General features: G+C 41.8%; 7 protein-coding genes across 28 annotated transcripts in view; 3 read left to right on the top strand and 4 right to left on the bottom strand.

Annotated features, from left to right (window-relative positions):
• Positions 1 to 11,465: 11,465 nt before the first annotated feature.
• Positions 11,466 to 33,773, top strand: prickle1a (prickle homolog 1a). 4 transcript variants are annotated; one of them, XM_028432047.1, is made up of 9 exons: positions 22,563 to 22,781; positions 24,165 to 24,166; positions 27,432 to 27,641; positions 29,120 to 29,233; positions 30,097 to 30,234; positions 30,711 to 30,914; positions 31,058 to 31,244; positions 31,321 to 32,190; positions 32,318 to 33,174. In XM_028432047.1, exons 3-9 carry the CDS (start codon positions 27,453 to 27,455, stop codon positions 33,172 to 33,174), a joined length of 2,559 nt encoding a protein of 852 aa, XP_028287848.1. In that variant the 5' UTR covers positions 22,563 to 22,781; positions 24,165 to 24,166; positions 27,432 to 27,452. The 4 variants fall into 4 exon arrangements, with proteins under 4 accessions (XP_028287846.1, XP_028287848.1, XP_028287847.1 ...); XM_028432045.1 differs by lacking the exons at positions 22,563 to 22,781; positions 24,165 to 24,166 and adding an exon at positions 11,466 to 11,749; XM_028432046.1 differs by lacking the exon at positions 24,165 to 24,166.
• Positions 33,774 to 33,923: 150 nt separating this feature from the next.
• On the bottom strand, positions 33,924 to 46,035 carry LOC114451352 (periphilin-1). The gene is made up of 10 exons (XM_028429883.1): positions 45,864 to 46,035; positions 45,047 to 45,112; positions 44,325 to 44,395; positions 44,005 to 44,229; positions 43,757 to 43,818; positions 41,438 to 41,515; positions 41,131 to 41,303; positions 39,356 to 39,432; positions 38,761 to 38,895; positions 33,924 to 34,529 (listed from the first exon to the last, which is right to left on the bottom strand). Coding segments are annotated over exons 2-10 (1,017 nt in total). The 5' UTR covers positions 45,048 to 45,112; positions 45,864 to 46,035; the 3' UTR covers positions 33,924 to 34,334.
• A 769-nt stretch (positions 46,036 to 46,804) lies between these two features.
• On the top strand, positions 46,805 to 49,865 carry LOC114451353 (YY1-associated factor 2-like). 2 transcript variants are annotated; one of them, XM_028429884.1, is made up of 4 exons: positions 46,805 to 46,942; positions 47,261 to 47,386; positions 48,707 to 48,859; positions 48,958 to 49,865. In XM_028429884.1, the coding sequence occupies exons 1-4, from the start codon at positions 46,917 to 46,919 to the stop codon at positions 49,196 to 49,198; spliced, it is 546 nt and encodes a 181-aa protein (XP_028285685.1). In that variant the 5' UTR covers positions 46,805 to 46,916; the 3' UTR covers positions 49,199 to 49,865. The 2 variants fall into 2 exon arrangements, with proteins under 2 accessions (XP_028285685.1, XP_028285686.1); XM_028429885.1 differs by lacking the exon at positions 47,261 to 47,386 and having other exon boundaries at positions 46,813 to 46,942.
• Positions 49,866 to 50,499: 634 nt separating this feature from the next.
• gxylt1a (glucoside xylosyltransferase 1a) lies at positions 50,500 to 62,727 on the top strand. 2 transcript variants are annotated; one of them, XM_028429881.1, is made up of 8 exons: positions 50,500 to 50,846; positions 51,306 to 51,398; positions 52,231 to 52,414; positions 52,515 to 52,646; positions 52,734 to 52,985; positions 54,240 to 54,363; positions 54,518 to 54,690; positions 60,319 to 62,727. In XM_028429881.1, exons 1-8 carry the CDS (start codon positions 50,629 to 50,631, stop codon positions 60,478 to 60,480), a joined length of 1,338 nt encoding a protein of 445 aa, XP_028285682.1. In that variant the 5' UTR covers positions 50,500 to 50,628; the 3' UTR covers positions 60,481 to 62,727. The 2 variants fall into 2 exon arrangements, with proteins under 2 accessions (XP_028285682.1, XP_028285683.1); XM_028429882.1 differs by lacking the exon at positions 51,306 to 51,398.
• A 35,447-nt stretch (positions 62,728 to 98,174) lies between these two features.
• Positions 98,175 to 202,523, bottom strand: LOC114452618 (PDZ domain-containing RING finger protein 4). 3 transcript variants are annotated; one of them, XM_028432033.1, is made up of 9 exons: positions 202,065 to 202,523; positions 201,884 to 201,973; positions 117,137 to 117,390; positions 114,146 to 114,248; positions 109,340 to 109,438; positions 106,702 to 106,764; positions 105,062 to 105,163; positions 103,965 to 104,093; positions 98,175 to 101,292 (listed from the first exon to the last, which is right to left on the bottom strand). In XM_028432033.1, exons 1-9 carry the CDS (start codon positions 202,398 to 202,400, stop codon positions 99,841 to 99,843), a joined length of 2,628 nt encoding a protein of 875 aa, XP_028287834.1. In that variant the 5' UTR covers positions 202,401 to 202,523; the 3' UTR covers positions 98,175 to 99,840. The 3 variants fall into 3 exon arrangements, with proteins under 3 accessions (XP_028287834.1, XP_028287835.1, XP_028287836.1); XM_028432034.1 differs by lacking the exon at positions 105,062 to 105,163; XM_028432035.1 differs by lacking the exons at positions 201,884 to 201,973; positions 202,065 to 202,523 and adding an exon at positions 140,403 to 140,494.
• Positions 202,524 to 204,539: 2,016 nt separating this feature from the next.
• Positions 204,540 to 258,404, bottom strand: cntn1a (contactin 1a). 4 transcript variants are annotated; one of them, XM_028430551.1, is made up of 24 exons: positions 258,282 to 258,404; positions 230,603 to 230,737; positions 228,191 to 228,229; positions 221,970 to 222,099; positions 221,135 to 221,313; positions 220,730 to 220,825; positions 220,213 to 220,419; positions 219,107 to 219,206; positions 218,624 to 218,805; positions 218,104 to 218,228; positions 217,161 to 217,278; positions 216,774 to 216,921; positions 215,896 to 216,023; positions 215,055 to 215,227; positions 214,233 to 214,356; positions 211,709 to 211,870; positions 211,312 to 211,461; positions 210,665 to 210,735; positions 209,778 to 210,012; positions 208,694 to 208,797; positions 208,414 to 208,603; positions 208,214 to 208,326; positions 207,962 to 208,118; positions 204,540 to 206,677 (listed from the first exon to the last, which is right to left on the bottom strand). In XM_028430551.1, the coding sequence occupies exons 2-24, from the start codon at positions 230,655 to 230,657 to the stop codon at positions 206,601 to 206,603; spliced, it is 3,063 nt and encodes a 1,020-aa protein (XP_028286352.1). In that variant the 5' UTR covers positions 230,658 to 230,737; positions 258,282 to 258,404; the 3' UTR covers positions 204,540 to 206,600. The 4 variants fall into 4 exon arrangements, with proteins under 4 accessions (XP_028286352.1, XP_028286349.1, XP_028286350.1 ...); XM_028430548.1 differs by lacking the exon at positions 258,282 to 258,404 and adding an exon at positions 257,926 to 257,978; XM_028430549.1 differs by lacking the exon at positions 258,282 to 258,404 and adding an exon at positions 257,926 to 257,978 and having other exon boundaries at positions 221,970 to 222,096.
• Positions 258,405 to 265,229: 6,825 nt separating this feature from the next.
• Positions 265,230 to 288,358, bottom strand: part of LOC114451714 (neuronal cell adhesion molecule-like) — a 63,313-nt gene continuing 40,184 nt past the window's right edge. For 2 of the 12 annotated variants that reach the window (XM_028430511.1, XM_028430512.1), the window contains exons 3-32: positions 284,072 to 284,250; positions 283,416 to 283,427; positions 282,780 to 282,885; positions 282,148 to 282,341; positions 281,662 to 281,784; positions 281,232 to 281,402; positions 280,676 to 280,732; positions 279,951 to 280,062; positions 279,678 to 279,862; positions 279,395 to 279,529; positions 279,016 to 279,159; positions 278,811 to 278,922; positions 278,555 to 278,721; positions 277,520 to 277,667; positions 277,292 to 277,416; positions 276,986 to 277,015; positions 276,179 to 276,280; positions 275,680 to 275,877; positions 275,399 to 275,469; positions 275,052 to 275,277; positions 274,799 to 274,914; positions 274,506 to 274,704; positions 274,067 to 274,189; positions 273,493 to 273,669; positions 272,251 to 272,310; positions 271,947 to 272,066; positions 270,525 to 270,686; positions 269,815 to 269,946; positions 269,660 to 269,738; positions 265,230 to 266,838 (exon numbers count right to left, since the gene is read on the bottom strand). In XM_028430511.1, coding sequence (XP_028286312.1) covers positions 266,592 to 266,838; positions 269,660 to 269,738; positions 269,815 to 269,946; positions 270,525 to 270,686; positions 271,947 to 272,066; positions 272,251 to 272,310; positions 273,493 to 273,669; positions 274,067 to 274,189; positions 274,506 to 274,704; positions 274,799 to 274,914; positions 275,052 to 275,277; positions 275,399 to 275,469; positions 275,680 to 275,877; positions 276,179 to 276,280; positions 276,986 to 277,015; positions 277,292 to 277,416; positions 277,520 to 277,667; positions 278,555 to 278,721; positions 278,811 to 278,922; positions 279,016 to 279,159; positions 279,395 to 279,529; positions 279,678 to 279,862; positions 279,951 to 280,062; positions 280,676 to 280,732; positions 281,232 to 281,402; positions 281,662 to 281,784; positions 282,148 to 282,341; positions 282,780 to 282,885; positions 283,416 to 283,427; positions 284,072 to 284,162 — 3,924 coding nt within the window. In that variant the 5' untranslated portion in view covers positions 284,163 to 284,250 and the 3' untranslated portion in view covers positions 265,230 to 266,591. The remainder of the gene's footprint in view (positions 266,839 to 269,659; positions 269,739 to 269,814; positions 269,947 to 270,524; positions 270,687 to 271,946; positions 272,067 to 272,250; positions 272,311 to 273,492; positions 273,670 to 274,066; positions 274,190 to 274,505; positions 274,705 to 274,798; positions 274,915 to 275,051; positions 275,278 to 275,398; positions 275,470 to 275,679; positions 275,878 to 276,178; positions 276,281 to 276,985; positions 277,016 to 277,291; positions 277,417 to 277,519; positions 277,668 to 278,554; positions 278,722 to 278,810; positions 278,923 to 279,015; positions 279,160 to 279,394; positions 279,530 to 279,677; positions 279,863 to 279,950; positions 280,063 to 280,675; positions 280,733 to 281,231; positions 281,403 to 281,661; positions 281,785 to 282,147; positions 282,342 to 282,779; positions 282,886 to 283,415; positions 283,428 to 284,071; positions 284,251 to 288,358) is intronic. The other 10 variants (XM_028430517.1, XM_028430514.1, XM_028430516.1 and 7 more) reach the window with 10 other exon arrangements.

The raw sequence follows: 288,358 nt of genomic DNA, 5'->3' as shown, positions 1-288,358 counted from the left end.
CTGACGCATTCAGCGCGCACACAATCGTTTCTATTGTGTATTTACGCCTGCCTCACTCTCGTTTGTTCAGGATCATTTACGCAGACTCTCCCTTGCCAGCCCATAATAATAATAATAATAATATGGGCAAAGGAGAAGCAGTCATGAGAGGGAGCAGTGAGAAAACAGTCTGCAGAATGACTCATGTCTCTTTAACTGTGTCATCCATGACACTGCTTCAATCTACTCATCGCGGCTTGCCTCATTCACAGCGACATCTGTCTGGCATTGTAATGTGGTATCACCATAATAACAGACTGAAGCACGTCTCCTCTGATGCCTTGTTGTAAGGCTCAGTAGAGTTAACTGCCCTGAGGGAAGTTCATGAATTGAAGCTTAAAAGACACAAATATCTTTTGTTATATAGAGTTACTGTGTCCTTTCTTTGGACACTTTTTCATTATGCAAGTCTCATAAGTAATTGTGTAGGACAAAAACAGATGTATTTGTTTGCTAGTTTATAGCATAAGTAATAAATAAACAGACACCCTAACAGAACAACTTTAACATTTATTCATCTGTGTTGCAGACTGTTAAAGTTCCCAGGCATCTAGTCTGCTGTCTGCAGTCTCACCTCTTGTCAATCATGTTGACAGACAGGTGGTCAATGTACAAGGCGGTAGACACAGTGAGTGGAGTTGAAGAGTCTCCTGTTGGAGAGCAGGATTAACAGAAATGGGCTCTTCTCACCCTGACCACTCTGACTGGCTAGAGTTGAGATTGTGTGGTTTGTCCAGCAAGCGATCATCATGCAGGTTGGTTGTTAGATGATTTCTATAGGTTTTCTACACTAACCTACCGTTCAAAAGTTTGGGGTCACCAGGCCAGTTCTATAGCTTCTCTGATCAGCATAACAGTTTGTATTATACAACACTGCGGTGTCCATGCCTAGTAAACCATTTGTACCTTTAAAATGTGTTTTTGTGTCACTTTGTTTGTCTCCATCTTCACTGCCTTTGGCACTAAGCCAGTGGCAGTGAGTTTATCAGAGCGTAACAGTTGCTTTAGCTAGAGAGAAAAAAAGCTGGTGAGAGCAGAAAGCAGAGTCTGGTGATACATCTTTAAAGTTTCATCACTGCGTATGAGTCCTTTCACTTTACACTTAGTCATTTTGGCCCATTGTTCCTACAGAAATGTTGCAGCTTTAAAGCTTTCACCCTGGCAGATTTGAAAAGGATCCGTTGAAGCTCTGCTTTGTTTTACTTTGTGAAACTTCAGTACAACAAAGAGGTTAAATTTGTTCCAGACTCAGGTGTCTAAAAATAGTGTTTCCCTTCAAGCAAATGAAAAAATGGATTGAATCTAAGATTGAAGATAAGTTATCCTCTCTTGGCGGAAATTCACTTCTTGGTTTAAACCATTGTCTAATTCAGTATAACCCAGAACAACATGTATGGCCTGACAATGAATTATGCTCCTGTATATGTATCTTCATATTGACCTGATCAGCCCTATTGTCCAACGCAATTGCTTTTTCAGAGATGGCTGAAAGAGGATAATTTGTCTTTATCAAAAACAGGAAAATACTTAAACAAGCTCCATCCATATGAGCCCCTTTCTCTCTCACCCGCAATTTAAATCCCATCCCATTATGATGGTGACAGACTATATGTGCAGTGATGGACACAGCTCCTGCACTCTAGCCGTCACCTCGTTGACCTGAAAGTGTGTGACTGTAGTTTTGTCTGGCTGTCGGTTGCTTGGTGCTCGGATTAGTCCGCTCCTCACTGATTGTGCAGGAGACAATGAAGGAGTGTTGGGTTAAAGTGATGGATAAGCACTTGAGTAGGAGCAAGAGAGCGGTTGACAGAGATGTATACACAGTCGTTATGCTACACCACCTGAGCAGTAATACCTGTTGTTCCCCTGACAGCTCCTTAGACCTACTATTAGATCTTTAAGTGACCATAGCTGCTGCTATGCTACAAGCTGAAGGTCAGTGATTTCTGATGTTGCTGGGTAAAGATGTTTAAAATGTCAACTACCACGAAAAAAAATCTACGAATTGAGTTGCAAAGAACTTTAAGTTAGCATCCTCGCCAGCTAGCCCTGGACCATACTGTCATAATACTTCTAATGGGCTTCAGTGCACATCTGGAATCTTGGAAATCGATTTGTCGCCAAGTAAACATCAAGCTCGACTCCATGTGGCTTTTTGCCTGTAAGCACACACACTGAGTGTTGTTGTTGTTATCAACCTGCTGCCACTGCAGGAGATGTTTTAGATGATGCAAAAGTTTGGAGTGCTGCTTCACAGAACAGCGATATTCACACACTGAAGATGCAAGACACTGTAGTTACTGTTGTAACTATGATCTCTAATGCACGTATAACAATGACATTAGAAGAAGGAGCGTTCAGGTCAGGAAATCTTCCAACAACCGACCTATATGATGATCTGCAGGATAGATGAAGTGCCGTAAAAGAAAACCAGAAGCGTTGCAAGTGTCTGCAGATCTATAAAAACATATCCAGCTTGCTCTGTATTGTCTGCTCCTAAAGCAATAAACTGAGCTACATTTAGCGACTTTAGAGTTGCAGATACTAGCTTTAGGAGCTTGATTCATTTCGTGCTGCCGCTCTCTGTGTTATACCTCACAGTGTTGGCTTTTACATTTACATGAATTTGGTGCTAGTTCCAAATTACAGTGTCATTGCCATGAGCAAACAGATTACTCTCCTGTTATTAGCGTTCTAATTGCATTTAGGTTGGATAAAGAAGGCAAGCAAAAAATGATTGGAAGAAGTCACACAATACACTACCAATGAAAAAAAAAGATAAAATTCAAACTGCGGACTGGAACAAGATAAAAGTGGTGCTTCAGCATTTTTGTTCCAGTCTGCAGTTTGTAATTTTGGGTGGAAAAACTGAAACCGGCTCCTGATGGATGCATTTCATCAAGCAGTCATGATCCATCACTGTTCCCTTCGTCACCCATGTGTCTTTCCTTCAACAATTTTTAGCGTATTTTCACACACATGGCAGCTTTTGAAAATTACTTATAAATATTCTATCAGTGTTTGTCTCAGTGCGTCACAGAAGACTGGCTGTTAATGGGCCAGAGAGACCCCCAACTCTCTCTCTCTTTCTTTGTGTGAGGAAGTGTGTGTGTCCCTTTTCAGGGACTTTGACACACAAAGACGTTGGGAATAATCGCTTTTTTGGACATCGGATTCAAATAAATCCCTTCCTGGCACAGGTGTTGGCTTGTTTATTGAATTTCAACAGGTCAAGTGTGTGTTTTTTTGAAGCTGATCTCAAGAGGAAAGTCCTCTAATTGAATGAATACGTCCGTCTGAACTTGGCTTATTTTAGGCTAAATGAGTGAATTCTCTGTGGTGATGCTTTTAATGAGCATGAGTGTACAATAGAAATTACATAGTGGAAATGGTAATGGTGTGATGTGACAACAGTAATAAAGCTGTGCACATGGTGTAGCTTCCTTCCTTTGTCTCCTCCTCATTAAATTCAAGCTAAGTGAGAGACGCGGATCATTTTGAAAGCAAAGACGCCCAAATCCAACCCGACACCGCTTGCAAATACACTGTGTGTCTAATTAGGAGAGTGTTGATTGACAGGCAAATCGTCTTTGTGGAGAAACATAACCAGTCTGTGCCACCTTGTGTGCGAGCTTGTGTGTGTCTGTGTGTGTGGGTGTAAATAGTTGCATAAAACAGAGAGACAGACACTGAGAGACGATGCGACGCGATGCGTTCCCTCCTTCAAATCTCGCATCTGGTCATCAGTGTTTGGTTGGCAAAAGCACAACTAGGACATCATGTTCACTGCTATCAAATATGAGAAAGGCACTCATGCGTTATGAAAGAACCAGACATGTTGGAAAGACTCTGTTTTTATGAGTCTGACATGTATTTGAACAGATGTGACTATCCTCAACAGTAAGAAGCTGCATGTGTGCACATTTTCCAGACAGGAAAGCTCATCTGAATATAATAACGACAGAAGTATCACACGCATCATCTAATAATAATTATTATTCATTTTAAACTGAGTCTTAATGTTTCATCTTTGTGCATAAAACTCCAGGTGTCAGGATCCTTGCTTTAGTTGGTTTGGTCTCTGATTCTTTGGTTTTTGTTGTGTTTGAGGTCTGTTTCTGTTTTTCCTAGCTTTGATTTAGTCATGGTTTTATCTTCTTAGCTTAGCTGAACGTTTTCCCTTTGTTTTTACATTCCTGTTTTATTTTGAAAGTCCTGTTTTCCTGTGTGTTGCTGTCCGTTTTACTTCCTCTTGTGGTCCCTCCATTTTTGACCTGCCCCGTCCTAATTGGTCTCAATTATTTGCTCTCATTTAACTTAGAATATTGGTATTGTTAATCAAAGAATGTTTGTGTCTAATAAAGCAATCATCCAACAAACATCCTGTATGGTGATGGGCTGTAGGCTTGTGTACACTGTGAAGAGGTCCATGCTAGGCTTAAAACTTTATGAGCAGTTGGTTTGTATGTTATCCAGGACAGATTTGACAATAGCCGACTCCCCCAGGCTTGCTTCCAGTGTTTAGCTTGCACCTTTGTGCATACGTAAATGCAGCTGTGTGATACGGCTGGTATGTTTACATCAACTGTTTATTATAATTATTGCTTACTCTGCAGTGATCATTATCATTATAGCACAGTGTATTGCAGTGGTGGAGGAAGTACTGAAGCTCGGTACTTAAGTAAATATCCAGCAAAATATATACTTAAGTAAAAGTAGAAGTGCTACATCAACAATCCTACTTAAGTAAAAGTCTTAAGTACTTACTTTTAAATGTACTTAAAGTATTAAAAGTAAAAGTACTCTCGCACTGAATACATATATTTGATTTCATGTTAATCACACATTAATGGATGGACCTGTGTTAGCAGACAGCAGCTAACTAGTTAGCTAACTGAGCCAGAGCACCGGCATCATGACTGAGGCTCATTATAGAAACACAGCTGGCAGCGTGACACCATCTTCATGCAGAGTCTGACCTCACATCAGTCCAGCAGCACAGTCCAGCACAGCTGTATGAACTGTATTCATAAATGTACTTGTAACTACAGACATTGTAGAAATCAGATAATAGCTGCAAAATGTAGTGGAGTAAAAGTGTAAAGTATGCACTATTATTTTTACTTAAATTAAATTAGGGTTGGGCGGTATTAGGGTATTAAGGTATTAGGGTATTAAGGTATACCGGCGGGGCACACAGGTAGCGACGGTATCATTTTTAATACCGTCAATAAAAAAATCCACTTGTATAAAAAAAAAATAAGGATCAAATATTAACACGGCGCGGGTAAAATGTGGAGGGCGTTTGACGGTATCGAAATTTGGATACCGCCTAACCCTAGTGTAAATACATAAAAAAAATTACTTTACAGTAACAAAGTACAAATACTTAGTTACATTCCACCACTGGTGTATTGTTTGGAAAGTAGGTTCAGTGTCTCTGGGCTATTTAACACAAACAGTGACCTCTTTAAAGGAGGAAGTTACTGTAATATATTTTTATAAACTTTAACACATCCCTCCAGGATGGATAAGGAGGTTATTACTGTCTCTTTTGGTATTTTTAAATCATTAGTTTGGGATTATTTGTGGGAGAAAGATGTGAAAATAGGAGAAAAAGAAATGCAGCTGGCTTCAGATGTGGCGTCATGTAGCTACATGACACCACAGAAGAGAGAACTGAGATGTTTTCACTGTGCTCTACAGCCTTTGGAAGCCTGGGTGGCCTTGGCTTTCTGGGTAATGTAGTGTAGTCTGATGAGGACTGAGTGGATAGTAGAACTGTTCCTCTCCAGAGACTCATCCAGTGTGTGTTTGTCCCCTGCCCAGAGGGAAGAAAGGCGACACCTCCTGCCCACAGCCTTGAGTTTTATACACTGCTCAACATACTTTCCACTCTCTGTCAACATATAATCAGACCATTAAGGCAGGCTGTCTTCTACATTTCGTCCATATTTAGCTTTTGTTTTTAACATTTTTGTCTTTAACTCTTGTACATTGGCACGCTTTCTACCCACTGCTCTGCCTTACTCTCCCTCTCCTTATACGTACCCAAGGGTTGTTTTGACAATCCTGCTGTTTATATCGTCCCCAGATACGACCATCTGTGGCTGACCCTGACCACGCAGTGTTGTCCCCCAGGCACAGACCCATGTTATTATCGTCCACGGTAACATTGGTAAAGTGGAAAAAAAAGGATTGTCAGGACCGCAACTACACCAGTTTCACATTAGTACTACAGAGCTGGGAAGGGAAGCGCACACACACAAATCCCTCATCCTGGCTCAGCGCTGGGTCGGTTAAATAAAACAAAAGACGAACGGCGAGCCTGTGCAGGGATGAGTCTGCTGATAAAGATCTGTTAATGGCACATTTCCACACACAGAAGGTCAGAAGGAGGGAGGAAGAGGGATGAAGGACGGTGGAAAGGAGAGATAAAGCAATTGTGAAAAGGGATATATGTAAAGCAGGGGCCCCAAAAGCTTGGCAGTGTCAAACAAGCATCTCCAATAGAAACATGCCCCTCCAAAGCAGGTTGCACAGTGAGGAATTTGGAGAATGGGGCCGATTCCTCTGCTACCGATACAGACTACCTTTTGCACGATCACCCCACCCCCCCAAAAAAACATTCCCCCATCAGCCTGTCTTGCAGAGGTGCAGACAGAGTTGTACTGGCGCAACCCCAGGTTGATGATCCTCAGGATACTGATCTACAAGAACATGAAAAAGCCTGGAAAGGAAAGACACCTTTTGTCAGAGAAAATTCCACAAGCGCTGTGCTGCAGTAAAATACAGAAACCTACGCCTGCGAGTGGTGATAGTACGAGCATGGCTGTAAATCTGGTTAGCTGGCCTTTTTCAGCTTTTAACTATAGTCTGTAAAAAGTAATGTATTATATGTTAAATGTCACCCAGAAGTGCATCTGACCTCATTTTGTTAATGTATTTTTTTCTTTTGGCGGAACAAAGCTGTTGATGGTATTTTAGTGAAGCAATATGACCTGGGCCTGAATTCCACAGGCACACATTAAATTACAGCCTCTGAAAGCTGCAGAGGACTGCAGTTGAAGATGTGCAGCCCCTCTTATGAGGGAAACAGACACTATCCACTGGGCTGGCCTTCTGCAAGTAGCTCCCTGTGCCAAGAAAAGACAGGATAACACTGAAAGGGGATTATACAGCAGGGTAAGAATTTATACATACAGCTTGCATTGGATGACTTTAAGCTATGGAAATACTCAAGGTTGTCTGGAGGGTGAAAGGTGGGAGTTTTTCTAATGGAGCTGCAAATATATAAGCACGCATTTATACAAGAAAATTGTTGTATGTTCTCTTAACTAACTCTTGGATGAGATCCCTCAGGAGGTGTTGGTCTCATCTGAAAGACCGAGTCAGAAAACCACCAACAGTGACACAGAACCCGAAGAGCATGAGCCAGTGTGTATGTCCTGATTGGACAAGGTCTAAAAAGTCAGACACGCCATGATTGAACGAACAGAAATTCTCCATGAAGACTGAGAGGAAGAGGAAGGAAGGGAGACATTATACAGATTGAATTAAAGCAGAGAAAAAACAGAGGTCCTCTTATCTGGGTAACGTAAAAGTTCTTAACAGTAGTACAGGTTGTGTGCTCTGTGCTATCTCACAGGCGACACAAGAGTGGCCCAGGCACTGCTGCATGCTTAAAGGAGTTTGAGTCCACCGCTGGGGAATTAATAGTAGAGGCACTGCAATGTCTGGGATAAGAATGAAAGTCTGAAGGGGGATACAGAGATGGAAAAAAAAAAAAAAAAAGGCAACGGAAACCAGCGGCCATCAGGGCCTGATCCTCTGACAATTTATGTCTAAAGCATAACATTTAGAGGGGCGTGAAAAATTCAGCAGGGAAAGTCGCCCACACGAACAAAGATGCAGAGCTCATCAGCCAAACTGTGTGAGGAAAGGGAAGATAATGCTTTGAACTCAAATCTGTTTGCTGGCATGGCTCAGCCGAACTCTCTTCGTGTTTGTCTTTTCCCCAGCACCCTGGTTTTCCTATCTGGATCCTGAAAAAAAACCCTTCCTAACTCAATGTTCCTTTGGCTGGGAGGGCTTTCCCTGCACATGCACATGCACATTACGTGACTTAAAATCCCTGCAAACTAGTCAAAAAACAAAGTCATACTGATGCAGAAGCACCACCACATATTTGGGATGTACTGGCAGGGGAGGGTGCTCCCTTTTCCCTTCAGACGGTTACATGTTACCTTAAAATATGAGTATTAATAAAGCTTATTTTGAAGTAGAAAATAGGGCTTCACAGTGTATGTGTAAGGGGTTAATGCATGTCAGCTTGGTTGACAGAAAAAAGTGAACACTCACTTGTTTGGACTCAAATATAGCTGTTACACTGAGAGCGCTGTATCATATATCATGACACTGCTATGAGTGTGTTAGAACCACTTGTACCCTGTAACAATTCCATAATTAGTGTGCTGTCGGCAAACAAGCCTTCTCTTGTTTCAGTGGCTGTTTGTAGTTATTTTGGGAGAGTGTGAGCAAGAGCTAATATGAGAGAACAAAAGCTAAAATGCAGCATATCAATTAAAGCCGTCTGGTATTCAGAGAATGTGATGAATAAGGCGAACAGAAAGCCAGTTGTCTGTTGTTACAGGAACAGTCAGTGAAGACGCTGAGAGGTCAATCTGGGTGTCAGTGACTTTATTCATTTGTAGAAAAAACACCACTGGTCTTTACTGTTTATATGGGCAGCAGCCAGGTAGGTAGTGGTCAGGAGGTCTCTACGGCCCCAATCAGCTTCTGTCCCATCATTAGTTTGTTTGTTTTCCTGCCTTTGTTTGGACTGAAGATTTCCTGTGTAAACTCAAAGAAACAGGATCTCTTTAGAAAAAAATAGCCCACTCCCACATTATTCTAGAGTCTCAATGTGGATTTATTTTCTTTATTTGTGGGAATAAATGTAGCAGTAACAAGCAATTAGCAGATATCTTAAATGGAATTAAAAGGAAGTGTGTGTGTGTGTGTGTGTGTGTGTGTGTTTCAGAGGCAAACACAATTTGCATCTCTTTATTTCATATATTCCAATATGCAAATATCCCAGTAGGCTGCAGGAAGTTGTTACCTGCATAATTAAAAAATAGAAACTATCTCAGCAAAATGAGTTTACACACACAACCACACACACACACACACACACTGAAGCTTCATGTTCACTTACCCTGAGCTCAAGCAAACATGCAGCCACTCATAAAAAGCAGAGCAAACACAAAAAGCCGAGCAAGCCGCTCAATTAAAACATTGCTAACACTCGAGCAAATATCCCCATCCAAGCTGGCAACCAGCATTCTAACTACTCGACTGTTTGGCCAGCTAAATAGAGGCTTATACCCTTTGAACTGCTTAATTACTGTAGGCAAATATCAAAAAGCTTCAGTGGTGAAACTAGTGTTTTTAAATCAACCAAATACATTTACACTTCCTGAGCAAGAAATATACATGCAGCTCTGATTCACTATGGCTGAATACTGATGTCCCACAAGCCCACAAACCTGGGTCTCCAAGCTGCTGTGCTGCTGAAAAATGGGAGTCTTCTTTCAATAATTAATATAAGAGAGCTTCCAGTGAAGGACAGATATTCTGAAAGGTGCAAAAAGGCAACATGGAAAGTAAAAGCTCCAGTTTCAGCTTATATAGTAATCTTCTTAAAGCGGAATTAACCATTTTACTCATTCATTCACTGCTGCTGTCATATACATCACAGTAAATACAATGTACAATACAGCAGGATTACACCTGATGCTCAGCATCAGCGAGAACACATACATGCCACATCCAGTGAGATATGGTGGAAAGTATGCTGAGCATCTTTATAGTTGTTTTTTTTTTTTTTACAAGCCTGCCATAAATATCTTATTAGATAAGAGAGCGAGACAAGATAAGTGATGGAGAGTGGCTTCAACATTCAGGTTGATCCAGTCCATCAGTCTGGATCCCTGACAGACACAGCCCTGTTGGTCTAAGACTGATTTCTACTCAAATGTATTGCTGTACTTATTTTTAGTGAGGTTTTGAAATATCACACAAGAAAATATAGACCAGAAATAGATACAGATATCCCTAAATAGATTCTTAAAATGAGTTCTGATGCTAAAATGAGACACAACAGAGGAGAGCATTTCAAGGGTTGTCTGATGCCATATGTGAAGCAGCAGTTATGTGATGCCTCATTTAGCTTGAATCATATAAACTATCTATCTGCATATAAGAAGTGAGTGAGTGCTGTTACAAGGTAGTTCCTCGTCCATCTGGTACATATGTGATCTGGCACAGTGCTCCAGAGGCTGTGTAGACTCACTAAACCTGTTCTTACTTAAGCTGCACTCACACAGTCAGGTCTGTGAGATGGTCACTGGGTCGTAACCCGGGTCAGCCCAAGAAGCAGCATCTGACACAGAGAGAGAGAGAGAGAGAGAGAGACCCAAAAAGGTCAAAGGCCGCATTATTAAACTAACACATTCTGTCACATTTATGTTTCTTGGTTTAGATGATCTGAAGTCATGTTTATGAGAGCGGGCAGAATTACAAATGCTTTTTAAGATCCTGATTTCAGATAGGACAAGTGATCCACATTTGGTTGAACTGTTTGGGGGTGCAGTGTCACTCTTAATGTCCTGGAGAAGTCTTATCTGGGTCACAGCAGGTCATGGCTCCTTCTAAAGAGCACAACTCTTAAAAAAAAAGGTTTAATTTATAGCTAATGTCTATGAAAGTGAATGAAATACACAGAACCACCAGTACAGCCTGCGTGGCTTAACACTAACCTGAATCTATCACTCCTGTATGACGGTTGTGCACTGATTTCTGGGTGGTGGCTGTTCTCTTCGTGTCTTTCATCGTCCCACAGCATTTTGTTTGACTGAATAAACGGCCGGGCAATAGCCTCTTTTCAGTGCTTGCATATACACTTACCTTTCATGCCTCACTGCGAGTGGGAGTAATGTTACAGAGTCTGTGTGGGGGAACATAAAGCACATTGTGAACATTTCATATTGGTGGCAAGAGGGACAAATAGGTTTGGAGAATAAAGATCATGTTTCTACAGTGGTGAGAAATAGTTGAGGTTAATAGGAGGATGTCTGTGCACCTCAGCTCTTTGTTAGTCGTTGAACTGATAAGAATAGGTCCTTTTCAGTGGAAAAAAAGATTACAAAGTTTTAAAAGGTTTTACAAAGACTAAAGTTTAACTGTAGGCAAATCATACCAAAGTACTCTTTAAAGTCTCCACTGCTGCATCAAGAGTTAAACTCTCAGGAGCATTTGTCCACTGTGGAGGAGAGACTAGTCCGTTTCTCCGGGATTGGTGGGGGCTGCTTGTTTAAGCCAATAGGCAGGAAGCAGCGCTAATGTCATTTCACTGTGACCGCCGAGTGGAGCACCATAGCGCACCGTGCGCCGCTGAAATGACTGAGTGTGGTGACAGTGGGTGAAGTCAGACCAGGCTCCCTCAGCTCTCCTTTTCCCACTGCAGCCAGTGTCTGGGGTTTAAGCTTATCGCCTCGCACAGCTCCGGGTTCAAGCTTTGCGGCACAGCTTTGTGCACCGACTCCGGACTTTGCATCTAATGCCAATGAGACCCATCGAGAATCGCTTTCCTCACTTCAGGAATACTGGTTGTGGATACTCGGTGTACTGTGACTGAACTCTTGTAGAGGTGAGTTTCTGTGGGTCTTAAACTAAGGAGTGCTAGTTTTTACACAGTTTAATGTCTGTGTGCGTCTGCTCAGGCTCGTTTTGTTGAAGTTTGTAGCCATGTATCTGCTGAATTATGCAATGATAAAGAAAAGGTGGAGACGTTTACTTCAATGTTTGGGTTTTAATGAGAGAAACACGGGCAGTCATTTTAGTTCTATACCGTAAAACACTAACTCTGTAGAAACCTTATGCTACTTGTGTCCAAGTAAGGTTCTACTTCTGGTTTTAGTTACTATGACGCATACTTTGCGCTTTTACGCATAACATCTCCAAACAGACACGCTCGGCTCTGCCTGTGCTTTCAGCAGAGAAACCTCATTTCTCTGACGCTGAAAAAACTTCGTCAGGACCGTCGGACGTGTGGAAGTGTTGAGTTCCTGGGGGCCTCCAGATGTATGGACTCAGCTGTCGCCTGTCATTTTGGTGACAACTGGTCGGCGCTCCATGACCGCTGCCTGTCCGCCACTGCAGGCTCCGTAGCTGTCAAAGATTGTTGTTGAGTGAGAGAGAATGTGGTAGCACACACCGACCACATACGTTACCCCTCTACAATTCCAGCCGTGATGAATAAGGTGAGAAGGACTGGAAGTGAACCGGCTGCAAAAAGTAAACATTCTTAGAAGTCTTCTAGGATTTACTGTTCAAATGTTGTATTAAGTGGATCCATCTGGAATAATACTTTTCATAACAACAATTTGTTTGGAGAATATTCATCAGAGTGGATAAGGGTGTTCCGTCCTGTAGGCTGGGCTGAGGTGTACATTCTTTCATTTTCAGCTTCCCTGTAAGCAGTTTGAGTCAATTCATCTCTCTCACAGAATCTAACATGCCATGAAGTGTTTCCTTCAGAGAACAATGACACGCCCTCAACATTTCCATCCTCAGCTGTTAAAGAACGTGTTAAACCTACAAGACACAGGAGAGCGCTTGCTGTTTATATTTAACCAAGGCTGTCTAAAATAATATTTTGTTCTCATTGGACCACTGTAAATATCACCATAAGCCATTAAATCCTGTGCAGGCCTTCTCGGAGGGCTGACAGTAGACTTGGCTCGGTGAAAGTGCAACAGCGCAGAGTCGAACTGGCCTGAAATCTGTCACTATGACCACAGCTGATGAAAACAGAGCTTGATGACTGCAAGACGTTCAAGACAGACACAGCATTTATTTGGACACAGGTTGTGGAAGTGATTTGAGGTGTTGCAGGGCAGTTCATTTAAATAAATGGTTTTATGCTCAGGAACACTTTGACAGTACAAAGAGGGGAGACACACTGCACGGCTCTGCGTAGTGTCAACAGTGCTAGTTTAAAGTTCCCAGGTCAGAATTATTATTAATTAATTATTAATAATTATTATAACTATTTTCAAACATGGTCACGCCCATGCAGGATTACGGCTCTTTAAAATGCCTTTTGTTCTCTCAGAACACTGGCCAGGAGAGACAAAGATCATACAAAGTTTGAGAGAAAGTGAGGGAGACACAGGGAGAAGAGAGCACAGAACCAAGGTGGTGGTGTCACCTAGTGGCCACATTACAGGTTGACAGGTTTCCCTGCCTTGGAGTTCAGGCCAAATGCCAAATAGGTTCACGCACTCAACTATATTTGAAGGTTTCCCCCTTGCACAATAATGTATCATTGTTAAAACAGCCTGAGAGCATGAAGGCCTCCATCCAAGAGTCAGAGTCTGCTGCAAGATCTATGTTGTCACATATAATTGCAAATCACTGATTTACACATATTTGATTTGTAAATGTTGTTTGATGTGCTGCATAGCCACTGAAGTTTGTGTCTCATACTTCACAGCTGCAGACATGTTTAGATGATCTGGTTGTGATGTGCTGAGCTTACACTTTCAATGATCTCATGCAGGTGAGAATTCTCCCAGAATATTAATGTTATTTATGGACATAGTGATTTACAAGTGGTGTTTCTGGAGTGTTCTCCACACATCACACTCTGTTTGTTCACGTCTCATTTCCAAAGCCTTGTGCGTTAAGAAAAAAATGAGAGGAATAAAACATTTGGCCTTATCTTTCCTTTTTTTGGATGCTGCTATGGAAACTCACACTTTTTGGCCAACTTGATGTTTATGTGCACTGGCTTAATAAATGTGGATTATTTTGATGCTTTATTTTAATTCCAAGCAGATCCAGAAAGGCCCGGTTTGTGTATGAGCTCCTCATGGTGCAGGTTTCTGCACTGAGTGCAGAGCAAGAGGGATGCAGTTGGAAACGAATCACAGACATAAACAGTGGGGCATGACTTGTGTGTGTGTGTTTTTGTCTGAGATGGACATAGTGTTCACCTATATGTGTGTGTAGGTGTTGGAGAGTGTGTATGTGTGTGTGTGGCAGACACCCAGCCAGTGTGAATGAGCAGAATGTAAGTCACAGTGTATATGTTTCTCTCTGTTGATTTAAAAGCCCAGTACCAGTGAAATGTACACAGAGGCCTGTTTGTGCAAAGCTAGAATGAATCACCCTCGCGTCCCTGTAAATCGCCTTCAAGCCAAACACTCTGGCAGCCTTTTATCCCCAGACGTGGTCCAGCTCACCGCAGTGCAGGGCTAAAAGCAGAGCAGGACAGGGCCGTGTGTTGTGAGGAGCTGTCAGAGGAGGCCAGTCTTTCATGGCTCTGGATGGAGAGATGTGGCACGGAGTCGAGTTGCCATAGACAAACTCCAGAGAGCAGAGTCTGTCGACTGTAAACTGTTTGTGGTAGGTTGGCAGGAGACTGGATAAAATATGGCTTGTTTAAACGCCGGTGGTCCCTGAATATGTGGTCATTGGGTCGGACTGGATGGATGGTGGCTTGGATGGTCAAATTTAGGTCACTTTGCAGTTGTAGAAAGTGGGACAAGCATTGTGCATGCTGCTTTCTGTCTGTCTGTATTATAACTTTGTGCTTGCCGTGCGGTAAAGTTCCCCCCGCTGTAACTTTCAAACAGCATCATGTATGAGAGTCAGTGGGATGCGCCTGAAGCGGTGGCACACATTGGATCCACATGCTAAGCATTATTCTAAAGTGATTATAGGTAGTTAGGGATTTAGCGCTTCCAGGCACAACTCTGTTTATTAGGAGCTGCAGGATGATGTTAGAGGAAAACGGGTTTGGCTCACACACTACAGTTTAATTCCCCGGCAGATCTCTGGTAACCACACAGCATAATTGTGGGAGCAACCATCAGACCACCACTATGATGAAAGTCATACTCGGTGCACATGTTTCATTATCACTGCCTTGTATAGGCTCGATGCTCAACCCTGCACTGTATTATAATAACCAGCGCTACGAGGCTGGTGATTATCAATGTGTCTGTCTTTGATAAAAGGGGAAAAACAGATGTAGAGATAGCAGAATGTCAGCAGCCTTTAGTGATGCAGAGTTTGGAAAATTCATCTGACCCAGCCTGACACAGACTGAGAGGCCTGCAGGAGGGCTTGTTTTCTCTCTGTCCTCACTTCTGTAGGGATCCATCCAAGCAATTGTAGCATCACAAGGCCGTGGACCAAAAGAAAACATATTACCCTGAGATAGTCATTAAAAAGCCCAGCTCATTTCCCCAGCACACAACAGGGGATTCAGTTAAAGCTTTCCGGACCCCTGGCTGGAAATATGCAAAACACACACACACACACACACACTCCAGCCCCCCTTCTCTCTCCTCTTCCTGTGGCTCTCGTTCCTCCTGTTGGCATTGTCACAAGGGTGGAGTCAGTGAGCATGGATGATATGGAAAAGGTCACTGGGGTTTAGAAATGGACCCTGCAGGGGCAAATAGATTTTTTCTGGACTTACAACAGTGGTATTTCCTTAGATTTTTTTTTAGAAAGACTGTGGGGACAGAAGCTGGATGCTGGGTGACTGCCAGAATGTTTTAGGTCAGTAAACTCCTGTCATATTTTGCATGAATCAGTTTTGGAAACACAAATGCACAGAGATTGGCCATATTCCCACAATGATTATTATAAGTCATTCAAGTATGTCCTGAAATAGTATATCATAAGAAGATTATGAGGAACACAAAGCAGTAAATCAACACATTAACTCCTACTGGCTCTCTCAGGGAACGATTTAAAGAGGTGTTTCTTCTTCTTTGTTTTTCAGAGGAGGGAGTTTTTCATGTGAGCAGATTTAAAAGTAATTCCTTAATAGGATTTTCATCCAAGAATAGAGGATGCTCTGTACGGCTTTACATCCATATTGGAACATTACACTGCCTTTGACTTATCTATCACCCATTTACACGGTAGCATGGAAAAAGTATGAAACCTGCAGCCATCTTCTGCATAGTGATGCACTGTATTATACAGTGTATCTAAGAGAGGTTTGTTTTACCGGCAGACAGCAGTAGCACAGCAGTAATACTCTGAAGATAGGAAGTTCACCCAACATAAAATATGATTAATAAGATTTTTGCCCAAGATAGGAGATGAGTTATGCAGCTCTCATTTCATGCATATGCGTTTCAGCTCTGTGAGTGATTATGCAGAAAGTTTAAAGTCGATAACGTTTGTGGTATTTCTGTTTCGGATAATTGCAAATTGCAAGTCAGCACTGTTTGAGAGTCCACAGTGGTGATGGCTGTCATCCAGGAATGTGCATCATCCAACACCACCCACCCCATTCACCTGATTTTTTTCCCCCCCTTCCTCATGTTGGGAAAGAGGCTCAGTGGTCCCCATTTTGACAGTGATGGTGACGTCATCACTGCCGTGGACACGCAGACAAAGAAAGGGGGCTGTGTGGTCCACAACCTTTGTTTGGTTTATTTTTCTCTACTAAACATCGTGTTCAATGCTGTTTTCATCTCATGTATTCTCGCCTCCTCCCTCCACTTACTGTGAGGCTGACAGCTCTTATAAAGTTTACACTCACAGGATTTATGCTTTGTATTTGTTACCTTGTAATCTCTTCGAATCTATTCATCCAGTGGAAATGTATTATCATCAGTTAGAAACAGTCATACATCACGGTGAAAGTAGGTGCTGCTGGATTACATACAGATGGTTTAATATTGACAAAGGCCGTCTGAGGACGTGTCCTGTGCAGCGGCAGCCTGAGGCCCACTGTGGGCCTACTCACTGAGACACAGAAACAGTTCGTTTGGTCACAACAACCAGACGGCAGTTCCTAGTGAGAGGCCAGTTCAAAGAGCCAGGCTTTTGTTTGCTGAGCTCACACTGTCTTCCTGTTAGGGGCTGGGCTCCTAAAGAAAACAAGAGCAGTGGCTCAGCAGATGTGTACATCTGTGTGTCCTGACACACACTTGGGGTGCTTGTTGAATATTTTTTTTAATCTTTAAAAGAAAAGGCACCTGAGATATAATAGTGTATGTCCACTCTGTCACATGTTCTGTGGCTGTAAATGGTTTGGTGTCATTAGTGACCTCAGTATTAGCAGCTCCAAGAATAACACACTGATACTGACAGAAACAGACACATTACATGCTGGGGTTCTAAGAATAAGCCCTGCCCTGGGGGACTGGTATCCGTAATTACAGGGGTGATAACACAACCAGTTGTGTCCCTTTTTCCATTCTGCACAGGCATTGTGCCAACACATGCACACACACACACATAGATCCTATATGCACTCATGTCTGGTCTGTGTATCTGACAAACTGATTGAACCTTACTATATATACACAGTGTTTACAGACTCATCATTCATCACCAATTTAAAACAGACATGAACTGAAAGTTTTACTTTTTTCGGCGTCAGAAGTTCAGCAAGATGACATCACTAAACCTCACATACTGCTGTCTCCATTCATCTTAGTCCATGCTTTCCTTGGGGTCATCCATGTCTTCTTTAGATACGACAGATATGACATTACATTAAGTAAAAGAGCAGCAAAGTATACTGTTCCGAGCTTGATTAATTACAACAACAATATTCATGTATCTTGACTGAGATCGTCGGACAGGTGGCTGACAAAAATAACAATTTTAGGCGCCATGTTTGTTATTCCTTTTTGCAATTTTCTGCCCCATTTACAACATATATTCTCATTGTGCAGACTGAAAAAACATCTGGACAGAGGCAATAATGTTTTTGTACATACTCCAACCCTCAGATTATATACAGCTACTGTAAAAGGCGAAGAGGAGAGAAAGGAGATCTGTATGAGGGATGAGGTACATATAGGACGTCCACACACACACACAGCCAACCAGCCGGCAGAGCTCTCTTCAGACTGGACTGAATGTCCAGGTGGACATTTTTTTTGATCTTTATATTTTAATGTGAGTCACATGAGGAGGTGAAAGGGTCAACAACATCAGAGCAACAGGGAGCCTTACAGGGGCGATCGTTGGGCCTCTCCTCTGCTCTTTCTGCTGTTTTACTGCCACCTTAATGACTTAAATTGTGTCTAATTAAGCAGAGCTGGAAAGAAGCATCCCTGCTCGCAGTTGTCAGAGTTCCCTCTGTGCTGTGGCAGTGGAGCATGTGTTTAATTAGAACGCTCTAGAAAGACTGTAACAGAGCGTTTCTTCAGGAATGTTAATCATTAGTGGGATCCTGACTGAGCAGCTCTTAACTGTTTCAGAGTATTGTTGGATTCCACGGTTTGCCTTTTGAAGCCATGCGGCTCAGCAAAATGCTTCCACGTGTGGAAATTGTCAACCTTTTCTTCCTTCTTTTTTTTTTTTTTTTTTTTAAACATGCATCATCTCCCATCAGAGCGACCTCCTTGTAGCACTCATACATTTGAGTATTACTGTATTTGTTATGGTGGTCTCTCATTCATGTGACCATTTAAGCCCAGGGGCTGGAAACACACAGGAAGTAGCTGTGTTGTCATATGAAGACTATACTGTTGGACTTTGGGGAAAGTTGAGAAGGAAAGCTCCAGATGTGTGATGTGTGAGGTTTAAGTCGTGTGTGAGGTGGACTCTTTGGAAGTATGAGGTCATGAGCTTAAAATGTAGTGAAGTTCACAAGTGTTGAACCTGGGCATCTATAGTGCTGTTTAATTGAAGCCTTTACAATACAGGAAAAGTATTAAAGCTTCAGAGAAAACAGAGACTCATCAGCTGGAAGGTTCAGTTCAAAGTGTTAAGTATGTCTTTTTTGATTTCAGCTTGTCCATGGAGACCACACATGACAGGCTTTGCCCTTTGCTGATCCACAGCTTTTGTTAGTGCAAGTGTGTAGTGTAAGAGCAGCCCATTCATCCTCCGCCAACATTGTGTGTAGACAGCCACAGGCTTTTGTTGAGTTATAGCATCCTCAAATAAAGGGGCTTCCTCTCTTTAACAGCCCCAGGAGCTCTGTCGCTCCACTTCCCTTTGTCCCCAATGAGGTCCGGCTTTTACAACTAGGTGAGAGGGTGTCAAATCAAGGGTGAAATATGACCTGGCCCGATCATACGTCTCTGCAATGTTTGGCTAAGTTGTTATACAGTAGTGTGTGCATGAGATAAAGTAAAGACACAACCAGGCTTTGTTCAGGGAAACTGGACATTTGTGTTGCATTACATCATACATGACACCACAGGGTTGCAGCAAATTAAATAAATAAGAAGTTGCTTCCATAAAACTAGAAACATTCAAACTTACATCATCTATTTAACAAGTATTATGTTATTGGTTTTGTACAATAGCATTACATACTGTAATCTAATAATCAAACACAGACAGCCTTGTTAGAGGCTTAAACTTAAACAGTTTGTTAGAGAGAAAATTAGATTTTCAGTCAAAGTTTAAAAGTTCACATGTAACAATATCTCTTTACCAATTTAGTCCAATAAATATCAGATTTGTTATGTTTCCATTTAGATTTTCCTACTCAGTGCGCTCAAGAAACACATGATCTTTAGAGGTCAAGTGTCAAGTGAGTGGATATTTCTCTTCATTTTTTACAAATGTCTCTTGTCAGAAACTAAGCTTAGATCTAAGCTTTGCCCTCAGCTGCCTCCAATGTGTCAGAATGAAACAGTAAAAAGGGGTTATGTGAGGGTTATAGGGCTAACAAGCCCACAGTCTGACCTGAGTTTGTCAGCGCCAATCTAGCTAAGTCAATATCAATGCGCTGACTGCTCCACCAGTTGACCTTTTCCTCCTTCTTTCAAGGCGTAAAAAGGATTGTTGTTACAGTAGGGTGATAGGCTTTTATTGGCCTTTATAACTGAAGCTTTTGTTGGGCCTGTGTCCTGCTAATACCCGTTGGCAAGTCATTTAAACCTTCAGAATGCCTACTTTTTAGAAGGTAGCTCACACACCAGTGAGAACTCCTCACGACAATGGTCCTCAATGACTGTAAGTCACAGACTGACCTTCCCTTTGCCCTCTTTGGTGCTTCAGTTTATGACGAGTCTTAGGTTTAAAAATTGACTCATTTAAATAAATGACATTGGGCTTTGTGTCTTACATTACATGTGTACTGTGAGATGTAGCACTGAGCTTTGACTGAATTCTTTGTTTTATGGGTCCCCTTCTTCAAGGACGTGTTTGGACCAGAGAAGAATGCGGCTTTATCGTTGGGCGTTGGTTCTGATGATGATCATCCCTGTCCTGTCATTGTCAGGGCCTGCTGGTCATGGACTACCTTGCCGCTAGCACAGGGCGTTTTTTTCTAACCTCCTCCTCCTCCTCCTTCTTTTACAGTGGTGAGAAGGTACAGACCAGGTGTGAGATGCTGTTCAGGTCGTTGTGGCTATGACAGGGGAATGGGCCGTAAAGCCCTAGGGCCATAGATTTATGGGTCATCTGGTGCTCTCTGAGGTCAAAGGTCAGGGCTGCATGACTTGTCCAACTTTATATTATTCAACTAACCGAGGTGAACCTTGAACTGTGCAACCTGCTACTCCTAACTTTAGGGTGAGACTAAAGATAATCCACAGATGCCTTTAAATAGTCCACAACATAATTACTGTCAAATAAACACATTTAACCTTTGACAATGGAAACTCGCTGGAAGGTTTCCAGGTTGTATTATATTTCTACATGTTCAGGAACTCATGAACAATGCTGTCTAACGTTGTTGTTGTTGCTGCTCTGCAGCCTTTGTCCTGATTACGTAGCTAACCATTTGCATTTCATGAATCCTGTCTTTGGGTGGAGGGGGGGGGGGCACATTGTGTTGTGGCTGCCCTCAAAGACTTGCTAATGGAGCTGGGTGCTGAGTCTTTTGGACCAGCACAAAGGGCCCTGAAGTCTGCAGTGAAAGGGGTGCCTCTCCTCACTGGCCTTGGCTGCTACAATGGCTTTGTCCACACACCCACTCACCTCCACAGTGCTTCTACAGGGACCCATTTTCATCCATCATTTCTGTTTCAGATAAAAGTTTACTTTCCAAAGGCAATAACTGCAAATGTAAGCTGCAATTTTATCATTTAGATGACAGTCACCGGTCACCGCCTACACTGTCATAATTCAGCACATAATGTGAATGCAGTACATGTGGGTGTGTAAGACTAGAATTGAGTTTTTGGCCTTCACTATCCTGTGATCTGATTAAAGACAGAAAGCAGACTTTGCACCAAACTAACAGAACTTTCAATAGAAGTGTCCTAACTTCAAAAAGTTAAATATTAGTATTATAAATGGAGAAATGAAGATACAAGTACAGACCTCTTAAAAACTCACAGAATTAGCTCCTGGCGTCATATCCACCAAATTAAACAGCTGCTAAAATGTTTACAAAGAAAGCAATTCTAGCTGTTTAAAAGATTCATGGTTTTCTAGTAAAATGTTCTACTGCTTTGTTTTACAGTCTTAAAGTAAAGAGAGTACACACAGAGTTCTAATTGTCTGCTGCGACACAGTTTTGTCTACGAGACATGCGTCCTTCTAGGCGAAAGTAACACTTCGCAGCCAAACAAAAGGACGCAAAAGGTGCAACAGTCCAGAATTTAACCTGAACCTGGCCACTTTGTTTTCTGAGGCAACAGGAAGAGAATCAAGTTCTGACATTCCTGCAGAGGTGAAGGAGAGGCAGAGGTCATCAGTTTCACTGGTTGGGCAGATATGTAAATTAGGCTTTTACAGAACCCGCCGATAATTCCAGTTCTTGTACTTCTTATAGTAAAGTATAGTGAATGCCTTGGCTCCTCGTATTAGGTTTAATGCATTCATTTAATCATATGCAACTTCAGCTCATATTCACCAAGAACAGTAGTGGTCGGTTTATTAAGGCTCGATTGAAACAAATGGTTTTTACATACCTACCTGAAGCATCACTCTGACAGATTTCAGCTCATAACCACAGCCTTGTTATTGAAGTCATTTACTTGTGCATCTAAAATGCCTGTGATTCACATATTACACATAGACTCGCAGCTTTCTATCACTCTGTGACACTTCAGTGTAACAGAAAAAAAAGACACACACTACCAGATAAACTAAAACTAAAACTGTGTCATTCACCACCGGCCCCACAACTCTGGACTGCTGATAGGGAAGGAGAAAGAAGAATGTCATGTGAAAGCTGTTGTGGATGTAGGGCAGTTAGTGTGGTAAAATGAGCTCTGCCATCACTGATGTGCTACTTAAAAGCACAGTTCCTGTGAGCTCTGCCGGTGGTTCTCATTTGGGAGCATGTGTTTGAAGTCTGAGGGGAGGGTCACTGAAGGAGAAACGCCTTGGTCTGCCATACACTGCCGTGACTGGCTGTTCGGAGGTTAATGGGCTGGGTTGGGAGAAGGAGGAGGAGGAGGAGGAATGGTGGCTGAGAGAGAGACAAGGGTGGGTTGACCATCTGGTGGAGCTCCTTCATGTACACGCACACACCTCTCTCAAACACTCTGTCTCATGTCCTCAGACATCTCCCTGACTTTTTGCAGTCTTAGCTTTGATATGGGCTGTTCCTGTGCTGACAGCTCTGGGAGAGAAGGCTGACTGCTGCGATCCTGGATTTAGAGCTCAGAGGATCTTACATAGATATGGAGCAGAGAGGCTGGAGAAGAATCTAGGGCTGGATATAGAGGGTGATCGGATCCTTTTTTTTCCTGCTTGTCTCAGGAGAGTTGACCTACGCTGAGGTAAGACTCCCAAGGAAAAGACTGATGCTGTGAAGTGGTAGTGAGGAGAAAAACAACTTTAAGAAGAGATGTTGAAGCTTTGCACCATAACTCATCCTGAAATATCTTCTGGAGATTAGTCAAGCTACTAATGCAGATTTGTAATGTAAAGCATGTGCATGAAGTCTGCTTTCAGACATTTTCTTCCCAATAAGGTGACGTGAAGGGTGATTTTAGGTCTCTAAATTTGCTGTTGTGTGTCAGCACTGTGAGTGTGTGTTTATGTGTTGAGTCAGTCTGGTCAGCTCATGCAGGTGGTCCCAGTAGTGTAGATTTCTCTGTGGGGACGTCACTTCCATCCATTTGGTCTTAGAAAACACTCTACGAAAGGAGGCCTCAATAAGAAGACCAAACTTCAGCCCTGTATAGCACCTCAGTGCTGATTAAAATGAGCATCTGTCTGCTGCTTTTGTAGCAGCAGCATTTCAACTGTGGCATTTCCAAGGTGACCAGATTTTGTGCTACAAAAGATTACATTGCTGGGAGAACCGTTTTTTTAAATATGTCAAACTGATTTAAGTAAGCTGGAACTTTGAACAATAATTGATGTTTTTCTCTCCAACTTGAGCCTGTACGGCATTGCTGAGCAAGCCAAGTTAAACATGTTGGGCCGGTCCAAACTGACTGAGAGCACTGTGTTGGGTTGTCTGAATGTCCATCTTCCACTTCCTAGAGGAATATAGACAGTAATTCAGACCAGAAGCTGCTTATTTTTCCTGTGCACTTTCTCAAGGGCTGTTAATCCAAGGGACCACTGTCTGGATAGTTTTTTTTTTTTTTTTTTGGGGGGGGGGGGGGGGGGGGGGGGTCACTGTTGGCTATATTTATTGGTCAGTATGAGGTCCTGTGAGGGTATATATTTGAACGACAGGTCTTCCAAAATGGTGGATATAAATAAGTGCTTGTTTTATTCTTCAATGAATCACATTTGCAGACGATTATTTATAAAGCTGCCTTTAGCTGCCTGTATTATCAATACAAGTTTCATTCTTGCCTTCTTATACAACACAAGCCTTTTCTTTCATTCTAAATAACTTGTGGGATGTTCATAATCCAAATTAGGGATGTGTCTTGGCTTAAACTTCCTCTTCTTTGTAGAACAACACATTAACATTTTCATACATGTCAGCCCCCAGTCTGATGGCTCCCCCACCAGCCCTCTAGCCCTCCGTGGGCAGATCAGTCAGATATGCAGGCTTGCAGCTTCCAAAGCCATGTTAACAAGCACCTTTACAAAAGATCGAGGGGCTGTTAAACATTCAGGACTGCAGGGGTCTGGCTAGTGTGGGAGGAGGGCACAGTGAGGTGTGTGTGTGGTGGTGGTGGTGGGAGGGTGGGGGTTAGAAGTGAGAAGGGGGAAGTTTAAAAACCAATCTTACAAACTACAGGTCCCTTGTTTGGAGAAAAACTTTACAAGCCAGCACAAATGATGACTCGGTAAGTTGCCAAGCCAGTTAGTGGTTCTGTCAGTTAGAATGTAAAGGAAGTGTTCTGGGCAGAGTCAGAGGAAATGAACTGCAAGGCATCTAAAAGACACATTAGCATGGGAGCAGATGTGGCTGTATGAGAAAGAGGCTTTGCCCAACTTCGAGCACATCTTGTATTCCCTTTGACGCCTTGGCTTATGTTCAAGCCTGACATTCCTGTGAGTCAGGTTTGGCTGTGTGAGACATCCATGTAGATACTTGACATGTAGCAAACATCTTCCTAATAAATGTAGTGCATGAGTGATTCTGTGCCTGATAAAAAGTGAGGCTGTGAATTCAGTGTCTCCAGGCTCCTGACTGAACCTGTCTATAGTTAGCCATCTCCCACGTGAAATCCAAGCTGCTCTCAAACAAGGCCACATTTTTGCAGGTTATTTTGGTCTCATTTGCAAGTCAATAGATGCGAACAGAACAAGAGAGTGTCTTATTTCTCGCTCTGCTCTCATCTGAAGATAGGTTATCTGGGTTTGAGGACTTTAACTTTCATGTATCAGGAGATAATGCATCACATTTTCAGGAAAAAAAAGGTTTAAAAGGGAGATAAACAGACTCTTGATGGAACAGGCCTTCAGTGGAATCTTTCACAAAGGCATCATTGTTGAGGACATCAGAGGCATTTTAATGCGACATGTCATAAGCCAATCCGCCTGACCTGACACTCTGTGGTGCAATGCAGTTACAGATTCCCCCCCAAAAAGCACATGAATCCACTAGCACTATTATTCATTACACTCAACTCTGCTATGTGTCACATAAAGGTGAGTTAGCTGTGCCTTTAGTCTAAAAAAACCCAAAGAGGAAGGCTTGAGTCACAAAAAGGTGGGGCTTAACTTACAGAATTCACCACAAATTAGGAAAAACTGAACCAACAGAAAAGTCCTTTTCATTTCAGACTGCGTTTATTGCTGTGCATGTGTGAGCCTTGGTGGCCAATGTTAAGCCCTCTCCCTCCATTAAATTATTAGTCGTTTTAATTATATAGAATTCCACAAAATCTCAGTTCACTTCAGGAAACCACATATGTGGGATGATATAAAGGTAAAACAACCTACAAATTAGTTACACATGCTACCTTCCACCATTAGCACACCTGTACATGGAGGAGGAGGAACAATACCCAGCAGCAGAACACACCCTACTCTGTGCTGTCTGTAACCAGTGTCAGGGTCTCTTGTAATGCTATGACTGGACATGCCTCAGTGTTTATGCCAGTCATTGGTGGCTAGCTTGTCCTTCACAAAGATGAGTTGAATAGCCAGTAGACTGAGCAGCCATGTCTCCTGGTGCAGTTAGTCATCCACAGGAGGCCCCGGTGTGGCACCATCTTCTCTAAATGTAAAGTAATGAACAGCCGACTCTGGCAGGGTGTCTGTGTCAACCAGCTTAGCCTATAGCAGCCTGTGCCTATGTGGCATCCATGTGTGCATTCCTCACAGTGTATAGGACCAGCACACTCCCAGAAGCTGTCAGGCATGTACTGTATATCATTCTAGGAGAGAGAGCGCAGATTTTAAGGCCCTTTTACTGTCACGACTGTGTTCAAAGACTGCCCTCGAGTGGGTCTGGTTTTCTCAGCTGTCTCTCTGTGGCCCTCCGTGCCCTTGCAGAGCCATGGGGGTGGGTGTGGGGGGTGTTGGCTTATGCTAGATGCTGGCTGGGCTTCCATTTGATCTCAGCTAGAGCCCCTGGCCTGTGAGAAATGACCACAACTGGACACACATTCATCATCACAGTGTTTACTCGGCCCTTAAAACAACTTACCGCAGCACAGGAAACAAAGTTATAAAGCTTTTAGCAGTGATGGACTAAGCAACGTTAGATGGGTGAAGTAGTTGGATAGGAGTAGACGGATGTAGATTAAGGCAAATTGAATTTATAGAACTCATTTCCTTTTGTCACTCTGTTTGTCAAACTGTTGTTCAAAGCAACAATCAAGTAAAACTCCTGGATGAAAACAGCAGAGGAAATATTGCCGAAAGATTTGTTGTTGCCAATTTGCAGGATGATGACTTTAAAGTGTGAAATTGGAATAAAGAAATTAAGCTTTACTCATTTCAAATTTATTTTAAAAACTCCAAAAAGTCTGAGAAAAAATGTGATGTCATTTGTCTTGTCGTACACCGATGTCCTCAAAAGAGTATGAATTCATTAGTGACTGTGGTAACCACACACACAAAGGTCAGCATGGTTCCAGTCTTTGATGTTCCTGCTCTATTTTCTTCCTCTTGTTGCATTGTCAGTATCAGTCCACCTAGTTTGTCCACATCACCGTCCGTCCATCCCTCGCCAACCAGCTCCTTCACCTGTCTGCCATTGCTTTGGCTGTCTAAAAGATAAAAGGCTGATCAGACACTCACTGCAGCAGGTTGGAAAACAAACAGTCTAGAGGAAAAAAGGGGAGATGAAGGGAGAGAGCAGGCTTGTGGACATTCCCCATATGGTGGCCCTGTCTTAGGGCCAAGCCTGTGTTTATACAGACCTCAGGCTCAACTGATCAAGCTAGCATCAGATCTCATGTGGTGGCCCCTCTTGGGAGAGTATGACGTAGCAGCTCAGCAGGGTAAAATGATGACTCATGCTGGCCTTAACTCCACAGATGACGTTAAAAGATTTAACAGCCACTGTCTGGTTCTCTTTTTGCTTTTTGACTTGATGGCACCCTGCCCAATAGTGGGTCCACATATAAGCCATGTTAAATGTACTGTGTGTATTTGTGAATAGCTAACTGCTTGTTATTGTCGCCATAATGAGATCGGACGTCAGCTCACGAAGCTTTGGGGATTTCCTAATGGTCTTTACATCCTCAAAAGCCACATGAATAGGGCACATGTTTAACTGCCACCACAATAACAGTGAAAGGGTATAGTTCTCTTTATGGGTGTCTTTATGTAGTAGACTCATCACCAAAAGTGAACCCAAGAAAAGCTTGCTCAAATCCCACATCCCCCCTCATGAAAGACTGTGATGGTGTGATTCAGCGGGTGGTTAAAATTCAGCCTAGTGACAATAACATGAGAAAAGTGGATTAGATGGAGTGAGGTTAGCGTTATGCAGAGACTGGTTGTTAACAAACCTTTTGTTTACTTGATTTTTAATCCTCGTCTTCATTTCTTTTTCTGTGTAGTAAAAAAAAAAAAAGAGTCTGATGAGCCTAGCGAGTGCACCAGGGCCAGCGGCTGGCTTCCAGGCTGGAACGCGCCAGAGAGACTTTATGATGGAGCCAAAAGTCAGCAAGCTAACCTCTGGATTCCAGCGCAGCTCCACCTCTGATGACGACTCCGGCTGTGCGCTAGAGGAATATGCCTGGGTACCACCTGGCCTGAGACCTGAACAGGTAAGCAGAATATTGCTTACAAAAAATTCATGATGATGTTTGTATTTGGAAGGCCCTCTTTAACTATGCTTATCTATTGCATTGGATTAACAATCCTTTATTTCCATGATCACCACTGTGAATAAGGATCCCCCTGACAGTGAATAAAAACAGCCCTGACCTGATTCTAACTCCCTTATAGCCCATTTGCCTGGCCCAGATTAAAGCTATTCAGTGCACAACACACCAAGATTCTACAAAACGGCACCTATGGGACAGGCAACACAATTCATAAAACTTCTCTGGCTTTTTTGTTTGAGGCCTACTTGTCAGGCAGCCACTTACAAGCAGGATGTGTGTGCTTTTATTTACAAACTGCGGCATGGCACAATCTGCTTGTGATTATCAGAGATCTGTTAGGCTGAGGCCTCGGTGGGTCGGGTCCATGGCTGCTGGCAGAATTTGGGGAATCAAGGGGCCGTCTTTTAACAAGCTTTCTCCTCCACAAACACAAGCAGGGCTGTTAGTTGTGTCTGCAGGGCAACCAGTGTGATGTGGCACTTTTCCCATATCTGGATTTTTTTCCTCTTCTCTCCCTCTTTCATTCCTTCTCTTCATCGTTCTTTCCTTCTCCTCATTAATTTACACACATGGAAGCAATGAGTGGGTGATGGGCATGAGGAGATGGGTTTGCAGCAACAGAGAACCCCAAAGCATAAATGTGCATTGCCTTTTTGTTTTGGGGAAATGCATAGGTCAACTGTAATGCCCTTTACTGCAGCCATTTCCCTAAATGGGCCATGCATTATAGGTCATCATTACAGTGTATAAACACATAGGTCATAGTGGGTGATAGCTGACTGTTCCTCAGCCCTGAGGGAGGTGGATGAGGGGTAATAGCAGCATGAAGATGTGCATAATTTATGACGGGGGTTGATTGTCAGGGTAAATTGCTGTTTCCCCCCACCACATAGACACCCAAACCTGCAGGAAGTCCCCCAACACACAAGACCAGCACATCCCACCTCTTTATCTGGCTGACTGTAATAGCCCCTCCCTCATAAAGTTTAGGTTTCAGTGGCCAGCCCCAGGGGTCAGGGTGCCACTGTGACAGGCTGCTTTGTCCTGTCCCTATAGAGACAAACATATGACTGAAAAATACAACTGTTAAACTGATTTGACCTGCTGACCTGTATAGGTTTGTTTAAGACAGATTCATAAAGAAAACTACTTCTCCAGACAGAGCCAACATCAAAGTGTTAATGAATTAACATTTCCCTCCACACTCACTTTATTCATACATTTTTCACACCCAGGATGTGTGGTATTTATCATGGAAAAAACATTCAAATAGAGGGCTATTGTGTCAAAGATGATAATAATGTATTGCCATATTGCTGGTGTCCAGAAATATCAAATGTATAATTTAAAAAGTGGGATTTAAGCTCAGCTGTTTTCCAGTCATCAGAACCTCCCTAACACCTCCATGATTTCCTTAGGTTCAGTTGTACTTCTCCTGTCTACCTGAGGACAAGATCCCGTATGTCAACAGTCCAGGAGAGAAGTTCAGAATAAAACAGCTCCTCTACCAACTGCCGCCACATGATAACGAGGTGAGAATCATTTTGTGTGCATGTTTGTAAATGTGGGTATCATAAAATTCATCCCAGCAGGTCCTCTCATTTACACCACAGCTACAACAAAGATCCACGCTTCGCTCTGTTTGAGTAGCTGTATCTGCTGCTGCCCACTGTGGGATTACAGTGCTTAGGCCTCACCATCTCCATGCCATCCCACCAATCTGAGCGCTTGGCATTCACATTGACATCACACTGGGGGATTTTTGTTCCACAATCTTGTAGACATGTAGTCCGGTCACAATGTGACTTTTGACTTGATGATTTTATGATGTTTGCCGGGAGCCCCCACCAGCAGGATTCCTGTCATAGCAGTGGTTTTTACGAGGACTGCTCAGTGGGAGAGAGGGATGCTGTTTGAAAGGAGCTTTATGTGATGCCACCACCGCAGTGGCACCGCAGTCCGACTTGGCTGTCTCTCTTCCTTTGTTGCCCATCCTCTTGATTTCACTCTAAACACAGGGCTTGTTTGTGTAAACGTCTGCTTTCCCTCTTGTTAAGGCTTTGGAAAACATCAAAAAGGCCTGTTGTAAAAATGAGGTTCTCAATCAGGGTTTGTGGGTGGAGATATGTAGGGGGCTGTAGGAAGGGCAAGCTGGGGTCAAGAGTTGCTTTTGTTTGGCCTGCTCTGGTATGCACTCTGCCCTCTTTCATACTTAAGTTTATAACCTTTATTAGTGGCCGTGCAATGGCATCTTTCAGGGGTCACAATATGAAAAAGTCACTTTAACCACTTCAACACAATATTCCTCCCAGCTATTGTTTCTCTAAGACCTTTACAAACAATGAATCTCCTTTCTTGTTGTTGAGTTTCTATAACTTATCACTTCTTTTCCCAGGTTCGTTACTGCCAATCCCTCAGCGAAGAGGAGAAGAAGGAGCTGCATATGTTCAGTGTCCAGAGGAAGAAGGAAGCACTGGGGAGGGGCACAATAAAACTTCTTCCCCGCAATCTTCTGAACAGCATTTGTGAGCATGTAAGTCCCTGTCTCACAATAGATGTGTTTCCTAAAAGCTTTACTAGTTCGGCTAGGTTCAGCTTCCACATGGTGCGACACATTCGATTTTTTAGGAGAATTTCCTAAATCTGAAGGCTGTCAGACTGGTTTATAAATGTGGGCATACCTTAGTTGAGCCAGGATCCATTTGACTGTCTCCAGTCAGTTTCAGTTCACTGATCATAGAACAAACACCATAACTTAAGGTAAAACAAGTTCTTCAACTAATGGGTTCGGCTCCCAGCTTCAAACATTTTTTCAACCATCATTTTGTGTTTTGTGGGATTAGAATTAGCTCTCAAACTTTCCAAAATCTGACAGCAGATTATTGGTGCAAAGAGGTGACCATGACATGTGTCATTTACAAGTTGGAAGAGACTCTTAAGAGTGTTGGTCATATTAAATTATTTTGTAAGCCTTATGATGTCTGAATCAGTCATGTCTGTTTATTGCAGTGCGGGGAAAACATCAACGGTGGAGAAATGGCGGTGTTTGCCTCAAGAGCAAGCCCTGCACTGTGCTGGCACCCGGCATGCTTTGCCTGCTCCACATGTAATGAATTGCTAGTGGATTTAATCTACTTCTACCACGATGGAAAGATCCACTGCGGAAGGCACCACGCTGAACTACTCAAACCACGCTGCTCAGCGTGTGATGAGGTACAACCACAAGACTCAAATATTAACGAAAAACAATGTAACCAAGGAAAATTGGGTTACTCACAGTCTTGACTAATTCCAGTGAATATAAAGACTGACAGACAAAAGATGCAGTTTTGTCTCACTCAGTGTATATCTTACAGATTATCTTTGCTGATGAGTGCACAGAGGCAGAGGGGCGCCACTGGCACATGAAGCACTTTGCCTGTTTTGAATGTGAGACGATCCTTGGTGGCCAGCGCTATATCATGAAGGATGGCAAACCATACTGCTGTGGTTGCTTTGAGTCACTCTATGCAGAGTACTGCGAGGCCTGTGGGGAGCACATTGGTAAGACGGTTTTTGTGAGTCGAATACTTGTTGTGATTATATGTGTTTATTTACTTGAGCGTTTGCCCTTTTCCAGGTGTTGATCATGCACAGATGACATATGATGGACTCCACTGGCATGCCACCGAGAGCTGCTTTAGCTGTGCACAGTGTAAGAGCTCTCTACTGGGCTGCCCCTTTCTGCCATATCAGGGTCGTATTTACTGCTCCAAGGCCTGCAGTCTTGGGGAAGATGTGCATGCCTCCGACTCATCTGACTCTGCTTTTCAGTCAGCCCGCTCACGCGAGTCCCGCCGCAGTGTGCGCATGGGCAAAAGCAGCCGCTCAGCTGACCAATGCCGACAGTCGCTCCTCTTCTCACCTTCTGTCAATTATAAGTTCCCTGGCTTCAGTGGAAACACTGACGATAGCTTAACAAACAAGCTTGCCCACATGAACCTATCTGATGAGCATTTCTGGAGGAGGCGTGGTGAGGAAACTGAAGCACCTGAGGACCAGGAAGAGGAGTGGGCTGAGCATGAAGACTACATGACTCAGCTGCTTCTAAAGTTTGGGGAACATGGAGTCTTCCAGCAAGCTAATGACTCTAGACCCACAGATTTCTGGATTGCTGAAAAGGATGCCAAGTCAAAGCAAGAGTCTTCAAAAACATGCAATGGTGGTGGAGGAGGAAGGGGAAGTCTGGCCAGTAAGAAGTACCAGGCTGACATGTACTGGGCGCAGTCACAGGATGGTTTAGGGGACTCTGCCTATGGTAGCCATCCTGGCCCAGCAAGCAGTAGAAAAATCCAGGAGTTGGAGCTGGATCATGGGGCTGAAGGTGGATTTCAGGGAGAGGAGCCACAATGGTACACTGACTCTTTGGAGTGTATCACAGACGAATTCAAGAAAACAGATCAGAGCGTCCGAGACTCCATGGACTCACTTGCGCTCTCCAATATTACTGGTGAGTAGACAGAACATGATATATCTGACCTGACAAAATAATATTTATGTTTTGACAGTGGTTGTTTTGTGAAACAGGATCTTGAGTTCATGTGCAAACATTTTATACATTTTTCTCGACTTTTCAGGGGCCTCAGTAGATGGTGATAATAAAGATACATCTCTGGTATATTCTCTGCAACGCTTTCATGAACTTGAGACAGAAGACTGTGAGAAAACTAGTAATATGGGAACCCTCAACTCTTCTATGTTGCACAGAAGTGCAAATTCCCTGAAGAGTCTTGTGTCTGAGCAGGAAGAGGTAGAGAATGTTCCAGAGGAAGAAGAAGCACCGCTTGAGGAAAGACCCAAACCTCATGTCCCTGCCCTCAGAAGGACTCGTTCACAGTCTAGACCTCAGCAAGTCAAATTCTCTGATGATGTAGTGGACAATGGTCACTGTGGTGATCTCCCAGTGCGTCAGCCCCCTATGAGTGAACGGACTCGTCGGAGAGTGTATCATTTTGAGGAGCAAGGCCAGGAGCTTCAATCTGGTCGCCATCATCACCACCACAAGAGGCGTCGCAGTCGCAAGTCTCGCTCTGACAATGCTCTTAACCTTCTGCCCAAGGACAGGGGGCAAATGTGCTACAAAGTGGACCGCAGAGGGAATGGCTTTCATCCCAAGGGGCACCAAGCCTTTCATGGTCACCCAAATCCTGCTGCCATGTCAGACTATGGTCTGCAGGGTCCAGCTATGGGAAGGTTCTTAGGAATGTACGGTGATGATGACGATTGGTGTTCTACATGCTCTTCTTCCTCCTCTGACTCTGAAGAGGAAGGATTTTTCTTGGGTCAACCCATTCCACAGCCCAGGCCCTACAGACACTACTACACGGATGACTTGCCCAGCCCTGTAGCAGGCATGTCATCTCCTCCTTATGGCCAATGGACGAAGTCCAAAAAGAAAAAAGGCCATAAAGGGAAAAACTGTATAATTTCATAGACTTTCTTTTGTGCTTTTGTTATCGTTTTGCCACTCACCTCTGCTTCTTATGTTCTACTGTTCAAAATACAATAACGGCCTGCTTGCTAATTATGCCTAGCAGCGCTCAATTTACCAAGGTGTTTGACACAAGTCCATATTCTGATTATCCATAGGTGTATGCTTTTGTAGCATTACAAACTGCCTGTTAAGTATTTCAGAGTAACGCATATTTATAAAACACAATCTAAACTGTGTTTATTTAACAGTGCAGATATTAATGTATATATTGTAGAGTTTTAAAAAATGCTATTTTTGTACCCTTGACATGCTTCATACTAAAACAGCATTGGCATTAGCATCGGTACAGAGCTTTATTTTATGAGGGTGTCAGAAATTTAAGGACAAACCAACTGTGACCCAAGCTCTTCAGAACACGTTTTTTTTTCCAGGCTTGTGCAGTTCGAACATAAAAGCACTGTGTGTATTAAATTGCCTGGTTTAGCGATGTATTTATGGGTCATTGTAGTGTAAGCAAACCATTGTAATCTGTAAAAATGTACAAATTGGAATATAAGGCTAAGACAGATGATAATTGTAATAAAAAATATCTATCATGATTTGTGTTTCTTTCGTTTTACAGCTTAATGTATAGATATACTGTGGAGAAGAACGAGAGACATAATTTTTTTTTAAATCACCTTTTTATTTGTAAAATTTTGTTAATCTAAAAGATAGTATTCATAAGCATCTCAAAGTCAAGACAAACATTTTCCATAAACAGTTGGTCCCTTCAATACAGGTGGGATAATACTTGTGTTTAATTGCATTTATAGCCATACCTGCAAGGAATATCTATTTCACATCTGCTGTTTGGTGAGTTGCTGTTTTTTTCTGCTGGAGTCATAATCAGTAAAATTACAAAATAAGACCGACCAAGTCTCTCACTGGTTATGTTTCAATAAAAGTGCAGTTGAGGCCTCAAACCTTCATAGAAACTGTATCCACAAAGCTGTTCAGATTCTAAATATTCTCAAAATACTACAGGTATTTAGATGGTTATGGCTGGTTAATAATTAAAATGATACAGTAATTCTTTGATGAAGGAAAGATAAATAACATTTTCAGCTCATACTTGTAATACTACATATACATGATTTCAGTGTTTTACAGCATGTGGCTTATGCCGAGGTGTCTGGCTGCTCTATCACCTTGTCTAGCTCATTAACAAAGCTCCTAAGGGCATCCATGCAATGGTGTTTGACCTCCTGGAGGATTTCATCCAGTGGAGCTTGTATGAGCCTCTCCAAACTGGGCTCCTTGGCCACCAGCATCTTCACCACTGTGCAAAATGTCTCACAGTCGTGCCTGTAATCCTGCATAAGAAACAATCATATCAGAAATGCCAAAGACATATACAGAGGAGCAAAACAAAGTGAATGTGAGCCCATTCAAGTGCATGTCCGCACTTAACAAAAGGGACGTGAGGTGTCGGGGTATGTTAGTGGTGCTGTAGCATTCTTTCACACCACATTGCCACAAGTCCTCACATCCCTCTCGGATTTTTACTGCCGACCCAAAATTGGCCGTTAAGTTCTTTACTAGAGTTCCAGGTGCAAGCTCACAACATCTTTATGACCTGGGGAGGAAAGGCTAAATGTGAGTCCCTTCACAGAGGCCACTGAGAGGTTTAGGGCTACACGGGCCTGTCAAAGATTTGTATCGAACGACAGTCAGCCAGGTTTGAACCTTGATCACCTCTCCCATCGAAGTTAAAAATCAGGGCACCCAGGATTTTTTTCCATGGCTTAATACAACCAAACTACAGGTGATCAAAGTAGTACACAGCCAAAGAAGCATCTACGGTATGTACGTAACAATAAATACTCTTCTCCAACATATTTATCATACGTACAAAGTTTTTGAGTTACTTTTTCAGATCAGCTGCAGATAATCACTTGATCAGACTTCATTATCTGGAGATGTGACCGACTTCTTAAAAAATAATGATAGATACAGTGTCCTTAGAAGTACTACATGTCTGTGTCATGTTCAGACTGCATAGGCCTTTTAAGAATGTGGGCTGTGGAAGGTTTAAGTTGTGAGACACAAAATTAGTTGACAGTATCTCATCGACTGCTATTAACTGTCTGTTAAATGCAATAAAACACAAGGGCTTTGGTAACTTTGAAAAGAAAAATGCTGCCTGTCAACTTAAATCAGGGCCCATGCTTAAACATACTGTGAGGTTAACCGGTTAAACAGCTGTATTCCAGGGTTCTGTCAGTTATGGGGAAAATATGAAACCACAAGTGCTGTTTCTTTGCCTAGATACATATTATGTAATGTGTGTCTGGGCTAAACTCATGATGGTGTATCCATCAATCTGTTCAGTAATCATAGGAGCTTTTGTAAATCCGCTGTCAAAAGATTTAACCTTGCTTGATGAGAATTTCATGAAGGTTTTCAGCCTGAGAAAAAGGGTCTGCAAATGACACTTAACTGAAATATTTCACTGCCATTACTGCAAGTCAGAAGCTGAGAGGGTGCTGAGCTGGGTGTGGCTTTAAACACATGGAAAAGGTCAAAGAAACAAAAACAATATGACATTCAGGCCGTAAGAGTAAGGATGGAAACAGTTCACCACATGGGAACCATTCACTGTGTTTGCAAGCAAAACAAAGGCCCTGTGTTATAAAAGCAAACGTCGACACAAAAGAAGCTACTGAGAGTACCTGTTAGGAGGCAAAATCCCAGGTGACTTGTATGTGTGTTAGACTGAGGGCACATTAGGCTGGAGACAAAAATGGTGAAACTGCACATCAACCTTGGAGGGATAAAATTAACGGTCTTCAAATTATGCTCTACTTGATAATTACAAGGATATTAAAAAACTGCAATGCCTCCAACCCCTTAGTTTTCATTACTCACATCCTCTTGATATTACTCAGCTGAACCAGCTACAGCATGTTTAAAAGTTGATTTTCTCCTATTTGCTAATTCCTGCTTCCCTAACCCTCCTGCTGTTTAACAGGACACGAAAATGTGAAACAAGATTTGCTTAAGCTAAAGAGAAAACTAACTAATATATAACTAATATTACAGCAGTATAGTTATTATCACTGTATCACAACATGCATTACAAACACACCCGGAGTGAGGGAAGGCCAGTCAAGACAGAAATATCCCAGACTGAGGGAGATGTTTGGACTCTGGTGGATGCTTTAATGTCTGCAGATCATGTCAAGCAAATTTGCGGCAGCACATAATGATAGTCTTCAGTGTGACCACAAGGAAGTAAGAGACTCACGACACGTGTGGCCGGCTAAGCTCAGGGTCAACTTCATTCAACAACACAGGTCCTCCTATGAGCTGCTCTTTTTTTTCGGGCTGAGCGTTGTATCGAAAAATCTTAATTCAACTGATGGGATTTAAACACCGCTGTCTCTTCAGAGTAGAAAACAACATAAACAATATTTAAAAGTTCTAATTCTTAATTTGTGAGAGGAAACATGGGTTAAAAGGAGACATAAACATGTGGTGCATGTTCCACTAAATAGTACTCCACTAATCAGTTTAAGGTTGATTATGTTTGTCATTGTTTAAAACAAACTCTTCCTAGGCTTTTTCAAAGCTACAGCCAATGCTGACCATGATTACATTTTCACTTCATTATGTCTAATATACCATTTACCCAACTGAATACTTAAAGAGTGTCCTGTTGAGATTGTACTTATGTGCAGGACAGAGGCAGGGTTACTCAATATAACCTACTATTTTCATAAAAACAGCTTCCACATTACTTTGACACACCGGATGGGTGCTTTTGACCTGAGCATGCTCTTCGTGTTGTGAGAAAAAGGTCACAGGGAGGACCTGCCTGCCTCCCCTCCCTGGAGTAGGAGCCCTGAACTGATCTTTAAGCCTGATACTAAGGGGCCACACAGGATGGGCCAGAGCCCCAAGAGAAACTGCAACACTAGGGGCCTAAAGGAGGAGCCTTAAGAAAGTGGGCTCTTGTCCAAATCGGATGTTTGTGGAGGTCCAAATTGTGAACATACCGACAGGAGTGTACGCTGGAATACCGGGTGGGGGCTGAGATTATACACATGGACATTTAGTGAGGCTCTGTTCAAATGAGCACTGATGCAGGCAGGGGTCCTGCATAATAAGGGAAGTAGGGTAATGACTTGAGGGCTGGTACACATTAGGGGATATTAAAAGAGCCATTTTAATCACTCAGGGTACAAACCGGACCTCTCGGTGGAGGGGCTAATAGTTGAAATGGATATGTTTCATTTGAGCTGATTGAGATGATGAATGGACGTCTCTGAAAATCACTCCCAGCCACTTAACTAACATATAGTGATATTGAAATAGGGATACGTTTCTGTGTTGTTGTTGTTGTTATGTTTACTTGCTCCGATTTGTTCTGTGGTCAGTTTCAAGAATGATAAATGGCTCCACTGGTCATTTGTTGCACCCAAAGAGGAAGAATTGGGAAAAAAACAAGCTTGTCATTATGGCTGGTGTTGACTTTTTTAACAGTGTCATAAGCAGGGACTATGGAACTTTATTTATAACTCTGAAAACCACCACAGGAAGTTTGAATTACACAATGCTTCTGGCAAACAAAAGGATACTGGTGCAATTATCCCATGCAAACATGGATGTCTACATAATACTATACTGAAAAAAATGCTTAAAGAAATGATAGTGGATTCTATATTTTACGCTAGGCTTCTTTTAAAATAACTTGATTAAAGCTGTTAAAACCCATCTATGGCATCTGTGCTCTGGCTCTGCCCACTACCTGATCTGCTCAGTTTGACATTCCACAACAGCGACTGTGTTTAAGTGTGCCAAGGACAGATGTTACTGTACAGACACAGCTGAGGTTTCGGCCTCTCACCATGTCTGTAGAAGCAGCTGGAAATGGCAGGGTAAGCAAGCAAAGTCTGCACAAATGCCAAGAGATGTACCACATTGTGGGTGGGCCGCCTGCATCCTGCAGGGCAATTCCTGCCCTGCTTTAACGGGAACAGATAAGTGGTACTGTAGTGAAAAGTGATGAAGGGGAGGGGGGGAAAAAAGTGCAACTCCAAACAGCAGGCCACAAGAGGCATGACAACCTGAGGAGCTTAGGACTTTTCTGCTGATTCATCCCACTTTTCTGCTGCAAAGATTATTTCTGAATACAGTGTTTCTCTGATAGCAAGTCAGAACACATTTATGCACCTTTAGATTAACATCCTGACATTCAGCCACATCATACAGCCAATCTAAAAAGGGCCTGAGATAAGGGGTAAAGCCCATATGTGACTTCTGGGGCCGCTACACAGTGAAGTAAATGTCCCAGCTTTTTTCATCACATCGCTATGTTTGTTATTTAATACTGCAGATCACATTAATAGTCCCCGAAGCTCTGATTTTACTACTATTACCCGAAGAAATACATTTTTCACAGTATATTAAAGACCCAGTAATATTAATGCAGGTAGGATTAGGTCTAACAGAACAATTATGGTACGGTTTAGTTATATTACAGTATAAGCAACAAAGAGAATGCATAAATGTTAGGTTGTGTTATGGAGCACATCTAATTACCTTCTCAATTTCTTGAGCTTTGGCCTTAATGGCCTCAAACCGGCGAGCCTTGACGTCTTCCTCTGGTGTCAGCTTTGGCTCCATGCTGGCAGTCGCCACCTCTTCCGACTCCGCTACAAATGCTGGCGTTTTTTCCTGGTGGGGCAAAAGGTCAAGGGTTAAAACTGAGGTCACCAGGTTTAGAAACTGGCTCTGATTTCAAAGTGTTTCAAATAGAGACAACTCTGCTTCCTTACAGGTGTTGAGTTCTTGTTGTCGTGTGTGTCTCATTATGCACGCCACATATGTTAACAGTAAACAACAAATGAGGTGCCTCTCTTACTACAGGACCTCGACATTTAAAGATTAAAATGGCACAAATATATCAATCGTTACACCTTCAATTACAGGAAATATGACCTAAATGACCAGGAACAAAATCACTGTTTTTTTTATTTTTACACCAACATTTTAATGCTTTTAAATGCACCTACTAACAAATAATGAGCTGTGTATTCCACCTACTATAAACACTTTTTACATTGTAGTTTTCTCACTGGAAAGCACTTCTCATATATATACTAGTTTAGAGATTGTGAGAAAATGTTAGTTTTACCTTTGAAGCTTCTGAAGTGTGAGGTGATTCCTCCACTGAGCTGCTGGGAGTTTGGCTCACCACCACAGTGGGTTTATCTATGAGAAATTTACAATAAACAACAACACGGATCATCATTATGTCAGATCAAAATGTTTGACTGCAGTTAAGACAACTATATAAACAAGCTTATTCAAACAAAACAACATAAACAATCAGTCCTTTTCCTCTACTTTATGCACCTTAGAAGCAGAAATCTGTTCTTAACATCCTGGTGAGTAACTACTTGTGTGATGAATCTCAAATCTCAACACTGTAATTTATTTATAATTTTATAGCTGAGATAGGCCCCAGCTCCCTATGACCCTGTACAAAGCAGGTTTGGAAGATGAATGTAAGTTATTTTGCCTTGTTTCAGTTATTTCCTGTTTTATTTTGAAATTCTAGTTTCCTTGTGTGTCTGTTTTAGTTCCTCTTGTGTTTCCCCTCATTTGATTACCCCTTGATTACCAGCCTTGCCCTGATTGTTCCCACCTGTGCCTGCGTCTTCTCCTGCGAATGTTCCTGTAGCTTCCAGTATTACAGAGCTCTTAGTTTTCTCCTTCTCTTTACGTCTCGACTCACTTTTATCATTTGTAACAGCGTCTCACACAAAGGTTCAGGTAAGCAGGTGTGGGCTAAAATTTAACAAAGGGGTCCCAACATAAAAATACATTGTATAGAGCATCTGTGTTCATTACAAAGCCTGGTGTACATACCATACCATACCATACCATCCAAACCCCCCCCCCCCTTTTTCATTGTATCCTAATTAGTATGCCAGATGTGAATGGAGGTGGGAGGTACAAATACATTCTCACTGTTTTATTGCATTTTCAAAGGGTGAAGAGAAAAATGTGTTTATATGTCTTACAAATGAAAGGACTGGTGAAATTACAGTCTACATGTCTACCCTCAAATTAATAATATTGCTTAACAACAAGCGTTTATAAAAAAAAAGGGAATCTATAAATTTCATTAGCTCAGCATTGCTAATTAAAGTTCTGAAGCCTGTAAAACTCTCAAAACAATTATACGAAATGACAGACCCACAGATTGTGAAGATTTTGTTAAGCTGGTGTACTAACTTAGAAAAGGTCAGGCCCAGAATTCAATGCCAAACCACCCCAATGAACTAAGGGTGTCTTTTTTTCCCACCGTCTAACAGCATGTGTGGTGTTAGCCTAAATAACATCCTAACATGTTTCAGCACACTTTGACCCACATTACACACCACCTCTGAAAACAGATGCTTTATCTGGAATAGCTTAATTCCTTTAGACATTTTAATTATACACATGCCTTTGTAAAATGGGAAAGTGATTTCTGTTGTTGCTATGACATGGGGGTAAACGCTCTCCAGAAGCACCCCAATTATTTGGGGTTTAGGTTTTTTTTTCATGGCCAGGTGTAGTTAGTTCAGAGTTGTTGCCAAGCTATTGGACATCATGGTCTACACTGAGACATCAGGTCAGAGGGTCAAGACCATTATGGCAAGGTTTGCACAAGAGAGCTTAAATCACAAGTTTATACAGAGCAGGAGAAGCCATCCTGAATTCAGAAATTGAGGCAATTTTGGACTTTGATGACAAAAGACAAAGCCCATATCTGCTTACACTCTGCCTCTCATCAAGCTAAAGCCAGAATATTATCACCGTACTGAACAACCACTGTGAGTTTGTGATCAGGCCAAAGCTGTGAAAGCAAAGCTTTTTCAGTTAATTTGAGCTGTTTAATGTAGAAGACTTCTTACTTACGTTTTGTATGTGGCTGCTGGTGGATGTGGCCTTTGTCCTTGTCAGAGGATAAGGCCCTGTTGCTGTTACTTGATACAGATCGACCAGCTTGTGGCTGGGCTTCCCTCCTTACAGGAGAGCGGCCCCGTGTGATTATTAAAGGCTGAGAAGTCCTGTAGTTATCGCGGTCATCTCTGCAGATATATCAATAAATAACAATTCTATAATCAACAATCCCTCTGCTCTCATGTATTTACAGACCTTGTAGTACTTGGGTACGTGTACGTGTATATCAGAGAAGCACATGGAGGTGTGTGAAGACACTGACCTGGCTTTTCTGCTCGCTGTTGATTTCTGAGAAGGGCCACGACCTCTGTTATGGTAACGGGAACCTTTCCCACTGTTCCTGCAAACAGAAAAATGATATTATATCAAAAACAGGCAAGTCAGGAAATGTCCAAGCAAAAATTGGTTGTAATAGAAAAAAGGGTTGAATATTCATCTCTAATGGAAAACATAAGAATAAGACAAACGTACAAAAAGTTCAATCCGGACTTAGTGGGGCACTGGCACACTAATCAATTTGTGGAATAGCGGCAATCTTCGACTTCCTTACAAGCAACAGTTGGCTGACAGATGGGACAATTTTGGTCTCTGTGATGTGTCTTAAATTGTATGCAGAGCCATGATTAAGTATGACTAACTATGGAGCTAAAGTTAGAAGCACTGTTAGCAAATCTGCTATTTAACCATGTATGTCATGTCTGAGTGTCTGCCTAAACTATGCATGTATTTTTTTATTATAGCTGTGTATGAACAGTCCCCTTCATACCCAGAGGTCTAAACGACAAAAATGCACCTGGTTTTCATGACCTCAGACTGAACTTAAGCCACATCTCGGACAAAGAGCAGGTCTAGCAAGTCCTCAAGTTTTACGACTCACTGTCTGTTTGAAGTAGCCAAGACTTATCCTGCCATGTGTCAAACTGATTATCCATACATGCTGTAGAAAACTAAAAAAAAAATCAGATGTGTGTGGAAGAAAGTGTGTGTGTTTATCAGACAGATATTTATATATAAAGGTCTTAGGATGTTGCAGTTGTCCACAACAAAATATCCTAAATAGTCCTAAATAATTCAATAAACATACAGCTCTCCACATTATTGTATGTTGCATTATGTTATTTGCACAAAGCTGCCTGTTCTTTACCACAGTGTTTAATCACCATTCCCACTCTCCATGAGAGTATAAACCCCGCTTGGGCTTACAGAGCCTGGTGTAACTTCAGTTTCTGTCGTACAGGTATGTTAGAGTTGAATGACTCACTTTATATGTAGGCCATTGCCAGCATAGTAAAGTTCTTCCTCCTATCTAGTGGTCGAAACCAAACGATGAGAATAAACCAGCTGCCTCTTGACCGTAAAAGCTTTCCCTAAAATCAAAACTCTGCAGTCTAAGTGCATTGGTTACATAGTGTTACTGCAGAGATGACTGGATGACAATGTTTATTGTTTAGTTTAAAATGGTGCTGGGAGTACCAGTTCAAGATTCCAATGAACTTTTAAGATCACATATTCCTCATCCTGTGTAAAAATACATTCCACTGTTTACTGTGAAGCTTCAGGAATCATCTGTATTAGTCAAAATGTGTGTGAATGTGCTACTGAAACACTTCTACATCCACATCACTGTGAGGCAGTGATGAATGCATGCAGTATAGTCAAGCTAACAACTGTCAGCTTTCTCTGACTGGTTCACCTATAGCTTGTCACAGTAGACTACCTGAACTCAAACATCATGATTAATCCAAATAGTCAATTCCAGGATGAGCACACAACAACTGAAGCAGTAGCAGATCTAAAAAGGCCTGTACACATCATCATTTGGCATGTCCTCAAACATTTTTAAATATTTGAAACTCGAATGTAGCTTTACCAGAGCCAATGGATTTTAGGTTAATTTGGACTTTAAAACAACCCTATTCAAAGTTTAATTTAATTTGAAATGGACCAAAAAATACTTTTCTGCTCTGAGTGTCTGAGATGTGTGTGTTTGACTGAAGAGGGAGTGGTCTAGCTGTTTTTCCTCTCAGAGTGGGGTTAGGGGTGGAAGTGGGGTTGTGTGGCGGAGTGAGTAGACACTGGTGCCCTTTGTCCCCTTCTTGAGCCTGGTATGACTTCTGGATTGGGGGGGGGGGGCTAGGGCCATAAATGGGTGGTATGCCAAAGTGGTCACAGAATGAAGCATAGTGGTTGATATGGTTATAACTGTTCAACGTTATTGCTCTGTGTGAGAGTTATTTTATTTTAAGTAATAGTAGCTTTGGTTTTCTAACATAATTTGCGGATGTACATTTTGCAGAAAAACAATTTGTAACTATAAATGCTATACTGGGCCAAATTTTAAAGCTACTTTGCCCTTGATTAACAAAAACAATAGTGCACAGAAAGGGGGTCTATGGAACCAAAAGACATTCACAGACACTTGTAGTGTGGTCGTGTGCTGTTGTTGAATGCTACTGGTTTGGTAGCATTCACTTTTCAACAAATAGAGATATGCTGACCTCTAGTGGTCAATGATACATTACACAAAGAATTCCATGGTGAGACAATTGGGATGAAAAATGTAGTAAACAAGAACCACTACCTTGAGCCTAATTGATGCCTCAAATCATCACTGCTGTAACACTGTGGGGGGTACGGGCCATCCTGTAAACAAAATCACAATTTCAACATCATTAACAGGGAGATGCTTCAAATGTGGGTTCACAACAATGCTCACAAGAACCTTATTAAATGAACAAATTTTTGGACATGTTTTGGCTATTTATTTTCAAACCTATAACGCTGAACGCACAAATCAATTCTAAACAATCCACACCAAGCTTGCCTTACGTTGTTTTGGTAGAAGTGGTTTTTTTGAAAATTGTCGTAATTGTCATCTTCGTAGTATTGATGATCATTAGGTTGATAACCGCTTTCTTCATAGTGACCTCTTGCATTCGGGTAATCTTGAGTATCGCTGTACCAATCGTCCTCAGTAAATCTTCTGTCATAATCCGCCCCCTGCTGCGGCACACTGTTCCTCTTTACAATATTTACAACACGATGAAGAGACACCTAAAAATTGAAAAAAAAAAAAGATACAACATATCTGACATTTCTGTTCACTAATTACCTGTTACACTGGCCATAAGAAAAATAATTCCCCTTACTTCTCTTGTATCCATCGGTGAGAAATGCTCCTCATATATGTCTCTAATTGATTTTGGACGACGATATGCCACTACGAAAACAAAACAAACATTTGCATCATGTAAAAGAGTCAAAGCTGTGCTCACAAAATTAAACTAGAGAATCATTCAAACTTCTCAGTTACAATAACTGCTTATTTATATTAATTTGTCGGCTACGATGTGTGTGTATGTATATACTATTTTTCCTGTATATATTGTATTTATCGTTCTTTGACATATGCTGCTACTACAACTTAATTTCTCTACAGGGATTATTAAAGTAACCTTAAATCTTAAATCTTAAAAGAGATTACAAAGTACAAATCATCTTATGATCCCTGGTAATTATTTTGTGACACCCTTTGGACCCCTCATTTAGAGTCAAAATAAGGCCCGCTACTGTTTAAACAACAATGTGATACTCATTTGCAGTGGCCTTACAAGTTCGTTTTCTGTAAAGAAAACCTTAGTCTCTGTAAAAGTGAATGTCCCTCACCCATAGAAAAATAATGATACAGGAGGACTAGTCAATAATAGGACATAGAAGATCAATCCATCCTTACATGAAATGATGGGAAGTGTGCAGGCGATTTCAATGTTACATTATGTTCCTACTACCTGACTAATGTGTTGTAAGGTAACATCTCTGTAAAAAGTCATACTGATTGTATAAAAGTGAAAATGAAGTTACTTGTGCTTACTGTTTATGGATTTAGTTTGATTTGCTGCCTAGTGTGCTTGTGATGTCCCAATAGAGGATGACTGACCTGTTAAAAGAAAAAAAAACATATCTACTTATGCTGCATATTCAAATAATTAAGAGTTTTAATTGTGCAGACAAAAAACTGAACTGTGGCTTGGTTTCTGGTTGAGACGTTTTCCAAAACTCTTTCAAATGTGTTACGGTGTGGCAGGGGCGTGGCCTCAAAGTTGACCATTCGCCACTACAAAGGAACTCGCTCTATTTTCTGCAGTACTACCCATATACTTCATGCAATGTGGACAAAATCTTACAGTACTGCTATGGACCCGAGTCTGAACAGTTGTATATGCTAATAAGATGATACGGTCATAGCGCCACCTACTGGTAGCAGGAAGGTTCTGTTGTAAACATGTGTTTGTTGTACGTCTCTGGAAATGAGAGGAAAGGAGAGCATACGAGACAAGAGAATAGAATAGGAGAGGAGACAGCAACGCGTGCGAGGGCCCGCAATGCTGCTTGCAGCTTTAATATTTTGCAAGTGTCCTTCTCACTACAGATGGTGTCAGGCCGTACCTGCAGCCAAATTAGGCACGACACCAGAGAAATTAAATAAGACTTTCAACTTGAATTTATTAAGATTAGATGTGTGAATCAAAGGGTTCCCTTAAGCAGTAAACATGAGGATTAGATTACAAATAACTCTTGGTAATAGCTGAGTAGGTAGGCTACCTTTGTGTACTGGCTGTTTACTACATGTAACAACGTCCTTGTTAGCTGGCTAACTGCTACCGAAATAACGACATTAAGAAACTCACCAAACACCGGCTTCAGATCTTCTGGCTTCAAATTACATATCCCGTCTATCGCTGGAGGACACTTATATACAAATCCAAATTACATGTGTCGCTCTGTGTAGATACTAAAACAAAACAATGGCTATAAACACTGAATAAACAACACTGCACCGGACTTCCTTTAATACTCTTCTTCGGCGGAAACCGTCTGTCTAAAACACGTATGCGGACGCCCCCTAGTGTCGAAAGCAGGAAACACACACATTTTACTGGGGTTTACAACATGAAGCGTGCAAAACATAAAAACTGCACATAGATTTAAAACTGCGAGATTTTAAATAAATACAAATAAATAAACTTTGGTTTAATCTCTGACAGACTCCTAATGTTTATGTGCACAGTGCCCTCACAAATGAATAAACTAAGTGCAAGATATATAAATTTTAACGCTTGCTCAACCTAGTTCCGTTTGAGTTTCAATAATATGTTAAGGGAGAGAAAAAGCAAAATTTGTTATTGTGATTGTGATTAAAATAAATGTTGCAGAGATACATAAAAACATTCCTCCGAGGTTCTGTAAAGGTTTAGATAAATAGACTTCATTAGAGTAGCAGTAATATAAGCTCTAAAAAAATGTATATGTTGTTCTTATGCCTAGGCTTTAGATGTGTTTTTATTATTACATAAAACGTATAATGTGTTACTGTTTATATTATATTATTGTATTTTTAGATAATAAAATTTTAGTGGCACAGGGTAATAAAATGCATCAATTTATGCCAAAGGCTTTGACTTATAATATATATAATTTCTCTTGTTCAAAAAATGGGCAACAGTATTTATTATTAACGGTTCACGGTGCAGTTTACAACACTGTGAACATCTACAAAGCGCCTTTTATAAATGCTGTCACATTTAATAGCTGTTGTGATTACGGTGCATGTGATTGGCCGAGAGAGCATCACGTGATCGTCCTTCGACAGGAGTTTCCACGACAGCTGAGTAGCAGCTAAATGCGCCTTTTCACCTGTAACATTGATCCTTTTCAACTCCTGCGAGACCGAGTTTAGTGAGATGGGAGACAAGAAGAGTCCCACCAGGTAAAAACTTCAGCTACTGTGTTTGAATGAGGACTTTATCGCGCCGTGGGTAAAGCAGAAGGCTCGGTCAATGGACGAAGCTGTTTCAGTGAAGTGCTCATGGCGGCTGGCTTCTGGTTTAATGCGGAGAAACTGTCGGTGTCAACTGAGGCTTCCTTTGCTTCGCTGACTTCACTCAGCAGAACATATCCCCTTAAGTGTTGCTTCTTCACATCTGCTGCAATCTTTATTAAACATGTAGCTTCCTGAAAGCACCGCTCTCATTGTGAAACTGCCTTTGTTTTTGTTTTGTTTTGTTTATTTTTTTTTTGTCCGAAGGCCGAAGCGGCAGTCGAAGCCCTTTTCAGACGATGGGTACTGGGACTGTAGCGTGTGCACGTTCAGGAACAGCGCAGAGGCGTTCAAGTGCATGATGTGTGATGTCAGGAAGGGGACGTCGACCCGGTAAGAAGAACATATGAAGCGGTTGATTTTTAACCACCTTATCACCGCGCAGCTCTTTTAATTGGCCTCGGCTCTGTGTGTAACCTGCATTCACGCAGTTGTGCTTCGACAGAGATGAATGGCACTGATGTAGATTGCATAACAAGAGTCGTAGATTTGATAGGTAGTACGTTGTACCGTCCACTACAATAGCCCTGCAATAAATGTCAGCGTTTACGCATCACAGATGTTCATTTATATACAATAAAGACAGGGATCATTTCAATGAATGTACAACTGAGGTCATGTTCTCAGTATTTTGGGTGATGTGGGAGAGTAAAGCAGCATTAGTTTTACTTTAGTTCTACATGTGTCTGCAAATTGTATGATGCAGTGGTTGTCTGAAACAACAACAAAGGCATATTATACATCAACATACACGATACAAGGAAATATACTGCATAAATAGATATTTTAGGGTTTCGCCATACTGTTAATTGTAAAGACTGGTTTATCTTACTGTGCATTCTGTTGCATATGCAGAGTAAATGGTTATAGGAGTATAACCAGTGCAGAGGCTTTGTGTCAACAATGCATCACCACTTAGCATAGTACATTTTTCATGTTTTTTTTTTAATGAAGATAACATTAAAGTAATCAGACATACAGTCTAGACATTGTTAATGTGGTAAATGACTATTCTACTTAGAAAAAGGCTGATTTTTAATGGAATATATAAAGGTATACAGAGGCACCAGCAGCCATCACTCCTGTGTTCTAATGCTACACTGTGTTAGCTAATTGTGTTAAAAAGGCTCATTGATGCTTAGAAAACTCCTGTGAAATGATGTGAGCACAGCAGAACTGTTACGCTGATCAGAGAAGCTGTAGAACTGGCCTGGTGACCCCAAACTTTTGAACGGTAGTGTACGTCAATTTCTGATAGGTTGAAAAATGGTGCTGACCATAGCTGAATTTACCACACGTGCAAAAATGTTGGTTAAAAAAGGAACACAAACAAGAGAAGCCAAGATCAGCAGAGTGTGGGATAAAAAGAAAAGAACAAAAAGCCAAAGGCAGGACAGTGACGCCACTTATTTTTATTCCACTGCAGCAACAAATGTCCACAGCAAGTCTGCAACACATGGCCATCCTTTAAGGCTTATTCCTGTCTCCTTGCTACTGTATGAGGAAGCTTCACACACAACCCTCCTCGAGATTCACTCTAATGTGAAGTGGACTAATGCGTGACGGATAGAGACTGTTTCTTTCATAAGTAGTTCAACCTACTTACAGGTTTAGCGACATAAATGTCAGTAATTCTTTTCTTGTCTCTTTCAGAAAACCACGACCTGTTTCACAGCTGGTTGCACAACAAGTAAATCAACAGTTTGCACCGCCAACACATCACAAAAAGGAGAAGAAAGACAAATCAGAGAAAGACAAAAGCGATAAAGAACCTACACTGAAAAAGAAGAGCCATAAAAAGATGAGGTAATGATTTCATGTCATCTCAAGAAATGTCAGAACAAATACTTTGTACTACGTTGCAGTTTTTAAGACTCTGCTTCTGTTTGTCTCCTCCTCGCCAGGCCCAGGTTAAAAAACATAGACAGGAGCAGCGCACAGCATCTGGAGGTCACAGTTGGAGACTTGACTGTAATAATCACAGACTTTAAGGAGAAAGCCAAACCCACGTCCACGTCAACTAGCGCTGCCTCGGCAGACCAGCACAGTCACAGCGGCTCGAGCTCCGATAACACTGAACGAGCGGCCTCCAGGTGCTCCTCTCCCCGCGGGGAAGGATCGTCAGTTAATGGAGAGACTCACTAAGCTTCACACTTCCAGCCAGCACAGCCCCCATTCTTCTGCACTCTGAACAGCCTCAAACAGATTAAACTCATTTTTTTTTAAATAAAATACTATAAATGCCAATATGATAGCATTCACTTCTGTTTGAGGTTGTACTTATCACTGCCTTCCCATGATGGTAAAGAATTTAAGAGAAGTCCTATTCAAAGAACTGGTGCAGCAGAAACTGTCGTTGAGAAGTGAGAAATGGAACCATAGCATTAAATCCTGGACGTCAGTGGAACCGTGCCACTCGTGGCTTTAACACCTCGGTGTCACAGTCGTTACTGCACAAACATGAAAGAAATGTGAAGAAGTCATCTCACAGCTGTAGCTGACTCCTGACTTTCGTTATTATTTGCACTTAATGGCATCATTCTGTTCATAATAACATTCTTCTTTTAGCATTATTTCCACTTTACCAGTACATGATAACACTGTTGGTTACTGGCCTTATCCAGCTCTCCTTTTATGCCATTAGATGCAACAAAAAAAAATCATTGTTTTACTGTCTAACATTTGAGTACAAATATTGAACATTTATTATAAGTACTGTATGCTTCTCCTTCACTGGTTAGAGTCGAGCATGACTTAATCTATAGAATGGTTTATATTGTAAAATAATGTTGAATAAAATAAGCTGTAGATACTTGGATATATGTTTTTACTTTGTTATTATATTATACATTTGGTTTCTGTAAGTAAATGCACAGCGGACCTTCACAGGGTGGACTATTGAATGAAATGTGGACACATTTTTGCTTTTCCTTTCTATATTTAGAAGTTGTGCCATTTTTGCCAGTTAAGATAACTATTGTATAAGGAAAGTTGGAACTATTTGTTTATGAATGTTAGCCGCCTCCTGCATTAGCCACCAATGCAAAGCAAGCCGAGTGTCTCATGTAACAGACATATTAGTAGTCATTCATTAAATTAAGTGCATCAGTAATTAAAGTCAAGTGATGCTTACAGTACCCATATCCATGTACTTCAGTAACAGTGTTAACCTCTCACAGGGTACTTTAACCCTGTATGGATGGAAGCATATTGATTATCACATTGTTTATCTGGATTAACGGGATAATACTGTTGAAGATCAATTAGACTGGGTGTTTACGCCATAAGCCTGTGTGTGTCATGTTTGTAAATACCTGCTTATGCACCATACTTTGTCAAATTTCAGCTGCTTACTGTCCACACACACACACACACACACACACACACTGCTGGCAGATGTCTGATCGGGACAGAACACGTGTGATGAAAGTGGGTGGGGCGGAAAACTGTAAACACCGACTCTTCCCCTCGGCTTTACCCTGTGACTTGATTTATGAGTTAGATTAGTTAGCTGGTACAAAACTAGCTGAGATCATCAAACATGTCACTTTAGCGTATAGAAGCTGAAGCACAAAATGCGATGCTATCTTCACGCATTTCTCCTGTGCATGCTCTTCACCTTCTTCTCCCTGCTGTATGTGTTCAGTCAGCTAGCTTCCACCTTGGAGGACAGAGACGAGTGGCTTGCGAAACACCAGGGTATGCCTGACCGGAGCAGTCGTGACACCGGGCACGTTCTCAGGAAAAGTCCGGGACTTGCAGGCCTCCGAGACCATGAAGAAGGGCTCGACAGGTAGCTTAGACAGCGATATGCCTCTTAATTTTATGTCAAACCGGAGCATGTTATTAAGTGATTAGCTCCAACTGTTAGCTAAACCTGTAGTTGCTAAATTTCTGTGCAGTTGCTAATATTTACTAGCGTCAACAATGCATAAAACCGATTTAGAAAGATGATAAGTAAGTTAGCTAATATTTTAACCATAGCAGACCACTTAAAAATGGTCTAAATGTGATGTTTGAAACCTACTATAACCGTATTTATGTGCTGGAATTTGCCGTGTTAATCTATTAGCTACCACTAAATTAGCTAGCTAGTTAATTGAGCAGCTTAAAGCTACAGCCTGGATTATTTGACCACCACCTGTTACACAACTGTAGGAAGTTCTTCAGAACAGATTGAATCACAAAACAGGATGTCCAACAACTTAATTTAATTTTGGGGATCCAAAAGGTCATGTTTTTATTCTGTCAGGTGTAAATCACTGTCAGTTTCTTACTGGAATCCATATTGGAGACTGCCTGCTGATGTTTGTGGAGTGAACTGCTTTTTGGAATCATCTCTTAGGTATGGCTGATTTTGTGAAACCTTTACAAATAATTTCAGTGATCAATTAATCTATAGGCTTCAATTTAGAACTGTTACCCACTTCTTTGGTCCATAGTTCTTGAGTGAGATTATTGCTGCCTCCACAGTGTTCATTTTGACTAATCCTGATCCTGATAAGGAGTATTTGATACCCACATATACACCCGTAAACATACTCAAGAATATTTTATCAACTGAGGGTGCTGTGATCAATCAGGCGGCAGGCATTACTGGTCATTATCATTTATTATTGAACCATATAAAGTGCTTTATTACTGTTGCTGCCTGTTGTAATCCTAGAATACCCATTTTAGTTCACGCCTATTGTTTAACAGTGTCTAATATGTTATAATAGGCAGCTGTAGAAGGTAAAAGAAGACTGCTAGATTAAAATGATGTGCAGATTTAGGCTTAAGGCATCTCATCAAAGATCTTGGGGTTCTCTTGAGTCTGTCTAACTTTCATAAAGTTTAAGCTGTTGATTTAAGGGATAAATAACGAAAATGAAAAGTTTTTTTATTACCATATTTCAATATAAAGAAAAGATTTTCTCTACAAAGAAGTGATTGAACGCTGATCTTGAATAGTGACACTTGGAGGCAGCTCAAGGCATTAGCGATAGCTCCCTTCTACATCCCTCTACTAACTTTATTAACACTTTCACCTCTACAGGGCTGAGTTGCGGTCAGCTGAGACTACTAACGTTTGAGTACTTTGCTGTCTCCTGCAGTTTGTCAGTTTGTTCATGTTGAATAAAAAGAGCCACAGTCTATTGCTGAATCCTTATACTCTGTCTTCTTGGCTGATTTAGTGAGAGATCAGGCTCTGCAGCAGAGGAACACGCTGATGAACGGAGTCACCTGGCTGTGGTGGCCTGTGGCCCCAGGCTAGAGGAAACTATCACCATGTTAAAGTCTGCCGTTCTCTTCAGCCGAAAGCCGCTGCACTTTTACATCTTTGCTGAGGATGAATTACATAAAGGCTTCAGGAAGGCTGTAAGTGTGGTGCTCACATTGTATTTGATGTACACAGGTTCTATAACTCATGCATATGTTACTTGTTTTTATAAAACCTTTCTGTTTGCTTTTCTTGAAGCTGGAATCATGGCCTAGGACAGTTCAGAACAAGTTCAACTTCACCGTATATCCCATCACTTTTCCAAAAGAAAATGCAAGAGAATGGAAGAAGCTCTTTAAACCGTGTGCCTCTCAGAGGCTATTTTTGCCAGTAGGTCTATTTGTTCATTCTTTATTCATCTGACATTTAACATGTACAAAACATGCTCATGTTTTTTTATCATTCTTTGTTTTTCAGCTGATCCTGAAGGAGGTTGACTCTTTGCTCTATGTAGACACAGATATTCTTTTTCTGCAGCCAGTGGAGGACATCTGGGCCCTACTTTCTCAGTTCAATTCAAGCCAATTAGCTGCCATGGCTCCGGAGCATGAGGAGCCACGTATTGGCTGGTACAACCGCTTCGCCCGTCACCCTTACTATGGAAACACAGGCATCAACTCAGGGGTCATGCTCATGAACATGACGCGTCTCAGGGACAGATTTTTCAAGGTAAAGGTAGTTTTGTTGTATGTTAACATCACTTATTTTTATTGGATAAAGTTTGAGCCTCATTATTTCATGATGCATGTGATGTAAAATAGAAGTAGTATTAACAAATATTATGACATTTTCTCTACATTTTGTAGCCATTGTTGAATCTTTCTACAGTAGTATTAAATGTTGATGCCGCCTCGTCAGGGTTTTTCCTGCTTAGAGAATAATGAAGCAGCCGTTGTGTGCCACCTATGGCCCCTTGACAAAAATCCGACAGCTGTCTTTACAAACACAAGCTATTTTCAAAGCATTATAGTTGGTGTATTTTTGTCATAATTACTGTGGCATATGGCTGATGCAGTGGCACTGTACCAGGGCAGACTGTTAAAACTGCAGAAAGCAAAACAGAGCTGCAGCCGAGGCAGAGGTGTTAATTAAATCACAAGCACACATTCAGTTTCACATCTCTCTAGTGGTACCAAATGATTCCCCTCTTTTACCATATTTGAACTGAGTAACAACTACAGGCCCTAAGTTACCCATAGGTGTATTCACTTCTGGCTCTGTGTGGCAAAATGTAAAGTAGCAGTATTAAATGCATGTAACTAATTAAAAGCAGTAATTTGTGAGTTCAATAATAATGCGCAAATGCAAAATGAGAAGGATATAGTTTATGAACAGGATGCAAAGTCAGGGAGCACTCCCAATTTATTAGGTGCTTGTTAAAGCAGAATTAGTGTTGACATGATTTGAGGTCACTTGTACTCATCTTCCCAGATAGTGGTTTTGATTTCCATTGCCGGAGACAATGTACTACTGGGTCAGGCGTAACAAGAAGGATATGACGTGTACATGTACTGACAGTGTGCACCATGCTGCTTGGGTTCAGCTTGGGTTCAGCTTTGTAAAATAGATCTCCACTCTGTTTTTTAACTGTCTAAATTAACTTGTAGATTTCATATTGAATTTATGCTTTATCCGAAAATTCAAGTAATTATCAGATGGTAGCATTTCCACCTTGTTTGAGCCAGAAAGAAATCCTGCTCATCAGTGGTTTTATTACACCACCAGCATGCACCACCAGAGGTCACTCTTGTATTTTCTTTCTTATTCTTTCCAGTGAGCTCTTTTGCTTGAGAGACAAACCATTTCCTTAAAGTTTATGTGTTTGGCCAACCATGGTGGTGATTGACAGGATGTACAGGTTTGTGCTTTCTTGGAGTAAAATGAGATGATGCTCTCTCACTCTGCTGCTGTTTTTCTTTTTAGAATGACATGACAACAGTTGCACTGCAGTGGAATGAAATTCTGATGCCCCTTCTCCAGAAATATAAACTGAATATCACCTGGGGTGACCAAGATCTTCTTAATATCATATTTCACTATAATCCAGGTTTGTGTTTGTGTTCACAACAGAAATAAAGCATCAGGGAAGATATATTTTTTCAATTGAACATGTACAATTAATACATAAGAATAATCATAAAGCACCTATATTGAATAATCACAGTTCTGTATTCTCAGCCATGTCTTTTGCTATGTTACAGAAAGCCTATATGTGTTCCCCTGTCAGTGGAACTACCGTCCAGACCACTGTATCTACGGCAGCAACTGTCAACAGGCTGAACACGAGGGTGTCTTCATTCTCCATGGTAACAGAGGAGTTTTTCATGATGACAAGCAGCCAGCATTTCGAGCCGTGTATGAAGCCATCCAAAAGGTAGGATATACTGTCTTTTTTTTAGAGTTTTTATATATTACCAACCTCTCTGTCTTGTTAAATCTAAGAATGTCTAAAAAAGAACTGAATATATTTATTTTGTAAAAAGTTTTTTTTGTCATATTCTAACAGCCTTATTGGAAAAAGTGATGCAAGAAGAAGTAATGTTCAAAAGGCTGTGTTTACTCCACTGAGAAGTGATTATTTCATGTTTATGGTGCCTCTGTTTCTTTAGAGGGCAGTGGTATAGGTAGACCAGACTATTTGGAGAAACATTTACTAATGACATTATCAATAGGCACTCCTGCCCATTGCTTTTTTCCTATGGATGCTTCTGCCCAACAGTGCATAATCAATAGTCAGTTAAACATTTCCTGTCATCCTGTCTTTGGTCTTCAAATCAGGCAAGTCATCCCCAACCAGTTCCTGCTAGAGGGGGTTGTTGTCTGGTTGTGTGTCCCCTGGTAGGGCTAAAATCTGTGATGTTTGTTGCACAGCCAGAAGGCAAGGCCGGCAGCTGCTGCCCCAGGTCAGCTCTGAGGGCTGACAAACTTTAATACTACAGCAGTGACAATGTACACAGTTTGCAATGACAGTAGGAGACCCACACTGGTTGGTGTATTTAATATTTTAATGCATTCAGGCATTTCCATGTGTTTAGTTGGCTATTTTTTATAGCAGGCACTAGGCAGTAACTAAAAAATCTGCCATGAATACATACTTTCTATGTTTTTAGGTTTTGGTTTAGGATTGTTTTGTTTGTATTTACTGTAAGTTAAGTGTGTATTTGCAGCTGCAGGACTATTTGGTGAAGTGAAGTGAACTACAGTGCTTATGTTTATTAAATTCTGTCTAATACATGTGTCATACTTGTTATATAGGTGAGACAGCTCATTAGTATGATAACTTCATGGGGATTCTAGTGTTTTCCAATTGTCATGGTTCTGTGCATAATCCTACTTTTACCAGTTTGGAACAGCTGATGAGGTCCAGCTGTGTCTTTTATGGGTGGAACGGTTCACCAAATCCACGGTTCGGTTCGTATCACGGTTCTGAGGTCACGGTTTTTGGTTCGGTTCGGTTTACATTCTTGAGGTTTTGTCTACATTTAACACTCTGGAAATACCAGATGAGCATAAAATACATATTATCCTATTTATCCAACATTCAACATATTTAAGAATCAGTTCAGTGTTTCCCATCATTATATCGAGTCAAGTCATTTCATTTCTTTTTATTTTCTATATAGCACCAGATCCTAACAGAAGCCTTTTAAGAAAACCTTTGCTATAGAACAGGTCTACACCTTGTTCCTTTATTAAACAAACTAAACAGCTCATGTTATTTATCTTATTTGCACGGCAGCGTGTCATTTCTGTCTGCATGGTTGTGCGTTTACAGTGTGTGTCTGTGCATCGTGCCTCTGTGCGCAGACACACACTGTCAGACAGAGTGTGGCTTTGTCCACCGGTGCTGATGACATGCTAGTTGGATAGCCTGAACTCTATGTCTATGCTAGGCTAAGCTAACGGAACTGATGTCTGTGTTTTTATTTTTACCATTGAAATATGCTTTTTACATCCCGCTCTGTAAGCCATGACGGGACCAGCGGCAGCTTTGCGCACGGTTGGACGCAGAGTGCTGTGGGTCTCTCTGCTCTGCTGCAGCTGAACCTGCTGCGTGAAGCTACAGAGACTGCAGAATGATACGTGCTTTCACGTCCGTCTCTAAAAGTCACCAGAGAGAGTCACTAGTTGCTTTTGCCAAAAAAAAGTTTGGAAAGCCGCCACATGTAGCGAGAGAGACGCCAAGTTGCCAACACTCGTCTCCATGCTGTGGTAAGCATGCTTATGTAACGTCCTTAAGTTTGTATGATACCACTGACCACCACCAAGGAAATGCAATGCAATTATTTTATTTCTAAGTAAATCAGGCTGAGAGCTCTCTCACTGTTTTGCTGGCAGCTCGCCTTCAATCTGCTCCTGTTGATTTCAGAACACCGGTCAACGTGCAGGCAGCAGTCAGGGGAGGAAGGGAAGCTTCATTAGCTGGTCTCCATCCATTACCGCCACAGGGCAGAGCCTGGCCACTATCAGTGTGGGCAATGTTCTCAGCCATTAAGTAAACGAGCAGGCTTCATTATGGGGTACTCAGGCTTCATGCCTCCATCACTCTCTCCGACAGACCAAACATACAGAACATTGTCATCTCAGCTGATTTTAGAAGGGAGAAAGGAGTTTTAGAACATCACTAGCGCAACACGCACCTTTCACTGGGGAGCTGAATGTGCAATTAGTGTATAGACCTAAAGAGCATTTAATCATTTTGTTTTGTTGAACTTTCCATCATCTCTCCCTGTTGCTTTAGCTCCCTGTGTCCAGACCCCCTTTGTACCCACTCTCACATCTCTAAGCCTAGAGCAGACAGTCCTGGAAGAACCTCTCCTTTCCATCCAACCATGCTCCTTAGTCAGCCCAGCTCCCAAGGCAGGCTCTCTCTCAGCGAGCAGAAGAGCATGCAATAAAGGGCACTACCATTACCCAGCCAAGCCCACAGAAGAGTTGTAAAATTTTTAGTGCTGATGCTAGTTTGAGACATCATGATGGCTGTGTGGACAACGCACCAGCCACATCCACATAAAAATCGATAGGAGGCTTTTAATGGTACTTTATTGCCTGCTGCAGTATATGAAAGATAATAAAGAAAGTGTGCTTTGAGTAACTTAATGGTTTTCCAACCTGGAGTCAAATTAGATGCTGTAAAATAGTGATTTCTTTTATTTACCATAGCAATAAAATGTCGGTATACCTCAGTATAAAAAGAAAAGGCTGCATTTTAATTTGCATACAGTATATGACGGAGGCCTCGGCTGGTATTAACTGACAGGCAAGCTAAACGTTTTTTTTGTTTACTTGATGGCACAGAAGCATACAGTAATGAAGCATCTCTGCAATACTGTGGCTGCTGTTACGCCTTACTAACCACATTTTTGTGCAGTTGTGGTAATGGATATGCATCATTTAAACTTTGAGTTTTGAGATGACTGAATGATGTTGTCTCAAATGACAGTGACAAAGTGGTACTGAAGTCATTTGGTGTGATGCTGAATTAATAGTCCAGTAATGTTTATGCATATAGAAGTGGTTAAAACGGGTTCAATTTGGGCCATAACTCCACAAAGTATTATGCCAAATATGGCAACATTTCCGACTAATATCTAGTCAAATGAATGTTGGAACTGGAGCACCATGTTGTAAGGAACACCTTTATTTTGCCTGTACTGTCAGGTTTTGTGTTGCCAGAGCTCACCGCAATGATGCTTTTGAGCAATTTTTCCCCAAAATACAATATTCATACTAAAGACAAACATTGTGAAAAAATTGTTTGCAGTTTTAACTGCTTGGGTCACATCACAGTGTCACAACAGTATTTGAAAACCGTAAACATTAAACTACATTGGATTGACATTGGTTGGACGGTGGAAAGAGTACTTTGAGGGCCTCCTCAATCCCACCAACACGCCTTCCATTATGGAAGCGGAGGCTGATGACTCAGTGGTGGACTCGTTCATCACCTGTGCTGAAGTTGCCGAGGTAGTCAAAAAGCTCCCCGGCGGCAAGGCACCGGGGGTGGATGAGATTCGCCCTGGGTACCTTAAGTCTCTGGATGTTGTGGGGCTGTCTTGGTTGACACGCCTCTGCAACATCGCGTGGCAATCGGGGGCAGTGCCGCTGGACTGGCAGACCGGGGTGGTGGTCCCTCTTTTTAAAAAGGGGGACCGGAGGGTGTGCTCCAACTACAGGGGGATCACACTCCTCAGCCTCCCTGGGAAAGTCTACGCCAGGGTACTGGAGAGGAGAATTAGGCCTATAGTCGAACCTCGGATTAAGGAGGAGCAATGTGGTTTTCGTCCTGGCCGCGGAACACTGGACCAGCTCTATACCCTCCGCAGGGTGCTGGAGGGTTCATGGGAGTTCGCCCAACCAGTCCACATGTGTTTTGTGGACTTGGAGAAGGCGTTCGACCGTGTCCCTCGCGGCATCTTGTGGGAGGTGCTCTGGGAGTATGGGGTCCGTGGCCCTCTGTTGAGGGCCGTTAGGTCCCTGTATGGCCGGAGCAGGAGTTTGGTTCGTATTGCCGGCAGTAAGTCAGACCTGTTCCCAGTGCATGTTGGACTCCGGCAGGGCTGCCCTTTGTCACCGGTTCTGTTCATAATTTTTATGGACAGAATTTCTAGGCGCAGCGAGGGACCGGAGGGGATCTGGTTCGGGAACCATAGGATTTCATCTCTGCTTTTTGCAGATGATGTTGTCCTGTTGGCTTCATCGAGCCGGGACCTCCAGTGTGCACTGGGACGGTTTGCAGCCGAGTGTGAAGCGGCTGGGATGAGAATCAGCACCTCCAAGTCTGAGGCCATGGTTCTCGACCGGAAAAAGGTAGTCTGTCCTCTCTGGGTCGGAGGAGAGCTCCTGCCCCAAGTGGAGGAGTTTGTGTATCTCGGGGTCTCGTTCACGAGTGAGGGGAAAATGGAGCGGGAGATTGACAGATGGATCGGTGCAGCTTCCGCAGTAATGCGGTCGCTGTACCGGTCTGTTGTGGTGAAGAAGGAGCTGAGCCGGAAGGCGAGGCTCTCGATTTACCGGTCAATCTACGTTCCTACCCTCACCTATGGTCATGAGCTTTGGGTAGTGACCGAAAGAATGAGATCGCGAATACAGGCGGCCAAAATGAGTTTCCTTCGAAGGGTGGCTGGGCGCTCCCTTAGAGATAGGGTGAGAAGCTCAGTCACCCGAGAGGAGCTCGGAGTAGAGCCACTGCTCCTCCACATCGAAAGGAGCCAGCTGAGGTGGCTCGGGCATCTGGTTCGGATGCCTCCTGGACGCCTCCCTGGGGAGGTGTTCCGGGCATGTCCCACTGGGAGGAGGCCCCGGGGAAGACCCAGGACGCGGTGGAGAGACTATGTCTCTCGGCTGGCCTGGGAACGCCTCGGGATTCCCCCAGAGGAGCTGGAGGAAGTGTCTGGTGAGAGGGAAGTTTGGGTGTCCCTGCTTAGACTGCTGCCCCCGCGACCCGGCCCCGGATAAGCGGTAGAAGATGGATGGATGGATGGATGGATTAAACTACATAAAACCATTTCTCTTGGTTTTGTCCTTTTTTTTTTTTTTTTTAAACAAATGACAAAAAAGCAAGAAGCAGAAATCACTGTTAAGTGTGTACAGGACACACATGATGGCAACTTCACATCCTTTGCACCCATCCACCCTAATTACTTTCTCTTCCTGAATGACAACAAACATATGGGGAGCTTCTGTTCCACTAATGTAGCATCTTCAAGTGATAACTGTCTTTACTTATAATTTTCTCTCAGTTCTCTGTGGTTCTGTAAAATTAGCCACATGTTTCCCACTTGAATTTTTACATGTAGTTATTGTGATGATTTTCAGCAGTTCAATAAAAATATTTTTTCAGTTTATTTTAATGAGACCGTTTAGAGACAATTGTTTAATGGCGTCAAAAGCCCAATTTGAAATAGAACTGCCAAAAACATGAGGACATAGATGTTTCTTTTCATGATTAGATCAGCTGAATCACAGATATGATGTTGGTGTGTCTTTCTCTTTATCCTAGTACCCATTTGGAAAGAACATGGAGACTTCACTCCTTCAGCCACTGGAAGTGTCGCTGCTGACAACCACACACACCTACTGTGGTAGAGCCAGCCACCTGTTCACCAAGAGGTTAAAACAAAGCATCATGTCTGTTCAGCAGGACTCTACACAGGCAAGATGATAGCTGTACCATCCCATCAATAGTGCCTAATGTCTCTGTTAGTACAGTCTTTTCTTTATGTTACTCCTGTGGAGATGATGAACTGGGAGACAAAGAGACTTCGGTAAACTCTGAACCATAAAACGTGCAACCCTGTCAGCCCTGGAGGACCGGTGCAGACCAACACACAGCAGTAACTCACTGGATGAAAGGACAGAGGTATTGCAGCATAATTTTTCGACTGTAAGGTTCAACAACATGCCTTGTCATGGTCCAAAGTGAGGTAGAGTTGATACTCTGCCAGGCATGTGCACATGTGATCAGGAAGGTGCAGCTTTTTGCTGGTGAACTCTCACTCACACCAAATCAGACTCCTTCAGACCCTAGGTTGCAGAGTTGATCCAAATCTGTCTCAGAGAAAATTAACTGGAGGCAGACAAAGTGCCGGTGATGATTTCAGAGATTGTAGACCATCATCTGATTAGAACCATGCCTGCCAGCTTCCTTTTACCTCTGCCAGGGATGTCTTCAGTACTGTGACCTGCCGTGCCAGCTCAATGGAATAAATCATTCAGTTACAAGAAAGCTCAGGACTGCAGTAGCATTTAAACAAAACAGTAAAATGACAAGTAGTATTGATCCCAGGAGCTGAACAGTGCAGACAAGGCAACTCACTTGCATCTGTATAGAGACATAAGTAGTATTGCTCCATGCATTTTGAGCCTAGTAGTAAACACAGCCACAACCGCTTCCAGGGTGAAATTTCCCAAGCCTTTGAATTTTGAACTTTATGAAAGTTCCAATAAATACCAGCATAGCAACAGCAATAAAAGCACATCTTGACTTCGATGGGAAAACTTTCACTCTTTGCACTGCTTCTAAATCCTATGAAGCGTTTCAGTTCAGGTTTAGAGTTAAAGAGTTAAATGTGCACAACACCAATACCTATGTGCTTTTATAGATTTACCATTTCTTATTACATCCTGGAGGAAGGAGGGGTTGAAGGACAGGTCAGGTGGTTGTCTGTAAAAATGGCCAATTGCAGAGCCTGGAATTCTTTGTCTATCATTTCAATCTGTGCATCCTGGCATCAAGCTGGAAAGGACGGGATCTCTTAGATTTTGGAGTGGGGTTACCTTTGTGTCATCAGATCTTTTCCCCCCCTGAGTTCATAGTCATACATGTCCATGTTGATACATTCCTTTAGGTGAGCAATGTGTAAAAATGAAAGAGAGTATTTTTTTATCCTGGATCTTAAAGGTGTTTGTTGTTGGATCGTGCCCTGGGTCTTACTGGTTCTTGTGTTACGCACCATCAGCCTCTCCCCCATTCCTCTTGGCAGTGGATTGGCTTTAACTGTTCATTTTCTAATAGAGCCAGTGTTGACATGTATCAGTCCATTGATCATAATCAGGTCACACATATACTTTTTATCACTATATTGCCGCTGGATCCGCTTTACCCTGCTGTGTACTTAGCTGATCAGATGGACACGACCTGTGCTCCAGACAATCAGGTTGTATTATTTTGTTTTAAGATGGAATCTACAATCATTTTGTACAGTTGTTGAATGTTTTTCTGAAAGGCATATCATATATAGCAGACATATCAAAAGTATTTCATTGTAATTTTAATATAATTCTGCGTACATGTTGTTCAGTATATCACAGAAAAGGGTTGCCATTTTTTCAGGTACTTATTAATTATATATGAATGTTATTTGCTCACAACTCACAAGGTGTTTTACTTTTAAGGGACAATTCACTGTAAAATCAAACAAGATGTTTTCTTGTGATCTGTCATTGTATTTATGCATCTAGTTTATTTTGGTGAGTTCTGGAGTTCAACAGCAGCCTCATAGTTGTTACAGTGTGCACTTTCATCCTCCGCATCATGTGTAGTCGCATGCTGCCTGGTAACGGTCATTTTCTTCTGTTTTGTTCTGTTTTTCTTTGTTGTGGTCTGAGTGCTAAAAGCAGAGTACCATCTACTTCACATCAAAAACTTGAATATTTGAACTGTCCCTTTAAGTCATAATAGTTTACTGTAAAGCTGGGATGAACATTTAAATGTCTGGATAATAAATGTTTTATAAAGAGAAAAAATGAGAAGGTTTGGTGGTGATGTATTGAACTTGTCAGCAGGTTTTTTTATGCTGCTGGTCCCCAATCATCTCCTCAGGAAATTAAGCAATTACAATATTTATGTGTTCATAATGAGGCAAATTTATTCTTATGTGATTAAATTGTTTTTATGTCTTAAATTGAACACTTTCTGCACTATTTGCGTCAGTCATCTTAACTGCTTTGCATAAATTGTTCTTGTTGCCTGTTGAGCAAGAGCTATGTCCTAGAACTCAGCAACAAAAGTTCTATGTGTGAATATGGAGATTCAGAAAGTGTTGTTAGATGGCCAAAGAGGAGCTGATGTGTCTGGGCCAGTAGCCTCTGGCTCTTCATTTCACAGGCAGATTGACAGGCGTGCAGAGAATCAGCAATAGGTCTGTGTGATGAATTTCAAATGGTCTCTATGCTAAGAAACTAAGCTGGATGTATCCATTTTCTTGTTAAGGATTTGCATGTGAAAGTGTGCAGCAAGTGAGAAAATGCTTTCCATGTTGTAAGGAAGAATTATCTCAGTGTCATGAGATGAAGCCTGTTCATAGAAGTAGCCATAGCACATCAGTGTTTTTGAATAATTTACATATTTCAGTATGAGCTATTAGTAACAGAGCTGTAGTCAGAGAGAGAATGCCAAACATTAGGTCATGTTACTCCCACTAAAGGTTGATTGACATGTTAAAGGCAGTGAAAGGCTTATCAACATGCTCTTTCCTAATTTAAATGTAAGATGCACATGATTCTAAAAGTATATTCAAGGGGTTATGCAAGTATGGATTTTTACTGGCCTTGCACGAAAAATCACAAGAGATTAAATCGTTTCTCCTGAAGTGAAGTCATTATTTGCTAAAAAAATATTCTGATATTAAACACCTTTGAGCTCAACCCTTAGTAAGATGGATGTTTGCAACTTCAGAATACAAAGTATGTTCAGTTTTTCAGAGGAGCAGCTAATGCTGCTGCAGTCTGTTTACACTCCCTCTGAGTATAATGGTGATTGAGATCTGATTCTCTTTCAGTCTAACAGGAATTGCCAATGGATTATTCATGTTATTGCTTGCACCACTTGGTCTCTGTGATGTTCGATAGCAGTTTAAAGCCCGGGCATAAATTAAAACAGTTTGAGTGCAAAAATATTCAGAGAAAGCATCATGTCATATTAGACGGAGCGGTGTCATCAGCAGCCTCTTTACCTGAGGGTAAGTGCAGAGCTAAAATCAATAACCGGTATATACAAAGGAGCTTCAACATGTCTATGTGTTTTTAGAGTGCGTTACAATTGTTATTAATATAGGAAAGAAAAATGAGTACTCACAAAATGTGGTCTGATCCATTTTCAGAGTACGGGAAAGAGGGTAAGTAAATACCACTTTTCTCCTGGGTCTGAAGTTGGATTTATTCATCAAAGTTTTCCTAGCAGATCCTTTCAGACTCCATCACACTAAATGGGAAATGTCTGCGCTGCTGTCCTTATGTCTCTCCACAGCTGGTGTTAAAGTCTGGGGTTTGTTGGGCCCCTGAAGAGCTCCTTTCACACTCCTGATCTGTCTGTTGTAGACACTTTTTTGATGAAAGCACAGAAGAAGAAGGACGTGGTCCAAAGAAGTCATCTTGGCTGAAAGACAAACCCACTCTCATCTGTGGATGAAACGTCCATATGATAAAAAATGTTTGCGTATACACTTAAGCTCGTCTCCGCGTGGACAAGGCCTTTGATTCGAACAAAATATATACAAAAATATAAAGAGGAAGATGCTTTTAATCGGGTACACTTCAGATAAACTAATCACAATAGTAGAAACTAAATAGTAGTAGAGCAGGGATAAGAAGAAAGCAAGAAGTTTATCTCAGCTGAATGGTCCAGACAGGAAATATGTTTCTTCCCCATGCATGCATCTCCCTGCTGCAGAAGTTTGTCACATTTACAAGACAATATTTGGATCAATAAACATTTGCCTGCAGTGCTGAGAAAGGTATAAATGTGCTGGTATGTCACTGTTTAAAACAATTAATGTGATTTACTGTTGAGCATCAGTTATGCGTGGAACTTCAGTAGTGAAGTTTGCCACTGTAAGCAGAGCATGATGAGGTATATGCAAATAAAAATAAAAAATGAAACTGCCAGCTCAGTGCCAATAGTCAGAAACTATGGTGGAGTGCAAAGTAAGAAAGTAAGAAAGTATGAAGCAGACACCGCCTTCACCTTTAAGACCAGACTTAAACCCTTTCTGTTTAGTAAAGTGTACAGTGTAACTCAAACAGTGTGTCGGGCTGATAGGTGTAGCTACAGTCTCTTCTTGACATACAGCCACAGGTAGAATAGGGCTGACTAACTCGTAGTCTTTAATCTTTATCATTGCTACGCTGCTGGGGGACACAAACATGATCCACTGAGCAGTTCCAACCCTTCCACCATGTTTATTCCCCGGCCTCCTCTCCTCTTCTTCCCCTGTCATGTTTGTCCTTTGTAATGTATGATGTTGATTGCATGTTTGTTCCTCTCTCTCTCTCTCTCTCTTTCATCCTCTCTGTCCTGTCCACCTCTTCTTCTCTTCCTTTACCGGCCGGCTATCAGCAGGATAGTTCTCCCTTGTGAGCCGGGTCCTGCTCTTGGTTTCTTTCTGTTAAAAGGGAGGTTTTTTTTCTTGCCACTGTCTGGTTGCTCGGGGGGGTTCAGGCTCTGCATAAAGCAACTAGAGTCAATGTTGATTATAAAAGAATTGATCTGCATTATAAACCTCTACAGATTGCAAGCTTTTTATGACAATGTCATCAGACGCTTTAAAAACATGGAATGCCTGATTACAGTAGAACTACTTAAGGCTTATTTATTCTTCTGTGTGGAATCGATTGGGGCCCTAAGCCGTACCCTGATGTGCATGTCCCAACAAATGTCCATTTTCCATGAAGATATTTCATTAAGGGTATCATCACTTCATCCAATTATTCCAAATCCTGAGGATTCACTTCTTTAAAGCCTTTGTCTCAGATCCTGAGGACTCTGTATTTATTCTTCCATGAACAAAAGGCTCACCGGATTAATGACACATTGCTTCATGCTACACTGTGTGGATCAATGTTTCAACAAATAATCAATGCTGGCTACAACAGGGTGCTGGCTTCACTCTACTAACTCAGCAGCTATAAACAACAGTCAAACAGCCTCCTCGAATACCCCGAGGGGCACTCGCCTCCACTGCCAGTGCACGCAGGAGGACATGTTTTATAGATGCGTAACATTCAAACGCACAAAAATAAGGATGTTATTACTCGGGCTCCCTCTTATATTGGATTTTTATGGCTCACTTGGAGCAAATGTCATTCAGATTGAGCATTCAAAATGCACACATAATACAGTCTGTATTACTGCTCATAAAAGAGAGTATCAATCACTCCGGCTGACCTTTTCTCCCCCTGATAAAGTGTCTCATCAATGAGCTACATCCTGTTGCCTGAGGGCGAACGGACTATTTGTTGAAATCAATTCCACGTCAAGTATTGTTAGTGAACCATATGCTTCATGATTCAATGCAGCACACTTTCTTGATTGCTCTGTGGACAGTGACACCACCGTCCAACTGACGGTTCTTTGTCTGTGGCTTGACCAAATACCAAGGAAGTGTTTGCATTGTCTGAGTACATATAAATGGATGTGTGCTTGTGTCTGTTGACGTCTGACGTTGGGTTTTGTTTACTGTTGCTAAGCCTTCCTCAGCCCCACAGTGTGTCATCTTTTTTTAACCTCGTTGTTTTAATCAATTAATAATTTTAACACACTGCGTAAACTTTGTTCCTCTAAACTTGTTTTTAATAGCAGTTGCGCTTCACTCCATCTTTTGAGTCTCTTGAGTCCTTAGTCTCATATACTGTAGGTCATTTAATTGTCTTGCTCCCACATCCCTCCTCCACTGGCATTTCCTAATGAATCCATCTTTCTCAGGCCCGCACACAGAGGTTGCTTCATTGACTATTGGAGCAGCTCGACCTGCGTGTGGAACCTTTAATTGTTTTTTCGCAGAGTCTGACAGCAGACGACACATGATGGATTTGCTAGATCACTTATCTCTGACACGAAAAAGAGGACAATCTGTGTGCCCCTAAAAACAAAACACTGTCAGATGAAACTCCTGCAAAAGTTAAATCAGTGCAAACTCTTCGTTTTTTTTTTTTTTTTTTTTTTTTAATGAGTGCTTTTCCAAGCTCTGTTTTAGACCCACTTATTTAGAGTTGAAAGTACATTCAAAGGAAATCCCCAGGGCTACTGTTCCACAAACTCCACAATTTACCACAATTCTCTCTCCACCTCATGAACTGTTGGCTGTAATGGAAGTGTTAAATGAGCTGGGGTTTGGGGGGGGGGGGGGGGGGGTAGACGCAGACATGCCCCTCATGTGAAACCTATTATAAAAATCTAATCTCAAACTAATTTAGCATTCTATTTCTTGCACTCTGAGGCGTTTGTAACACTGAAATAGATTAATCAAACACATTACAGCAATAGTGCAATTTGGGGTTACCAAGCTGCAAAATGCATAATGAGCTGCATGGTCCCAGCTAAGGAATACGACACAAATTGCTTCAAGAAAGAGCCCCTTGTTATTTTCAAGGGCACTTTGACCACTAAAAAACACAGAGATGGTTCCCTAATCATAGCTCCTGAAAATCATAATCATTATTTATGCATGCTTTCAAGATGGAAGTCTAATTTTTCAGCAATGTGACTGATAGTATAGGTGAGAGTAGACATGATAAAGATGTGAATATCACAAAACTCATTCTGACGTGACCTTGTGACATGAACTACGCCAAACTAAGAAGCAACCTCACCTTTTTTTAACAGCTGCTCCTAATTTGATAATATAATCATGTAACAATGTCGGTTTGTCAAGATGTTGAGTCCCACGTAGCGATAAAAAGATCAGTAAATATTTTTTAAACTGAATTAAAAGTACACATGTGCATATGTACTTGTCTGCACACAATAATGCTACTTTGAGTCAATTTACATGTAAACAGCCCAAGGTCATGTTAAGCTGCAATGCAGCTGACCTGGTCTGCTCTGCAAACAAGGATGACCCTTGAGGTCATGTTATTTTGAAATTCTGTTATTTCCTGTTTTATTTTGAAAGCACCCTCTCCCTCGTCTGCTCCCTCCTCCCAGTGATTACCTGCTCCACCCTAATGTGTCTCACCTGTGTCTCATTGTCTCTCCCTCCCTGACGTCTTTCCCTGTCTTGTGTGTGTGCAGCAAGTTTTCCAGCTGCTCTCAGCCTGTGATTATTTTCTGACTCCTGTAAAAATGAAAGACTCTGTACTTTTGCCTGACCAGACTTCTGCTCTGCTCATTTGTGTCCACAACTCTGAGTCCTGTCCTGCTCCCACAGACTTAGGGTTTGTATCCTCTGTAAGACATTAGCTTTTGTAAAATCACAGTTCACCTTCATTCTTGGCTAGTTTAAAGACAGATCCATTAAGGATGTTATGACTGAGTCATATGTGTGTTATATGTGTTGTGTGTTCCCCCTCCCTGCCAACAGGGGGGAGCATACTCTTGGTGTGGGTTGCAGCTGTAGATATTGTGTAATTTGGATTCGTTGTTTTGATCTTTACGTTGTGTAATTAAATTTAAGTTAGTATTATATACCAGGCACAACTGAGTGGGGGTGAGAAGCCGTTTTTGTTTACTTGTTTTCTCCTGTTTTTGTTTGTTAGGAAGCCTGGGAAGTGACCTGTATTTTTGTTTAACTTTCTTTTCTTTTGACTAGGAAAAATAGAAGCCGAGATCCTTAGTTGTTGTTTTTTTTGTTATTTACTCACCCTGAAGTTTTCCGCTGCCGTGGTTTGCTTGTAAATAAATTTGTAAATATTTTATTTGTCGTCACTATTTTTCTGTATACCGGTACCTTGGGAGATCGGAACAGGAGGGGAGAGTCACTTTATGTTACGGCTAGGTTTCCTCTAGGCTGGTCCTAACAAGGACATAAAACATTAGTTTATTGACTAAATTTCTCATATCTGCGATATATATGCCTCTCTGCCATTTTCCTGGCTGCTGTTGTGATGCAGCATCCTCCTGAGAAATGAAGCACAAAAGTCAAATTCTGCTGCTCCCCCTGTGCCCTCTGGGGACTGACTTAAAAAGTGAGTCAATCTTCCTTGACTGCCATGTTATAAAACCCAACAGCAGAAATAAACATGTTTACTTCCTGGCACAAAAGAACATGTTCTCCCTCTTTTGATACGGCTCTTTTTATGGCGAACATTTTTAATACATCTCAGTTTAATCTCAATGACACTTACCATAAAGAAAATTCAGAGTACTTTCTTCCGAGCTTTTTTCTATCTCGGGTGAAATTAATAGGAAAAGAGGAGACTGTCTGACTGTGTGAGAAGTTGTCCATCACTACCAGAGAATAACCAGATTTCAATTAAAGGCTAAAATCTTTATTGTCATGGGAGCCAGAGCAAGTCGCTGGTTTGTGCCTGAAGGGTCTGACTTCATTCGGTTTCATTATCTTCCTCCTGCATGCACGGATTTCCTTTTACCTGTTCCCAGCAGCCGTTCAGTGCTCCCCTCACTCAATATTCTGCCTATAGTGATGTTTAGGGAAGATCAATAGAATGGTATGTAGTCAATTCCAATGATTCTGTAAGTTCCACATGTGAGGCAGTGAATGTTTTTAACCCACCGTGTGTCTGTGTGTCACAAACAATGAATGAACATGTGGAAGCAAAAAAATGAAAGTATGCAGGTAACACCTGACATTTCTAATTAAGATCAGATTTCTTTTGCAAATCAGCTGCAGAATTCGAACCCATGAGTGACAATTTAATAAGACGATTAAGTTCTAATCCTGTTTGAAGATCACAAAGGTTTACTGTGTGACATTGGAGGATAATCCAGCAGTGTGTCAACAGCACACAGTGATGACATAATAATCCTTTGGGAATATTTAACTATGTTAAACATGAATTTATACACCAATAGAATCATCATAGAGTATATGGATATGGATAATCAAATGTTGAATAAAAGTTTCCTGTCAATCATAGTTGAAGGCGGAGTCTGGGTGCATGTGCTCAGACTCCCACATGTGTCTTGCAATGCAACCAAAGGTCATTTTACACATGAAACAATGTTTGAATACGTACATAAAAAACAGATGTTCTTCATTTTAGCACATGCAGAACTATCTCATTATAGGCGTCCAACACTTCACTCTTCATGCTCATCCTCAGACACTGACCCCCATCAGTCCGGCTTCGCTGTCCTCTCTGTCACCTGCAGCATGCAGCTTTCTGTTTAGTTCGCTGACATGGCCCAAAAACGTTTATCAAAGATTTTGTATTGATGGTGAGAACTCTCACTCCAATGACTATTTACCGTCAGACACATGTACATAACCTCACAATGAGACAAGTGATCAGGAGAAAGTCAGATATCTGATGGAAAGAAGATCTTTGTTGCAACAAAGACAATGATTTTTATGTGACTTATTTTTTCCACCAAAAGAATAAACATGTGTACAAGTACTCTGTGTAATCCGCCGTGTAATCCACTGATTCTGTCTTTGCTGTTGTGTGACTAACGTTTGTCTAATGACTCTTTTACTGATTTTCACTTGTGTGTTTATCGATTTAAAATGTTGCCATTTTTAAAATTGCTCTTATAGGAGAACAGGTGTGTTTCATCTCCAGTGATGGCACACAGCTCTGTGTAAGGTAAACTGTTTTCACAGCAGCTTCAATGACACCATTGTTTGGGGATTTAATTGTGTAAAGCTGATTATTGTACATGCAGATATTTAGCAGTGTTCTGAGCTGAGTGGTTTGAAATGAGGACCAAACAATGTTCTGTAAATATTATCTGAGGCGCTGCAGTAAATCTATGATGATGTTCTGTATATAATGAACCAGTGATCGATATGACCGAGCTTTCTGATGAAAAGGCTAAAACCTGTGCATGCTTTTATAAATGGAACGCACAAAAAAAGGAACCTTCCAGCTTATCAGCTTGGAAGCTGATTGGTCTGTCAGCCATCATAAAATGATTGGAAAATATAACTGCATTGTGCTGCAGTCTTTCCCGCTCGGCTTTCTAATCAACAGTACTTGTGAGCACCAGAGCAGAAAGTAATAAAGCGACATTTGCCTTCATGCTACCTCTTTGAACAAGCTTTCGCACCACCGCACCTTTCTTTAATTCCATTACAACATGTATCAATGCACAGAGATGGTTAGAGCAGGGTGATCTATTTAACATCCTTTTACTTTTGATCAAATTAAAATCAGCATTCAGCATCAGACACAAGCTCCAATCATCACACATTCATCTCAAGCTACTGAGTGTTCTATCTAATTTCCTAATTCAATTAACATTTCACGGAAATGCCTTCTTCTAATCGTGATGATATGGTGTGGCATTTATACGACTTGTCCACAAAGAGCACTGGCCCATTTAATCTTCTGCAGCACATTGTCCTGATAGTTCCCTGACTCCGAGTGATAGCTGTGATGGAGCTCCGCACAAGTTAAGAGCTATGATTCAGCTGATATAATCTGATTGTTCTTTCCATCAGCAGGGCTTAAGGTGTGAAATGGCAAAAGAACACACAGCTGAAATGAAGCCACAGTTAGATGGTGATCAACAGTGGAGGCTTTATTATTATGTTAAACCTTGTGTGACATATATTTCTTTCTCACAATGCATTTGAATTATTCATGAGGCCACAAATGACCTGACTACACTTTCATATAAAGGGAGGAGAGTATATGTATCACTAGCTGTGTCCATCTAGCTACTCAATGTGAGGAATTTTACTATGGAAGGAATATTATTCTGCAAATTGAAAGACCTATTCTCTACCCATGTTGCCCTCTGGGAATTTATCAGTATTGCCACAATGACTAAAATATATGATAGTCCTTTATTTAAAATGCCATTGTTTTGTTTCTGCTGTGACGGGACTGCTTTACAAACCCCTCCTCTCCTCTCAGTTGTCAGACAGTGTCATTATTATTCAGGTGTTGGTATCTCAAGAGAAATCCTCCCATTGTAAGAGGCATCTCCATTTTTTTCCCACAGACTCCTCCATCACACAGGGAATTCTAATAACAAACACAGTCCCCCTCTCTGTTTTGTTTTGTTTCCGGCCACTCCTGTAATCCGTGTCGTTTTGTTGAATAGAAAGTCTCTCTTATTGTGGAATGACAGGATATTATTTCTATGAGATGGAAATCAGATTTATCAGGCTCTGAAATACTTGTTAAATAAAAAGTATATATCTGGTGGCAGCTTTTTTCGGGGGATTTCATATGCAGTCCAACTTCAACAGACACAGCCCAATTCCACTAGCTGCATTTCAATCAGGAGAGGCTCAGGTGACTAAATGAGAGTGAATTTATTGCAATACAACAAATTGGAATGTGCTTTGTGTTTTAGACCCCGATGCGATGACCACATCAGAAAAAAGGGGAAAAGTGCAGGAGGAGAGGCGGATGGAATCAGATGTCCCCCTGGGTCTAACCCTGGTGGTGGTGGAGAAGGCTGGAAAGCCGGGGAGAGGAGGGCTCGTGGATCTGGCAGTGCCTGGGGTGGAGGAGGAGGAGGAGGACAGCTTGAGAAGATTTTAAAATTTGCCGCTAAGCCATGACGGACCAGTAGCTGATTGGTGAGGGAGGTGCTTCCCATTAATCACTTGACCAGAGTAGGAAGATAGAGAGAGGGAGAGCGAGGGAGAGTGAGAGAAGGGCGGAGAAGAGGAGAAGTCAGAGAGGCAGAAAGAGGAAAGACTGGTGAATGATCTTTTTCTAAACTTATTAAGGTAATTTTGATGACAAAGGATACCACAATTCAGTGGTATTTTCACATCAGTCACGTGAAAATAGTTCTTCCTGGAAGCTTTTATTTTGAAAAACAAATTGTATCAAATTTTCTTTCATCTGTATGCGATTTAAGTGAAATCTTCACGTCTTTGTCCTAAACTCATATCAGATCCATCTATTTAGCTCACTGTTAATCAATAAAATGATCCTGAAGCAAGAAGCAGTAGTGCTCTACACTCCTCGCTGTAAAATGCCCCTTTGCCTTTTAAATGTATTCAGTAAGAGCTACAAACATCCAAAGAAGACGTGCACAGAAGAAATCTCTGTACAAATGCCTCCAAGCTTGAAAACCTTTTGTACTGCTTTTGTACTCTCAGCATTGCTTTCTGCCAGCAATGTTCCAATGGGGATAGAAGCGTGGTGAATGAATTTTGAAAAAAATCTCAACAGAAGACAAAACGGACTTATTAAAGACAGAAACATTTAACGGCTGTGTGGAATATCAGGGGAGAATGTGCATAAAACAGTGGAGCTGGGAGCAAATGACTTCTCTGAAGAAGGATGCTGCAAAAACAGTGCGAGTGTAACAAAGTGTGAGCTCTTCATACAGCTGTCTTTTCTGCAACATTTAACACACATAACTGACTGTCTGTGCCCTTGGCAATGAATACTACAGCTAACTGAACTACTGAATGTACTAATCATATCATAAATCGAAGGCAAAGAGAGTTATGGAAATAATTTACCACCTGGCTTTGTTCAGATTTAAATAGACCCTCTGACATACTGAAGTTGTGTTGTGTGCTGACCAACCTGAACATGTTAAACTGTGAAATATTTACCAGTATAGCCTGTGCTATACGGAGATCCACTTGTATACGTTGGCTTGTGTTCATCATTTTTTGTTAAAAATATCATGCATGTTGCCTTCATGCCTGAGTAATTTCTATACATCTCACAAAGCTCACAGATGCTTCAATTAGATTTATCTTACATTGCATGATTATGAAGCTATTTGTGTAACACATTGTCAGATACTGAAAAGGTGACAAATGAAAATATTTTTGATAACAGGCTGCCTGATACGGTTTCTTTATTCAGTCCAGTTATTGTTGAAACAACAAAACATAAATTTAAATATTCTTTTGCTTATGTTGTGGGTTAATTAGAAAAGCACTTCAGCATTAGAGGAAATCAATTTTCTGTGTATTGTGAACAGTAATTACCCTTAGATAAGCTCATATTCCCAAGAGTTTAACTCAAATGGAATCGCAATAACACAGAAGTCATGAAAGGTTAAAGATAGGTAATTAACATGAATGAGCTATGACAAGTACTTTAACCAACAATACTTAGGCCCAAATGAAAACAGAAAGCATTGTTACCACAAAACAATAATTAAAAAAAATAACACTCAGATAAAAATGCGGTTTGTTTTTTTCCCCTTAATCTTGTGATAAATGAGGGTCCAGATCTGCTCTTTTCATCTCAGGTCATCTGTTGTCTTCAGCATCTTCTCAAAGCAATTGTTTTCCTACTGAATAACAACAACAAGTTTACAACAAGTAAAACCCTTAAAGAGACAGGCACTGCTCTTTCATCTTATCAGCAAAAATCATTTTTTGATTCTTGTCTTAGTTAATTGCATTTTTCTGTCTGGGTTACAGCTAGGTTTAGGGTCAAAACTAGGGTTAGGGTTAGGGTTACAGTCTGGACCCTATAGTGTTAGCATCTCGGCCGTCGTGACACATCAAGTAAGACATCTCTGTAACGGTCTCAGTGAGCTGAATGCATTAAACTTTGAACTACAACTCTGTGACCTTCCTAACTGTAAAACCCTAACCCTAGTTTTGACGGTAACCCTAACCCTAACTCTAATACAGAGCTAGGGTTAGCATCTCGGCCGTCGTGAGACATAGAGCCTCAAGTGAGACATCTCAGTAATGGTCTCAGTGAGCCGAATGCACTAGTTTTGACGGTAACCCTAACCCTAGTTTTGACGGTAACCCTAACCCTAACCCTAATGCAAAGCTAGGGTTAGCATCTCGGCGTGAGACATTTCCGTAACGGTCTCAGTGAGCGGAATGCATTAAACTTTGAACCACAACTCTGTGACCTTCCTAACTGTGAAACCCTAACCCTAACCCCAGTTTTGACCCTAACCCTAACCCTAACCCTAATGCAGAGCTAGGGACCATTACGGAAATGTCTCACTTGAGGCTCAATATCTCACAACTTTTATGAATCTATCATCAAAATAAACACATGTTAAGGCCATATTAGTTCCTGACCATAGGGATGGAGCTAAAATAAAAATAGACATAATCCAAATGTTATTAAGATCTCAATAGAAGACTGTGGATGAAGGCTTCTCTGCTGGAAGGAATTTCAGTTGCAAACATTTTACCAAAGGTTCAGTTGTTTTTTACAGCCTGGATAAATTGACTGAAGTAGTTTATCAGTGCAGTGTTTCCTAAATTAATATAATGAATATTTAATGAGGCATGCTGCTGGATATAAAAGAAATATAAAACAATTAACACATAATGACCATGGTTTTAATGCCACTGAGGGAATAAATTAGTAGAAGCAGATAAATGTAATGGTAAAATTTTGAAGTATTTTAATAACTCTTCTACACTCCTGTGTGGCCCATGAGGTAAACTGCTTCACTGTGAAAACATCAGTGGACCATAGAGCTGCAAAGAAGTTATAAACTCCTTCACTTTTTCTGTATCAGGGGTCCATCTATGAGGTGTGACTCATGCATTAGACGTATTGATGATTCACCTCTGAGAATCATATGGAATGGACCTTTCCATTCATTTTCATTAGGCGCTTGTATTGCTCTGGGCTTCTCAGGGATGGAGAGGTGCAGAGCATCTACGAGACTCACAGCAGAATCATCAGTGGTGCCTTTCAGATGATTACGACTCAGTTTATAGGCCATCACGCTGCTCTGCTCATTTTATCTGATGTGTGGCTCTTTGAATTCTCACCGATGTATGAAAACAGTGAGTAGTTTGTGGATGTGTGAGCCGGGGGATTATCAAAGCCTTCATATTACCATATTTACTCAAGCAGACCTACCTCCTGGATGTCAGATGTGAGTTGTTTATTGTCCAAGCTTTATTGAACTGCCTATCTGTCTCATTACATTCTGATATCTCCGTAATTTGACAGAGAATGCATTTGGTACGATTTGCCTCTTAGACAAAGGCGCTCCTGAATATTCGACTTCATACACGTGTTCCCTGCTCTTTCCGCCTCCTGGGTCTTCTGAATATGAATAGACAGGTTGAATGAAATGATGATATCTGTGAATAGTGTCTGTGTCTGAGGGCTGCGTCTGACAACAAATGATAGTGTATACCCCCCCATCAAAAGGTTCATTATTCCAGACAATTTGAATACGTTCATTATATGGAGCATTTCTTCATTGCCTTGCTTATTTCTTGTCTAAAAGAGATCGTTTGCCTGGCTTGCAGTCAGTTAAAAAGTGGCAGATCTATTCATGAGCGCCTTAATATTTCTCTTTCATCTACTGTCAACAAACCTACTTCAGAGGCTTGCTAATGGAATAATGGTGTAGTAATGAGGCCCACTCGCACTGTGGTTCCTCTGTATCATTCTCATGGAGATTGAATAACAACGTGATCGGAGTGAGTATCAATGAGAGGTTGATTATCAATGCTGTGTGCAAGCCATGTTTATATATTAAAAAAAAAAAACAGAACAATAAAAAGCCCAAATGTGCATCAATGCCTGCACTGAGCTCTGGAAGAGCAACAAAATACACATGAAACACAGTCTGTTCAATAGCTGTTTATTTTGTTCAAACATTCATAAATGATGTAACTAAATGGACAACTATTCAATTTTCTACAAGTCTCTGCAAAATAAGCTTCTACTTGCATATATCTGATTAATTGCCTTAGATTATACTTTGTCATTTTATGAGAGACATCCGGGCTGCAGAGCACAACAAAAGGTCCAAATATCATGTGTGACAAACACTATCAGTATATTTGTTCTTTTTTATGGTAACTGTTTGATTAACACATTAATATCATACTGAATTAGCCAGCCTCTATGCTAACTTGATGTCCATTTGTAGCATGCTGTCCAAGCTGAGCTTTTGCAGAGTGATGATAACTCCATTGTGCTTTCATTGTGTGATGTTTGTGTAACAAGCAAAGGCGGTATAAACAGAGGGTCTCCAGGGTGGCTTTAGACTCTGTGTGAAAGGCACAATACAGATTCAATGGGCTGTTGGAACCAGCTCAGTTACACACAGTGAAAGCAAACTGTATAATGCAACTCTTCTGTCCAGATGTGCAATATATTTATAATGAAAATGACAAAAATAAAGCTCATTCAATATTCAATAATATTCCCTGTATTATGAATTTTGCACATATTAACCCAGCATCAATTTGCACCATTAACCTTATACTGCATATACCTCTAAAACATGCACATTGCTGTATTTGCTGTGAGAATTAATGTTTCAATAAAATAAAATGTTTTCAGTCATGCCCTTTGTTTCTGAGAAGTGATGTTCTCTGTGATATCACTTAAATCTGCATATTCATTCCACTGCTGATTGTCTTTGTACTGTGACAGTAACACCTTACAAGACTTGTCAGCAGGTATTGCCCTTAATAACTCCTCCCCTGAGCTTTTAACGCTTGATTAACCAATCTTGTTTCATTATAGCTTTTCAGAAGCCTTATTTAATTATGGATTTATTCAACAAAATAGCCGGCTAAATGTCAACAAAATTAAAATATGCAACACAGACAATTCAAGTATTGATAAGTAGGTTTTAGTCATGTAAATCAAACATTTTGTTAAATTGTGGCTGAGTGTGTTAGTGGTTTACAATTAAATTAAAGCTACGGTACCTGCACAAGTTTTTTCAAAATAAATCATGCATATTTATCTGATTGTTCCAACAACTCACCATCTATGAATCCTAACATATTCTGTTTGGTTTTCCTCCTTTCATTAATCAATACAGCATTACTACATTTCTCAGAATGGCACCCTGAAGTCACTTGCATTGTGACATGGATACATATTGCTGAAGAGATGCTGCTCGAGTGTGATTAATAAGAAAACAGACAGGAGGCAGTGGAGGCTGGTGGGAGAAATGAGAGAAGCTACAAACAGATATGGGAGTAGGTGTTACAAGTGTAAACAGCTGCAGCAGAATGTTAGCAGAAAACAAGAATTTAGTATTTTGTTGCTTTGCTGTTACACCTGGCTGTTAAGGCCTGTCAATATTTACTATGTTTTCATTCTTTTGTTTTTCTGCTAATATCCTGACTTTAGCTGTCAGGAAAAAAAAATAAAAAACAAAAAACACAACATCTTTTCATTAATTGCCTTTTTGTCTTAAGACTGAAGCTGTGCAATGAATATTTGAATGTAAAATCACCGAGTTAGTTTCTTTAGGGTGTTTTCAGACACTAATTACTTCTGTGGTAATTACCAGAGCTCTGAAGATTACAATTGTTTTCTCTGAAGATCCATTTTCAATTCTTTAAAGTTGTAATTTCCACCAAGAACATTTTGTCTGTGTCTTAGTTTTGGCAGCACATAAAGTCCTATAAGAAAATAGACAAAAAAGTTTACCACATTTTTACAAAATTAGTTGACTCATTACAAGTTTTACGATACTGTAGATATACTATTAACACAAAAGTCATTTTTGACATATGGCTCACAATGACTAACATGTTTCAAACACAACAGATGTACAAAAAGAGATGAATGGTCATCTTTATGTTCAAACTTTAACCCACTGTGCAGATTATGTGTTGTTTTTATATGCTTATACATTTGGTACAGAACACATTTCAAAGTAAGAGCCTGCTTACACACAGCATCTTCCATCTGCTGTGAGGTTGTTTGTGGAGCTGTATAATTCTGACAGGTGCCTTTCCCCATCCCACATGCAGCTGCCAATGAGCCTGTCAGCAAACAAAGGAGGAGCTGGCATATAATAAAGAACAGCTGGTGAGCGCTAATATACAGGCCCACTGAACTGCCAAGGCCTCTGTGGTACACACATGTACTCTCTGAGACATGCTGAACCTCAGATTTCACCTCCTCTAGGATCTCCAGACAGCCTTGCTGTCTTAATACCAAATCTGGCTTCATATCACCACCACCTGTGCTGCTAATTTAGACAAAACATACAGCTACAGGCAAAACATACAGTTGAAATGTAATTAGATGTTAATGGGCAGCACGGGGCAGTAAATAGGGTGACTATGGTTAATATACAGTTTCACAGGGCTTAAGAGTGAAGAGATGCTGAAAATATAACATGTATAGGATGTATATAAGGAAAAGAGTGTAATACTGCTTTTATCATGTGTTTTTGTGTGTAGCAGTGAGGATGACCCACACCAGGAGAGACCTGTAAAACAAAGACAATAAAAGTGCCTTCAATGAAGCTGAGGTAATAATAGCTGTTTTTTTCAATGGGTTTGTCCTTCACCGCCTCCTGAGGGAGTCTTAAACAGCTACTCTCCAACTTTTCGCCTGGCTTAGTAGCTGTTTATATCAGCCAGACTTCCAGATTTGTCATTGAAGCAATCTGGCCAAATGTGTAGTTTTTCAGATGGAGTGAGAAACACCTATTGTGTTATTCACAACCCACACACATAGAATGTTCATGGTAGCACTCTTTACAGGATGCAGTCTGCACACGGAGGCATGGCCTTCGTAGATTCCTTTTAAATGTAGCAGGCTGGTCAGTAGGAGATGTCTTGTTTATCACAGTATTGCTATGTGATTTATCTGCACTTAAAGTGTACACTTCCATTATTAGAGTTTAGCCTTTGCCATTTGTTGCCTTTGAGTGATGCAGCCCCTGAATTGATACACAGCCATAGTGATTAATGCCATTAGTACAAAAGATGGCTGACATTTTAGAAGAGATGTTTATATTATCACCATGATGTTTAATGGAGATAAAACTCACCCATTCGTTTTAAGTTACAAACATATAGCATACCTGTCAATGCAAGTTTAAACCTCACATTTCATTCACTAACCTTTTGCTTTCCAGCCTCAATATCCAGATAAAACCCACACACAAAAACCATTAACTGCCAAGCTCCATCTGTTTTCACTCCAAATGGGGTTCCCAGCCATGTACGCAACCCTGTGATGTCACATTAAAGCTGCAGGTGTCAGGGGATCTGGAAAAGAGATGAGGGAGCAGGAAGTAGGACATGCAACAAGAGGGTAAAATCAGCTTAGGAAATGTCCTCAGGGGGCTCTGAAGGTATCTTCACACAAACAATTGTCACACACACACATGCCCGCACACACACACAGAGACACAATGGCTGTTGTGATCCATTAGAGGAATGATAAGAGGGGCGTGTGGCAAGGAGAAGACTATAGATCTCATTGCAAATTCTCTGTTTCCTGACAGAATGAAAAGACTATTCTTTAGGGGAAAGCATGCCGCTGTGGCAGAAGCGGGCTGCTTCACCGAGGCGAAAGACGAAGCCTGGTAAACAAGAATTAAATGATGGCGGGTATGCACCGAGGCTGCCGGCATGACATTTCTGCTCTGTGAGATTAATAATGAAGGAGATTACAGGCACCTCGATGGGGACACACAAATGAGACAAAACCCAGGAAGATTATGAGAAGGCTGACAACCCACGTCAAATAAGAGAGAGGGAGTCCCAGACAGCTGTTCTGAAATTAATATTTTATGGCCTTCCATCAAAGACCACAAGGAGGAACCTTCCTACTCACAACATTGTTCACTTCATCAACAAAAAGAAGTGTCCAAGTATTGAAAATATGTGCAGATTATTATTCTAACTATAAAAGGAAATAAAATGTGTCTGTGCCCCTCAGGGAGTTAAAACATTTCATGCAAGATACAAAGAGTGATATTGTTTTTGAAAACCTCACTCACTGCCTCAACCTATTGTTCTGTTAATAAAATGGGATACAAAGTTTGCCAAAGGAAGCAAAACAACACAAGGCAGCAGCAGCTGAGCAACACGACAGAGGCCAACTGGAGGTCAGGATTGTTTTGTTAAAAATAAGCTGTCAGAAAGGGGAAAAACAACTTTTGGAAGTAAAAATTAAAATACAATATAATCTGGGTGAAGTCAGAGAAACGCGTCTGAGCACTGTTAACATGTCCTGTTTATGGTTTTCACATGATTCTTAACGTAGACTGACAGCGAGACTGAATCAAACACACGTGCATTGACAGTTTTCTCCCCTCATTTAGGTTTGGGTTGCTGTGTGTAATTTCTAGAAGACACATCAGCAGTCACTGCCTGTTACACTTCTTTCAAAAATAAGACAATAAGAGAGAGAGAGTTGCACCTGATGGGATGAAACACGGGCCATTTTTATTTAATCTCTAAAGCATTTGCATTTGTTCAGACACAGTCCAAACACTGTCACGGTGGAGGAAGATAACATGTTTGTTTACCACACCTTAGGGGACAGGATATGTGTTTCCCACACTGTGCCCACATTGCATTACTGGCTGTACAGTCACCACAGAAAAATAATTACCTCTTTTGCAGATGTGGAAATTACCCATGACAGGGCCTGGTGAAATGTAAGCCATTATGCTCCCATAGCATCCCTGTCATTTGAGCGTGAGGCCAAATGTAAATAGCTAGGAGTGATACACAGTTATGTCGAACTCCAGCTTAGCCGAAGGTCATGCAGCTTTGCAAGAATGGTTCATCACCCAGCATGTGTGCATTGTCACAGTGGGAGATAGAATCCCTGGCCTTTTATTGGCTAAATGCATTTCATTTCACCACATTACAGCATGAACTCCAATGTATTTACACACTATAGTGTGTAAGATATATTATTGCGTGATGCTTCCTGGCTTAAAGGGAAATGACCCGGATAAGTCCTTATTACAGAAAAATCCTAAATATCTTAGCACTAGTATTATAAACTCCCCTGGGATGCATGTGTACATGAACCATGTTTCTGAAATATAATATAATATAAATATATAATATAAATATTTTTAAATGTTTAAAAAATATAGAATATTATAGTCTAGACATTGTTCATGTGGGAAATGAATGAAGGCTGATTTTTAATGTAATATATACCTTTGTATATATATACCTTTGTATATATTACTGTGTTTGTATCTTTGTATATATCCTGTGTTCTAATGCTACATTGTGTTAGCTAATTGTGTTAAAAAGGCTAATTGATGATGCTCCTGTGAAATGATGTTAGCACAGCAGAACTGTTATGCTGATCAGAGAAGCTGTAGAACTGGCCTGGTGACCCCAAACTTTTGAACGGTAGCGTAGATATAAAATATTTGCCTATATTTGGATTTTAGGTGGACTGTAACTATAACATGGTCACAGTCAGAGCCCCCAACATATATACACATATACATGGTCATGTGAGGAGATCATGAAATGTCTGTGATTTAAAGACGTTTTTTTAAACTGACCAGACCTTGGACCTTTGACACTGTAGATGCTAGATCGTATTGAGGGTGGTTGTGAATCCCACAGCCACCTGCAATAAGAGTTTTTTTTTTTTTTTTTTTACATAAATATTATGATAAATTTAGACGAACCTCTTAATCTGGATGCTCATATCAGTGTGAACACACTTAGTGGCTTCATTGCATTTAGATGTTCCACTTCCTGGTAAAAGCTGGTCTTAATTGTAATGTACACTGCGCTTCACTGATGAATCTCATGCAGGCAAGGCAGCTCTAATGTGTTTAGAAACACCTGTGCTTTGAAATGCTGCTATGAAAAGCTTTAATCGTCCCTGAGAGAGAAATCTGTTTGCACCCTAAACTGCCATAATACTTTATTGCATATTTGATGGGTCATATGCTCCTGTTGTTGTGAAACGTCTATTAAGGTACAACTGCAATGTGACAAAGGTCCGCTGGCTGTGGATGTTGTTTATATGTATTTAATTTTTGATTTATTGACGTCTTATGTGCATCTAATATGCCCGATATTAATATAAATCGTTGTTTATCTGATAAAAACCTGCACTGATATCTTTCATTTGCACAAAGTATAATAAAAAAAGAACTACCAAACTAAGGAAATTAAACAGGATATTCATATTTGAAAAGAATTATTGAGCTCATTGGTAAAATTAATGCCAGAATCCAACACAATGACCACACATGAGTGGCTGTCAGGTCCCTCCGTGTGTGTCTGATCATCAAAAGAAATATTGGCCAAGCTATTCAGCTTCTGCTGCTGAATGGAATCTAATTTACAGTATGCCTACAAGAGCTTTATTGGACTATGAGGTGAGCATGTGCATGTGTGGGGTACAGATACAGGACTGAGAAATGGAATAAAAGAGGATATTAGAAAGGGCTGTGATTCATGTCCACTAATACAATATAGTGGATTTATCAAAGAGTACAGTGTCACAGAGGGAACAAAGGCAAAGTATGCCATAAAAATGTGTGATGGTACACCCACTCAAGTAGATGTAGATGAGTTGAATGATGTCTGAATTAAAAAAAATATTGGTTAACACAGGTCAGATTTTAGCATTGAAGCAGTGTCACAAATATTAAACAAAACGTTACATAGTGTTGTAAATGTCCATTGAAATGACCCCGATTGTTCATTTTTGTGTCATTTTCACATAACTAAGATAAGCTCTTGTGAATTTAAGGTGTGAATGATGGTGAAACTGCCAGGGGAGAGTTGTTACGACTGGGTCTTAAGTGATTATTTTACATGTCCAATTAAAAGGTCCGCTGGCTGTGAAGCAAACTTGTTGTTGTGTAAGGCTTCATATTCAATTAATTTTTGAGTAGTGGATTTATAAACTACAAATGTCTGTAATGTATATCTAATGTGTCCAATGTGAATATACACTATGAGTCAAACGGTTTTTCTTTTTTTTATTATTATTACTGTAGACAGGCGTCCTTTGTCGTGAGTTAATCTGTAGACTTTCTTGCTTTCTTTGACACCATGTTGTGCAGAAGTAGCCTCGGTACACAGCTCTCTACAGTGAGTAGCCCTGTTCAAATCCATGTTATGGCAAGAACCGCTCAACTAAGTAATAAAAATTGACAGTCCAACATTATTTTAAGACATGAAGGTCAGGTAGCCTTCACACAAACACACTCTAGTCCCCCTGTGTTACACAGATGGCTTCTCTTACTCCTCTTCCAGATGATCTGTTTACTCTTGTCCTTCAAATACAGGACATGCTGAGGCTCTCTCTTGTTGTACCATAAGCTTGTAATGTGGTTGTCTTTACATTAAAATTAAAATTGAAAACCTTTAATGACTCATTGTAGATGTGCGTCTTCTACTGAAAGGTCCTTTAGTGCTAAACTCCAAGTGGGAGACGAGCACCTCCCGCCACCACTAACAGGTTACCTTCTACCTCTATAGGGCTACATGATCGTGTAATTCATAAACACATCATGGGCTTAATGCAGCCTCAATGCTAAATATTGCTCCAGAGAAAATGGATTCATTGGTTAGAGCAAAACAAAATCAATCTAATAGAAGGTGAAGTGAAGGAAATATGAGACTGAATCATGGAGTGCTAATGAAATGGGCTCTGATTCTAAATATCAGGCGCACACATAATACAACTACAACCATCTGTTATCTTGGCTGGTAGTTTGGTCTGTGACTAATAGTCTAATTTCCTCAGTAAAGCTGGCTAATCAGACTAACCCACTCAGATGCTCATATCAGACAGATTTGATCATAACAGTTGTTTCCTGTCCCCTAAAAAACGCTGGCCTAAACAAAATCTCATGCACTTACGATAATGAAAACAGCCAGCGCTGTTATACACACTGTGTACACCAATCTTCTTAACACACGACTAATACAGGCCTCCAGAAGCAATTCTAATTGATTACACGGCAGCAGATCAGTGCTCATAACTTTACATACTTTATGGGATGACTTTGTTCTCTCTCTCTCTCTCTCTCTCTCTCTCTGCATCTGTCCCAAGATGCTTTAAAAGCAGAAGGCACACCTGAGGAGCTGCACACTCAAGGGTATCCCAGATAATTACTCTCAAAGCTGAAACAAAATTGCAGCAGCAGCAATAGCCAGAGATTCAAAGTAAAATATATGAAAAAACAACCCCAAAGCACAAACAAAACTTTAAGGACTTCTGCAAGCTCACATGTGTCTGTGACAGACAGATGACAGATAGATAGATAGATAGATAGATAGATAGATAGATAGATAGATAGATAGATAGATAGATAGATAGATAGATAGATAGATAGATAGATAGATAGATAGATAGATAGATAGATAGATAGATAGATAGACAGGCAGACAGACATATCACTGGTCTCTGCATACTTCAGGTATTCAGTGACAATTCTTAAAACCAAGAATATGTGCAGTAAAATGTAAAACAGGAGGATGACAGTGATGTATTGCCTATTTGTTATTAGGAACATTAATACGTTTGTGGTGCATGTTTCTCCCACTGAGGATTCTACTGCTCCACTTTCTGATTCTCCACTATTAATGTGGCTGCAAAGGTTGGTATGAAAACTAATAGCGGCGTTTCAGCAGCCACCTTTGTGTGATGTATATGTGGCTCCACATTCATTCAATCTATGACCTTCTCCTAAATGTACCAGGGGATATCTTAATAGCTGTAACTTTTCTGTTGCCAACGGAGAGAAGAAAGTAAAAGACAGAGCAGAGGGGCTGGGATTTAGTTATAGCATGCTGTGTTATGGGATTCTGACCCATTTGTGTCATTGTTAGGTGCTGCTTAGCCGACCAGCTCAAAACTAACTTTACTTTTTTGACACCAAAGGCCATTTGAATCAAAAGCAGTTACCCTCTGCGACCACAGCCACTCTCCTGTCATAGTCTTTTTTCATGATCAGCATTGTCAAATGGTCTGCAAAGCACTCTGAAATCAGAAGCCATGAATCAAAAAGGCAGCACAGACTCCTGTAACCTACTGTAATAAAGTATAATGGTGCAGTCCAGCCTCAAGGTCAGTCATGAGAGAGACTCCGCCGAGCAGTCAACTGCATCAGCCCCCCTTTTGCATCCACTTAATCCTTCAGTTGTTCACTCCTTCGGACAGCACTACACCTTCAAAGGCAACACAGATCTCCACCTTTAAGAGATGAAATACACATTTTCATGTGTAGCAACCAATAACACTTCAAAGCTGTTAAAAAATATAAAATATAAAATAATAAAATAGTAAATGCACATCAGATAGGAGAAGAAAGATGCATGCATTAATGACTAAAATGGGGAGGATGTTGTGAGATGAAGAGCTGATTTAAGTGGTTAATTGGAAAAAAAGGAACTGTGTTGCTTTGATGTTTCCATCTGCAAAAAAAAGATGGGGCCATTACTCACAAAGCATATCAGAATGCACTGTGTTTATTCATCCCTAATTACAAAATGGGCATGTAAATGTAATATTAGGGATGTTCTTTGAAAAAAAGATGCCAGTCTGGTCAAAAATATATGGGTGCAATGTGCAGTTTACTGATGTTCTGGGTGTGTCCAGGTTTATATCTCATGGTGAGTTTCTTCTAACTGCCATTTGTAAATGTGTGAAGTTACACTACAACTTTCAGTTTATTCATTTTTTAGTATGTTGATGATCCAAAAGCAGCAGTGTCTACATTAAAGTGAGGTCATTACTCACTGAGGCACTCTCTGCAGATGTGCCATGGATCATTTCCAGCTTCACTCGCCTGTGGCAAAGCCTGGGAGCTGCAAAGAGCTGAGCTCTGACCAGGAAGGCCTCCTGGCAAGATTCTCATTACTCACAGTGCAGGTGTTCCATGACCCAGAATGCAACAGAACAAGCAGAATATCTTCTACTGTATAAACCATTACAGCAGCAGAAATGTGACCTAACTTCCTCTACATGCTGCAATTTCATTTGGAAGCTCACTAGGAGCCAATTAAACAGATGTGAAGACAGTTATGAAATTCCTTCATGACAGGACGTCATTGTGTAATACACATGAATGTGAAAGGATAAAACTAATTAAAGGGCACAGTGACGCTGACACTTATATAAGATTAAAAGGGGTTTAAAATAAAAAATATATGTTTACATTGTTGTAACCCACATAAACCCACATTACTAAGAGAAGATGGAGTTCATACTTTTAGTTACAAAAGGGTTAAAAGGCCTAAATAAGCTTAATGGTAGGCTACATAAAATTATACAATAAAATCATATTTCATTAATGGATTCATATTCACATGTTTACAAAGTACCTGTTTATGAGTTAAAAAATATGAACAATGTAAAAATTTGTCGATGTATTTTATTTTGAAGAGCTACAGGAAGTGCCTGTACAACCGCTGCGTGAACTTTCTAGTGCTAGCTACACGTCTAGACGTGATGGGAGTGAAAGGGTTGACAGGTGTTGTGTGTCTTCAACAATACAGAGAAGTTTCTCTTTCAATCAATTAATGTTCAGAAAAAGGAGGTTTGTTCTGCATTTATTTGGAGTACATATGGACGTTTTCAGCCCCAGGATAGTCCTGCAGTTAAGTATTTTATGTCATACTCTAGCGCAAGTGATTAGCATTCGCTAGCTAAGTGAGTGTGCTGGCGTGGACCGGCATAGCTGGCCTAGTTTGCTACACAGTTTCTTTTTTCATAGTTTCGGATGGGAAGATGAAGAGTTGTCACAGAAACGTGCTAAGAGACTATTAGAAGTTAACCATTGGATTACATTTTTTATTTACGTTGTGTGCATGGAGTCTTCACTTGGACCAGTGGATTTAACTACACCGCCATTTTAGGACACAGCATCGTCGCTCGTGTTTACGTGAACTTGGACCGAGCCGCCTACACACGGACTACTAACCAGGTACCACTTAATTAATGTTTGGCTCATAGAGTGAAGCGGCCATTAAGTTTTCTCAGGCCTGCAGCTATAAGGTTTAAGCAGTATGATAAGCAGATTAGCGTGAGTCTGAGAGTGAATAGTGAGTGTGTTTGGTACATTCTTTGGATTAAGGACACTAGATTAAGAGGTATTTTATGCATTTTCTACCTTGGAGTAGGTAAAGTGGCCCTTACACTGTGTATAGGTGGCCTACATTGTGTAATAAAGGGGAAACACACCCTAAGTGCTGACTGCCAAACATTATTTATTAATTCAGAAGCACGGTGAGGCAATGGCAGAATTATAATGGTAATTTCTATTGGATATGGATTCATAAATAAGGAACCCTGAAACTTTCCTGGAATGTTATTGGGACTCATGCAGATGATGAAATGTTACAGAAGTCTACACAGCATAGAGTTAGCAAGTGTCAGTTTTACACCTTCACAGATTGAAGGGATCACTCTAGTGAAAGAACTGACACTTGATGGGGAGGATGGGGAGGTAATTTGTCTGGTTGAGATGAATTCTAGTATTTAAAGCAGCAAATGTTTCAGATATTAGCTGCTTTAAAATCTACAATGTGTGTCTATAAGTAACATACTAGCATACCTTTTCGGCTAACAACAGGGAGTATTATGCCTAATCTTATGCCTAACTGCGATCCAAGTAGTAAAGTCCAAGACTTCTGCAGCATGTACTGCAGTTTAGGTTACCCATTTTATGAACGATTAATAGTAATTAGAGCTCTAATTATGCTCTGAAATATTCACAGGTTTTTTGCTTCATAGTTCCCCAAATGCTTTTATGCTGGGGTGAAAATAAAACAACAAATGACACATAAAACCGAGGGTGTAGGAGGTGGGGAAGAAAGTCCAAATGGTTCTCTGAAGCAATGAAAGATCCCTGCCAATAATGACACACAAACATATCCAGCAGGGAGTTTGAATACACAGAGCTGTGATGAAGCGAAAGAGTGAGACAACACAAGATTGGACTTTTCAACTAATCCTTAAAACTATTAACTTGTGTAACTTTTGTATTATATTCACAGTTGGCTGCAATTCTGGGCTTTAAACCAGGTTTGTCTGCCTGTGAAATAAAAAACTTTTTAATCAGAACTACAGGCTGTTGTCAGTGAAGCTCTAAAGGCTTTCTTATACCAAAAACCACTGCAGGCATTAGGGAATGTTTTCTATGTAAGTCAAGGTGATAAACATGCACCACCACTTTCCACCTGCCTAGAATCAGTTGTCACTCAAACACATCAGCAGTCTGACTTTTTAACACTGGTCTTTTTCTATGATTTGATGGACAGTCTGCCTGTTACCTAGCTAGTCCACCACTTTGTATTTTACACACAAAGTGCAAGACTGTTTTAAGAACCAACATCAGGGGGAAACAGCTGCATATAGAAGCATTCTCCGTTCAAAGTTACATGGCGAAATCATGAATCGTCGCCAGACTTTGGCGAGCCACAGAGGCCACGCCCTGTAAGTTAGAGAAAAGCTTTTGATAACTTTTGATCAGCAGGTCCTTTAGGTGACCTCCAGCAAATTTCAGGTCAATCGGGCAACAGCTGTATCCAGTAATGTGCAACAAACACATATGGGGAAACATTGTTATGCACAAAAAATCCCTGGGGATTAGGGTTAGGCGGTATGACCAAAATTCTAGATCACGGTATTTTTATATTATTATAACGGTTTCCAGTATTTGACAGTATTTTCTCTCCTCATGCATGACGTGTTAACTGCATTGCCCTGTTCCAGGTCATGAGAATTGTACAAAATAAATTCCACATTAGTAACATGTAATACAGCAGGGCTGTGGGTTATTACTTAATATCCAGCAGTATCGTGATTACTTGAAGCTTTTTCCACAATTACGATTAAAGAACCCTCATTTTTTTTGTTTTAAAAATAATTATAAATAATTGGGGAGGGGGGGTAGTTAAATTATACTCAGCTTCACGCGTGGCTTCGAGTGAAGGCAGACTAGATGAAGGAGGCGGAGTGACGTGACAGAAGCTTGTTAAATACTCCACAAGGACAGAGAAATCTGTTCGTGTTCCTGAGGTGGCAGAAATAAGAGCAAGATCCATTTGGACCGGACTTTTCATACTTCATGACAAACGAGTGTGCAGAACTGCTCATACGGAGCGCACGCAGCGCCACACACACACATACAGGTTTTGATGCTGTTTCGCTGCTGATCATCGGCAGAAGCAGCAGTTCAGGTGAACATATATGAAGCGGAGATATTTGGGGAAACAGGCAAAGCCATGAAATACCAAACAGTAGTAACATCGTCCTGCTCCTGTCAAACATGCTTGTTCACCTCTTTTAACCGCTGCTTCTGCTGCTGTTCAGTGTCTGCAAAAGTCTCCAAAACCTGTTTGTGTCTACCGTGATGTGCGCTGAGAGCCGTGTGAAGAGTTTTACACACGTTCCTGCTTCAGAACGTCCCCTGTCCATTATCACTGACAACTCCAATAATACCTGTGCTCTGCTCCATGCGTGAGCAGCGGTGCAGCAATGAAAAACGTCCCCCGTGAAACAATTTACTACCGCGCTGAGTTCCGGACATTTTAGGTCATTTAAAATTCATATCATAACACAAATTCACATAATTCATTGCGGGCCGCCAAAAAATTTTCTGCGGGCTGCCATTGGCCCGCGGGCCGCACATTGAGAACCTATGGATTAACCCAATCAATGTGTGGATTGTGAACTTTAAGCCAGGACTGCTGAACATGAGAGGAGTGTGGGGGGACCGAATTACTAGGAAAGAATTGAGCTCGCGGTGGTTATCTGAAGTAACCACTTCGAGTGGAAGTGTTCGCTCTGTGACGCTGGTTATGGCTCCTCTAGAGGAGCGGAGGGGAACTTGCACTGACAAAGGAACACTGAGTCGATAAAATTACTGTCTGCCCCCGAGTCAACCAAGGCGGATGCTGAAAAGGCAGCAAAATGAGTAATTGTCTGGACAGGAAGAGTGCATCTAGGGTCTGAATCAATATTATTCTAACTCACCCGTACCCCTAGGCCTACAGACAAGCCCCCTCTTTCGGGTGAACGTGACAGAAATAATATGTCGTTTATCTCCACAATACAGGCACCTCCCCTCCTGTATTCTGCGCTCTCTTTCCTCTGGGTTGAGGTGAGTCCTGCCCAACTGCATGGGCTCTGGAGTGTGTGTTTGACTTCAACACACACACACACACACACACACACACACACACAGTGTATGCCCTCACACATAGTTGCAGTAAGGACAACTGGGTCCACTCAGAATGTGATGCTATCATGCTTTATTCAAAGAAAAATCTCAGAACAGAGAAGATTGAGGCAGTTTCGTCCAGTTCCTACATTTCCTATGTCTGAAAGGAATCTTGGACCGTACCTGTACACAGACAAAGACAGGAAAGAAAAATTTATGACTGCAGTATTTGTCCATGTTGAACTTGTATTCAATGGAGTCTTCATTGCGGGAGTGACCAACAGAGCTCATTTTAGTGATATTCAAATCAAAGGTGTTTGACTGTAGATTGTGTTATATATTTCGTGATGCTACACAGTTTCAAAGCATGGAGCATTCAGTGTTACATTCAGCACATATCCCCTCATGATTTGCTAGCTCTCTCATCATCAGGGACCAAAAAGGCTACCAAGGCCTGGCCCCCTTAACCTAAGCGGTGGCAAAAGTGGGTGCAGTCTATACCCCCAAACAATAACAGAACACTGTGTGGAGCTACTCAGGAGAATTGAAGGGATATATCTGCAATGTACATTAAACATAATGTATATATGCTAAGCAGAGACGTAGATTCACAAAGTAAAGGTCCTGTTAACCTGCTTATTCCTGTACTCCAGCTAGTTGTCCCTTCTAAGATCTATCTAGCATTACTTTTACCTCACATTAAGAAAGAATTGAGAAGAATTTCACAGTTTAGACATACCAAACAGGACACCCTTCCTTCCATGCCATAACGGATATAGGTAACTGTATGTTCACAGTTGTTTGTGAAACGGTTATATTTGCCACAGCATGGTGTTCCAGCTTGATTGCTGAGGTATTTCAGGCATTCCTCGAGTCTATTCTTTATCTCATTGAGATTTGTAGGGATGTCGTCATCTTGGTAATTATTCACTCTGTGGACTAAACCTGTGTTGGGTCTGATAGCTCCAATTTCACATCCATCTGTTGGAAACAGAAGTGGTGAAAACAATTACAGTTTAAAACACTGACAATGGAGGGATTTGACAGCATAAAAATACATTATACATTCTAATTTGCAAATATCAGTTCTAAAAGCACAGCATTGCATCAAGAAATTGATGGAATTACAATCATATTTGCAGTTTTGAGACATTTTTTGCTGGATGGAGTATTATACCTTGTTCTCTTGTGTTAAAATAGAACGTATTGACGAAATGGCACCATCTTTAGCAATCATGATTGAACTATAGTTGATGCGTATGTGAAATCACAGCCAGGCTTTGTTGTCATTCGCCTACTTTTGAGTGTCTATGTTTCTGTTCTAAACAGAAATTTCCAGTTCAATTCTAAAATAGAACTGAGGCCCATGTTAATTCACTAAACGCTGTTAGAATTACACTTTTATGCTTCATTACATTTCCCTTTGACTTCACAGCCATCATTTTTAAGGTGTTAAAGGGGACATAAAATGGAAAACATTTTTAGAATCAGAATCAGAATCAGAATCATGTTTATTGCCATGTAAGTGAAGGGGGTTCACATTACTAGGAATTTGCCTTAGTGATTGGTGCATACAAAGAACATATGACAATTAACATGCAATAAGATATAAACTAAGATAAAAGGGTTAGGGTTACTTTACTTTGGTTTTGTTGAGATAGAAGAGATCTTGCATAGCCATAGAGGTGCATGTGAAACACGGTTGTGCCCTTCATATATACATCTTGAACTTAATAATTAAAATTAGAAGCCTAGCTACAACGTCATTTGGGAAATCACCTGTAGTTTTTCAGTTGTGCTTGCCAAAGAGGGCACCATTTAGCCAAAAAGCCATTTATATTTGTAGGTTGTAAATGGGCTTGTAAAATCTGATCTTATTTCTGGTAAATGTGCAAGTTGAATTGATTTTTTTAACACCAGAGAACAAGGTACAATGCTCCATTCATACTTGTATGTGGCCCCTTTAAGCATATAAAGCACATCCTGTGTATTTCTTTAGTCAGCCATTTTTATCACTTGATTATTATCATTCATATCATAACTGACTCTCAGTCTGGTGGAAAAACAGCTCTCCTTGTCCATTTATTCGACCGAGACCCAATCCATAATGGTTGGGAAATTGAATGATGTCACCAAAGTTGTACTATGGAGAACATGTCAAACAGAAATAAGAAAAAAGAGTTAACAAGGTTATGTTCTTTTAAATTTTCAGATATTTTGTACTATGTGACCTCAGTTGACAGAGAATTGACAAAGAACCAGATGAAATTACAGTATAGATATTTATCTTTTAATCCACAATTGATTTTAATTAAAAAGAGTTGTCCACAAATGAAAGGTTGAAAGAAATAGAATGAAGAAGAAAATGTTGATTTGCTGTAATTTAGTGTGCCTGCAAAAATACTTTACTACTGTAAAATATTTACCCCTTGGGCAATTCCTATCAGAAGAATACAGGCTGTCCACAGGAAGATCTTCATGGCAACAAGAAATGTACACTGAAAAAACAAACAAACATAATAATACCAATAGAAATACACAGTCATGATGACGGTTCGTCCTGAAGGCTTAAAGGTAGGGTAAGAGATTTTTTTTTTAATATTGCTTAGAACTCCCTTCACACCCTAATTGCAAGCAATTAATAAAATGCTCTAACACAAAAATAAAAAAAATAAAAAATAGTCACCTGTGGAACGTACAGGATTGAAAAACCTTCATCCAATCATTTTACCCAACCCATCAAAATGACGAGACGAACTAGCAAAGACAGAGGGGAAGACACAGACTATATACAAAGGGACCAGGGAAGACAACGAGGCACAGGTGACACACATGAGGGCAGGGAAGGTAATCAACAAGGAGGAAAAACACAGGAAGTAAAACACAAGACAATACACAGGGAGGACAGGACTACCAAAGTAAAACAGGAAACACAAGACAAGAGTAGACAACTCAACACAAACCCAGGGAAACAAAACACCAGGACTACAGGAAAATAACAACTAAACACAGATCAAACTAAAAACCCAAAACAAGGAAAACAAAACCATAAATCAACACCAGGTTGTGACACCAGCAAAGAAATATAATCATTAAAGTATGACTATTATTATTTGCAGTTAGTATGTAACCATATTTACTCCCATTTTTATTTAAATGTTTAGGTATATATTTTCCGAATTAAAAAATAAATAACCATGCAGGGAGGCTTACCCGCAGCCGGGACAGGTGGAGGGCCCCGTCAGTTGTGGAGAATTTCTGAATTTTTAGCCCTTTTGCTCAACCTTTTATAGTCCTTAGTGCAAAGACAACCCATTTTCCAAACATCATCAAACCAGATATTTCTTAACCAATTAAACAATATTTCGTCCCTCTGCAGATGTCTTTTGACCAATAGTCACCATACTTGATTTCTACTTTACTTAATTTCTTTGGTAATTCTTTCCAAATAATTCAGTAAACATCATGTTTGTCAGTTCCCCATTCAACCTAACCTCTCCGCCAGATGTTTCCTGTTTGCTCAATGACTCTACTGTTTCACCAGCAGTGACCTCTGAAACGGCCTTGTCCTGTTCTGATGATCATTTATCAGTTATCGGTTCTGTGCTCTCGACCCGCTCCTCATCAGTTACTGTGACACCTTGAGGCCGGTGGGCTCGATGCCCTCTCTTTGGCTGGTTGAATTTCCAACAGCCAACCTCCCTGGCAATAATCCCGGTGAGCATGGTCTGGACACTGTCACGATCTGACACGAACATAAAAGTGCAAAAAGTGCAGAAGGCACCAAATTTACTTAAACCAGTACTAACTATGATGTTGAATGCATTAGATCTTGTGGCTCGAACTTTTCGGGGTCATCAACATGCACCACATCGCGTTAGGTTGATAGAATTAAAATCTCTATCGTAGACCACATTTTTATCATTTCATTTTGCGCATTACTAGCTGTTGCCTGTCTTTGACGGCAAGAGTTGTTGGCACAGCTTGCAGGCTCCATCTTCAACCGCTTATCCGGGGCCGGGTCGCGGGGGCAGCTCCCAGCTCCTCTGGGGGAATCCCGAGGCGTTCCCAGGCCAGCTGAGAGACATAGTCTCTCCACCGTGTCCTGGGTCTTCCCCGGGGCCTCCTCCCAGTGGGACATGCCCGGAACACCTCCCCAGGGAGGACGTATCTACAGACGTTGTGTGACCTTTCTTCTCAATGATGCCCATGTCCTTAGCACTGCGCTTGGTCACTGCCGCATTATTTTCTTTATTACTGCGCTGTCCCCTCATTTCTCTCTCACCACTTCTCTAAGTCTCAGCTCAACAGTGCACAACAACAAACCACATGCAGCAATTGAGAGCCCGGCATGCAGTGTCACGCACAGTGTACACATTTATTGAGCAGTATTGAACTGTTATAGTTTTATTAAAAAAATAATATTGTGTTAATTATTGTTTAATCGGTGGTATAGATTTTAAGGCATTTCACAAAGAGCTGACTGAGATCTACTTAACCTCCCCGATTTGCCCAATAATCCTCTAACAACAGAGTCACTAGTGTCATCTGCTTGATTAGGGCATCTAAATTCAGAACAGCTGGTTTAGGACCATCAGTCTGTCCAAACCACTCACATTCATACCGCCAAATCTGGAATGAAAGGGCCAATTGCCACAGCCTAACAGTTATGATATCAGAGATCAAAGCAGCCATCAATTTCTAAAATTACATTGAGAGACACATGATCTGAGGCAATTACCAGTTTATTACTTACCTCTGAGATTAGCAGAATGAGGGGGGGACACTATAAAGTACACTGCACCATCATGTGTCAAGTGGATCAGTGTGTCAATAAATGTGCGCCTCCCTGGATGAATAATGAGAGAGAATTTGTAGTTTTTGCTGTTCAGGGAATCCTAAAGGTTATCAGCAAACAGTCATAACAGAGGCAAATGCTGCGAATGTGTGAGAGCGGGAGTGCTGAAGAGGAGATGAGCCACGGCTATCTGCTTGACATTTCTGTCAGCACCCGTATTTGAACTGCTGGGTAGCTCTGACAAATGCCATGGCTGTCACAGGCTGGATTTTAATTACACCTGACTGGGTCCTTTAGGGGCTCAGGGATGAACTTAATTAGTTAGCAAGTACTTTGGCTAGTTCCAGCATAGGTTCATACAATGTACACAGATCTTTCTGTGGCTTTTCATTGGCATTTTAATGGTCTCAGGTCTGTACTGACTGAGAAAATTAACAAATGAGGACGAGCAAATGGACTCTGGAAATGGCAGGAGTCTTCAAAGTTATTTTTTGGTTTGTAAATGGAGGTGCTTTTAAGTGGCACAGGTTTTAACAACAGAAAAGGCTTTGACAAAAGTATTGTATATACATAAATTAGAGTATGCCATGAGGAAGAGCTTTAGGTCAACACTGGTACTTTTGTCCTTTCAGTGTGCAGCTGTTTAGTATTTGAAAATATTAAAAGACAAAAGAAACTAAAAAGAAAAACAGACATAACGCCTTTGGCTAAACAAGAACTATTTCTTCTCAACAGCATATAAGTAAGACTTTCTTTCTTTTTGTAATTCCTCAGTCTCCTAAAATGGAACAAGTTGAAACAAAAAAAGTACAGAACAGTCTTCAGGCAATGTGGTAGCTGTGACACTTCAATTTCAGCTATAGCACACACTGACAACTTAAGATAATACATAGACCAGAGTATCTCAGTAGTGCTCTCCCCTGCATATGACAAGGCCATAGTAATGATCAAGTGGTTGGCACATTTTAATGAACACAAAGCCATCCATGTGGAAGGACATTTTAATTGAAATCTCCGTCTGTTTAATAACTTAACATATTCACAGTGAGTCACTCTTCAGAAGATATCTGAGGTGAACATGTGTTCACTGAACAAGTAATTCTGTTTCACTTCACAGGACTGGTCTTTACCCCTCAGGGGGTGACCTGCTGGAGTTTCTGTTGCTGTTCCTCATGTTGAAATGACACCATTTCCTAACAACCTGCACCTCTTTTCTTTTCCCACAGCATGAATTCACGTCTACACATCAAGGGTTGCTTCCCACCAACCGACTCTCTAAAACTCAGGGGTCCCCGTAAGGGGAATCATTGGGCACCAGGTTCACACTTCTGGTACGAACTCGTCTCGCCAGTCTTCCCCCAGGTCGCCAAAGCAGTGTGTATATGGATTGTGTAAATCAGATAAGTGCTTTCCACAAAGTTTGGAGGGTGGGGTGGTGTTTTTCCATTCCCAAAACCTAAAACACAGCTGGACAGAGACGTCAGGTGTAGATTAAGCAGTGTGGGAGGCCTTATGTGGAAATGAACATCAAGAGGATGTTTGTTCCAAGGTTAGTTGTGTTGTTAGTGATCTAGCCACTATGGCTAGCCAGCCAATTTGGCTTAGTACTGTTACAAAGTTTGTTGTTTGCATTAATTACTCATTACTTCATTCTATTGCTATCCCTATCTGTTGTTTTTGCTGTTGTTGCATGCATGGGCAGCTCTTACTGGTAAGAATTATTAAGGTGTGCTTTCGCATCGATTTTGATGATATTGTCTGATCGTTGACAAATAATGCTGTGGATATTATCAACAAAACATTGTTGATAATTCCCTTTGGGATATCTGTCGCTAGCATTGTTGACTTATTGGCCTGTGTGTGTGTTCAAACGCGTGCCAAGCATAGCAACAGTAACTAAAGAGGGCGGGGTTTCCGTAAAGTGAATTGTTGTTGACTCCTACCCCGGATTTATACCAGACGCGTAACTGCAGCGCAGCGTCAAGCGCTGTGAAACGCTTCCACTATAGTCAATGAGAGTATTTACACCGGCCGCGCAGCAGCATCCCAGAAGCGTTGCTGGGCGCTGCTCCACGCTGCTCTGCGAGTGATGCGTGTTCTAGTTCTATTTTGGAGATGCGTCGTGCCCAACACACGTCTATTTGCACCAACTACATCGAGCAGACAGGAAGTCAAGCACCAGAATAAAAGAGTTTCCGGTGGATTTTCAAAATAAAACGCTGTCAGACTGAACTCTCGCTGATTTAACACTGATACCAGCAGAGAAACAGCCACAGCCATGTACGAGGAGAGATTCAGTTTGAAAAGTAGAGAAACGGCATTTAATATGATAGAACATGCTTTTATAAGGACAACATCAGAAAGGAAAAGGCAGGGAGAGAAGCAGCAGCTGTGCTCAGGGAAGGTGAGGAGCTGCCCTGTGTGTTGAGGGAGTAAACTGAGTTTTCAGTAACTGCTCTGTAACCCAGCCTGACACATAGAGAGGACATTAACCATCAGATAAACAGGCAGATTACTTTGTGACTTTGTGAATCTCACGAGTGTGGAGGCAGCGCTGCACTTCTGAAACGCTCCTGGTGTAAAATAATGTTGTGAGACAGATGGGCGTATTATTTCCGTAAAGCGCCACACTGCGCTTTCGCGTGCGGTATAAATCCGGGGTAACATTAGTAACACCCACCACTACTTGCGGATTTGTAAAATGACTAAAGTGAAAGATTTGAGGAATGTAATGCAGCCTTGACAAGCACAATATAACAATTATTTCGCACTACAATGCAAAAGCTGACAGGAACTAACAAAATATATCACTTTGGTCAAAATGCATAATAAAAAGGAACATGATCCACTGCAATATAATAGCAAAAAACAATAATTTATTATCACTTCTTTTGCAAAGATCCACCATTTATCACACATTTTATCTGGCTACAAATGTGCCACCTAGGCATTACTCCAAATTAGACCATCACACATCGACTCAAAACATACAGGACTTGGTTTAAAATTTCAAATTTACAATACTTCTGTTAAAAATTAGGCATTTGGGATGATTACACTGTACATGAAACTGAACTATAAAGACTTTTGGTCAATGAGAACCATTCATATCACCAGTTCTAGAATGTTCTGAGTCCTGCTCAGTGGCAAACATGCTGACACCAGTTTAATGTGAGTGCAAACACAGTGAAGTGTTAGTGAAGGCTATACAATGTTTATAGCTAAAATTATACAATGGATGAAGAATACGGAATAAAATCTCTCTGCTGCACAGGTATACGGAAAGTTTAATGTTTGTGTATGAAATCAGGCTGCTACACAAATATGTCATTGATTCAGGTTTCTGTTGTTAAGGCTGTGCTGAGTAAATGTAAAAATGTAAAAACACTAGTATGTAAAAGCTATGAGCAGGTCCATCTGTTGTTGAATATGTAGAAAAAGTAAATACAAAATCATTTTACACAAAGCTGCAAAAAGTCAATATTCTTTTGGATGGTTTAAGAATCTGCAACAATGATCAAAATAAATAGTTTTATTTTGTCTATGGACAAAAAGGGTAATTTTTCATTAACCTGTTTGTCTGTGTTGTTTCCTTGTAGCTTTGTTGGTCACAAATAATAGAAAGTACATGTTTCGAGTTAAACTGTAAAATGAGGTATCATAATTTTTAAAGACACTGTTACAAAACTGCTGATGACAAAGCTAATAGTAAAAACGATGATAATCAATAGTACAGATCTCAAAGAGTCCCTTTTCCCCAATAGATATGGCATTTCAAAATAATAAAAAAATCCTCAGTTATGCAGTAAGTTAAGTCTCTTCTTAGCTGTAATTAGAAAATGTGGAATAAAATTAGTTACATTCTATTGACAATAGAGTAAATATTCATTAACTGCAGCACCAAATGTTTAACAAAACAATAAACCCATTGAATACCGTTCTAAGTGTCAAATTCATTATGTTTCACCACAGTAATTCTCAGCGTCTTTATTTGAAACAAATTATATGGTAATTGGAATGTGTGAAATACATGTGTTAAAGCTGAAGTTTGTGCCTCATTTCAAATAAATAACAATATAAACATGATACTGTGCTGTGTTGTTGACTTTAATACTCTTTATTTATAAGAGCATCAAAGAAAGTGAAAGGCCGGGCATGCCCTGATCCATCCTAAGTGAAATAAACAGAAAAAAAATGAGATTCTCAGAGTTATATGATTACAACAGAAATACGAAAATAGAATTGAAAAGATAAACATGTTTAGAGTGAAGTAATAAAATAACTGTATTGTCATAGTTTCATAGAAAAATGTTTTTCCCCACTGAGGTGATGTGAAAAACTTCTGAAAAACATCAAGAAAATGCCATGACGCCACTGATAAATTCTTTACAAAATGCTTTTTAGATTACAAAGTGTGAAAAATATTCCTATTGTCCTCATAAAAATGCCACATTTAACGAGGCAAGTAATGTTATACCACATGGGGTAGAATGTTGTTTTTTTTATTATTATTATACAGTAGTGACTGAAAGGAAGGCATTGTGCACTTTGGCGCCCTCAGGGGCCTTAGTACCATGAGTCATCAGCTCCTGGATTGTCATCCAGTTGTCTAAGATCTTCTTGTTGCGTTTCTTCATCATCTTCTTGTGGCTGAGCTCTATAATGCTGACCTCTTTGCGACCTTCACTGCTGCTTTGAGGGTTCTCCCTCAAGCTCTCCAGCCGACTTCGCTGCATGAACTCTCGTCGTTTCCTCTGTTCTTTTGCTCGGACCAGGTGCTGCTTTCTCTCTTCTTTACTCCAGTACCTCCCCATCTTCATTTCGCTCATGGCATCATCATCTGTGGTCATCCCCCCACTACGTTCTTCTTTAATCTTTAGGGCACGCTCCCGCAGGATCCTATCTCTCACAGGCCTTTTAGTGATGTAGCGGGTGCCGTCGCTGCGGATTTTGACCTTCCACTCCATCTTAGGCTCATTACTGGGCCTCTGTGGCTCTTTGCACACACTGAGCAAGCTGAGCTGGCTCTGAGCGTACTCTACAGCTGAGCGCTGCTGGATGAGCTGCATATAGCTCTGGTAGTGGTGAGCATGAGCTGGGATGTTGGCCTGTCTTTGCTTGGAACTGTGAGAAGGAGAGAAGTAAGGAATCCGTGATGCACATTGGTTTAGTTTCCCTTTGCTCTCTTCCTCAGCCTGAGGTGTCTGATCAGACTCTGAAGGATTGCTGTGATCAGGACTGCTGCTCTTGCCCTGGACTGGGGCACGGCTTGCTAGGATGGGGCTTGGGCTAGGAGAGGGGCCAGTAGCAAGGCCACTGCAGAGGTTTCTCTGGTTGGTGAGACTAACCATCCTCTGTAGAGAGTGTTCTGGGGAGCGGTCCATCGCAAGAGGGGTGCTGCGTGAACTCTCAGCTGTGTTGTAGGCACTGGAGCTGTCCTTGTCTGATTTCTCCAACCTTTCATTGATGTCAGCCAGCTTACCCCTCATGGGCTCTCCCCGGTGGAGGTTCTGATTTTTGGTAGAGGGCATGGAATTGCCTGTTGAGGGAGACTGCTGTCCTTTACGCAGCTTATGAGCCTGCATGATGTTTTGACATTCGAGTTCGATGCTGCGTAGCTCCTCGTTGAGCATACGAAGCTCATGCTGTACACTGCTCTGCTCCCCCATGCTGCACTCTATGGTGCTGCGGCGGCTGTAGAACAGGTCGTACTCACCGCTGTTACGTATCTGACACTTCAGTTCTAATAGTTGCTGGAAACGATCACCCTCCATGTCATCATCGTCCATGTCTTCTCTGTCCTCCAGACGCGTGGTGTCCCGATTGTCTCTCAGGCACTGGGACAGACGTCTCTGGATGTGTGCCAAGACATTATGCTGTGAGCTCTCTGATCTGTCTTTTAAACTCAATACACTGTCCTTATGATGAAGAGTGGAGCAGGTGGGCTTGTCATCTTCAGCTCTCTGAAATGAATAATGTGGAGACAACCAACCTCAAATATTTGAAGAACATGTGAAGTACAGTTCTATTAAATGACATAAATCATAATGATTTATTATTTAAATACTTACATATGGAAGAATGACACTAACATGCATGGCAGTCAAGGTGACTGTTCTAACATGAGGATAAGAAGACAACTAAAAATTGAGAGAACTTTTTTAAGAGTTGAATAAGTGCAACCTTATTCTGCATTCTCCTGAAGGAATACATGTGCATACGTCTGTCATACAACTCTGTTACTTCAGGGACTGCCATGTCTTTGAAGTACCATTTATATGGATTTTTGGAGTATGCTTCCAACAAAACAGAATTTTAAATTATGATTGCTAATGTTTGGAATTTAAAAGGGTTAGTAGTCCCTTGTCATAAATATTCATAGTCATAATTTTGTATTCACAAAAAGGCAAACTCATTTTTGGCAAAGAAAGTCAATGAAGAGTTTCATTTCCCCATCTGCCACCAGCTAGATCTCTTGTCATTTTAGCAAAGTTAATATTGACTGTGAATGTTGACCTATTTCAGACATGGTGTGATGTGGTCACAGTTTTTTGTCTGTTGACACAGAGGGCAGAATTTAACTAAAACATCATTGATTTCCTGTGGCCTACAGTGCTATTTACCCATCTACATGTTTTAAGAGGTCTATGGGTCTTCTTGAGTAAATGGGTCATGATGTGGCCATTCATATTGAGCGCTGACGTCGCTAGCCCTATTTTAGGGGGGCTTCAGCCTCCCTAAAATAATCCAAAGCCCCCCTATCATTTGCGGCAATATTTTATTTATTATTATTATTATCTTGATTATTTCGGAGTTGACCACGTTGTATACGACATGAGAGCATATGTCGCTCATACATTAGGAAAGTAATAGCTAGAGACGTTCTGTTTCTTTCCTCGAAAAGAGGACACTTCAGGCATGTCTGTGTGATGTAGACTGGCTGTATTATTCTACGGGCAAGTCAGTGTCCAATCGGACCATCGAGCGATATCACAAGGGGCTCAATTGTCCAATTGTAGAGCCTTGTGCCTCTGACGTGGTGTATCAAAGATGTCTTCTGAAGACAAGAGAAGTATCTCCACTAACTAGCTGAGTCGTCTACACATCTGAAAAGCGGCCCTGAACGCAATAATAGACGCGTAGCGGACTGTTATCTCAGCCGGAAGGTGCATTGTTCTGCTTACCCCTGTTATACACTGTTATTCACTGTTATTTCTTACTGGAAACTTTTATTTGACTTATTAGCGGTGCTATGTTTTGTTACGCTAACCCGGAAGTTACGTCGCAGACGTTCCGGATGAACAGGGGAGCTCGCTCTCAGACGCTCACAGTAAACAGCGCTTCTTTCATGTAGCGCAGCTTCATTTTTCAACTTTTGCCACACAACTATTGCAGGGACAAAAGAGACATTTACAGCGCGACTATTTCTGAAATAATAAGAAAAGATTATAGACTGAGATGCTGTTTCAGAGTCACTGGCAGAAGACTTTTCCACAGATGGACAACAGGTGGATTGGTGGTTGATAGGTGCAATATTCACACACCACACTATACAATAAATTACTTATTTGTTCTTTTGATGCACTATGTACAGTTTTCTACAAACCACTTCTACCTCCACTCATCTGTGCAGTAATTGTTAATCTGTAAACTGTTTTTTGATTCTATTGCATATTATCAGTAGTTTAATTTATTATGTATATAGCTTTTCTTATCTTTTGCTTTCTGTAACTGTGCTGTTGCAAAAACGCAATTTGCCCATTGTGGGACAAATCTGTGGGAAATTACCTGGAGCATCTGGAACCATCTGAAAAATAATATATATAATGACAATAAGAAATGAAGTAATCATAATGTGTAAATATGTATTTTGTTATACTTATTTGTGTTTCTTACATTTATTTTCATTCATTTTATGCCTTTGGGCCATCTAGTTTGATTATTCTTGAACTAAGGGCAATACCCCAAAAAACCTGTATTATCCATTTAAGGCTCTTTTTTTGAGGGCTTCATTCGATTTAATAGAGCAAACAAAATGTTCTAGAGTTTGCTATGTAAATAATAAAGCTTTATTGACCACTTGCTATTTAGAGTAATGTTCACACATTAGTACACCCTCTCTCAATTCTGTTTTTGTGTAAATTATACAATAATAATACAAAATCATCTGATTGTAGTGGGTCTTTACAAATACAACAACAAACAACTTTGTCATCCTGTTATGCTATTATGTAGCCCCCCTGATTAAATGGCTGTATGTCAGTATCCCTGGGTTAGACACCAAAAATGTAGATTTCCCTCACTACTACGCTAATCCTGAATTCATTAATATTCAAGGGGCTGGATGAAAAGTGGCAGCAGGCTGCCAGATGATGATCACCGCCATAGAAGCAGTAAGGGCCTACTTAATGTAACCCATGTTCTTTTGTTTGTTTGTTTTCTTGCTAAATAACTAATGGCACAATGAAAAAAGTTACATGTCGCCATTCATCTGAAGTTGTAATACTATTACCCACAAGGATCAGATTATTTAATTTTTTTTTTACACAAAAAACAGAATTAAAAGAGGGAGTACTAACTTTTGAACCTGACTGTACTATCAGAGTAAATACAGCATCCTATCCTGCTGTCAGACCTGTTCATTCTCCTGCTCCTCCTGTAAGGCAGCTAATTCCATCTCTTCTCGTTGCTGCTCCTCCAGCATTTCCATCTTCAGCTGCTCCAGAAACTCACTGTGTTCATCATCCAACCAGGCCTCCTCCAGCTGAGGGTGAGTAAAGAAGGAAGGAGAGAGAGTGTTATTTGTCAAGGCCTAAAGCTTGTGGTGACACAGAGTCTCAAAACAAATAGCTGGGTGTTCCAAATGGATGCCCAAATGGGATTTTCTTTAAAAAAAAACTCCACCCCAGCATGGCTTCGAAATAAGAAACAGCAAGCATTGCAGTGACTGATACACAGCTCCTTAACAAAGCACTCCTCATCTTTAAAACATGCACTCTAATCTTAAAATCAGGACAATACAATTTGATGGGCATAAAATTGCCACCTTTGACCTGTTTGCTCCACATCATCCATCATCTGTTTGTCTGTTTGATGTGAACCAAATGGCATCCATATCTGATGACTTCAGATTTACTACTAACAGACACATTTAATTATGAAGAGTCCACTGTTGCTTCCTGCTCATCTGCACTGCGACAGAGTCCTTCCACTTACTCGCCTTCGGCTGTTGGCCTGAACTCACTCCGCATTAGCATGCCATTAGCTTTTATGGCTTACCGTTGGAAGTCAATTACAGTGGCGGTACATAAAAATAAAACATGATGAGGTGTCTCGGTGGTGGATTCCACTAGGAGTGGTTGTGGGGGGAGGGGGTTGGTTGGCTAACCCTGACTCCTAGGAAGAGTACTGTAAATGACAAACCTCCAGGACTGTAATTTGTAAATTATGCTTCCTTTACCCATATTAGGCTTAAAGTAGCCATTTTTAGGATACAGGGGGTGAATGAGCACGTGGCCTTAGGCCTGATATGAGTTATGATGCAAGAGCAACATGGAGTTGGCAGTCGAAGCTCTTTGAGTGATTATGCTCAAAGTCAGGTATTTCTGTTTTGGTTATTAAATATTGCAAACCAGCAATGACTGAAAAAGACAACTTTTGACTCAGGCCACAACCTTATCAATCAACCCTTGTAGAGCACAATACATCAATAAATGTGTGGTCATATCTTACCTGCATCTCTGGTCTGGCAACCAGCAGTATAATGTTTCGACACTCTTCGTTGGACAGCGCAGCCATTGCCTCCTCTCTGTCTTGTACATCTTGGCCATTAATCTGAAAAAACAAACATGATTACTGACACAACCAAGCAAACATTTGAACACACACATCGAAGCTTACCTATATTTTCTCTTTAAAAAAAATATGAATACAAAGTGTCCCAATTAAGTAACACTGTACAATAACACCTCTTGTTTCCAGGGAAAGCTGTGAACACTGAGCTGCTCTCAAATATGAATCAGGACCAAGCAGTGATTATGAATGAGACAGTGGCCATGGGCCAGCGGAGCTGTTGTGTTCGCTAAAGTATCCGGCAGTGTACATACATCTAGCCGTACAATTAACTGGCCACTGACAGGTAGCGTCCATCTTTTTGCCGGCAGAGTAATGGGCCTGTCACTGCTGGATAATAGTGCAAGAGCCTCACAAATTATTAAATAAATAAAAACGCACACATGCACAAACACGCACACACACAGAGGCTCAAGCCAGTAACAGGACACATGGCAGATGCCAGTACACCAATTAGGCCAACAGTGTTTATGCAATTTACTCCCCACATCTAATACTCGGTGCACTGGCTATTTGATTATCTCTCTCTGTTTTTTATGTTCTTCTTCTCATAATGCTTAGTGTCCTTAATAACATATGTAAAATATTTCCACAAAATGCAACTGTTTAAGTTTCATGGACGCTCATGTGCCATAAATGCAGACACTCCCACTCACTGTTCACATACTGTTACTCTGTATGCATGTATGTAAAATCTGGGTGAGATTTGGGTGTAGCCAAGAAAATGGGGGAGAACCTTGTTGCAGATGGTTTACTTCATAACATATTTAATGTTGTAAAACCCATACACCTCTGTTTACAAATGTAATGCAAAGCACCACTTTGGTCAAATGACCTCGAATGTAGTTGTTGGGTTTACTGGTGCAGCAGTAGTTCTGATGCTCAATTAGTTCACAAGAATAAACAGAGAAGATGGACAAAAAAAAAATCAGATGCAACTGTTTCTACATGATGGCTAGAAGTAGAGGTGTACAACAGTAGTTGCATTCACAATTTAATAATATATGATGATGTTTTCATGTAGTTTTGCTGTCCCCCGAGTAGTAAAGTTAATCCATTAATGTAGGCTTAACATTACAAACATTAAAATAAGAGGCTTTTACACAAAAACAATAATCAGCCACCAAACCCTCAGAAGAAGCACTATCCAGCCCTGAGCTCTAACAAATAACGCTCCTCATCAGAGTTCCTCCAGATCTCAGCCCTGAAGATGAAGCTAGGGGCTAGTAACAGTCCTATCCTCTCAGCTATCCCTCAGGAGGCATCAAGCTGCAGCACAGCATCACCCTAAACCAGAACTCTTTAAAACCCCTGCTGGTGCTGAGTCTGTAACTAAAACAGCCAGGGGGACATTTCCCCCCATTAACAATCACAGCAGGGGAGAGTTCCCCCTTTAATGTGCTTCCATTAAAAATCAATGGGCTCTTGTGCTGGGAGACAGTGGTTGAATGTGACAAAATGAAAGCAGGTTATGATGAACCTAATGAGAGCTGGTGCAGAGGTGTCATGTCTTACTGCACCTGTAAAATGCGATCCCCCTCTCGGATGCGTCCGTCTCGGGCAGCAATGCTGTTTGGACTGATCTGTGAGACAAAAAAAACAAAAAAAAACCTTTTTACGAAACAAGGAATGCCAGAAGTTATAACTCATTTATAAAAGATAAATGTTTCCTATGTGTGCTGACGTGGGAAACAATAAAATAAAATGACTGTTACCACAGCTGCCTGGTCAGTTTTGCCCTTGGGTGAAAGCAAGTGTATACTTTTTCTCCTTTATCACTAAGTCCATCGTACCTGCCTCAGATATCATTTTCTGGCAAATAAATATATCATAATTCACAGCATACAGCATTTACTGCCTGGACCTGCTCCTTCTGTAACTAATGCTAGTCAACAAGAGGGCGGGACACTCTTTCATTGGCCAATCAATCCTCATCTGGCGCCATTCATTTTACTTTCTCCAATCAAATGAGACTTCTGAAGACAAGGAGTGACTGCACCACTCTGTCTTCATGGTGGTCCACTCCCACACAGAGGACCACTCATTTATTGGGAGGGAGGTCCCTAGGCAGGACTAGAAGAAATTGAAGGTAATCTCTACAGTTGAGCAGAGCTTCAAACCATAAATAATCTATTTTTAAGGGGGATGTTGTTCCAGGTAGAAAAAGTCACATTGAGAGATCAGCTCCAATAACATCACAGCTAATGTAAATACGCCCATTCAACTAGAGCAGTAAAGTTTGGCTTTTTAAATAACCTTGGTGTGTTCCTAACACCGTGTTGATGTGTTGTCATTGTTAATGCAGAGTCAGAACACCTAAAGCCTCCTCTAACACGCTGTGTACAGTGACATACAGTCACCTCATCTGAATGCAGCACACTCTTCTGAGCCCTTTCTTACAGAGCAAACACTTACGGATGCAGCCGGGAGCCACCGACCACGGTGATTTATATTCTGCTCAGCGAACACCTTGCATGGTCAGAGGCAACTTCAAACGAATTTGAGAGAAAGTTGAGCAGAATGGAGAACAGTATTTTCTATGCTTCCAACAAGTGCGAGAAAAAGTATTTTTCTAACGCATCTTATTGATGTCAGCTGCACTAAGACTGTGAACAATACAGATGGTACCTGAGAGCATTTCTGTTTAGTTTTTTTGTTTATGTGTCTTGGCAGTTGTTTCATTTTTGGCAGGCAACGGTGTAATCATACAGTTAAATCATTGCCAAACTGTTCAATAATGTCATTGGTGGTTGATAAAAGAGTTCAATTTTAAAATTACTGCACCCAACAGAGAAGCCTGCTTTGCTCACTAAAGTAAATCATAAAGTGAGGGAAGAATACCAAATGTCACAATTGACACAGTCTGGCAAACTGGGATTTCTCGGTTGTTTAGATGTTTGACGGAGCCGCTCTGATCTAGAAGGATGGTGATTGTCGGTCCTAACAACAAGAGATATGTAAATGTGAGACTTCAAAGAACTGAAATATCTGTAGAATATGCATATACCTATTGCCCCAAGAGTATTAATATTTTCATTTTTCACAGCTGGCAGTCCTAACTATGGTGGTTGGCAGAAAAATAGCTGGCAGGAGCAAGATACGTGTATGTTGCATGTTTTTTTCAGCATCACCAGGAGCAAAGCAGAGTGGAAAAAGATAAAAGAGAGAAGACTCACGCTGTGTCCAAAATTACCCTGTTCTTCACTACTTCGTTACTCCCATATAATGGACACTCAGTTTTGGTCTAATTTAATTGCTAGTGAGTGAACAGTAAATTGAGGTTTTGGGCACTCTCTCTCATCATTGTGTTTCATCAGTGTCTGATATTTGTTAGCAGAAAGTAGTGCATGTGTCACGGACACTGTACTTTTTCAATTATGCACTCATAACAGTGGACAGTGACTAGTGTTCAATGTGGTAAATAGAGAATAATTTTAGGCACAGTCGCAGTGTTTTAAGAGACCCAAGCTAACAAACCAGGTTTGTTTCTCAACTCACAACTTTAGGACAGACTGTCCACACTGTAATTGGCAAGAGATCAGAATAGATGTGTGTGTCCACCATATCTGCATGTTGCTGTGGTAACAGTGGTATCAGTAACCACAGAGCTGTGCTGTTAATGCAGCTTTCCAAAGCAGAAGCATTGGAAGCAAAAGATAACCTTCACCAAACCAGTGCCAGACCTTTTATCGGTGTCTCTCTGAGTTGTCGTCCACAGTGCTTTGCTGTGGATCATCTCTGTATGTCTGCACCTCCAGGGTTGATGTTGTGCCACATTGCATGGAATTCCACACACACTTAGGCAGAGCATCCAGACTTAGACATATCAGAATGGAATCACAATTCACACTCAGTGTAAGTGTGAGTTCAAGTGTGTATGTGTGAATACTAATGCTATTACTTCATGTTGTTTTGCTGTCCAGACTTTCTAGCATTGTTTAGGATGCAACCTGGATAGGCCAAACAATTTAGTGGGATTTGAGGAGGCCTTAGAGAGTTCACAGCCTCTTTGCAAAGAGGCAACACTTACAAGGCTACCTTTATTTTATATTTGCCAAGCTGATATAATGATGCTATCTTCTTGGCAGCATTATAATGCTATCTCTGTTTGATGAAGGAATTGAATTGAAAATCATCAAGGACAGGTCATTTACTCACCTCACTAACATAGATGGCCACATCCTCTTCTTCATCTGTCCTGTAACACAGAGTTAGCCCCAACTTCTCTTGGCTGCTGAGTCGACACAATTCCACTTCCTGTGTAGAGAAAGGAGAAATACAGAAGTGACAAGAGTCCATCTGCTGAGATAGATTAGGTTATCTAAGTTACACCACACGGTTTGTTTGTGCTTCCGAAGAACACAAAGCGAACCATGTGGTGTTGATGAATCATCATCATCATCATCATCAGATAAGTTTCATTCAAAAGATTGAAGCAAGGCATCTGGATTCTACAAGTCACACTTGCGTTGCTTCAACCATGTGGTAACAGAGAGGAGGAAACTGATCGTTATCTCTACATACACAACAAAACAAATACATTTCATGCATAACAATGTACGGATACTGAGGAGCTACTCTATTGGAGATCAAACAACAAGGTTCTTAAAAGTTTCCAACAGAAAAATCAGTCTTGTTTTTGAGACACATATTGAGTCTGCGTTGCCAGCGCGAGTCCAAGGACTTTTGAGTCTGAAAGTGTTTGATCATGAAAGATATTCTCAGCTGCAGTTTGACTGCTGGAGCTTTGATAAATGTCAGAGGACCTCAAGTGTTTTTCTTTCATGTTTTTGCCAAGTTATAGAATATTAGACTATAAATAAACTATAATTATCCTAATGCTATTAGAAATGCATATTTGCTGCAGCACAAGTATTACTTGTCTTCCCGTGGGGAGAGATCAACAAAGTATTGACTTACAAATCAGGGGTTGTCAAGTTTCCCATGAGTCTTTTGGAACATAGTGTATTACCCTGCTTTCTACAACATTTCTTCATTTTAAGATTATAAATACAATAAATAAGAAATAAGACTTGTACCATCTGAGCCAGAAGTTTCCTTTCATGTTAAATCTGTGTTTTCTCCTTGCCTGAGCTTCTAGGCGGTTAATGTTGCTCCCACTTTGCACTCTCAGTTATCCAAAACAGAGGTGCAGCCAAACACCAAACAGCAAAAACCCATACTCCATCTCCAAATGCTGAAACATGTCAAGGGTGTTGGAGGGAATCAAGTGTGAAATGGCCTCTCCTCCCAAGGTCTTCATTAGAGCAGAAACACACTGAATCTCAGCAGCAGGAGCGAGGTGGTGGAGTGGAGAAGGGGATGGAGGGGGCAGAGAGAAATGAGGTGGCGGCGGGGCTCTGGTGGGGCTCAGAGGGGTCTCACACAGAAACAGAGAGATTAATTTCCTCTGTGACAAGTATGGGTTGGCTGCTTACACGTGTCAGATGTGGTGGGTGTTTGGGAGGGAGACTGGTGGGCGAGGGGGTGAAGTCTGCCCATGTTAGGATGAGATGAGGGAAGGATGGGGGAAAGGCCAATATGTGGTGCCTGTGACCGGCACTTCTAAGCTGTTTATGACACTTCCTTACACACACACACACAAACACACCATTAAGCTGAATTCCCATTTTCTTCTCCTCCCCTGTCACTCATTTCCTCGTACATGTCTGCACCTTGGATTTTCACACACACGTTGACAGATCTTCGAGGCGTTTGTAGACTGGGGACCTGCTGCTGCTAAGCCACACACTCCTTTAGACACTTATACACACAAAAGTAATTCCTGCACACAAATGGAGAAAAAGAGCTTAACGGAAGAACGGTCTCATCTGAGCTGTCGTTTTATCTCTTTCAACAGCCTTTACCTGATGGGGAGCTCAGATCTTTAATTGACTTCCTCAGAAGTGATGACAACTTTAAATCCTGGCCGACATGTAAGGAAACGCCGTAAAAAGATAGTAGAAGCCTTGGTACTGACTGCCTGAACAAAATAAGCTGCAACGATCGGTCATTAACGATATTAAAAATGTTTCCAATGAGCTACCACCGTTATTGTTGGTAGAGATATTATTAAAGCAGCACACCTTCAGATGCAACGAAGCAGTCGTGGAGGTAATGGAAGCTGCAGAGGCGGCGCACATCTTGCATGCTAATACGATGTGTGAAGTTGTGGGATATCTGTGGGAAATATTGAAAACACTGGCAATGTCTCGGAGACATCAGTCTAAAAATAAACCACAAATTAATCGCTGAGACGGAGGCACAGCAGAGGTGTGAGCAGGTACTGCATCATCCCTATCTGGCTCTGTGAAATAACCCTAAAGTTACCTCTGACTAATTAATGGCTGCATATACCACCGGAGACCTGTGGCGAAATAATCAGAGAAAATAGATTGCTACAATTACAACACGTTGGATGAAGCATGTATGACCCCTTTTCCTTTAACAAAGGCTCTTTAGCTTCCTTGTTTTACGACTTTACTGTGTAGAAAAAGCACCCACTTGCTCAGATGTCTCCTGAACCAACACACACACACACACACACAATCACCAATCTGTTTCCCTCCAGCCTTTTGATTGTTTTTCTCTGTTTTCCAAGCGAGCTCTCTGCCTCTCAGGCAGGAGATTGCAGTGTGGCACAAGGATGAGGGCTGACAGTAAATTAATGACTGCGATGGCGTGATTAAGGGGAAGATTGTCGCCCACCATCAAAGCACACTGGATGCTGTCATAATAATCTCGCCTTTGATTACCAGTAATTTAAAAAGCAGTCACAAATGCATGGATGGGTACCGCTGGCAGAAACGGGGTGGGGGCACTATCTCACCAAAACTAATCAAAGGAATGGTTAGGAACATGGTGGTGCTGCCACAAGGAATCAAAGAACATGTATGATATTTGGCTTATCTGCTTCATTAATCCAGGAGGACAACCACCAGCAAGGACAAAGAAGAACACAAATTCCGTGTCTATATAGAACTTAGAATCAGTTCAAAGACCCAGGGAGAAGGTTCAAAAATCCTGCTCACAAAGGTGTGGACTTGTGTTTCAAAGTATTTTTAAAAAGGTGCTGCAGTGTTCTTTGATTGTTTTTCACGTCTCACTGGAATCCCAACCAACATGTCTACATCAACACAACCTGTTACATTGTTTTAATGCAGGGCTGGAAAAAAATAGACATGTATTTTTTTGACCAGCCTGACTAGCCACGCTAATACTTTTTCTATTCTATACAAAGAATCAGTCTGTTTTCTGTGGTTTTGAGTTGGATTCCAGACAGCAGTACTAATTGACGCAGAATAAAAACCCTTATTCGGATAGACATACAACCAATAAGCAATATAAGCATGGGAGTGTAGGCAGAGTGACAATCAGACTAGCAGCGTGGAGTAGTTATGGCAGTAAATGACTCCTGTCTGCTTTGCTATAAAAAACGTGAGAAATCTGAGCTGTTATAAGCAAATCTGTAAATATTTATGAATGAGGCAAGCAGCAAGTGATCGCATAAAGCTCGACCCATTTCAGAAAAACAGGATTAGTGTGATTGTGATGATTTTACTGAGTGGAAATGAGGATTCCAGACCACTTAACTGGAGAGAATTTCCACTGAGTGAATGGGCATTGCTGCACAGGCTAGTTTCTGACTGTTAATGTGAAAGTGTTTGCAGTCAGTGATGTAAAACGTTATAATGGTATATTCTTTGGCACTCCAGCTTCAAATATACAGTGTACAGTCAATATGTACTTCAGTGCCATGACTCCACCTCATCATGTTGTGTTGTATTTGAAAGGTGAATTAGATTTAGAGATTCTCTTGGTTATATAGTGGCAAACTGCTCTCACTGGCATTGCATCCAACAAAGGTAATTTCAAGAACCGTCTTTCCTTCATTCTTGTTTCTCACCTTCAGGGGTGAGTAAGAGATCAGGTCATCTCTGAAAGCATCAGCTTCTCTCAGTGTTTTCAGTTGACATACAGTAAGGATGCGGGCAGCAATGTGGTATAAAACTCCCAGAGCATGAAATACAATAAAAAATGCTGCAGGCTGCAAAAGCATACACACAGTATAACAGGATCTGTTAATACCAATGAGGCATAAAGACATGCTCCAATATATTTGTTTCAATATGACACTGGGGCCTCGGTGATCCAAGTGGGTGCACAAATCTCTTTAGGATGTGCAAAGACAGTGCAAGCTCACGGGATGGAAGCATTCAGAGCAAATTCAAATGGAACAAATAAGCAGAGGGAGGGGCGGGCAATAATCATACATCAGAACCAGTCGTAGCGCTCACTGGCTATATGCTCGCACCTCAATGACTCGGAAATAAAGAATATTACACCAAAGTGAGGAAAGCAGAGTCTGTTTATCTGTTCCTGTCACAGTTGAATCCGTGCGCCTGCATGTACATCTGTATGTGTCAGAGATCAACAGCTTTAGAAACATCACCTATCCTACTCATCTTGTTACACTACAGGAAAGATGCAGAAGCAAATACATCTCTCTCTCTTTAACTCGCTCCTGCCACACACAGCTCACTTTAATTGGGTTTGATCGGGCTCACCGTCAACCAGCTTGCTTGGTTTTTCTTCCAGAGTTGTGAATACAATTAGCCAATGTCACAATGTTTGGAAGTTTTTTTTATTTTTTAACTTTTTAAACTTAGGGGGAAAAGGCATACATGTAAAGGGATGCTATCACATCCAAATGGAAGCAAGGATTCTGGCAAGCTGTCTGCAGAGTGGCTGATTATCTGTCACTATACTGTCCCCTTGGGATCTGCCTGTAGAGTCAATTAGTGTTTGTGCCCTTCCACCAGTTGCTAGTACCACTGAATATGAAGTGATGAGTGTTTGAGTTTAGCAGAGGTTAGACAAGTGTTTGTACATTATTTAAAACAGAATTAAATATTATATATTATAAGACTTCTGGTTGGCTCTGATACAAAGTATCATCCTTACCTCATACTCAAACTCCTCAGTTCTCTCTCCATCCACTGGAACAGGGGAGAGGTAGTCTGTCCCTTCATAGTAATCCTGGTCCATTGTATGAAGAGAATGACAGCTGTCAGGAGAGACAGAAAGAGACACAAAGATGGTAAGGGAGGGGGACAAAGATTAAGAAAGAGGTGGAGATTTGGGGCGTGAGCAAAATACTTTTTTTATTCATTTTCTTTCTAAACCTCAAAGTGACAGGACTTTGTCACTTTTGTCTTAGCCAGAATCTGAAGACTAAAGGATTTGTCAAGGGCTTTCAGTGCTGCTGGAGTGTGTGATAAAAGTACAGCCTCTTGTTAATAACAGCATATCCACGTACTGTAATTTGCCTCCTGCTCATGACAGACAAAACCCCACACATTGCACAGTGTAATTCTATTATGCCTGCTTCAGTCACTGAACAAAACCGCATTGTGTGAGCCTAACGAGATGAGCAGCTTTGGTGCCACACAGGATAATCATGGTGTACAAAAACTTTGGAAAAAGACACTGCTGAACACGCTGAGTGACGTGTTCAAGGGCTGTCTGACTCTTAAATTACCCAGCACAATCTTCCAGGGATAAATAAATGGTGGTAAATGTCAGAATGTTTGAAGCCTCAATATTGTTCATATAACAACATTCAGCTGTGGGAACAAAGAATATAGTTACAAATTTACCGTGTTGCCTCAAATGTAAGACGTCAAGCATTTGTTATGTCTATAAAATCTGCTGTATATTGGATTGTGCACCTGATCTCAGATGAAAAAAAACAGAAAATGTGGGTTTTATGGGTCACGTTGATTACATTTGGACTCGGCCCGGGGCTGTAAGTATACGTTGCCTAGTGTTGCTGCGTTTTTTTTATTAGCCCATTTGCTTTAATCACCTTGTAAACCAAGCACAGGTCCAAACGGATACACAAAACTGCTCCAATTATGATGAGAAGAAGGCCCTGTGGGGAATTCTGTGCTGACGTTTATATACATGTTTAATGGTTCTGATCAGGTCGTGTGTAATATTTTATAACTTCATGACAATGCTGACAATAACTGATGTTTGTAATAGTGACCTACACAGAGAGAGAGAGAGAGAGAGAGAGAGAGAGAGCTTACTGAAACTCTGTTTCTGATTATCTAAGCAGTCCTTCTGTGATGACAGAACTGAAATTCAAAGTATTTTTTTTTAATTAATTACCCACTGTACCAAACTCAGAGACAGGCCCAGTTCACCAGTTCTGTGTGATAAAGCTCCTGCGCTGCTGTTGTTTCATTGTTTCACTCCCTAGAGGTGAAACCCAGATATTCCTCTATGCTAAACTTGTTCACAGTTTACCTCTCCTCTGAGATGAACCGAATATAAACTGAAATGCCTGAAGATGAAATAATGAACCATGTTTCCTTTGTTGTCTTCCAGGAAAACCTCTTGTTGATACATCCAAACTCTCCAGATCTTTTCATTTTATGCGTTCTTCTCACATACAATAAAAGAAGCTTTGAGGTAATGTACACCCCAGCACCCAGAGATGTGGTTAGACTTCTAGTGATTATAACCCACACCTGCTGATTTTTGGGTTTCTTTTTATCTCTTCTGAACATACAGATGAGTCAAACCTAGTTTTTCTGACTGCTGACTCAAAGTTCAGATTGTTAAGCAGACAGGTGACACAAAGAAAAGATGCTGAGCATCAATCTGAAAGTGGAAACCTCATACAACAACAAATTAAACACTGACCTTTCTTTTTTGTACCTGACTGTGTTATGGTTAACCTTTGTTACTGGTGAATGGCTGACATATTTTGGAAGTCTGTGGGCTGATCCTTTCTTAGAAGAACTGCATTTTTGTATTGTTTCAGTAATCAATGACCTGGAAACCACCTGGAGGAAACAGCATGGGCACAGACTCCTGTACCAGATGGGGTCTCTGGGCTATCCCGAGACTGACAAGGGAGCTAGCAGCTAACAGAGAGGCTGTGTGCTGAACGTTATACAGCAGGAGGACAAAGTGGGCCGTGGTGCAGAGAACACAGACATGCACTCTTTAAAGGTAGGGTAGGAGATTTCATTATGATGCACTTTTTGTTTAATTAGTGTAACTTCTCTTTACAATCCGACTCTCTTCCTGCTCTGCGCGCACCACAGAGGTACATGCATGATGGGCGAAGTCACAGACCGCAACTCGTCTTCAGGTGATGCGCGTCCATGTGATTGGGAGGCGTGGCTTCGGGGTGAGCACCGAGAGAAAGGGGCGTGTGTTTACTTTCGAAATCTGGCTGACTCTCACTGAGTTTTCAAAATCTCCTACCCTACCTTTAACCCCGTCTGGCAGCCATTGTCAGTGTCTGTATTTCTCATATGCGTTCTGATGCCTTGTTCCAATTAAACTACTCAAAAACTTGTAAAATGTATTTTCCTAAAGTGGGGGTGACCATGCCCATTTAGCCCACCTCATGCATACATATAATTAGGACCACTTAACCATGCCCTCAATTTGTCTTTTTTTATTATGTTTTTGTCCTGTGGGGGAAAGAAAACATAAAGGACATTGGAAGACTCATTCATCAAACAAATCTATATTTGTCAGAACAAGCTATGCAGCTGGTTACACAATGCATTTGTATTTTACAGGCATCCTGCCTACTTGTAATGCTAATCCTGCAAACACTCATATTTCTGCTTCATAGCTCAATAACATTTCTCACTACTTATTTTTTCTGCTTAATTACCATCAGTCGCAGCCAAAGTCAAAACAAGGACACAACAACAAACTGCTTTCTGCAGCAGTGAACTAAATCGTCAAATTTTATCATATGAAATTAAATGAATATCTAAAAAATGATGGTAAATCACTGACCTGCTTACAATTATATTATCTTTTTTTAACTACTATAAATGATTTATTTGTTGTATGAGTGAGTGGGACTCACAGTCTTTAAGCATTTTGTTGATAACTACATACATTTCCTCCATCACATACCTGTCTGAGAGCAGAAAGGGACAGACGTCAGGCACAGGAGGGGTTGAAGGCCGGAGCTTTGCCAGCGCCATGATGTGTTCAAAGGTGATGTCGGTCTGAGTGCACACATCCACCACATGGATTTCCTGAGGGGGGCCGTGGGGGCGGCCGCTGGGGGTCCGCCTGATGACCTGCACCACAACGGGGTCCCTGGCAGCACGAAAGGACTCCACAGTCTCCTCATGGCTGGACTTGGACAGCTCTTTCCCATTCACCTGAGCATGACAGGGAAGATATGAGCTCAGCCACAGTAACAGACATGATTCAAGCATGCAGAATTCTCGAAATCCCTTGACAAAGGTCACTTTTACTTTCATTTTTTATAATGGATTCCTCTAGGCATGCCCACAACAGACTGAGAACTGAGCCACAGCATGGCTTTGAAATTTGAATGTGAAGTATGACAAGTCATTCTGAGACGCCACCATCTCCCTTCTCATACAGTATGGACTGTTCCTGCCTGGCTGTCAACCCAGGCATCATCTTCTTTCAGCCTCTAGGGTCTTTCTTTTTTTTTAATTCTCTGCCACTGTTGGCCAAAATGTTGCGATTTTTTGGTTGTGCCATTGAATACCCATTGCATGATTTCCAGATTGCACGCATGCTAAAAACATGTGTAAATGTTAGAGTTCGGCCAAGTTAGATGCTGTTGCGACTACAGAAAAGTGAGTGCTTGTTCAGGCATGAAGCCGGTGTGTTCACATATTGTCACATAACTGAAAGGAGAAGAAAAGAGGCTACATTAGACTAAAAGCGAGCACAAATGGAAAGCCAGATACAGCTCTTGTATTAATGTTTTGATGTCCATTTAATTGATTATCTATTTGCTGAACAGGGTTGTGAGCTCAAAGTCTGTCAAGCTTGCTCACATTTGTTCCAGACCACCACATGAACAAACTGAAATGTTCATTGTTGGAACAAATGGTTCAAATTTCAGCATCAGATCGTCATTTCCATTTTGATAGTGTTGTCTCTGTGAATCTGACATGTCTTTGAGGCGATATTTCTACTTTACAGAGGGTGAATGCGTTTAGAAGTAAGTATTAATTCTACATTTTTTTGGCTGTGAATGCCTCCTTAATAGAACATCAAAAAGAAATTTTCATGAATAGGACCATTGAAAGACATACATACAAAACAAGGTTTGATGCAACATTATCAGAGCGTTAGATCAAACCCCCAAATAGCCCCTGTTCACTCATTCCATCTTCAATCTCATCTCCACAAAATGAACTGGATTTTCTGGCAGATTGAAAACCATTTTCACTACAGCTGGCACATATAAAGAAAATCATTGCTTCATTTAGCACCAGTAATTTCTCTGGAAGAGAAACCATGGCTGTAAAATACCTCAGAGAACGTGCTGCGGTATGAACGCTGAGAGCAGAGATTATAATTTAGATAACCGCAGAAAGTAAGAGAGTAGAAAAAGGTAGACGCAGCATAATTACACTTACTGTTGTATTTAAATATGGCCTTGGAGTGAAACGTTGCGCTCACATGGCAAACTGAAATTGGTTAAAATGATTACTGTAACAGTGGAAAAAAAGGCATTTAGTCTCATGTCAGCTGAGGAAAGACGCAGCACACTGAAAAGCAGCAGTGATTCAAGGCTAGCCTCACAAACTCTCTTTAAAATGCAACACAGTGGAGGAAATAAAAACACAAGGCCTAATTCTGACTCTGACAAAATGACCTAAATTCACAACATTCCACAGTTTCAAGGAACTCCGGCTGTGTGTATGTGCTGCCTCTAAATGAACATTAAAACCACATACACCACCAGGGTTTGGCAGAATATTATGAGCAATGACACAATGTGGTTTAAATCAGTACTGAAGTATTGATAAGACCAGACAAGTGAGGCATTTTTAACGATTTCCCCTAAAAAATGTTGAATTGGATTCTACAGCAGAAAACTGAAAAAAAAAAATCATTTTAGACGTCGTGATTGATCTTGTGACCCCGTAAGGGGAACCAACCCCTCAGGCTGAACCCCGCTCTATTATGTGAACAAATGAGCAGCACAGACATTTTAAAAATACCTCCTTATGTGTCTTTTTTTCCCAGCTGGTGCTTACTCTTAATGTCCAGATTAGTTCTGTGTTCCATTCAAAGTTAAAAGGTTGGAATGTCCCAGGTGTACAGGAATTTCCGAAATATTCAAGGTAACAAAACAAGCTTAACTGATTATAGAGATGCTAATAAAAAGTATTTATGATAACATTGTGAGTGTGGTATTGTGTCTTGGCTTGATTTTATGTGTGTCTTGTCATGTCTTTTATTTTTTTTCCCCTTTCTCTTATACCCCACAATAATAAATAAATAAATAAATCAACCATAACAGTAACCCTATATAGCTCTCTTAGCTCTTGTTGTGCTCTGGCCTGCTTCCCTGCTTCCTGATGTGACCTTTGTTTGTAGTGATGTTGCATTAATCACCTGAGCGGGAGATAAACTGGGTCAACACCACTCCTGTGCAACTGCAGGGCAATTGGAAAGAAAGAAGGAAAGAAAAACACTTCCCTCACACTCCAAAACCTGCTTTTATTCCATTTTTTTGGCCACTCAGCAGGTACTAAATAGTGCAGCACATACATTAGAATTAAGTACTGCATTAAAGAAACATGAAGCACTGAAATAATAAGGTTATATAGTTCTTATGACTGTCTCTCTCTCTCTCTTTTTTTTTTCCTGTGTTCTTTAGCAGCTTGTCTCTCGCTCTGCAGCCTAATCCTAGAACAGCAAGCCTGGTGGAAACAAAGGAGCAGACAAATGAGGCAGCCTATGACGTATGACAGACCCGAAGAAAAATGATCACATTTCCCAGCTCTCCCTCTGGTACTGACTGTCCAGCCTAGGCTCCTCCTCCTCCTCCTCCTCCTCCTCCTCCTCTTCACCTCACTGCCTACTAGCTGTTCTAGCTCACTAGCCCTAATGAAATGAGAAAACACATCAGGAAAAAGAGAAGGGGAGTGTTGGTTTGTTTTTATTTTGTTCACTGGATTTAATGAGAGGCAGATGGAACAATTAATCCTTGATAAACTCAGGAATATTAAGTAGCTGTAACTTCTGCATGAGGGACTTTGCCATCCTTGTTGTGTCCCCTTGACTGATGTTTATCCAGCTAAACACACCATCTGACAGATGGGAAGGCTTTTCTAAAAGCTGAGCTGCAGCTTTTTCAGTATGCTCACACCAAAGATTTGTCTTCAGAAACATCTCGCAACAGCTTTATTTTCTGCAAAGTGCATCAGCAGTCAGCATTTTCACAGACGCTGAAGGTGAGTTTATGTAGTGAAATTGGCTAAAATCCTTAAACTTACAGAAAGTTCATCTCATTGCATTGCTTACAGTCATTACACACATTACACAAGCGTCAACTAACCTCATCACAAGTGTGCACGTAAAGTATGCAAATACACATGCATTCATAAACACATGCGGGTAAACAAAATCTGTTTGCAACAAATTATTTAGCAGCTGAAGTGTTTGTCGAGTCCAAAGCAGCTCTGTGCAAGAACTCCACGGCCAAAGCGGCTCCATATGCACGGCGTCAACATGAGTTATCTTACTGGTCTGGAATAGAACAGTGGTGATTACTCATGAGGGATCGTTTTTGCTCTACAATCGGGACCAGAAGATGATCAGGTAAATCTGAAGTTGGAAGGAAATGGGGTGCTGGGATGCAGTAGCTGCCTGGATCAAGACGCATCTGCTGGCTGTTTGCACATGGATATATGCAGCAGCTGCAGCCAGAGAAGAAATGTGTTTTCATTCAAAGCCCCCAGAGACCACCACCACCAGCTTTCCAACAACAAATGCAGGAAACCAGCTTAGTGGAGTGTAACTAAAAGATGAAACCACTTTTTTTTCCTTTCCTCTCATTTTCTCTGTGGCAGAGTCCCATATTGACAAAGACATTCACAAATTGTGTATTTGTGAAGCAGCTGAGTGCATGGAGTCTCTGCTTCAGTAAATACCTCACGCCACTTTAAGCTGTTCTGAGTGACAAACAAACAAACTTGAAAACCTCACCCAAAGTAGCGTTTTTTTTTTAATCTGCCTGCAGCACAGCACAATCCTGAAGATGCTCTCATCTGTGTCCCATCTTATCACTTATCCTCCAGGTAAGAGGACGAGCAGAACAGACACATAAGCAGCATGGTATCCTCAGGCATCTCCTCTGTCACTGCTTTTGTCTCATCGACTGCTGCCCCCCCTCCCATCAATATCTCCAAAGGCCAGTGGCAGAATGTAGTGATAGCGGTAGGGACGTGGGGCCAGTTTATCTGTGAGCATGTCAACTTCAGCCACATCCGATGCTTCTTTTGCAGGTTTCTGTAGGAGCAGGCACAGACACTGCCAGCAGCTTGCAGGGGGATTACTGATAGAAGTGATTGATGTAGTTGTTCAGTGCAGAGAAAAGGCAGCCTCAGGCAGCAGACTCTAATAGTCCATTAGCTTTTTTATGCCTTTGAATTAACTGCGTACACTGCTTTATGGCATGCATGTAGCACGTTGAATCTTAATGAAATGCTTTTGTTTTCAATTTTATACACTTTATGCTGTGCACAAGGAGAAACTGTTTGTCTTCAAACATTTACTAGTTGAACTGGAAATACCCTGAAATAAATGAATCAAGGTCACCCTTTCTACTTGAGCTACACTGACATGTAAACAAGGCTTTCAGCGGCACCCAAGGTTTAATCGCGTAACCTTGGGTGTTGTGCTTAACATCTGTACATGCAGTAAGCTTCCGTTACACACAGTCTGTATCTCCTGTGCGCCGTCACCTGCTGGTTTGAGTGGCAGCCTGCGGGGTGTTAAGTGTATGCAGGCAGATGGAAGAAGTGTAACATGTAGGTCATTCAGCCCCAGGAGTGTGGAACCGTCGATTAAATGTGTGTTCCATCTTCTGATCTTTGGGGGAAAAAGGAAACACGACCCCTCATCATCAGGGTCTAGTCAGTAAAAGTTGTAAGTTTTGATAGCTGCTTACACTTTGGATGAGATGGAGTGTAGGTCTGAAGCATCAGTAGCACAAAAAATAGACTGCAATGACATCACCTTTAGGTTAGAGTATTTAGTTTAGTTTAGGTTGAGCAGACAGAGGCAGAGAAAATAGAGTACATGGGAACAAAATTAGCATTGCCACTAGGACTGTGCCCAAGGTTTCTCAGCATTACTTTGCCCCCAGCATCATGCTGCCTTCCTTTTGCCAATCCCTCTGTATATGACACACACACACACACAATGTAGAAGACTCAGACATGGCCAAGTTCCTGGATTGCTTTATAGTTCTGACTTTCCTGTGAATTCCTGTTGTACTTTCATTGTGAGTTCTGACACCTTTCTATCAAATCCAGCAATAAGTTACAGCACTTTATGTCATAATGTTGCTCTAGTCCAATTTTAGGTATTTTTTATCATTTGTTTTTGTCATATATTTCTCTTGCATACAATAGCAGAGAGATGACCAAAAAAAACAGATACCGACCTTTGAATCGATGATTTAAGGCTATCTAAGCCACAGAAATACTCAAACTACAACTGATGTAACACTGGACTTTTAGCAAACATAACTATGTTATGTAAGCAACACAGTGATGAGTCTAGGCAACAATAGAGGAAACAGGACTGGCTTCACCAAGCACCTGTGCAGCAGCTGCTGCTGCTCCGACAACATCAACAGGGTGTTGCTATTCAGTCTTTCAGCATGTAAAACTGAATTTGCATTTTCAAAAGTCTATATACAAGTGAGAACAAGGACACTCAGTGGAGAAGTGGAATGAAATACTCCCTGAGGACTCCCCAGTTGCTGGAAGACTGAAATTCGATGTGAACGTCACTGCTAACCTCATCCTCTACTGTGAGAAAACGGATTTGGTTCCTCTTTACACCAAAATGTCTCATTTCAATAATAAGTGTCAGAATAAAATACGGGCCAAGGTCTGCTACAGTACAGCCCTTATGACTGCATAAATCACTCCTAGACAGTCAGCGCTACTGTCTCAGTGACTCCAGCAACGCTCCAATGACATGAAACAGAGAGAGAGGGAGAGAGAGAGAGGATACCACTGGGGAAATCTGACAATCCCCACAACATCTCTACATGAACCAATATCCAGGGCTCCTTTAACCCCTCCAACCACATAAAACACACTGCACAAGGCCCCTGGGCTATTTTTCACATTAAAGGCTCAGTGCGTTGCTGCGGAGGTTTTATGCCCGCAGAACATTTGATGAATTCTGCCAATTTTCTTGTCTGAGCACCAATCTTGTGTGGAGCACTCCCTTTATTGCGCAACTCGTTCAAAGTGTATCACCTCATTCGATGTGCTCTGAAAATTCATTGTGCGCTTTTTACATGCATTTATTATTATCCAATCTCTTGCTGTATCGCTCAGCGCAAGGACAACTATGTCAAAAAGGACAAAGACAGAAGAAGATCCCTCTCAATGCTCAATGCTGAAAACACTGAGAAGCATAAAAGGTGGAGAAGTGAATTGATAATTGGTTATTTAATGCTGTTCCCTATATTTATCAAGAAATAGGTGGCTTACCATCAACCATAATATGACAGAATGCTGTCAAAGGTATAGACAGATATCCACGGGTTTATAAATGCATCAACTGGACTTATGTTACCTCGACTTGAACTCATCATGGATATCATCATGAACTGGAGGAATGAGTCCTTACAGACATGTTATAGGCAAAGACTTCCTCATGTGGCCTATCACAGCTCTGTGTAATAATATCCACACTTTCCTGTGTAATTAGATTAATACAGTGCTCCTTCTTCATCACTAACAGATTACAGCTTGATGTGAGATAATTGCAGCATCCCATTTTGCCCGTATTATGAAATTCTGCTACTGCATATTCTAAATATGATTTGGGAGTAGTGAGGGAAACAGAGTGCTAAGTTAATCAGCTTGTTCAAGGTTAATGGTACATGCAGGGTGTATTTGTTAAGGAGATTTAGAGATGCACGGTTAATCTCTGTGCTTAACTTTTCAGATCTTGCCATCTTGGAGTGAGTTTTAATGTAAAATGGAGGAAGGAAATCAAATTATAGTAACAGCAGCTCTTGGGTGGATTAATAACTAATGGATGAACAGCCTCCACCTCCTTGGTGATAACTGGTAATTGGTTTGGGGTGGGGGTGGGGGGTGGTGAGATGATGCTGTGCAGATCAGCAAAATGGCTTGGCTGATGTGAAAGGATGTTGTTAGGAGTAATGGTGCCATCCATATGCTGACTGTAGAAAACCAAGAGGGTAGAGTGTCATGGAACACCTCACTATGTGCTGCAAATGAGGCGGAAGGAAGGTACAACACCTACTCATTTATACATAGCCCACAGTATATGTACCTCCCTCAGCATCAGGTCATGTTACACATTTGTCCTAAATTGTTGATATGTGCTAGTGGGCAGATTTTGTGACCCTTCTCAAGTCTAAAGTTCAAGCAGCAGTTAGCCGTTACATGACAAACATCTACACAGAACTGTACTGTTATTGAATAAAAGCTGTCATTACGACTCCTTTGGTTAATTTAGCAGTCTGTAAATATCCTGAATCACAAACACAGCAGCACAAAAGGCATAATAAGTGCAAAAGTTGCCTTGACTAACCCCCAAATTAGTTTCTGTTCTCATCATTTTGCTCATGTTTTTCTGATCTGTCAGGTTGTTTTGTGATAGCACCCTAATAATTAACTTGACCGTGCACAGTGTTTATTATTTGTACAAATCACTTGTTATTTTCTCTGTGAATGTTTAGAATCAGGATTAGGGGACAAAGGTAGCAGATGGCACTGGCATTGTCATCTAACGCCAGATCTGGTCTAATTCATGTTGGACTGGAGAGACTCTGAAAGCAGTAAATTGTTTCCTTCACATTCGATATGCTCATCCTAGCCGCACAGGCAATTAACACTGGATAAGCACTATTTACATACTGCCAGACACATCCGTGACCAAAACAAAAGCATCTCGTCTTTCTTCCTCTTCCCTCCCCTCCCCTCTCCTCGCTTGGCTCTTTGTGAGGCTGTCGCACGGTGGCTGGTTTGGAAGTGAGACTGGAGGTCAGGCGGTGGCACGTGGAGCTTTGACAGCGCAAATAATAACCTGTGAGGGTTTGAAAGGTCAGTCAGGACCCCTGCGGCTGACCACTGATCTGCCTGTTAGCCATTAACCAAGGGCTAGTTCTGGGAGGAAAAAAATGAAGATGGGTGTTTAAAATTCAGGTCTACTTGCTACAGAAAAAATATTAATTTTGTGTACAATGTGTGTGATAGCTGCTATCTCATACCTCAGGCAGCTGTTTTAAAGAGTTTCCCCAGAGTCAAATAAAGTAATTAGCTTACGACTACAAATGCCAGCCACCACAAAGGATTTGAAAGGATCCAAAATTAAGACTGCTTCATGAATTGACCAAAAGCCAGTTTGGTCAATTTTGCCAATATAAAAGAGAGAATAAAAAGACCCAATTACTGATAATAGCTTGAGGCCGTGAGGTCTCTCTCATTCAGGCTTTCACAAAACTCATCTCCAAATCTTAATTCAAACACTGGGAATGATTCACAGAAAGCAAAGCTAGTGGATTTGAGGCAGGTAAAATAGCTGGAAGGTTGATGAAATGTCAGGTTTATGGAGGCCTCACTGTTAACCAATAAGTAAATACAAGGCTATCGACTTCAGAACACTGAGCAAAGCTCGACACCACAGGGATCAAGCTAACATACCACAAACCCTGCTTTGATTTTTACAAAGAGTGAAGTTCTAAGGACAAATAAATTCTTAAAATTCACAATGCCCATGCATGAGGAAGACACACACACACACACACACACAGCCTACAAAAAACAAAAAAAAAACCCAAATTCTCCTTGAAGGACATACACAGCACTAAGATCAAGACTTCCAAGGAAAGGTGTTCAATTAGGACGGCATTTACAATGAGACAGTGATGAAGTTGCTGATGATAATCTTATCCTTGTAAAGAGCAGCAGCACAATGCATGATTAAAAGGAAGGACATTATCTTTGAAGAGTGATCACAAGTGTAATCAATCTACTTCACGGCTCCCTGCCGTGTTGTTCATGGCACAGCAAAAGTGCCAGCAAGAGGTTAGGTGAGTGGTTTTTTTCTCTCAACCCACTCGAGTCTCACTCCTTGTCAGGTCTCCGAGTCAATAAACAAAGGGAATTCAGTGTTTCCCACTGTGTCCTGATTACACAGCTCAAACAGGGGAGACAGAAATGATGCTCAGCTACAGTAACTGATAAATACTGCACTTCAGCATGTCAGGCTTTCAAGGAAGAAACATGAAAAAAATCATGTTCATTAAACAGAAAAGTGTGTCTGAGGAAATATTACAGTTCAGCTGATGGTCTTCAAGTGGGTCTTATTCGTGACTCACCGGACAAAAATAGCACCTTTCATTCTCACACCAATGTCCACCTGAGTCTAATATGTGTGAATCGAGAATTCACAGAATGCAAGCTGTCAAGCAACCATCACAAAACAGAAAGAATCACCTGAGAGTGTAGCAGGGGGGTCATTTACACAAAGACACCAAGAAAAATGTCAGAGAAGGTCTAACCATACAGACCGGGTCTAACAAACCCAGACCTACGTCTCTGTCTACATAACAGCAGGAAGTAACCTCAGTTTGTTATTCAGAAAGTAATGAAACACCTGTCAAAACATGTTTGTTTGACCGGACGCTCGGCACAGTAAATGAGCTGTAACATTGCCTTGATGGAGAACACATTAATGAAAAAAAGTCGTCCACCTGGCAATTTTAAGTACATGCAAAAAAAAAAAAAAAAAAAAAACACAAGCAAACAAAGTGATCTTGATTAAGAACACCTGGCGTTGTTGTTTGTAGGGTGCATCCAGGGAAGAGCTATGATTTAAACAGCAAAGTTTCTGATTAATGATTCTGCCACAACTTGAAGTTTCTCCAAAACAGAAAGAAAATGTGTCAATGGACATATTGTGCTCATGGAGGCACTCCAAAAGCTGCACTTATTAGCTGGCACTTCAAAAATATTTCGACATTACATAGATGAAGCAGAAAACTGCAGGGAATTCACTGATTGTATGAAGAGAGCACAGACTTGGAGGTTGATGTGGTAATCGTATGCATGTGTGGTGTTGGGTTTGGCGGGGGTCTCCACACTGCCATGGGAACCATAAGCAGGGCACACATGTGACGACTGAGCTGCGTGTTTGCTGTCCCCGGATTCATAAGGCTCCGGCTCTCCTGGCTAATGGGTGTAATAAAGGATTGTTCATGCCACCGTCCGCTCATTTATTCTCATTCCTGAGAATGCAAGGGGGCCGCTGCAGCAATCAGCCTCTGCTCACTGGTTAATTCCAGGCAGATTTATAGTCTGACCGTGTAATAGATGCCCATGTGCATGTGATTGTTCCTGCATGGATAATGTGTACTTCAGGCTTACCCTACCTGCCCACAAATTTACTACTGTTTTACAAGGCTTTAAACCACAAGGCCAAGATTAAATTTTAATGAGCTGTTAAGTGCAAACACAGCTATGGCTTTGATACCGGTGAAGCTTATACTCAGAGTCCACACCTGGACCAAACAGGCTGCAGAGGGGCTGTCGTCTGTCCTGGCTACACGACAAGAACAGGTCACTTGTGGCTGTGGTGGAGAAAAGAGACACTCCTGCCAGACAGAAATGACAGCTGCTCTGCCTCCCCAGCACAGTGTGTGTGTGGTGTGGGGTGTAATGAAGCCAGGAGAAAGATGTGAACACTGGAGGAGAAGAAGCAACAGCATGCAGTCTAAATTAAATCTAATAAACAAATGCCACTTTTCCATGACAGTAGCTTAATGCAACCTAATGCAGCCGCTTCCCGATGTGTTCTGCTCAAATGTTCATTATTCTCTGCATGACTTGGCAAGAACTTTGATAGAATAAAGTTTGGCACTTCTTGAAAGTTGGACACAAGTTTCAGATACTTTCAGGTGCAGGTGCCAGTGCTGTTCATTATGATTGGCCAGGAAATTGTGCCATCACATCATAACAATGGCTGCTACATTAAACACACTCTGCAGCCATCAACCACTCGAGTGGCAGAAAATGTTACTTTAGCTAAAGTAACATTTTGAAAATGGACAATCAGTAATCTTCAGTCCTGAAAGGCATTGTGGCAATTACACTGAGCACGAATCAGGAGTGAGAGAGGAAATGGCTAAGGGGCAAAGCACAAGCCAAAAATATCCAGGAAAAAATGTAAGTACAGGAAAGTATATACTGTGAACACTATAAGGTGACAACAGGGTGGCTTCCAGGTTACACAAAAAATGTTTTTCCACTGCAGAAACCTGACATGAAACTGTCCTCTTATCGGCTCTTTGTGTTTCCAATCAAAAGTAGAACCACTAGATTGAAGAGCTGACTAAAGAGTCTATTTCTCAGCTGCAGATGTTTGTGTTGAGAACCTTGACGATGCCTTTAACCATTCAGATATAACTATCCTGTATTTTGGTGCAAAAGCAGAAATCTAATGCTTTATGTTGGAAGCGACCTGTACCTGACGGAACAAAGGAAGAAAAAGATAAACAAAGCTTTGTTTAGCTCTGTCATGTTGTGGCTCAGGTCAGACATTGATTTATTACATCACCTGGTTGATCCTACACAGCAACGGAAGCACAAAGGTTGAAGCTTCCTGTAAACAAATAGACATGTTGTGCGTGACCTGAGTTCCTGTGGTGGTAAAACAGACCTGAAAGGACTGCCTTGACTGGCAGTGCAAGTTGTAGGAACATTCACAAAAGTTAGGATGTACAGTAACGTCCCAAAAGTTCTCTCTCATCTCTGTCTGTGCTATTTATAATGGGATTTCTTTGTTGTACCATAACTAACAGCCTAATGATCCACAACTCTGCCAAATGCAAGGTGGCAAGGACACTGAGGCCATTAGTCATTTCGACCTACAGCGTTAGACATTTTGATGGTAGCGCAGTGACCTTACCTCCTGCAGCGACGCAAACTCCTAAACTAGACAGCACAGGCTGGAGGAGTCAGGCACCGCAGCAGGGTATGCCACCACTTTAACTGAAGTAGAAGTTCTTTTGTTCTTGTCTGCTGGACAGTATGCAGAGTTGGCGAGCAATTAGGTTCATTTATGCCATGGCAGCCGCTTGGCAAGGATCAGCACTCCATGTGGAGCCAATGTAACACAAGAATGAGACCAAATGGCTCTCTCAATTGGAAGGCGGAGATGGGGGGGAGGGTAGGGGGATTGGTGGAGGGCATCTGCTCAACATTTTACCTACTGCTTTATAATTAGATGAGCGCGACTGCTCGGGAGCAAAGCGTCTGTTCCACTGTGATTTTCTGATAACAATTCTACGTCTGGGAAACAGGCGGAGGAGGGCTGTAGATGGAGACAATTAGAGATGCTAATAAAATATGAACCATATTGCAAGTGAAAAGAACTGTATGTTCAAAACATTCAGACTGGTGGCAGGGTGGTCATGACAAATGCTAATTGGTCCCAAGCAGCAGTAGGGCTGCTCACATCTGGCACTGTTGGTTTCCTCTGTATCACTTTGTTTCACACATTTCAGTCTCAGCCAAAACACTTAGCACAGGAGGTGGGTACAGTTCCGCACGCAGCAACAGGATCAACAAGGGAAATAACGTCACTGATACAGACGCCATTATCCACACTGCTTATTGGCTTGATTCACTTACTGGAACAAAAGACACATTTTATTTATAAATATCTATTTGTACGATATTCATTTTTATGGAGATTCCAGCCAGCCTGTGTGGCATCATATTTGCCCTCATTTATTTAGGGATTTATTCATTTGACGGGTAACATGTCTTACATCTGGACTGGTGACCTGTCCAGAGTGTACCCTGCCTGTCACCCATATAGCTGGAATAGGCCATAGCCCCCCGTGACCCTGCACTGCAGGACAAAGCGAGTTCAGATAGAATAGAATATACTTTATTAATCCCTTCGGGAAGGTCCCTCAGGGATATTCGGGATGATGGATGTCTTATATTTTGGAATTTCAATATACACCAAATGACAAGTTAAAGTTGTCAAAATGTAACCTCTAACTTTGGAGGACAGGCTGTAGTCTGTATTTACAACCTGCATTCTGAGTATACATTTCAAGTGTCATTGAGCATCATGAAGCCTGGTGAGAAAAATGCCTTTGATAGTTTTCAATAAATCACAGCATAGAGTGACATCTGGACTTGATAATGTTTCCTATTTGAGGTGAAAGACTCCCCTACAGTCGCAGGTTTGAGCCTTCAGTGGCCATTTTCTGACATGAGAAGACCTATATGTCTTGGATTCACCTGGGGCCATCACTGAGGTGTGGGCTGCAGTGTAGACCTGTCAAGGCAAAGACAGAGAGAAAAACGGAACTCCCTCAGTTGCGTGACTGCCAAACTCGTTGCTGCACAAAGAACAAGCAGGGGTGATAGATTTTCCCCAAGCAACCAGGATATTTCCAGATTCAGTGTTTCCTGAAATACAACAGTCTCCCTAAAGGACAGAAACGTAGTGTAGAGCTGGAAAAAAAAAACATGATATGATGCTTTGGCAGACAAGCACACACACAAACACACACTTGCATAACACACATAACAACTGGACAAACACAGAGGAGCAGCATGTCAAGTGCTCTTTGTCCTCGTTTTACTGCTTTTTGTCAGTTCCCTGATGAAATGCAGCCCTCAGGTGGAGGAAGTAGCCATCCTCATCCCACCCCCTTCACTCTCTCTTTCTAAGCATATTCTACTATTGATTAATTCAGAGTCTAGAATGCAGTATCTAAAAACAGACATTCCTATATTGATTACCTCTCTGCGATTCCCTCAGGCTCCTTCAATTTCAAGGCACGCTTCTAAAGAAAACTACTTTCAAATTAAATTCACTTAGTTTAACAGTGTTACTATAAATGGTGGCGATTTCAAGTCAATATCAGACCTAGTATGAAGATCCATTAAACAGGTTCTAGGTTTTGTATTGCACTCCTCTGGCCCTGATCAGACTCCCTCCTAAATTCTCAGCCAGTCTGTGTAAATGACAGCAGCCACTCCCACTTCACATTTGACAAGCGGTGCAGAGAAACTGACATGGACCGATGACACTCTGAGTTAGTGACACGCCGATGACACTAATGGACTACCACTCCCCCCCACCCGACATTATCCACTGTCACTGTCTCTCCTTTCTTGATCTGTGTCTCTCGAGCGCACACACACGGTGTTCACCCCAGAGGACAGTCACATCAATGAATAGGAAATGCACACATTTACTGAGAATGAATTACATTAAACACAACTTCACTGCAAAAAAATATCTATATATATAAGTCTTTTGTTGACTTCTCGCAGTCTAAAAACATCCATATTTAGGCCTTCGGCTAAACTGATTTAGCTCTGTGTTGAGCTGGCAGGGCGTCCACCTCAATAAATCTGTCATATTTCTCTTTTTTGGAAGATTTTCAGGTGTTCCCAAGACACATACGATATGCACCGAAGTACCTCGTGTGTGTCTTTCTGGTTTCAACCCAAACAGACGTGCCTGGAATGCCTCTTGGAGAAGACACCAGAAAGAGATATCTGAATGAGACAGCTGAAGCATGTCAGCAAGCTTATTTCAATGCCGTTTTAACCATACTGTGACACATTAGGACACCTCATCATCACTATTAATACATATTATGTCAGCCTTGTGTCCACTGCAACAACCTCACACTCATGCAGGACACAGCAGTTTTTGAAAATATCTTTACATTCATCTAAAGAAACACTCAGCGTAAAGGAAGTTCATTGACATTGACAAAAAAAAAATATAAAACATGACTGCAACTATATGGACTTACTTGTGTTATTGCTAAAATTTGTCCATTCATCCGGGAAGATAAAAAAACTCATATTATTTTTGTCCAATATTGGTAATATATAACATCATTCTGAGTCTTACATACATTCTAAAGTTACACTTTTTCTAGGCTTTATGAAATCAATCTCTAAATGCAGCTTTATGTTTCTGCACTACAAGGAAACAAATAAGGCAGGTGCGCTCTCCTCTCCCGCCCCCTTCCAGCCTCCTTCTGTCAGTCTGCCTGCTAGTGTTGAGACTGTGTGGAAGTAGGCCTGAGTGTGAGAGGATCTGGGTTGTGTAGGAGGTGCTGGGTTGACTGCAGTGCTGCGGGGGAGAAAACACGGTCACCATTCCAACCTTATGAAGATTGAATCTACTTCCTACTGTGAACTTCTGCTAGCTGCTGTTTCACAACAATGTGTTGTGTTGTAAAAATAGTTTCTCACATGCTCATATTGATGCACGAAAGTGAAGCGTGAATAAAACGGTGCTTCTGCTGCATCAGACCTGATTTCCATATGAAACCATAATGGGGATCAATTAAACCATTTACTTAAACCTCTAATGCAATGGGACGTTTTCAATAGATTTTACAATTTAATTAAAATGACATTTACACTGAGGTGTCACCTGCTTTGATGAGACATTGATTTCATTTGAGCAAGCCTGTAGTTTTTGTAAAGCCGCTCTTTGCAAATGCAGCTCATTAAAAAGCCTTTGTAACTGTGTCAGTGTGTCAGTGTGTGACAGCACCGGCAATAAAGCCTTAGGACTTAAAGGACTTAAACACTCACTGCATGTGTCAAATTGCAATCTGAAAACAAGCTTTATTAAAGGAAACACACACACACACACACACACACACACTGAGCTAAGGGCTTGCTGCACAGCTATTGTAGTCAGGCTAATAAAACTGGATGTAACCGGCTCCTCTTTTTTTTCAGCCTGCTTTTGGTTTGAACCCTTTAGGAAAAAGGCTTTTAGACGCATTCATGGAGGTTCTTATCACTTTCCTCCTAAGAGCCTGGCCGTGCGAGCTGTGGAGCGGGGAGGTGTGAGTTTGTGTCACCCTTCCCATCAAATGCCTGTCAGGCCCGGCTTATCATGGGAGCTGCAGGGCTTGTCCACTGACCTGTGGAGTGACACCCAGCATGGCTGCCTCACCCAGTGGGCTTTGTGTCACCCTAACACCTCTCAACGGCATCACCCCTCATCCACCTCAGACACACTCAGATCACCTGACCCCTGCCAGCATCATTCATTCACCCAGACACACACATACACACCTGCTATAGGCTCCATCACAAGAGTTATACCAGGGTTAAAAAATGAAAGGCGAAAAAAAGTAGAAGAAGAAATGATAGAAAAAAAGGGGGGGGGGGGTGGAAGAGGCCACTCAATGAAAGCATCCACCACAAGAACTAAAGGCTTTGTCACTTCTTTTGATCGAATATAGATGAGGCGGGCAGCCCTGCACCAACACCATCCGATTTCTCCAAATGTCACCTGCGATTGTTAGGGCTGATACTTTAAGGCTGGAGGGAAACTGGGCGATGAATATGTTGCATGGTACAGATAAGAGAGAGCATGTGTAGATAGTCAGGCCCTGCCTCAGTTCAACAGCAGTGATAAAATGACCAGTTTCCCATCACCATTCAACAACTGCACAGAAAACACCCAAACAGTGCCGGTACAGTCTTGAGGATTATTTGTATGTATCTGTTAACATTAATAAACTAAAATAAATGCAGCGCTGCAGGCAGTGCAGGTTTGCAATGCAGTGGGGGTGATGGTGGGTCAGGCTGCCACTAGATACGCCAGCGAGACAAACACACCAGCATCTGAATGCTAGCAGCCTCTGCGAAGCAGGTAAAGGCTTCAGGCTGGGTGCTGATTGATTTTCTTAGACGCAAAATAAATCATCCCTATGCTACCTGTGCTGTAACAGTAAAAAAACAACCCAGCCCCACTCTGCTACCTGTATATATGCATGTTTCTAGCTAAAATTCCTCCCTAGCACACAATCCTCACTAACTGGGAAAAGAGGGGGAGATGCTTTCTCATGAATAGCGATAAATTAATGAGAGCCCTTCTGTCTGCTTAAACACAGATAATCAGCTAAGAGGCACCCTGGATGCAGATGCACAACCCCCTGTGTGTATCACATAGCTCTTTGTTTCCACCAATGTTTGTATTGAAAAGCACAAGCTGTCAGGTCTGTTCACACACACACACAGACACACACAAGTTGAGAGCATAATTTAACAGTCCAAAGTCTTGCACAGAAGCCAACACACACACGCAGATACTTCCATAAACAGTCATGTCTGCACATGCCAGAGCTGTGTGTGTGTGTGTGTGTGCAGCTATTTTGAAATTCATAATGTCATGTTCAGATTTATTAAGTCAGGGGTAATAATGGGGTCAGAATATTATGCCTCCTTTGTCCTTTGCTTACCGGCAGGAATGTGGTAACAAACAAAAACACTGTGACAGAAAATATTTTATTTCCCCCAAGCCTCGAGCCATGCTGCTTCCAACTCTCTCTACACATGCACACACACACACGCACACGACTACTGAGTCATCTTTTACTGGGCCCAATTCATTAAATAGAGTCTCTGGGTCACTGGGGATTGCCATTGAGATACTCAGGCATGTACTTCATTTTCTCAGTTGCACCTCAGTCTGATTGAAGTCGACGGCTTTTGATCTTGATGAGAATGTGAAAGTAAAACATGCAGTGAGACAAGACTGAATATTACTCACAGATGACGACATACTGATGTCATGATCCCCTGCCAAAGGGAGACTTGAGGGTGAGATCACATTTATCCCACAGAATTAATGAGGTGATGGAGGTAATGAAAACAAGGTGAATGTGTATAATGACCTCAGGCACTTTGTTTGCTTCTATAATTAGTTTCTTGTCATTTCTGTGCACGTACATCAGATGAAGGCCTCCTATGACAGGCCCTTTCTCTAATACTTTAGGGCAGTATAGGCAGCCAAAGGAAGTGCTTCCGCATCCCAGCAGTGCGTAAAGTGCAGTAAAGAAAATGTGTTCTCTGATAAACAGATTTAGTTCCCAAAGGAAAATGGTGCGTCACGGTTTGTTTGTGTGGCTCTTCCTTGGTGAAAGTAATGAAAGAAATCTGTACAGACGGAAGCACATACAGGAGATAAAAACTAAATTTGAAGAGGCACGTTGCGCTGTAGAGCCACAAGGACACGAGGGGGGTCCAGAGACGAGATATGTGCCTGAAAAGGTCAGCTGGGTTCTTATTGAGATAAGAAACAGATGAAAAGGAAAAGGTCAATTTATCAGCTCTCCTCTTAAATCCCTTCTGCTCCTCCATGGTGAGACTTAGTGAACTGACTGATAAAATCCATTGACTTCATATCTTGCAGCAAATATGGCAACACCTGTATATGTAGCACACATCTCCACACATACAGGTGTGATTTTTAGATTCTTAACTGTATTTTAAATCCCTGCTTATCTGAGATACTTTATTTAAAATCTATTTGAACAAACATCAATCTAGCAAAATCTGATACACAGATGCAGTCAAGCAATTGAATGTGTGATTCACACAAAATTAGACTATGAAATCTCCAATTACACAGTCAGCGTGAGCAGCCGTTATGCAACACTGTTTGCTGCATTACCAACCTGATAAGTATGGGAATAGCATTAGACGCTGAGAAGGGAGAGTGTAGCTGTAGAGTGGGGAGGTAAATAATGCTCCTTTGTAAACAGCCTAAGTGGAAAAAGATCATCTCAGCATATTTAGATTTCAATTTCAGCCAGAGGCGAGCAGCAGCAAAGCCAGTCATCCCTTTGTGTTGTACTCAAACACAGCTGGCTCAAAGAGCCACTGGAATAGCACTGATGTGGTTTTTTTTAAAGGCCTGACAACAATTGTGTACACATCACTTCAAAAACATTCATCTGTGTGTTGTATTGTTGAAAAAGCACACATTATCTTTAAGGCTAATTTTCTTCAGCATGGACACAAGATCAATCAGGCAGTACATTGTTTCTCTCCTCCCCCTCTTTCTTCACTCACTATCAATTTTAATGGTTGAGGGACATCTTTCAAAAAAAAAAAAAACATATTGGGACAAGAAGATGGATGAGAACATTTGCAGCTAACTGTCTGGAGATAGTGCTGAGGATGTGGTGGGGGGTTGAGAGCAAGGTTCAACAGCCTTAATGTACCATCATACTCATCACCAGCACACAAGACAGGAACGCTCATAAAACAGGAAGGTGGGAGGTTCAAGAGGTATCTTTCTCCAATGCAAATTCACCTTATATATACTATACTGTTCTTCCAATTAGTCTGTTTGTTGTGGTAGACATAAACGTCAGAAGATATTCATTCATTAATTTATCAGCAGCAGGCAAACAGGGAAAAGAACATGTCCCACACTGCTTTGTTGAGAAATGCCATCATCATGATCAAAAGTCTTATATGAGTATGGAGTGAAGCCTTTAAAGCACCACTGTCATTTTTCTCACTAGCAGGAAATATGTTCCACCAAATTGTCATCTTTTAAACAGAGAAAAAACCCTAACCATTAAAGATTTAATGATGTGCAAATCTATGTCAACTAACTTTGAAGCTCCTGCACCACGCATACCGTAATGAAATAACTCTGTGCAGGCGTTCTGCATGTGATGATCCAAGCATCTCAGTGCAGCATGCCAGCCTTCCCCTTAGGAAGTCTGGTTGTTGTGATAGCCCTTCATCCTTTTACTGGATACACACATGACCAATGGTGTCTCAGCAGCAGCAGCAGCAGAAGCAGCAAGTCATCTGTGTCCTCCACAGACCACCTACGGTCCACAGGTTTCACATCTGGTGCTGCAGGACCAAGCTTCTGGGAATTACTTCTCACTTCAGGAACAAATGAATTCTAGATCTGCTTAATTTCACATCTGTCCGTCCCGTCCTGTCGACCTCATGCCAGCGCTCGACATGACATCACTAAACTCTGAGATTCCATTACATTACAGCTGGCCTCTCGAGTGCTGTCACACTCTAAAATTCATGAATACTGCTTTCTGGTTTTGTAGTTAGAATATTCACTGAGAATGTGTTTTTGTTTCCTGGAGAGAGAAATGTGTGTGTGTGCGCTGCCTCACTCTCATTCATATGCATCAGCGAGTTATCAGGGACTGCTGTGCCTTATTGAGCCGAGAAGCTGCTTTCCATTTATTTCTCAAATGTAGTGGAGAGTGATTCTTCTCCTGCTTAAAAAAACTTAAACTTAAAAAAAAGCCTTGAAACTTCTACCAACAAAGATTAAAGCTCATTGGAAATCAAAAAAGGTTTCTGTGCAGCAGTAGGTAAGCTGCTAGCTGCTAGTGTTTCATGGAGCCAGCTTAACTGTGCAGTTTTAACACCCATCACCGTCCCTCTGGGATCTTTGTTTTGATCTCAAGCTTTTGTCAAAATACAATGCAGGCCATTAGTGAATCTACACAGTGTAGAAAATCTTACCCTAACTCAAGTTACGCTGCATTGCTCCTCTCATCAACATCTGCCATCCTGCTAATTAGGCCCCAAAAAGCCACACATCACTGGGTTTTAGTGGTGCACAGACAATGTGTGACACTCACGAGGGGGAACTCATGGGTATGATGGGAATTACAATGCTCTGCCAGACCACAGCACCAGTCAGCTTACAGTATGCTACCAGCTGCAAAACTAGCTCGAGCAGCCACCTGGTGGTAAGCACAAGCTGGAAGAGCGATGGCTGACCATAACACGAGAGCTGCTGAATCTCTCAGGGTGACGAGTTCAACAACAGTTTATTCATTTTTAACCAATGATGAAGAGAAAACTTCTATAAGAGAGGCATTGCAAGGTTAAGTGGAGCGGCATCCAACAGAGAGCAGCTGGAGTAAAGGTTGAAATCAATGCAATCAGAGAAAATGAGCGATGAGAGGAATCATACAGAGAGAATGGGAGACAAATAAAAAGGCAAAGAAATAAGACAGTAGAATGTGGAGTGTTGGGTCGGAAAATGAGAAAAAACAAGGTGACGAGAAAATTCCTGTGTCCTCTTGTCCAGACAAGAAAGCCTATTTAACAAATTAAAAAAAAAAGGTCAGCTTGGTGAGATAGCTTGGCAGGCCAGCTGACAAAAGGTGAACACATTTCCATGCAGAACACCCGCCGCCGTGAGAATAGAAGAAAATAGGGATACATAGAGAGAGAGAGAGAGTGAGAGAGCCAGCCACTCATAAATCCCCCACAGCTTGTGGGGTCAGGCAGACAGAGAGCGTCAAAATTGTTTCTGGGTGTGAAGGGAAGGGAATGAAAGGTGGCTAACCTACCCCTGTGACTGACTCCTGCTCTTCAAATCAACCTGCTACAAGTCTGGGCAGTCACGCCACGTAACCAGCAAGCCACTTCAGCCTCATTTGAATACACACGTTCACCAACTCTGCATAATTACAGCAGAGTAGAGCAGCAAGTGTGTGTGTGTGTGTGTGTAGCATTACAAAAAGACAGCACAAACATCTGAGCAAAGAGTGAGGATGATAGAAAACACATGTAGAGAGGGTGAAAACTGAGCAAGCTAGACAGATGATATGTAAGGAAGAGGATTAGGTTGCCAGTGGTGTGTGCTGTGAATGCAGCGTCCCACTGTCACAACACAGTTTCTTGTCCACAAAGACACAGTGACATATTGTATAGCTGCAGGGAGAGCTGCGCTGCTCAAGGAGACTCTACTTCTTGTCTGTCTTCTTCTTTTCTAACGGCTGTGTTGATGTTTCTCTGTACTTGCTGTGTTTTGTGTAGGTGGATGTTTGAATGCTAGACTTTGAACTCTTTCCCCATGTTTTTTCCGTGTTAATGATGAGTCACCTTAATTCCTTAATATGCCCTTAACCCTGCGCCTTAAATGGCTTAGTCTCTATTCCCATACAAGTCTTTATCCCCCATACTCTTTATCCCTCGCGCCTTCCCTCCCACTGAAAAGTAGGTGCTGATGTTGCAGCTCATGCATGAACCAGCTCAGTATATCAGTGGGTGGACAGACATGCCAGAGAGCTCCTGACAACGGCGACTGTGCCCTGGAGACCAGCCCACTTGGCGGATACTGATCCCCTCTGCTAAACCGAGAGGAAAAAAAAAGGAGTCAACGCTATATCTTAACAACTGGTGCAGAGAGAGGCGTAAAAGCCAAGATAAGCACCAAGACAGCACTATTTTTATGGTCCTTCTGTGGAGAGGAAGGCAGAGCAGTGACTACCTACTCATCCTTCAGGGATCCCTCGACAGTTCTGTCTGTCTGCTAATATTAAACAGACCATTAGCGAATGCAACCTCCCTCGCTGCTGATCCAGAAGCTTGCAGCACACGGGTCGTGTGTAACGGTGCTGACAATGGACATTACCGGAGTTTGGCAGCGCCTCAAGTTGCACAGGAGCTCAAACCTAAAGGCTAACCTGAGATAGTTTACCACCCCTGCTCACTCTCACCCTGCACCACACAAGGGTAAAGAGAGACATTTCACGTCTAATTAATGCACAGGATGGTTGTATAAAATGGCTAATGAGGCTGTGATCACAGTGGCGTGAAGGCAGGCGCCTCTGGAGAGGAGGGGGGGGGGGTTGAGTTGAGGCGAATACTTCACTTCAGGAGGCAGAGCGTCACAGTTATTAGCCCATCAATGGAAGCGGACTGGAGGTGGTTAGGTAAATGCTTGTTTATCTCTGGCTTCCCCTCAGTCAATGACACACATGCCCTGTCTGTGATCTGAATAAATAATTCATTGTATAAATATAGGAATCCTGTAGCCACCCAAGTAGTCATTATAAAAAAAACACCCCTTTGCAGTAGTGTCTTTGCATGAATGTATATCTGAGCTGAGATCAAGACCATCAAGTCTCCAGAAGTGCCAAAAGAAAACTTGTCCAACTAGACATTCTGAACATCATCCAAGGGAGTAATTGGCACAAACACACAGAGTAGTAGCGCTCAGGTGCTACTATATCTAAAAAAAACTTGCTCCTCAGCACAGCTTCGGCAGCAGGATGAATGGACAACACACTAGCGCCTCTCTAAAAAACTGCTCATTACTCAAAACACATCTGCTTGTGTGTAAGTGGCCCCTCTCTCTCTCTCTCTCTGTGTGTGTGTTCTGCCGCCTCACTTCATTTTTTTAGATGAATTCCTCATTCAGTCTCCTTTAGGCTATCAGAAATACTCCTATCTTTCACAAACAAGCAGCTCTCCTGACAGCACACATAACGAATCACAAAAAATAACACATAACCGATGCCCACGCCTCCGCTCACCTGTGCAATCTCATACAGTAGCTTGTAGTGTTCCTCTCGCTTCTGTAAAGTACACAGATTGCAACCCATTATAGTTGTCGTGGAAACGCCAGGCGTCCAATTCTCCCCGAGCAGTGGTGGTACAGACACAGGGGGTCACCCTCCACACTGGAGCGCTGGTTTTCATCAGTCACTTCTTAGGCAAGCATCTCTTTCCAGGCGTCCCATTCACACATGCAGACAGAGGAGCCCCGCTTCAGAAGAACAGAGAGTTCCAGCTGAGTGTTTGGCAGAAGCAGGTTCAGATATGAACAGTGTGGCAGCAGCTTCAGCACTGGTACAAGTAGCGGCAGCGGCTTCAGCATCAGCCGGAGTGTCTCCTCTCTCCTCTCTATTTCAGACTCACACACGCTCACACGCCAGAGTTGTGACTCTCGCTCAGAGACACTCCCCCCCTTTTTCTTCCTCAGCCTCAGCGCACATGACTACACAGACACCAGCTCATTAATAATGAAGAAAAGAGCAACTTGATATTCATGAGAGAGGTGGGAGAAGGGGAGGGGACTGGCGGAGAGGGAGGAGTGTGTTGGAGCAGGAGCATCGGTTCATTAAAACTGAGGCACAGTTACACAATGAGCTCCTTTGTGTGAGCAGCTCCGGTGAGGAGCTTGGGCAGGGTTGACTGTACGGAGACGGCACACCGCAGACAGAGGAGGGTTTTCTGAGGCTTAGCTGCACCTGGCTGCATCTGTATTCACGGAGACTTTATCGTCTTTATAACAGAAGGATGTGTGGCCATGAAGTTATTTTTATGGAGAAATTAAGCGGTAAATGCCAACACAGTTGGATCAACTTTAACACAGGATTCAATGATCCTTGAACATTTTGGTTCAAACATGCTGATATATAGTTTTTAACTGATAATAATTTTAAAGCAAAATATAATACATCATATGTTAAGTTAAATATTTTAACATATTGTAAACAAATAATCTTTGTGTGTACACAGTTTGTACAAATACATGCTGTCATATGTTGAACACGTATTTTTTCATGTTATAAATAAAAGCTATATTTTACGTTAGTTATTTGTAAAACGGTAAGGTGTCTGCGGAGAACTCATTTTATAAAATCCATAACTGGCAACAGATTTTGCTACTTTTTTGTGCCTTATTTTGTTAGTTTGACAAAACCCAGCATTTTCTCCATCTTCAAAACATTCATTAGTTACAAATCGACCATTAGATCAATGAAGACAATAACTGGTAGTTGCAGTGCCACTGAAAAGAAAGAGATAAAAGAAAGGGATCATTCAGGATTATTGTCCGTCATCGCCTCCCACATCATCACCCAGTTAATACAAGTAACAGATGTTACACACTTTCCTACATTATGACAAGTATTGAGAAGTGAAAGACAATTTATTGTATCTTTATGATAACTTAGACACTACAGGTGCTGCTGATTATGGGGCAAAATTGGCAATTAGCAAAGCCACAGACTTCAGAAATAATATATCGGCCAGTGCCATGCGTCAAAATGACATAATTGCATGACAATAGCCCAAGCTTTATTGTTTCAGCTATGGACCCCCATTACACTGGGATGAAGCTACACTAACAACCAATCACTGTTAACAAATTGGCCTCCCAGCAAACAGCAGAGCCCACACTGAGCAAGAACACAGCTAAGAGTAGATGAGCGCTCATCAGCTGGCTACATGGCATCCCACCCCCAGGGACTCCATAATCCGATTTTCTAGGCTTTAATTTTGCTCCACTGCCTGGAGGCAAGCCAAACAGAGAGCTACATCACCATTACTATTAATACCATCCACTATCCTTCCTCTTCGTCTCTACCCTCTCCAGATCGTCCTCCCTATACCAGCCGCTCCTCAACCAGAAGAAGCCACAAGAAGAGCACTTTTTCCCCCCCTGCAGTTGCCAGGCAATATCAAATCCATGAAGAGCTGTTCACTAAAGTGTCAATTTGACATCAAAGAGTCTTGTTGGGAGACGGGGAGCAGGGATATAATACTGCATTTGATGAACAGAGGTGCTGTTTGCTTGGGGTACAATGAACTGTGGAGAAAATGTGAGTCAGAGGCAGTCTTCTGAAATTGTATATCAAGGACCACAGCTATGAAGTGCTTGTGAGCAAGAAGCACTGCTTGTCCTATAGTTGCCTGTAGTCAGCAGAGATGGAAATTGTCAAACCATCAAAGGTCAAACAAAATGTCCTCCGTGCATAGAAATACAAATGTTACACTGAGAATCTGCTGACAGTATCCAAACAAGTACAAGTGAAGAAGTGTTTTCTAGGTTCGGGTGTGGATGACCATCCCTCTGTGATGGTGAACTCAGCGACCCTTAAAGGTTAAGATGCTCATCGGTCACCCAAATGGTCTCTCTCATCATCCGTGAAGCGAGACCGACACAGTAGCCTCTGCCTGCGGTCAAGCAGCACCTCTCGATGGGACATGCAGATTGAAGGATGCTCTTTGAAGAGTGCATTAAGACTGATAAAAGCTCTTCGGAGGTGCTTTATAGCCATGGGTTTTACAGTGTGTCAGGGTAAATTTACCTGAGACTGCATTTCCAATGCAACCTGAGGGCAGGCTTTGCACATTACACTTACATTTACTAAAGCCATTTACTTTTTAACAACATGAGGCTGTGATGTTTAATTTGTCTTTCCTGTGTGTCCCTGAAAGACTCTGGAAGTTAAGATTAATACTAAACACATATAAGAGAATTTACTGTGTAACATTTATATGGAGGATGGTAGTAGTTTTATATTGATGAGCAGTGATTCTGTCTCCTTCTCGTGTCCTTTTGACTTCCTAACTGTCCTCTCCTGCTGTCCAGCTGCCGTTTATCATCCGCTCTGCCCTTTGCCTGCTCGGGTAGAAACGGGGCCTCAGCCGTGTTCATTCTCTCAGTTAATGGGCTTTACATCAAGGGGAACGGAGAAGCAATTTGTCCTCATCGTGATAGGTGCATTTTGAGTTTTTTTTTTATTTTTTTTATTTTTTAAACTCAAATATCAGTTTTTGAGTTAACATAAACCTGGAGATATAACCTCCAGCCAAGTGTGTAATGCAGGTTTTATGGTCTGGTTGTAAACCTTCGTGCCCTCAGACCAGTCTGCCTTAATGCTCCACACAAGCTTTTTCTCTGTCTGTCCTGTCCCACATCCAGAATAACTAACCAATCACTAGAGTAACTGGCTGGTTTGTCCTGTTAGTTCCGGGGCTATATAAAGATCTCCACCTTCATGAAGCAGTGTAGACCAAGTGGCAACAACAGCAGTTCCTCAGGTGGCCCCAATGAGTCAGTCCAGCAGACCTGCACGTTAAGATTACAGCAGAATTAAAGGGATAATGCTTACAAAATTATTTTAATGATGTATCATATCCAAAGCCAATTCATAACATTGTGAATGGCCCATCCAGCACAGCCTGGACCCATCACAGCGCCTGTAGCAGCATGTGACAAAATGCGTTTTCAGGTGGGGAGACAAAGGGAACTACACACAACATGTCTATGGCACGTGTTGATGAAGATTCTCAGTCATCCAGGTCATCATACGTAGAGAAGGTTGAAGCAAGGCGTCTGGACTTGTAGAGTTTTCTAGAAGACGTTTCGCTGCTCATCCAAGCAGCTTCATCAGTTCTAACTGTTTGGTGGGGAAACATGGTTTATATGTGGTTACAGACCTCAGTGGGTGGGTTTACACATACTCACAGTAAGAACAAAGGGTTGTCAATCAGTCCCCCTCCGGCAGTTTCATAGTCGTTAGCCAGTCGTTAGACACACCTGGCCCAGTCAGCCAGAACATCACAGGTAAGTATGGAAACATTTAGTGCTATTGTTTGTAAGTTTTTTAAAGTTTTACCCAGACCCACCCACTGAGGTCTGTAACCACATATAAACCATGTTTCCCCACCAAACAGTTAGAACTGATGAAGCTGCTTGGATGAGCAGCGAAACGTCTTCTAGAAAACTCTACAAGTCCAGACGCCTTGCTTCAACCTTCTCTACGTATGTCTATGGCACACATCGCTACAGCCACTCAAAAGGGGAGAAAGCAGTTAACTAAAAGATGGAGCTATGTAGCTTTTTATTCTCAAAGCAGACGTTGCAGCAGAGCCAGAAAAGAAACCAAAGAGGACCTTGTCTTAGGAAACAGAAAGAAAGTGAGAAAGTGAATGAGCAAAAACCCTGAATGACTGATTGATGAATGACTGGATCAGCTAATGCTCATTGCCAAGAGCTGGAAGCAAAAAAAGGGATGTAAGTCTGATATTACAGTGACCTTGTTGCATTAGTAAGTCATAATTCTGATCTTATTTGCCTGCTTAGCTTCTGTGTTGCATACTTTAAAATTGCTGTAGCCTCTTTTGAATCTGAGAGCCACAGCACACTGTGTGGACAGTCAGATTTTACTACACCTGTATGAAAGTGTGCATGCAAGCAAGCGAAGGAACACGGGTGAGTGTTGGTATGAATGTATGGGGATGAACTGAGTGATGGTGCCTTGGATGTGAACAAAACAGGTTGCATATATAGGGGCAAAAGAATGAGAAACATCTGTATCCCAGAAACTGAGATCTGCTACACACAGTGTGACGGACAATCTGAACGGCTGCATCTCACAAGCAACAACAACAAACTCTAACATGAGCCACAAAGACACAGTGGATGCAGATGCTGGGAGTGTGGAATATGAAATCATAATCAGTGCCCACAAACTGTATTTGTATTGATTTCTTGTCTGGAGATAAACACCACTGACCATCAGTCACAGCACAAAAGTTGGAACAATTCAATATAACAAGCTGGCATGCAGTGCATCAAAATGACTTTTAAAGTAGGAAAAAAACATTTTTATGTTCCATTCTGCCAGCAACTTTTCAGAACAATTGTGGCTGCCAATCACTCCCTATTGTGAGGCAGACCAACAGACATCTTCTCTTATACATAGTAGGTATTATTAAACCTAACAAAACACAAAGCTTAGGTCTGGCTGGGACAGAAAAAAGCGGGGATAATTCCAAGCTACGGGAACAGCTATCTGTATGCCAGTGCTTGTGTAAGCTTATGGTAACCTTGACAACAAACAAGAGAGCATCTTAAAAGAGCGGAGATTTAATAAGAAGGAGTTATTGCTGTGCTTACTTGTCCACAGCAATGTCTGTGAGGAATATCAAGAGTCCCCACAGTGTTTAATACACAAACAGGTTTATTAGGCCAGCTCTGACACACCTGGTGGGCGGAAATCTCTTTGGTGTGAGCACTGAAGATTGAAATCTGGTTCACGTGAATGGAGAGCCATGGGGATCTTAGAGTGGTTTGTGATTTGATGTGTGTGACTCACATCTGATCGCCCACTGGCACTGCAAAGCAGCCCTTTCTCCTGGGTACCCATGTGACCTGATTTGGGAGTAATTAAATGTGGACCGTTTATGAGTGAATCATCATTGCTGCCTGCTCCTCTCATGACGGCTTTTGACAGGAATTCATCCAGCGTGTGTGCACACACAGAAACGCACAGGTGGGTGCTTCAAAGCCAGACCGTGGGAAGCCAACCAAAACATCTATCTCAATGACAATAAATTATTAAAAGGTCTGAATCTTTAATTCATGTGAGAACATGACCATGGCTAAAAATAGCACATTGTACGCTGCCTCACATGATAACACATGCAATGTTGCTTTTCAGGCAATCAGTATAATGGCCGTCTAATTCATAGGCTGAAAAGCAATTTAAACTCACATTTCAGCCCACACAGTGTCTGTGGCTTCATTTCCAAACCCTGCAATTTACACTGATTGATTATGATAACTGCATTAATTGACCCTGTTACTAGCACGTTTGGCTAACAATTCCATTACATGTACTGCACTTACATGTGTCACACTTACAGTGTGAGATTTCAGTTTCTTTTTAATTTAGGGTGATGTGAGCACTAAAGAGAGAGAGCAGCAACATTCTGCATTATAGCATATCCACGAATATTCCGCTGCTAATGAGCCACTTCAATGAAACATCACCTAGCATTTCATTTGTACACATAGCACGAGATACAGTGAGATGAAATCCAGTTAACCCGCGATGCCCACCTGTCTGCATGGAGATCAAACAAAAGTGCAAATCAGACAGGAAGCTGATTCTTTTCTTTAGCTGACTTTGAAACTTCTGAGGACGTGACTCATGGCAGGCATTGGTTAAGCTAAGGAGGGGGAGGAAAATAACAGGAGAATGAAAATGTCTGTTTGTGGGATCAGGATGAAATGAAAGTGGTGCAGCTGTGATTTCAGCCTACATGTACAGTATCAGACTTGAGAGGTGTGGTCTGTGTGGAGGTGAAACACACATGATTAGAATTTTGTTGAGTGACAGAACAGTACACGTTTTTTCAGTCAATGCAAGCAATCCACACACATACCATTTTTCTATTCTAACCATTACATTAATTGAAACTTCCATGGAGTTTCTGGCAAGACATAGGTTACTGTGTGAAGTATGAAACTACTTGGTTAGAGTAAGGGAAAAAAAAATCATGGTTGGCAGGTGACAAGGTGACAAATTCACTATAGTGGTGGTGTTACAAGAAATGATGAGTGAGAAGGTATTATTTTTCACAGTCCGGTACTGTTCTATTATGATATGATTTCACATTGTCATTCATATATAATTATTGTGCAAATAGCAGTGTTGGCTGTGTAAACACGGGTCGTCTTCTCCAATACTCATGCATTGGCTAATCCCTCTCACAAACAAAATTGTTGGCTGTAAAATAATTTGGACAATGCATTCATAGAAGAAGAAAAAGCAAAAAAAGCATCATCCATGGCACAAGCTTCTAAAAAGATTAACCGATTCATCACCTTTCAGCTGGGCTCTAACCAGTTTTTCTAGGACTGTAAAGTAACGCAATAGACTTGTTTCCTGGCACGCTTTGATATGTCACAGACGGAAGACCACAAGTGTACTAATGAGGGTCATGATAGAGAACTGCAATAAACAAAAGAGGGATGCAGCCATCATTCATATATCTCTGCCTTTCCTTCTCAGATAAGCTGTATGGTAGAAGGAGGTCTGGCTTTTAGTGTAAACATGAGTTTAACACATGTAAGCATAGTGACCTTTTCACAGAGGAAAGATTCAGTTTGACACATTAAGCTGCAGGAGGGCAGGCAGATGAGTGAAAGATGAGATGTTTCCACAGCCTCCTCTCCACTGGATGCCCCTGTCTGTTTTCATCTTCATTCAACCTGAGGCTAGCAAAGCCTGTAGACAACATCAACTGTTGCCATCGCATGACACCGTGATCCCGAGACCACCTATGCAGTAGCACACCCTCAGGATCCCCTGCAGTACTGGTATACCTGCCTCCCTGCAGTTTAAAGGTGAACATACTTCTTATGTTTAGCCTTGATTGTTAAGAGTTTCCCCTGCCACTCTGTGATGGATGGATGCGTTAAGCACTCAAGCATAAATAAAGCTTCGCAGTGCAGTCACAAATTTGTTAATCAAGCATGGACAGAGGAGAAGTCCACAGGTCTGTGTGTGGACTGGATTGACATTCTTTATATGACAAACAGAATTAAGAGTGAGTCCACTGAGCATTTAAGAAAATTGATTACAGAGCCTCTGATTCACAAAATCTTGTTCAGGGTTTTCCTTTTACCAAACTGAGAAGGTGGAGGTGCCCATGCATGAGTACAATGTCTTCACCTGGCCCAAGAAAGCAAATTTACATGCGACACTAATTCAGATCTAAAATGATGAATTGAGGGAAATAAGAACTATAGTAAAGCACATTTTCGGGACACTGGTGTGTGCACGTTAGGGTTGGGCGATATTGGCAAAAAAATTAATCACGATTAATTGTGGCATTTAGCCGATAACGATTAATTTGACGATTAATTGACAATTGCACTTACATATTTTTGATTCTAAATCGGCACAGTGTTCTAGCATGATACCGACAAATCATCAGTCAAGTTAACTACTTCATTCTAACAGGTTAAGCTGGTGAGTAGTGATTAGGCACCAATCAGCCATGGAAATACACTCAACAAAAATATAAACGCAACACTTTTGTTTTTGCTCCCATGTTTCATGAGATGGACTTGAAGATCTAAACTTCATTCCAGATACACAATATTACCATTCCTCTCAAACAGTGTTCACAAATCTGTCTAAATGTGTGATAGTGAGCACTTCTGCTTTGCTGAGATAATCCATCCCACCTCACAGGTGTGCCACATCAAGATGCTGATCTGACATCATGATTAGTGCACAGGTGTACCTCAAACTGCCCACAATAAAAGGCCACCCTGAAATGTGCATTTTGTTTCTGCTTTATTGGCGGTCTGGGGACTCAGAACCAGTCAGTATCTGGTGTGACCACCATTTGCCTCATGCAGTGCAACACATCTTCTTCGCATAGAGTTTATCAGATTGTCTATTGTGGCCTGTGGAATGTTGGTCCACTCCTCTTCAATGGCTGTGCGAAGTTGCTGGATATTAGTGGGAACTGGTGCACGCTGTCGTATACGCCGGTCAAGCACATCCCAAACATGTTCAATGGGTGACATGTCCGGTGAGTATGCTGGCCATGCAAGAACTGGGACATTTTCAGCTTCCAAGAATTGTGTACAGATCCTTGCAACATGGGGCCGTGCATTATCTTGCTGAAACATGAGGTGATGTTCATGGATGTATGGCACAACAATGGGCCTCAGGATCTCATCACGGTATCTCTGTGCATTCAAAATGCCATCAATAAAATGCACCTGTGTTCTTCGTCCATAACAGATGCCTGCCCATACCATGTCCCCACCACCACCATGGGCCACTCGATCCACAACATTGACATCAGCAAAGCGCTCACCCACACGACGCCACACACGCTGTCTGCCATCTGCCCTGAACAATGTAAACCGAGATTCATCCGTGAAGAGAACACCTCTCCAACGTGCTAGACGCCATCGAATGTGAGCATTTGCCCACTCAAGTCTGTTACGGCGACGATCTGGAGTCAGGTTAAGACCCCGATGAGGACGACGAGCATGCAGTTGAGCTTCCCTGAGACGGTTTCTGACAGTTTGTGCAGAAATTGTTTGGTTATGCAAACCAATTGTTTCAGCAGCTGTCTGAGTGGCTGGTCTCAGACGATCTCGGAGGTGAACCTGCTGGATGTGGAGGTCCTGGGCTGGTGTGGTTACTCGTGGTCTGCGGTTGTGAGGCCGGTTGGATGTACTGCCATATTCTCTGAAACGCCTTTGGAGACGGCTTATGGTGGAGAAATGAACATTCAATGCACGAGCAACAGATCTGGTTGACATTCCTGCTGTCAGCATGCCAATTGCACGCTCCCTCAATGCTTGTGGCATCTGTGGCATTTTGCTGTGAGACAAAACTGCACATTTCAGGGTGGCCTTTTATTGTGGGCAGTTTGAGGTACACCTGTGCACTAATCATGATGTCAGATCAGCATCTTGATGTGGCACACCTGTGAGGTGGGATGGATTATCTCAGCAAAGCAGAAGTGCTCACTATCACACATTTAGACAGATTTGTGAACAATGTTTGAGAGGAATGGTAATATTGTGTATCTGGAATGAAGTTTAGATCTTCAAGTCCATCTCATGAAACATGGGAGCAAAAACAAAAGTGTTGCGTTTATATTTTTGTTGAGTGTATGTATTGATAATATTGAGGCACAAACTGCTTCAAAATAATATGAATGAAGCAAACATTTAAAGTAACTTTGTCCTTCAAATGTTCTTATCTTAAGGTCACAGAGCAGTGCATGTCAACATTAAAATTAAACAGGACAAATAAGTTCAGAAAAGTCACATCAGTGATTATTTCAAGTTAAAAAATGTGTCTGTGCAAATGAACCTGTGACTGGAATATGTCGCACACTAGTGCATGTTTTCACTCAGACTGTAGAACAGCAGCAGAAAAAACATTACAAACAAACCAGACAATTTCACATTTAAATGTGTGTCTGTGCAAATCAACCTGCATTACGTTCTTCCAGCGCTTAGTTTGGTCGTAAGCAGCACAATGACTAAACGTATCGCGGATTCTTGGCTGAGTGGGATTCTTTCCAATATCTGCTGGAGGAGACTTCGCTGTTGTAATGTTTCCTATCTTGCTGTGGAGTCCGTAAATAAAGATCGGAGTTCATTCATTTGATACGAGCAAAAATTCTGTTACTATGGCAACAACCAACGCGCCACGCTTCACCTAATGCATGTCGCGGCACTATATACAGCTGTAGCCGGCGTTGTGTCCTCATTGCGCTTTCTTCGGCTTTCTTCGTGCTCCGGCTTAAGGTGACAGACGTTGAACCTCTGTTAGGAACATGCTTGCTTCGTAATCGATAAGTGGCAAATATTAATCGATGACAGTTTATCTGACGATTAATTGCACACGATACGATTTTGCACAAGCCTAGTACACGTGTGTGCTTGCTCAGCTGCAGGTTTCTTCTACTGCTGTTTTTGCAGTGACTCTGTGTCACAAATTGTAACGCCTCAAACATAGTTTAGGCATCGGTGGTGGCACAAAAAAACAGAACATGGTTAATGTTCAAGAACATTTTGAACATATATTAGGAACAAATAAGGAGAAATTTGTGTCGCTCCTCAAGCCCATGTGGCAATGATCACTGACAACAAGTAGCAAACGTGTCCAACAGGCTCGTCATTGATTTCAGACTGTGAGCACTGCTGGCTGAGTACTCGTCAATACACAGTCAATACACCTTTGATTGTGGATGAGAGTTTTGTTCTCCTGAAGACAGAACGGCGATCTATAGAGGCAATCAGCTCAGAGGGCAAATGGGTTAGACTCCATACCAACCTGTTCTGCTCCATCTATTCATCTATTCTTATGCTGATTCTGGTATAAACAGAAAAAACCCTTCAACCTCTTATTGTGTCCTATCCTTTTGAGGCAATGTCACCAACAGGTCATCTCATTTTAGAGACACAATAGCAGCGTCCTGATGTTTGCTCCCAATGTCATGATGAGACAATGTCACATAAAGCACATTTAAAATTTGCCTCTAATCAACCGTATATCTGCAGCACTTATATTAACAATGGAACTATTTGCGATGTGAAAGAGGTCATCTCGTAAAAACTATCACCTGAGTTTACAGCTCCACTGTGGACTTAACCCTTTTCTATATCCTTGTTCTGGTCTTGTGGCCTCTGTTCTGATGGATTGTGTGCTTTCTTCCAGTCACACAACACTTTGCCTCTATTAACAGATATTTACATGTGCATTGTTTCTGTTGTTAGTTTATACAGCATCGACTAATCCCAACTGACTGTGCTTTGGTCAGATATTGTACATAACACTGGATGAAGCCCTCCATGACAGGATGATGATCCATAAGTTTCTTTCAGAGTTCGGTGTGGTGGCTCCAATTACCATTTTGACAGTGTCGGTGCTGTAAAATAACTATGTATAAAGCATCAATGACGTGATTCAGAGGTTTCTCACAAGCCAATTTGAGTCCCCATGGGAAGCTCTGACTATCGTCATGTTGGCTGTGTGCAAAGAAACGGACAGGGCAGGCTTCATTTCTCATCCCTGGAAGTTGCTGCTTGGTCTGACCCCGCTTAGCAACTGGCCAGTCTTAAAATGGGCAAAAAGGCGGAGCATGAAGAAGTTGAGAGGGCCAGCAGATTCCTCAAAAGTCAGTTATCTGACACAGCACCTGTCGCACAAAGCCATCACCAATATCAATACAGATACAGGGTGAACGGGCAAATTATCTAAAAAGACCAGGCTCGGTTTTGGAGCCAGCCTGAGCATTTAAGAAACTGCTGTTCATGTTCATCTTTCAGCTGTGTGTGGTAAAAGAAGCACGTCAAAGGCCTTGTCAACCAGCAGGATAACACATCCTTTGTTTTTGAACTGTGCCTAAACTGGCCAGTCGCAATGTTTTCTGTCACAGCTCCAGTCGGGCTTCACAGGTTGCTGGTTGGAAGGTAAACAATGTCTGCCTAAATATCCATTATTAAAATATCTGCATGTTTTACTGAAAACACTGCTCGCTGTCCCCAGAGGATAAACCCTCAGATAACAGCAGATGACTTCTGGGATTATCCTACATCTGGTGAAATTACCAATAAGAGAAGTTTAACATATTTTTCTCAGGAGACCAGAATAAAGCTAAAAATAGAATTAATGTTACACATATACAAATGCACACTTGTGTTGCTCTGCATGTTGTTCCAAATGTAGACAAATGTAGAACAAGCATGTTCAGCTTGTTCTGGTAAATACAATGTTTTTGCTAAAATAATATAATATATAATATGTCTACAGCTTGACTTCAGCTGTAACAACAATAAGTGAATAAAATAAACTTAACAAAACTGATAAGAAAAGATTTCATAAACAAATTGATGCAGACAGCTTCTGCTATCATTTTATTTTAATCTGTAGTTTAAAGTGTCGTTACAGTTTGCAGTGATGGTAATATGACCTTGGTATTAGGTTTTACTATAATCAGCTGATGTATTTTTCCTATTTGCTCCGCAGTAATGAGGCACAACATAATAAGATTTTGAAAATTCGAAAGTACATCTCCATGTAGACGGGCTTTGGCAGCATCACTGTAATTTACGTTCGCTTTGGCATCAACACAGCAGCAGGCCTCCATCACACACCCTCCATGTACTCTGTAATTTGGGCTGTGATGGGCTCATTTATTGTGCTCCTCTAAGCGCTTCAGCTGGCCTGGGTGCACAAGCACACCTTCATTTCATATATGCTGTTTATTTTTTTATTTTTTTGGGTGACATTTCTTGCTGTGCTAGATGGAAGAAAGTCATCACTGTGCCCGAGGATCATCTTAAAACCTTCACCTGAACGACAATACACCCGAATCAGAATGGCAACCGATCCAATCGTAATAACAGACCTGCAGAAGGATAACATGCTTGTTTTTCAGCACACAGATTAGTCTGGAATTATGATGATACCCAGGGGGCAGGAATCTTATTTTCTGTACTCCTGATAAGAAAACAAGAGCAAACCGCAACTGACTGGAAGGAGAGGGAGAGGGAGAGGGAGACGGAGACGTGTGTGACTAAACATGCTGTGCTGAATGCTGGTACTGCTACTGCTACTCCAGTTTAGGGAACTGGATCAGATAGTGGCTGATGGGTAATGTTTCAGTGTTGTCTAGGATCCAGCCCTATGTCCAGAAGCATCCATTCTGTCATTTATAAAACCACGTTTAATTACATCTGTGGTTATATGAAGGCTCATATCACACCTACAGGTTATGTAGGTGTGATATAATACGCCAGCCTGGTTAATCTGCACTAAGGCTGTGAAACAAAGAGCACATCAGGCAGTTATGTGGTAACATTAGCATCGATTTGTAGTCGTGTGATCAGTGCATTGCTGCTTTAGTCTGTGGTAAAGCCTTTACTACGATTCATCCATCACATTTACACACAGCAGTGTTTCCCCTTCCATAATATTAGTGGGGCGGACTGCCCCAGCAACGGCACTGCCCGCCTCCCCCGAGAAGGTCAAGTCAGTTTTATAGCGCCAGATCATAACAGAAGTCATTTAAGCTTACCTTTCCTTTCCTATAGAACAGGTCTATACATTGATCTTTATTAAACAAACTACAGCCTTGTGTCTCTACATGGTTGCACGTTTACAATTCACCACACATGTGCGCACATACAGGTGAGCACACTCGCACCAGCTGATAGAGCGCGTGTTGTTTTACTCATCATCGGCACGCACAGATCATCATTTATCATACGATGGATGAATTGGGAAATGTAATAATATGAAAGGTTGCACATGCTCAGTATGTGTTGGTTTATTTGTTTTTCTCCATATATGTTGAATTTATTACATTTTAAAATAACAGTTCGTACTAATCTTATGTAAAACGTAATATGTTCTTACACTGGATTATCAACATCTTTTGTATTTCATTCCACATAATAAGATTTCAGAAAGTAGAAGAATAATCCTACTGATTCAATCTGACCTCAACTATTATGTAAATGCTTAACTAAACTTTGAGTGCAGGCTGTGAAGCAAGATTGCTGTAAGCAGGTTCACAATGTGTAGTGTTAAGATCTGTGTATGTCTCCCTGTAGGGGAGCAGAACATTGGTTACACAGTGTGAGTATGATTTTTAAACCAGGCTAGGTTAGGCAACCTGCATGCAAATGTTTCATCAACAGCTAACTCGTTTAAAGGTAGGGTAGGAGATTTTGAAAACTCAGTGAGAGTCAGCCAGATTTTGAAAGTAAACACACGCCCCTTTCTCTCAGAGCTCACCCCGAAGCCACGCCTCCCAACCAGTCTGTGACTTCGGCCATCATGCACGTACCTCTCTGGTGCGTGCAGAGCAGGAAGAGAGTGACAACCAGCCGACTATACATGCAGGGACGCCTTGCAGGATTGGCTGATGTTTTTAGCATTTTATAGCTTCCACAGATGATTCATATTCTGTGTTTTAAAGCGAAACTGCCGAACTAATAAGTTGCTATAGGATTGTAAAGAGAAGTTACACTAATTTAACAAAAAGTGCATCAAAAGGAAATCTCCTACCTTTAAGAGAGGTGAAAAGATGGATTAGAATCAGTGTTGGTGATAGTCAAGGTTGTGTAATCAGCATCATGAAAATGACTAACCATTTTAAACCAGAGACAAAGGTTTATCATATGGACCCTGTCAGCATTTTCCTCAAGTTACAGTGGTTTGTTTCTGTTTGAGGGGAATATTAAATTAGTTAAATGACTATTTTCACCCCAGACAGAAAAAAGAGTCATATTTACAATTGTCAAAGGTTTTGAACCTGATCAAAGAACCAAAAGAGGTAAATATTTCATATTTTTCTAAAATGTATAATCAGAATATATTATTGAGACCTGACAGTTACTTCTATAATGTATACACTGTAAAACTTTGGCATAAAGTGAGTGTCACAGGGTAAAATTTTCATTCTTAAACACCAACATAAATAAATAAACACAGCTGACCCTTTGCTGTCACAGTCATCTCTTCCTCCAACACTCCACATCCCAAAGGAGAATCATTGATTTTCTAATTAAAATCTACAGCAAATTATCGAGTGTCTGTTGACAAACTACTGGCGTCTGCCGGTGATCCTCCAGGATGGGTTTTCTGAACCCCGTCATATCACCATGGCAACCCTGACTGTTTGACAGAGCTTATGACAGCAGCCTCTACTGGGATTCATCTTGAAATCAGGACCCTCTCCCTCAGCACCTCACAACACACAGACAAACACCACACCACACTACAGACCCTATGTCACTGAACTCTGAATGACAAAGCTGAATTTTCCATCTAAGAAGAAAGTTTCCTATCAAAAACAAAATGTAAAAATAAACATTTAAAAAAATATATGTGGCTAATCGTTGTACAACTGCTGAGGCATTAAAACGAGACGGACAAACCACAAGCAATAAAATCAGGGCTCAGAATCTACACTGCAGACAAGAAGTACTGCATGATCATATAAGGCCGTATTTCATTGGAGAAGCCATCTAATGAGATTATACATCTTGGAGGTAGTGCTTCATTGATTTGTATGTTATGCTTGATGGCCCACGAATAGCTGCAGGGCACCCTCACCACTCATGTGGGACAACAAATGTGCTGTATCACAGGCCCTCACACCCTTATACAAATATGTCTTTTGTCCTGAGGCACACCCAAGAGAAATCAGCCCTGATTGGATACTGCAGCATCCAACCTGGAACGTGTGACCCCACATAAGGCAATAACTGACTGTATCTGCTCAGGAGGGGAGAGGGGTACGTGGGAGGTAAGATCATATAAACTCAAACATGTGCTCTTGATCGCATGGGTCATCATTGAATGGAGTCCATTTCAAGGTTTTAGGTCAACACAGGTCAACATTTCCCCTGTTTTCTTTGGAGGGGAGAAGGCCAGGGGTGCGCTCTTCTGCCAAGACACTGTTAATACACAGGAGATAAATTAGCCACCCCCCCTCTGGCAGCCTTCTGGGAATAGTTTCTGCCTCACAGCACACAGCAGATTAAACCAAAGGGGAATAATATTCACAAATCAGCCAATGGTTATGAGGAAAGAGGCAACACTATCCGTCAGACCTCTCTCTCTCTGGTCCACCACTGACATTCTGGCCACTGGATGTGCTGCAACAGCCCAGAACATTCCTCTTTTTATCATTTCCCACCTTACAAAAGTTGGAACGCACACTAGCGAATCACAAGAGTTCAGTTACATTATTCTTATTTCTACTTAGCTTGTGAGATACATAAGCTGTCCATGCAATGTGCCAAGCAGACTGTCGAGAGTCCTGCATGGCAAAAAATTTACATTACATTATGCAAGTGTTCCTGCAGAAACGTACTGTCCCCACACTTGTCAAATTAATTATTGTCATGCTGCTGCGTATATTCAGTGACAAAGACTCCTTTGTTCATGACAGCTTAAAAGTTTAAAACATTTGAAAGTATAGTGCATTATAACTGAAGACTATGGAAAGAAAAAAACTTCTAGAATACGTTCAAATGTAACTTTATAAGGTATATATATATATATTACACATTAGTTAGACAGAGAAGGAGGGTGAGACAGCGTCATCCCTGCTGCTTGTTACTCCTCTCCCCTCTTCATGACCTTCAGTGGCACTCTGAACTAGGGATGTCCCAATCCGATCAATCAGGCCCAATTACGTGATTTCAGACTCAATCGGAATCGGACATTACCTCCCAGTCAGGAGATATTTATTAGGACTCTCAAACGCCTTCTGTGCAGGGTGGCTCTGTGTCCTGTAGTGTAGGGGTATGACAGTCGCTTTTGGCGCGAGAGGTACTGGTTCGAGACCTCGATGAGCCGCTGCGTGTTTGAAATCTCCTAGCGTGGCGGTCTGGACACACACACACACGTTTTGCTAGGATCGGGTCGGGTAGGGTCTCGGTATCAGCAGATACTCAAAATCAAATGACTCTGAGGCAAAAAAAACCTGATCGGGACATCCCCACTCTGAACATATTTTTCCCATCATCTGGCTGATGGCTGTAAATGTTCAGCTCTGTAGAAATCTACAGGTAATGAACTAGTTGGATAAGTTGTCATAAGTGTGACATTTTACCTGAGTAAAGCATTGACAAAGGGTCCCTTTTGGTGTAAACCCTATCAACAGTTCAGTTTCCACTTTAAAGAACAATACATCAAATTTACATTGTTGAATTAATTGTTCTGCGTTCTCAGCTGAAGTGAGCCACATGGTACTTCACATTAAACCTGAAAGTTTTTACCTTGGCTCAGCAAACCTCATATAATGAAGCTCATTATATGGTGCAGTGCATAGCTTATATAAATCACAGGTTCAGGTGGTTTAAAGCACAGTAGTAGTACAGTACACAGCTCCCTCCACAAGTCTGTAGAGGCGCATCCTTGCCCCTTGCCTCACCCTGTTCTGCTGCTCACATCATAAAACTGCTGTTAGCTAATACTGTGTGTTTAATTCCTCATTGTGGAGCTCACCTCAGGCTGGCCCTGCCAAACCCTTCCTGCAGGAGATTTACAGTCGGCCATTTTATGGACTAATTGCTCAGTCCGGGTGCAGGGAGGTCATCCATAGCCAACACAGGGAGCTGACTCACACACCTGCTACAAGGCATAGGGCAAACTCCTCAAACAGCAGGACAACACCACACCAGGAGTCTCCTTGAGATGTCTAGAATAAAGTGTGTCAGATGTAATTGCTCGTACTGTGCCAGATATTTATTTATTTTTTCCCCTCCAGCTGCCGGTGTGTTGCCAGAGCATAAATCAGATAAGAGATGGATGTGTGATGGTAGAGATGGCTCCTAGATATGCATCTAATCTTCACAGCTTGGATCATATTTGTGCTTTATCTTCCTCTTCCCCTCCACCCATATCAGCAGCCCCTTGTCCTCCTACTAATCTCCCTCTGATTGGATGGATTAGACCATGAAATCATATAGCTTCATTCAGCGCTGCCTCCTCTCACATTAACATTTCCAGCAGATCACACAGGTATGATTGCATCCATCTGCCCACCTCATTGACTCCTCTTAAAGAGTTAACAGATCAGTCCACTCCTCACCATTTACTGCAGCAGCTGGAGTGGTTCTGTGGATTAAATGACGGCTAAGCACAGTTTTGCCTTTGTCTGGTCATTTTTAATAGCTCTTAATCACTAACACACATTCTTAGCACTCTCCCTTTATTAACATCAGCTGACACCTCCATCATTCAGTGGCTCCCTTGACTTTATCACCACTGCTGACCCTTCCATCTATCTAATTAACTACAATTTACTAATCACATAGGCCACTTTCCCAGAGCAGCGCGTCCTCCATCAGTGAGCAGGGACAAAGGCTCATTAATGGGGCCTCCCTGCCATTACCACTGAGAGGTAGCATATAGGGATTCCTCATGTCCAATTTGGAATCAAGAGCCATAAGAAATGCACCGTTACTGCCAACACGCAGTCCGGGCAGGTATGATGGCACCGAGCCAGATACAACAACGTGAAAACAACACCATGTGGTGAAAATAGCCATTTTGCTTTCCTGAGGCTCAAAAGTAGGAGAGGCATTATATGAATCGCAAGCTGTAAAGTTTGTGCTACAAACCTGCACAGTGTGAGAAACAGAGAGGAAGGAAGGACCAATTTCACTGTTCATTCTACTAGAGGTGGAGAAAAATCGATTGAATGTTGGCTTATTGCCGACTTGCTGAGGGAAAAATGAGAAGATAACCAAACACAGCAAGTTGTTTTTTCCTTTACACCACACTTACTGCCTGGGATATTACATCACAAACACAACAAGGTACAGCTGAGCAGCATCCCAACACAAACACATTTACAGCTGGTAGAGGGAGACAGTGGGGCTAATATCACAGGCGCAGAATCCCACAAATAGCATTTTTGGAGAATCCTCTGCTTTATTACAGATGTTTGTTCAAAGAATGCTGCAATATCTTCAGTATATCAAGGTCGGAAAGAATCCAGTTTCCAAAAGCACGGTCGATAGGATGTTCTTAAATTAAATAAAACTGAGAATAACTGCTCAAAAAGAGAATATGTGAAAAACCTGTTTCTATTCTTGTTTTATATGATCATCATTTTGACTTTGGTTTGCTCCCTGATGGTAGCTCTGCCAACATTTCTGACTGGTTCAAGCTTTACAGGTATCCTACCATCATGTCCTACCATCATAATTTTGCTTACTATCAGTATCTATTGCATAATATTATTATTTCTGTCAGTAAAATACTGTCAGGCTCCAGCTTTGTTGGTAAACATGTTCGTACATGCTTTCCTTTATGTGAGTTTCCATAGTTCAGTGAGTCTGACTGTAGCTCACATTAGTGAGTGAGTACCTAACCTTGTACAGCTGCTCATGTCAGTAATGGGTATCAATAACCGGCGCCAGGCCTGTGGTTTGTAATTGTGTTGGAGGGGTCAGTGTGGGGTCAACAGGGCATTCCCCTGGCCTGTCTAATGAAGGGAACACAACTCTCCCTCGCACCAGTACTCTGCACAGCCATCCCCAATCCCAGACCCCATTGCCCATGTCAATCATGCCGTCACCCAATGCAACGCTGCCAGGACGCCTGAACGCCATCAAAACATACATCAGTCTGAGCAGAGAATTTCTGCCATTGGAAGCTCGGGTGAACTAACCAGCAACTAGCAACATAAAGAGAAATCAGCTGGCGTAGAGACTAAATTCTCTGTGCCAGCTGCCCTGTGAGGTTGTAAACATGGCAGCATCACGCATCAGTATCCACATGTAGTTAACATCATCATCAAGAGCTAGCAATGTTCTGATCGGATAGATCTGCTGACAGTAATGTCACATCTACAGCCCAGACTTTACCAGGGTGACGAGTCATAAGAACGGAGACCTGAAAAGGATGGATGCAGGATCCCTGAAATGCTGAGTGGAGATTTTAAAGTAGACATGCTCTGAGTGGCTGTAAAGGAAGTGAATCCCTCTGATAGGAGGTGCTGGCACATACAAATGTGAGGCTGATGGGAACCATAAACCATTACAGCACAGTCCATATCCATTTTTTTGACTTGATGATAGCACTAGAAGAAAAGTCAAGGATATTGCAAGGCAAGTGCTCTTCCTCCGTCCTAATGGGAAACATGAATGTCTGACAGTTGGCTGGAAAACAAATGTCAAAGTTGACCTGACATGCTTGATGGTCTGTTACACTAAAACGTCATCCTAAAAACTGTTTGGAAAGGGCAGGCATTTTCAAAAGAACCCCTGGCAGGTGACTGGATGAACTATCTGTCAGTCACCACCTACAACGAGTGTAATTGTTAAGCACCGTTTGTATTTTTAAGGTTAGAAAACCTTAATTTGATCAAATTCCTAAATGGCGTTCTTTTTTCCTTTGCAGATTTTATACACCTAAATTTACACTTTGCATAGAAGCCTCATATGTATTGCTCATGTTTATGTATTGCTCATGTTTTACTAAAAACAAAAAAACAGTCTTTACACTCAAATCTACCTCCCACACAGATCCACCTCAGTGATGTATTGCAGATCATCCATCACCATTGGCTTGCGTGAGTCAGGGGAGCACCCGAAACTCCCGTGTGTCAGACATACGCCGAGGGCAGGCGAGGTTTGTCTTTGAACTCTTTAAGTGGAGGTAACAGAGCTCATACTGGTGAGATTGGATTAGACTTGAAATGCCCTCCGGAGTTTGTAAACATCGGAAATGAAGTTAAAAAGCTTTTGTTGTCCTGTGTTCAGACCTCAGAGATAACAAGATGTTAAGAAACTACTGAATTTTTGTCATGCTGAGATATTCAGAATAATGACTTTTGTTTCAAAATAAATGAATTGCAGGAGAAGGAAATCAAGAAATGCAAAAGAGGCTGCATTATATCAACATCAGGATTCAATTTTCTTTTGCCTCCGACTGAAGCAGCAATAGATTAGAGATGGAGTCTTGCTGGAATTGAATTAGCACAAAATGAATGTCTGTGGTTACATGGAGAACAAGCCGTGTCCAATCAGTGTCTCTCTTCAGCGTAAAACATCAGTCAATTATGTTTTGTTTGAGTTGTGGGAGACTGAAAAATGGTGCAGAGGGGGGACAAAACAATAGATGAGGGTGAACTGCAGGGAAGATGGAGAGAGTAAAAAGCAAACGGAGGAGAGGGAAAGGATGAGATGGAGGGCAAAGTTTCATGCAGGGAGAGGAGGAGGTGGTGGTGGTGGTGGTGGTGGTGTGCAGAGACGGTGAATGAGAATTACAAGGAATATTGAGAGAAATATGGCTACACATGCCAGGCAGCCCAACACGTCAGCATTGTGTAAAAATAACCTGTCCAATTATGAAGAGAGACTGCTTCACCTTTCTATCTGGGATGCTTTACTGTAGATGAACACCCTGTGTGATTCTTCCCCTCTGCCCCTCTCTTACATATATACACATCTGCTGAATATATTTAGATGCAGTCATATATTGCCTCTGATAATGTGATTTCAGAAAATAGATTGGAATTGTTCACCGTCTTTTATAAAGATGGATTGTTCTGTCAATATTCTATGGCTGGCTAGCGTTAGCTCGCCACGCAGCATATGACTTTCCATACCCCAGCAGAAAAGGTGTTTAATGCTTTCCTGAGAATGTATGGCTGCTGCTGTTTCCATTACCCATTTAACAGCCTCTAAAAGGAGGATTTATTTCTGTAAATTAGCTCCTGTATAACATGACTGTATCATGGATCATAAACTTTAAGCCAATACAGCACGGGGGACACCATGTTAGAGGAAGAGAGGACCGAGATGATCGCTTCTCCTCCTGTGTGCACAGTATCCAGCAGTCCCAGCTGCTCCTGGTTGAACTTTATCTCATTCTTCCTCCATCTTCAAGGTTCTCCAATGTCCCACAGTAGCCATTTGCTCATCAGCCTATTACTTTCAATAGGCGCCAGAGTAATTGGCTATTTCACACATGTAAGGGTTGAGCTGGCAGAGGGTAAAGGCCAGGCAACCAGGCTGTCAGTGTCCTGCACAAAAGTCATCCATCAATTATTATCAGGCACAAGGAAAGCCACGGCAGCCCTGCACCGGCACTTTGTCAAACCTCATCCAGGGGTCCCTGGTTAAACCATTAGCATGTGTAGACATACAATACTGTGCACAGTGTATCTGCTGCGGTGTACTGAGTGTTTACAATACAACATTTCAAATGTCTCCAGTGCCGTGCATCTATAAGAAGAGCTTTTAACACCATGTATCATGTGTATAGTATACAATTAAACTTCAATTAACAATTAAACATGTCCCCACACTTGAACCTAACCTTTTACAAAAATAATCACATGTTCAATGCAAACATACACAGGCTTCTACCCCATTTTCCACCAGCACTGTGTAAACACACATTGTTTCAGTTCTCCCGCCACATCTTCCTTTCAGAATTGTGATGCTTGTGCGGTCTATGTGTCGTCCAAAGCATTGCGCTGACAAAAATAATGTTTTGCCAACTTTATTCCAAGTGAAACTGGCTGCTGCAGCACTGCAACTCCACCAGTTGTCCCTGCTCTGAACCACTATCCTTGCCAGCTGGCAGCAAATGACTCCTCTGCACCCCTGCCAGAAGTCCGGATTGGAAGCACACAGCTTCACCATTGAAGACTACAGTGGTCAATCTAAGAAAGCACCTACAGCTGACAGCTTTATTTTGTTTCCAAGTGTAGCTGTTGTCTCCACAGTGTTGACTAAAGTCAACTTTATTGGCACTAATAATCACGCTTCAAGTATTTTGGGCACCAAAATACATCCAGGGCTCTAGACTAACTTTTTGCACTGGTTGCACTGGTGCGCCTAACTTTTTTTCTTAGGTGCACCAGCACAAAAATTAGGTGCACTGCATCACACTTAATCTGTATATTTTTGTACGCATCAGTACATTTTGTACATATAAATAGGCTTAATAATCACATAACATCTTAAAATGAATTTGGACCTTGTATAATGAACACAGTTAAATAAAACTTATTTTAAATACCGATAAAGTACTGATAGTACTCATTCAAATTATGGACAAACTAGCCAACAAGTCTGCCTGTCAGAAATCCATAATGAAGATTCAAAGTTCATACAGCACTCTTCAGTTCCCTGTTTGCTTTCTCTCTGTATTTTCTGGCTGTCACTCCTCACTTATCTATCTGCCAATGGGAATTAAAAATGATTAAAATTATATACACCATTATTTATTTAATAGTTGTGATTGAGATATATATTTTGTTTTCTTCAACACGTTTCTAATGCAGCTACAGTATCTCTCATCTTCCTCACCTCTCTGCCTCTGTCTCCTCTCTTTCTAAAGCTGAGCTCCAGCTGACAGACTTTTCATTCTGTTACAGTTTTAGCTGTATGCAGATATCATCCTGGCAGACAATGGTCCACTATAGCAGGATAATAACAATACTTTTTAAATGGGCGTTCATCATGTAACCATGTTCTATAACTCCTTAAAACTAGCTGACTGCTGTCAGTCAGAGTGACTCAGCCTTCATGGATGAACCACACAGGTCAGATGATACTGTCCTCAGACCTGTTGTTCAGTCTGTTATAATGCTACGAGCACGTCACGCCCCCTCCCTGAACATTGCCGGTTCGTTATCGTCAGTCATTCAGGTCAACAGCAAATTAGCAAAACCCGCATAGTAGCAACAAATCCTGCTCCTCCGCTGCATGTTCACCTGAACTGCGGTTTCTGCAGCGAAACGTCTTTAATACCCATCTGTCTGTGTGCGCGCTGCGCGGTGCAGTGAGAGGGCCGTATGAGTTTTGCACACACGTTTCAAAAAGTCCGGGCTGAAACGAACTTTGTTCTTGTTCCCGATACCTCGGGGAACAGATCTCTCTGTTCTCGTGGAGTATGGAACAAGCTTTAGCGCACAGCATCAGCTCTGTGCAGCATATGTCCGCGTTCTTCTTCTTCTGGATTTCCTGCGGTCTCGGCTGACACGTTTTCAAAGATACACACACACGCAGGGCCCCGCCCTTCACGGTCTCTGATTGGTTTAGACCACGATATGAGCCTGATGTGTGTCTGTTGTTGGACCACAGGGAGACTTTTAAGAATTGCGGAGAATGTATCTCCCTCTAACAGCTGGTCGTACCGGTGCGACCTCTGATATTTTTTGGTTGCACCTTTGAGAAATTAGGTCGCATTTGCGACCAAAATGGTCGCACTCTAGAGCCCTGACATCATCGGAAAGGGATTTCATGACACAGGGTGACCCAGCTCCTGGTCTTCACTGCTAGCACCTGCTGATAAAGAAATAAAAGATGAAGGAAAGGGAATTAAAGTGAGGCGAAGAATACAACAGATGGGCTGAAATGATTGTCTCAGCCTACAGAGTCAGGAGAGAAGCTGGTTGGCAGGTTTTCTGATGGTGCTAAAACACAGCCTGTTCCTGGACACCAATGAAACACCTCATCTGCAGAATGAAGAACGTTCTTAATCTGGATTCCTCATTGACATTCACAGTGATGTTGATTAACATGCGACGAGCACACTACCACCTCAACGGCTCTCTAGAAGGCCTTTCCTATTCAGTAAATTAACTATGTCTTATTAAAAACTTACTTTGAGACAATGTTTTTTTAGGCTAAGGCCGAGTAACACCACATTGCACACATCTTTGTATTCATAAAAGGCAATGAGTCAGTCTCTTTTTCCTACGGCATCGCTCCATCTCTCTCTGCAGTAAAAACTGAGGGAGAAGATAAAGGAGGGCAGGCTGCTGGTTGGCTAGCTGGCTGGCTGACTCGGTCCCTGCTGACAGGTTGTGATAGGTGTCATCTATCACCTATGAGAAGGCCCGAGGGCTCACCACACCAATCACACTGGTGCCAGATGTTAGAGCCTGAAGTACTGCATGCAAACACACACGCACACAAACATAAATCTACCCTACACACACAGAAACATGCCATTGTTATTCACAATGAAATCACATGTATACACAACGCACGAACCAAAAATCACATATATTTGATTGTTCCTCCACAAAGAGTGGCTGAAACAGGTGCAGTGGAACCTGGTGAAGCTGTTTTGTAATAAGCTGGCAGAAAACAAAGAACAATGACTTCACCATTAAGTTACCATCACAGAAAAGGGGAGAAAGCCAGCCCGCCCCACTGTTTTCTGACAGACCTGTGCAGACAAAAGAGAAGGCCACCTCACCGCATGAGCAATTACAGCAACAACTTCACATGTCTCCTTATCCCCTGAGGGGCCAGACATTATGAGCCCACCTGTCAAGTACCCACAAGCCTTTCCACAGATACTCTGAATGCACACAGAGCCCTAACTCTCAATTAGTCCATAGAAAAAGAGCCTTTTTAGGTAAAACTGTCAAAGAACCCCTATTGAAAGGGTTAGGATGTTGCCAGGTTAAAAAGGTAACCATAATAAGACGAATGCCTTTTGTAACAAATTATTCCAATTACTGGCGGGAAATGGGCAGAAAAAGTGGTAACTCCTGCAAAACGCATCTCACCACCCACCTAATCTGATTGATTTTAATTAAATTTTGCTTAACCAGCACACACCACACTAAATTATGATTGATTATGATTATGACTATGATTGCTCTCTTTTTAATCTTCATCCCTGTGAGGCTACCATTTATTTTTTTTAGCAAGTCTGAACGCTGGTTGGATTTTTCATGTTATTTCTGGCTGGTGTGTTTCAGAGTTGTGTGGAGGGGGTGGGGGTGGGGGGTGTAGAGGTAATGAACCTCTTCATTCAGTGTGTTTCGAGCATGGCTGCGAGGGATGAGGGGCAATCGCGTGGCTGCCTCTACATCACGCTCTGGGATCCGTAGAGAGTAAGGCCGCAGCGCCCTAATGCTGATTTATCAGGACTGACTGTGATGGTTGTATTAGATGCTGAACTTTTGTATTTCTGTGCTTTAAACAGAAATACAAGAATCAGACAATCAAGCATGTGTTTCATAAATAAACATCATATTTGCATTCCATATTACAGAAGAGGAAAACCTGATTAATCGTACATGGCTGCCGACATTTAGTAGAAAATAATTATGTTGTTAAAATAATGTAACATTTCCTGAGAAGATGAGGAAGAAGAGTTAGATGTCTGTTTTTGATTGTTATCACATAAGTGTGAGATGTATCCTCGGGCAAAAGGACAAAGCTCAGAACAGTAAATGATGTGGCGTCACCATCGCAGAGACAAAATAAATTTCAATTACAGCCATGTGAAATTGCATTTCCTTGGAGCATTAAAGGATTGAGAAAAGCTGAGCGCTTTCACGCTCTTGCTCAGGTCCCTTTCTTGTTGACAATAGGTTGTCACGGTCACAAGACTGAAGCCGAGCTGCTGAGCTCCAACGCTAGCTTTACTGGCTCTTATGAAATCAATAAGTCACTTTGGACAGACGTGTTTTCTCCGGTTACAACCTTACACAGATTTAATACTGATGATTACAGGCTGCAGCTATTCCAGGTCATCCTCCTCCACTTGGTGACCCCTCCATGGAGACTGGGTCCTCTTGACAGCCATTTTGAGACCGTTCCGTCACATTTTCTGATCAATATCGAGCAGGATTGTGTATTGATAGCTGTAAATATATTGTAGATCTAATCACTTCTGCATCCTAAACACTCAAGACCTTCAATTTTAAAAATGTACCAAACTATTACTCCCAAAAACAATAATGACTTAATGTTTATGTTAGTATTAGTTAGTTAATATTAATTAGTTCAAAGGTATTTTTCCAAATAGTTTTGGAAAACTATTTCTATCAATATCAGTATCAGTAATATCAGTATTAATTGATGATTAAAATGATTAGGTCCAGCCCACCTCTTAGGCCATAAAAGCACATTTTTGAGTCAGTACAAATCTGAAATCAATCAGTGGAGACAGAAGCTCTGTAAATCCTCCTCCTGACTTGTCCTAAATGTCAATCCCATTGAACTGATACACCTAAGAAAAGAGAGGTTTTCCATTCATGGTCCATCTGGACCATTTCACCTCAGGGTTAACGTCAACTACACATGACCCTCTTATCTAGTGGTGCATGACCCTGGCTTCTGGATCCAACGGGGTACCGAGACAGCCATGCATACGCTTCCTCTTTCTTGTCTGAAGAGAAGATTTTCACACATTGCAGGTGACATTTCTCTCTAAAGAGTCTTCTTCCTCAGTCTGCTGAACAGTTTCACTGTTGAATGGTTTCCCTGAAAGCACCTAAATGTGCCAGGCTTCAGTGCCAGAATCATTTTTTTTTTACAATGTACAATGATAATCACTGATTCACCCTTTAAGCTCCTTGGAACCTGATATTATGTTTCATCCTGCTAGAGGACAACTTCTGGTAAAGCTGTGTATTACTTAGCATGCAGGAAAAAAATCAGAACCGTTCGGTACAAGTGTTTCGGTTCGGGGAGCGTGTTCTGTTCGGTTCTGGACATGCGCATCAAGTAATACAGGGAGGCGTTTTTACCACAGCATGGAGACGAATGTTGGCAACTTGGCGTCTCTCTCGCTACATGTGGCGGCTTTCCAAACTTTTTTTTAATCAAAAGCAACTAGTGACTCTCTCTGGTGACGTTTGGAGACTGATGTGAAATCACGTATCATGCAGTCAGCTACTCGACGCACTCACAGCCGGTCAGTCTCTCTGTAGCTTCACGCAGCAGGTTCAGCTGCAGGCAGAGCAGAGAGACCACCAGCACTCTGCGTCCAACCGTGCGCAAAGCTGCCGCTGGTCCCAGCAATGCTCACAGAGCGGGATGTAAATAGCATATTTCAATGGCAAAAATAAAAATAAAAACACGGAATTCTTAAATATGGTAAATGTTGGATAATTAGGATATAGTGTATATTTTGTGCTCATCCGGTATTTCCAGAGTGTTAAAAGTAGAAAAAACATCAACATTGTAAACCGAACCGAACCGAAAACCGTGACCTCAGAACCGTGATACGAACCGAACCGTGGATTTAGTGAACCGTTCCACCCCTAGAATTACTACACTGCGAGCGTTGCTGAAATATTATGCTAGCTGTTAGGGCTGAACGATTTTAAGAATAAATTGAATTGCGATTTTTCTGGCAAATATTGCGATTTCGATTTCATCCACGATTTTTTTCAAATCAAGTTTTAGTGCACATGAGCATTTGCAAAGATCACAGAAACTTACATCATACCTAGGGGTGGGCGATATGGCAAAAATGTTATATCACGATTCTTTAAAGAAATTTAAAGAATAAAAACTCAGTTTTTCAGAGCTGCTGCTGTCACCTCTGTCCACCGTTTACTAGAGTCCTCATATGGAGCCTCTTCATTAAATGCCTGCATTTTGTTTTGGTGACATCATTAGCTGTTGCCTCTGTCTGCATCTGATGTACCCACGGCGGCCCTCCCACACACACACACACACACACACGTGTAGAAGAGCTGCTGACGGCACAACGGCAGCGAACCTGAATATAACGAGCTGGTAATGTTCAGAGAGGTGGGCGCGTACGTGCTCGTAGCATTTAATACATTCGTATACACACGGCCCTTCCACTGCGACACACGTCGCGGGCGCACACACACAGACACAGGCTTAGAAGACGCGCCCCTGCTGCCGGCAGAAACGGTACCGAACATAAAGGTGGAGTTCGTTTTAGGGACCAACTCCTCTGTTTTCTTTTCATTTTCAGACGTAGCATTTGACAAAACAAAACCTGATTCAGTTAGGAGCAGTGCAAAAAACCGTGGCTTTGACGATCTCAAAATCGCGTTGTCTGAGATCGCAATTTTCAGTCTAAAACGATAGATCGTTCAGCCCTACTAGCTGTACACTTTTCCAGACAAGTGGGAACTGATGGCGAGGAATATCCAAGGGAAGGTTTAGGTGAACAATCTATAAGTTTTACCTTAACCAAACATGAGTGGAACTGATGACAGGAGCAATGTCAGAGCCTCTGATTCAAAATCCTAGAAGGCATCCAATTAAAAAAAAGAGGTCGCATGTTCACATTGGGGATATTTGCTGGATATCAGCAAGCGTGTGATACGTCAGCCTGGTTATGAATTCCTGTCAATGGCTGGAGCTCATTTCCATTTTGTGCTCAGGCGGCTTTGATTTGAATATCACTCGTCCCAGTTCACCAATCCAGCCTTTAGAAGCAGGATTGGAGGTTGAGAGCTCTCAGCGGGGGGTACTCAAAACATTGCGATGGAAAAATAAGTGTGTACATTTTTCACACACAGGAAATCCTGACATTCTCTTTAAGGGCAGCTCCATGAAAATTGTGTTTGTTTATGTTTTTTTGAGGGAAGGACAGAAACCACGTTCATTTAATACAACACATAAAAACGGTTTCAGTTTGTTCTTGTATGTCATTTGTGAATGTTAGTAAAGGTGCAGAAGAAGCTGATCAACCAGCATCAAAAAACATTATCAGGAAGAACCAGCCAATCACATGCAACTTCTGCTTAGGATCTTCATCGCATACATTCAACATGGAATATTTAAGTCAACATAAATTACTAATTCTTTAAGATTTGTTATTCTGAAGGCACACTTCTCTCAAACTTCCCTATCCCAACAGCTTTCAAACCTTCCCTTCAGAGCAGCACAGAGTAAACATCATTCAACTTCAACTCAGAGTAAAGCTGAATAAATAATGATTTATGTAAGAAAAATAAACAAGCAAGCTTTTTTCTAATGCTGTCGTGCTGACCTTATTTCACTTTAAGATGCAACTGTTTGACGAGATACCTAATCAATAACAATATTCATGTTAGATGTGATAATTCATAGAGATTCATCTTTTTTACTAAGCTCTAGTGACACATCAGTGTACCGGTGCCGAGGTGATTCAGCTTATCACACACACACACAGTACATTTTGTGACGTTGATAAGCAACAACAAACTGCAAAATCTGTAGCGTCCAGGTACTGTAACTCAACAACACTGTCACATATAACATTTGTTCCATGGACAGCATCATGTTATTTTTGAACAGCAAAATATATGACTGGCTCTGGTGTCACTCTTACTCGTGACTTTTGCTATTTTCTGTGTAATTGCACTCATGCTAAAAAGCATGGCAACACACTCTATATGAGAACCTGGACGCCATTCACACAAAAATCAGAAACATGAAAGGTACAACAGCTCTACATCAAACAGGCTTTGTAAACATACTAAGTAACACTAAGTACCACCGCAGTATCATCCATGTTAACAGCATGTCTCCAGTCCGTAGGATGTGTCATTTCCACATTCCGTCCTCATTGTCTGTGTAAGTAGCTGTGCACGAAAAAGCATGCTGAAACACATTTGTGAGACACTGCATTTGCTCTTTGGGGAGCTGCTTAGTAAATAAATATAATCAGAGATGCCCTATGTTTGTGTATCATATTGTATTGTCCTGCTCCATACACCCTGCCTGCCAATGTGTGGTCATAAAACCAAAACCGCACATCAATGACTCCAATATTCAAATGTTTTCAAAAACATTGTAGTCCAGCAATCTTTTGATTCCATCATCTCCCTTCACTTTCTTCTGAGTCGCCATCTGTGAATATTAAGATGACTAGCAGTCCACACATTTCTGTCTCCACACAGCGTCAGGGTTACAGCCCATGTATAATGCATACCTCAGCCCTCACAGCTGGCTCTGATAACACCCTCCAGTGGTTTCCTACTATCAGAGGTTGGGTAATGGGCAGCGATAGTCTGCAATGATCGTCAGTCTCCATTACCATTCACACTCTACCCCCGTCAGACAAGAGGTGAAGAGGGCTCCAAACAGATGGAGCGGAGGAAAAGAAGAGGAAAAATGGATTTATATCACATTAACCCATTCAACCTTTGAAAGTCATGCGTGATTTTTCAGCATGCGCAAGTTAAAACTTTAGAAAGACAAACTGAGGATAGTCAATAAACAAAACTTCATGAAAAACGCATGCGATATCAACTGTTTTAATCCAGGAAGCTATTTATTATAGAGATAGAGATAAAAGATGGAGCTCATTACCATATGACAGTACAGCTTTTATGTGCCTTGCTTAATTAGAACACATTATCATAGCATTACAAATCTGATGTTTAAGGAATTAATTTATGCAAATAGAAAGCTACTGACACACAACACTCCTGGAGAGAACGTGCACAAGTATCTTCCACTGACAATTTATCCCTCAAACCTTCAGCATGTAGGGTTTTGATGAATGAGGCAGTATAACTGTGTAGGGTTTTTGAGTGGACTAATCCGTTAAGTTTGAGTTTGAGTGAGGTGAAGTGTTCAAAGAAATGACCCTCTCTGAGTAGGCAGTTTATTTCATTATTCACCGTCTCTTATTTTTTTTTTTGAATGTTTAGAAGCCTCTCCACCAGGGGGATGTAAAAGTGTCGGCTCAGGCACCGACAACGTCACAATGCAATGCATTCAAATTCTCCAGATGATTTCATGCAGCAGCGATAACAAAATAACACCACCTCACCAGGTTTGGTCTTTTTCTTTTTTCTTTCTGCTTTTCATTCCCAGATCCCATCAAAGCAGCGCTCCCCCTGAATAATGATCAGATTTGTAATCCCCCAAAGAAGCCAAACAAATCCAAACAAACTCATCTATAATAATAATAACTGCTTATCATCATTTCACAAGATGGGCTTCACCCAGTTAATGAGAGAACAGCACTGAAATATGAAACATCAACAATGACAGGAACAACGACAAGAAGCATTTCAGTCCCAAAACCCCATTTTTAAAAATTATTTAATTTTTAAAAATGTTATCACTCCATACTTATGGCTGAAAAGTGTCACACCTACCTGCCATTAGGTGCAATATGACTCATTTGGAAGTATGAATGATGAATAAAGCACTTTATATTTCGACAAGGTTCATTTGGTCTTCACCTTTTTTGAACTATGATAGTATTCTTTTAATCAGACCAGTGTTTTTTGTGTTTTTTTTACCTTGACTCGACATGCAGGAAGCAGTCGAAACATGTCGAGTCAAGGTAAAAAAACACAAAAAACACTGGTCTGATTAAAAGAACACTATCATAGTTCAAAAAAGCACTTTATAATAAATAAGAAGCTTTCTACAGGAGGCTTGCAGATGCAATACTGACTCTTTCATTTTTAGATGCCGCAGTTTAAGAAATTTCATACCTTAAATTTAAGGTAAAGTTATTCACACAAGGAAACCTTAAAAATGTAACTGCGACTGATGCTTTTCTGAGGGGCGCACACTCATTAGAGAAAGATACCCTGTTATCTTTATCATTATGTAACCTACAGACTCCTTATTAAGACAAATGCTGTCACTGTAATGACTTTCATATGATGTGATATGCCTTAAGGGCCTTTTTAATGCCCTTTGACGTTATTATTATTATTCATATTGACCATAACAGTCCAGTATCAGCTTCTCACAAAAACAAAAATCATCTGCACCTGTTTATTTATCTGAGAGTGCTTCAGACACTGGATTATCTGAAATTGTAGCCAACTGGCTGTTATGCTGTAGTAATAGTTGCTCCTACAAGGTTGTATTAGGATGTTATCTAATATACACACATAGCTTCCATATTACTTGTGCATCCATCAGGCCTTCTCAAAAGCCCGACATGTCATTGCAATGTCTGCTTGAGTAAAAGCACTAACACAAATCAAAGCCAGAATGCTGACTGACGCCCTCTATCTCCCCCTCCCCTCACTCCCCACCCCCAGAATGCATTGATAAAGGGCATGGGCGGCATAAATTTCGTGCTAAATGGGCAACTGTCATGTAGAAGGTGAAGGATCACGTCACGTCGCAGGCATGAGCAGATGCCTGTGAAGGTCTAATGACGGTGACCGTGTCACCGCCGTGCGTGTGTGTGCGTGTATGAACATGCATAGTGCATGCATGCACAACAAAACGTTTCAGACAGACAACCCACACACACGCCCACACGCCAGACTGTGAAAGGGCCGCCACAGAATAAACCCTTTAGCATACATACGAGTCATTTCATTCATTGATCTCAGAGACTTTAAAATTAGTTACTGTGTCACCAAAAAAAAAAACTTGTCATTTAAATAGCTGGTGATGTAATCCAGGATTGATGATGTAATCCAGCTGAATTAATTCTATAGAACTCATCATAAAGGTAGCAAGAAGATGCCACACAAATGTACACACAAAGCCTATTTGCTAGATTAGCATGAGTGAAGCAAAGTGAGAAAGTGTGTGTGAGAGGTGGTTAGACAGGAGGGTGGTGTGTGTGTATGTGTGCGTGGGGGGGGGGGGGGGGTTTGTTTGCTCTAATTTGTGTAATGCACAGTGACAATAGAAAGAGACTGAGAGCATTAATACACCATCCATCATTCAGCTAACTGTTGACTGGTTAAGCCCAGGGACAGACCAGATCTGCTTCCTAATGTGAACCAGACCTAGTCTGTGCATCAGCTGGACCCGACTCAAATTAAAGACAATAACAGCTATTTAAATTGTCCATTTGGGCATTTTGTTCTTGAGTAATGGTGGAGAAAATGTGCTCTCAACAAAAATATTTGTAGCCACCAGTGACGAGGCTTTGGTGATGGTGGTGCTGATGACGAAAAAAATATAATAAAACAAACAGCATACTGATAATGTAGCAACATGATTCACCACTTCTCATGATTTCATTCATTTTATCTCACTGGAACTTAGAGCAATGCCGGTTTGGTTAACATACCATGCGGTAAAATCACATATTTATAAGGATGGCATCCAGAATAATAACAGCAACAGATTAAATATACTTTTCTGGCCCATCCGTCTCACCATATATCGTGCTTTATGAGCAAGGCAGCATTCATCTTATTCACTGTTTTGGCTCTCCCTTATCCACTAATCTGCAACTCATCTCCACAACCTCCCCCGCCTCGTCCTCTATTAGCAAAATTCACATTACGTTCTTTCATTCAAATGTTACGAACCTCCGGCTCTGCCGGGGCGTTTGTGATCTCAGGGACTGTGTGTCACACTCGCTCGGATCGTTCCAGAGCATCCGTCGGGCAGAATCAAACTCATTCTGCAATTAATGGTTAAATCTGATGCAAGTGTCCTGCCTGAAATTAAAGTAATCATTAGCTGAAGTCTCTGTTATGTAATCCTGTTAGATCCTGTTGCTGTTCCTGATGAATTGCAATAACTACCCTATGAAAACATGACCTGAGCCTTAGCTGTACTCTTTAAGTTCTATTGAAGTCAAACGCTGGAAAGGCTGTAAACCTTGAAGACAGTTGAACTGTATGTGCGGAATTTCTTTCTTTATGAATGTATACAAGTCATATAGAGAGAAAAAATATTTGTGAATGAGAAAGAATCTTCAATCCAATAATTCACTGAGCCGACAAATCCGGCTACACATCCTGCAAATCACAGCTCCAGGCATCGGCATATATGAGATCATCTGATACAACTTTGTACGTAAACAGCGCAGCGGCTTCAGCAAAACAAACTATTTAACCTTGCTGTGAATAGATTTGCATCCATTACAATCAGAGTCAGTCTTTTGGGAGAAGGACAAAGGAAAAGACTTTCTGCATTTCCTTCCTCCATCCTCCCCTTAAGCATGGGAGAAAGAAAAGTCACATCTTGGAGGATACGCAAATTCATTAACGGCTTCTGGCAGCGCAGGAGAGACAGGATTAACAATCCCTTTATGCTCAAATGTAATTGAAAATTTGGCCCGTCTCATTTTTCACACAAATGTGATTGGATATGCTCCTGTTGTGTCGAGGTTGGCTGCAGTTAAACCACAATTTGATTTTTGAAACTAGCGCAGCCACGGAGTGTTAGAGCCACGCGGTTAAGATAATGTCAAGTGATATCATTACTGCAGGAAAAAAAACCTATTCATTTGTTTCCTAATAAACTGATGAGTGGTTGTCTTTTTAAATATTCTATTCTGACAGAATGAGGAGTCAAGAGATAAAAAAGATTTCACACTGCATTTGTATTAGCATTTTAACCATGGAAAGAGCCACTGTGGCTTACATAAAACACAACACAAATCACTGGCAATATATAGTGATGAACATGATACAAACAAATACGTCATGAATTTAACCAGCTCAAGGTTGGAGGATGCCACACCTGTAATTTTTCTCACTCAGCTGGTTATGCATTGGAGGGGTAGATATTTAGTTTTAGCATGCTTCCATCCTTTCACCATGAAAGAGTGAAAGTACTAATCATGATGGACGGTTGTCCCTGCCAGAGACAGCATCTCATTTCACCTGCAAAGTGCACTACGCAAAACATGCTAAGCAACAGCATCCAATCCTAATCAATGTGACATTCAGATACAGCAACTCTCAGCTATCGCGTGGGCAATCAAAGGTCACAATGAGGACATGTGAAATGTAATGTATGACATGCCAGGCATGTTTTATTATTTGATGAGAAATGTTGCAGGAATCAATAGTATGTCTGGGTGCTATTAAAGCACCCTGAAACTCCGTCTGGCATCTCGGAAAGAGATTGTATATGCTAACCAAAAAAAAGGCGGGGGCCTATGGTACATTCCACTGAAAAATGTAATTTTCCATCTTTCTGGTTGGTTATCAGGCGCCTGTATTATAAATTTGGCGAGGCTGTTCCAAATCAAGATAAATATCTTTAACAATGTACGGAGAGAACTTTGCTTATATCAGAGTAATGCATGATTAAGCTGGTCAATATTGGTCGCTGTGGTAATGGTTAACTGGTGAAGTGCAGCATACAATCAGCACAGATATTCACAGCATCTCACTCTACCACACCACATGGTGGGTACTTAAATGTGGGACCCACAGACTTTGTGGATAATTTAAAGTGGGGTTCCACAGTATACAGGTTTATCAAAGTGCTTCCAATCATCAACAACTGGCATCGGAGGTGTTATGAAGACGTTCAAAGAAAGTGCAGAACATGACGGGCTGAGGTAGGAAGCAAAAAAACAAAAACAAAACAATAAACAAAAGATAAACAAAAGGAGAGGCATGATCCAAAGATCCCCTCGTCAAACACGGTGAGGACAGTATAATGCAATGCCTTCATTTCTCTTCCAACATGTCAACGACCCAAAGCATTCGTCTCTTCTACTGTAGAAACGCGCCCAGGAGAGAAAGGAACCGACAGGCCTGCACAAAGCCTTCAATTCCATTAAGAGTCTTTGGAGTGTACTAAAGACCAGGGTCCATGTCAAGAGCCCGTCACATGTGGAGGTGGGATTCACCAAAGAATGAGCTCGGATTTCTCAGAAGAAGAATAAGATCAGACAAAAAGAATACACAAAAACTGCACCACTATCAGCATCAGGAGCAAATACTTTCGTGTTTGTGTACAAGGTATAATAAGTTTAGCTTTCTAAAGAAAAACAGACAGCACAGTAAAATTTCTTAGATTACAGCTGATGAAATATGTCCTCGAGTGCAGTATGTCTTTATGAATATATCGCCACGAAGTGTTGCCAGCAGCTCGGTTTGTTCACAAATTGACAGTGTAAATGAATGGGACATTTATGGAAGTACACAGGTTGAAAATGATTTGTGTGCAACATAAATAAATGTTTTACTTTCACAGAAATCAATACAAGTTTAATATAAAAAAAACAACACCTGCAGATAAAATAGCTCATTTTCATCTTTCATTTTGACTTGGGGAAAATGACACAAGTGGCTATCTTGCACACAGAATAGAGACAATCTTTGGAGAAAATAATAACTCAGTTTTCAGGACTGTAATGATCGATATTAAATCCATTGAGCCTTCGGGATGAAGGAGGTTTGTCTGGTTATCTCAGAAACACAAGGCTGAGGTCAGTTTTTCTGTGGGTGGCCTGAGAGTCCCTTGATTGGCAGCCACTGATGAAGCACACTATGATAAGACCCCAGCATTGGCGGCTGACGCACAGCCTCCCCCTGACCCTGGCACAGTGCTGATCCGCTGATAAGACCACAACTTTACTGCTCTTTTTCTCACAAAGAAAAAAAATTACACAGGAGAAGAAGAGGCACAGAAACAGAGAGGGAGGAGGAGGAGGAGGAGCGGCGGTAAAACAGCTTGTGTGCGTATTTATTGGTCCATGAATCAATATGGCTTTTCTTATACAAAAAGGCCCGGCTGTCATACAGAGTCAGTATCTATCACTTCCACCTGGAGCTGGCAAGGTCAGCGCTGATAGCCTCACATTGGTTTGTGAGGGGGGGGGGCTGAATTGAGGGGATGACAGCTGAGCAATATGTGGAATATAACTCATATTACTCATCTTATACACGACCAATGGCAATGGCCCTGATTATAGGAGGTGATTTACTGTGGGCTCGTCTCAGGGCTCATAAACATCCAGGCCCAGGACGCTGCATATGGTCTCTGCTTTATGTTGATTTTTTGCACCATTAGGTCTATTTGCTGACCTGCAGCTCTAACCTGCTGTAATAAAACAAGGCGTCCAGGGTTTATTATGCATACAGCGCAGTTTTTAACAACACGCATTAAATAAACTGTATATGAAGATTAACTAAGGAAACTTCCCTCCATTATAGAGCCAAAACAACAGCAAATTCACATCGAATTCTTCTTACTGTCACGCTTTTATTGTAAGAAAACTACTAAAACATTAAAGGAGCGAACCATTTTTATTCCTGCAGACAGCCAAGCTTCCCATTGAGGCTCAAATCCATAAATATAAGATAAATACCTCTTGCATGACCTCAAAATAAGCTTGTGTTACATCTAAAAAAGTCACAAAGGGGACTGAACAACATGTTTGTCAGAAGAACTGAGGCCCTGCTTATGAATCAAAAATCTGATTGCAAATTGATGTGCAGCTTCAAAAGACCCAAACTGAAGCATTATTTCAGCTAAAATATCAAAAATCAATGGCTGAAAATGCAACTAATTATCTTCACAGCATTGTCAAAAAGGATGAGTAGACCATAATGAGTAGTCTGAAGCCCTAAATAAAACTAGACAGTGCACTATTTGTATGAAATGACCCATTTATTAACTTCTCTGTGTTTTCAGACTTCTGTAGACCTATTTAAATCCCCTGACTTTGCCTTCTGGTACACACCTCAGGGAATTCTGTAACATCCTTCATCGCTTCCACTGGGATCCTTGTACAATAGAAAAATACTGTGTGAAAAGAGGCAGAGGAGACGCAGCCAGCTGAGAGGAGAGATTTTTTTGTGGGCACAATGTTTTTTTTGTATAATTCTACTATTACCAGGAAGTAAATCTATTGCTCTGGATAGGTTTGGAAAAGCCAGAGGTTTATTTCTATGCTACACAGGCTCTGTGACAGTACCCCATTGTTTGACAACAAGGATGAGACCAGAAATGTTGTTTTGAAGGTCACCACAGTAACTGGTGGAGAAGCTTGTTGCAGATGGGAAAAGTCTGCTTTAACATACTGTATGTTTAATGCTGTGATGGGGGTTTCCTAAAACTAATCAATTTTTTTGATGCCCAAGCCTGAATCTGAAAGTCAAAAAAAGGAAATGCTAATTTTGGTCTGATACAGGACACGGCCCCCATTCTGGTGCTGAATTATTTATACAACCTATAGAAATAATGTGGAAACATTACATTTCACTGCACGTGATTCCTAGTGTTGTTTTTGGAAATATGTTGACAAATGCTGCGATGTACGTTCACATATTCCATTCTCCTTGCAAGGCTTCACTCGAGTTCTTCAAAGACAGAGAGCTATGGCACTTACAACAGTGTTTTCACTCCTCTGGAGGTGTGTTATCAGATCGCAATGGTGCCAGTGTAGTACCACCACCTCCCAGACACTTCCCTCCCTCAGACTGTAATTAACTGTCAAGGCTGATCTGGAGGAGAGGTCCCATGTCACTGTGGCAGGATGGTTCATTAAGAACCTTAAAGGTGTTTGAGGAGAACAAAGACTGATCCAACAACAGTGACACGAAGGCAACACTGCTTCTGATTAACTTCAATTAACAAAGCGCTGAAAGAAAACAGTGTGTGTGTGTGTTTATGGTAATACCCATCCTCCTTAGACTGATGGATAATAAAGAGCCCCATCTCTTTCTCTGATTGGATTGGAGTCAATCAAAAGAAAAGCAAGGAAATCAAATGGGTGGTCGATGTTTCTCTTCCTGTGAGTATAAAGAAAATTAAGCCTTAGCCTCTGATGGCATCTGTAATATTGTCATATACATATCTGTCACTGATATCGCTTAATTACACCGCTGTGGACAAGAGACACTGCTATCTTCTTTATTTTGTTGTCCCCACCTGCAGCTATTATCACACACACAACATCAGCGATATGATTAAAAAAAAAGGGGGGGGGGGATTTCCATTTTCCATATTCTCTCTTTTTATTATCAGGTGAAATTTTTTCCCGTTCTATTAAAAGTGCTTGTTTACGATTGTCTTCTTCAGACTCTCTCGCTGTGCCTGACTCTTCTCACTCCTTGTTCCACCTCAATCCCACTTTTCTCTGTGTGTTCAAGCACCACAGTAATGAAAGTGTGTGTATGTGTATATGTGTGTGTGTGTGTGTGTGCGTACCATCTCATCCTGTTTGCCTGATTGCAGGCTGCTGTGACACAGTGAGACAGGACGGCTCAGTGCCAGCCCTCCTGACCCCACCCCAGGGACCACCTTGAGCCAATCAACATGCTCATCAACCACAGGGAGAGACAATCAGTGGGAGCGGCACCATAGGTAAACATGAAGAGGCGCAGGGAGGGGAGGGGGGCAGCAAGAAATTAAAGTATTTGAGAAAGAGTTGGAATAGACAGGAAATCAAAAAAAAGGAAGAAATGAGCTTCTGGGAAATAATCTAATTTTGCCAAATAGATTATTGTACAAATATGCATCTAACTAGGGGGTCAATTGAAAATCAAGAAGGAAACCCCACACAAGCAAAAAGCTCGCCTGTAAACTGCCGTCACATACTAGCAGATGGCTCAGCACTATTGTACCATGACCCCAATCTAATCTTCATTTTAAAGATCATCAGCACCCTCCCATTCATAACTGCAGCCAAGGAAAACCAGCTGGATATTGCTGTATTAGGCTCCTCCGCCTTGGCAACCCAAAGTAATCAACTCCATACCTTCCCGCTCATCCACCCACTCCCACCCAGCACCATCACACTCTGCTTCCACTTGCCTGGTAACCCCACAGATAGGTCTCCTCCATGGAAACCCATGGCAACCCACAGTAATCTAATTTATATCTAATGATACCCACCCTCCAAACCAGCCCACTCATGAAAATGAAATTCTAAATTAAATGAATTAATAGGCAGGTGGACAGCGCATGGAGGTTTTGCACATACAAAGACTGTTTAGAACACATGGACACATCATGTCAGTATATTTAGAAGCAGTAAGAACATCAATGATAACCAAACAACGCTGCACTGATAAAAACAGCTGCTCATTTGAATATGGATCCTTTTTTTTTAGGCTCTTTTATCATACACCAACATCCCACACACTCAGTTACTGTTACAGGGAAGACCCTGTTGAACAATACATATTGTAGCAAATGGAAATCATCCACAGACCAGACCAAGATGGATTAAAGTCCGGCATGATGCCCCCATCAGGAATTACACCTGGGTCAAATGGCAGCAGGAACAGTTGCCTATCGGCTCCAGCAGCAACATGACAAACACAGAAAGTCCACCTGTCTGTGTTCGAACTGTGCTCACACTTCGTTCATTCAGCTTAAAGAGTGAGATAAATGCTTTAAAACAGGCACAGGCCTTAAGCTTGTTAAGGACTGTAACCTCTAATTTAGATGTATGGTGCACCCATGTCTGACTGACTGTACATTCGCCTTAATTTTAGTGCAAAAATGAAAACAGAATTTAAAAAAAAAAATCTACAAAATATATTTAAATACATTCCAACTAAACACTAGCACCTGTTACTCTTAGAATTGTCGTTTCTTACATATAGTAAATCTGTGCAACAGTATCTGTGTTGTAGAACCACGACACATCCTTCCATCCATAAACAAAAAGGGCAAACTAATGACATTTCCATTGCGTGTTATTTCTCCAAGGACTTCTAAAAAACACAACCCTGTCTTAAATTAAATCTAACGTTTCCTGGTGTCACTGTCAGTGTGAGAAGGGGGGGGGGGGGTGTGAGTCGGTGGTGAATGAGGTGGGGGGGGGGGGGGGGGGGGGGGGGGGGAAGAGTCTCCTCCAATGCAACAAGGTCTGGTGAAATGATGGCTGAGCTCCGTCTGTTCGCTATCTCAGGTTAAGCCCCACAACCCGATAACAGAGCTAATTGAAGGGTAGTTTGCGGGAAAGAGCAGGACGATCTGATGGTTGAGAAATGAAGCGGCGGGTTGTGTGCATCTGTAATGAGGTTGAGGTGGAATGTTTTTGAAGGGAAATTGGATCATTTTAAAATGCGCAAGGTGAAAGTGAATCATCCCTCTTTCGCCTACTGAAGGAGAGCTGACAGAAGCCATTCTTTACATTGATTTCAGAGGACATAAGAAAAGGAATGGCTTCCATCAGCGACACTAAGGGCGAACAAAGACTTTTCAGCTGCCGTGCCTACGACCAGAGATAAATGCTTGACTGAAGGCTATTCTCCCAGCTGTGGGATCCTAATGATCTGCAGCCGTCACACTCTCATATCTCTTGTGGTACATGAGGCCCTGTGACACACTCTATGGTGTGGTCCATCGGTCAGAGGCGGCCATACGTTGTGGGTACAACATTTCTCTGCAGGTCACAGTTATGAACAGCATTGATCATACAACTACCCAGACTGTAATGGCGGCGATTGTTGGGGCTGGGTGAGATACCGTCAACATTATTATTGCAATTTATCGAACCAAAGAGGATTAATTATGTTTATCTTTTAATCCTCAAATGGAGCTGTGTGCATGCCCCTAAATAAGTAGCAGCGGGGGCAGAAATACTCCTGGGTCTCTAATTCTGTCAATAACAAGAAGGGTTAGCCCTCTGTCAGAGAGTGTACAGAAAAAATTGCTGCTAATGTCACAGCGTTCTAACTATGAACACCCTTGCCCTCCCTTCGCTCTGTAAATGAGCAGCAAGCCACTGCTGCCAAGCTAAGTAGCGGGAGAGTGAACCTCCATTAGACTCACAATTACAGCCACCCTCATTAAAAAGAGAAAGAAAAAATGGTCTGTGACTCAGCCACGGAAATCAAATGAAATACAAATATGAGCCTTTATGGTAACCTTTGGCTGAGGTATCCTTATTAGCAGCATGCTCCCTCCTCTCTCTCTCTCTCTCCACCAACTCTTCCGCTGCATATCACTTGAGCCAACACTCAAACGATGCCAGTCATTAAAATCACATCCATCTCCATTAGACCGAGCATTAAGACCATCCCACGTTAGGAATTTTGCACAGCTACATCTCCATTCAGACGTCTGACAAAACCCAGCACTGTAAGGTAATGATCCACAGACTACACAGATGGCAAATGGCTACACGTTGCCACTGATAGCCTAATTAAAAAGAATTCTAACATAACATCCATATTATTTTCCATTATTTCACTTCCATGCAGCTAAGAATGCCAAACAGCCTACTGTACACAGTCCCAATAAGCCACAGTGCTGGCTCTGCATCAGGGTGAGAGGGGAGTCTCAGAGGATTTTTGCCGGCTTGATTCGCTGCATTGACAGGCTGTTAAGGAAATGTTTTAGCACTCTCCCTGCAGAGCACTCTGCCTGCAAACTTCAGTGTAACTTCCTGGCACATCAAGGTTAACTTCAGTGTCTGTCTGCCCGGCTTCTATTTGGCTACCTGCTCACATTGATTTTGATTAGCCACTGTCCCTGCAGTTGGCTACAGGGGGACGTGGGTAATGACAGCCCCTCAGATGTCTTCATGTCAGCAGCAGAGCCATCCGTCAGCCTGCAGTGCTGTGTGAAAGAGGCTGACATGCCACCTCTGCGTCTGATGGATGGAGCCTGTCTCTGCGCTGCCAACCCCTTTTATCTGCTGAGGCAGGCTAATCCCGCTGGATCCACCTATAATCAGTTAGACCCCTTCTGATCCTCGACAAGAGCCTCAACCCCACATCTATTCATGCTTAATGTCAGATAAGAAATTGTTTGTGCAATATATATAGCCTGTGTATGGTGAAGCTCCTTTGAAAAATTGCAGGTCTCCAATCAGGCTCAGGTATATTTTCGCTCCGTTCCTCCTTTGATGGATGGCTTTTTGATTGATTTGATTACTTATTTAACCTTGATACAGACAGCAGAGAAATATGGAGCCGGAATTGACTAAAAATAGAAGGTTGGTGTTATAGAGCATGGCAAAGAAAAGGTGGAGGCATGAATGACAGACCCGAAATCATACCCCTCTCTGTGTCCAAATCCTCTTGTGGAGCAACATAACCTGAAAACACTCGTCATGGCATTATTTATCAGAAAAAAATGCATTCTGCTTAACATCTATGAGCACTGACACACACATCCCCACATCCCCTGCTGTGTTTCTGATTACCTTTGCTTGATTCTCTGATAACATGGTGTGGTCATACATCCTCTCCAACCTCCTCCACCTTATCCCTGCCCCCTCCACAGCACCTTAAGAAACAGCAGGAGGCTTCTGCTGACACCAACTTAAATGCTGATACTGGAATCAGACACATATGTCAGCAGGAGATATACACCCACAGGAATGACCAGTATTGTTACTTCTTTGTCTTTCATAGTCATTCCTGCTATATTTTTAGATCCTTCAAGCAGCATGGCTCTCAGGATGGAACTCATGTTTCTGTATCTAAAATTATAGAAGAGATAAAAGAAAACCTAATTGATCCTAGAGGGTAAACTAGGTTATTTTAAGTGCATAAGAAGTGCTTTAAATTTAAATTATTTGAAAAAACTTTTATGTTCACCCCTTAAATTGCTGTTATTCTTATTATTGGGTGAATGTAAGAATACTGTATTTTGAGCTGGTATTTTCCCCATTTTGACATTTACATGTGTGTTGTTTATCTCTAAAATCAAAATGTCGAATTAGGCACTGGGGTAAATAAACTATCCACTAATGCTCTTCTATAAATCATCATATCATAGATTAAGTTGTATTATAGGAATGTCCCTAACAGCTACATGCTGAAATACATGTGTGCTTTTCCTAATGATACAAGAGAAGGTGTCTGTGATTGGTTTTTCTAGATTTTATGAGGCACAGCTGCTAACTTTGTAGCGATCATGCAGTGTACAGTGCATGGACGTCCAAAACAAAGGTACTCCACCTCTGATCCACAGACTCCTGACTATGCACATGCAGTTACCGAGAGTACACCACTTGTGTTGGTGTTGTCCAGGTTTGAACTGTGTTATCAACAGAGGTGTAAATTTATGCCGACACCAAACCGATCATTAGCTACAACGTACCAAAACAAAAAAAAAAGCCAAATTCTCGCTGAGCCATCTCGCAGACACGTCACTTTCAGCAAGAACGTCTTCGTCCACACACAAAGTGCCAAAGCCAGCTGAAATGTCAAGGTCTGGCATGACAGCAAGTCTGACAGTTCTGCAGGAATTTGAGCACTTCTCAGGGAAAAAACAGATCTAATTTATCCCCTTGATAGCTCTTGAACTCTTAATGACATTTCCTCAGCTGCAGTTCACAGCCTCCGAGCCTGTATGAGCCGGCCTCTGGCTTTCTGTAGTCTAATAAAAACCTTAAGCGAGCGAAAACGTCTTTCATAAAATGTGTCGGTTCAACAGCTTTATCATCCTGGCTGTAACAAATGTCAAACAGGAGAGTTTCACTGGCACTCTATGGAAGTATCATAAAATGGCCAATAAAACTTTACATGGTCCATGAAATCATCTATTTATTACACGTGGTTACACTAGTCAAATGTGTGTTGATTCTTGAACCCTTCATGATTACAGAACATCATGAAGAAGTTATTTAAATCTCAATTCTCATCTTGCATAATTTTTATCAGATCAGTTGTGTTGTTGGTCAGACAGACAAACATTTGTCAGTAGAGGATTTCTAGCAGAGACTTCAAAGCTCATTTTTTTTAAAAAAACTATCACACTTTCTAAGATGAACTAAAGGACACATCGGTTAGACTTTCAGTAGTCAGGAGAGCTGTTAACCTGAGCAATCTCTGAGACCAGGCCTCATGACGTGAAAAATAAAAAGCCCACACCAGTGCAGCCAGAACAATAGATCATAAGAGGCATCAATAAATAATTACATTTAAATGTCTCTTAATGAGTGTAGTTTGCTGACTGGGCCGATGTTTATGGCCTCTGATGAAACTGCACGCACAAAGCATCCATAACACAGACTGTCATAAAAGACTGGCCTGTTAATGGCCCTCAGAGCTCTGACTGCCATGATAACAACATCCTCAATTACACACTGACGACATGCTACAACTAGATATGCAAACACACAGATATTTCCTTTGTAAGGTTTGCTGCCTCAGCACGGCAGCTTCATATTCACTGGGTATTGTAATTAGACTTTTAATGATATGAGGTTTTGGGAAATAGTATTAATAATGTTTTAATGTGTTTTAATAAAAAAAAAAAAAAAAAAAAAAAAAAAAGAGCAGGAGTTAAAGGGTTTGTTCGTCCAAAACAAAGATATCTTCTCGTATGGTACGCAGGTTTGACATTGAGATAACCACCACAGCAGGATCCAGTGAAAACTGTTGACAGTGAGGTGTGTGGATTATCCAGAATAACCAGGACAATGTTTCTGGCAGGAAGTGTTGCTACTGAATGTTTGAGATGTAATTTATAAAAGAGAACATTCCAAAAATAATATTTACCTCGACTGTATTTGCGTAGGAGGCGAAATCTCAGAGACAGATTTCTTGAAGCTCTCTGCATGTGTAGGCCTTTTAATTGCACATTTTTCTTAAGTGCGGCTGCTCAGAGTGTATGCTGTCACTCCTGTGAAATGATTGATTTTGTGTGTGTGTGTGTGTGTGTGTGTGTGCATCAAATATAAGTAACTCTTTCTGAGCCCTGGTGAGACTGACATACGCAAAGTCAAACACACAACTGAGGACAAAGAACGTTTATTCTGAGCATGTTAGACATGAAGGCTGTGGCTGAGATGCTCCTCGAAGTGCACTGTCCTCTTATCTACATGGCACCTGCTTAATTATTCAACAAGGTGCATGCGTGTGTGTGTTTATGTCTGGGGCACAGAGGCCTCTAAGGCTTAGTGATATGACGTGCATGATAAGACACATGAAACAGGTGCAGCGCCGCCTCAGCACAGCGTGTGACCACACACAGACGCCATCAGGCATGCATACACACATGCACAGGTAAATACGTACATGTCTCCGATAGCCAGCTGTGTGCTGCAAAGCACAACAGAGTGTATCACTTTGATGGTGTCATGTGGGAGGCAGGAACTGAGCTGTGGCATATTTTTACAGTGTAGTATAAACACACACACACACAACTAGTTGTGGAAAGATGTGCTGTCTGCTTGTTGTCAACTCAAAAATGTACCATCACCTTCAACCACGCAGACACAGACAGAATCGCACAGACACGCCTTTCTTCCCGTATCATGGATATTTATCACCATCAATAATGAATGTGCTGTTGTGGCCCTGTATGGCTACCGAAGCACGATCATGCTGCAGATCAGAGGGAAAGTGCAGAGCTGTGTTATGGTGGAGGCTCGCTGAGGAAAGACAACAAAAAAAGTGTAATCACTTTGAATTTGTACTGAACTCCAAAATCTCTTCACTAAAAACAAAACAAAAAATGAATCACTGTCTGTAGTAGCTGGATTAGGGCCCATTTAATCAATAGTTTTAAGAAAAGTGGCATAGAATAAATCTTCTTTGTGAAGTTTTAGAAATCTTTAGTGCCCCCTCCAGGCAGTGCCAAGAAAGGGAACAACGAGGTAGCACCTATAGGACGGTGCCAAAACCATTCTCAGGAGAAAATGCTCTGAAAACTGTAACCCTTCACAATTTTTTCTGTATACAGTCCACATTTACAGGAGCGACAGCAGCAAAATCCATGTTTTCATTGTTCACAAACAAAGAATGTCCTTTTGTTTCCTTTACTTCTTTGTCAAAGACAGCAGGTGGGAGGAAGCAGTTAAGCTCTGCAGCTCGTTATTGTGGTTCTAACATATACAAACAAACTCCGGAATCAGCCATATTGGTTTTCAGGATTCAGTATACATGTCACCAGCAAAACAGGCACAGCCCTCATCCAGAAAGAGGCGCAGGCAGAAGCAGGGTATTTGCAGCCTGGGGAGGCTGGCAGGAGAAGTTTGCTGTAAAGGGTTAACCCAAACTGTCCTAATTTTAGGCCGTCTAAGCACTCTCCCTCAGCTTAGGGCCACCACAGTCATTCGGTGCATTCACTCACACTGCATGTGATCAGCTTCAGCACTGAGCCATCATCATATGCATGGGCGCTCTCACTCAGGTGATGTGAGATTAAAGGAAATACGAGATAATAACTTGACTTGACTTCTGAGATTTAATGTGCACAACACATGGTGCAATCTCCATCCTCTTATCACATCATCACACTTCAACATCAAACAAGAAATACAAATCAGAAGACAAAGTTAATTCTGCCACGGCTCATTGGGTTGAAAGATGCATTGCAATTTTCTCCGCACAAGCAAATTACGTTTAATGGTTTCTCATCTGTTTATGTTTCCGTGCGCAGCAGGTCAACACTGAGCGCATGAATTATTATCACGCACTGGAGGATGTGAGTGTGTCTTGCTGTGGGTTGTGGGAGCTTTGCAAAGTGACAGAAACATGTACTGGGAGGATAAACTACACGTGTGTCTGGTTAAAGACACAAAAACAGGTTACTTACACTTCGCTCACTCTACCACAGCCTGCTTTACTCCAGTGAAGGATACCCCTCCCCCCACCTGCTATGGAAATGTATGAAAAATAGCCTCGGATTGGCTCAGACAGCAGTCATCCATCAGCGCAGTGACAGAGGACAGTCTCCCACTCTATTGTCCCCCACTCTGAGCGTGTGAATTAAGATGGTCAGATTTGGAATCAGATAACTCCAACCCCACTGCTTTGGCCCTAGGCACATCAATCAGCAGGCAACACAGTATCTGATCTTACACACCCCTTGCCCCAATGTAGACATGAGCTGAAAGTATATCAACCAGCCGACCCAGCAGGCCCTTAGGACAGCACCGCATCCCAGAGACAAGTACTCCTCACAGGGTAAACAGACTCATAAAATCCCCATAGAAGAGCCAATTACGGTAGGAACCTGACATCCCCTTGTCGTAAAAGCTACAGGAGTCGTAACTATCGGACAGAACGTGAAATACAGCTGGTTGTTATTGCCACCCATTTGTGGCGATTAAAAGCCACCCCTGAGACCTGCGGTACCAGCTAAGGAGGGCATTCTGAATGCCTCGCCTCACCGTATGGCACAGCTCCGGGAGGCCTCCGGAGGGAGCTCCCTGTGCCAAGCAATCCTCTCTGTGAATGCCTGATTTATCACCAGTCGTCCACAGCTAATGTACCAGGCACTCTGGCTCTCCTGGTTGGCCCACACTGATGGAAGCCCACTTTATTATTATCTGCGCTGGCATTGAGAACTGAGCAGCCTGTATTATTCATAAGATCACCCACATTTTCTCATCCAAACATGAGATACATTATGCAGAGTGCAAATGCAGGTCTGATTGATGGCCTTTGGTTGTGTACAAACACACGCATTGATAAGATGGAAAGACCCCTGATATAATGTAGCTTTGTAAAGCAGAAAAATTAGATGAGGGTATAAAATGGAATCTACGAGCAACCCGACCAAAATGATGAATCACGCTGCCCCTGCCTCACAAAAAGCAAGCAGCAAGTTCTCCGTCCACAGGCAGCTGACTCCAGACAAAGAGAATACCAAATTATAGAATCACTCAATACACTGCTGAATGGGGCTGAGAAATAAAGTCTTATTATCTCTGCTGACATCTGCATCTGCTGCTGCTCGGGTGAATTTATGATACCACAATGAAACGCTGAATTATGCACACACAAAAAACACGCACACATTGTTTCTCTATGCATTTCCAACCTCAAGCCAATTAAACAGGCTTAAAAAAAAGAATATGGAGTAATGCTGCTGCCTGCAACCAGGGGCCAACTACTCACTTTGATTAGCCACAGCCATCGATTGTAGCCGCCGCTCTGTTGGGAAGAGGGAATTTCGGTCATTTGTATAGACATAGATCCGAAGCATCAAATCATGAGTGTAAACAGAAACAGATGAAATTATGATTTCTCATTTTTATCTCTTTGTCCTTGCACTTCTTCCGTGTTCCTCTCTCTTGATCTTGCCAAAACACACACATAGACCATCACAACTAACCCCCTGAAATCGCCCTCATCAGTAATCTGCACGTTTGAGGCTCTGATAGTCCAAGGCTATTGATTTTACAATGTAGCAACATTCAACGGTCATTTGCAGTGATGAGGGCAGACAATCACAGCCAAATCATCCCTGGCATTCATTAGAAGGCAGGGGAACCAACAAGGAAACCAACTAGTGAGAGTCTATTGAAACTTAATCAACAACTGGAGCAAGCTAATGGCAGAGGCAGGCAAGTGAGTCTTAGTTCTCTCAGTGGGTCACAGCAGCTGGTGGAAGCTGTTAAAACAACTAAAAAGAACTATTATCAATAATAATAGAGCACACTTTTGTGCAAGAGTTTCTCACAATATTTAATTATTGATCCACTCAGGACTACATTCTGTCAAACATACAACACAAAGGGCAAGTTGGCATGCTGTTAAGTGGGGGCTCCATATGATCCACTTCATACAAATACTCTGAACAGAAGCAGAGATCATAAGGGGAGGATGGAGGAAGCCAAACCTAAGTTGTTACCAGGGAAACCGCCTCATAAAAACCTTTTTATTCTTTGGTACAATCTGAATTATTCCTCTGAGGTGTCCATTTCAGGCATTAATGGATGTCCATTATTTTCTGATTGACACATTTATTCATTCTTTTTTTAATGGTTTTTATTTTACCCACTCACATTCTGATTATCCTTTATAGTTTTTAAAGAACCCAGATGAGTAACATCATTCTGTCACTCTGTGACAGCCAAACATCAAGTTCTCATGAAGCAATCTATCCTAATTAGTTTAATAAGTACAAATCAACAACTCCGCCAACATCTGGACAGGCTTAGAAATAACCATCACACTGCTCACGTGTGTCCTTTCTGCCATCTGCTGGTGAGATGCCGCAGTTACACATGCATTCAACTTTGTTGCCACTCCACCCAGGGATCGGGGTTGTAGATTCCAAGTCAGTACACACACAGGAGACATATCTCCAATGATGCCTGCTTTGCTTGTTTTCTACCTAATCTGCCAAACAAGCACCACTTAATGAGAAGCGCATGACGTGCAAAAGCAATGAGCTCTCAGCGTGGGGAGGCTGCAGCCGAGCCAAAATCCAATCTGGAGTGCTGCGATAGGATCAGATGAAGTGAGAGATTGGCGTGGCTCTCTGCTGGCACGACCAGATGGAGGTCTGGTGCCGACACCAGTGCTGCGACCTCAACACCACCAGTTGTACTGTGATCCAATATAGCTGGCTCACTGTAGGTGGTGGTTACACAAACACACATGCAGATCGCTATCGGCCTCCTGCTCGGGATGGTGGAGATCAATTAGCAGGAAATGAAGCAAAGAAACACTGACGTATGTGCACTGCCCCGCGAAAAAACACACACTGCAAAATCCAACTGGGCTGCAGCACTCTCATATGGTCCTCTACTAATGAACAAGCACATAATATTTGCAGTAGTAATCCCTTTGCCTTACGTTTACCCAAACAGACTGCACAAGACTCGAGACACTAATAACACTAATAACTATGCATAAGATTCACACCTACAAGACCACACATCTCTATAACAATAAGCCCAACTTTGAGACCATAATACCCTAAATAATGTAGCTACTGCCTGCTTAAGATTTCAATTATCTCACTGACAAAAAGAACAGTTGACAAGCCTGCATAAAACAATTACTTTCCTTTCAAGACGCTGAAATTAGGAGGATTAAAACTCAGCCGGACAACAGCAATCATAATGAATATTTATTCCATTCAGCTAATTAAAAGCCTTCCAGCAATAACAGGAAGGTGATGATTGGAATGGAATTAGACTGTGCTATCTGGCTGCAAAAGCAATACGCTGGGCCTGTCACTAACTAGATCCTAAGAGGTTATGCTACAGTGAGCAAACACCACTCTGTGGCTATTACAGGAAGAAGTTACTCATTCACTGAGATGAGGGAGACTTGACAACTGATGTTTCCATGTGCATGTTCTGTGTTGTTGTTGTTCAGAGTCTTATGTATGTCAACATATGTCGATAAATCAACATTTTTTAGGGGGAAAAAAGTCTGGCTAATTGTCTTTGCCTAACATTTAAAGGAGCAGTTACTTCTCGGGTGTAGTCATTTCTGTACTATATTCTATTTTATTCCATTTAACTCTTGCTCTGACTGTCGGTGTTGTATTGCTGCTGGTACCCAAATTTCCCTGAGGGACCTTCCCAAAGGGATTAATAAAGAATATTCTATTCTATTCATTTCAAAGCCGGTGGGGTAAAACAATTCTACTGAGAGATTACGCCTATAAATGACGGTAAACTCTTGCGGGCACTTCTTTTTAGCAGCAACAACTAAAGCTGTTCTTAAGAATGATGAATAATTTAGTTACATAAAAATAAAAGCACCCCGCCTCTCACCCATAGGGGTGGGCTCCGGCCCCCCGTGACCCTGCACTGCAGGACAAAGCGTGTTTGGATGATGGATGGAAAAACAACAGGTGACACTACAGTGATACAGATAAGAAAAATTATTATGTGCAAAGACTGTTTTCAAATGTATTTTTTGGGTAAGATGATGTAAATTATTTACATGTGCAGCTATTGTTATGTCTGGTGCGTCATTTCAGTTAGTGAACCGTGTAATTAGTGTTTACAAAACACGAAGAGACACGTGTCCCTAAAAAGTCACCGCGTTTGCAGATTTGCACATCTGCAGGGGATTGTGGGTACTTAAAGAATGTCACAGACAGACACCTCCGGGAGTTATTATATGAACAAAAGACATGTCATGAGGCACTCAAAGCACTGGAAAACACAGCTAATTCGATCATAAAGCTCCCTAGAAAGGAGCCAAACATCCTTCTGGTCGTGCAGATTTTCCCAATATTTACTGTCTTTGTTTTAAGCTAACTTGCTGCTTGTTGGTGCTTGTGAGTGATGTGACAGTGGCATCTATCTTCTGCTGTCAAATTGCAGGTTAAATCAGTGTTGCACACATGGAGTGAAGGGCATTATGATGTCACAGTGAAGTCTCTAATTCATTAGTTTGAATTCTCATGAATTCTTGTTTGGCATCCTGCTTATACTGATCTTGTTTTTACATGACTGGCACAGATGTCATATGGACACCGCTGCAGTGTCTAAGGTGAGGTGAACATTTGTACATTTTCTATTGTTGTAGTACCACAAAGTAAATCCTTCATTTGTCCGGAGAAGGCAGAGACCGAAAACTGAAACCGAGACTACATCCGTGTGGGGAGATACCACAAGAGATAATTGATCAGGATTTCTGTCTGTTTGTTGTGTGAGTGTGTGTGGGGTGAACGGCCGTTGTTCTTTGTGCATGTGTGTCTGTGTTTCCAGGAATGATCTATGCTAATGTGTGTGCAGATTTAAGACAAAACGCTCCACTGTTTTCTTTCAGTCAATGTCCTACGCAGGCGAGCGCTGGCCTTCAGGATGAAATGAGAGCAAGGACTCAGAGGAGCAGGCTTGTTTTGATCCCTCGTCTTGGCAGGCGCACACTGCCGTGCCAGTGTTTGCTAATACCCTGGACGCACCTGGCATATTACACAGGCTTATATCCCGCTCCTCAACACCTCCCTAATGTGCTGAAGAGGTCTCCCATTGTACAGTTGTTTCTCGGACTATATGGAGCCTCTGCCCAGATGTAATTAAGTCCTAATCCTCCTGTCGACAAAGGCAGGAGGCAGCCTTAATTCAGTTTGCAGATGAATGTGTGGTGAATACAGTCTGCAGGAACAAAGCTTTGAAGACGATGATGCACGTCCACTGAAAGGCCAAAGGAGATGTCATAGTCTTCACTGACAAAAGCCACGATCCAGGAGGCTTTTCAAGGCAGCGTTTGTACAGTTGTAGTATCTTTCTGTTAAAGAGAGAAACCACTTTCATCATGATGTGCTGACAAACTCTGCTTCTCGTCTCAGATATGTGCTGACACACGTATCTGAGTTTAGAGGCAGAGTTAACATGCACCACCATCTTGATTTCGATCCGTTTACTCCAGGTAGCATACCCATGTTTCTTACAAGGAGTTATCAAGGTTACTGACACTAGCACTGCGGTGTTTACATGCACAGAATATAACCAAGACACTGTACAATAAACCATATATCCAGGTTACTCATGCACATGTGAACACACTCCTTTGGGAGGTTCCATTTCCTCACACACCGGTCCGGCAGCCAGTGAAATTAGGAATAAAGCCCTGACCCCCACAGTCAAACCAGGATTATATAGGTTGTTCAGCTGAGCATCTTGCTTGAAGCTAGGACAGCTGGAATGGAGCTGGACAGTAAAGCAGCTCACATTAGCAATGCGGCAAGCTGGTTAGACATTTCAGGCATAACACTGTAGATGTTATTTCTTCTCGACCGGAAAAAGGTAGTTTGTCCTCTCTGGGTGGGAGGAGAGCTCCTGCCCCAAGTGGAGGAGTTTGTGTATCTCGGGGTCTCGTTCACGAGTGAGGGAAAAATGGAGCGGGAGATTGACAGACGGATCGGTGCAGCTTCCGCAGTAATGCGGTCGCTGTACCGATCTGTTGTAGTGTGTCGATTTACCGGTCAATCTACGTTCCTACCCTCACCTATGGTCATGAGCTCTGGGTAGTGACCGAAAGAATGAGATCGCGAATACAGGCGGCCGAAATGAGTTTCCTTTGAAGGGTGGCTGGGCGCTCCCTTAGAGATAGGGTGAGAAGCTCAGTCACCAAAGAGGAGCTCGGAGTAGAGCCGCTGCTCCTCCACATCGAGAGGAGCCAGCTGAGGTGGCTCGGGCATCTGTTTCGGATGCCTCCTGGACCCCTCCCTGGGGAGGTGTTCCGGGCATGTCCCACTGGGAGGAGGCCCCGGGGAAGACCCAGGACGCGGTGGAGAGACTATTTCTCTCGGCTGGCCTGGGAACGCCTCGGAATTCCCCCAGAGGAGCTGGAGGAAGTGTCTGGTGAGAGGGAAGTCTGGGTGTCCCTGCTTAGACTGCTGCCCCCGCGACGCGGCCCCGGATAAGCAGTTGAAGATGGATGGATGGATGGATGTTATTTCTTTGTATTCATCTCTTGATGTTATAAACTCTGTGCAATTACATTTTATGTTAAGCCCCAGACAGATGATAAATGACGGACACTCAAGGCTGGTTGATAAAGTCCAGTGCCTCAGCTGAAACCTTTGCTTTGTTACAGAAGCTGTGTAAATCCAGGGCTGATATTTTTATAATGATCAACCATTTTGTATATGAAAACCAGTAAGTGGCGTTTACTTGAAATTATGATCCCTGCGTGTTGTTTTTACTTGGTTACAGAGCTCCGGCTCCAACTCCTCACTGTGGAAAGTCTAACCACAACTTTACCTCATCACACACTCCTTACAAGCTGTGCAGCGACCACTGCTGTGTGCACGCACAGAGCCAGCTCTGCACATGTGAACATGCTGACTCAAGTCTTTTAGTGTAATCTCCCTGTAACAGCTGTAGGTTAAACCACATGTTTATCAAGCATAGAGGGAGTTCAAAAGATGTCAGGTCCCTGACTAACCAAACCCCCCCAGTGATGGTAAAGATGGGAACAGAGGGGGCGACTGAGAGCGGATGTGACCGCAGACATTAAGTTGGTGAATCAACTTCACAACAAGTCATTTTCTCCAGTGTTTAGTTGCACAAAAGCTTCTTTGTACAAAGAAGAGCTTTTATCAATAATGAGTGTAGTAGGAGGTGTACTGTACATCATCATGTGTTCCAGCTGTGCATAGAGGGTGTCACAGCGCGGATGGATGTGCATGTACTCCATCTATGCCTGCATGTCTGCCTGAAACCTGAAAACAACACACTACCAACAGAAAGAACCTGGGAATGTCATCAGCTGTGAGTTCACTACAGTCTTTTCCAGATGTTGAATCCTGAACGTCAGGCTCTCACTCTGCAGTCATTAAGGTGTGAGCAAAGCCGAGTCTTTCCCTCCTTGGATAAATGAAATGATAAATCCCCACAGTCATTAAGCGCTTCCTGTAGTACACCTGGGTGCAGAGCTACAGCTCGATATGCAGCATGAACATCTGCCCGGTTCAGATCTCATTACAGGGAGACACACAAAGTGGAAAAAACAAAGTCAATACTGGAACCATAATGTAATAAATCTAGAATTCAGAACGCTCTAACATGTGGACGCACACCCAACACACAGGGTACAAGAGTTTTATTTGTTCAAACTGAGTATTTAGATTCGTTTTAGAGTGGCATTAAGGAGTTAAACTCTCAGCACGTGGCTTAAATGATTAACTGCAATTATTATTTTATATTATTATTTATTGACAAACTGGTTAGTCTATAACCAGGAACTATATCTTCCAATGGTGATCGATCGATCAACGTAACAAAGAACTGGTGTCATGACTTGAGGTTTTTTTATTAGCAACCACTGTAATGTCACCTGTACAGAGAAAAACAACAATAAACGCTAAAAACAAGGAATCACATGAAGCTAATGGATGCTAATCTATTAGCATATTATAGTTTTCTACCAAAAATGTTACCAAAAACACTGTTAACAGCTGTTTTTTTTGTAATTGTTGAACAGATACTGCCGTATGGGAGATCAATAAAATACAACATCAAACTCCCATTTCTTAAACTGGGATGTAACTCACTGTGTTTCTGTTACTTTTCTGCTAAACTAAACAAAGAGAGTTGCTGTTGTGCATTAGAGTGTTTGTAGTTTGTCTGAAATGCGAAAAAAACATTAATCAGCCTTAACGTTGCATAATCAGGGAGATCATCTGCCAGAGGTCAGGTCACCCAACATTCAGCAGACATTAACATTAAAAAGAGGCCTTTCGGCAGGTAGGCACAAATTCACCCAGAGTGCTCTCTTTTACGAGCGCGGTGGTCTTTAGCAGAACATTTTTCTTTTTCACACGTCCTGCCTAAAACAACACATGCAGCCTGCTAAGGTAAACACACACACACACACTGAGGGTTCTATATGGAGAGCCGCAGCCATTGGTTTGGTCCAAATCCACACCCTTGGAATCTGGAATATCCTAATCTCCATATCTGCCTCACAACGTTGGAAAAACATCTTGTTTGCCAAACTAACACCTATGAAAATACGAGCTGAAATACTCCAACTAATGAAAATCTAATGAACACGCAGGTGAGATAAGGATCGTCGAGACATTCCACAAGACCTCTGCTAAAGTGGCATTAAATAATAAAGAGTTTATCTATAGAAAAACACCTGACGGATCGAAATGCTGCTGTTAGCGGTTTTATATGAGTGTGGAGAATTGGAAAGGAAAAAGGAAATTGTGAGCAGGGCGGTCCCTCTCTCACAGGCGAAGGACAAACAGTTTACATGGTGTAAATTCTGAGTAAATGGAGTCCCAAACAGAGCAGAACAGGTACAGAAAACACCACCAGAGGGCCAAAACACACACACAGCATGACAGCTGCGACACACACAGCACTCCATCAGCCAATCCGAGGCTGCCTGTGAGGAGAAACAGAGACCAAACTGTAAACCAGCGACTTTTTCTTCCATTTTCATCAAAGTGCTTTGGGGAATTGGAGCACAACAGGACTATAAAGCTGTCTAGACAGGCAGTAAAAAGACGTGTACAACTGATGTGACCGTCAGACATCTGCCTTTGTTTGAGGCAACATACATAAATGTTTTTTTTTTTTTCCTCAGGTGGTTAAATTTGATTTATTTTCCTTCAGCTGAGCCAACACCCAACTTAGGAAATCAAATCAGATGACATGGAAGCTTCTGGTGAAGCAATCTTTTCTTTTCATCTTTCGTTATGGAAGCAAACAAACTGGACCACTTTCGTCTCCGCCTGTCACGCAAGACTGGATGTTGATGACACCGATACTTAAGCTCTGTGCTCTCTTCTCTCTCTCCTCCACCCTTTTCTCTTGATTTCAACATAAAGAAGAGGCAGCTGCAGCGGCTGTACTCCCTCTCTCAACCAGGTGAAAAGCGCCTCTGAAGTGTCACAGTCTGATAGATTTTTAGTCGCCTTTCAACAGCTTCGGTGACGGATGATGAAAAATACTATCCAATAGGAACTATATGAAAAATACTCCCCTGGTTTCCCACTATTTTAGCTGACTCAAAAGTCAAGAGTCTGCTGTTTTACCTCAGCTGTGGTTTCATGTGTGAGTCCATCTGGTTTTACACAAGCATACAGTATGAGCAAATGACATGGTCAAATGAAGGTCAGTGTGTTTTTTCCAATGCTGACTAATCCTGTTGCCATTTCAGGGATCTGCCTTACTTCCATTATCCTTCTCAACATAGCAGAACTGTCAGCCTGACTCACAGCCACAGACTACGCTCACCCGTCAGGCCAGTGAGGGCGCACACAATCAGCCGGATCTAGATCGGTCCATCTCTGAGGTGCACGGAAAAATACAGCCAGACCTGCATTCAGTCACACACTTAACAGCAGTCAGCTGCCACCGAGCAAAGGCTTTCTGTCTGTTTCTCTCTTTTCAAGCCAAAGTTCTAAAGACGCTCTCTCAGTGAGCTGTTTTCTGCAGCAAGCATGAGCATCGTTGGTGTTCAAGAACAGCTGGCAAATGTGAGAGTGCTTCATGTAGCCAGGGCCACCTCAACAGTACGTCATGTTTCATGTTGGATTGGATCAGCAGGGGAACTGGCTGGTAAAAAAAAAAAAACTGATTTCTCTAGAGAATTTTAAAGGAACACAACCTGGTGGAGCAGATGGAAACTGGTAACATCATTTAATTATTAAGTAGTGGGACCAATAAAGTCTATTTATCTATCCTTGATCTATACCATTACTTGCCACATCTGTGTTAATGGAAGTGTGATATACTTCACAGAAAGAAAGTCTGTGTTTAAGATACATAATGAAGCTGTTAAGCCTCTTAAAAGACAGCAAAATGCATGTGATTGCCTGCTCCCGTGTGTGTGGGTGTGTGTGCACATCTGTGTGAGAGCGAGTGAGCAGAGTGGAGGAAAACTCCTGGTAGAAGCTCATGTGTTCGCTATAAGGATAAAGTGTACAGTGTAGGTAGAGTGGCAAAGCACTAAAGCTGCAGCACCTCAGAGCGTCAGGTGTCAGGTCTCTGAAGCTGCTCTCGGCGACCCTGTGCTGTCTGAATACAGGATTTCTAAACATCCAAAACATTTCTACAGTTCATCTGGCTGTGCTGTGGGTAAAACGTCTGTGCTGAATTGACTCCACCCTGAGCAAGGAAAGGCAAAGCTCTGCTCTTCAGACACATGCTGCGACCTCTGGCCTGCATCTTTGTGGAGAACTCATACGGCAGCACAAAATAATGGGTTCACTCACAGAGCTTTTAAGAATAAAGATGACCTAAGCACACAGACTGGTATGGACGTCATCGAGTGTCACCTCAGACCAAGCGGCAACCTTCGGGGCTCAAAGTTGAAGCCTATGCGGAAGTGTCAAAACTTGCAATTCATGCCGCAACTGCTGGGGGCTGGCTCCAAAAGCGAGTCATTTCCCATAGACTCCCATGTTAAAATGGCCGACTTCACAGCAGAAAAGAACATGTTTACAGCCTGGTACAAAAAAAACACTCTGGTCTCAGATGATAGGTTCTCTTCTAGTGTCAATTGTACAGGGGGTGAATTTTTTTACAACTCACTTGTTTCAATTGTATTCGGACTTAAAATTACGCCTAATTATGGGCGTTGCCGCTTGAGTGACAGACAGTTGACGTATCACAGCGTGAGTTTCCTGCTTCCACGATCGCCCGCCCCCCTAAACCCCGCTCGTGCTCCCCCTCTTTGTCCATATTTGGAGTTTTGGCGGACGTGACGCTGCCAACATGGCGGCGGTCATCAACGTCCCGGAACCTCCCACCGAGCTTCAAAACGGCTCTTCAGAAACAAACGGGTGACGTCACGGAAGCTCTGTCCATAGTTTTTACTGTCAATGCCTCAGACTCATGACAGAGTGACACCTGGTCAGCTACCCGAGTCAGTTTCCAATGTGCAGAGTGGTCCTGACCATCGTGACGAGACCAAGCCAGAACGAGCTGCCTCTGGACATTGATGGAGGCTGAGAAAGCCAGACATTCCCAACACACAGCACTCACTGTGACAGGATTTAACACAAACCTGTGTGGAGTTCATGCAGTGCAGGTGCTGCTGTCTCTTAAAAACTATGTGAAGTCATCTACCTTTCTATTTCCACAAATTCTACTTTACACTAAAGCTGTTCAAATGAATGCAGAACAGAAGCATCTCCGGTGGCCTCGTGGATGTCACTGTATTTAGCCATCCAGATAGCGTGCTGTGCAAGAATGGAAATCTTGACAAGCGTAACTAAAGTAGCTCAATAAACGCTCAATTAGTCTTGTTTTCCAACCACACGAAATCTTTTGACGATCCATAACTGCTACTGGGATGTTTACCAGTCTTCCAGCTCTATTGTCCACGCAGACAGAAGTTTAACAAATTCCAACAAAGTGGAATTTCCACTAAACTCTAAAACTTTGTTTGATGAACTGCAACTACAACAGCCCTGCCGAGTATTGGAAAATCCATTTGGACAGCAAGAAAACACACAGTGAGAAAACTATTAAAGACGCATTAGAGACGTTTTTAATAAGAAAAAGAGGGCTGAAAATAGACGCTGCGTTTCTGCCCAGCGCTGGCAGAGCAGAGTGAACGCTTTTCCACATTAATCAAAAGTGAGTCTGTTGCACTCACAGCGTGCTGCAGGCAATTAGCGAGATACTTTATGTGACCATTACCACGATTAAACCCATCCACCCTCACCAGAAGCCCGAACACAACACAGTCGCTGGCCAGACGGTTGATAACACAAACCGTTGGGCTGATTTCTACGCTTACATCAGGTCTTTATATCCTTTGCAACAACAAGGACTCTGGAGCAGTTAGCAGCAGTGTCTATAAGGTGTAAACCCTTCAATTACAAGCTGACATGGATGAGGTTGTAAGCAATTACACAAGAATTTCATGCAGCCTTGAGTAAACATTATGCGAAAGCACAGAAGCAAACAGGCAGCGATTAACTTTTAATCCAGGCCGTTAACACCGAAAACAAGCAGCAGCAGCAGTTAGTGAATTAACCCATTAGCAGAAAAGTAATCAACAGGAAGTTTTGTGTCTTTTTTTTTTTTTTTTTCCGGTCGCCAAAACGCCACACTGCTGACGTCTGGATGTGTCTGTACACTGGCAGTAGTATCTTTTCTATGGTGTCTACAGCAGCGATGTGCAGAACATTGATTACGCTCGTGTTCCATCAATGAACATGTCACATGCAATGTGATGAAATGTAATTAGATTAAATGTAATGATTCAAACAGGTATCCCACCCCCAGACAATACCCATGGGTCCGGTATGGAAGCATCAAGTCAAACAGGTGCACAAAAAGCTCTACAAGTGAGTCAAAAACTGCAGGTGTGAGGTATAGATGTGCCAGAAGTGGTCCAAGTAAGACCAACCAGTAGACCAGTGACACCAATTGATACACATGGAGAGTAAAAGGAGACTGTACTGTAGCTCAAACACTCCTGCCTATAACAGAAAGGTGTCAGTGCACCATGCAGCGATGGAAGACCAGCCTGGATCTCATGCATCCAGGCCCTGTACAGGCCTTCACAGCATTAGCCAGCAGAGGTTAAAGGGACTGATCTGTGTATACTGTACATGTACAGCTTATCTTTGTCAGTAAACACACACACACACACTCTTGCTGTGAGAAATCAAAGCTCACAAGCAGCGGGGTGGTGTGCAGAGATTATCTACTGTAAGCACTCTTCAGTCTGACTGTGATCCCAAAGTCAACATTTACACAGAGTTAAGTGGCTGCGGGGTCAGAGCAGAATCATCAGCAGGTGAGTGAGAGGAGGGAGAAGAGGAACCCTGAGGCAGCTTCTACAACACCTCCACAAACACATCAGCAACCGTCCCTGTGGACACTGAGTGATCACACCTGCAACCAAAGCTTTTTCTGGGAGCAGCAGCAGGGCCACACACAGGGGCCTCTGGTCTTACCTCTGGTGCTTGGAAGCTTTCCTGCGGCTCTCCCTCTGCAGGTGCTGCTTCATCACATGTCTGGTTCTGCATGTCAGCACCGGGGTCGCTCTGATTCAGACGACAAACACACAAGTTTTGCTTTAAAAGTGTGATTAAGCCCCAGGCCGCCCGCATGCCGTCAGCGAAGCTCTCCTCTCACCTGGCAGTATCCGGTGATCTGCTCTGCGATGCTGTTGATACGCAGCAGGTACTGGTGCAGTCTCCTCTGGTACTTGAGAGCAGCGAGTTGAGCCTCGTTCTGCAGAGTTGACACCTGGGCTAACAGGGACTGCTCCCTCCGGTTCCACCTGAGCCTCGCCATCCGGGCTGCGTGCTCCAAAGCTGCGCTTCTCTCCTCCAGGAAGTCGGTGACGGTGCGGAGCGCCTCCACGCAGCAGTGCTCCTCGTCGAGGGTGAACAGAAGAAGCCCGCATCCCTTCTGACAAACACCTTCACTTCCAGTGCGACGACACGGCGGCTTCATCTGCGCTTCCATCCCGCTCGCAGGTTACAGGACTCGGCTGACTGCGTCCTTTTTCCACACTGGAAGCTGAGCAGTCCGCGCGCATAGTTTAAGAGCAGGAAACTTTCCAAAGTTGCTCCACACACGTCTGAGCACATGGACTGCTGCGAAAAGTTTGAGCAGTCTGCGCAGGTCTCACTCTGCGCCACTTCACGCACCACATGACGCGACGCGAGATAAAGGTCTGCGTGAGGAGCGAGATCTTCCCTGCTGATCTTTGTGCTCAGCAGCTGCTCAAACCTGCATTTCATTTCATTTATCCTCAGATGAAGTGTTTTCTTTGAAGTTTTTATTTGGATTGTCTGTGAATTGTCTGTGTTATAAAACCTCTCCAGCAGAGGGCGCCCGTCCTTTGATCACAACTGGCCTAAACATGTGTGATGGAGGAGATCATAGATGTGCAGACAGCTGGGGGTGCAGTGGACATTTGAACAAACCAAAGATGAGCATTAAAAACAAATACTGATATTTTTACAATAGCTGTGCAATGCTTGTTTTGAAGACTATTATATCGTACTATGTATTGTTTCAGTGTTTTATCATGATGTGTACTGCTTCATGACATCTGGTGGGGTCAGGCTCCACTGGAGACACCACAGGGCCTCTCAGTTAGAGTAAGGAAGAGGTTTAATGCGCCTCCTCCTCCTCCCGGCCTATTGCATTAATTCAGCCTCCTCCTTGTAGTGCTGCGCTGACTGTCTCAAGTGGACGATGCTCCTCCAACGGCTAAATCCCAGCTGTAACACAATATCTGCACGGAGGCCTTCAATTTTAAAGACTTGCAGATCTGACACAGCATGACATACTGCAGGCGTCTCAGAGTCATGTTTCAGGGTCTCCTCCTGGTCTGGTTCAGCACTTTAAAGTTAATGTTTTGTGTTGTCTGAGCTGTCAACGGACAGGTGTAGATTTACAGAAACAATCACACACCTGTCTGCAAAAAGACACACACACAACACAAGGAGGGCGGGAGTGTGTGAGGGTTTTTCACCCCCCTGTCAGTCACAGGGAGCAGAACAAAAATCAAAAAGCCGCCTGGACTGCGTGTGTTTGTTAAGAGTAAAGAAAAGTGTTGGGCAGCCGCCTGGGATCAGACCTCTCACACAGCCCATATGCTTGGACTGATAAGGCAGAAAAAAAATAAGCTATCTCTGCCTTTTGTTCTCTTTCTCTTAGCGAGAGGTGACCTAAAGCTCCAGAAGAATCTCAATCTGATTCATTTGTTCTGACCTATAATCCACGCAGAGAAGTGATATCAATTTACTTTTCATCTGCTCGATACCTGATAGGAGACAAACTCCCAACATCTGTTCCTCTTTGAAGAACTGGAGCTGGCCTTATCTGTCACAGAGGCCAGATTGAAACACTATATCTGATATATTTGGTGCTGGCTTTGGTAAATAATACCAAAAAAAAAAAAAAAAAAAACGTGGAGGAGGGGGATCTGCACAGAAATTGACGACTTGTTGAAGCTGCTCATGAATCATAGATAGTTTCAGAGCAGAAACACTAAAGCTAAAGTTACAGTTATGTGAGAATTGCTTCAATCTCTAGGCGGGAAGGACAAAAAGTTCTCTTTTCTTTATGACAATGCTTTCTTTTTTTAAATTTAAATCCTTCTTAGGAGCGTCAGGATCCGTCTTGCTTTGATAGCCGCTCTTCTGTCACATTTGCTCATGTATCTTTTTTAAAGGGACGCTGTGAAGTAAAAATATTCCGCTGTGACCTCTGCTATCTTTTGTTGCATTAAAGATTTAACTGTCTTTGAAGTAAAGCCGAGCAGGGATTCTTTCCAGTCATTTTCTTTTTGCATGGGACGAGCAGCTGCGGCATCGTTCTCTGACACAGTGTACAACACACATCCATCTTTTTTTTAGTGCAGTGTAATGAAATATATTTCAACATAGCCCACTTGTGCATTTGTGTGTGTATTTAAGTCCTGTTGTTACAGAGCACACAGATCCCCTGCTGCACCGACCCTCACCATAACTCACACGGACAGTTTTTCAGTGTATGAATCCCAAGAATGTTTGGTCAGAGAAGGTGCTGTAAAACAACACAAACCACACAGCAGTATAATAGTTAACTACACTTTTATTGTTCCTTGTCCAGCCAATGAGAGGTTTCAGTTTCATCCCTCACATATATACTGTTCGCCATTTTTTTTGTCCAGCGAAGCCACCAGTGATGCTGCCACATCTCAACCGCTCAAAGTTCTGCGAGGCTGTTTTATGAACTTGAATGAATGAGATTCCTTATGTCAGTTTAAGGGTTTTCCTCTCCCTGAAGACCTCACATGAGATGACTGGAGCTGAAGCTTAGCAGCTAATGCACATATTAGGCTAAGATCTATACTGTCTCCGACATAAAGGGATGTCAATCAGGAATGGAATGTATTTCACATGAAGCTGAGAGGCTGAGAAGTTGCTATGACTCGTTGCAAGCTAATGTACCACTTAGTCTCCGATCTCATGCATGTTATAATGTCGAGCCGCTGCTTCGTCCAAAATGTCAAAGGCATTCATGCATTTGGCAACTCTTTTTTTTTTGTTCATTTTTTTTTTATGGGTTGTGGCATGAAGTTTGAACTGGGAAAAGCACTTTGTGGTGGACATTGATATTGTCACAATGTAAAAAGCATGACCAGCATCCGTCACACAAGAAACAAACCAGAGGAACTCAAAACGCAGCATTTGTTCCTCCGTTTGAGGGAAAGAAATGTTCAAACTGTCCAACCAGAGGTGGGTCGAGACATACGAATATCAAAAAGGACAACAGCTGACAATGTTTATATATCTCTGATTATATGTTAATAAAAAGACAAAAAATAATGCATTTGAAACAACAACATGAGCTTTGGATGGACTCTTACTGCTGACACGGATGGCTTTACGTACCTCTTGTTTGTACTAGATTATGAAAAAAAGAAAAGAAATATACTGTCATAGGAGCCAAGCAAAATGTCTTATTAGAAAACATGAAGGAGCCACAGATGAGTCGGACATTGCACAATTATTGGAGGGCATGAGCGTCGCTATTGATCGATTGAAACTGTTAATAGTGACTCTCACACAAGAGAAATGAAAGAAAAATGCTCACATTAAAAAAAAAAAATGCCAACATTCTTCACAAAGCACCAGTTGGTACCACTGAGGTCCTAATGATACAGTCAAAACAAAAGTAGGCTTAGTTCACATATTGATGTTTTCAGTGTGCTGAATAAATCCAAAAATAACCACATCGTTACACAGCGAACCTGCACGTTGGACACTTCCTGTTCCTGCGCTTTTGTTTGCTTTACATTCAGGTTTGGATCCAAATATGCTAAGTGCCAAACTCAACAAACGCTTTAAACCATTTCTCCCCATGTAACAACATGCACACAGTTTTAAAGTGGTATTAATAGAGCTCATGTTATGGTTTGATAATAAGCGCTGATGGCAGGTTAAACCAATCCAAGCATTCCTTCAAGAACCATCAACAGCATATTAGAGAGAAAAACAATATCACTTATTGATTATAGTATTTCAGCATGACATAAATTGTTTGTTTTTTTCTATCTGGTTATTATAAATTTGAGATTTGCTTTGACTGTATCTGTAACAGAGGGTGTGCTTAATAAAAAAAATGCCACTGAACTGCAGTAAAATAAAGACATGAAGATTTCTCATAAATTCATGCACTTAGCCTTCACAGCTGCTTGTTTACCTTTTACTATGGAATGCACTGTAGGTTGGATTTTTCAACTGAAGCCCACATTTCAGCGTGTTAGAAAGGTCGGCTTCATGATGTAAAAAGACTAAACTGCTGGCCTACGCAAAGTGTTGTCTTCACACTTCCAGTCATGATCCAGTTTAAAACAAGCTACCGTGAAAGATAAGGGCAGTCGTTTACATAAGGCATATTTAAAAAGTTGACAGAACTCCTTTGACACTCCTCCAAAGAGGCTTTTTTTTGTGGATAAATAAGGAATGTCTTTGTCCTTTTTTTCCAATTTGTTTCCATTTGTGTCTTTTTTTTCCACCATCATATTCCAGGCAGGAACAGCTGGAACATCCCGGGTTACTGGGCGGAACCAAAAGATTATGGAAAGAGTCCCCGAAGTCCTTACAGACGTCGACCATAAGCGACCGTAGGAGTCTCCTTCACAGGAAAGTGAAGATGGCGCTACATTCAGAGGTTCAGGCAGAGGAGAGCAACCAGGAGGAGGAAGAGTGTGCTAAGAGACCTGGCAGCTGTGGCACCCCCGCCTGAGAGAGAAAAGCAAATCCAAGTAAATTGACTGATTTAATTATTTTCTATGTAAAAATGACAGAACTGACAAAGTTTATACATTCATTTATCCTCAGTTCAGGTTTTACAGTGTAGACGGTTGTACGGTAGAACCTCAGCACTGTCTGTAGGACTTTAAAGGATGTCAGACAACACACCATTTTTTAAACACTACTGGTTCCAAAGATGAAAAGAAAAATCAGTAAAACAGGAAAAATAAGAACATCTTAAAATATGAATGTGACCCTGAGATCACTGCTCCCGCTGTAACACTGAACATATACAGGGATGAATCCCAGAAAACATCCTGCATCCCACATTTCAACATGTGCACCACAATGAAAACCACAACACAGAAGACCTCTAAAATCTACAGTAGTGCTTCAAAACAAGCAAAAGCAGCCCTTGTATACAAAGCCTTGGCTTAGCCCTGACTCCTGTAGGGAAACTTCTGCCTTTTGTTCCCCATAATAACAACTGTTTGAACTGCAAACCCTGGATGTAGAAAAACAATGTTAGTTTACAGCTGATATGGGCGGTACACACTGTGTCCTTAGTTCTAAGTAAAAGGCTGAAACAAAATACACAATACACTCACGCAACAATCCTCATCCGTCAAACTGAAAACTGTATTTTGTGTGCGAACTGTGATGTACCCCATCTGTGCAGAGATCACCTTAAAACGCTCCTCTATTTGTCAATGCCCTGCATTTAAAATCCCTCATGGCTTAAATTACCGGGCCTGTGAAATCAAGCTGTCAGGTGGGGTCTGGACTGAGTGATAAGGGATAAGGAAAAACCACAGGAGGGTTTCCTCTTCTCATCAAGATCAATTACAGAGGCTTAAGACCTCCTCCATCCATCCGTCCAGCCAGCCTGTCAGTCCATCAGCCAGTGAGAGGACCCAGTCGGCGAGCTATCAAGGCTTTAGTCACGGACCATCTTACCCCCACAATCTGAGGTATGAAACCTGAAGTGACAGCTCTACTTCGGCCCGTGGAATCCCCTCTAGCTGTGACAAATGACTGCCGGTTTTGAACCCGATATAATCCCACTACCAAAATGATGGGTCAGGAATGAAGAGTCACAGTGTGTCACTTCAGAGGTCTGGATTTGAAATGTCATCAGAACAAAAGTCTTTATTTTTATCCCACAGACATAGAAGTCCACCATGTGCAATCATTTTTCTTCTTCACCTTTACTGAAGAAGAGCGAAATTAAACTCAGGTCCCTTAATCTCACATTAAACAACTGAGTGTTACCTGTGAACTGGATCTTTGCCATCGCTCCATCTCCTCCCTCTGTGTGTGCCCGGACCTCCACCACGTGGCTGCCGCCTGTAGTTATGGGAATGTCTATGTACCGCTTGCTGGTTGTGTACAGAGTGCCGAAGGAGCTCCCCTGCTGTCTGTGCAGCACCTGGTTGTACACACATGTGCAGTAAATGTATCGCTGCATACAGCGGCTTCTGTTTAACTTCAGAACTGTGACAAAAAACATTGAGGTGTACTCACTCGGTACCCGTCTATCGATGACTCGTTAGCCAGTGGTTCCACATGTTCCCAGGCAATAATTACTGAACGACCCTTTAACTTGGTACTTATTATTTTCGGGGGCTGGCTTGGAGCTGGTTAAAGAAACACAACACGTGAATGAATAATATGACTCCGATGTAAGATAAATATTCATACATGAGCAATAAAGGACAACATACGGGCTTTCTTGGTGTGGATCTGCAGATGCTTGCTGGGCGGCCCGTATCCTGCAGAGTTGTACCCTCGAACCTCAATAAAGTAATGTGAGTCAGGCTTCAGGCCCTCTAGTTTAGTGTGGTTTTCTGAGCCAGGCACCACAACCCTCACAGCACTGCCTTCACTATCTTCATGTTTTCTCCAATATTTCACCTGGGACACGCAGCCATACAGCAGAGATGCAGATTTTATTTGGTAAAAAAAAAAACATTACTAACAACATTAGAAACCCTTTCTACTGACCTGGTATCCATCTATATCATTCTGTGAGAGCAGCATCCACGACACGGTGGCTACTGTTGCAGAGAGAGCTCTGCCGTCAACTTTTCCAGGACCTTCAGAGGGAGCTGAGGAGAATAAGAGAGGCAGTAAATGAAACTTTGACATCCTTTATTTCTATGGATATGTTTAGTTTGACACATGCTAACTATTATCTGACTATAAACTGTTTCTCATTGGTGCTTATTGGCTTCTATAATCCCTTTTTCCTCTCAGTGGTGCATTATTGATCATTTTCAGCACTACAAATGAATCACAGTATGGAACAAGTGACAGAAATTTCTCTAGGTTCACATTCCTTTACTGGATCATCAGACATGATTCCATGACATATGGGACAGTTAAACACAGTGTGTAGTCTATTACTGCCAGGAAACTGTCCTTGGATGTTAAATTGTGACACTGGCACTGAGCCTTGAACCGAGACCCATCAAATACTGTCATGGCGTGGAGCGCAGCGGGGAAAAAAAACGCACACAGAAACAACACTGCAGATACGTATAGCTGTGCCTGGAGATGGAGGCAGGCATCACTGTGAAGTCACAGACCCTCTAAAAAGGCAAACGGTCCCTAAGTGCGTTGCCATGGCAGCAGGCCATCTCTGTAATCCATCACGTCTGGGTTGCAAGTGGTTATCTCAACTGTCTGTCAGTGGAAGTTAATAACTAGGCTAAATGCTTCACATCCTTGGGCGAATAATCAGCTTTCTGGTTCATGCTACATAGATCATTATAATCCCCCCGCAAGGAAAGAGTGAGTGAGAGAGTGAGTGAGAGAGTGAGTGAGAGAAGGGAAGATGGGTTCACTTTCAAGGGGTATTAAAATTCCTCATAACTATACATCTGAACTAATATTAAATGGATCCGACTCCACAGAAAACCATGCTGGTAATAAGCAGCAGACACTGACAGACTGAAATAGCAGAGTGTTGGCATACTGAAGGATCTCTCATTCTGTGAAGGACCAGGCCTGTGATGTGCGATGTGTGTTTCGGGGTCAGTGTTTGCACATTTGCGTGTCGAGAGCTGTGATTATCTTCAGTGCTCACCGTCCTGTGCAGAATAAACGGTGGCAGTTAGGCTGTAGGGTCCCTCTCCTTGGCTGTTGAACGCTTTGACTTTTACTTGAAACTCTGTCATAGGAGCAATGCTGGAGTCTTTGTGGACATAGCGTTTGGCCTGGGGATCAGCCACTGCCACCCTTTTCCACTGGTATTCATTGTGGGGTTTGAAGGCAACAATGTAGCCGAAGTTAGGCCCATAGTAGTACGCTGGCTGCACGGGCTGAAGACAGAAAACAGCAAATTACTATATGGAAATATGGAAAGTGTTAAATCAGCCAGCATGCATTTTGTCCTTTACACAATTCACAGATTTCAAAACATTTCCATAACACAGGAGGGGGGGGATTATTTTTTCATGGGGGCCACACTTCTTGAAGAAGAAACTACTAATACTATCTCTATATTCTCACTATATTGTCATTGTCTTAACAGAAGAGTACTTGAGTTGTTGTATCACTATAACTATTTGTTTTATTTCCAAAATGTTTAATAATAAAATTTTTCAGGTTTTTCACAACAATTCCAGGTCACATGATATGTTAAGTAAGGATACTACTAGTAATTAGCGAGTGTCGCCTCATCCTCACAACAAAATCAAAAAGACAGAAGCAGAAAAATCCGTTAAGATATTTTGTTCAGTTTTCATTCGGCTTAATCTGTAGTTAGTGTTTCTGTGGCCTGTTTTTAATTAATTATTTTTTTTACAAATTAAAGGCTGTTTCAGTCATGTATAATGTAATCCCTATGTGGCTATGCACTCTGTGTTCCTTCTGAATTGTGTAATAAGATATCACTGTCATGATTACAAATTGAACTACATAGACTGGTGATCTTTTATCTTGACTTTAACCCAGTGGAAAGTCCCGACCTACCGTCCACGTGATGGTCAGTTCTCTGCTCGCCCCTCCACCCCCGCCGACATCTGAGGGCGCCACCACAGGAACTACAATAAGGCAGCAACAGCAAAGCTCTGAGCCCACATGCTATGAATCCACACAAACAAAGCCAACCCACACAGCCTGTAACCTAGCCCTGGCAACCTGACTGAAACATCCTTCCTCTGCAAACACAGTATCGGTGCCTTCTCCTGTGCCAAATGCAACACCTTAATGTCCATGTGGGAATCTTGCCGCTCATGCTGACAGAGAAGGACACGTTCTGCTGTTCTGCCTTGAGTCTGGTAGCTCACTTTCAATTGATGATTATTTTTTTAAGAGAGGTTACTGTGGGTCTGTGATTCCCATTTTATAATTGAATTTCAGTATACTGTTTCACCAAAGTACTCATTTGTAGAGGTTTGTGTGGTGAGCTTGGCAGTGTGGTGCAGCTCAAGGAGCCCCAGCATGATGGGCTTTCTGCTGACTCATTTCTACAGTGATACTTAACATAAGTAAACAGTGTGATAATAAAATGACGTGAATACATATCAGAATGGAAATCTGGAGCTCAGTACCACATTTCCCCTCTTTATATTCTATAAATCTTCTGTTCAGCGTGCTCTGTGAGAACACATTCTTACCTGCATCCATTGTTTTCTCTTTAGATGAGGGGCTGCTTGGGTCTCCTGTCCCCAGGGTGTTAGTGGCAATGACCCTGAACTCATATTCTGTCCAGGGAAACAAATTCACCACTGTGGCTGTCTCTGTGTTCCCCTCTACATCTGCAGGAGCTGTAGAAAAGTGCACATTTCAGCACTACATCTATACAGCACAGGCTGCTTTAAACCGACATTAAAGCAACCACAAAGTTGTAGTTTTGGAATGTATTCCTATATTTTAACTCACTGGGGTTGATTAAACAATATTGAATTTTCTTTAGGAGACATAACCACCATGTACGCTCACAGTATGTGTGTGGCATGACCTGAATTACACCAGAGCCAGCACAGTGCTAAGGCAGTGGTGTTGAGTTCTTACATGTTGTGGCATTCTTCCAGACATCTTTGGAGAACTCGTCCCTGTACTGGATGGTGTATTTGGAGATCGGGCTGTGGTTGTCTGCTCCACGGCTCCACTGCAACGTTGCACTCTTGTCAGTTTTGTTCGTTAATCGCACCCCACCTGGGGCCCCAGGGGGACCTAGAGCAAAGACAAGAATAACAGAGTTTTAGCTGTAACTTGATAAGTGAAAAACACAAATTTACAGCTACGGGTTTGCGTTAGAGAAATTATCTCATAGCCTTCTGTTTACAAATTTAAAATTCCGACCACAAATGCTCTCTTTGACTTGGTCCTCAGGGAGACAATGAATGCCCTACTTGCTCACAAATTGTAGGTAGGAAGAAAACGTGGATTTACTGTATGACGTTAGCTTTAAGCTCGTGGGGACAGTCTTGGCAGAATTCCTGAGCAATTTAACAATTTTATACATGAGTCTCAGAAAAGAAAACTGTTTGATGCACATGAAACACAGCACATCAAAGCCCTTACATTTCCTCTTTAGTGTCTTCTTTAAAAGACATCAGAGAAGACTGATGGATTAAGGCATTGGCGCTCAGAGACCATTGACATGTACAGTGTGAACTTAAGCTGAAGCAAAGTGTTTCCAGTCTTCCTCCTGCTCTTCTTGATTCTGCTTTTGGAACTTGAAAGTAGCTTAATAGAAAACCCAGACTGTGTCAGACTGAGCCTCGCAACCCACAGCCTTAGAACTCAGCCAGAGTTTACTGTCTCCACATCATGCATATGAAGGGAAATAAGGTGATTAGACAGCCAAAGCCGGACAGGCCCTGAGCTTACGCTCTCATCTAAGCTTCAAGAGAGAATTCAATGCAAGGAAATGTTATATGTTGGTGTAATGCAACAGTCTTTGTGTTGAGAAATTTGAATGTAAGACCTTTTACTGACAAACTGTATCTGAAAAACTAATTTTAATCAAGTTTAGAGACACAAACCCTCACCCATCACATGAAAACAACCCTTTTCTATATCTCAAATCCCTACTAATAACAAGCCACAGGTGCAGAGCTGTGTTTTTAGCTCATACAATCTCCTGAAGCAGATCTGCTTCCTCATCTGCCGTTGATAAATGGCTGTCTTTCATCTCTCCCTCGCTGCGCCCCAGGCTGCTGGCATTTGGCACTCCATTAGGAACAGGCCCAGGACCTGTGCTTTGGTTACACTCTGGGAAACGTCACAGTCAGCCGCTGTGCGTTCACCTGGCCATCTGTCAACACTCGCCCTGAAAGCAGCGGCGGCAGCAACACACCCAGGACACAACAGGGATCACTGCTAGAGATCACTGTTAGAGTTAGAGCTAGAGTTCCTGCTTTCCTATCTGAAGAGACCCTTTGTCCGCCAACACTGGGTCTGTTTCAGGAGCTGAGGAGAAGGCTGTAAGGCAAGCTCTAAGTCGTCAGGAAGTAGAAGGTGAAAACAAAGCCCGGTGAATCATCCGGAGCTGAAATACAGTAAAGGCGAGGCAGAGTGCCACGGATGTGTGGCAGTGTTTACTCTGTGAGTGTTGATATCTATATGGGTTTGGGAGAACAAGTCCTGAAATCAGCACCCATCCGGATCAAAACACAGTGGTGAGAGATAAAAATCTGTGATTCACCATATACTCATCACATGCTGTTACTCTTAATTCACTTATAATGAAGACAGATGGGAGCTGGCACTATTCAAAACATGTCTCAGAAAAACACTGCTCATTTCACGTAGTTTAATCTGTGACTACGCAACCGAAGCAACAGCTTCAACAAAACATTTTCCTGCAATTTCCAAGTTCCTTGCCTAGCTGGACAAAGCCGATCATCTGGATGGATATTATTTAATTTGCAAATTGTAGAACCCAATAATCGCTTGAATAGACTTTCTAGACAGGCCAGTTATGGCTATGTCACTGAGTTAATCTGACCTTTTCTGGGTGGTATTGGAGGGTACTCTCTGTGTGTTATGCATTAGGACACAGTGCATTTCCTTTCATTTTTATTATTCCAGCACTTTATCTGTTAGATTAGGAGATTTTCCTGCAAAAAGGCTGCTGCCTGGTCACCAGAGAGAAATTTCCTTTTCACTTCTAACATTATAAAGAACTTATTTTTAGACTTAGACTGTTTATTAATGGTCTGTTAGAAAGAGTTTGGGGATATTTTAATGAGCAATTTATGCCAGATGAACTGTCCAATTTGTGGGTTTTGTGTTCAGTCTAATAAACCCTATCAAACCCAGGCAGTGCCACATATTAAGCTTTTCACCCTATCATTAAAAAAGCAGCAATTAAAAGTTTAAAAATGATCTTTGGATACTTAAAAACCTCATACCCTCTTATCTGCCTCAACAACTAACAATTTAAATGAAATGTATTTTTTATGGTTCATTGAAGAACTGCATATGACAGCGTTGTTTTTCTGGGTGAGTCCCGCACAGATATTTCATCAAAATAAACGAACTTGACAGAAAGTAGCATACGAGTGTCGTGAGCTAACGCATGACTCACCCCTGACAACCAGGTGCGCAGAGGCGGTAACGTTGTCAACAGGGGTCTGAGCCGTGCAGGTGTAGAGTCCAGCATGTTTCAGCTGAGCATTTTTAATCAGCAGCTCGCCGTCTGAGCTTCCATTCTGCACAAAAAAAAACACATAATAGATGACATTTAATTTATTCATTCTCCATGAGGCAAAGCTTTGCCACTGTCTGCCTGTCAGAAGAAAATTAACATGTTAGATATTTTTCCCCTCAGCCTGCAGCTCCTCTTAGAATATGGAAAGGGAAATATTGTTATTAGTACTCAAGTAATCTGGGCCTTTTCCATGCGCTCTCACTGTAGAAGCAGAAGAATCCTTCAATAATACCAAAAAAAGTATTATGTGGAACTGAACCCATTTTTTTTTTATGAGGGGAAAATCCTCACTGCATACAAAAACGGGATATCGTCAATCACAGTCAAAATACTGTGTTTTCCTAGCAGACAGGGTAACAAATGAGAACTGCTAACCGCTAGCTTATGGTCAGAGCTGCACTCAGTCAAGGAGAGGTCATGTCAACAATAATGGATGTTTGCGGAAATTGCTATTAAAGTGATATACAACGCACTATTCCACTCCGGTAGTGGAAGGTATGTGAAATAGATTTTAGAGCAATATTAATTTAAATCAGCCTGTACTTTTCCATTTCAGGTCTTCCAGTGAAAACAGTTCAGGAATCAACGTCCAATATGATTTCAGCATTGTTGACGTTTAGCAGTAAGTAATCCAAGATAACTTGTATTATAGGTGTGAATTGATTTCTCTAAAACATTGCAGTGTGTGTGATGTCTCACTGAGGAGCGGTCATAATGCTGGCTGTCCTTGTGGAGGTCAATGACTCGGCCGTCCAGGGACCAAATGAAGGTAATGTCCAGAGAGGGGTCGTGTGACGCTGCACACTGCATCCAGGCTTTCTCTCCCACTTTAACGTCAGCATTGGATGGTGCCAAGGTGATCTTTGTGGAGTCTGGGGAAAAACACAGGATGAAGGGTGAGTTCAAGGAAGCGGAAAAAGCAAGTCTGTCTATTGAAAACATTTGGTTTGCAGGAAATAGGATTAAATAGAGGAAAAATAAGAGAGCGAGAGAGAGAGAGAGAGAGCCTGAAGCAGGCCTACAGTACAAAGATAAACTCTACATCGTGCTGGTGTGAAAAAAAGACTGTTCAATGTGCACAAATGTTCACTAGAGGGCAGAAAAGAGCTTCACATGCAGCATCACCAGGGATCAACTGCAAAAACACTAAAATGCTTGACAGCTCTGAGTGTATCGAAGGAAATGAGAAGCAAAATACCAATAACAGAATTATTGTTTGCTAATCAGTGTTTTGTAAATTAGGCCCTCATTTTTAATTGAACATGTATGAGTCCTTGTCTCCTCTCATCGCATCTAAATCCATCCTGTCATCCCGCTGCCCTTGGGAAATATCCAGCAGTGGCATGTATACTGCCGCTCTGTTCACAGGGCCGTAATTCAACTGCAGTAGACATTTGGAGGTCGGGACTGTTTGGTGAGACACGCAGTGACGAGAATGATTGCCAGCTAAAGTTGACGTCACTCAAAGCAACACCAACTGTCCTGGAAACGTCAGGGACATAAAGAGAAAACTATTAATTAAGCAGTACGTGAAACTTGCCTGTCACCAGCAGCGAGCCTGTGCTATTGGCCTTGCCCCGGTCATTCTCTGCGAAACAGGTGTACTTGCCCTCATCTGCTGGTGTCACATTGAGGATCTCCAGGCTGCCATTCTCCCAGATGAACACCCTGAGGAGAAACCAGAATTATGTCTTCACATGCTGAAGATAAAAGAGCTACAGTATAAAATATTCAGCACAATATGAAGGTCAAAAGTCCAGTCTATGTTATTCCATAGATTTGTGGATGATGAAAAATGATGAAAGAATATCTGCCAGTCCAGTTCTCTAAGAAAGAAAAAGTATGTGAACTTGAAACTACTCAGCGAGAACCAACATTAAATTGTGCTGAAGGCACATTTGATTTATTTTTTCTTTGCATATTTCATATTCCTGCATGACAAATAGCACACCAGCTGCCCCATCACCACTCCCTTGCACAGACAGTAGCCATACAGAGTAGTAAGATGCATATGCTGCACAGGAATTTGCCTGCTGCTCCTCCTCAGTGTGAGTCCCACTGTGGGGGACAGCAGGGGGGCATTAGGTGTGTCGGGGAGGGGGTTAGGCATGGTTTGTTTTGGTTTACACACCAGTCTGTCCACACACTGATCCTGAAAATGAGCTTAATGTCAGCCCCTGACTGACAACAACAACAACATTTAAGACCCCCTCTGGCAAAACAGTAGGTTTAAAGGATCTAAAGCTTATATTGATCCCCAAAATCAAGATATCGTAGCGTGTGTCCCTTCCAGAGCAGACTGACATCCCTCATGTAAATGTGGCCCAGATGTGTCACAGAAAAGGGCTGATGAGTATCGGCCCTTTCTATGATAAACCAGCCTGTATGAATGGATAAAAATCCACTAAATCTTCTCACCTGGTGGAGTTGGAGAGCAGCTCGGTGTCTTTGCTCCAGGAGAAGTTGGGCTTTGGGGCAGCTTTTGGTCGACATTCAATCACCACTCGGCCATTCCTAGCTGCCAGCACGTTCTTCACCGGGTTGTATTCAAATGTGGGAGCGCAGGCTGAGGAGGGACAGTATGGATTATTCATCACATATTTAGTGGAATATGCATTAGCTGCAGGAATGTGTATACATATTCATGAAAATAGTATAGTTAAAAGATCTAAAATCCTGTGGCTGGTTAGTTTTTTAAAGTGTTCTTTTTCAGCCATGCAAATGTTGATTCTATTTAGTAAATGGGCTCCATATGTATTAATGTGCTCATATAGCGCAGATGATTAGAGCCAACATTTGACTCACCAAACACACGCAGCTCTGCATTGGCATATATTACTCCATGGTGATTCTCTGCTATGCACTGGTACATCCCCGAATCCTCAAACATCAAGCTGCTGAACTGCATTTCTTTCCTGTCAACCTGAGGAAAATAAAAGGAAAGTAAACACATCAGCAATCTACTTCTCAAAAGTGGATTGGTTGGTGACATTCTCGAGTACAGATGACAACTAGTTCATTAGAGTGGGAGAGGATTTCATTAATGCATAATGATACATTCAGAAAAACCTCCCCCTGCTTTGCTGTCACTAGCAGCTGCTCTCCTGGGTATTTTCAGGCATGATGACAGTTGTTTCTATGGAGCATTACACAACACATGCTGGCAACAGCCCAGCATCAACAGGTACTTTCTCCTGACATGATGTGCACCCACAGTGCCAGCTTTCTGCCTATGCTGCGCTATTGTAACAATTGGGGATGTCCCGATCCGATCATGTTATCAGAAATCGGGCCCGATTGCGTGATTTCAGACTCGATCGGAATCGGATGTTGCCTCCCGATCAGGACCCGGATATATATTTATTAGGGCTCTCAAAGTTAACGCCTTCTGTGCAGGGTGGCTCTGTGTCCTGCAGTGTAGGGGTGTGACAGTTGCTTTTGGTGCGAGAGGTCCTGGGTTCGAGGTCTCGATGAGCTGCTGCGTGTCTGAAAACCCCATAGCGTGGCGCTCTGGACACACGCACACACGCACGCATGCACACACAGGTTTTGCTGCAACGAAAGTATCGGATCGGAACTCGGTATCGGCAGATACTCAAAATCAAATGACTCGGAGGCAAAAAAACCTGATCGGGACATCCCTAGTAACAATGCTACAATGGCTACATACTGAACAGGTATATCAAACAGAGCAAGCAAGTGTATTTTACAGTCATATGAAAAAAAGATTTACGAGTGTGAACATTACCGGTTCTCCATTTTTAAGCCAGCGAATGCGTGGTTTAGGTTTACCAGAGGCTGTGCAGGACATCGTGTAGTCACTACCAAGGTTTTTTTCTGCACTGCTGATGTGTTCCACCCACTCAGGAAAGGCTGCAAATGGGAAAAATGAAATATAGAGAGAAATCTGTGAAGAAGCTGACTAACAGGTCCTAATGCTATCGAAGGGCTGGTGAGTTTAAATGATTATTAAGATGCATGTGAGTCAGGCTACATAGGTTTTCAAGTTTCAAGTCCAGACGCCTTGCTTCAATCTTCTCTACGAATTATGACCTGGGTGTGTGAGAATCTTCATCAACTTTCAACAAACATTTATCATGGCACCAGCTCCACACAGATTCAAAATTGCATGTTGTGTTTACATTCTGGGAGAGCTGGGAGATGTTGAAATTGTTTGTAATTTAAAAATGGCTGATTTGCTTTATGCATCTCTGTGGATCCTCATGTCCAGAGACCTTTTTCAGCAAACACATACATACACCTCTTACCTTCCACCAACAAGCGTGCAGAGTGGAAGTCCTTTCCTCTGGAGTTCATTGCTTCACACGTATATGTTCCACCATCTTCAAATTGCACATTGTACAGATGCAGCTGAGCTCCTTCCATTTTTATTTCATGACTGTGTGGCAGCCGTCCATCTACCTTCTTCCAGCGAATCTCAGGGACAGGGCTGGGAAGAACAGGAAACGCAGAAATCATGCAGAAGGCAGGTTTCAACTGCACTGCAGCAAATCATTTCATTATCATTGCCATGAACCTATTTGTAGCTTTGAGATACTGATACGGTGTGATACACTTGTATTGTTAACTAAGGTGTAATATTCAGTCAAACTCCCTTTTGAGACCCATTTCTCTACAGTTGAAAGCACTCGTATAAGATTTTTTTTTATAAATAAAGCTTTTAGTCCAAACGGTGTACACTTCAATCTTTGCCCTGTAGCAAGAGGTAACTTTTGATCTATCAGACTTACTTCCCCAGAGCAAAGCATTCCAGAGTGATATTCTGCCCCACCAAAGCAGTCGTTTCTGGGAACTTGACATTGAGGTCAGCTGGGTATTTTCTGATGGGCCCTGAAAAGAAATGACAACATGTACTAAATACAGTTCTACCAGGAGGAAAAAAACAACCAGTATCCTGGTTTTGACTCATATAAAGGGATCACTGGTCCACACACACAAAACATAAACACTACAAATAAGTGTACAAACATATCACATATTCAACGCTGTTTATACAGCCTTGACAAAAAGTAAGGTATTTCCTCCCCTGACACACAAATATAAAGATAGAGTTAAATACAGGCCACATCATACCCGGAAGACATCACATAATATGCATGAGAGAGCCCAAACAACTGTTCTGCTCAGCCCCCGTCCTCTTTGATAGAATAAAAACATTCTAGTCTGTTATCTAACTACTATTCATAACATCTTTGCTGCAGGTGAAACTGAATTAGACAATGGATTTGGCAAATTCCCCTAAGGAAAACATTGAAGTTGCTTTGTGTGGTATTTGAACTTCTTAGACTAGCCTCTGGAAACACACAATACCATATTAAACAAGCATGCTTATAGTAATTCTGTTTGTTTCTATTTATTTTGTATAGCCAGCTGGCACAGTTTCAAACCCAGTTACTGTGTGTCAGCCTGCTTCTACCTCTTAGTTAATTTCGACAATTTAATAAGGCAATAGCAGTAACATGGCCTTACCACATTTTAAACAAGCTTCACTGTAATTAAACATGGTTTTTCAAAAAAGGAATTGGACAAAATAGGAGGAAACACTTGAGGTCTCACAACTCATACCTTAGTGTGAGAGGTACAGACTGGATACTAGAATCCATGGGAATAACATAGACACATACTTAATCTCTATTCTACTGACCTAATCGCAGTGCATTCCAAGTATTACAGTGTTATAAATCTGGAACAAGATAATGAAATCAACTGAGATTTGATTGAACTTGGGCTTTCATTTGGGTCAAGCAACCATTTGTGATTTTTTGCAGTGGTACTGTAACAGTCACGGTAAAAAGTCAGTGAAAAGACAGTCAGTAGTATAAACTGAGGTACTAACGTTCAGCCAGAGGCTCAAGGGGGATGTAGTTGGAGAAAACACTCTTAGAAATCGACGGGCTGGATGCAATGCAGGAGTAGTTGCCTTTGTCTGAGGAGTCCACCTTGGAGATGTACAGGTTGCCAGTTATCTGAGAGACAAAACGCCGCTTGTCCAGCGGGATGAAGGTGGGGAATTCGTTGAGGATCCATCTGAATGACAGATCAGCTGCACAGAAACAGACGCAAGCAAAAACAACACCTGTCAATCAGGAGTCAAGGGTTTGAAAACAGCTGAGAGGGCCGGATGTGAAGCTGGCAGCACATAATACTTTGGTATAGCAATGGCTGAATATCACTGATGCCATATTAAAAGCTATGACAACAACAAAATAATTTAAAAAGGCTGCATAGAGAGCAATGTGGGAGAGACAGCAAGTGTTAGTATTGAAACTACTGTGTCTCTGTTCCAACTTTCCACTTAGGAATCAGATGTTAAAGCTATGTGATGAGGGTACATGATCTTAAAGGTACTGTACCTGGATAATGATCTGGTGGAGCACAGAGCAGGACTGCCCCCTGTCCCTCTTTGACATGCACTGACAATCTCTCCTCGGATGAGAAAAGATCAAGGTCTGAGGGGAAAAAGACACAGATGAACTCAGATACAGTCACCATTTTATATGCTCCTATAGGTGAAGTAACTCCTGTAAAAACTACGCTGAAGTTCAACAACCGCTCTTGAATGGAGTGGTGACTATAATAGAAAAGCACATTAGGCACAGCCTCATCATGAAGTTAGACCATTCACAAATTGCACTTTCCACACCACTTATGATTTGTCTCGGCTGTCCTTGCAATTTCAGCATGCATAATAAGCATGGAAGTACAGCTCCAGGGTAGTTCTGTTGAATCTGCGTGGTGCTGAGAGGGGGTTGACTTACATCCGAACTGGACAGAGGCCTCCCGGCTGATGAGTGTGCCGTATGTGTTGGTAGCCGAACAGCGGTACTTTCCTTCATGTTCGTGTTTAATGGGGTTACTGATGACCAAGTTTCCTCCTGCTAAACTGTAGTGGCTTCCTTCCTGATTCAGGTCAATTTCAATATTGCCTTTCATCCACCTGCAGAGAAATATTCAGGATCAATACAGCAGTACATTCTGAAAGCGGTGGTTTAGTCTTACATAATTAACTTTTTTTAACTGTATGAATTTTCCAAGGTGTGCACACTGAGGGTTGTTCAATACAAAAACGATGTTTTCGAACTCAGAATATACTGTAGATGAACCCTCTTAAGCCGTCAAAACAGTCGTGGTCGAAGCTAATTCCTTTTCCTCTGACATCTAACTCTGGGCTCTCTGACAGTAAAACAGATTTAGGCGATGCCAAGCAATGTCATTTACATATATTTACATCTAAATTGAAATGGATAGTGTAAAACGCTTTAAATATTTTGGCTGCAAAATCCGTTGTGGAAATGACGGCAATGCAGAAACATCTTGTTTTGTATTTTTGTAGCAGGTCACATTTTGGAATTTCAATTATTGCCAAAGTGAGCAATAAACAAACAAGTTGTACAAACGACATGAGCTGTGCACACATTGCTTGAAAACACACACGCATGAACACACAACTAATCTTGAACGTGCACATTCTTGTGACCTTGCCATTTAAAAGGCAGACCCTAAAACAGCCTGAGAGATGGTGAGTGATGGGAGCCACACACAGAATGCACAGCATGCAGTGATGAGACTTGGTTTATGGGGAACATATGTTACTTGTATGTGGCAGGTGGATTGGCTCTAGCCCTGCAGTTCATGGTAATCTTGGCCTCTGGTGACTCCTCAGGGTAGATGGTATCCACCGGCTGCTCCTCAAACACTGGTCCATAACCTGTGGTTTCATCTGCTGACAAATAAACAAGACAAACAAGCTGGGTCAGACTCACACACGGGTAAGATCAGGATGTTAGAGCTCAGCAGCACCTGTCTGTCAGTTCTGGGGCAGTTTCATCAGAAACCAGGTTCAGAAGTAAAAAAAAAACAAAAAAAAAAAAACACACTCGACAGATTATCTGTAGGAGGGACCTGCCTTTTGACATTTCAGCATGGTTTGTGGTTTTCACTGACAGACGTAATGCTTAGTAGCTGATTTGAAATAAATCCTGGTTGTAACCATAACTAAGCTAATCCTTGAATCCACACAATCTCTCTTTCATGCCTTGGTGCAGAGTAATAATCCTTTAGTCCAAATCACAACATCACACTAATTATGGCCGAGATGTGCTCACTCAGGTGCCAAACAACAGCGACACACTCAACTGTTGCCAGTGGATATGTGACATTGTTACAAGCTAATACAAATTCTGGAAGTAGAAACTTGACTTAGCATAATCCGAACCTTTTGCATGTGTTACTACTTAGGGCTGTGAGTTGCACAGCAAATTTCACGGGAGGAGAGTCTCCTTGATGAAAATGCATTTCTTGGTTCGGTCTGCCTCTTACACCATCGACACGCACATGCAATTAGCCCCAATTACTCATTAAAACAGACAGACCTCACGAGCGGTGGCATGAATAAGACATAAACACAATGCCAGGCTATGAATAAGCAATGAGCCGAAATGTTCCCAAATGCTGATTATTCTCTCAGATCAAGAGTGCGTGTAGGTGACTGCAGGAATACAAATGTGAAAAGTGTGAGTGTGCGCACACATGCTTCATAACACGCCGTTATTCCCCTGCGCCTCTGAGTTCTGTGAGAGCACAGCTGACACCTCAATAGGGAGAAGCTCGTTCTTTCAGACAGTAATATCCTGCTCCGCTTCGATCCCTCCAACCAGGCCCTGCGCTCAGGGTTCGCTCACTCTGAAAATGTCATATTGACAGATGGAACAACCTTTAGAAATCTGAACAAAAGACGCTTATATTTACAATATCCTTTCACCTGAAACTGCAATCTCATTTCTATTTACTAACACAAAGGCGTCAAGATATATCTGTGGAGGATTAGAACAAAATAAAGCAGGACTTATTTACACTCCAGCATTCCGACATGTGCCATTTTTTGTGCAGTAATCACCAAAACTGCCTGCATAGATCAGTGAGCATAGATGCATATATATCTGCATGTGCTGTCAAGGAATTTAAATTCCCATAATCCTAACCAGTCTGAAGACAGAATTATTGCCTTTTTAGCAAGCTAGCTGCATCCTATACAGCCAACCAGGAAGCACCAATTAAGACGTTAGGAGACAGGATCAACTCCCACTCTCACACTCAGGCAACCAACCGTGTGTGAGTGCTTGACATTGACGCAAATCCCAAGGACTTTGAATTACTGCTGGCTGAGAGGGAAATTAAACATACTATAAATGGACCACTGTGAGGCTGATAGAAGGAAAATTAAGTGGGAATCTGTGTTCTGGGAAAAAGGGAGAAGGAAAAAAAATGAACCAGGAGAAAAACAAGAGGCAAAAAAATGAGTATGACCCTATTTTATGGTGGGCCTGGTTGTATTGCAGATAAATGGTTAACATAGAAAAAATGAAATATAAATGCTGGATAGTGTGGTGGAGGGAATCGCTGTGGCTGTACTGCAGTGCTGAAATAGCAGTTAGACTGTAACTCAGAGATGAGCATTGGTGCCGTTCCTCTCCTCTTCCTGTAATGTGGGATGTGACAGATGGTGGAGAGGGGTGTGAAAGCAGGCCGCATAAGGCCCACAGCCTGGAGACACATGCAGGCCTTCATCTCCCTTCTCCCTGCCTTGTGTGACTTTCTCTGTCTCTAACTCTCCCTGGCATGCCTCTGTCCTTCCTCAATTCTTCAACATACTGTACATCCTACTGTCATTCTTGATTACCCCCACAGTAACTTTACTTTTTTGGGTTCTCCTAACTCTTTAAAACTATGGGTTTTAGCCACGTCTGCTGGTCATTTTACTGGTTTGAAACAACTAGTGTTCAAATTCCATATATACATTAATAATAATTAAAGAAATGAGATTTCTCTGTAATGTATTGTCCATTAGCCATTCTATCCAAACTTGTCCAAACTCCAGGGAGACCTGGGTATTCCTCTGGAGAAGCTGGAAGATGTTTCTGGAGACAGGAAGGTCCGGCCATCTGTTGGACACAGATGCTTTGCTTTCCCTTTTATAAAAGATTTTGACTCGTATTCCAATCAAGGCTGTTAAGACACAGATGTCCAGGTCTCCTTGTCACCAAAAACTATCTCCAGCTCCTCCAGAGGCACACCCAGGCCAGCTAGCAGATGTTGCCCCTCCAGTGAGTCTTGGCTGACCCTAAGGTTCTCCACCTACCTGGCCTGTGCCCAATAAACCTTCACAGGGAGGTATCCATATCACCTGAATTGCTGCTCTCGTTGTGGGGGAGCTGCAGATCTGCCTTAAGCCTCACCATGTCCACCTTGTTTTTGGTGAGCTTATTCCTGAGCTTGTATCTGACATTGCTTTTCTTCCATTTTCAATGGGAGATCCGTGGCTTTAAATATGGAGGTGTGATCCAGCCACATCACACTGACAAAGTGTTGTGATGGTCAGACAAGGTCCTATACCACTATAAACACCACAAACAGGACCCAGATAAAACTTAATGCCAAACAAGCACACGTCTACATGGATCTATACAGAGAAGTGGGTCCATGTAAAGGTAAAACTGTCCATTTGTTTAGTAGCCTACACCTTCAGCAGTAGTTAGCAAATGTCAGCATGCTAAGTACAAAATAAAGACAACAATATACAATGTACAACAGTACATCCTTTGCTAAATATTAGCATGCACATTGTTGTTGCAAGCACGGTAGCATAATGATTCAAGTAATTAGCTCGAAGCACCACTGTGATGAGATATGAGTCTACATTGGTGTGGTTATACACTCATATCTCATCACTCCCACTCACAGTGCCTTGTACTGTTGCCTGTTCTCTTTCATGAAAGCTCATTCCAAAAACACGCCTGTTAGGATTAGTCAAACATACTACCAATACTACCTTTCAGTCTCCTTAATATTATTCTCGTTGCTTATCTGTGTGGCTCCCAAATTCCCCTCCTGCATCAACCCTTTTCTCCGTATCCTATTTTGGCACAACATGACTGAGGATGGACCGTGTTTAATATTCAAGCAGTTATTTAAACAACAGCCAGCTGAGAGATCACACACAAACACACACAAAAAGAGCGAGGGACAGTGACTCTCAGAGAAGGCCACATCTGCACAAAAAGGGGAAGAAAGGACACAAACAGTCTGCTGTCTGTCTCTGGGGGCCTGCTGGAAGTGATCTTCCACAAGACAGACTTCATTATCAAACACAGACCATCCTATTCAGCTCAACAACGCGTAAGTTTAGACTCTCATTTGAATTTGAAATACCACAGCCTGTTATTTTAGGAGCTTGTTATCTACCCTAGCATTGGTTTCTAATGAGACATCAATAATTCATTGAGGGTTTAGGTATATTTTAGGTGTACAACAATGACTTGCCAGCCTCAACCTGTATAATACAGATAAACATAAACCTGCAATATGTCTTGTAAATTTTTTTTTTTTTTTTTTTAATTTCCAGCTGTTTTACAATGACATCTAATTGGTCACATAAATACTCAAAATCCCAGAAGAGCTTAATCCTCTGGTGAACTGAATTTTACTCTCAGTGATGTTTCTACAGCTGCATCTGCAGCACGGTTTGTTTGCATGACCAAGAGACTGTCCAAGTGGGACAGATAACATATTGTATCCTTGAGGCTCCAAAGCACAGTATGGCAATAATTACCCACAAGCCCCTGAGCCACATAATGAGGCATGGTGACAAACCAAATTGCCCCTGGAGTGATTTTAGATTTTTTATTTTTTTTTTTTCATTTTATGTGTTAAATAAATTATATTTAATTATTCTGCTTCACTGCAGACCCAGCTATTTGAAGATCACGTCTAGCATTACTTAGCATAGGCTCAATGGGGCGCAAGCTCCCCTTATCACATGTAGTCTGAGTTTGTGGCTGCAAAGCTATTTACGATTCATTATATATTCATAATATACCGACAACAAGTCTGACAGACTCCTTAGTGCTTCGTATCCATAACAAGTGTCCTTAATGGTTGCATAATGTGGTCGCATGGCTGAGAGTTACAAAGTCAGTACTGACATTTTGATATAAATGCAGTGATTTTACAGCCACCTTTCAAGTCTGCCAGGGCCTCAGCATTTGGTTGTAAAGAGGCAGATACTGGGTGAGAATTAGTAATGCCTTAACAGCAGAATGATGGGTATTCCTATTGCTAAGAGCTGAATGACAAGTTCACATGTAAGAAAAAAGAGGGATCCTGCGATGTCTCAGCTGGAAGGCCGCCTACACAAAGTTCTGACCTTTGAAGAGCTCAGTATCGACTCTACCTCCCTCAATGACTACACCTTTATCTTTGTCCAGGTTTGAAAAAGGGATCAAAATGATAAAGCCTGAGAAGCATTTTCTCACGTTATAGAGCTGAGCCACATGAAGAACTGTAGCTTATAGAGTCTGACTTCTCCATGCATCAAACAACATTCAGCAGAGCCCAAAATGAATCATTTCTGCCGACATGTGGAGATAATGTTAACTTGTCCAGTAAGTGATATAGCATCTGAGCATACACACACACACACACACAGTATGTATTTTATGGAGAGAGATCTATTTCTGGGAAAAAAAAACATTTTTAAAATTACATTATAAGTTGCTCACACACATAATAGAAACAACAACATTCAAGGAAAAAAACAATAATTTATTCCTTGCCTAGTCGGATGGGATCAATATGGGTATTTTTAGACACTTTTGGCCATGCTTTTTCTACTGTCTCCACAGCAACCAAGTGTAATTCATCACAAAGCAATCTCACCATGAAACAATTTGCTGTTTCATCTGTGGGGTTTTACACAGATTAAAAAATAGAATTAAACGTGTTATTTGCAAGTTTTCGATGTGTGAGCAGGTTGTGAAAACCTGCCTTTGGCAAGACCTAGGCTAGCAATAGCCATATCTTTTTGCTAAGCTGACTTCATATGTGGTGTGTGTACATCATCATACACACAGATTTCCCTCTCTGTCATCTGTCATAGTCAAACAGCTCAGCTCAAATACAGTTTACTAATGACCATCCTACTGGCCAGTACAGTATAATGTCTCCTTCATTAAATGTAATGTACATCTGCAAGAAGGAGACATCCAGAAATAGCAACAGTGCAAAGAAAAATGACCCCAAATAGATTTTCATTAGTTCTGTTCCACTGTGGTCCCTGACAAAGGGAGCCATCTGTAACTGCTGCCTCTCTGTGGACTCTGTGACCACTATAGGAGCATCTCAAATGCTTTTTGGATCTCAGCCTAACAGAGCAGTTTTGGTGCCTAATCAAATAAAGACAATGAAACATAACGCTGGTGTAACACAACAAAACTATGCAAGACTAAAATAGCCTCTATCCTGGACAGCATGATGAAGTTATAGCCTCTTTTCATGAAAGAAAATCTGTGATGACATTTGATCCATGAACAAATGGTCAACACTGAGGAAAATACTCAGTAGACTCCATAGAAAATACTTATCTCCAGTAACAGCACTTACGTTAGTACCAGACCGACAAAATAACGCAATAAACATTTATAGGTCTTCTCAAACGCTCCAACATTGCATAACCATAACAATAAATCATAGCTTTTTCCAAGGCCAGAGCCTCATCAACCTGTCAGCAACTGTCAGTGACCGCTTGACTATGGAGACTATACATCAAACAGAAGAGACTCTGTGGGTTGTGTTACATCATCATCATGCATCATCTTTTTTCTGGAATAAATATATTCTAGTTCACTCCCAAAAATAAAAATATTGGACAAACATGACATGTGATTTTTAAGTGCTACACAACACATCAAATGAAATAATGAATGTGTGTGAAATACATACCTTCCATTAGCATACAAATATTAGATTTAGACTCTTACCTCCATAAAAGGAAGGTACCTCCTCATAGCCTGATGTACCTGAAACAGTTAAATAAAGTCACGTCAGAATACACTGCCCAATCATTTCATTTTAACCATCAATGTACATTGCAAATTTAACTGCTTGTAATTCCTGGATAGGATTTAGATATACACATTTTAGCTGACTACTAGTCAACTTTAATACACTGCACGCCAGGGTTTTAACCAAGCGGCAACCTTTGGGGCTCAAAGTAGAAGCCCATGCGTAAGTGTCAAAACTTGTAATTCACGCCACAACTGCTGGGGGCTGGCTCCAAAAGCGAGTAATTTCCCATAGACTACCATGTTAAAATGGCCGACTTCACAGCAGAAAAAAACATGTTTACAGCCTGGTACAAAAAACCACTCTGGTCTCAGATCTCTTCTAGTGTCAGTTGTACAAGGAGTGAAATTTTTTTACAAGTCACTTGTTTCAATTGTATTCTGACTTAAAATTACACATAATTATGGGCGTTGCCGTTTGAGTAACAGACAGTTGACGTATCACAGCGTGAGTTTCCTGCTTCCACGATCGCCCACCCCCCTAAACCCTGCTCGTGCTCCCCCCCTTTGTCCATATTTGGAGTTTTGGCGGACGTGACGCTGCCAACATGGCGGCGGTCATCACGTCCCGGAACCTCCCACCGAGCCTCAAAACGGCTCTTCAGAAACAAACGGGTGACGTCACGGAAGCTCTGTCCATAGTTTTTACTGTCAAGGGTTTTAACACTGCTGCTTGTGCACAACAGGAGCTATCAAACAGAAGCACTGAGCATAAAGCATAAAGGTACATGACACTGTACATTTCCCATGCACAACAACAACAACTCTGTTTACCACAAACTCCTTTCACACAAATTTCATGGCATTTTCTAAACATCTTCTCCACAACAGCATTACTTCTGCTGTTCCAATGCTTTGCTGGGCCAATGCTCAATATATATCATGATATCTGAGCTAACCTAACTGGTGGACACCCCAAAGTAAAAATGTCAAATCAAATGCAAGTCTGAACTAGCCGATCAAGACTCGACTACTGCTGTTATCTGTCATGGTAATTCTAAGATCAATTACTCTGTGACATCTTTAAAGTGCATGTTACATTGTGGCATTTAACCTTAGAAACTGCACATGCTCCTATACTTGTATTTCCAATGTGTGTTTGACTTTTGTTCTACTGTCATTGCATTAACGTCACATGAACCATCAAACTTTATTCTCATGAGGGCTAAACAAAAATGTCAAGCCGATGTTCTCTACCCACAATAAAGACCAGAGACTGCTGTTTGGCTGCTGTCTGCTTAGATAAAGCAGCAAGGCAGTTCAACCCTGTGTTGGAGCTCTACTCACTCGGTGTATAGTGTAACCATGTATGCAGATCTAAAGTAATTTTTCAGTCCATTCCCTTCGTGAACCTCTATGTGATGAATTTGGTGTATGTAGCTAAAATGCCACATCACCCAGTGTAAGAGAAAAATGAATCAGTTGTGTCTTTTTGAGAAAGATGTGTTCAGCCAGAAGAATCTGCAGACCACACTCTGTTTTTGGATCATGTGAAATCGAATTTAACAAGTGAGAATTGCCTACAGTACAGGGACACAGAGTTGTTTCCTTTTTAGACGGGTCATTTTCAGACCTGCTGTTTTGTGTCTACTTTGCTTTGTTTCCAGCACAGCTGAATGCACAGCAGTACACCGAATGGAAACCTGAAAACTCCCTTAAAGGCACACAACAGCCCATGAGATACATGTGTCTTTTTTGACAATGTGTTCAGTGTTAGCGTGTTTTTTTTTCACTAAAATGACCTTATCTTAATGTATTAAAAATTCAGATTATACCACTGTCCTTGAAAATCAGAGTGCTACTTTTCCCTGTAGCCATTACAGTTACTGTCTTTAAAGCCAGTAGTTATCAGTCAGTTCACACTTTTCTCTTTCTTGCCCCTCGGTGTACTGACAATCAAGTTTTGAAGTGTGCTACTATGCACCTGTGTGATTTTTATGCTTTGTAGTTGGAACCATTCATGAAACAAGGTACAATTTACTGACAGATTTATAGTGCCAAAATGTATCCTTGACAGTCGGATCGTTGGATGGCCATGCTTCATAAGATAAAAAGCTGGTATAGAAGTGGAGAAGAAAGCAAGTTAAATGAGCAAAGTCCTTTTAAAATCTGATTGCTAATTTCTGGCAGTAAAAAAAAGACCATTGCCTGTGTGTGTTTCAACTCTAAACAGAGACATTTAAATAAAAATCAGATATGAAAGGCTGACTGTAAAGAATAATGTCTTTTTTTTAATCAAACAGGAGTCATGCAGAGAAACATAACATCAAACAGCGTTTAACACTGAATAAACTTCACGATTTCATTTTAGCAGAATGTGTTACACACCTGCAGGTAGGAGTGAGAGGACCAGGAGGTGGAGGAGCAGGGTGAGGTGCAGCATGATGTTGATGTGAGGACCACCTGGTGGGGTTACAGCTAGATGCTCAGCTGATGGAACATTAGCAGGACTGCCCGGTTTTCCTTAAAAAAAAATGAAAGGGACAGAAACAGAAGACACAAAGAGACGTCAATAATACATACTATTTATAGATAAAATACATTTCTCCACCAGCTCTTGAGTTTACAGCAACAACAGCACATATTCAAACCAGCTGTGCTAAAGAACCCTTTGAACCTGTTGAATAACGAACTGTGTGACCTCCTTTAGCTAAAGAGGCTAAAGGAGGTCACAGAAAAAGAGTACATAAAAAAAGGACAGTACAGGAAGGTTTCAGTCATACAGACAGCTAGAATAGAACACAATAAAACTGAAGAGAACGGGATTCCACACCCTGTCATGTATTTAATATTTTCTTTAACACAAGGCCTATATATTAAGTTCCTATATATTAAATCAAACTGAGCTGATCTTAACTGAATGGAGTTTTAAATTAATGACTTACAACCACAACCATGTCTTGTGACGATGACCAACGGCCGCCAAATCCCTGCAGTTCATATCATATTACAACTTAAAGGTATTCATAATAAAGGGTGTGATTGCTTTGAGTGACAGGTGTCAAGCTAGGCGTCACCCATCCATCTCAGCTCCACTGACACTGAAACTCTAGGCACTCTGCTTAGGAGCAGTCAGGCACTGCCAAGCTAGTGAGGGTTAGAGCCACCACACTAAAGGCCATCTTTCATTACAATCTACAATTACAATCTTTGAGTCCAAGTGACATTCTACAGCAGCATTCACAAAAATGACTGGACAATTTGAAAATATTATGCAGAAGCTAAAAAATAACCAGTGGCCTTCTCATCTCATTCAGCACTGTGCATTTCACTGAAGAAGGCATATGCTTCATTTGCAAACAACATCAGGATCAACCGGTGTCACAGTTCATGACAAGCTTCAGCAGCCAGTCCTCCACGTGCACCACAAGCAGACACTGCTGCAGCATCTTCACCGTGTCTCTGCTTCCTGTCAGCCTCCAAGGCACAGGCTAATTGATAGGCTGATGGATGATGATTGACATTCAGATTTAGAATTGCCTGAAGAAATCCTGCGCTCTGGTTTAGCTGAGCTAGTGTCGTGCTGCTCGTTCACCTACGCCAGGATCTCAACACCACTCAACTCCATACTACCAGCCCAGCAGCAGTTCTCAGCTTAATGCCAAGACACACAATAAGAAAAGCAACAAACGAAGACGGATAATTGATCCACAATGGTAGAGAATACTTGATGTAAAATTAATAATGCAATCTTTTCATATAATCAGGGCACATTTAAACACAAAGGCAAGATACCATAAGTTAAAGGAGAAAGAATCATGTTTTTAACAACTGTTCTCCTAAAAGAATTTGTGTAGAAAATGTAGAGGTTGTTCTTCTGTGGGTTCAAATAAAGAAGACAATAAATCTCTTATTTACAGCATGAGTCAGTGTTTTCTTTATTTAAATGTTTGGCTCTTAAGCTCACATAAACTCATTTTCTGGTGTCACAGCTTGATGCTTTTGCACTGTCAGTATTATAACACTATACCAGACCAGACCAGACCACTAACTCTTAGGTCATGCTGGATTGGTGAGTGTTGATTGGGGTGTAATTGAACATGGGGCAGACACTATTGATTTTTTCTGAACAGCCTGAGGTGTCAGCTGGCAGAGACTCAGAAATGTGACAGGAGGATTGAGATCTCAGGCAAATGGATTCTTACCGTATTACAGAGAACGGATTATAACAAAAGAGAGAGCATGTAATGTGTCGGCTTTAAAGCAACTAAACATTTAAACATGTACATACACGGGTAAACTATACTGTGTGTTTGGGACAGAGCTCTAAAAGAAAGCCTTACAGAGGGGGATTTCATTTACACTGGACTGTATCCTAGCAACACCTTTCAATGGCAGCAGTTTGTGTGCTGCAGGGGGCCTTTTGTGACCAGCTATCAAACTATGCAAACACTCATTTTAATCTGGAACAACACTGCATGTGGAACAAAGGCCTTGAGTGCTCTGCTCATCTGTTTTAAGATGATCCGTCTAAGACTTTTGTCTCTTCAAGTCTGACAAGGCACTGAAGAGATAAGTTTATTTAAACTTACTATTCTTCCATCTCCATCACTTCCACTCTGCAGCTGTAATGCTGCTAACGGCATCATTTCTGTAACTCATAAATGTTCATAACAGATGCACTTAAGAGATAAGCAGTCACCACAAGGAGCCTCATCAAAGCATCACAGTACACACAGGATAGCCAATCCCATTATTTCCATTAAGAACTCCCAGTGAATTGACATAGTGTAAAAACACATCAGCCCAGCACCACAAAGAACAGCAGCAGGCTCTTACAATCAGAATTAATGGGGCCTCCTGCCTCTCCTGTCTTATCTTAGCAGCCTGAATGCACGTTGATGACAGTGTTCCAGTCATCAACGTAAATCACAAGTCCCAGACGTGAAAGCCCTCAAACAAGGCAGTTCCTTCTATCCCATAAATCACACCTTTGACGTTGGCAGAGCTATTACTGCTTGTGGCTTTTCTTGTCAGCTGTTTTTTCCAGGCAGAGATGGGAAAGCATCTCCTTTCTGTTCCCATCTTTGAAATCAGAAATTAAATTATTACATCGAGTAAAGGATTCTGAGGAGACCTACTGGAAATTTACTGCCGCACTACAATGACCATGGCCTTTTACCATGACCTTCAGCTCCCTAAGGGTACTACAGCCTTAGTAAAAGTGAGTGAAAAACCCCCTTTTCTGTGTTGGGTCCGATGGGAGTCGCATAATTGAGTGGGTAACTTCACAGAAACGTCTTCCTTTATCAGACAAGGCAGATCAAGTGATGTGGGGGGTGGAGGGGGTATAGACAGAGGAGAGGACGGGGCGGAGGAGAGGAGGATGGAGGGGTCAGAGTGCTACATGTTAAAAACAAGATGATGCTCAAACACACCCCACCCCTGCCACTAACCCAACAGCTCCTTACACAAGCACAATCAACAGCACCACAATCAGTCATTAACAGCAGATTTGCACTAATCCTGCAGGCGGAAGCCAAGATGGGGTTAACGCTGGATTGGTCTTAATCAGTTGGAGAGGAGAAAATGAGCGCTGCTTAGACACACTGTCATCTCCTGCAGAATCACAGTCAACTAGAAAGTAACAACTCCAACATGTAGTGTTTTAGTCCAAAAACTTCATATTCTGGCATATTACTAGGTGTTGAATCTTTATATAATCAACATGTTAAAATCATGTTAAGATTTGAAGTTATGCACACTTTGGTTGTGACAGGTGGGTTCTTGATTTAACTGGGGCAGAGACAGACTGTAGACCCAGGATGACCTCCTACATGGAGCCCCAGCGATGCTCTTCAGCAAAGCTATAAGTGATGCCAGAGAAGGGTTGTCCTACTTTATTTACAGTCTAGGCATTTCTGGCTGGGAATATCACTGCAGCCTGACAGGCTGTTATGCTAAGCTAAGCTATAGATGACACAGATTTTCTTTGAATAGAAGGCATTTATTTTGCGGTTACCTGAACTTTCTATCCCACACATACCAAGCAGTGGTACTGCTTACAGTGAAGCATTAATAATAGAATTCAATATTTATATAAAAAGACATTCTCTGAGATAATGTGAAGATTAGAGTCATCACCAAATGCTTCTGGGAAAAAAACGCAAGTGATGGTGAGAAATATTGATCTAGACTGATGAAACAGTGAGACACTGTGTCTGATATCATCTGTAAGAGGCAGCTGTGATCATTCGGCTTCATCCATTTAGAGCCGGTGAAGCAGCTGTTTTTCTGATTCACCTTTAAAAGGCAGACACAAATATGATGCAGCTGGAAAAGTATTTCATTTTCCCATCAAATAATCAGATAGTAGAAAAATTGAAAGGCGTTTTACCAGCAACAAGCACAGCTCTCATTCTTCCAGGCAGTCGAATGCCTCTATTTTTAGAAGCAAATACCAGCCACAGTGTCACTATCTAAACTGCACACTGCTGTTTCTTTGATTTTACAACATTTCCTCACAGCTCTTGCTATGAAACGCTGACTTCAGACATGCAGTTTGACATAACGAAGAAAACTTTCAATCTTTTCATCTCTGTGAGATCAGACGTCTCATATGACTTCATCTTTTTTACAGAAAGAGAAATAAGCTAGGATCTATTTCCTTACGCTGAGTCAGTCCTATTTTATCACAAAGCTTAGTGGCGATACATTAAATACATGAAATCATTCATGGGTTAGATTTGGCTTCAGCCTAGGTTCTGAATGATCTTTGTATAGTGTGGAAAATAAGGCATGTGCATCTCCCAAAAGATCAACAGAATAATTCAGGTAAGTACAAAGGCTAGAAGCAAAAGCTATCCAGGCCAGGTCTGTTACACTGCACAGTAGATAAAGCAGTAACCCTTAGACACACACCTGCAGAAAAAGATGTTCTCTACACACTTAGTGCCGCACAGACCTCCTGTTGCTAAGCAGGGACTGGTTCAGCACTTCATAGGAAAAAAAATAACTATATATTTTCTTCAGTTTGTAACAGCTTGATTTCTCTAAATATCACCATTATTTAAAATGTTTTTCAGCAGGACAAGCTGTTCAGCTCATCAGTCAAATAACTCATTTTTTGTTATTTTCTGTATTTGTGCAGTCTTTAACCTGTTATTATTTTTGCCCATCCTGTGCAAAAGCTCCATGCAGAGCAGACAGGCCCAGTATGGAGTGATGTAATCCAGCAGCAGATGATCCAGTCATGTCTTGTTCACTGTGTCACACAGTCTCGCTCCCCCTGCCTCCTTCTTCCCTTCTCTTTTCTCTTTCTTCCTCTCTCTCTCTCTCTCTCGCTCTCCCCAACTGAACAGAAGCAGTCATGCTAATGTAAGCTATTTATCCAAACCCCTGCAGTCAACACAATGCCCCCTAGGGCCACACAGGCTCTGCAACCTCAGCTGACCTGAATATCAATGACACCAGTCATTCAACCCATGAACACTGGTGCTGGACGGCTGGATGAATTACATTAACCCTAAACGACCACAACAGCCAACACATGACTTGAATTATAAGAAATGATCTTTGGTCTTTAATTTTACACTGTGGTAACTGGCAGAGAACAAGGTAGCAATCTTTGGAGGCCAGTGACACAGCAGGGATGACAGCTGATGAATTCTGCTATCAGGAGTGAGTATACCTTAGCACATCTGAAGTGTGATTTACACCTGCTCTCTGTACACGCCTGGAACAGCTTATTAACTGGAACAGATAGCCTTTTTTAATTTAGCCGACCTTCCTTGCTGGCAGTTTCTAGTGTCTGTAGCATGTTAATGCAGGTCTTAAAATCTCTAGATTAAGTTTATTGTCGTATAAAAACATCAGATTAAAACCATGCAATGAAATTCTTACTGGCATGGTTCCTGTCACATTATAAAAGCAATAATAAAATAATTTAATAATAATTAAATAGGATATAAATGTACTAAAAATACAATAATAGACTGTAATAATTTGCACATTGACTGTTTCAGATGCTGACAATCACTACAGTATTCCAGCTATAAGCTGTAGCTATTTCCTAATAGTTCACTGGGTTCTCAGTCAGATCCACCCCTTCCAAATGCCACCATCTCTTCCACCTCTGGTTCCAAAAAACAAGATAAGGAAGTCCTAAAAGACTGGCAAACCGATAGTGATGTCACAGCGTCTAAATCCACTTTGTTTTATCTAATCTCTTCAATTTAAGGAATTCATCCAAAGACAAATGAGCCAACCCTTACACAATTTAATTATAATACACATAACTATAACCAGAAAAGCCTTCTCTTAGATGTTACTAGCGATGCTTGTTGTGCAACACAATATTTGCAACAGATTCTGATTGGCTTGCTGCTTATTTTTATGTTAATGTAATCAATTGTAACACAGAAAAGCACTGACCTTTCAGTGCAGCAGCCATGAAAATGCATAATTCGTACAATGCTCAAGCCTCTTTGATAAGTGCTTCCAACTATAGAAAGTATGTCACATCATCTATGATAGATTGTGCCGTATAGACAAAGGTCAGAAGAGCCTTGCACTCTATCAAGGAAAGAGTGCTTTGCTTAATTACTTCATGCCACATCTGGCCAATAAAGATATTGGCTAAGCCGTACAGCAGAGCAAGAATCTGTGACATGCCTTGAAAGCTACACATGTCTTGGTTCCTACTCATTAATGGCCACACATTGCAGTAAATAACTGCAATTCTTAGGTGACAGAGTGCAGCTTACACTGGAGAGCAAAGCTGTACAGATGACGAAGAAAGTTGTGCCCTGAATGTGTGACACCTTACTGATTGTACTGATTACACAAAGAAAGGTCTCAGAGGGAAAGAGTGCATTTATTCTGCATTGTGTAGCTACAATACATGGTAAACAATGGAAAGATTAATGTTATATTTTCCCCCACATTTTCCATTTATCCCTAATAGATTAGAGGGTGTGAATCCACCATTAGGCCAGAGATTAACACTTCACAAAGGGAATATGTAAATGTAATAAGCCACAAATATCCTGCTTAATTACATAACGGTCAAGAAGAGGAGGAGGTTACCTATTAGTGGAAACCCATCTCCCCTCTGTTAGAGCTATAACATACACACAGGAAAACAATCAGGGCATGGAGTGTGTGTGTGTTGTGATTCTGCTCAGCGCTTACCTTGCTGTGGCGAGCTATCATGCCAGTGGCTATGAAGCGAGATGAGCTACTTAGCAGCCTGTGTCCCCATCCCCTCCAACATGCCTACCCTGCCAAGTGTCCTAAATACTCTGCTCCATTGTCTGCCTCAGAAACAAGTAATGCTGTTGGATAGCTCTCCAAGGTGCAAAAAGAGGAGGGAGGGACAATGAGAAAAGAAAAGGCCAATTCCCTGAGCAGGGCAGAGATCCATGCAAATGGGACGCCAATGTAGAAGCCTCCCCGCAGTGAGAGCGCTCCACAGAGGGGTCTTCTCTCCTCACCGTGGCCAGGCTGCAGTTTAATCTCTTAAGCCCTCCCGTCTCATACACACACACACACACAAATAATACAAATTGAAAACACGCATACACAGATTCACCCCCTCTCCCCTGCTCCCAAAGTTTATCCCCACCTTACATCCCCCCTCGACTTTGCTCTCATCATTAGCCTGGCAGCAGGCCAGACGTCTCATCAGCACTGACATAATCATAAACCCCTCGACTGTTGCTGAGAAAGCCAATTTTCTCTCCTGGAAAAGATGTCCAGTGCACGAGAGCCATGAAAGCTGACGTGATATGATTGTTCATTCAAAAGATATGTTTTTGATAGAAATGCATTTTTTTAAGGTTTGTGGTTATTATTTATGATTTACTCTCTCTCTTTATACAAGAACACTGACCAACAATTAACTGTAGAAAACAACATTTTCTGATGTTTGTTTTAGTTAAATAAACGCTGCTTAAATATTGAGGTATGTTTTGCTTAGAAACAGGTCACAGCTATGTCCACTATAAGCCAATCACATAAGGTAGAATGGGTGCATAAAACAAACTGATGATGGAAGTCGTAAAAGAAAACGTGTGAAAGCTTTAAAACTCTTCACACTGATAAATTAGTAATGTAATACATACCATGGTCACAATGCTTTGAAAGTTTGAAATCTATGTTTATACAGAGAAAAATGTCGTGGAGCATCTGCAATGAGCTGTTCACATTATCAAATATTAACCTGTTAAAAGTTGACAGACAATTTTCTCCCACTTCTGGAGAAAGAATAGAGGGAAATAGAAAAGTTTGCACCAAGAGTGATGCATCTGAACCCCAAACCTCTTCAGTGGAGTTACTCAGAGGCAAACGGCAAAAGGAAGATATATTATTTAACTGTTCCCAGCTGTGGGATTTATACTCAGTGTGCGGGGTGGCAGACAGGGGGGTTTAAGACGTATATCTACTCTCTTTTGGGGACAGAAGACCGCCGGCATTATACAAATTGACACAACAAGAAGATGCTGAGCAAGTGTTGAAGGGATTTGCAGTGGCCACCAAGGAAAGATGGAGTCTTTCACTAAAACATCTCAGTTTAAATAAGTTGTAAGTCTGTCCTACCCCAGCAAAACATGGTTTATTGCATCATCAGGCTAAAAAGACACAAAAAACTTTGTGTTAGAGCAACAAAATCCAAGGAAAAACTGATTTACATTGAATTTCATTTTAATTATGCAAAAGTCCCAAAATCTTCCCTGAAACCCTATTTCTATCCATCTCACTGGGCAATTTATGTCCTGCTGATGGTCTAATGCTGGAAAATACATCTAATTGACCTTCACTTTCACAACTTACATAGTGTCTGGGATCAAAAGTAACTCAGACTCACAGTATGAAATTGATCCTCCAGTTTCATCTGAGCCTGTAAGTAAGTTTGTGGGTCAGCTTAGATATGTTATTACAGAAAATAAAATGTATAGTGAAAAGAAATGAAGCTTTGAAAGTTCAATCAGGAAGACTATTTTTACTCTTTCATCACTTCTTTCCAACCGCCTCTCCCTCATCCTCCTCACACTTGTCCCACCTTCTCCCTCGCCCCTTTCTCTTTCTCTGCCTCCCACTTAATCAGCTGGTTAATATAGAGCAACGCCCCCTCCAATCAGCGGCCGAGCCGCTCCTCTCCTGCCCAATCACTGCTCAGCAATTCATTTAAAAAATCTCTCCGTCTCCTCTTCAGCTGTCTTTCGGATCAATTTCGGCAACCCTCCTCCACCCCAAGCTCCACCAGTTCCTCATCAGGGCAAGGCCTTTTATCCCCTGCTCTTCTGCTCCTTCACCACCACCAGGTCTAGACCCGGGGCGATTCCTGCCTAAGCGGCCTCATCTCCTGTCCTTTCCCCCTTCGGATGTCGGTCATCGTATCGGGGTCTAGAACGCCAAAGCACATTTCATTCATTCATTCACTGTATTTCAATAAATTCTGTCTCATCTGAACATCTAGTCTCTCCTGATTGAAATGTGTTTTAGTTTTGAAAACAGTTTAGGTCACTTTATTCTTACTGGAACGTACAGAATGTATTCTGTACTTACCTCAAGCCATTAAAGCTAATGGATGAGACCACATTGAATATAATTTCATCCTTTTAGATTATCCGTACAGGACGCTAACAAGTCAGGAGAACTGTGACAGGGAGCCAAAAAGTGCAAATCTTTCCTGTTCAGAAACCATGAGCTTCCCGGCTAATCAAACTAGTGCAAAGTCTCTCAGCAGCACACAGCGGAGTGTAAAGATTGTGTCTGGCTGGCTTGATTGCTTCGACTTTTTTTTCCCCAGTGTGATTTACCCAAGACTTCTGACTCAGCACTATCCCACCGCTGAGCAGAATAAAATTTCCTCCCCTCTCTCTGTGTGTTATCAGGGGCGCAGTACATGCAGTTTGTGCAGATTTACAATATCACTCTGACCACAACAGACAAAAATAACATTTACATGTAATTGTTGGTGGATGTTTAAGGTAGACAGATTTCTAAGTGTTATACTTTTTTTGTCATATCTTGAGTACAAGATAAGACAAATGTCAAAAAATGTCAGTAATCGTCAATCAATAAAAGATAAATGAATGCAGTGATAAAAAGATTTCCATTGAATAATTTATTGTAATTTGTGATCATAAGCAGTGAAATTAAAAACCATCCACCAAATAAACATTTTTCATTTTTCCCCTATTTATGAACAAATAGTAATCAGCAGATCATTGATGTGAAACCCTGTTATTTACTAGGCTCTAAATAAACAGAATCATCGAGCATATCTGCTGATACATTATGCTATTTCCCTCTGATGGAAGCCATGTGAGTCACATTTATGATAAGTAAGACTTTAGACTGTTTGAAATCTGCTGCGCCCTGGTTTCTGCTCCCTGCGATCACATTTGATGTGGTGTTGCGTGTCAGCAGCATAATGAGGGGACTAGATGCATGCAAGGAGAAAAGTAATACATATTAAATGACAATGTTCATGGCTCTCATGAACACAGCCACATTTATCAGCACTATGAACACCATACAAACTGACTGTCTAAAGAGAAGTCTACAATAGATCTTTTCATTGAATTTTTGCTTTGATTGTTGTCGACTATGTAGTTACACATACGTCACTCCTCTCTTGTGCTTCTTTGGCTTTGAACTACTGTGGGTGTGTGTGTGTGTAAATGTCGGGGTGTACGTAATCTTGCTCAATCTGTAGCAGAGTGTCATCTCATGTATTGCAGGTTAAGAACAGTTAATGAATCAGAGTGTATTTGAATGCTACATACATAAATTAACCTGCATGCTCATAAGGTTTTTACCTTGCTGCTGCTTATGGTTGATCGATAACATAAGAGGCACAACTACAGTCTCTCAAAACCTTGAATTAAGTTAATAGCCCCTGATGGCTCAGATCTGAATCATACTTCAAAGCCTTTTATTGCAGCTCAGTGAGTCAGCCGAAGTGATCAGAAGAACAATGAGCTACCCAAGCTGTGACTTAGGAGGAAAAACCAATTGGGCCCAACCTTCCCAAAAGAGCTTTTGTATGCATGTTAATGTGAGCAGTGCAGAGAGGTTTGGGTAAAAGAAGGTGCCTTGAAAAGCAGTCAGCTCTTGTTGCAAGTGCCTTTTCTAAAGATGTCAGCTAGGGGATGAGGTAGAGAGCTGAACCACTCAGATTACTTGATAGAAAGGATTAAAGAAAGAGAAGAATTAAACTAATTTTGTCGGCAGTGTTCCAAGTGTGACAAATAAAAAACTCTCCTACATCTTTCTATGACATTGAATACTCATTATTTCAGAAAGAAAATGCAAGCACAGAAAAATATATTCTCGGGGACTAATGGCCAGGATATAGTCTGTCAGAGCAAGTACTTTTGACACACTGTCCACCAATGCAATGCGAATCTGGTAATTCAAAAGGGAAAGGGGAAAGCAGAATATATCCCTTTTCCATCAACACAAACAAATTGCTATTTCTAGACTAGCACTAGTGCCAGAATGGAGCTGGCACAACTTCAGAACCATCCACGTATACAGACCACCAGAGCTTTGTCACAATGTTACTGTATACGATTCTCTGTCCGTCTGTCTGTCCCTCTGTCTCTCTTTCCTGTGATGTTTGTGGAAAAAGCAGTAACGTCTGGACTAAGAAATGAAGCAATGCAGAAGTACCAAACCCAACAGTTCCTTAAACGGCTGTTTGGGGCTGGCCTTGTGTCACAATTACCAAGAGTTAGGTGATCTCAGGTTCTGCCAAGATGGGAAAATGTTGGACGCACACTGAGCTTAAAAACACACACTTGGGCCTTGATTGTCACCTGTAGCCTGGCAACGAATCAGCAAACAACCTCACAAGAAAGATTTTTGATTGACACATGAAGCATTTTAAATTTTAACTGAAGCAGCAGAGCCATGTAGAACCCATCACTCACACTAAGAAGCTTAAATAAATAAATGGGTTTAAAAGGCTCTTAGTGGTCACACAAATTTAAAGCAAAGGTTTTTCCACCCTAAATTGCAATTTAATTCAGTTTCTGATTTGTGATTTGGTGAATTTGATCAATATTCAGTTGGCTCATTTGCTTGAAAATCATCCACACAGTGATCATGAAATGTGGTGCACATGCAGGCTTGACTTTCATATAAAGGCACGGAGAGGAAGCTGAATTCAGCCTGCTGTTGACTGTATGACATAAAATCATGTCTATCAAGTCATTAAATAAAGGTCACAGATATTGACATTACATGGAGTTGCTGTCATGAAGCTGCTATTTTTCCAGCACTTCAAATTAAATCCTTAAAGCCTACAAACATAACACACATGGATGAACAATGCACATATAACGCACACACATCCTCACAGCATAGATAAAGCTGTCCTACTATTTGCCCTAATAGGCTACACTCTGAGCATATAGGACAAATGTGTCAGCATAAGCCTTGATATAAATAAATCAAACACTGTATGTACTGTAATATAGCATACAGTGGAGGACACACAACAAGGAGTGAAAATAAGCAATGAATATTTAATGAAAAGCGGCCTTTGCTCAAATATGTGCAAGTAATGCCTCAAGTAAGAAAAGTGTAAACATGACAAGATTCAGAATACCTTGCATAGTAAACACAAACAGAGGAGATTCAACATAAAGACAGTGATACAGTGATGCATGCCAACTTTTTCCTTATAACAGCATAGAAACTAAAATGCATGTGTGCAGGTATCACAGGTAGCACCACTGCAATGTTAGGGATGCTTCATACAGAGAGGCAGATAATGAGCTATCCCCTCTGCAGAGGACAGAATCCCAGAGCCAGCAGAGTTGAACAGAGCCAAAAAATACACAAACACACACACTTACAATAGCTAAAGAGAAGCAAGAAAACTTCCTGACTCTCCACTCTGCTGTGGCTCCTCCACAGAAGCACAAGACAAACCAAACAGTAAGCCCACTCTCACACCCACCTCTGTTCCCAAGCACACAGCCACGAGGTGCACACAGACGCATCCTAGCACGCCTGTAGCCACAAGTCCCGCCGCTAGCATTGACTTGGCATCAGTGGAGCCAGCTGTATATCTCGCCGCTACAGTATGCCTCAGGATAAACTGTTAGTCTGCTAGTGCTGGTTAGCAACCGCTGTCATGGCATCCTGCCTCCTTCTATCACGAGCAGCTCCCATCTCTCTCTCTCTCTCTCTCTCTCTCTCTCTCTTATAAACACACTCACACACACAAATGTATCCTCACATAAGCATTTAGCTGTCAAATCACGGTGCTCCCCAGCTGTGAACTCACATCACCGTGGAGAAGCCTGAGAATGAATGATGAGAGAGTGGGAAGAGGGCGGCTACATGTGTGTGTTTTACAGAAAGATGGAGAGTGGTAACAGGGTACAGCCACAAAGCATAGCAGCCACAGTAGGTAGGACCACAATATATAAGAAGATGGGAAGGATGCTGCTGTGTGTGAAGGAGAAGAACATTTTTTTTTGGTAGGGACAATTGCAAAGTGTGACAGAGATGGCAAATGAGACAATTTATTTTTGGGATCATAAATGTATTTATTTTTGATAGCTGTGAGGGTTAGGCCCATTCCCACAGCAGAAACCAACATCACAACCACACTAGCAGAACAGCAGGAACCAACCACACTGAAGCAGCTGAGCTAGTTCAACACAAAACAAACAGCTGCAGGGCCCACTGCCCTGCTGCATCCTTCACCTGCTTCCTTCTCCACTCATCCACTCTGGATCAACTCTTCATCAACACATCCTTTCCTGTTTTCTCTTCTCATCTCTCCTTCCTGTCTTTACACCCTCTTATCCTCCTCCTCTGGCCCTGTCTTCCATTCTTCCTTTCTCCTCCTCTTTTTTTTCCATCCTTCCACTTCTCCTCTCATTCATAATGGATATTTGGAGATATCCTCTTCCTGTAGTGGGCCCCATGCCCCTGGAGCCAGTCAGACTGTATTGATTATTGCACCAGAGGAGTCATCAAGGCATAGATAATACGGTTTAGAGTCACACTGAATTTTCTGCATCTTTTCCTCCCCCTTCAGGGTATCTGTCCATCTTCTCCTGCCTTATTCCTTCTATTCTGTCCAACATGCATATAAATCAGTTTAGCAAATGGATGTGGTGGCTTAAAATTGAGCTCTGTCCTTTCTGAAAGTATATAACTACAAGTATTTATGTCCGAGTGAGCAAGGCAAAAGGCACAATGGGGAAGAAAAAAAAGCCTCAAGTCAATGTGTGTGTGCAGGTTGTCATGCATGTCATTCTCATCCAGAAGGCGGTGGTCTGCATTATACAACCACAAAGGAAGAAAACACATAATATGTTTTAGTTTGAGAAATTCTCCCAAAGGCGAGCGGCCTTCCTGTTCGCTGTATCTGCGTCTGAACCATGTTGTGTCACTGGATGCTACATTTAGGCTCATTAGGCGAGTTTTCTGCCCTATGCTCCGTCAGCCTGCCCCCTCCTTTGACCCACACCTTCATATATAGGTCAGCATTGACATTTAAGTGACTGATATATGTCACATAGATAATGCTGCTCTTTTTAGGACTGGACAAACAATAAGTGATGCCTGCAGGGCAGAGAGAACACAACAATCTCCAATACAATAGAGACAGGACTGAAAATCTAAAGTGAAATCCGTTGTTCATTTAAAGCAGCACCTTCTATAGAGGTAGTGGCTGTTAGAGGAAAGGTCAGCGAGTTAGTGTTTTTGGTGTTTCAAGAAGCACTGCATCTTGAGAGAGCATAAGACTGCATCGTTAAATAGGGCAATTTTCATGCTTGCTGAACAACACGCATTCAATGTAAAGTGGGCGGCTGGATGCAAGGAGACAAGAGAAAATATGTCTACAAAACAACTTTTCAAGCAGATATGATAAATATTGACTATGATATAAAGGCAACAGCAGATTAATACTAATGGAATGAAATAACATACCATAATAGAGTGTTGAACAGGGTCAGCTCCAAGGATAGTATCATCTTTCTCTGCATCTGTATTTTATATAACAACTTATTATGTTCAGTGCAGAGTTCAACTGAGAAATATATTATGTATAAGAATTGTATCGTAACGCTGCAACTGATGACTCATCTGACTCTCGCAATTATTTTTTAAATGAGTCGCAAAAAAGAAGAAAAAAAGCCTCCCGCCGCTCTCGTGAAGATACAAACAAACCGCTGGCTGGCTCTGAACTTCACTGCATGCCATTGCACTGCTGTTTTCACTGTGCTATCTCATGAAAGGAGTATGCCAGAAGAAGCCATAATAAAAATGTTTAAATACAATGAAACATAGAATTAAATTTACCAGATCACACCATATCATTGTTGGGATGGAAATCCTTGTATCTGATTGAGCACTCGAAATAAATATGATCTGTCAAGTGGAGCCAATACTTGTGATTGTGACAGTGACATTTTGCAGTTATTAGACTGTGTTGTTGGATCTGCATTCACAGCCTCATGCAGTATTCATAAGAGGTGAGCATGCTCACAGAAGCATCAATGATACCCCTCACCTTAACTCACATACACACAAAAAGACAGAACCTCAGCCAATAGCAGCTAAATGGGTGTTTCCATCGCCTTCTGGCAATCCAAGCTCTCAGATATGAGCTTTTTTTCTGTGGAGTGGAAAAATAGGTCTGACACTTAATTAGCAAACAAGGTCACAGCAGAGAAACCCAGGGTCCATGTTTGTGTCACCAAGTGTTTTTGACACTCTTCATCTCTCTGTGTTGCACTGAAAGGCAGACATGCTCAAATCCAAACAAATTATTTTCCATAATAGAAAAGGAAACTGAACACTGAGCCTCACCCTGTGTGACAATTATTTCTTAATATTAAAGCATTAAGCCCAATTAAATAAAAAGTGTCCATCCCCAGCCAACAGCCCACACTTTCTCTTTGAGAACACTATCACACCTTTGGGCTATTCTGTCTCTACGATGCTCATTGGAAGCATCTAGATTTCCTTAAGTTTCACATCTCATCTAAAACAGTTCTTCAATTCTGGCTTCCTCAGGAGCTGATGTTTTGACATGACATCAATGACAGAGAATCTTCACAGACAAACTGCAGGACAGGTAGGTTTGAATGTATTAGTAGACATAGATCTATTGTTTGTGTGTGAAGGTTGCAGTCTTCATCTCCCTCTTTTGGCACACAGCCAAACCAAACAGCCCTTTCTCCATAGTCAGCTTAATTTCTGCATTTTTCTGCAGCTTTGTCAGAGGAACCCAGCAACTTACAAGTGACTGGAAGCATCCACACACATTCACTGAAGTGTGTCTGAATAAGTATGTGTTCACACTCATCTAAGTCATCTGAAGAATCTCATGTTCAATATTTAAGTGGAGCTTTTTAACACCAGCAGGTTGTTGTAAAATGCTATGAGGACATAATGACTACTGAGACAGAATGTAAGTGATGCAGCAGTGTTTTTGTAAATGTGGGTAAGACACCAGCCAATCATTGGTATTCATTAATCAGTTCACACATATATTAGAATACACAGAGCAACGCCTGAGAAACACAATACAACAGTGGATTAATCAATGTTTGTCAGCACAGCGTAGGTAAATCTGAGGCTGGATCAATTGCATTATTGATTCATTAATACGGTACTGATACCTTGGTATCACTGCCTCAATCAATCAACACATTACCAAGATGCCTTGTTGCTTTTTCCCACTTTGTTGTTGTCAGCACTGTTCATGAAAAAGTGTATTTTTTTACAGCACAGTAAGTTTGCTTTTTGCATTTTACAATGCTTTTTGATAACTCAATGACGACACATTTTTTAGTGGTCTTTGAAAAAAAGATTTCTCCTAAATGTTGACTGTACCAAATATAACATAGAATCCTTGTGGCTTGCTTTACACAGCAAAATTTCTCAGTGGAAAAACACAGCAAAACACTGAGCATTGCTTTTGCTCTATGCTACACCATATCACCCCACAGGCCTTACTCATTTTTCTCCCCATTACCTCTGAGGATCATAAACTACCCACTGTACCCAGGACTTCTCTGTCCATGTGTTCACCAAAGCTCTCATGTAAAGTTACAGCTTTCTGTGCAATTTCATCAAAGGGAAACTGCTGCACACAGCGACTCTGTAGCCTTCTCTGCCCAGAAAAAGGCGGCTCTCCACCTACCTCTGCCCTGGCTGGTAGTGCTTGACTCTCAGCACAGCGGTGGTATCTTCCTCCTACTTAAGTAGCTCTAGTCCAGTATGGAGATTTAAAAAATTCCAAGCAATGACATACATAATCACATACATGTCTTTCTCGTATTCAATCACAGCAGCATTTAAAGAAGGATGGAAGGAAGTACTTAGCTTTCCCCTTGGTATATTTACTTTCTGACTTACTCTTACTCTGCTAATGGGAAGCTCTACATAGACCGTAAGTACCATAAAATATCCTTGAGGGAGAGTAGTGAGGTTTACTGGTCTTGTTTAGTCACAGTAATTGCGGTAAGAAACCCACCACTTACTAGTAATCAGTACAAAGAATATGTCTGGATCTGTCAAAAGCTTTTCTTTCTATTTCTTGCAAATCTTTGTCCTTGTATGGGAACATGTAGCATGCGGACTACTCATATGTCAAACTGCAGAGCTACATTGTGCAAGAATAAATAAAAACTGAAGGAGAAAGTAGACCAGAGAGACTCTGGCAGAGATGTGCTGGATGTGCTGAAGCTTTGGGAATGATAATTGAATTTGTCAAATCTGTTGTGACTCCCTGTAGCTTTGATGCTAGAGCAGGGCACTGTAGTGATTTGTTTACTTCTAATATTTTATATTTCCATATTTCTTTCTCCAGGGCAGATATGGATGGCTGACAGATTATTCCAGGAAATGAAAAAAAAAGAGAGACACACACTGTCTGCATTGGACCACACAAAAGAGTGGTTCTGAGAGCACACTTCAAGGCAGTTTTAAGCATCTCTGGTGCACACATGCTGAGTTGTTTACCATGGTATGGTTTTTGTGGATTAATTAAACAACTCATGCTTCCAAGACAAAATATCCTAGCAAGATTGCAAAGATAGCAAAAGTGCAATTAAGACAAATCGTGGCCTCTAATATGAAACTGTTTTATGACTCCTTTTCTGAATTTTTTCCAGTAGTGCTTTTCAGTTCAAACAAGAGGCTCAGTCACCTCCTTCAGAGTTGAAAGTAGGCAAAGACAAAGCCTGCTTTGTGAATCCATTGACTGCTTTACTGTATTGGTCTGTGCCAGTGCTTTTAAGCAATGCCATGCATATTCATGCCTACACATCAGGAAGTCTTCCTCCACTACTTGTGCCACTGCAGCTTCAACAATCTACCTCAATGGGTGCATTTATGTGTAAAATATTATTCCTGTTGGCACTCAGCTATTCCATTCTTTAAAACTGGAGGGAAAAAGGAATAAAAGCTGGCTGAGTATTACAGCTAAGACCTCTACTATTTGCTGACATGTTATTATGCAGTGAACAAAGTATATAATTTGAATGTTTTTCATTGTTCATTTTGTTTTCTGTGCATATGTATGCAACTCCACCATTATATGCACTTGTGTATGGAACAGAATGTACAGTACATGTAAACAGACCTAGTCACTTGTGTTTACTGCTGAGCACATGGCCACAGTCAGACAGCTTGTTGGAAAAGCAGTGTGTGTGCCGACTGACAATGAGAACAGTCTGGGCAAAGACCTGAGTCATCTGGTGCCTCTTAGCCAAGTCACACCATGTGATCATGGCTCACACAACAGAACAGGTGCCCACTTAAAACAACAGAAAAGGACAGGGAGATGTGATTTTTTTTTAAAAAAAGAGTCCCCACATCAATGCCAGGCTTTAAGGGAAATATGATTCTGCAATAGAACAGAGAAACTGAAATCTTCAAACACAAAATTGGTACATCATCTCATTACATGGCTGTGTCAGCACAAGGAGGCACAGATGTGTGGGAGCTTTGTGGCATTTCAATCACAAGATTATCACTTTACATAAGGAAATCATCTCTCTGTTACAAAGCTGTTTGTGCACAGTCCAACTGCTGATAAAGACACAGCTCAGACAGCCCACGCAGCTACATGGTGTATTTCCAATCAATCTCCTCCTCCCTCCAGCTGAAGCATGAAAGCTAAACTAGGTTAAAACATTTTGTATATATAAATCTTCAAACTAAAGTTTTTGCTTCACATCCTTATTCTTAAAGGGGGAGTCTATGCCTCTACATTTGCTGGGTTTTATTCATTACAGTGCAGCAGTAAACAGTGGCTTTACACCAAGGTATACTTCTCTCGGCTCTGACTGACATTGTAAAACGCATAGCTTGTATTTGACTTTGAAAATATAATAAAATAAATATTTATTTCTTCTTCTAAACATTGGTGCCACTGTTCTGTTCTCTTAGGCCCCGTTCACACTGGAGAAAGTCATTCCAGCTAGAGTAGGATTGAGCCCAGACAGCCTTTAAGCTGGATGCGTTCAGACCTATTTTCAAATCTGGCTAGCATACACTTGTGTCCGCACTCAATCCGGCTTCATCCAGCATGTTTGCTGTCCTCCAAACCACTAGGTGGCGCCTCGTAATATACAGAGTCCACCTGACAATGCTGCAGTGATGACAACACTCCAACCACTCAGGCTCGTTTCAGGTAATTGCACTGTAGTGCACTTACACATACATACATGTAGATCTACATTGTAACAATATAGTGTTTACAAAAGAGGGCTGGCAGCACCTCAAGTGGCTTTCCACTAAATGTGAGGTTGGCAGTTTGTGCCCTTGGTGCTTTCATGTGAAGGTTTTAATCTTGGTGTTGCGTTTTGTTTGAATAACTTTTTGTGGTCAATGTGATTCAAACTGATTTTAAACTGGGCAGGAACATATGTTTAGTGACACCATTAACCATTCATTGTATTGGAGTCAAATGGTCATGGTCAGTGTGAATAATGGTCCTCCAGCAGTGTCCTCCCTGTAGTTATATAGAAAATCATTGCCTGGCATTGTGTTGGTGTCCTCCATCGCAGGGAAATTAAGAAAAGTGCATGTGAATGTGTTTGTGAGTATGTGTGTGTGTGTGCCTCACAGTGACACTGTGCCCTTCACTCAGTCTGTCCTCAACACACTATGGCCCTGTGTGTGCAGCATGAGTGGAGCTGTGTGTTGCAGATAAGAGTAGAGTATTGCAAGGAGGGGAGGGGGGATGCTTGTGTGAAAAGAGCACAGGGAAAAAAAATGATTCGGTGCACTTTCTCCCAGTCAGATTCACCTCTGCATGCCCTTTCCTCCACACACTACCATTACACCTTTCTCATGAATAATCCAACCTGCGACGTTAGCTGGTTTGCTACTGACACATTTCACCACAAAGGACTCACATACTGAATGGAAGGTGTCCAGCCTCACTGAACTTTGATCAAATAACTTTAATATGCATGCATGGTTTAGTCTTCTTTCTTGATGTGAGAGATTTATTTTCAGTCAGACAGGGAATTTGTGTAGTGATTGCTGGCACCGTTTGCAGTCTAGACAGCGAGTAATGACAGCTATCTTCACTCGCATCTTCATTATATACCTGTTTACTCTTCATATAAATTCATCAGAGGCGATATGTGTAACACCAGGAGGAAACAGATCTGTGATTAAGAAGCTGCCTTTAGCAACTCTCCCTTTCTTACTTTCTTATTCTCACTCAACATGCCTTTTTGTACGACTTGCTCAATCAGTAGTCTTAGTCATGATGTTTAAACCACCAAAATAGTGAACATCAAACCTGATTGTGTTATATTTAATGGGTTAATATTAACCACTTCTTGATGGGGGCAATTTCATGTTGCTGAGTAAAAGTGTGAGAATAATCTATCAGCAGCATGAATGAGCAGATTGCAAAAGAAACTCCTGCAGCTACAAACTCAACCAAAGAAAAGAGTCTGGAGCATAATTAGCACACAAGTCTCATGCATAAGTCAGACAGAATCCCCACAATGCTGGCTTCACATTTGAATAATGATATGCCAACCTAAAAAAAACGACTTTTGTTGAGGGACATTTTAGGGGTAGTTTGTCGGAAGCTATTAGTACTAATGTATTGTACCTCTTTAGAAAGCATGACGCATGTTGTTACATCACCTTGTGAGTTTGTGAGCCAAATATGACATGTCACGCAATTCTAAAAAGCACTGCCATGATGTGTCACTTGGCAGGACCTATACAAAGACAGAGGACGGCTACATAAGCATTCTTTGACCTCTTTTATCCACACTCATTAGCTATGCAACCAGAGGGTTGATTTGAAACTCTCTGAGAGGATCCAGAGAGAACAGGTTTGTTAGTGTGAAACGGAAGACCAACCTGTTTGTCGTGCTCGCCTACAACGAATGCTAATGTTTCCCACATCAATGGGCTCTTCATGCAGAGATGCAGCAGAGGACCCAGGGCTCGGAGGTTGACCAGTGAAACACAAATACACCAGCAGCACAGCAACAGAGCCAAGAGAGGACCGCGGCAACCCACAGCCTGCACCAGCCACTGCTTTTATTTGTCGTTACACTGATCTAAGGAATGAAGGGGGGGGGGGCTCCAAAGGTTTTGTCCTTTTCTTTTTTTTTTCCTAATAACTCCCTCCCTCTCTTTTACTCTCTATATCCATTTCTCTCTCTGCTTTTTACAAAGCTAAATAGCTGGACTGAAAAACAACAGGCATTCTAAATAAGTGTTAAATCAATACAGACAGGCTGAAGCCAGGTTCCAGGCATAATGAGCAGCATTAATATACAATCAGCTGGCCAGTATGGGAGCAAAACACAACTTTCAATCTTCTTTGTGAAGATCACTCAGTGACCCAGCAGCCAATGAATGATTTCAAAATATTTTGTGGTATCATTTCAAAATATTTAACCAAAGGGAATCTGATGGGATGCAGTATGCAACTGCATATCAAAGGCACTGTTAATTAAAATAAAATCTGATAATAGGTAAAATAGCTGTGGATGTTCTCAGCAGTAACAGTACAGGTAAACAAACAGGGAGATTGAATAATGGGCATCGTAATAGCACTTGCTGAGGCTCCTAGTGCTATGCTTCCCATCTCTGCCAAGGGTAATGGGATTCCTTGGGTTTAAAATGCACTTCACTCACTCTGTAGAGCCAATAGGAAGCTAAACTATTGATCCACAAACAATTTAGCTGTCCAGCTGTCCAGAGAGAGGAAAAACAGGACGCCCCTAAATGTATAATGAGACTTCCCAGGAGCTCAACTTTCTCAGTATTCACTCCACGTGTGAGGAGGCCTTTGCCTCTGGGCTCTCGCTGCAATTTGCCTCCTATCCATACACCCAGAGGTCCGGGGATCCGGCAACCTAAAAACTATTATGCTTCTCACCAAGGACACTGTTGATTAGCGAGAATCTCCCTTGACCCTTTTAATTTTCAACACACCACTCTTAGAGATTTCATACGGTTTAGTGCATTGTCTGGGCTGAGCTGAAAAACCAGTTACAGCATGCATCATCACCCACATTCTGTCAGCATCAAAAACAACATACACTATCAATGTAAGGCAGCGGTATAAGCATGGGAGTGTATGCTGCACCGGCATGTAGCTGAAGCTGTGATCCTCTCATACACATATGTTCCCAGCACCATAGCAACAGGCTTGCTAAAAGGCCCCCAAATCGGGTTGGCCCCACAGAGAAAGACGTTTTCGTGCCTAATTGGAGGGTCTCTCTCTCTCCACCATTGGGCTTCTTCTTTATCCAAAGCACCTTCAGATAACAGTGCAAGGCGATAAATGTAAATCAAGCTTTCACACAGCCATGATCAACACCGATTAAATTCAAAATGATGCAGCCATTTACTGACAAATATCTGTGAGGAACTATAGAGGTAATCTAATCTTCAAAATAGGTTAAAAGACTGTGGGGAAACACGCACTGTGATTGTGGAATAAATTAGTTGTTAAAGGCTTTGCCAGCAACTAACTGGAGAATTTCTTGTCAGCCTTTCACTGAAGCATCTCCCCTGTTCCATTTATTTCACAGCTTATCCAAAAGTGTTTACACAACATCATTGTGATCTAGACTTAAAAGCAGGTTTTATAACACTGTGAAACAATTAAAATATTTCAACACATAAGGAGAAAGTGACTTGTAAACAAAAACTTTCCGAAAATGTAGCACTTTGGGCTGAAATCCCAGGGAATATATCAGACACACCCCAGTGATTTTTTTCCAATTGCATGAAATTGAAAGTCATCTCTTACAGGACCAAAATAGCGTGTAGTGTTGTCTAGCTGCACAGCTTCTCAGCAGCCCAGTAAACAATGTATCTGACTGCACCTACGAAAGGTGCAAAAACAGATGGCTCGAGACTCCCATGTGAGAAGTCAGTCCACTGTGTGTAACACAATATTTCTGCTCAGTGAAATGTTACACAAATGCACAAGAGCTAATCTGACACTATGAAGAGTAGTTTAATTAAGACCCTTACATTACGATGCTTAACATTGACTACTTAATTAAGGAAAACTGTCCTCTGAACTTGCTAACCTTGAGTGTTGTCACTTGTTATACTTGTCATCATTAAATACAAACCTCTTCAGTGCTAGCCAACAACAACCATAATTGTAATTAGCTATTTGATGAGCAAATAACTCTTGATATCATAGCAGGAACTGAGAGCACCACGGTAAAGACAAACAAGATTAACTCTGCTAGTACGCAAACAGTTTTCTGGACTGACATTATAATGAAATAAGTCAAATATTATCAGAAATTAGAAAAAAAAAAAGATTTTGCTGGTAACACAAATTAGGCAGTTGAAGGGCACACATCTGTAATCTCTTTTTAATTGAGTCCATAAATCTCAGAAGATTTACTTTGATAGTGAAATCTAAAAATATCAAGACAAATGATTAGAGAGTAGAGATGCCATCTTGTCAGATTTAACCTAGTTATAGTTTTAATGGCTCTTAAACATAAGAAGAAATCATTTTAATTTTGCAGATGGAACAAAAATTAAGATTGCACAATGAGATACACTGCCTAAAATTGTAGAATCTAAAACGTTCTCCCACTACGACTGATAACAACAATCAATATCACCCCCCCCTCTCCTATAGTGGCGGGTGGAGATACTGGGCGATTTCCGAGCACTACCTGCTTGTCCTGTCCACATTATCTAAATGAAAATGGAGTAATCTGATTTTCAATGAGACATCACTTTGGCAGATGGACAAAGCAGAGGAAACATATGAGTCACGGAGGAATCTCTGCACTTTATCAACAGACACAATCACACTGATAACAAGTTCTATAATAAAGACCCTTTTTTCATGTTTCATAAAAAAAACGGTTCTTCAAAATCCTTTTTGTACTTTGTCTGTAAATGATGTTATAAATACACAAAAACCCAGCAGTTGATATCAAATAAATCTATTTTTATGTTTAGCAATGTGCTGCTGCTTTTGTGTAAATCCACTGAAGACCATTTACGCAGGCTGAACTTTTTTTCTGTCATGATCCCAGACACAGATGCAGATTATGTGCTGCAAGAAGATAAGCCAACATCTCATGTGACGGTTTTGCACACATACACACAAAAATAGATATAATTCTGAATAATTATTCATACAAGGTCTGCGTTTACAAATAAGTTCCCTCCTGAGGCATAATCTAAGTCATTATTTAAGATCATTAGATACATGTGGGCAGCCCCAAATACAAAGCTTCAATCATAGTGTAAGAGCAAGAGTGTAAGAAAGTAATGGATTTCAGATTTCCTGCATAACCACTCATGGAGCTGCACATAACAAGAACTGTTTGTCTCATCTCCTATAAACTGTCCAGACCTTATCGTGCCTCATTATAACTTCATTTCACATTTAAATGTAACAGCGTTCTAATTAGATTTGTGGTCAGCCTGTGGGATACAAATGTGCTATTGTCCTTACAACAGGTTGGTGGTCAAAGAATTCCTAAACAGTGCATGATTCTTTGGGCTGTCAGACCATCACAGCTGATGCTTCTAGATAAAAATGCAAAAAAACATCTTCCATCTTACACAAGCCTCTTTTCTGTTTTATTGGTTACTATGGTGACAGGTTCCTCCAAAGCCAAAAAAAAACACAAATACAAAATGGCTAGTCCTCTCATTTTCTGCTAAGTTTGGACTGAATGTTTTTTCTTTCAGTCAATCATTATGGGATGTGTAGATTAACATGGATGCAGAAAGCATGAAGCAAGTCCACAGAGAACCAAAAGCATGCCTGGTGCAAACTGTATTCAGACAGGCAGAGATGCAGATGGGGACTGAGGCCCTTTCTCCTCCTCAGGCATGAACAGAGGAGAGGTCTGTCTCCAGGCAAACACAGAAAACGTCATGTGTCTGCCTCTCTCGGCCGTACCATTAGTGAATCTCGCTATTGATTGCCGGTGTGTAAATTGCTGCGCAATCTATTTGAAGCATCAAGACAAGAGCACTGCATGTTTTGTCAGCAGGACACAGAGAAGCACTTCTACAGACAGTGAAGACAGTGGCAGCGATGAAGACCGGTGTTAGTGCGCACACAATACTCATCTGTATGGACTGTCTTGTTCTGCTACATCCTCTCCATGCACATTCACTTTTACAATGAAACAAGTCTACTGGACACAGTCCCTCCAGCGTGACTGACACTGCCCTCAGTGTAACATAACAAACAGCGCCTAACAAACTTGTCCTGCTGCTGCCAAGTGCCAACGCTGCCAATCAGTTTAGACTTGGTCTTTTCAAAAATCACACGCAAGATCTATCTTCTTCTGTTCCACTAATGCTTTGACTCGTCCAAGAATTCATCACCCCAGGCTTGGAAGGACACAAAGAGACAAATCTAATCTCCTAAAATGGCTTTAAAACGCTGTAATCTTAGATGGCAAACAGCCAATGTTTATCTTGTTACTTAAATTAAGATGGATGCATTCAGAGGACATGGGCAAATAGAAAATGTTGCATCATGCCGAAGATAAAAAAAATCTCTGCATAAACTGGACACATCTCTATTCTATGTTCTTGTGCTTAGGAGTTGAGTTGAGTGAAGTAACCTGTCGATGAGAAGGTTGAAGGCAGCTGCAATTTCTGCCTCAGGTGATTTTAGCCTGTCTACATCAACACATGACAGTTGTGTGACTGAAGCTTTAAACCAAAGCAGAAGTAAGTGCATGCTTATGTCGAGTCTTCTGAGTGTGACACTAATGGCGGCTGAGGCTGTTCTGTGTTTCTGAAATGCTTCACAGTACAGCAACATATCTCAGTACTGTGTGTTATGTAAAAACGTCCTCGTCATGCAGCTTCAGGCAAGCCAGTGTGGCCCTGCAGCCAGCGAGCTGGCAGGGAGCAGCTCATTACAAAATCCCAAACTCTAGATTCAGACATATTTCCTTGTACTGTGCAGCAGGAAGGGATAAAATGCAAGATGCTACTTTGCACACAGCAGGCTAGCCTACTTCTGAGGAGAGTAAATTCATTCACTTAGCATGGAGAAGGTCTGTCCTCGGGGTGCACACAGGACAGCACAGGATGCATTAGCAGTCGTCAAGCTTACAAGATTCATAAAGTGCTTCACCTGACAGGCGGCTGCGGAATCCCTCTGACATTTTGTGCCACATTACGACTCAGTCAGGACACACACAGTGAAGAATCTCACATCTGCACTGTGTGGCAAATAAAACCAAATGTAGATTTAATACAGAATATCTCAGTACAGATGGTCCTGGGCAAAACACACACACACACACTCCCTGAAAATAGTGGATTAGCAAAAAACTGAGTGACCGATTGTTAAAGACGCGAGCATCACATTAAGCTCTTAGCCTCCTCAGAAACATGCTGACTTAAATCCAAAGTGATGATTCAATAAATTCTGCTTTTGCCAAAATCAAAACCACTCTGTAAGTGTAAATACCAAACACATTCGGTGTTATCGATCACATCGTAATTCACCAAAACATTTACGTTGTCATGGCACGAATGAGTCCGCACACAAGGCCTACCACAGCTAATAAACCAACTGTATTATAAAAACCTGTAACTGTGCTTCACTTAAATAACAAGCCACCATGTTATAGAGACCATCTGTATTTTTTTTTTAGGAATCGCTGAATATTGGCATGACTTGTGTGACTTTTTTGAACAGCTGAAATGCCCATTACCACCCTTATTTGCAGTAACATCGTATGCCCTGTTTTCACTCTTTATCATTTCTATACTTTCTGTCAATGACCCCCGGAGGTCCCCCAAACCTTACTTTGGGCAACAAACAGTTTCTCTCCACTGGAGCCTAGTCTAGTGAGTCAGGACGCGCCCATGACACTCACATCTTGACAGAATAACCCTGCTATGGGCCATTACTAAGCATTACGGCTCAGTCTGCCTGTAACGATGACAGAGCCGAAACACATGCCTCAATCAATCGCAGCACTAACACCAGGACATGCGTTTCACTTCCACCCAGATGAAAGTGTTTACAGTGCGTCTTAATCTCCTGGCTGTGAGGCAGGCAGCAGTTTGAATCATCGGTATGAGCGGCGCTATTAGGCTATGGCCTCTGGCGTGTTTTATAATTAATCCTGATTTCACTGCTCAGACTTATTCCTTCAAAGGCAGACGTCCTACACACAGAGCAGGAAAAACAACATCACAACCTTTACATCTCCTGTGCATCGGGAGGGAAGTGCATGTCAGGATGTGCAGCAGATCACAGCAGCAGCAGCATCCTCGCCACGCCGCCGCGATCATGTTGCGCGCACACAGTGTATGTCTCTGCATCTGAACACTACATGGGGAAATAAGCCAGTTGATCCCTTTCCTAAAATCGTTGATATTTCTGCACTGCGGAGCGCTGTGTGAGCTCCATCCCGTCCACTCAGCCTGTTGTAAACAACACTGATTTCCCAGCTGTCAAAACGCAGCGGCCGGTTTCTGTGGAAATAATGTCAAACAGTCCTCCGTCACTGCATCCACCCAGCAAAAAAAAAAAAAAAAACCCCGTGGTCTTTACCTTCCGTAGCGGGAGGCTGGTGTCCGTCCGTGTGTGTCCTTCACGATGCTCACACCTGCTCAGCACCGCATCGCCGGGCGCTCAGGAGCAGGGAAGGAAACTGACGGAGCCGCGGTCCTGTCCCCGTGGACTGGATGGAGGGTTATAGCTGTCAACTCAGGGGGGCGCTAGACCTGCTTGTTCCACAGGACCGAGGAGCACAGCTCCCAGCTCTGCATATGGGGAAGTTTCTTCTCCGTCCCTAAAAAAATAAAACGATATTTTAAAGGAGAAGAAGCTATTTTATACCTGCAAGTTGTAGTTCTCTCCACGTGTGGGTCAATTTTAGTATGACTTCCCTTTGCTACTGAATTATCCTAATATTCATGAAAATAAAACAGGGTAAGCTGCATTATTTCTGTATTTATGAAAGGCTAAATTACATTTAATTGTTACATAGTTGTTCAAACGTTGCATTAGTGTATTGCCTGATCACTCTGTGTCTGACTGCCGTCTCCATTTTTAGCATGTTAGCATCTCACCTAATTTAGCGCTGCTAGCTCTAATAGGTACCAAAGGTACCAACGTGGACATTGTGGACAGCTACAAATACCTGGGTGTCCACATTGACCACAAACTGGACTGGTCCACAAACGCAGAGGCAATATACAGGAAGGGACAGAGTCGCCTGTATCTACTGAGGAGACTCAGGTCCTTTAATGTCTGCCAGACCATGCTGCAGATGTTTTACCACTCGGTGGTCTCCAGCCTCATCTTCTACGCTGTAGTGTCTGGGGCAGCAGGATGAAGACGGCCGACACCAACAGACTCAACAAGCTCATTAGGAAGGCTGGCTCGGTGCTGGGAGTGGAGCTGGAGTCTGTGGTGGAGGTGACAGAGAGGAGGATACTGAGGAAACTCCTCAGTATTCGTAACAACACGTCTTACCCCCTGCATGACACACTGCTGTCCTACAGGAGCACATTCAGTGGTAGACTGAGACTACCGAGGAGCAGCACAGAACGCCACAGGAGGTCCTTCCTGCCAGTGGCCATCAGACTGTATAACTCTTCCCCTTTCTGTAGGGAGAAGTGCTAGATAATCATGTCAGGCATCACTGTCATTCCCTCCACTGGTCTATATTTATGTTTACGTAGCACCTTACATCTCCATATTTGTATCCATGTATCATATATTGTGCTCATACTGCGTACTGTACTCTCATTTGGATTATAGTGACACTTATACTCTTATACTCTGTACTTAACTGCATTTATTGTAACTTGATACCTCTGGCACAAGAATTTCCTTCGGGATTAATAAAGTTTTATCTTATCTTATCTTATCTTATCTTATCTTATCTTATCTTATCTTATCTTATCTTATCTTATCTTATCTTAATAGTGTCGCATCTCAAACCACATTCTACTCATGTTATTTTTGAGTGCAACAGTGTGAAACATGCACCCACTCATTCTCTCCTGCCTCACTACATGTGTGTGTAGTGAGCTGCTCTGCAAAATAAAAACACACATCTGAACTCCACTCCTTAAATTGTCTCACTGCCATTACTTGCTAATGTATTGACCGCTGCCATGCTACGTCTCATGGTGCAATAATGACAAATAGAATCCACTTCACTGCTAGACATTTAGCCAGCACTACAGAAGAGCAAAGACACCATGTAGTGGACCATACAGGGTCATTTTGCACACAGCCATGGACACGTAACAGCTAATATCTTGGTGCGTAGCCGAACAGGAAACACCCACCGATCAATTTTCAAAATGGCAGCTGGAAAATCTGCAGCGGTTGTGGTCGAAACAGCAAAGAGCACAACGTGTTTGCGTTTCATCACCATAGGCTACTGTTGTCATAAAGAAGCCATCATTGAATTTAGTGAGTAAATAATAATGCCCTGATACTGTAATAGCTTACCACAAAACTAGCTAAACTAACTGTTAGCAAAGAAGAGTTCAGATTGGATAACATTTTTATAAGTTAAAAATAAAACAACTAAACTGTTGTTTTATTTTTTTTATAAAACACAATAAAACCCCAAAAATTCTGTCACCTCACTTCAACATCCAGATTATTGAGTTTGAAACCTTTCCTTTCTTGTGGTTCACTCAACCAGTGAGGACAAAAGTCTACAGTCAAGGATTCATTCACTACCATTTCACCATTTCCCTGTGTGTTCAGTAGTAATATAAAATGTGAATGTGTGTATCTTGAACAGTGACATGCTGCTGGGTATGTACAAAAGCAGAGTTGAATTTGTTTTTCACTAATTAACTGAGAGAACATTTATACAGCCTGAAAGGCTGTTGCCAACAACTGAATCCTCTTCAATTAATAATAATAACCTGTGTATAAATTATGGTAATTTTCACACTCGAATTAGGCAACATTAGTACAATTGCTAGGTGCAGTATTAGCAGAACAGAAAGTGTGTATCCTGCATTATTGATTGAATCTAATTCATGTCTTATAACAGGTTTTTGTTGACTACTGTTTCCAGGTGTGGTTAACATGTCCAGCCACTCTCTGTTATTCTTCACCTGCCGGCCAGTTTTCCCCATAGTCCCTACTCCAGCCTCAAACACCTGCTTCCCATTTGCAATTAGCTTCTATACTGTATATACCCAGTAGCTCTCAGCTTTTTCTGTAAGATCATCCAAGGCCTTAATTTTCTGCTGCCTTGGATGATTGTTGTTTTGTTTTGTTTGCCTGTCTGACGGCCATTCCAGTAAGAAAGTAAGAAAAGAGTAGGCAATGCTATTATCAAGTCTTATGACATGGTTTTGGCACTATCAAAAGTTTTAGATCCAGAAATCCTGGATGGATAAATCAATCTGCATTTTTACGTTATATAGAGTTTTTATACGTTATTAGAAGCAGACGAGAATCAAGTCTGACTTCAGCCAGACGTATTCTATCAGCCCGTTTTTCCCATCAGGCACATATCAAAAGGGCACCGCCACTAATTACAACGCCTTGCCCATGTGTCGGTCCAAACATGAGAACCTCGCAATCCCCCGGGATTAGATTTAAATCTTGGATGTAAACACCGAACAGCAAATAATAATCTGCTCTGGCAGAAGCCCATAAATAATGCAGGAATCTTTGAGGAAGAGCAGGCTAGAATTAATTGAAGGACTTATCCTCACTGGATGAATTTGAAGGAACATATCAAAGAAGTTCACTTCAATGTGATCAGCAACTGACTCCACACTGAGGTTGTAGCCTTATATTAAAAAGAGTGTTGCTGCTTGGTTCCCTGCAGCAGTGCTTATTATTCAGAAAAAAAGGGCGCATTGTTTTCCCTGAGATGGGAATTGTTGTAAATACATAAGAAAGAAAGATGAACTTTCACCCAGGGGGTGGATTAGAAAAATATGACACTCCATAGAATAACACCAATCCAAAGGGGCTCAGCAACAATTCATGATATCCAAATAGAGCAGAGAAGGATAATACATGGCCCAAAAGGATATTATTTTGTGTGGGTTATCCGAGCTTTAGATGACAAACACTTTTGTTCCTCTTACAAACATGGCAGTGCAAATAGAGATAGATCCTGCTGGCGAATAACACTGTTACAAGGTCGGTCTCTGGGGTGGATAAGAGGAACTGCAAACACCCTGCTGTCTGAGGGAAAGAATGGGTGGCTGTCATCTATCTGCCTGGCAGAGGAGAAAGCGGGAGGGAGGGAGGGAGAAAAGGGCGGGAAGCAGGGAGGGTAAATGTGATTTAGCCCCAGTGATCTCCACAGGGCCTCATGCAAAGGTAACCCCCCCCCCACACACACACACACACACACATACACACTAACCCACATACACATGGGACATGGTGGGGGTGCATGGGGAATAGGAATTAGGGTGTGGAAAGGTTATTATCTTGGTGCTATCGTCATAAAAATGGGGGAGGGTGACTGAAAGCGAGGGTTCATGTCCGATCGATGGAACAAAACACTCTCACTTTTGCACTTTTGAGCAATGAGAGCTGCCACCATCATATATGAGCTCATTGCTCCCCTGAAGGGAAACAGGCAATGTGAGTTGATGGAAACACGGGTGAAAACACAAGACACCTTTATACTAGATGGGGTGATTTCCCCTCATGCGGTTGTTGTTTTCAATTTCAAGCGAGCCTGCGAAGGATCAGGATCCAAACAGCTTGGTCCTGACAGATGTGCGTGTGTGTGCGTGCATGTACGCTTCTGCGATGGCAAATTGTTCATCAGCCATATGGAAATGTCACAGAGAAATCATAAACAATTATCCTCCCCAGCTCTCAGAGCCTTTAGAATAGGGCAAATTTACATAAAGAGGCACGAAGGCTGTGCCACTTACACATCCAACAGACGCCTTGAAGCTCAACACGAACTTAAAACTTATCAAAAAATAAATGATGGATGTTTTATCTAATACCTGCTGTTGATATCTTTGATTCTTTTGTGTTATTGGAAACCCTATAGACTCAGAATGATTGTGTGATGCGCTTGAGTATATGCAAATGATGTAACTTAATGCAGGTCTTTTAGAAAAAGGACATCACAATGAGACCATGTAATGATCGTTTTCAACCTTGTAAGCAGACTCTGGGTAGACATAAAAGCAACTGCAGATCAATTCAAACCAGGCTTTCTAACCAGCACTAAATCAAGGAGGTGGACAACACAGAAGCCAGGAAAGGTTGATGGATGCTACAGCAGGCTCACAGCTGACACAGAGTGGATCCAATGAGACGAGGAAGGAGAAGATGGAGGGAGGGGTTTACATGGAGGAGAGTGGGTGGAGTTCAGAAGGGTAATGGGGCAGCTGCTTGTTTGGTGGCACTGATCACCAATATACGGACAAATAATGTGATTGTGCTGCCATGGAAATAAACAGCTAAGCCTCTTAAAGCAGCCCTAATAATTGGGGACTATGAATGTCAAGAGAGGGACAAACAGATTGATAGTCTCACACACTGCAGGCTAAAATGTTGGATAATCCTGTTTATAGTGATTTGAATTTGATATCTCTACAGTTTATGTTGTTTTATTCCAATATTTAACTTCAGTCACACATTTATTTGCTTCAGGCAGCAATATCATTTTCTATTGAGCTACAACAAGCCTGTTGCTCAAATCAGCAATAGATGCTATTTTCTCATATGACTAAAGCAGCCTCGGTCCAACATAACCAAACTGAATAAACTGTCAGTGCAGGTCAAAAGGTCAATGCTGCTGAGGGAGAGAGTCACTTGTTTAGCTAAGAGTGGCACAAGCATCCTGTTCCAGCCTCAATGGGAAACACAATTTACAAAACCAGCCTTACAGCCAGGGAAAGAATTTAGTAAACCTGAATGAACAGAAGGAGAGGAATCCTTGCCAGAGGGAGAGGAGACACCGCTTGCTTCCTGACACCGCTGCTGTGTGATAACGTACCAGATGTGAGCTGCTCTCTTGCTATTTGACTTTGACAATGTGACTGTTATGAAGGTGGAGGTGCAACATGTAAACTCCAAAAAAGATGGAGCCCAACTGTCATGTTCCCTAAAGTCTGTCTAGAGATGTGTCACACTGAGGAGGAGGTGGAGGCATGTTCAGAGTCTGCACACCGCAGCTTCTGCTAATTGTACACAAGAAGAGGTAGATGTGTGTTTGTTCTAATATCCTGGTGGGTTGTGTTATAGTTAGGTTGTTGTACCTTTCTCGCAGCAAGAGGTCGCTATTGTTTCCGTTATAAAAGAGAAGTATGGTCAATGCTTGTCAAACAGAGACGCATGAAAGAGGAGCCGGGCGAAGGAGTCCTAACCTCATTCTGTTAGTGTAAAAAAAAAACAAGACACAAGACACAAGTCTGAAGATGTGAGTGAGGACCCTACTTTTAAGGTCTAAACTCCCACTTTGCCGTGTGCTGGTCTTTGTTTTTAGCTTTTAGCCTAGCCAAACATTGAGAAATCGGCTTATGCTCACAGGCTTCCGCTTCCTCGTACTTACATCGCTCCGGCGGCCTCCCGGCATCAGACAACGCGGGGGAATAGAAGCCACGTCCGGGCAGCAAGCAGAGGCCAGATAGCTCATTCATTGTATTTAACATATTGGTAGTTTTTGGACCAACTAGCATCCTGTAACTCCGCTACTATTTCTTCCTCTCTTGTTATCCTTAGAGCAGGCTAGACTCACTACTGACTCAGTGGGCCACCGTGTGGTAGGAAATGGTATTACATAATGGTACGAGCCGCGACAAGCTGGTTATTTAAACTATAGTAGATCTCTGCAATAAATACATTAAATTTAAACAGTTTTTTTGATACACAAATGGACAATGCTAACAGCTCAGACATTATGCATGGCACACTACACACTGCTTCTTAAAACCACTGGCTAAATCTGTAATAATTTTAGGTTTGTTGGATAATAAAAAAAAAGTACCTTAAAGATTCTTAGACCAAATATATCTGGCATTGGGAGTTATCTGCAGAATAAACTTGTTTCTATACTCTTCCTCTGTTTAGAAATCTGACTGGACTGCAGTCAAACAATTGGCTGCACAGGAGCACACCGAAGCACATCACATAGTTATCCTAAGGAATAACAACGCTGCACTCAACATTCACAGGCTCAATAACAGGGTTTTTATGAATCACCGTTCAGAGCATCACTCATCTCAAGAAAGGCCAATGAATGTGAAGACTGAAAACTTAAAGCAGATATTTATTTATTCATTCATTATTTCCTGTAGATTGAGTTTCATACTTGCACTAAAAGGAAAAAAAAACCTTAAATAGAGACAAAGAAAGTATCTGTTAGTACAAATCTGTTTCTTAAATACAAAACCATTTGCAATACCGTCAGAAAAGAGCATCATTTTAAGCAGTATAATGAGACTGTGTATATATTTAACATAAATCATGGTGCTGAACATCAAAGCAAATCAGAAAACAACCAGAATTTAAATGCAATTTTCTGTCCAGTTAGTTATAATACAATGTACACTGTGCACAGCAAGAAAAAGGTGAATATGCATATATATATGTATATATATTCTCTACATTGAATCTATATTTAATACAGTCCTATCAACATGTTAAGTCATATCATGCACAACATACTGCCGCTTAAGCTGCTTGTCCCTGTACAATCATTTAAGGTATTTACAAATTCAACAAATATTCTACATGTCTTTAAAAAAAATAAAACTTGATGCAAGTTAAGAAAAAAAGAAACCTTGATCCCATCCAAAGGCCCTCAAGTGTAGTGTAGTTAGTACAAATTTCACCTGAAAGGAATTCAATGATGTACCATGTTCACACACACACACACACACACACAACCTCACCGACATACACACATATATCTGAACAGTAATACTCTCATGTATTGTACATAATGGCTGCAGACGTTATGAAGCAGAAATGGTTTTGACCATGTTTAACTCTTATCCGGTTTGGGTGTGAGAGGAATCAAAGCCAGTCCTCCGTTTCAAGGCAATGGGAGAAAAGAAAAAAAAAAAAGACTGTATGAATAATTCCTCCATCGACCGAGTCCTCTTCTCAAGCTTATCTTATCCATCTTATCCATCCTCAGGTGTGACTTCTGCAGCTCTACTACTGTCTTTGTTCCAATCACTGAGCCCCAAAAAAGAGACTTCACAAGTGAATCCATATTTTAAGGGAGGGGGAGAAAAAGGCACTACCTGCTGAAGGAGCACTGCAGGGACTGGCGTGTGCTAGCATAATGCGAACACTCCCTCCCTATACTGGCCTCCAGATCAAGCGCAATAAGAGAAGGTCACGTGCGGGTCAAAGGTCATGAGGTCAATGACATGCCATGCTGCTTTTCAGCTTCTTTTGAGGTGTGGTGACAGAAGGACAAAACCAACCTGAAGCATACTGTATGTGCCGCTCCCTATATGCTGTAAATATATATATACACTGTACACAATCTGCCTTGTGCTTTTTAAATGCATACTTGAACGTAACACTTAAAACGTGCGTTACATGTTCGTGTTACATTATTACTAATATGGGATTTTGTGTGTTTGTGTGGAAAAATACACGGAGGACACAATAGAACAACATAAACAAATATAGTTCAGACAAGCACTGCATAGTCCATTGGAGAGTCCTAAGAATGCAACCCCTGTTAATATCAAAATGTTAATTAATATAATGGATTTATGTCATATCAACCAAACGTCCTTCCTATATGTTGCCTTTGTTGTGTGTGTGCAGCTGGGGATGGATGTACGATCATAAAGCCATGCGGTGTTGGGACAAGAGGAGGTGTGAGCAGTCTGTGCAGCACCTTTTACTGGTCTGCGGACAAGCGGTTGGCTACACGAAAGAGTTCAAGGAGTTCATAGCATTTATCGGGGACGGGGCCTCTGAGCTCTCATGGCCCTCAGCAGTGTCCCTGCTGGCACTCTTTCCACTATACTGGCCGATAAAGGAGCCATCCTCGTTGAACTGTCCGTCTCCTCCTTCCCCGTAGTCAGCTAAACTGAGGTCACTGTCGTCTCTCTTAACTGTCCCATTAGACGGCGTGCGGCTCCCTTTTAATGGTTTATGGTCCTCATTGTCACTGAAGGAGAAAATAACATGCAGGTGTTACAGGTGTGATGACGTGAAAGATGCAGCAAAGGAAAGTAGTGATCACTTTTTTAGATGGGAGCACTGAAGTGCCAATTTTAATTAGTGAGTGTTTTTTTTTTCCCCACTGCAGAAGTATGACATTTAAATTTGGTTTTGCTCCATGTCTAAAAAATGGCAGCTATGAATGATTAGTTGGTTTCCATCAAGCAACAGGGGAATAAAGCTCAGGCAATCATCGTCCTTTCAAATTCCCCCTGAAACCAGATATGAAGTGGTAAATGTGTCATTTGACAAAAGCAACTCCCCCTCCAACAAGACAAAAGGTTGTGATGAAGAACAGAAACACAGTGATGTGAATAAATCTTGGAAAAGCAGCCAAACATATCCCCACCCCCACCCCTCTGCCTCCCCCACACAGAGCAAGCATGATAATAATCAAAAAATTGGCACAATGCATGGGAAGTCTGCAAAGAAAGTTTTCTTTGGATATCAGATCAGTCAAAAACATTCCACATACATGAGCTGAATATCAATGAGAAATGATCGCAAAGCCATCATAATGCTGAGATGTTCTGAAATACAATCATTAGTATGCGTTTAAAGAAGGAAAAGACCGGCACAGTAAAGCCGGAGATTAATGATTCGTCGCCGTGCATGATGAAGGCTTTATGACCAAAGAGTCGATGAGAGCTGTGAATCCTTGGCGAGCACTTTTCTCCACAGTGACATAATTACCCACTGACCGTCTTCACATGCTCGACTTACAAAACGATGACCCTCACTCCCCCCTCCCCCCTCCCCCTCACACACAGACCACCATCACCCTTACCTTTCCTGAGACCTACCCTCCCTGCCATCGGATGAGAGGACATCCAGCTGAGATCCCACACAAACACATCACTACACACTCCAGTGGGTTTCTGTATCAGTGCGGCCACGTACAGCACAACAAAGAGTTTGACTTTACGCTCAAACAAGAACGGCTCTGTGGAGTTGAGTTATGCCTTTATTGACATACTGTAAGTTTCCAGCTGAGCGTAATGAAACAGCATGGATGTAAAGAATACTCTCACAAAGGCACTATCATATTTATACACTTTGCCCTGTGATTTGTCTACCATGTTATTTGAGTTGTGATGTCCATTGGAGAGGTCCTGAATACTTTAGATTGGTGGTATTCCAGTTCCACATTGCTTTATCGCTATGAGCTTAGGCAATCCAGCAGACTGGACTATAATGTTCTGCTGCATTGGAAAAATGTTTATAAGAATAACAAACACTGTACTGTGCAAGAGTAACTAAGACAGTGTGTCTCCATTGACCTCCAACATCCTGCTGATTAAACAGCAGCAAAGAGATCAAGATGCAGCCCAAAAATGATTCAGTTAACGCTAAAAGTTGTGATATGGGACTTAACAGCGTATCCTCTTTCCTGGTTATTCGTTAGGCAGCATTAAAGATGAGAACTACCTCACTGTCAGTGAGGTAGAGATTCTCAAGATTCCTCAAGATTCTGTCAGCTTACGCTTTTTTTATACAATAAAAAAGGTTTTGTAAACATCACAATATTATTTGGCCACATTAATCTAATATTGTTACTGCTCTCCTTCAGTGGAAATATGAAGCCACGTCTGGACAATACTAAGAGATGGACTGCTGCATCTTAGTTTGGATCTTTTTGTGTAATTTGTGCTGAAAATAAACATCTGGAATACCACCAGTCTCATCCTTTAAGAATTTTTAGTAGTAAATAACTGCCTGTTATAAACAGCCTGTCCCAGCTTGCACACTCAGAGAGATCATTGCTTCCCTGATACATGCTGATAATTTATATATATATTTATATATATATATATATTAGATCCATATGCATCTATATATTGTCTGTTTATATATAAACAGTAATATCATTGAACATTATTGCCTAGAACAAAAAAAATCATACAGTATATCATATTTCAAAACCATGCATATCACATATATATCTATAATTTTATATATATATCGATATGTACTTATCACAGCATAAAATCCATAGAACAAATTTATGTATACATAATACAAAAAGAATATAAAATATAATAGCAAGACCATCTTATAAATTGACTTATAAAAAACAATATTCAAAAACACTAACTATACAGAATTAAAGTGCTTCATTTTTCTTTATCCTGCGTGCGATCGGAGAAGCAGCCTATAGAGAGGATGTTAACAAGCATAGCTGGATAACTGCTGAATGGGAAATGGTTTCAGTCCTGTCAGGGTCGTGTACGTTGCATAAGTAGCAATACACTAGGCAAAGTGTTAATACTGTATATACGGTAATATGTATGAATAGCTTATTAGTTGGAATGGAATTCAATGCTGCGAGTCAGTTTATGTTGAAAATGAATGTAGCTTTTCTTCCTGACAATTTTATATCATCATGGTGTAATATCCCAAACCAGAAATCTCTTAAACCTGAAGAATCCTGCTTCTCTAATGACACCACAATGTCATATCAAGCACACACAATAGTCCAACACAATTAGCATCCAGGACGTCCCAGAACCCAGAAAAAAAAACCAAGAAATTAACAAAATCTTGTGCTTCACGTTGATCAGGGGCACCTTCCTCTGGTTGTTATGACGTCTGTAATTCTGGGTCATTTATTGGTCACCTGTTAGAAGAGTTAGGGGGAGTGCAGAGCTCCAGCCCAGCCAGAGACAGTAAAGATCTAGGCGGAAAGTGGGCACAGGGCAAGGGTTGATGGGTAAAAAAAAAAAAAAATTGGGCTCTGGGGGCTCCAGAGGCTGGGCACTTTCTCTCACCTGTATTCCCCAAAAGTACAGTCGTCGTCTTTCATGGGCTGGAACTCCGGATCTGTGTGAGCGTCTTCCTTCTCTTTTACTGGAGAGATACAAAAAAAAAGGCAGTTTAGACAAAGAGTGCAACCTGTGGGGGCAGTGTTCAGGCGACCACTCACCAGGGTATTTTCCACCTTTGTTCCTCTGGATGAAGCAAATAATGAGAAGGATCAGGATGAGGAGAGCGATGGCACACATCAGACCAATGAACCATCCCTGAGTGGCAATGTCCACCTGCCTGCTCGCCACAGCTACAGAAAGAAGAGGAGAAGAGAAGAGTTTAGCACACAAAAACAACATGTTAAAAAAAATCTTCCATTATAATGACCTAAAAAAAAAAAACTCAGGTTCATGCTTTGTTTTAGCAGATGCTGTGGTTAGATTGTTTTTAGTTTGTGTTTGCACATTGTCACAGAAAAGAACGTTTATGTTAGGGGGATTAGAAATCATCAGGATTTTACTAACAGTGACATCACATTAGTAGTAGTGCACAGTCACAGATCCACACAGACAGTCACAGTTAAACAAAAACACAGATGACATCAGGCTGGATTTTACAACACTAAACACTCAACTTCTCTATGTGAATATTTCCTTTTTGTACTTCCTCGATCTATATTAAAAAACCACACAATCATGCACGCTACTGTATGCTGCCTCTACTTCACTACATGCCTGGCACACAGTGACCACAACACATCCGTTAAACCCATGCTCGCCTGGTGATAATTACACAATGAGCACAAACTACTAACACATTCTACACACGACACAGGCCCAGGCCAGGACAAGGCCAAGGTTGGAGGCATCTGCCCAGCAACTGCCTCACCTGGGACTTTGACCACAAGCTCCTTGGAGCAATGGAGCGGCTGATCATGGTGACCCTTGGCCACCAAACGCACCCTATAGGAGAGGCCCCCCTTTAAGCCTTTCAGCATAACGTTCTGAGAGCCATTCACAAACTCTTTCTGCCACTCCTCTTCACCTTCACCTGCAGGAGGGACGTTCATGAAGAGAGGCATGTTTAAGAGCGTGAAAGCAACTTTTAATGGACTATGAAGATCATGACATAATGGGAACTAACTGGCTGAAAAAACACATCTATGGGTATGGCATCATACTGCAGGCAACAGTTAATATTTAAAGGGTTCTAAAGATCCATTAACTCTATGAATGACTTATCATTGTGGCCCTGAAAGCTCACTGCACTCACACACCAATCAGACGATACGTATTGGATTCAAATGTTGGATGGGAAAAGTCAATCATACAGAAGACACTAGAAACGAAGTACAAACCAAAACATGTGCTTCTTATTGTCCTCTATGCTCAGGTGCACACAGCACCTGACACATAGGAACAGGGAAACTATGCTGTTGGTCAGTGATGATTTGTCTGCAACAGTGATGATTTGTCTGCAACAGTGCCTGTTTAACAAGCGATTTCCTGTCTGTCATCACTGTATGTGTGAACCACAGCACACTAGTTAATTCTAATTAAAAGATTAAAAAACAATGACTTAACTTGACTTAAGGGTAGCAGTAAGAACATTAATAAAGTACAACAATTAGAGTATCACTAATATAAAATGTAACAATATCTACAGCTGTACATCTACACCCAGACCATGGCCGAATGACAGAAGTAGCTGTAGGTGAGAGCGGTTAGAATTTTGAAATTGTGAATGTATCTTACGGCTTCATTTTATTTCCGTTTTATCTCTCTGCATGTGTTCTCTTTAAGCACTGAGCTCTCAGGACCACTGCACAATAATGAACTTCATATGAAATGCGTTATGGCTGACGATCACAGGATTAGGCTTTGGTTGACATGAATTACTGTGATCTATTTTTATGATCTCCTCTAATTGAATCCATTGAACAGTAGGTGTGAGAGAGCCATACTGCGTGTGAGTTTTTCATCCTCACTGCAGGTGGATAAAAACAATGGAGGGGCACTCCAGTCAGACTGACTGGGCTGGCATGGCGACAATGTTTGTGCTGATGATTTTTTTTCTGGTGTTTGTCTACGTTCAGATTGTGACAGGAAATGCACGCAACTCTAGTCAATAACAGCACCGAGTAATTAGCAATCCAATCACAGAGAGCGTTGTTTATCACATCTGTGGAGGTGGGAGCCAGCATCAACAACGCTGCCAATATTTCTATTCACCTGCTCAAGCCAATAATGAAGTAGGAATCTCTTGCCACCTGTGCATGGAGCTGACAAAAATAATGTTTTCTTTGCTTACTGTTTTCTACTATGTATTCTACATAAATGTTTTTCTCCGGGCCCCAGTACTCCCAACTGATCAGGGCCCCTTCTTCTCCAACCGAGGAGCTAAGGTTTCCAAAAGGACTCACAGGCCGCGCTGAGCACACAAGAGAAAAGACAACCATCAACATTGGCCTATTGGCCGAAGAACAATCCAATAAATGGCAATTAGATCCTTCAGTTATCAGTCTGAACCCTCACAGCCTTAGACAACAGAAAAATACACAAAACTACTAACTACTCAGACATGTAGTCTACTGAGATCACAACAGAATCTGTACCCTTGTGGGGTGGACGGCGTGGAGGAGACCATGCAACAGGATGAGAGGTTTGGGTGTTCCCTGTAAATAACATGAAGAAGCAGTAAAGACGGGACCGCACACCACAAGACACGCACACACACACAAGACGTTTTCCACAAGGCAGAGGCTGCACAGACACTGTAGTCATTATAGATAGAGCACACAGTTCATTGGCATGCCATGCAGCAGAAAAGCATCACCACAGTGCACGAGGTAAGAAGGGGTCAAAGTCGCCAGCAGCACATATATATATATATAAAAAAAAAAAAGCAGCCGAGCAGTTTGAAAAGACTCATCCAGTTTTATCACATGGTATTAAAAAGGCACACGTCACATAGCATCTTTATCTATGTTGCTTTGAACTTTCCCCAGCTTTGAACTCAAGCCAAGCATTCTGGTGGGTCGCACAGTTCGTCATGGGTGAGGGGGGGGGGGGGTAGCTCAAACGACCATGCTTGGGCTTCGTAGCCATTGCTGTATGTTGAACACAGGTGTCTGCTCGGGTTAACTACGTATGTGTGAGGGCTGTCATAAAGTCATCCTGTGCTAACAATGCAATATGCTACTATGCAAGTGCAATATCATGCAATGTAAAATTCTACAGACAATAGAAAATCACATGGCTGTACACCGAACATTTACACCAAATCTGAAAAAGCATGGCTGTAATGTTGAATTTTTTTCATCACAGCCTGAGGGCTGCATTTTGTTGTTAAATTTATGGTAATAAAGGGCCAATGTCAGCACCAGCCGGTGGCTGAAAAGTCAGTCGACTTTCACACATTATTCAATAAAATTAAAGTTTCTGCTGTAACAGAGGAGAATTTAAACACAACACCATGCTTCACAATGAACAGCAAGTCAGACTGTAAGCACTAAAGCAGTATGAACTTTAATGGCAGTGCAATGTAAACTCATATACTACTTCTTAAAATAAAATACAGTCTGAAAACTAAATCATTAATATTAAAAATGATCTTTTCCTACCAAAAACAATCTTTAAGCATCACACTAAGGCCGTGACAGTGAAATAGTTTGGTGATGAATATATGTTGTACTGAGGAATTTCAGAGTACTAAACCAAATGTTCGATATTTTTATCCTCTTACCTAAGTTATATAAAAACACTTGATGTAAATCAGATTAAATATTCCTCCAGGTTACCAGTGGAAGAAACCCCACTCAGCTCAATTCCCTCTGCTACTGTTTTTGGTGACTTACCTTCGTCCATGATGGTGTCCACTTCCTGAGAAATGGCCGGGCCTGCTCCAGTGACTGTTTTCGCATTCAAATAAAACTTGTAGCGTGTGCTGTACTTGAGGTTGGGCAAAGTGACTGAGGTCTCATTGGCGGCCAGGGCCAACTCCTCCACTGGGCCCAGTTCATTGGAGTTATTGACTACAGAGGTGAAGGACGGGTGACAGGATGGGGGGGTGGAAGTTGGGGAGCAGCGAGGTAAGTAGAGATATGAAGAGGTGGAGGGGAGGAGGAGCAAGTTGTGGATGAGAGTGTCAACAACGGGAAAGGTGAAAATGGAAATTGTTTTTGGGAGCACAGAGGTGGAGGGTTCAGAAATAGAAGTGTGGATTTGTTAATTTGTGTTTGCTGTAATTGAGACAAAATAAAATGCTCCAAGGCTGATTTAATGCTACACTGTTACTCCTGACAGAATGACAGTAAACAACATGGAAAAGAATGACAAACTAAACTACAAACTACATGAAGGAAAGTGACATTCACTTGACAAAGATACCAAATCTTAGTATTCCAAAAAAAAAAATCCAAAAATCCTCACCTGGCTGGTATTTGAGGGTGTAGCCGGTGATGTGTCCATTACGATCATGAGGAGGACTCCACTCGAGGGTTAGAGAGTCAAGGCTCGAGTCAGTGACAACAAAGGAAGTGGGCTGTCCCGGCACTGAAGGAAGAAGGAAATTATGAAAACTTTGTACATTTCTACCTCCTCCGTTTAAAACCTAGGAGTTATTGTTAAGGCTGGTATGACTCCATGACTGTTTCCTGTGTAACCTCCTTTAAAACAAATTCAAATTCCAGTCTCAAAGTTTTCAAAGTTACTGTATCTAACAGATTTTCCTGAACATTTCACAGTTTTTCTCTTTTTTTTTTATTAGCTTTCCAGGACTGTTGCCTCCTGTGCACACACACACACACACACAATGAGAGAATGTAGCACGAGAAAATACACTGAACGCTGTGTGTGTTCTTTCTCTTACCTCCCTCTGGTGTGTTGAACTGCTGGGGTGGGCTCGGCGGGCCATCTCCTTTGCCGTTATAGACCCTAACATTGAAGGCATAGAGAGTGAAGGGGTGCAGACCGGGCAACATGCCATGGGTGTGGTTCCCGCTGAAGCTCAGGATGCCCTCCACATGATCAGGGCTGTGTTTGTGGCCGTGTTCTCTCCAGTAATACACCTGCAACACACAGTTAACATACACACAGAAAATGAAAGTGTGTTTATGTATGGCTATTGAGGCTAACGCACTACACATGCATTATTGAGTGTACCTTATATCCTTTGAGATGTCCTCGTATTAAATGAGAAGGTACCGGATCCCAGTGTACCTCTGCCAGAGTGCTGTTAAGCACCACAGCCTGCACGTTTTCTGGAGCTGCTATCGGCACTGTGTAATAGACAGGGAACAAGACACAACAACAGCTAAATACAACAAAAAAAGGAATCAGTAAATGTTACGGGTCACCCAGCTGAATGCATCCCCACAGGCTCCTGCACTCGGTGTAAAGTGTCAGTCTAACTCACAGTCCTCTCCTGAGAAGCCGTGGGCGACGGCAGGCTCAGGTCCATCTCCATAATCGTTTACAGCCTGAACCTTCAGCTCATACGGAACAAATGTGGGAGTTCCAGACACAACAAACTTGGAAGTGTTGGCCACAGTTACTGTGTTCCAATCACTACCCGCCATCTTCTCCCTCCACATGACTCGATAGTGAAGTCCGGGACCGTTGGACTGGTGGCCTGACAGCGGCTGCAGAGGAGGGGAAAAAAATGTAAATGGAGCTTTTACAGCATGATATACTGTGCATGTTCAAAATAAACATTTGCATGTAACATGGCCGTGCTGTATACAACTTTATACAACTTATTACCTTCCAGGAGATTACAAGATTGTTATGTTCTGTTCCATATCCGTGCACACCCGTTGGGTTCTGATCTGGAGCTGAAATATACAGAATTAAAGCAAAATGAATAATTATCCATACCTTTCCCTCTGGCTCCTATCAACACACTGATTTAGATCTGATGTGGGGCTAGACTAAAACCCCTAGCTTTATCTTAACAGCTGATTAACTGAATATTTATGAATAAAATAATAGATAGATGTGAAATAGATTTACATATGACTGCAATCAGCCAGCTGACTCTGTACCTGCAGGATCAGTCCTGTACACTCTGGAGGGGAAGCTGGACTGGCTGAGACCCACAGCGTTGAGAGCCAGGACTCTGAAGATGTAGTGAGCATAGGGTGACAGTTTGAGATGAGCCGTTGTCTTGGTTCCAGGGACTTCTGTAAGATTATGCCAGTGACCTCGATGGTGCAGCAAGTCTTCATACTGGATCAGAAACTCTGCATACAAAAAAAAAGACAATTACTTTTAAGGTGCTCCGATCTGTTTTGGTAACCGAAGGCACAGTTTGCCAACAAAAATGCAAATTAAGGCTTCGATGAAATTTGCCAAGTTTTCATAATTGATGAGTGTCTGCAACATGCTGAGCATATCAATAGACAGAGAGTTAATTCCAGTATATGAATATTACTGTTTTCACTCACTTTTAGGGCCAAATGAGGGGAAACACCTGCATATTCATTATAGTGCAGCACAAATAGTTTAGGCAAGGTGCACACACACACACACACACACACTTACTCTGAATAGGACTGTTATGTTCATCCCCAGGGGTCCAAGTGAGCTGAACGCTCCTCTTTTTCTGGTCTGTCAGCTCTAGGTCAGTTGGGGGGTCGGGTCGCTCTGGGAGAGAAACACAGCACAGGCAGCAACATCAACACATCAGCCTGGGATTATCCTGACACTGACTTTGTTGCAGGATACGAAGGAATCATGCTTTGGCACGATGAAGACAAAAACAAAAATGAGACCATCTCAGGCGTGCTTCTGTAACGCCGGAATCACAATGTTTTCTTTCCACTTTGACAGTGTCGTTTGGCCTGTTGTACACATGCAGATGTGGCATCATGCATATGAAATGACTGACGCTCAACTTAAAAATCTTCCACAACCACTCTGCATGAAATCAAGTACCGTGGCTCACTAGAGTGGCTAAATTGATGCTCATGCTTTGGAACTGTAATGATAAAGTGAAATGCATGCTTAGAATAAATGAGTGATGAGGAAGCAGCACGTCTGAAAATATCCCAAGTGGAGCAATCTGGAATCATCTCTGCATTCAAGTTTGAACAGAAATTTCTGTATGTTAGCACCACGGATTGAACGCATTTAAAACATTTAAACATTTAGCAAAAATGGAAAAACATAAAAACATACAAGTTTAAAAGAAATCAAAAACAAAATGGCACGATGCTGTCTGTGTGTCAAGGAACAAACAAACACTTCTTCAGGTCACAACATGCTGCATTTAACAAGAAATGTCTGACAAACAACACAAGCCCACTTCAGCAGAGCACATCTGGGAGCTTGTGTGTGCTGCAGGTTTACCGTAGACAACAGCTGGTGTTGGCGTGGCCTCTGCCAGGCAGGAGGACAGGAGTGAAAGAGGTGGTTTAGTGATCAGTCAGCCATGAGAAAACAAAGATTATCCAGCTCGCTAAAATGGCAACAATCAAATATTCATGCTGCTGACACTCTCGGGCAATTAACCTTGAAGGGCTGAAAGGCGACCTGTTGTGTAAATTATTGGACAGATTCACTTTTCTAGAAAGACCTGAGATGGAGAGAGGTTACTCTTCAATAATTTGTGAGTTTTTTTTTTTTTTTTTTAAGGTCAAGTCAGTGACAACATACCGACGACGGTGAGCTCAGCGCTGGCAGAATCGTGATCCAGAGTGGTGTTCATGATGCATGTGTACACGCCTGCATCGTTCTCCGTCACATCAGTGATGGCGAGGCTGTCAGAGTCTACGATTAATCTGTGAATGATTCAAACACAAAGTCATAAGAACTTCATTCATTGATAAACAGAATTTTCAGGTGTTTTTAAGGCTGAACGAATAGTAGCTAAGCGGCTCTGACCTCTCATCGTCAGGCAGCTCTCCGTCGTCTTTGAGCCAGGTCATGGTGGGGATGAGCGAGGGGTCGTGTTTCACCTTGCACTCAAACACCACAGCTCTCCCTCTCTGGACCACTTTGTACTCAGGCTGCTTCAGGATCCGTGTGGGCTCTGATGGTAGGGGACAGTAAATCAAAGAGATACTATAGGCCACACGTCACAAAATCAAATACAGCAGGATAATTACAGTTTTATTGACTTAAGATCCATTTAAATTTAAATACTGCTCTTTTACTGGCCTACAGTAAGGCTGTTTGGCTGCTTTCCATCTGAAGGACGTGTGCAGGGTCTACAGAAAAACCTGTTGTCCACCAACCCACACGTTCTTCTTTTCAAAGAGAAAACATATGGCTGTCTTTTTATTCTTTTAAAGACAAATTGTATAGATGCATTCGGCAACAAATCTCTTCACATTAACCTGACGAACCAGATGGTTTGTTACACAGAACCATCTGGGAGGTCACATGAGGAAACTGTTTGGAAAGAGCAGCCACTTTCAGAAGAATACTTGGCAGGTGATTGGATGAACCATCTGTCAGTTACTGTCTGTCATGAGCTAACTTCAACTGATTAAATCAATAATTTGCAGTGGAGGGAACACAATAAACAGCTGAAGCTCAACAGTATGCTGTAGATGTTTGTTGGTAGATTACTTTTTTTGCCATATGTGTGAGGAATATATGTGCAAAAGGCATCTTTTACAAACACCAAAAAACTTATGAGGAAAGATGCCACCAAAACTTCCTTACAGGACACTGACTGGTCCAGCGTATGGACCGTAGTGTCATGTCAAAGCAGTGCCCCACTGATGATTCAATTTCACTAACTGGAATATAGCAGACCCTTGTGGTTGTCAAAAGTATTACATCTGCCTATGAAAACGATGAAAGAGAATAAAAAGTAGGCCTATTTAAAAAGCTATTAACCAGCCACATGCGAAATGGAATTATGTGCATGTGTTTGCACTGTTGATGCATTAATTATGATCAGAAACTGACCTTTGACCTCCAGGTAGACGTGATTCTCATAAATACCGAGCTGGTTTCTAGCGACGCAGGTATATTTTCCACTATTGCGTGCTTGTGCAACGTGGATCTCTAAGGTCCCGTTGTCATGCAGGATATAGGGGTCTCCATCCAGGGTGCTGGACCGGCTGTCTTTAAACCTGAGACGTACAAAGAGAATCGACCGCTTTACGAGCTTTTTAAGACACATAATGGAACGCATTCTTCTGTCAGAAGTTCATTAACTCACCATGTAATTTTCGGGATGGGTGATCCAAAGGAAGAGCAGTCCATCAAGACATGGTGGTTTCTGATGACCTGGTAGACTTTGTTGGCTGGCGTCAGCACTCTTGGCGGCTCCGCTGCAGTGAGGCCATTAATGCCATGTTATTACCTTCCAGAGATCAATGGGAGTGGAACACAGCATACAAACACAAGTGGTGTAACCAACTTACAGAGGACATTGACGAAGGCATTGGACAGGAGGTAGCCATAGTCATTGGAGATATTACACTGGTACACGGCGCTGGATCCAGTCTGTACATCGGTGAAGATGACGGTGTCATCTTCCACCTTTCTGCTCAGATCTTTGGGTGAATCTGTAAGTGTGTAACAAGAGTTAACATATGACTTTGCAGGATGAAGTACATCAATGTGCAGGATCAACCATATGAGGAAAGATCCCAGCGAGAAACCAGTTATCTTAGCTCACCTCTAAACATCAGTGTTGAATGTTTATATGTTATATAAATAAACCAAGAAATAAAAAAAAATGTGTCTGTCTTTCTTATTTAAAAAAACATACATTAAAAAATTTATTTTCAGAACACTCACTTTCTATGGGGATGCCATTCATAGCCCAGGTGATGGAGGGTTTAGGTGTGCCACTGGCCCTGCAGGTCAGCACCCCATTCTCGCCTGGAGCTAGAACAAGGTTCCTGGGGGGGCCACTGATCCAATATGGAGCAGCTGAAAGTAGAACAGAGTGCAGCAGCAGGCAGGAGAATTAATCACTGAACATACTGCCCTGTTGGTATCCGTGCATAAATCAATTATGAGATGGAAGCAGAGTTAAGGGGAAAAAAAGAGGCGATGATGCGTTTCATCAAGGGCACACCTTTGACCGAGACGTGGATGGTGTGATGCACTGAGCCCAGCTGGTTCTTGGCCGTGCAGCGGTAATCTCCTGCGTCCGACTCCGACACATTCACAATACGCAGGGTCTTGTTGTAGTGCAGGAAGGATATACGATTGGCGGGGAGGTCACCGCTCATTTTGGTCCAGGCAATTTCAGGAGTGGGTCTGCATTGAAAGAGACAAAGACTGATGATCATGCCCTCGCACAGCCCAGCATTCAGGCACAGAAGCGATGGCGGGTACTTTGACTCACAGTCCTTCGGCGATGCACTCCATCTCTAGTGTGTGTCCTCTCAACACAGTCTTAGAGCTGGAGGTGCCGGTTGGGATGAGGAAGGTTGGCCTCCTATCATCCACCGGAGCTTCTACAGTCACAGAGTAAAAAAAGGAGAAAATTACCATCTCCTCTGCATCAGAGCCTTTAGATTCACTCTCCTCCCTTCACTATGAATCTTGGTTGTGCAATGACACTACAATAAATTACTTTAAAGCATATACATTTTCTCAAGTTGCTAATCAAGATAAAACAATAAGAGATGAAGTAGATATAATAAAGTTGGCATTAAAATCAAGAATGAGAAATTGCCAGAGTCTACAATCACAGACTACACTTCCATATATTACTGTAACTAACGACCTAACGTCCTTTTAAATAATTGTGTAGCTTTTTCAGTTACAATCAGAGTTAAATCAGCATGCAGTTCTGAATCAAGAGGAACAGAGGGTTTTGACTGGGTAGAGCAGGAGTGACAGAAGGAAAGAGGTTTGACTTGGATTCTTGGGTAGAAGGGTAGAGTTAGTTGGGATAAGCAACAGTACCCAGAGCTATGTTAGGGATAAACACTAGAGGGTGCCAGATCTCACCCCTAATGTAAATCAGTGAGGTGGTTTGCTAGGTTGAAAGGTTAGTGGGTAAAGAGCTACAAAGTTTGGAGCTCTAGGTTGGTAGGTTAAACACCAGGGGGTGCCAAAACTCACCACTAAACAAATCAGTGTCATTGTAAAAATCTGCCATTGTGTCATTGATTGCATCCACTGTAACACAACAGAAAAATCACACACGCACACAAGTTGAACATCATTGTGACAGAAACAAAATGAAATATTTGACAAAATAACATGTACTGTTTTCAAAATTAAAACAAACAGAATAAAACTTCATGTGAGGAAAGAGATGAGGTGTGATCGTCACAGCCTGTCGTCACGTCAACTGTAAATGTTGGACTGAATCACAGCAGTCTTTGTTGTTGGATGAAGAATGTGTGTACGGAACGTCTAACAGCGGAGACAGTGAACGCCTGCCTGTCACAGAACCACGAGAGCTCTGACAATATGTCTTTTCAGTGGGAGAGCCACCACCGGCGTCTCTGAGGATGGGATCACAGATAGGAAATGCTGTTTCCCTCCCACGCACTCATGCTAGCACTTACTATTGCCACTGCACACACATTACACACAAACACCGTCTATTCGCCTCAGCTGCACCAGCTTCATGCAGGGCTTTTATCCCTGGATCAGACACAGTCAGACTTACGGTTGAGGACCTTGACGACAATGGGTTGTTTCTGCTGGATGGTCTGTGTGTGGGGGAAGCGGGCGTAGCAGATGTAGTCGTTCCTGGAGTCTTCTCGGAGAACATTGGAGAAGTACAGGTCACCGTTCAGGGACTGGGACACCCTCCTGCTCTGAGGCAGCCTCTGAAAGTCTGAAAACATGCAGCAATTTAGGTACGCACAGTAAAGTGTGCATCTCTAGATCTGTACGCAGATTCTTCCACAATCACATAGGAAAACGCAGCTTTTTTCACGTCTGTTTAAATACATTAAAAAGCAATCTCTTAGAGAAGCACAGCTGGTAATGAGCAGAGCTGAGGAGGCTGCAGAGTTTAGTAAAATAAACCAACAATTTTGTCTGACACTGAATCACAGCTCTGTAGAATGGAGGAACCTGATTGAGCGTCTTACTATTGTCCATCCAGAATATGATAGGAGGAGGTAGACCAGCGGGGGGTTGACATGGCAGCACCAGGGAGACGCCCTCCTGAACCACAATTGGCTTGATTTTCTCCTTTGACCACAAGGGGGATCCTGGATGGGACAGAGAAGAGAGACATGCATCAGTGGAGGAAGAAGTGTCATGATATGACATGAAATATGGTTTGCTAATGGAGTGCTGCTGACGTGATGACAGAGATGAGAGGGATGATGTCTAATTTAATATGCTAGGGGGCAAAAACAAAAGGACGCCTCAGAGACTTTTACATCCTATAAACAAAACATGCATCTGACTACATGCACCCTTTACCTTCCAGGAGCACTCTTAAGATGGAAAATGCAACTTAATTGTTAGAAAAAAAAAGAAATAAAAGGAGGTGATTTTCAAATGATGTGAAGAAGAAATGGAAGAAAATCAATCTGACAGTGGGGAACGCTGCAGCAGGATGCACTTACTGGACTGTCGTACGACTATGTTGTTGGAAACAGCAGTTCCATGTTTGTTCCTCGCTGTGCACTGGTAGATTCCCTCATAATGTTCAGCCTTCTCTCTGCTGATATCCACAATCAGAGTGCCAGAGTGGGGCCTCATGCTCACATTGGAGTCCTGTTCAGTGTCAAAGTGAGTCCCGTTTCTCGTCCAAGAGAAACTAAAAGAAAAAGGAAAACCTCTGTGGCTAATGTGTTCACACCTGACGAATCGAAAGTAAGGTTTCCTTATCAGCTACTAAAATGGATGTGTGATGATGTGGAATGATTATAGACGACTATAAATTGGGTTTTTACAGTTAAATATGACTAAAATAAGTTTTGTTGTTGTATATAAAGCAGTGTTGATGCCTGAAATTGAACTAGACGTTACTCTTATTGGAATTTTTAAAAGCTAAAACCTGCCTGTGGCAGAAACAGCATGTGGGGAAAAAATATCACCTTTTCTGTTTTTAAGTTTGAATAAATGATAACTTTTCAGTCTCTTTTTTAAAGACTGAACTCCCAGAGAAGTTGCTGTCAGTGGAAACGTCTTACTGAGTTGTGATGGGTGATGGCTTCTTATGTAAGAGTCTGAATAATAGTTCACAAATGTATACCTGGGATGCGGCTTTCCCTTCGCATCACAGTGGATTATTATGTTTTCTCGCGGGTCGATGATGTAATCCTTGGGGGATTGGTGAGTTATGGTCGGCGGCTGCGGCACTAAAGGCAATCAGAGAGAGGGTGATATTAAATCAGGACTTTTAATGCATAACTAAGCCTTTTTTTCCTGCAGCTGTATTGACCACACAAGCAGCCATTAGCGATCACATGCATGTGACTTACCACCACACTGAATGGACCCAGACAGCTGTTTGCTGACAGACACAAAAAAAATCTCTCACAACATGTGCAAAAAAAAAAAAAAAAAAGCATGCAGAACGCTCAGGTACATTATTCTTTATTGCAGTGATCCGATACTTAATGTATTCCTGCCGGTGCTGCTGGGGAGATAACTAATGGACTATGACAAAACAAATGACATTAGAACTCATGCTGTTTGCAATATTGCTCAAAGGAAAATATTCTAGCACTGCAGAAAAACACACAAACAAGCAAACAAAGAAATCAATGCATGCAAAAAAAAGCACTTCAAATCACACACACATCTTAAAATCATATCGTAATTAACAGGCAAATCAAAAAATAACCCAACAAAAACTGCTAACACAACCTCCTTCATTTAAACTTACATTCTTCCCGAACTTTTGTGTTTTTTCCAAGAATGAGCAAAACAAGAAGAACAAACAGATTGTGACAGTAAAGAGAACCAGATATTAGTGATGAAAAATGCCTTCCTGCATTATTTTCTGCTCCACAGCACAGTCTGGACGAGGCCGCTTCCCCACTGAGGAATGCAGGCCTTCAGTGGTCAACAGTTTCAACCAAACAACAGATTTAGTGCCACAGAAACAGCAGGCCGACACTGACACAAGGTCTGCCTAACAAAACCGAGGAAAAATGTGCTTCCCTTGAAAGTAAAAGAAAGTAATAGGACCACAGTAATAGGTCGATATGAGTATAGATTTTCTCTAGAGATATTTGCTAGTTTCGCATTTTATGTTTTTATTTCATATGTTTGAAGGAGAAACTGTAAATTATTTGCCAGATTATTTAATAATTTAACACCGCATATGTAAAACTGTCAGATGGAGAGAAAAACACGATCTTATTTTTCACAATAAAAGCTCCTTGATGATGATGCACAATCGTAGATTAGCTATAATCTCAGTGATTTCTGTCAATATCTGGTGAAACATGCCAACAATGGTCACATCCGGATAATAAATTCATGTCTCAGCTATATATAACTCGTGTGCTTTCTCTCTGTGTGTGTTTTTTTTCTTACGGTCTAGTGGGACCTCCAGCGCAGCAGCCAGGTGACCCAGGAGCAGCACCAGCAGGGCTGCGTCCATCCTCCTCCGCCACTCCATCATCATCGCGTGACGCAAAGGTCTGCCCCTGAATACAGCGATGCCCCGCCTCTCTGCTCAGTCACACCGTCTGGGGACACGTGCACATCCACAACTACAGGGAGGAAAAGAAAAGAGGACAGAGGCAGGGACACAGATTACTGGGCTATCAGTCATAATACTCAGTTTGTTCTATTTTTTTCACCAGCGGGTGAGAGAGATCGAGTGAACGAGCTAGACAGACACATGCAGCTTTGGCCACAGATCGATAATGGTTGCCATGCACTGCAGTGTGCTGGAAGCGATCTGTTTCATCTAGTGCATTCCAATAGGGACCGACGGGACTCACATGGGCTCATTTTGCACAGCTAATCACTGTCGTGGCCATGATGCCATTAGGCTTCTCTGCCATATCGATCACATCAGCCAGCAGATGATATGCCAAGGGACGAGACAAGGGGGCACTCACTTTACTTTCCATTTTACTCTGGGCTTTATCAGTTTGATTGACTGACTGACGGACTTTGCCAGGAGCCGACTGATCTGCAACGAAGTCAGATTTCAGACACCAGCCCATCATTCTTTCATGAGACCGTTGTGGTGGGACACATCACGGCCGGATCTCACATCTCTTACATCTCTGTTCAGTGGGTACAGATGGTACAAGTTCACCGGGCGTGAGGCTAATTAGCTATTGATTAACTGTTAATTAGGTGATTTTCTTTTGTTAAACAATGTAGTATAATTATGGCTCCATCACAACACTGCTGTTGGATAGTGGACAGGCTGTAATTGATTTTAAAGCACACTAAAATGTGTGTACTACACTTGTTGCCATGCGGGCAACGGATAACTGACAAACTGAATAATAGCAAGATGCTAACAGTGAAATATAAAGGTAATCAAAACCTGAATGTGGCCCGAGCTTCAGAGAATAATAACGAGCAGGACGTCAAAATGACTCCATCTGCATAATTCAGTTCTGACACAGAGAAACAATTAGTATTTTGTGTGAATGGGAGCACAGCTCTCAGACGATGAGGAAAAACTGAACGCAGCAGGCGTCATTTTCTGCCTTTTAATAACTGCAGCCTGACCTGTTTTTATCTTGCCTGTCTTACCCAAGGCATCCGCTGGCAGAGTATTAAAATGTCACAGCTTAATTTGGAGCTCAGGCAGACTAATTTGCTGCATTATCACAAAAGCACACTATCAAATTTAGGATACTGTTGCTGGTTAATGTATAAAGGAATCAAACAGAGCTCCTTAAATGTGGTTTTGCTCTCCTGCCTTTGGGCTTATGAGGCGGGTCAGGGCTGCGAATGAGGTGATGTCTGGAACCAGAGGCAAGTCAGACCTAGTCCTGGCCTGGCACCTCCGCTGGGACCTGATGTATTCGTTAGTGCTACCCTATAGTCATGAGTGTCTGGTAGCATTGGAGGAGACCAAGGCTAACGTCTGTTGCCCCCGGCTTCGACTACACCTCTCCTGGGAAAGCCTGTATTATTCACCCAGGGCAGCCAATCACAATGCTGCAGCTCTGGGCTTGGGATTTGACATGAAAAGGATCCAGGGGGTCATTTCATCAAGCTCATTTGAAAGCTGCAGGCAGGGGTGCTGAACCTGTACACACTCTTTCCTTCAGTATTTCTTTTCAACCTTCAGTGTGCTCAAAATTGATGAACAAATGTCATTTATGCCAAAATCCACTTCTGGATTATTAGAGCTAAGAGTGAACAGTCATAGGTGAGGTAAAGTAAGGACAGCCCATGACAGCAAGAGAATAAATGTGTTAATTATATATTTTATGGTGAATCCCCAAAAGCCCAAAAGATTCTCATCTGGAATAGAGCCAGGGACTCATCCAGGATTCATTTCCCAATTTAATGAGGTGTAGCAGCTCAGCTCCAACCGGTCAGCATGTGTGTGTCTTTGTGTGCATATCACATATACACAGTGTGTATGTGTGCCTGTATTAATATGAAAATGTGTGCGTGTGCTATAATTATCCCAGTGAGCTGCACTGATACGAGGCTAACCCCTCTCACAGTGGGAATCTTAAGACAAAGTAACAACCAGGCCCAGTACACATCAGTTAGTATACGAGAGTCATAAATTCATAAAACCTTCAGTTTACTGGTGTAGCATGAAATGGATGCCTGCTACAGTAGTCCCGTATGCTAAAGACGAAGCTATTTGATTCTTCAGGGAGAAAACATCTCTATATTGTTGAACCTTTCTTTGCATCCTACGCTGACAGAGCCGGGAAAGTCAAAGTCAATAAAGCTCGCTTACTGCAGCCCAGATAAAAACCACAGTGCTGTTTGGAGTGCTGTGCCAAAAGCTGTCAGCCGGCTGATAAAATCGAACAGGAAATGGTCTCTAAAACAGAAACACGACAGGTCGGTAAGGACACTTCCAGTGAGGACTTTTTTTCAGCTATTTTTTCACATAGATAAGGCTGAAAGGATGGCAAACAAGGCCACTGTCTCACTTTACAAATTCAATATAATAATTACTCAGAGCACTACACTACACCGCGGGATGACAACTGTACAGAGGGCCAGATTGTTTTCAGTCAGTTTTACCTGCAGTGACCTGCATTATTTTATAATGGGTCATCCCATCGATGTGGAGACATCCAGAGTTTTAGGTTTGTGAATGTAACCATTTGCAAAATACAGCCCGCTGAAATTTCCTTTACTTTTCTTAGTTTTTGGTCAAGTTTAGCAGGTAGGAATCTGTTGTTTGCTGCATAGGGTTAACTTTTCCCATAGAATCTATCTATCTGTTTTTCCTATCTCAAATAGATTGTGAATGATAAATGCCTAAAAAATGTCTGAAAACCACGGAGTGTATAGGTCAAGAGGACACACGTATCCAAAAGAAAGGCTGCGATGTTAATTACTGTCTACAACTACATCAGAACAGCTTTAATCAGGACTTGCTTTTCAATTTTCCTGCAGAAAAAAAACACTCTGCTCTGAAAAAAAGCTGCATTGAGCTGTCCGGCCTCTCATTCAGCCAGCCTCTTCAATTACTCCATTGTCATTTTCCCATGGCAAGCTGCATCACCATCCCAAAACTAATTGGTTTTGTGCACATGTCAAAACCGCAGCACATGCACACACACACACACACACAGAGATACATAGGAAGAAACACATTCACAGAACTTAAGGGTCAGGACATGTCTGAGCACACAGATGGAGCTAACAGTGCCACGAGGACAGAGAATGGAAGAAGAATGGCTGTCTGCAGAGAAAAAACAACCCAGATAATGCTACATCATATGCATTATAATAACCGCCTGCAAAAATACTGCCATTGTCTGTGCCAAACGGCAATGATGAAATACTGAAACCCTGACAAAATCACCGCTATTGCATCAGTACTGTACAGTTTTAACATCTATGATGAAAGACAAGCCTGTCTCTCTGTTATGCCAAGCACCCTAATTAACTCCCATAATCAGTGCTATTGATGGCTCATGCAATCAGGGGTTTGTGAGCCTCAGTCTGGCTTTAATGGACCAGCAGGGATCCCCTACAGATGACTGAATGAGGAGGGGGTATAATGACGAGAATGGCTCCATGCTCAGGAAGGTGGTGATGAGAAAACGGATACGGTTTGAAGAGTTTATTTTTCGGAGGCTTGCCGGGTGCTCTCACATGCCCGCTTTTCACGCCTAAGGCTGCACGAATCTCTGCGCCATTAAACATCTGAGGGGAAGTATGAGGTTGCTAAGGAGGCTTTGCTTTGGAGGACAGTGAGACCGCCTTTCATCAGCTTATCAAAAATAACAATAAAGGTTTAAATACAAATAATAAATAGTTGTTTTGCTTCCATACACTATAAATTTAGCCCTATTGTTTTGAACAGGCATATTCATCAATGTGAATTATGTTGAGGTATCCATGTCTTTGACAGATACCTCTTGTGGATCTTTTATTAGCAGCTACAGGACCACAATGGATATTTCGTGGGCCAGCTCCAGAAGTGCGTTTCCCATAATCTTCTCATTAGCTTTTATAATTGGGGAGCCGTATGCAAATAATTGGTGTGGTTAACATATGAATTGGGGTCCTGTTGTTCGGGGAGACCCCGCAGCTCAAAAACATGCAGGAGCCTTCTTATCTGCACTGTACAATGTACAGACAATAAGAGCTTCATTCATGGGCTGTAAATATGATGTTTGTTTCCTCCACTTTCAATTCTCTTCC

The sequence above is a fragment of the Parambassis ranga genome, chromosome 19 (assembly GCF_900634625.1).
Source record: "Parambassis ranga chromosome 19, fParRan2.1, whole genome shotgun sequence".
NCBI classification, from domain to species: Eukaryota; Metazoa; Chordata; class Actinopteri; family Ambassidae; genus Parambassis; species Parambassis ranga.
The sequence above is the reverse complement of the archived record's forward strand: the minus strand, read 5'-3'. Positions and strand labels throughout refer to the sequence as shown.

Excerpts from the sequence above, each read along its gene's own strand:
- prickle1a (XM_028432048.1), top strand. The coding sequence starts at position 27,453 with ATGAGCCTAGCGAGTGCACCAGGGCCAGCGGCTGGCTTCCAGGCTGGA. Across the intron at positions 30,915-31,057 it reads GCTGCTCAGCGTGTGATGAG|ATTATCTTTGCTGATGAGTG; the intron begins GTACAACCACAA and ends TATATCTTACAG. Across the intron at positions 31,245-31,320 it reads GGCCTGTGGGGAGCACATTG|GTGTTGATCATGCACAGATG; the intron begins GTAAGACGGTTT and ends GCCCTTTTCCAG.
- LOC114451352 (XM_028429883.1), bottom strand. Across the intron at positions 41,516-43,756 it reads AGGCATCAATTAGGCTCAAG|GAACAGTGGGAAAGGTTCCC; the intron begins GTAGTGGTTCTT and ends TTCTGTTTGCAG. Across the intron at positions 34,530-38,760 it reads AAGCTCAAGAAATTGAGAAG|GATTACAGGCACGACTGTGA; the intron begins GTAATTAGATGT and ends TTTCTTATGCAG.
- LOC114451353 (XM_028429884.1), top strand. The coding sequence starts at position 46,917 with ATGGGAGACAAGAAGAGTCCCACCAG. Across the intron at positions 47,387-48,706 it reads AGGAAGGGGACGTCGACCCG|AAAACCACGACCTGTTTCAC; the intron begins GTAAGAAGAACA and ends TGTCTCTTTCAG. Across the intron at positions 48,860-48,957 it reads AAGAGCCATAAAAAGATGAG|GCCCAGGTTAAAAAACATAG; the intron begins GTAATGATTTCA and ends CCTCCTCGCCAG.
- gxylt1a (XM_028429881.1), top strand. The coding sequence starts at position 50,629 with ATGCGATGCTATCTTCACGCATTTCTCCTGTGCATGCTCTTCACCTTC. Across the intron at positions 54,364-54,517 it reads CATATTTCACTATAATCCAG|AAAGCCTATATGTGTTCCCC; the intron begins GTTTGTGTTTGT and ends GCTATGTTACAG. Across the intron at positions 54,691-60,318 it reads TGTATGAAGCCATCCAAAAG|TACCCATTTGGAAAGAACAT; the intron begins GTAGGATATACT and ends TCTTTATCCTAG.
- LOC114452618 (XM_028432033.1), bottom strand. The coding sequence starts at position 202,400 with ATGGAAGCGCAGATGAAGCCGCCGTGTCGTCGCACTGGAAGTGAAGGT. Across the intron at positions 109,439-114,145 it reads CTGAGGAGTTTGAGTATGAG|GAAGTGGAATTGTGTCGACT; the intron begins GTAAGGATGATA and ends TTCTCTACACAG. Across the intron at positions 104,094-105,061 it reads TTGCCAGACCAGAGATGCAG|CTGGAGGAGGCCTGGTTGGA; the intron begins GTAAGATATGAC and ends ACTCACCCTCAG.
- cntn1a (XM_028430548.1), bottom strand. Across the intron at positions 222,100-228,190 it reads GGTACCTTCCTTTTATGGAG|CAGATGAAACCACAGGTTAT; the intron begins GTAAGAGTCTAA and ends TTTATTTGTCAG. Across the intron at positions 210,736-211,311 it reads AGAGAAAACAATGGATGCAG|TTCCTGTGGTGGCGCCCTCA; the intron begins GTAAGAATGTGT and ends GCCTTATTGTAG.